The following is a 205,753-nucleotide window of genomic DNA, read 5'->3' as shown; positions in this document are numbered from 1 at the left end:
GCGAGTGTGAGGATTGTGGAGTGAGCTGCTCAGGCTGATACAGACGCTCAAGGTATTGGCTAGATTGTCGCATGACGCGTCCTCGTCTAACAGGTGTCTTGGGAAATGACGTTTGAGATTGTTCTCTCTCTAATATATATTTCTCAAAACGAAATCTCAAAACGTGCCCCCGTTGTTGGGCGTGGATTAGATCTAGATTAAATAGGCTTCCACTACCTATCTTTCAGGCTATATATTGACTGTCCCTACTGAAGACCTCTTCACACCCCCCACTACCTCTCTGTACAGTTCCTCTACTGTTAATAACAAAGAATAAAAAAAGAATAATACAAAATAAAGCGGCAATTAAGGGCGCAAACATTAACCTCTGTTATGAATCTGTTATGGCATTGTCTCAAAGCACACTACCTTAGATTGATTAGACTAACAATGACTGACATAGCCCTATGTTTGCATATGTTATAACTTATGCTACATATTAATTTGCATGTAGCTGTGTATTTTTAGAAGTATAAACTTGTCTGTCACAAACTTTGCAGGGACTGGTACAAGCAATCGGACTTGCGGTTTAGGAGAACAACATGTGGCAGCCATGTTTTTCATCCGATCATGTTGGAATTTGGTAGACATCTATGCAGTACTGTCCTGAGGCTCACCAAGGCCCAATCCCATTTCCCTTTTCTACCCCTACGGCTCGTTTTGGAGTGCCACTCGCTTTGGAGCCAAGGCCCCCGAACAGAGCCCCAAGGGGCAGTGGTTGAAATCTTCCCATATGAAATGGGACAACCTTTCAAGACCCTGATCAGTGGCGGCTGGCCCCACCTTCACTTCCTAGTTGCGATTTGTAAAAGTATTTTTTTTAAATAAACATTGTTTATTCACAAAATGCGGCTGATATTCTGTCTGCGCCTATCAGCATTCATTAAAAATCCTCCAATACAATAAACATTTTATCTGTGTGTGTGTAAAATTCACTGTTAAAATACATAGGGGGAGGAGTCGGGTCGCCGATCGAATGCAAGTCTATCGCAGGCCAAATACTTTTCGCTTACACGTGAGCTGTAGCAGCGCTCCAATTGGCTGTCTCTATTTCTCGGCCGGGGCGCAAAAAGTTGCGTCCTGAATATCCGGTTGTAATAGCAGACAATGCATTATGCTGAGGACTTCCGACTTCCGGGCTTCCGGACTGCTCTCCTAACAAATTAAGTTGTTTACAATGTAAGGAGGATTTATTTCTGTAAACAAATTGAACAAATGGATTAGAAGGAGGCATCTTTTGTTCCCAACTTGAGGATATTGCAACTGGACCTATTACCGAAGTCAAACTTCGTTTGTGGTCGCAATCTCCGCACCGGCTGTTAGGCTGCTACTGTTGGTGTTTTGCGAAGCCAGAATACACAAACTCGACCTGAAGGTAAGAGAGTCAGCTAAGATAAAAGCTACTTCAAACATTTAGTAATATCGTCAGCATGGTACGTTTTCTAATGTCGTCTTTTCGCTTGTTTGTTTATGTATTCACCCAGCACACGCACACACACACACACGCACACACGCACACACGCACACACACACACACACTCACTAGAGGGGATGAAGAGGTCTGTAGAGGTGGGTAGAGGGGATGAAGAGGTCTGTACAGGGGGGTAGAGGGGATGAAGAGGTCTGTACAGGGGGGTAGAGGGGATGAAGAGGTCTGTACAGGGGGGTAGAGGGGATGAAGAGGTCTGTAGAGGTGGGTAGAGGGGATGAAGAGGTCTGTAGAGGTGGGTAGAGGGGATGGAGAGGTCTGTACAGGGGGGTAGAGGGGATGAAGAGGTCTGTAGAGGTGGGTAGAGGGGATGGAGAGGTCTGTACAGGGGGGTAGAGGGGATGAAGAGGTCTGTAGAGGAGGGTAGAGGGGATGGAGAGGTCTGTACAGGGGGGTAGAGGGGATGAAGAGGTCTGTACAGGGGGGTAGAGGGGATGAAGAGGTCTGTACAGGGGGGTAGAGGGGATGAAGAGGTCTGTACAGGGGGGTAGAGGGGATGAAGAGGTCTGTACAGGGGGGTAGAGGGGATGAAGAGGTCTGTACAGGGGGGTAGAGGGGATGAAGAGGTCTGTAGAGGAGGGTAGAGGGGATGGAGAGGTCTGTACTGGGGGGTAGAGGGGATGAAGAGGTCTGTACAGGGGGTAGAGGGGATGGAGAGGTCTGTAGAGGTGGGTAGAGGGGATGAAGAGGTCTGTACAGGGGGGTACAGGGGATGAAGAGGTCTGTAGAGGTGGGTAGAGGGGATGAAGAGGTCTGTACAGGGGGGTAGAGGGGATGAAGAGGTCTGTACAGGGGGGTAGAGGGGATGGCGAGGTCTGTACAGGGGGGTAGAGCTATTCTCGTGCTAAAATCGACTGTAAATCCAGATTTTAAAGTTGATATTCTTCCCCGTGGAGCATGCCCCCATAACCTGTGCCCCACCCAAAAATTTTAGCACCAGCCGCCACTGACCCTGATATGTCATCAGCAGTTTTATAGAAAAGCATCGACACTGGCGATACATTCACAACTTAAGTTTCATCCTATCAATCGATCAAACAAGTGTTCAAATAAAAAAGAACAATGCTTCATTATCAGGCCACGACAGAATAGCTGTGTTCTGTAGGCTAGAAACCTGTGCTCCTTCCCTGCCAGTCTGCACTGATATAGGAGAAAATCATGCGCAAAACAGCCTTAAAAGTACAAAGTACAAATACATTCAAATGTTTAGATACACCATTTTTTTGGTTGTTGAAACAATCTTGATTTTTAAGAAGATTTACTATTGAAGGTTGAAAGGCAGGTTTCTATGGTCTCCGTGTACATAATGATCAACTACAAGGATATATTTCCTCAGATAGAGATGTTGTCATGGTTTTACTAGCCACATATATCCAACCTACAAGTGATTTAGCATGTGTCTATATCCTTGGAAGGTGGCAGAAGCAGGCAAGGTGCTGGAGGGGTCAGAGTGCAGTGTGAAGGGATGCTAGCGCTGTCTCAGTACCCCAGCACCAGTTGTGATATCATGACCTCCACGGAACGAACCCATACTGTGGAGAGAGGGAGGTTGGGGAGTTCATTACACAACGCTAGAAAAATTAGGTAGTGAGGGGTTTATATTTAGCCATGGGTTCTCTCTGCGTGTGACTCACCAGTCCAGAAGCAGCACAGCTCCCAGCAGCAGCAGCAGGAGAGCCAGCAGACAGGAGGAGATGACGGTGATGACCACCATCCCCCCAGAACGCTTTCCTATCCACTCGTCTATGGTGGACCAGGACCTCCCTGCGTATTCACAGAGAACAGAAAGGTGACCATGCCCTTGCCTTTAGGGCTCCTGGACTCTGGAACAACCTGCCTGAGAATGCCAGGCTAGCAAGATCGCTATTCTCTTTTCAAATGGCTTCTTTTCTAGACTAAAAAGCCTTTCATTGATGTTGTCTTTGACTGTTTTTCTAATTTTGTTTTTATTTGCATATCTATTTGTAAATCACTTTGTTACAAGGTTTAAAATATATATATATATATATAAATCAAGTTTATTATACGCTATTACAATAACAGAATAGAGAATAGAACACTTTCTATTAGAGAACATTCTAGTATTGGTTGCATAAACAAAGAGCACACAAGTAACATGCAGAAACATCAAAGCCACTATCCGTAATACTGTAAGCTGTTTTGGGATATATATGTTACGGTACATGTGGGAATACGGTACATGTGGGAAAACTAGGGTTAGGGTTAGATGCTAGGGTGCTAGGGTTAGGGTTAGGTGCTAGGGTGCTAGGGTTAGGGGTAGGGTTAGGGTTAGGGTTAGACATGCCAGCATGTACCAAGTCGACGTTTTATGCGTCCCCGGAAATGCCAACATAAACCGTTTTCCCACATGTACCGTAACATGTACATATAATAGTAATAGATATAGATTCATGACATAAACCCATTGATTCTTGAATAATATGACTCATAAGCTTTCATGAGTTTACTGTAATAGAACTGTCTTAACCCCCATCAAAACCCACAATATAAGGCTGTTTTACTCCAATGTTTACAAACAACGGGTGTTTGTAAAGTCAGTCATTGCATCCAGGGTTCTGCCTATGAATTTCAGAGTGGTAACATTTCTTCGTCCTTCAGCTTTATGAGGCGGGGCTGACATTTTGTTGTTTGTTCTGGCTTTAATCCACTAACTGGCAACAGATTCCAGCACATTCTTCACCGTGTTCATGTGCTATTTGCCTAGCAACTGTATTTTGATTGACTACAAAATAAAGCATCATTTATGCATTTTATGGTGAATGAAGTCACCCTGAGGGCCGTTCCACTAAAGGTGGCTTAGTATATCGGCGATTGAAATAAATCAGGCGATCAGGCAACTCGGGATTGGAATTCAAGCCTCAGGTGATTCCTCGAACGAGGATCAGGCTTGTGTGATGAGTGTTCACAGAACACCGGCTTACAAATCTTCGATATGGGCGCGTGCACGCAGACATAAAGAGCCCCGAAGAGTCGATCTGTCGAAATGAAGATACTCCACTCTGCAGGGGTACTACATTTGCGCAGCATTCCGAATTATTGATCTTTATGAAGACGGAAAAATAAGATGTAAAATAGTGCAATACTGCCGCAATTAACAAGGCGAGGGAAATGGTTTGGCAAGAAATTGCTGACCGATTAAATGCGTAGGTCATACTAGCCTCAGTTATTGTTATATGTTCATATTTATCAGGGCAGCCTGATAAAGTGTACGTGCCCAGGGACCCGACCCACCCTGGGCACGTACACTTTATCAGGCTGCCCTCGAAAAGGAGGTACAGGACCCCGGCCGCTAAGACAAACAGACTGAAGAACTGCTTCTACCACAGGGCCGTCCAGGCCCTGAACACAGCAAAGACCTAAGTTCTGGGCCCTGGACAGTCTGGACGGATTGTATGGCAGCTGCTGGACTGAAAAAATCAGGTGTAGTGCTGAGGCACAAACATGTAAATTTCAAGCCTGCAAACTGTGACACTTTAAATAACGTGAAAAAATACTATTGTGCAATATGACAACCCTAGTTGACTATCTGTGCAGTATAGTACAGTGGATTGTGTACATAGCCTTTATTGATGTAAACCAGCTCCTTACCTTCTTGTGATTTTATTCTTTTTCTAAAAGTGTTTTTTTCCCCTTTCCTAACACCAGGGGAGCCACCCCTCCTAAATTTCGTTGTTTGGTACCTGTACTGTAGCAATGACAAATAAAGTCCATTCATTCATTCATTCATTCATTCATTCCATTCATTCATTCATTCATTCATTCATTCATTCATTCATTCATTCATTACTACTGTGGTGATATCAGCAGCAGGCTACAAACTGTCATATCGCCGCAATGGCCTAGTGGTATCGACCGCTGCCATAGGATTTATTTGTCATTTTTAGACGGTGGTTCGAATCCCTCTTCGGACACACTTTTTACTGCATTTCGTTGTCTGAATCAAATCTAAAATCTCATCTAAAAAAGTATGTAGGCTATAAAATTATGGTGCAGGCTAATTTACAAGAACTGACACGATTACAATGGTGTTTGAAGCCTTTGCATGAAATCTTCGGTTAAATGTAAAAAAAATAATATAATCCCTTTGTCAAGTCTCGAACACACAACCTTTGGAACTCTAGCTGGCTGCCTTAACCACTGCACCAGCCAGACCGCTGTGATGACAGCAATGCAAGTTGAAACAATTACTTTTTTTTTACACTCTTTTATTTATTGATCTATCGATCTATCTATCACACTTTCAAAATATCAAGTTATCTATCACACAATCAAACTATCTATCGATCGATCACACTTTCAAAATATCAAATTATCTATCTATCACACAGTCAACCTATCCATCTATCTATCTCGTGTGAAGTGGGAACTAATATTTCCTAAAAAAGGAACTGTCGTTCGGGATGTAGTTTCCGCCTGTGAGCCTTTTTTGACGCACGTATTACTTTAGCCAGTGTTTTAGCCTGCTCACGACCAGGCTAATTATATCTGACTCAGAAGGAGTTCAACCAAGCAGCGAATTATTTGAGCCACATTGATGGAACCGACCGCAAGCTAACATTATCGAGGCTTATAACTTTATCGAGGCTTAGAAGATAATCTTGCTTAGTGGAACGGGGCCCTGGGCGCTCTAGGATGTTGACCATTAAGGGCAACGTTATTCGCCCTGTTAAGCCTCATTATGTAATAACTGCACATTATGTAATAAAATCCCAAAATGTAATAAAAAGTCACTTTCAATATGTAATAACACCGCATTATGTAATAACCTGCACATTATGTAATAAATTGGCTGAACGCAAAATGTAATAACGTTTGCCTTATTATGTAATAAATGTATTACATATTGTGCAGGTTATTACAAAATGCGGCGGTTGCACTTTTTTGTAACACAATTGAAAAAATGGAAATGTAATAAATGACCATGAAACGCATTTTAATTCTCCAACATAAAAAAAAAATCCAGAATTGCATGTTGTGTTGAAACTAAATAGTATTTCTATCGACCACTTATATGCTGATTTGGTTGCCTTCTCAAGTTATGAAGCCCCCAATGGCAATTTGCTTGTTTAGGAGACATTCTGAAGACCTGATAACTCATTCCTTCAGGGGATCATATTGTTATAAAAATGCCTTGTCTGGCAATTAACATTATGCAACTTTTCAAAGCATTTAATGAGTGCACTGCGGTGCTTGTTACTCTCACGACTCCGACTCACGACTACCGAATGTGTGATCTGAGACTGTGACGAGACGATAACGCTGGCATGGTGTTGACGTATCGTTTTTGGAGTCATAGGCTATGGTCAGGGTTGGCGATTGCGTGCGAGAGTCAATTAGCGACCCGTCTCGTAGTTGACATCGTAACCGGCCAATCAGGAAATGCGCTAGGATGCATCCTTTCTTGTCCGCCTCGGGAAGTAATGTCAACTTTCGTCGAGTTTAAACATCCATAAAGTGCAGTTTTTGCAGAAATAGACTGAAAACAAAACTCGTTTTTCTGCACTCTGTTTAACATCTACTTGTTCTGCGTTCATGTGCAAATTCAATTGCTGACTTTTTTTTAGGTTTTTCTTCATAGAAAACCTTTGGTAGGCTTATAGTGTCTATCACTGGTCAGTTGTCACTTGATAAAAGGCAACATGTTGAAAGGTATGCGAATACTTGAAAATATTTTAAAATGCTATCATTTTGAGTTTTCTATAGGCCAACTAACATTACGTTTAAGTTAACTAACATTAAGTTTAAAAATAAATGCTCAAACCATTACTGTACGCAACAACTATGTCTAAGAATAGTTGACAGATTTTGCACATTTCCATGTTTATTTGTTTGTTTGTTTGTTTATTTAGTTATGAGCAAACTCATAAAGGAGACTTGTTAAGTTGTGTTAAGTTACAGTATTTCAATAAATAATGTTCTATACACATTGTCAAGTGTTTCTAATTCCTACACCCTGCCGGCATTCAGAATGTGTGTGTTCAGGATGCATGAATATTTTATTTTATTTTGTATACATTTATTTGTGATTTTATCCCTTTTTTCACCCAATTTAGTATCCAATTATACCCAACCTAGTGTCCAATTATCCCCTGTCGCCTATTGCGTAGGATCGGCTGCACGCGCACCCCGTGGCCGGCAGCCCAGATGAGAGAGCCGATAGACTAGCTTACCGGCCCCTCGAGCCCAACACTGTTATTCCGGCACCAGACGGGGGCGGTGTTGCGCGACGGATCCTTATCCGGAAATAGCCTATACCACCCTCGGGAGCGGCCGTCCAATATGCTGCTCCCCGTGGGCCCCGGCCATATCCGGGTCTGGCGAGACCGGGTTTCGATCCCAGTCCCCAGTGGGCAGCTTGCACCAGAGACTGATGCTTAGACCGCTGCGCCACCGCGGGGCCGTCCCAATTTTTTTTTTACCCTCATATTGTTTTGCTTGTCAAACTAAAACTGTCCTTGGATGAATGTATTTTCAATGGAAATCATTGTTCAGTCGCTATGAGTCTGCTCGCGCTGCGCTCACGCTGCGCATACATTCATCCAAGGACAGTTTTAGTTTGACAAGCTAAACAATATGAGGGTAGTTAAGAGTTTAACTACTTTTCATTGTGAAATAGCTAGTTTGGTAAAGTATTCCCTGCAATTACGGCGTTATTATATGATCTATAACACCACGGACATCCATATCCGTAACCACTATTGGCAGTATCCACGCCGCTGCCTCAAAACCCCCCTAGTGGGGCCCCGCCCCCTTCTAGCTTGAAATTGACTTCTAGCTGCCTCTCAACTGTCAGCAGCAATCATGAAGCGATCGCACATTTCTGGCCACCCAAAAATTCTAAAAGGTTACTGTATGTCAGGGTTCAGAGTATAGAGCAGGTTCAGAGTAGGGCTCAGCAAATAGCAAACAGCAAACATAAGTAGAGTGCAAAATAAGCAAGGAGATGCAGAGTGCAAAATAAGTAAGAAGCTGCAGAGTGCAAAAATGTAAATAAGATGCAGAGTGCAAAATAAGTAAGATGTCTTAGGCAGGCAGACAGACAGACAGACAGACAGACAGACAGACAGACAAGCAGGCAGGCAGGCAGACAGACAGACAGACCCAGTGGAGTCATGTAAAATGTAAATAAGAACACCAGCGGTTTCAGAATATACTTGTTTATTGATTTTTTGATTTATTTGTTTATTTATTTGTTGTTCTTGCTCTGTTTGATATTACATATTAATGTTGCTGTTTCAGAATGTGAAAACACCAGCAGTTTCAGAATGTAAGTGTGTTAAGAGTTCTAATAAGCACCATTGTGAGTTGATATTTCATTATTTATATTGCTCCAATTTGATGTTACTACACATGGCTCCTTTGTTGATCAAATACTCGGACGTGTGTGTGACTGTTAATTAATACATTATGACATTTATAATGAATTCCTTTGTTTCAGACTGTTTTTTTACTTACACACACACGAGCGCGCGCATATGCGCGAACTTCGTAAAACCGTATTATATTTTAGTGTCAGGGAAATAAATAAATTTAAAATTGTCCACATCGTCACCCGCCTAAGACCCTTACCAGGGGCCTCCATAATGTTGTTTGCTTAGGGCCCCCAAAAGTCTAGGGGCTCCACTGCATGGGGGTGGGAGGAGAACAATATGAAGCAATGAAGGTTGGGGTAGTATAGTATAGTATAGTATAGTATAGTATAGTATAGTATATAGTATAGTATAGTAGGCTATATACCTTTTCTGGAGGTTTTGTATGACTGAAACATCAACATGAATCTACTGGGAGCAGTCTACTAGCAGTGTGCAGACTCTACTTCTTTGTATTGTAGTATAGTTGGGCTACCTGCAAGAAATTCAATCCACTTTTAGCCCTGGCTATGATTTTTTTAAAGTTAAAAAGAAAGTTTAAAAAAAGTAACAAGCACAGCGCAGCGCACTCAGTACATTTAAATGCTTTGAAAAGTTGCATAATGTTAGTTGACATTTGTATTCAATAATATGATCCCCTGAAGGAATGAGTTATCAGGTCTTCAGAATGTCTACTAAACAAGCAAATTGCCATTGGGGGCTTCATAAGTCGCTTTGGATTAAAAGCGTCTGCTAAATGGCAGAATTAATTAATTAATAACTTGAGAAGAATGCAACCAAATCAGCATATAAGTGGTCGATAGAAATACTATTTAGTTTCAACACAACATGCAATTCTGGATTTTTTTTTTATGTTGGAGAATTAAAATGCTTTTCATGGTCAAATATATTTATTACATTTCCATTTTTTCAATTGTGTTACAAAAAAGTGCAACCGCCGCATTTTGTAATAACCTGCACAATATGTAATACATTTATTACATAATATGGCAAACGTTATTACATTTTGCGTTCAGCCAATTTATTACATAATGTGCAGGTTATTACATAATGCGGTGTTATTACATATTGAAAGTGACTTTTTATTACATTTTGGGATTTTATTACATAATGTGCAGTTATTACATAATGAGGCTTAACACGCCCTCATCACTGAGTTAACACACACAGGCAAAGGCATTAATATAAACTTTTCAAAGTTAATTACTTTTTAAGATAGCAAACTCTTATCTGCATGACATGAAATCAATCCTCTGTAATGCTTTTTCTGCATACATAGCTTAGATATAGAAATGTCTTTCTTCTCATAATCAAATCAGTAAAGCATTCAAGCTCTCTTTTTGAAGCCATCATTTTTCAAGCTATGGATCTTAGCGCCCCCTAGTGAAACTAACAAGAACATCTTGTGCTGCGTTCCATCAGCTTCAGCTACATCGAGAAAGCACAGTGGGCCAACAGGGATTGTAAGTAATCATTATTATTATTTGTTCCTTTTCATGAATGAAATATTTCAATACGTTTAATTGACTTACTTGTTGTTAGAGAGATGGGGTATGACCATTGAGATTCTGAGACCACTCTATTGGACACTGGATCAGTGAGGATGTACCTCACTCTGAAAAACAACAGGGTGTATGTAGTAATAATAATAATAATAATAATAATAATAATAATAATAATAACTTTTATTTGTATAGCGCTTTTCCTGCAAACGTTGTCACGTAGGCCTAATAATCACAACAAACAGGCAATGTGTATAGGGCAGCACATGCACTGCTTTAACTCCAAATGGCCAAAACAACAAAACGAATATGTAGCATTGAGTTACAACTTCAAATATGTCAAAAGCCACTGATTGTCAACATTGTAACAATGCATTTAAGCATTTAGAAATATCAAAGCATTCAACAGCTTGCTTGTTGTTCAGAGTTCAGACAAACATTAGAATTGCCCATTCAAAACCTATCTATCTTGAATGCAGACACAGCCCCGATACACACACGTTTGGTATTGCTCTACCTGACAGTTGAACCCAGAGGCAGGATCCCATTACAGTTGGTGGTGGTGCAGTTGCCCTCGGCTCCGACTCTGAAGTACCTGATCCCAGACAACGGCCCACAGGGGAAGTCAGTGGGGTTCCCCAGCCGCGTGATGAAGTACATCTGTCCCTGACCGCTGAAGGCCGACGGGTACGGAGAAGCATTGAGGATCTGTACTGCCTCATCCAGCTTGTCTGTGTCAAAGTTATTAATACCTAGTAGGACAAAGGGCCAAATGAAGACACTGAATTATCACAGGCTGTTAGTCATCCATCTACTGCATTTACCGAGGCACTGAAAGATTTGACTGAAGGAATAAGAACGTTCTTTGATGAGTAGGAGGTATAAAAAGTGAAGAAGACTCATTAAGTCACGCCCTCCACTTCCACCTACTCGGTGCCAGTGCCTCCCTCTCTTCTGTCTGGCCTTGTTTGTCTGTCTGTGTTGTGTGTGGGCATGGCCAGTCTCCAGTTCCCTGTCAGTCATCTTCTCCACCTTGCTCGTTCTGCTCACCTGTTGGTCATCACCTCATCACCTCATCCTCACATACAAAGCCCTCCATAGCCTGGCCCCCCCTTACCTGACTGACCTCCTTCTCCCCCACCGCCCTACCCGTACCCTCCGATCCTCATCCACTGTTCCCCTCACTGTCCCACCCTCGAAACTCAAAGGCTTCGGTGACCGTGCTTTTTCACGAGCTGCAACCTCTGGAACTCTCTCCCTCAACCACTCAGAGACTCACCCTCACTCCCCACTTTTAAATCCCACCTCAAAACCTACCTGTTCTCCCATGCTTACAACCTCCCCTACCCGTAACCATCTCCCCCAACCCCCCCCCCCCCATACTAATTCTCTAGACCCTGTGTTTTAGTAGACTGGCTGACATTTGCCTCCTTATATGTCAGGACTCCTCCTGCTTTTCTTCTGCATCTACCTGTCCGCCTACCAGCCTGCCTGCCTAGTCTACCTGCCCAGACTACCCAATCTGCCCTTCCTGCCTAGTCTACCTGCCCAGTCTACCCAACCTGCCCTACGTGCCCCACCTGCCTGCCTACCTGCCTGCTTCTTACCCTGTCCCGTTTGCCATAGCACCTTGCTTTTCCCCATCCCCCTGCTATCCCCTCATTAAATACTGTAGTGTGATTGCCTAGGGAGGCTCACCCTAATTGGGAACTGGCTGCAACTGTAGCCTTGCACGTGAACTCTGCCAGAGACTCGAGTCGGGAGACGGGGCAAAGGAGGATGGGTGTCTGGGTGTTACACACACGTTTTGCTACAGGACTCACACTCATCCTGGGAGGTGGCGTGTTCGTGAAGCGGTTAGGGTCACCGGTACAGAAGAGCCAGTCAGCCAGGGGGATTGGGGTTCTTAGTGAGCCAGTGGGGACCGGGGCTTATTACAGTTTTTTACGATTGCTAACTCACCATGTTCAATACTGAAACCACAGTTTCACAACTCTTCATACAGTCTGCATTCGTAACACTCATGTTGGCCAATGACTTCATTCATGTCTCAAAAGAAGCTCGTTCAACCACACACTGTCAACAATGTTCACTCAGAAGCATACACTGTCATTCATAACATTCTGACTTACAAAATACTAACAACAGGGAGCATTACATAGTTTGAATGATTTTCACAAGAATGAATATTTCATTATAAAAATGGTTTGATTTATAGTAATCATAGACAGAATAGTTGACTGTACAATTGTAAAGTATTAGGCAACAAGAATGAATCAGAAATGCTGCAATTTGCTTCTATCCTTTATCCTATCTTTTGCTTCTATCCTTTACTGTATTCTATCGTTTATCCTTTTTTTTCAGTATCTTTGCAGAAAGTAAGTTACGGTACATTTACTTCAAAGTACACTACATTTACTTGTGTAAAATCAAAAGTGAAAAATAAAGTGGAAGACGCAAAGTTCAAACAAAAAAGAAAAACTGAAATTCCAGGGCTACAATACAATAGCAATCACACCAAAAATGTCTCACTCCTGAGGGTTTTGGTCCACCCTCTGGTCTGCATCTGGTCACGTCTAATGTCTTCCCTGGCAATGCATCTAGTCTATTTAATTTCATTGTATATATTCTGCTAATATTTTCTACACATTTCAATATGATTACTGCAAATAGTGAAAATACCACCGCTCATCCGTTATCAGATTTTGCTGAGGTTGTGGAACTGAAGAGTATCAATAGAGTGCAAAATAACAGCATCTGCACACTCAAACACTGTGCAAAAAACAGTTTATTGCGAGCTTTCTGTCATATATGATAGGAATATGATTACTGCAAAATTGCACCAAATAATTCAGTTTTGAATGTGTTCTTCAGAGTTTTGAACACAGTATGTTAGCAATGAAAAAATTTGTTGCAAATACATAGTATTTTGCAAGTGGGGGAGTTTGAATGAGAGAAGTGTTATGGCATTTGGAGAACGTAGTCATTGAATGCATTCTGTATGAAAGCAATGCACAAATCACAGAGAAAGAGTCACAGTTTTGTTCACATGGGTTTCTGCTCTGCTGACTGTATGAAGAGTTGTGAAACTGTGGTTTCAGTATTGAACATGGTGAGTTAGCAATCGTAAAAAACTGTAGGAGTGTTGCCCAGCTGCTCCCGTGGACTGGAGTGTTTGGCCTGCTGCCGCTCTCTCAACTCGTTCCTGCACTGCCGATGGTCTTACCCCAGACAAAAACTCACACGCTACACAGAGTCACGTGTTGTGTGCCATTTTAACCTGTCTATGCACGTTAATGTTGTCTTCGTCTAGGCCTAGTACAAATTATTAATTCAATTGTTATATTAGTGTTTTTAATTACAGCGAGGTTGTCGATTGTGATCGATAAGGGGGTACTGGGGATTGGGTACAAGCGTGGTAATTATAGCTTAGTGAATGTGTGTGATCACCTGGTCCTGTGTTGACCAACTAAACTTTAAACCCACTGTGTGTGTGTGTGTGTGTGTGTGTGTGTGTGTGTGTGTGAGTATGAGTGTGTGTGTGAGTGTTTGGGCATGTGTAGCTCCGGTCCTGTGTTGACCATCTAAGCTTTAAACCCACTGTGTGTGTGTGTGTGTGTCTGTGTGTGTGTGTGTGTGTGTGTGTGTGTGTGTGTGTGTGTGTTTGGCTGTGTTGACCACATTGGTGTGTATGAATCACTGTGTGTGGTGTGCCGTGGCTCTATTAAACGTGTGCTCCAATGTGTGACTCTGTTGAGCATGTCCACTGTAGGCTCTAGTCTAGCCTGTAATACACTGTAGCCTCTAACCTGTAATACATTGTAGCCTCTAGCCTGTAATACACTGTAGCCTCTAGCCTGTAATACACTGTAGGCTCTAGCCTGTAATACACTGTAGCCTCTAGCCTGTAATACACTGTAGGCTCTAGCCTGTAATACACTGTAGCCTCTAGCCTGTAATACACTGTAGCCTCTAGCCTGTAATACACTGTAGCCTCTAGCCTGTAATACACTGTAGCCTCTAGCCTGTAATACACTGTAGCCTCTAGCCTGTAATACACTGTAGCCTCTAGCCTGTAATACACGGGGAGCGCCTGAGTTCTGATTAGCCTACCTTACCCTGAACGGTTTCCTGATAACCTGCTGTCTTAATAACTGACCGTCAAGTAAAGTGGTCCCTTTTTCTTTAAAGCCCTTGTAGTGTGTCCTCTGTACTCGTTGTCTGACAGTAGGCCGGTTTGGTCTACCCCACCTTTAAGAGGAGGTTTATTACAATACCCTAGTATTTTATATCTGTATTGACTCTGTGTTCCGCGCCTGGGTTCATTAGCTGTGATCGTAACACATTGTCAGGTTTTCCCAAATAATTTCTAAGGACATGATCCTTAATTGGACCTTGAATGACTTAAAATGCTTCGCACCCTTCGTTGGCAGACCTACCTGGCCCAGAGGCGATGGTGGCCCACACCTCACAGGTCTTCTGGGTGCATGGGAGCTGGGTCAGAGTGTTGAAGTAGCATAGAGGCTGCCCCAGTACCATGGCTGTGCTAGTTACCCTGCCACTCGCCTCATAGAGAAGAATCTCAGGAACACGATCCACAGAGTGAACTATACAAATAAAAAAACAAGTTATGGATGCATATTAGTGACAGGGGCTGGTGAAAGGTGGACCAAGTCGGTTTGGTCAGATTATGAAAGTGCAGATTGTAAGCTTTCAAATTATGTTTCATACATTGAAATGTGAAAATAGTCGATATATAGAAGATATAATTGTTTGAATGTTGGTACACCTCAAACTCAACTAGAGGAGAAAATCGCCCTGAATGAAAACAAACAGACTGTGCTTCATCGCGCTCGCTAGCTAGCTAACAACAAAGAACATCACAATGTAACAAAACATCTGCATGTGTAGCACATCACAACATTCTGAACATGCTAAAAACTTAAACACAACAAATATCACCAACACTTCTCTGAGTACTACGTGTTAAAGTAGACAACGAATGCTGGGAATTGCGTATTGAAAACAAGTCTAATTTGCAAAAAAAACAATTGGGGAGTATCCTAAAACTGTTGTTTGTTATAGCCTATTGAGTGGGACTTCAACTTTCGTAATATGAAAAAAAGAAAAGAAAAAGGCATTTAAAAAAAAAATAATGGTGCTTGCCGACTTGTTACTCCTTTCACCAGCCCCTGTCACATTTCTTAGACTGCTAATCTCTGTCTTTTTAAATTCATATACAGTGGGGTGCACAAATGTGGGCTACAAAGTTAAACATGACACCTTTCTGCAAATTTTAAAGCAAGGTTTCTTTTTATTTATATACAGAGTTTTTAAATGCTACAAAAGTAAAAGGGTAAAAAAGTTTGGTAACCTTTTGTATTATTCTTTGTTACCTTTTGAGAATACGATTACTAAGGCCTAGACCAAGGTGATTTACTCGTTAGGGCTTCAATGAGTCAGGTGAATATAATTCCAGGGTTGAACTATATATTATGAAGTAACTCCATGCCTTCTAAAGTATCCGACTGCAGTGGCTGTTGTTTGGTGTTAAAAACCATGGGTTCCTCTCTAAACAGTTGTCCAAGGATGTCAGAATCAAGATAGTTCACTTCCACCATCAAGGAGAAGGCTACAAAAAAAACTCTCGCAACATTTCAAACTACCCATTTCCACTGTCAGAAACATCATCAGAAAATGGAAAATAAATAACAATTGAACAATTGAAGTCAAGGCAAGATCTGGAAGACTTTCTATCAGAAACATTTCTGATAGAATGGCCTGAGATCTGGTGAGAATGCTCAGAAGCTCAGAAGAACCCACACATCACTGCAGAGAGTAGCAGACAATGGTCTAGTTGTTCACAGGACAACAATACAGCGTACCTTAAACAACAAAGACCTACATGGCAGAGTTGCCAGAAAGAAGCTTTTCCTACGACCTCAACACAAAATTAAGCGTCTGAAGTATACAAAAGAAAACCTTGAAAAACCTGAAGCCTATTGGAACAATGTGCTTTGGACTGACAAAACCAAAATTGAACGTTTTGGCCACAACCAAAGAAGGTATGTTTGGAGAAAGAAGGGTGAAGCATTTGTAGAGAAGAACACCTTGCCAACTGTTAAGCATGGAGGTGGATCCATTATGCTTTGGTGTTGTGTAGCAGCTGGGGGCACAGGCAATATTGTGCGGTTGGAAGGAAGAACGGATTCCACCAAATATCAAGACATTCAAGAGGCTAATGTTCGAAGGTCAGTCCAGAAATTGAAGTTCAAGAGAGGTTGGGTATTCCAGCAAGACAATGACCCGAAGCATCAAAATCAACCATGAAGTACCGCAGGAAAGATGGATGAAGGTTTTGGAATGGCTATCACAGTCCCCAGGCTTGAATATTATTTAAAATCTGTGGAGAGATCTCAAACATGCCGTGCATGCAAGGTTAGGTTTGCTTCTTTTCACTCTTTTTCACTCAAAATATATTAATTGTAAAAGGCATTTTGACTAGGGGTGCCCACATTTTTTTCACCCCACTGTATTCACATTGTCACCTTAATGGGTAAAAAACAAGTTGGGTATGAATAATGGTTAAAATACTATCTCACTGCTACCACACCAAACAAATGCCCTGTTTCATTCTTATTTTCAGTAGGATCGCCGTGCCAACACCGTGTTGACATAGAAGATCAGGTGCATACAATGACCTCATGTTGACTGAGTCATGGTGACTTAATGCCCTCATGTTATGGCACAGGAGTTCCGGCTGGACACCTCCCACTTGTTTGTACTGCAAAGACTAGTTTCTAACTAGAAGGTCAACTAAGGGATATGAATCTAATTTCTGTCTTTAAACCTGAATAACCAGTTTGTTCGCATCTCATCCATGGTGAAATTGTCCTGTCAAATGAGGCTTGGGTTTCAAGGAAAACTATTTGAAGAAAGACAAATTCCACAACAAAAACAGGTTTTTGCTCCTCTTCCTATTTTATCATTACAAATCCCTCAATCAGTTCACTAATCAATGTGCCCTAAAACATAGATTGGAACTTCTCACAATGCACTGTAGCCTATGATAATTCGGAACATGATGCGATATGGAAAAGCAAAATACACGTTTTCAACGATTTTTGTATTTAAACAGTACAATGAACTGTGATATTAAAGAAAATAATTCATACAAAAATACTGACAGATTTATACAATACTGTATACACGTGACGCACGGAATGAATGAATTCTATCCGCGCTATATCAGTTACTTTGGTCAGTTCAACAGTGACGATAACTTACGGGCTCCGACTCCAAGGATAAGTGCACTGAAGAGAGATGTGTAAAAAATGTCTGTCCAAGTCATCTCAGATAGGTAATGTATGACGAAGTTGTCGAAATGGTATGCCTCAAGCGTCCGGTGATGATTTAGACAACAGACATGTATGTTATCACTCTAGGTGCGTCTTCATTCCTCCTCTGGCTCCAGGTAAAGTTAAACTATTGTTGGTGGCAGATGACAAGGAATAGGCGCTGAAACCTTATACAGCATGCACACAGATCAGGCAGACCTACATTTAGGCTAGAGAACAACTAGGACAAATGAATTCACTAAATGGAAAGAAAAATCTATCTACAATAGCCTACTCTAGAGGATAAAATAAGCTCTAAAAGAGAATGTATTCCAAAAGGTAACTATTTCCAGCGCTGCAGCAGTTGGCAGCTGACACACCTTGACTCAGGCTACCTGTATGTGCCCCCAGCTAAAATTACAGCATATGTGACACTCCTACAAGTACAACATGGAACACAAAGAGAATGAGAAATAACTCGCCTGTAGGTACAGCACAGAGAATCAACACCGTGTGTATATGATCTCTCTGTGAGTGCCATACATGCTGTGCTGCATTATCTATTGTTTGTGGTGTAATTATGATGGATACGATTTTTTTACAGTGCCAATAAAAACATTTTCTGAAATATATACAGTATGTGTTCCTTTGAATGTGGTGCAACGATGTTTATTCGTAAACATCAGAGAGAGATATAGAGAATAATGCTCTAATAATACAGTCATGTTACATGCCATTTATTTTATTCTTGCCGCGGCCTCTTGGCCGGATCATCATTGAAAATGAGAATTTGTTCTCAACTGATTTTATCTGGTTAAATAAAGGTCAAATAAATAAATAACAATTTAGCAGACGCCTTTACCCGTTACTTACAGTAGCCTAATTCATTTTACACATTATTTCACGGGCGCCCTACGTAGTTATATATATATTATTATTTTTTAACACACACAGTGTATTACAGTTAACACACACAGACACAGTATATTACAGTTAACACACACAGCATATTACAGTTAACACACACAGGGCCGGTTTCACAGACAAGGCTTAAGCCTAGTCCTGGACTAAATCACACTTTCAATGTAAAATCTCCATTGAAGATGCTTTTTAGTCCAGGATTAGGCTTAAGCCTTGTCTGTGAAACTGGCCCACAGTGTATTACAGGTCACGGTCTGGTCAGCTATTATCTGGGGAGTAAGAGGGTTCGTGGGGGGGGGGGCGTCCATCTTGTGCTGTCGTCAGGGTCCTTACAGAGTTCCCCCTGACCAGATGTGCAGGCACTGGGGCTTCAGGCCTCCTCTCCATGGCAACCTGGACCTGTGCCTTTCCACCACTGTTTCTGCTTCTTCCTCCTCCTTCTGTCTGTTAACAGCTATCAATGTTGTAACTTGTTGTGTGTGAGGGTATGTGAATATGGTTTATTATAATTTATGTCGACTCCCGTCTGCGATATGAACTCTCTTGTCGTCACTTTTATCCCATTTTGAAAAGGTTAAGCTTGCATACTGAAAATGGATGAACAACTGAATGAGCTATTTAGTCCGAATTTTGGGCGTTGAAGGATGAGGCGAGAGTGGACAGGAGGGTGGAGGATGCTGAGTCAGTGGATAGAAGGGAGAAGGATTCAACAGAGGGTAGGGAGAATAAGACAGAGGAAGAGAGGGTGGACAGGGTACGTACATATGTTGTGACGAGAGGGTCTAAAGTGGTTAGGGGCTGACAGGGAAGAGGTGCTTTTGAGGGGGAGGGAGAAGGATACAAAGTGATGATCAGAAACTGGAAGAGGGGTAACAGTAAGGTTGGAGGTATGGGAGGATCTGATTGCCTGCCTTATGAGCCGGAGGAGAGCGGGTCAGGGTAAGGTCGAAGGAGAGGAGAAGGTCAAGTACTCCAGATGAGAGAAGCAGCTCCTCTGACTGGATGTTGAAGTCACCCAGTAGTACAAGCAGAGTGCCATCATCAGGGAAGGAGCTGAGAAGGACATCCATCTCACCTAGGAAGTGACCAAGCGGACCTGGGGGGAGCGATAGAGGACAACAATGTGAAGTTTGACAGGGGAGGAGAGACCACAATCCTCGCCTCAGGAGGGAGTCGGATTTGAGCTGGCGACTGGAGGGTTGCCTAAGGCAGTGGTTCCCAACCTTTTTTGTCTTGAGTACCCCTTGAGCTGTTTTGCCATGCCAGAAGTACCCCCTCACTCATGCGTGTTGATTATTTCCAAAAATGTTCAATTAAACACTAACTTGCAAATATAACATTTATTATACAACAGTTAGTTCCGACCAAGTCATTTGATTGGACAAGAGGCATTCCATGAGTGCCGATATACAGTATAACAGCACTGGGACTTTTAACTATATGTACTGTATCTGTCCACCGCACATGTGTTCTATTACAGTTTTTTCCAATTGCTAACACAATAAAATGACATGCATAGCTGTTCAGCTCTCCCTCTAGTTAGCTGAATGGTGAATCTTCTGCTTGCTCCGGCAGTACGGGTGAAATGATGAGACTGACACAATTCGGTTTGATTTCCTTCTTCCTCTAATAAACAGATTGTAAAACTGAACACAATACATTGATATTAGTACATGTAAATAAAACAGTGAACAAACTAACAGAAAAGATCCAACAAACTACACAATCACACAGAACTCAACTCACCAACTCCCATCTCTCTACACAACTGACCTCCCCTCTCCCTATACAACTCAGATCACACTCATTAAGCCCGCCCCCAATTCTATCCAACCAATCACTCCACTCATGCATACCCCTAACCAATCACAAACAACAAACAAAATAACCCCCAAACGAACCCTCCCATGGATTAGCCAAACACCTCCCACTTGGTCCATTGGTCCTTTATAACTAAATGGACCACAACTTTCCCTTTCTTCAATACAGTCATTTTTACTGCTCCTCCACGGGAAGCAGCACGACCACCCGCCTGACGTCTCGGTCGAGCGTTGGGAAGAGATCGCGGCCTTCGCTCCTTCTTCGTCCTGAAGCCCCCACTCCTAGAGCAGGCTGGCTTAGGCAAACCCTCACCCCTACGTCCCGAACCAACCCCTTTTCGTCTGGCCTCGCTTCCACCACCCGCCCCAGGCGGAATTGCCCCCTTAGGGCATTTTGGTCAGCCAACCAGACCACGTCTCCCACGGCCACATTTCGGGCTTCTCTGTGCCACTTGGTGCGGATGGGAAGTCCGGGCCCAGCTAGTTGACTCCACTGTCGCCAAAACCGTCCCACTTCTTCCTGGACGCCGAGGCTAACTCCGCTTCTTGTCTCCCTCAGGCGAGTAGCCTCCCACTTTGCGTCTTCTGGAGCCCTCCTGCAAAACAACCACTGCCTAACAGCTCGCCGGACCCACCCAACTACCCGAATGAGCCTGCCTATTTCACTGAAGCGTTCTGGCTCAATCAGGTCCATGAGAGCAGCGCCCCAAAGCCTCTCCCTCTCATGCTCGAGGTCCCTGGAACTCCCAACCGGTGTGGATGTCCCCTTTGCATTTGCTTCCTCCTCAATGGCGCATTTCGGGTCCAGCCCCTTCCTCGCCTGAGCGCGTGTTACAGTTGCAGTGAACGCTTTCCGTTGCAGCATGCTCACGCTGTCTCGAGCACTTACAGCCACTCCCCTGGATGTTTCCTCGCTCAGCTGATCAGCCAGCACCAACACCTCTGACTCTGGCTCCACATTGGCCCTCGTTTCTGCAGGCTGGCCCTCTTTGCTCCTCCCACTTTGACCCGACTGGATCCGTGGTTCCGGAGCGAAACCTCCAGCGTTGAGCGTCCTCTCGATTCCCTCCGTGATGCTCCTCAGCTCTCTCCTGTCGCCATGAGACGCTAGAATGTCGTCTACATAGGTGTCCTCCTCAAGCGCTCTCCGCTCTTCTTTTAGGTGGGCGACCTCTGGCAGCCTTGCCGTCTTCCTCATGGCCAGCTGGGCGATGCATCCGGCTGGCTTGTCCCCGATGTTGACGCGGGTAATTGCGTAGGTTTTGATCTTCTTTTCCTCTGCGAGAGTCATCTCTTTCCCGCCCGGCTGACAATTTCCGCAGCGACACCCTCCGCACTTTGGCTCGCACGCGGCGCTGATGCTATCCCAGCTCCACCACTCGAGGACCTCTTTGCTGCTTGCAGCTGTTCTCCCGGTCTTTCCATGACCTTGCGGCTTCTGGTCTCCATCCTCTTCTTTTGCGCTGGGCGTCTTGCAGGGGATCTCCTCAAATCTTACTGCCTCCGTTTTCAGAGAACGTGCAAAGTGCGTCTGGGAGTTGTGTGCGGATCTTTCCCAACTTTCAAACAGGTCTGGGTGCGTTCCTCCCACGGTCTTCCCCAGAGGCCCGTCCCACAGCACTAAGTCTCCCGTCCCTCTTCTCCACCGTGGAGCGAGTCGTCCCTCTCGGTGGCTGATCAAGAGCTCGATTTCCTTAGGTCGGACCAGCTCTTCCTTCTCGACCCCAGGGAAGAACTTACAGAGTCGCTCTGGACTGATGACCTTGTCTGCACGAGCGATTGTGTCGAGCCCGTAGCATACCATCTCGTGGGGACTCCATCTGTTGTTGCTCCACGCCCTGACCTTTAGCAGGTATTTGTTAGTCTTGACCCTGACCTTCATTCCACCGACCCCCTGCACGGTCAGTGTTACTTGCCTCCGCTCCAGTTGGAGACGATCGGCGGCCCGGTTGGTGATATAATTTGTGTCGGAGGCGAGGTCTATGAGGGTTCCCAGGGCATTTCCTGCTTCTGTTTTGACTATCAATGTCATCATTAGTACTGGATGTTCCTCTGGCCCATTCTCCGCGAAGAGACCCCCGCCTTCTGCGCCCGTGCTCAGCGTCATCGAAGCCTTACTGGTGAATGCGTTCGCCCTCCTTTCCTGTTCAGGGTTGAGTCCCAAAGAATCCAGGAATTCTCGTTGCTTATCAGAGAACCCTGGCCCTGTCTTCTTTCCCTCACTCCACTCGGGACACAGAAGGTAGTGATGACTTGCCCTTCCTTCCTCCCGCTTGCACACTCTGCACAGGTACCGGTTACTACACTCCCCGTCGGCGCCGTGCATGCCCAAACATTTCTGACAGGCTTTGCTTTGCCTTACTATGGCTCGTTTCTCTGCCAGACTGACACTCTTGAACTTTTGGCAGAAGAATATTTTGCCACCGTGCTGATCGCTTCCACAGATGCCGCACTCTTCTCTTCTTTCCGAGTTCCTGCCCGTGACTCTGGTTTCACCTCGATGTTCCTCCTCTTCTTCATCTACCGGTGAGTCTCTCTCCGTGGCCCTCGTGAATGCCCTCTTCTCCCATCTGACTGGCCTCTCCGGTGTTCCCTCAGAGGTCTCTGTGGAGCCTCGGATTCGAGCTATCCCCTCGAGGATTACTTCCTGCCTTTTCAGAAACAGAAGAAGAGCATCGAACCGCTTGTCTGGGGCGACTTGGTTTTCGGGTTCGGTTACAAAGGTAATCCAGCCTTCCTGCACGCGATCTGGCAGTTTGCCCTCGATGGCTTTAAGTACAAGTGGGTTCTTCATAGCGCCCACTTCTCCTAAGTCTGTCAGGTCCATGAGGGCTCTTTCCACTGCCTGAATAAGGTCGATCGCTTTCCTCGGCTGGTTTCCTTTTACCGCTGGTATTCTTTCCAATTCCTCAATAATTTGCAGCGCGATGGTTGCCTTGTCTCCAAACCGATTCTCCAAGGCTTTGAATACGTCTTCCGCTGAGCGGTAGCTCGAGAGTTTGAGCTCCTCGAAAACCTTTCGGTCTATGCTCTCGAGGAGGTGGAGTTTCTTCACCTCTGGTGATCCCGATGGGTCTCCCTGCTGCTGCAGGCTTTCCCAATCTTTCCGCCAGCGGTGAAAATCTCTCATACACCCGCTGAACACGGGCAGCCTTGTTGGAGGGAGTTTGATCTTGGAGATGGCTCCAGTGCGGTTGCCTCCATACGTGGCGCTCTCCAGCCCTGCCTCCCGGGCTTGTTCCCATGCTTCCCGCTGAGCCTCCAGTAGTTTGGCGCGCTCTTGAGCGGCTATTTCTGCTGCCTTCAACTCAATCACGGCCGCCTTCTGCCTTGCCTCAGCGATCTCTTCTTCGGCCCCCAATTTCACCTTCGCTGTCTCCTTCTCAAACTCGGCCACGCTATCAGCTGACTTCAGTCTTGCCTCAGCGGCTTTCCTTTCCAGCTTGGCAATAGCTTCTTTATTTTCTCTATTTGTCGCTCGATCTTTGGCCTCTTCTTCAGCGAGAACGTCGGCCCTTTTCCTCTCATCTTCGGCGAGAGCGTCGGCCCTTTTCCTCTCATCTTCGGCGAGAGCGTCGGCCCTTTTCCTCTCATCTTCGGCGAGAGCGTCGGCCCTTTCTCTATTTGTCGCTCGATCTTTGGCCTCTTCTTCGGCGAGAACGTCGGCCCTTTTCTTCTCACCTTCGGCGAGAACGTCGGCCCTTTTCCTCTCATCTTCGGCGAGAGCGTCGGCCCTTTTCCTCTCATCTTCGGCGAGAGCGTCGGCCCTTTCTCTATTCGTCGCTCGATCTTTGGCCTCTTCTTCGGCGAGAACGTCGGTGGCCATTTGCTTTGCTGCGGCGGCCTTGTCGGCCATTTTGTCAGTATTCTTCTTCTCAACTCTTCCAAATTCAGTCACAAACGTTTCCCAAAGTTCATCCCTTTTGTCCTCCAGCTCCTCTAGTGACTTTCTCGTGTTGCACGCCTCAACTACAGGGATCCACTCCCCCCAGCTTGATAGCAGACTTCGCGCTTTGATGATGAGGTTCTCTGTGAGTGTGCTTCGTTCTTTACAAACGTCGTGGGTTGCCTCTTCTAGACTGATCCTCTTCGCGCCTTCGTGACTCCTTTCTGCTCGTCTAATTGTGGATGAAAGTTCGACCCCCGCGAACCTTGTCCACATGTTGGCCTTTAAGACGTGACCGGCCTGTTCAACCTTCTGAGCTCTCTCCTCAGCGGCATTGGTGATGTCTTGAAGAAGCTGACTGTTACCTGTCTCAGGTTCCTGACTTGCTTTGGCCTGCAAACCTTCCTCATAATTGTCGTCTGCAGAGTTTAGGTCTTTCGCGTTTGACAGGAGCGCTATCCACTCGCGTTTCATGTCATCTTCGCCCATCAATGCCACTGACCTGATGATGTGGCGGTATCCTCTCTCAAAAGTGACTGCCAACTTTTCCCTTTCGGTCCTTAGTGCCTCCATTCTGCCTGTGACTCAGAAATAACTTGTGTGTACCTGTTTCGTCTTTCTATCTTATATCTTCAGCCCTCTCTGACTCCCTGAGCTGATTTGCGCTGGTCCCTGCACTTCCTTAACTAGTCTTCGGCAGCGGAACCAGGTTCACCGTGGGGTCATCCCAGGGATACTGCTAAAAATAAAATAATAAAGTGGGAGAGGATTTTCCTCCCCCCGACGACTTAATACCCAGGTACACACAAACCTATTTTAATGCAAACAGTCAAAAAGTCACAGAAAAGAGTGCTGGGTGTGGGTAGCTCTCTGGGTAGCTGCTATTAGCTCGCAATTCCTTTCTTGGTGGGTCTTGTAGGTTAGCCTAGCTGGCTGTGGATTCTTGCAGTTGGGTTAACCAGTTGAAGCTAGCCGTGGATTGTTTCACTCCTTGCCTGCCTAGCTAGCTGTAGCTTTGAGTGCTATAAGCTCTACCGCGTGCCTGCTGCGCTATTTCGACAGCAGGGCTAACGCTAGCTTAGCTGGCTAATGCTACGCTAGCTAGCAAGTGGCTAATTAGCTACAGTCGCGGGCGCCACGGCTCCGTTTCCGGCCTAGTTAGCTGTAGCCTTGAGTGCTATAAGCTCTACCGCGTGCCTGCTGCTCTATTGCGACAACAGGGCTAACGCTAGCTTAGTTGGCTAATGCTCCGCTAGCTAGCAAGTGGCTAGTTAGCTACAGTTTCGGGCGCTGCGGCTCCGTTGCCGGCTGGCGGCTGCATCACCAACCTGACCAGGCTTTAGCTTGCTCTTATCTCCGGTGAATGGATCCTTGTCCTCCCGGAGCTTCTGTTGCGTCCAACCGTGCTTGTATTCCTTAGCTAACTGACGGTCCGTCCTCCTGCGGTCGTCAGCGGGTGTTTTACAATTGTTCAGCTCTCCCTCTAGTTAGCTGAATGGTGAATCTTCTGCTTGCTCCGGCAGTACGGGTGAAATGATGAGACTGACACAATTCGGTTTGATTTCCTTCTTCCTCTAATAAACAGATTGTAAAACTGAACACAATACATTGATATTAGTACATGTAAATAAAACAGTGAACAAACTAACAGAAAAGATCCAACAAACTACACAATCACACAGAACTCAACTCACCAACTCCCATCTCTCTACACAACTGACCTCCCCTCTCCCTATACAACTCAGATCACACTCATTAAGCCCGCCCCCAATTCTATCCAACCAATCACTCCACTCATGCATACCCCTAACCAATCACAAACAACAAACAAAATAACCCCCAAACGAACCCTCCCATGGATTAGCCAAACAATAGCACAATTATTTAAACTGACACACAGAGAGCAAAACCTCTTCTCAAGTCTCCAAAACTCTAAACACATTTTCTGCTTTACACACATTTTGCTATTCAAAATGGCACTTTTTAAATGCACTAAACACGGTTCTCTGCCTAAGACACAACAATCTGACATAAAGTCACATGTTTGCCATTTCAAAACACTGCCATTCAAAATTAGACTACATGAGCTAATTGGCCAATACATGTGCCACCTGGCCAAACACCTCAATGTTTAATTCATTCATCACACACACACACACACACACACACACTGCCACGAGACAGCCAGCAAACGTCTGTGTGAAGCAGTAGCTGCTCATGCTCTGACCCGCTGCCATGACAAAGAGTTTGAAACAGTCTGTGGTTCATTGGCCGGGACTGAATGAAGTTAATCACCTTAACTGCGTCATCCATAACTGCACTTAACTCGGGGCTCATCTTTTTGCTGGTGAGTGCCTCCCATTGAATAATACAGTATATCCACTTAATTTCGGGGTTCACCTTCATCACACGCCCAAGCAGCCCACGCACCTTACCTGTCATTGCTGCCGCTCCATCGGTACAGATGTGACTGCAGCATTTCCACGATCGTTGTCTTTGAAGAAGCTGTCAATAATAAAAAACATTTCCTCGCCAGTTGTCTTTCCTGGCAGCGTCTTGCAAAACAAGATATGCTCATTTATGTCCGACTCTTTTTTATAACGCACAAAAGCCAGCAGCTGAGCCTCCCCACTAACGTCGGTCATTTCAATTGCAAAGCGAACTGACCTGCTTGCTTCATTTGATCCACCACTTGTCCGACAATATTTATGGACATATCAATCCGACGGGAGACGGTATTGTTTGATAATGGTACCAACTTGAGCGCGTCAGCTGCTTTCTTGTCCAGCATAGTTTTAGTCAAAATCATAGCGGCAGGCAAAATCAGATCTTCGGCGATCGAATGTGTTTTTTTTTACTTAGCCACCAGTAATGAAACAGCATAGGACGCCTCCAGTGCTTTGCTTGACACACTTGCCGCCACCTTCAGTGTAGCCTGACTTGACTTGAGCTCTGACAGTTTCGCTTGAAAAAGTCGTCAGTTTTACCAACAGTTGCTAGGTGTTTGGTGCTCTGGTGTCGCTGTAAATGGGATGGCTTCATTTAATTATTAGCCAGGACTTCGCAGCAGAAAAAGCACTGTGGCTGTGGTGGATTAGCCGATGTACATGTAAATCCCCACAAAACATATGTTTCCAGATAATAGCGGGGTCCTTTTTTCTTTTTTGCCTCAGTTTTCTTGACCGTTACTGTAGCTGGACGTTTTAGCCATCTGTCCATCTTTGCGGTAGGTTGCCAACTGACAGGCCTAGCTGACTTGCGCACGAAAGTGATCGTGAACATGATTTAAATGTGACGTGACTACCACTTGTGTTACAGTCATCACCTGTCGGGGAGAAACTTAAGTTGCAGCGTACCATTTTAACAACAGGTTTTGTGTACTTATTAAAGACTTGTGTATTTTTTTTTTTTTTTGGAAGGGGAAATAAATTATAATTCCAAATCTTTCCACATACCCCCTGCAATCCCCTCACGTACCCCTAGGGGTCCGCGTACCCCCGGTTGGGAACCACTGGCCTAAGGTATCTAAGGTGCCTACCACTGTCATTGTGCCCTTGAGCAAGGCACTTAACCCCTAATTTCCTCCAGGGGAGCTGACTATAGCTGACCCTGTGCCTAGAGCAAAAAAATACATTTCGTTGTACGCAATAACAAAGGTTGAATCTAATGTATTTAGTCAGAATTTAGGGTTAGGTTAAGTAAGGTTAGAGAGTCAGTTAGTCAGGTCAGACCAGGTGGGGCCGTACACCTGTAGGCTATAGTTCTCACGTTGGACGACATCGTGAGATTCTGATGCACGGCTTGAAAACCTGGCAGTGACAACATGGCAGCTATTGTTTCTATTATCCTTAAGAGAAGTCCCATGAACTCTCTTTCAATAACCTAATCTCTTTCAATGAAATGATGACATCTCATGTTATATCCTACCATAGTCTACTACACGGTACATACGACGTTTCCTGATTTAGGTAAGCCTACACATGTGTCAAGAAAACATGATTGATCATGAACATGTTATCACTGACATATAAAAAGGTATTTTGCACACCTGTATTCTCGATTTGACAGAGCTCTGCCTAGGAAAAAACTAGACTGACTAGGCGCTGATCAGCAACTGCTCAAAACACATCCGTCTCGAACATCCAATAAACTTCTTCTTCTTCTTCTTCTTCTTTTTGTTTGATTGGCGGTTGGCAACCAGCTTAAGGTGCATTACCGCCACCTACTGGACTGTGTGGCGCATTACCACCCCCTACCGGACTGTGTGGAACGTTAGCTTGACAGGTGGAAAATTGTAAATGAAATAAATAAACAAAATGGTGGGGAGGGGTAGGGGGAAAAATGTAAATGAAAGAAATAAACAAAATGGTGGGGAGGGGTAGGGTTAAATCCTACCTATCAATCCTGTTTCTTTCAGATATTTAATTACCTGGTTATTTACTTTATCTGTGTTTCCAAGTAAGTTCCCTACAGTAAACCTTAACTTAACTTTCTGAATTGCTGCTTTCAGGAGCTTTCTCTGTTCTTCATATTTTCCACATTCCAGCAGCACATGCTGAACAGATTCCGGGTTATTGCAGTGTGCACAAGTGCCGTTTGGGTGTTTTCCTATTCTGTAAAGTGTGTCATTCAACCCAGTATGACCTATCCTGAGCCGGGATATCACTGTCTCTTCTTTCCGGTTCCTGCCCATCCTACTTCTTATTCCGACTTTCTTTTGAATGTTAAACAAATGCCTTCCTGTTTCATTTCTGTTCCAGTTTTCTTGCCATAGTTCCTGCATGTGTTTTTTAATGATTGATTTTACCTCAGCTTTACTAAGTGGAATATCCATTTCTATTGATTCTGATTTAAGTGACTGCTTAGCTAATATATCCGCATCTTCATTTCCTTCTACCCCTACATGAGCAGGAACCCAAACAAAGCAAACAGTGATATCCATACTATATATTACATAAATTAAATGATGGATCTTGAAAACAATATCCTGTCTGCATGATTTCAACGATCTGATACTTGACAGTGCTGCCCAACTGTCAGAGGCAATGAGTGCATTACTAACCCTATTCTCTACCAACCATTCTAATGCTGTCAATATTGCTAGGAGCTCCACTGTGTACACTGATAAATGATCAGTGGTTCTTTTTTTAATTCCTGTTTTATACTGTGGGAAGAATACTGCAGCTCCTGTACGTCCTGTCTCTGGGTCTTTTGAGCCATCTGTAAAAATTAAGAACTTGCCTGTATAGTGCTGACCAATATAGTTTTGTACCACATTCCCAGGATGTGCATGTTTGGACTTCTTTCGTAGTTCTTGCTGTATATCTAAATCTACTAATGGATTCACATATAACCAGGGTGGAATAATTGAGTGCGGGATTACTGGACTATACCGTAATTTATCTAAATCGTACCTTTTTGCTATTGTATTCCCTATCCATCCAAAACTCATATAATGAGTCTTATTATGCTCCCAACAATCTTGTACAATAGACCTAGTTGGATGTGAACTATTCTGACCTTGGAGATTAACCCAGTAAGCTAACAATAGTTTAATTCTGCGTATCCACAGTGGCTGTTCCCCAACTTCAACTTGTATTGCTGCTACTGGGGATGTTTTAAAAGCTCCACTACATATTCTAAGTCCTTGTGATTGTTGCACATCCAACTTTTTAAGATGGCTTACTGCTGCTGACATGTATCCTAAACATCCATAATCTAGAGAAGCCCTCATCAAAGCCTGATACACATTAAACAATGCTGCTCTGCTTGCTCCCCAATCTCTCCCTGACAGGCATCTTAACAGGTTATTGACCTTTTTACATTTATCTTTTACTTTATCCGTGTGCTGTTTCCAGGTCAACTTTTCATCAAATAAAACACCAAGGAATCTAATTACATGAACCTGTTCTAAAGTATGCCCATATAATTTCAATGACACTTCTCTCGATCGTTTAGAAAAAACTATTACCTGTGTTTTAGGTATAGATAATTTGAACCCCCACTCATTTGCCCATTGTTCCACCTTCTCAATTGCAATCTGCATTTTCTTCTCTATGTATCTCAGATTCCGCCCCCTTATCCACAAGGTCCCGTCATCTGCATACAAAGACTTCCCTATTCCTTTTTCTATTTGTTCAAAGATGTCATTAATCATGACATTGAATAATACTGGACTACAAACACTCCCCTGTGGAGTCCCATTCTCAACCCTGTATTCCTTTGAATGTTCTGTCCCTACCCTTATCTGTATTGTCCTGCCAAAAAGAAAATCTAACACCCAGTTATATAACCTACCATCTACCCCCAGTTTACTTAATTTGATTAGCAATCCTTCCTTCCACAACATATCATAAGCTTTCTCAACATCGAAAAAGACAGCTAACACCATTTCTTTGTTAGTTTGAGCTTTCCTAATTTCTGACTCAAGACGTAAAATGGAATCCATAGTATTTCTTCCTCTACGGAACCCACTTTGAAAAGGAGAGAACAACTCTTTACTTTCTAAATAGTATGTTAGCCTTTCTGTGATCATTCGCTCCATAGTTTTCCCTAACTGTGATGTAAGTGCTATTGGTCTGTAGCTTGATGGATCTGATGGGTCTTTACCTGGTTTTAAAATAGGTACAATGATTGAGTGTTTCCATTTGTTTGGAATTTTACCTGATTCCCACACTTTATTAAACAACTTTAATACTACATATAATGCATGATCCTTCATATGAGCTAACATACTATAGCAAATACCATCCTTCCCTGGTGATGATTGCCTCCTCACATTTACAGCCCTTTTTAATTCAAGCAATGTAAAAGGTAAATCTAAACTATCCCTTGTTGCACTCTTCTTTACATTAACATCTATATTCTGAGCAAGAATTGTATCCCTACGGTGTCTAGCATTTACTGTTAAATTACCTGAACTGTGAACTTTCACTAGTGTTTCTGCCAGAAGTTCTGCCTTATCTTTATTACTGACTGCTGATTTATTGCTACCTGTCAACACTGGTATTACATAATTCCTTTTAATTCCACTCATTCTTCGGATCATTCCCCATATATCAGACAGCTTAGTCTCCCTTCCTATCGTATTACAATATTTCCTCCAGTATGTCCGTTTAGCTGTTTTTATAGTTTTCCTAACTACTGCTTGTGCCCTTTTATATTGAATTAATGATTCCAGAGAATGATGTTTTTTCAACTGTCTAAATGAACTATTCCTATGCTTGCCAACACTGCTTGCCAACACTCTTTATCCCACCAAGGTACATTCTTCCTATCTTTACACCCTTTACTCATCGGTATTGTTTCCTGTACTGACTCTATAATGGCTGACACCAACTTCTCATTAAACTCATCCACATCTAATATTTCCTCTCTAAGTAACAGTTCAACCTTGACCCAACTAATTTGCTGAAAGTTCTCCCAGTCAGCTTTATCCAACTTCCATCTCGGTATCTTAATGTCCTCTTCTTGATTTACTTCTACTCCAAGCATAATACTTATAGGGTAATGATCACTCCCCACTGTAGACTCCCTTAACACTTCCCAATTTGTGATACCTGCAATTCCCATTGAAGCCAGTGTTAAATCTATTGCACTCTCCTTATTTTGAGCACTATTATATCTAGTACCTCTCCCATCATTCATACACACCAATCCCTTATCCTCTATAAATTCCTCAATAATTAAACCATTTGCATCTGTTCTTTCACCCCCCCACAATGCACTGTGTGCATTAAAGTCCCCACACCATATCACTTTACCCTGTGCTTGTGCACCCACCATATCTAATGTGTCATGACATAATCTTTTACATGGATTATAATAGTTCACTATTACAAACTCATCTTTCCCTGTCCAAATTTTCACCACTATTGACTCATGTTCTTTCCCCAAGTTAATTACTTTAAACATTGTCCCATTTTTAACAAATGTAGCCACACCACCACCATTCCCATTCTTCCTATCATTCCGAATACCTACATAACCCTGTATTACAAAATCCCATTGCGGTCTCAACCATGTTTCCTGTATACATATTACATTAGGTTTCTTTTGTAAGTCTAGACTACAACACATTTTTTAAATTCCTGTCCATTAGCAATGAGACTTCTTGCATTCCACTGTAATATACTTAAGCACATTATGAAGGACCAGCATCACCAGGTGATGAGTGTAGTTGTGCATTTAGTTTTAGAATCTTCTCAACTCCATCACATTCCAGACCCTTTATTCCCAGATATCTCTTCGCTGCTTTCACTATTATTTTTATCTTCTCTGTCTTACTGTTCGCTTGTGAGGAACAATTAATTACATCAACCATAAAGAGTACAAAATCATGTTTCCCCACCACCAATGTATCTTCCTTTACTTTACTACATCCCTCACATGATTTAGTTATGCTGCTCTCCTCTCCTTGTTCTGCCCTGACGATCTCAGCACTAGCGGTGAATCCACCTGGCTTCATCACTCTTTTAGCTGCTTCAGCATATGTGATCCCATGAGAAACTTTTACACGCTGTACTTCCGCTGCTTTCTTACTGACCTCAAAACCCCCGTAAGCAGAGCTATGTTCCCCTCCGCAGTTACAACACTTTAGTTTGGCATCCTCTTCGCATCTCCCATACTCATGGTCACCAGCACACCTTCCACATCTCTGCTTGCCTTTGCACACAGCCGCCACATGCCCAAACTTTTGGCACTTGAAGCACCTCAGTGGTGGGGGAATATATAGCCTAACATCATAGCACATATATCCGATGAATACTTTAGAAGGTAACCTTTCCTCGTCAAATATCAGAAGAACTGACAAACTATCACACTTCTCTCCATTGCGAGTGGTTCTCAGGCGCTTTACCTCACTGATTTTAGCTCCCTTCAAGTGATCCTTAATATGTTCTATGGACACATTTGAAGGAATGGCCGATATCACACCTCGAACCATCTTTTTATCACTGGTCAGGGCTGGACTGGGACAAAAATTAGGCCCTGGCATTTTTGGCCCAGACAGGCCCACCCCAATCGGTCGGACCACACCCACCAGCACAAAAATACTTGCCTTATATACTCGTCTTATATAATGTGCTGTACAGTCATATGACAAACTGTAGTATTCCCCCAAACCACTACAAAGACGACTACATACAATAAGCAATGGTACCAGTGCAAGTAGACCAGTGTACTCAGTGATCAGATTCCAGAGCGAATTTACGAACGCAGCCTTGTTGTTCTAGATTTATTTTTCCATTATCAACCTATCATTGCGCTTTAGAGTAAAACAAAGCACGCAACTGTCGCGTCTATCTTTTCATGGCAACTCTACATTGTGATTTACAAGGGATATTAACTAATATTAAGTAATATTATTACTTGGTTACATTTTGCAATTGATCCGCGGTACACATGCATGCCGAACCGTGGGGGGCGATCCGTTACACCCCTACACAGCTACCTATATTTTCCTTACCGGGTCAACGGTTACAGGCTGACTCGGCCCCGCTTCTTCTGTATCCTCTCTATCCTCTGTATCTGTACCCTGCTCCCGCTCCTCCCTGCCAGCCTCCTCTTCAACCTGTTGCTGTTGCTGCTGTGGTAAACTTGAGGGTGCAGCAAACATGTCCCTAATGTTTACACATTTGGCAGGATCTGCCTCGAGTTTCTTCTTGTTTTTCTCCCTAAGTTTTTCCCAGCCTCCCTTCCGTTTTAGTGTGCTTTTGCGCTCCATCTCTCTCAGTATCTATCTAGTAACTATCCAGGCTAACTAAATGTATTTTGCTGGCCGGCTCGGCCCAAAACTACCGCAAAACTGAGACGCGGTCTGGTGCTGCGTGCGTGCGTGACCCCTGACCCCCCCCCCCCTTCTCTCTGTTGATTGGGCCAGCCCAGTGCCTGTATAGAAAATTGACCAACGGGCCGCTGTCCCTGATTTATGGGCCGTTCAATGGTAGCTTTCGGCCGGGCCGGCTGGTAAAAAAAATAAAAAAATGCCCGGTATGCCAGATGGCCAGTCCAGCCCTGTCACTGGTCAATGTTGCTAGCACTTTCTTACCCTCAAGCATAGTAAGCTTTGTAGCCTTGCCTCGCTGCAAACCATCTCTGCAAAACACCAGAAGTGATCCATTCCGTAGAACTCTTGCACTACTCACATCTCCTATCGCTTTCTTTATCGATGTGGTTAGACGAATCGGATTCCATTCACCAAACGAAGCACCTTCATCAAGCAGTTTCAGAATTACTTTACTATTCTCTTCCTTTCGATCAATTATCTCTTCAACAATTACATCATCATCGGATTCAGTACGTGAACTGTATTCATCATGATGCTGTTTCTTCTTTTTACGTTTAGCTTTCCTATTTATCGGACTCTCAAATTCCCCGCCATCTACAACCATTCCTGCGTCCTCCTCACTTCCTGGTTTGTTCCTACCACCTGTCATCTCACGTCCATTCACAGTCCGGTCCCACCCTCTTCCTCTGCCATGATCCGCCATTCTCGCCATCCAGCACCGTCTTCCATCCATCCAATAAACTATATTAACTATCCGCTTGTTAAGTCTGACGTCAAAAGTGACGTTTAGCCATTTCCGGGGTCAAACCAGAAATTCCCCGCACCAGAGTACCTGTTAACTACAGCGGTAGAATTACAGTTTAATCTTTTTTTAGACTCGGATCTATTCATTCAACAAGGGACACGGCACTTTCCCGTTTTCTCCATATTGTCAGGGTATTTGAGCCTCGGAAAAGCGCTATATAAATATAATTTATTATTATTATTATTTCTCCATTTCGAAGACATCGCCTCAGCCAACGTTGGCCCCGGAAATACGTCACGACTTAACAAGCGGTATCCGCTACGAGGCGGACATCCAGATGGTCTACCTCGTATAAACGGGATCAATAAAATAAAACAAAACCCCACCACCACCACCAGTTGCTATTATTATTATTATTATTATTATTATTATTATTATTATTATTATTATTATTATTATTATTATTATTATTCGGCTACCACCACACCCACAAAATACTTCTCAGTGACGTAGGACGCGCCAGAATTCGGTGTTTTCATTTGAATTTATACACAGCACGAGATCTCGTTTATTTTGATTTTATCTAACCTTTATTTAATACTGACGAAACACACCAGTGAGGCCCAGTTTTCTTGAGGTTGCCAGCTGTATAAACGAGGATCCATCCATCCAACACTCATAGGTAGATAGAGAATATTATCAGTTGTTATTCAACGGTCATTCACCGCGTACAGTCAGGATGGTGATGTTACCCAGAGGTCCCGACGCAGATCCATCAACCCCACTGAGATCAACACAGCCCGGAGGGAACTTTACCTCCGCACAGACCCCCCAGACCCCACCCAGACCCCCCGGAACCAGCTTTACCTCTCCACAGACCCCACCACCCAGAAGGTCCGCCCGCCTGACCCGGCTTCAGGGCGACACACCGGTCCGCACCGTCAACACGCTGACCGTGAGTTAAATCACAGTGAAGATATAAATAATCGACCGGTATTTGGCTATTCTGTTTACTCCTAGTCTAAGGACAACTGAGTCTTCACTTCAACAGATGCATTTTATTCATGAATGTCCTCCAGGTTGTATTTATTCGAGAATTGTGTTTTATTTCTCAGGGCTATTTTTCTGGGAGGGTTGGGGGACAACAAGACCGAATGACAACCTTTAACAGTGGCCAAACCCCAGAGAGACCGCTCAGAAAGAACACAAGGTAGCTAATATTATCAATGAAATTATGAGACTTTGAGATTTTTGTCATTTGTTATATGAGGCTGATAACTTTGTTGGCCTACAAATGACTTGTATTGTTTTCTGTTGACATTACTTCTACTACTTTTATTTCTTTTGCAGGAAATCGCCAAGGTTTCAGGCCAATGGGGCCAATGAAGGTGACCAAACTGGTTAGCATTGTATACATCTTAATCATGTCCCATACCCTCCCGAAATGTAAGATAACATAAATAACTTTCAGATTTAGTCACATGCGACACGAGAGTCATGCCATTATCAAACTAAAATGCCATGCCATTTAGCTGACGCTTTTATCCAGGGAGACTTACATTGAAATGAATGCATACATTTCAGTATACATGGCCCCTGCGGGAATCGAACGCACAACCTAAACATTGTTAGCACCATGCTCTACCATCTGAGCCACAACAATAAAGACAACAATTCTGGCATCTAGCCTACTTTAAAGGACTCTGTTTGTTATCATGAACGCACAACACACTCTTAGCATAAACTTCAATGTAGCTTTATTGAACAATGACTGAAAGAACAGAGCAATCCATCACAGATATACAGATATCATCACTCAGACATAACACCACAATACAGAACAATCGAATACTAATGTGTCACTGTTAACCCATTGTGCAGATCACTATTAACCCGATGTGCAGACATAACAGATAGGACATAACATCCTCCTGATGCATAGACCAATAAGACAGCCCTCAAGTCCCACCTGTTTGCCAAGGCCTTCGGCCTCTAGTTTAAATGTTGTTTTTGTTTGTCTGACAGTTTTTTGTAATTGTCTTGTAAATCTCTGTAAAGCGACCTTGGGTCCCCTGAAAGGCGCTATATAAACGTTAAAGTTATTATTATTATTATTATTATTATTATTATTAATAAGGCTGAGTTGCTGATGGATTATGACTTGTTGTGTGTTCTGTGTGTGTTCTGTGTGTTCTGTGTGTGTTCTGTGTGTGTTCTGTATGTTGTTGTTGTTGTTGTTGTTGTGTGTTCTAACTACGTGCTCGGGTCCAGTTGACGGGTTCCTCAACCCGCGAGCCAGCGGGTCTCAGGGGGTCGTACGACGCAGCACCAGAACCACCAGACCCCAGCAGATGCACAACTGCCACGCCACCAAGTAAGGACTCCGCCCCCCCCCCACAACCTGGAATATGCTACAGCAGGAACTGAAGCTGTCCAGTTTGATTCCCCCTTGGGGATTTTAAACTACTTGTAGGAAGACTGGAGAGAGAGAGTCTGTGGGGGTTTGCGTGTACATAATCAGATTTTATTTTGTCTTTCAACTTTTGCACTTCTGTATTGACCATTTGAATGTTTTGAGTTTTAGTTAGTCTCTTGTACGTCCTGTCTGCCTGTAACTTTGTGTTATGCTGCTGTCTGCCCTGAACAGGTCTCTCTTGTAAACGAGACCCCGGGGTCTCAATGAGATGGTTTTACCTGTATAAATAAAGGTTCATGAAAACAATGAAAAATTAAGTACAGGCAGCACCACCTGAGCCAAACTAGGCTACCAACACAGACATCCAGGGGAGGCTGGTGGGATGTAGACATCTAGGGGAGGCTGGTGGGATGTAGACATCTAGGGGAGGCTGGTGGGATGTAGACATCTAGGGGAGGCTGGTGGGATGTAGACATCTAGGGGAGGCTGGTGGGATGTAGACATCTAGGGGAGGCTGGTGGGATGTAGACATCTAGGGGAGGGCTGGTGGGATGTAGACATCTAGGGGAGGCTGGTGGGATGTATACATCAGAGGACGAGGATGAGCCTGATGATCCTCCGGTCTTCTGCCTCCTCTGAGAGCGACCGAAATCTTCAGTGAAATCATGCTAACGGATGTTCATGATGTCACTTCCTGTGTTTGCCACAGCACTGCCAACGCCATTCCGCTGAAGATGGAGTTGAGTCTTCCTCTCCTAGTTGACGCAGAGGAGGAGGAGGTTTGGAGGTTCATCTTCTTGGTGTAACGCTTAATTCGGGGTGACGGTAGCCTAGTGGTTAGAGAGGCCGGCTAGCAATTTGTAAGATCGCCGGCTCGACCCCCCCCCGCCTCAGGAGGGAGCAACATGTGCCCTTGAGCAAGGCACTTAACCCCTAATTGCTCTAGGGGCGCCGACTATGGCTGACCCTGTGCCTAGAGCCAAACATGCCAAATTCCAACAGTTGATTGCATGGCAAATAAAACATTATTATTATTGTTATTATTATTATTATTATTATTATTATTATTATTATTATTATTTATTGGAGGTTTATCCTCTTGGTGTGTTTGAAACCGTTCCTCATTCCGTCTCACACATTACAATGACCTTGTTGTTGTTTTTGTTTGAATGACAGAGAATCTGTTCTAAAGCCCAGAAGATAACGATCTCAGATCGACCAAAAACCACCCAAAAAGATGCCAGTCAAGACAACAAAGGTGTCTATCTCTACATTTTGTTCAACGACAACATATAACTCACCATGTCATGTTGTGTTGTTATGAACTGTTGCTCCGTTGGTTATTTCAAGAGGGCATTGATGACGATGAGGATGACGAAGATGAAGACTATGACGAAAATGACGATGACGATGATGATGATGGCCGTGCTAACAGCAGGTGTCTTGAAGCCAGACAGAAAAACGCTGTTGTCCGCTACCACGCGCCCCATGATGGTTGGTCCCCTTTGAGATTATTACAAATTGTCTAACATTCTACAGTGCCAAGAGTGACTTTGGATGCGTTTGTAAATTCGCTCTGAGAGGGCCGGAGGAGCGCACACTGGGTTCAACGTCATAGAGCGACCAAGTAATTTAATTGGACAAGAGGCATTCCATGAGTGCTGAACAGATTTCCAGAGCGTATTTTACGAACGCACCCTTTATTCACCACAAAATGCATAAATTACAAGGCTTCATTTTTGTAGCCAATCAAAATGTTGTTGCTAGGTAGACACCACATAGAACACTTGGGTGGGGAGTATTTCCCGGAATTCTTTTGCAGTTAGTGAGTTAAAATGGCTGTCTAGCAGTCTGGGGTGGTCTAGTGGTCTAGCACCATGGCCTGGGGTGGTCCAGTGGTCTAGCACCATGGCCTGGGGTGGTCCAGTGGTCTAGCACCATGGCCTGGGGTGGTCCAGTGGTTTAGCACCATGGCCTGGGGTGGTCCAGTGGTCTAGCACCATGGCCTGCGGTGGTCCAGTGGTCTAGCACCATAGCCTGGGGTGGTCCAGTGGTCTGGCACCATGGCCTGGGGTGGTCCAGTGGTCCAGCACCATGGCCTGGGTTTGATCCGGCCCATGCCCTGCTGACATGCCCTCTTCTCCTTGATTTCCTGTCTATCTTCACTATCTCTATCCAATAAAATAGGTTTCTGAGTGGGACTGGCCCACTCAGAAAAAAATGGCTATCTATCATGATCATGTGACCTGACTAAGCAGAACTGGTTGCTATGGACACAGGCTCAGGTGCTCACATGAGTTCTCTCAGGTATTTTGACTGACAGTTCAGATCGCTGGAGGCTGGCGGAGGTAGAAATCGGAGGACGGGCTCAACAGTTTGAAACTATTCCTCAGTCCGTTCCTTGGGTTACAATGAGCCCGTCCTCCTATTTCTACCTCTGCCAGCCTCCCCTGGCCCAGATCTGTCCTTCCTCAGACTCCTCCTGTCTCACTGTTGTATCTGCAGAACCCAGGAAGCCGTTGGGATTTTTCAACACGACGTCCAAGACGTCCACTAGAGGGAGCTACCGCATCAGCGCCTCAGTCCCCAGGAGTGCATACACCACCAGTCGCAGAAGTGGCAGGTCTGCTTGTCCCCCCCCCCCACTGCGCCCCCCTCCACCCTCCCCCCACACTCCAACCCTCCCTCAACCTCAGTGAACGTAGACAGATGTCACTCACCACACTGGCAGTCCAGTCCAAATGTATAAAACATCTTATTTTACTTTGTACACTTTCATTTCAGGTCAAAATGTATTTGTTGTTGACCTAATATCTTGAAGAGACATTTTCTTTAGATTGTTGGATCTTTTCTCTTGTACAATTTACAATGACCATGCCTTGCCTATTGTTATTATTATTATTATTATTATTATTATTATTATTATTATTATTATTATTATTATTATTATTATTATTATTATATGGTCATTCGTTTTTAGGTCAAAATCAGTTCACTGTTACTTGTGAACTTAGCTGGCGTCAGCTGTCACCATGGTTACTGGGGACTAGTAACACATTTCCTGCTCAATGACCCCACCACCCCCTCCCCCCCAGACCTGTGTCTGAACGTGTGAATGTTTTCTTGTTTTTTTCTTTCTAAATGGTTTGGAACGTCAGGATTGGGTCCATGGGCAGGTGAGTCTCTGGCAGGTTAGGACTCACCTGTGTACTGTAGCACCTGTGGAATGCCCCCCGCATATAAGTCATGGACAAAAAATATTGGCACCCCTGCACTTCTGTCAGATAAATGCACCACTTCCCCCCAGAACATTTTACAAATGCTTTGGTATTCACATGTTTATTTCTATTGTTTGCATTGGAACAACACAAAAAAGCAGAGAGAAAAAAAAGAATCCACACAGAATGATTGGCACCTTTTTCAAAATTGTTAGGAATGATTGTATTCCAAGCCTGTAATGCTCCTTTCATTTGTATTTAAACTCACTCAAGCTTGCCTTCACCAGTTAACCCTCTCCCCCTCCCCTTCCCATGTGTCCCCAGCACTACCTTAATTAGGCCCCTATACTTTCTTTTATTTATTTATTGTTTCTTTCTATTATTACTTACTCAATCTTTTCAGTTTGATAAGCGTCTTTGACTGTCTAGAAAAGTGCTTGTACTGTATATAATGTATTATTATTATTATTATTATTATTACCTGTGGCAAGTTTCAGTAGTGTTCGTTTCACACGTCTACAATCCATCACTTTCGGGTTGAAGAGGTGGTGACGTTGCCATGGGGATGAATAAGGAAGGAGGTGTCCACCTCATGTCTATCCTACCTAGGAAGTGATGGGTGGTGTAGAAGGTGATGTGATGTAGTGTACTACAGCGTGGCTAGGGTTAGGGTTATGGTTCTGTGTGGTTCTGTGTGGTTCTGTATGTTCCTGTTTGGCCCGCAGGAGGAAGCAGGGCTGGCAGCCCCTGGAGGCCGACACCTTGGAGCAGGAAGACTCCTCAGATGAGGACGACACGGAGCAGGTCAGCAGGTCAGTGAAACAATTATTAAAAAAAAAAAAACTTTGAATATATGCGGCTGTGGCGCAGGAGGTAGAGCCGCCGTCTAATGATCACAAGGTTGGCAGATCGGCGGTTCGAGCCCCGGCTGGCCACATGTCGAGGTGTCCTTGGGCAAGACACCGAACCTCAAATTGCTCCCAGTGATTGACTGATTGATTATACTTTATTGTCCCCGAGGGGAAATTTGTCTTGGGCATGGTACTTTCATGCTTCAAGTGCAACAGAGACGATACATACAACATACAGTAGACAAAGTAAACAACAGGACAGCAACAAACATTGAGTGACATTGGCAGCAGTTTCCACCTGGACATGGCATCATTTGGTATAAATGTATATTGCACATAACCCTTCAAGTGGTGTTTTCGAATATTGCACATGGCCCTTCAAGTGGTGTCTAAGATAAAGTGCAGGTGCTGGTGATCATGTCCTAATCATCGTTTCTGCTTGAGCGAATTGATTAGTTTAATGGAGAATGGGACAAATTATAGTTTTAAGAGCTTATAATTACATCTTGGCATGCGAAGCCTTCTACCTAGGGGGAGAACTTCGTATTCTGTGGAGAGCGGATGTTGGGGGTCTGCGATTATCTTGTTAGCCTTGTCCAGGACAGCTTTTTCATATAGTTTATTTAGGATCACATAGTCTCTTTCACCTACAATTTTCATAGCTGTTTTGTGAATGCTGACTAGTCTGTTTTTTTGTTGTACAGTTAAGTTGCCAAACCACACAATTATTCCATATCTGATTACACTTTCAACAATGGACTGATAGAAAATTCTCATGATCTGCTTTCTCACCCCATAAAGTCTGAGTCGCCTCAGGTGATAAAGCCTCTGCTGTAGTTTGTTACATAAGCTGTCTAAGTGTGTATTCCAGCAGAGATGGTTGTCTAATTGAATACCTAAGTACTTATAAGAGGGCACCTGGATGATTGTTTGGTCTTTAACGACCACAGGCTCATGGTCAGTTACCTGCCTTGGGTCTAACACAACCTCCTGAGTTTTGGTGAGGTTTAAGATGAGATGGTTGCTGTCGCACCATTTAGTGAATATGTTAATCTCATCATGGAGCACCGAGGGGTCTGTATCTTTATCAAGGAGACTTAGAATTGCAGTGTCGTCAGCATATTTTATAATATGGTTGCTTGGGTGGTTACTTTTACAGTCGTTGGTGTATACTGAGAAAAGATATGGGGACAGAACGCAACCTTGGGGGACACCTGTACTGCAGTGTTTAGTCACTGACAGTGTTCCATTGACTTTCACTTGCTGTTCTCTTTCTAACATGAAGGAATGGATCCATTTGATTAAAGTACTATTGACACCCATGTCTTTGAGCTTTCCTAAGAGCACGTGGGGTTGTAAAGGCGTATTAAAGGCGGAACTAAAGTCAACAAACATAATTCGGACATAGGCCTTTTTGTTCTCGAGGTGCTTGGATACAGAATGTGTGATATAGAGAATAGCATCCTCCGTGCTACGGTTCGGTTTATAGGCAAATTGAAAAACATCTAGCAGTGGGTCAATGTGTTTTCTAAGCAGAGACAGTACATATCGTTCAAAACATTTAATCACAATGGAAGTTAGAGCAATGGGGCGGAAGTAATTATTCTCCATGGTACGAGGTTTTTTCGGCACAGGGATTATAATTGACTTCCTCCACAGAGCTGGAACCTCGGTATTCAGGGACTTTTCAAATAGCGGACACCATGCTGTTGTTAGTTCTTCTGCACAGTTTTTGAGAAGAGAAGCTGATAGACCGTCTGGACCTGTGGACCTGTTGGTAGACACCCTGCTAAAGAGACGTTGAATGCTGGTAGGATTTACCTCCAACCAGCAGTTGGCATCAGTCTCTGGCAGGGTCTGCAACACACGGTCACACTCCTGAGAGTTCCGTGTGTCAAACCTCAGGTAGAAGTCATTCAGCTCGTTTGCTTTTTGTTGTTCGTCTAGGGTCATGATCTGTCTTTTTGTTGGGTTCATGTTGGTCACTGATTTCATTGTGTCCCATAGTTTTTTAGAGTTGGAAGTCAAAAAACGTTGTTCCATTGTGTCCCTGTGTTTTTTCCTTGCACTAACAAGCAGTTGTTTTAGTTCTTTCTGGACCACTGACAGTCCTGCCCTGTCCTTATTTCTGAATGCCTGTTTTTTCCTATTTATGCAATCTTTGATTTCTTTTGTAATATATGGTTTGTTATTAGGATAAACTACTATTTCCTTCTTTGGGACAACATTGTCAACACAGAATCTTATATAGTCTGTTATGGTAACAGTGGCCTCATCCAGCTCTAGTGCGTGGAATATGGACCAGTCTGTGCACAGAAAGCTACCCTTAATTGTCTCAGTAGCATCATGCGACCACACATTAAATGTACAATGGGATTAAAGGGATTAAATGTACAATGTTGTGATCTGAGTTTGAGAGGGGAGGTTTTGATTTGGCTACATATGCATTTTTTACATTTCCATAGCATTTATCTAGGATCTTGTCATTACGGGTATTACATTTCACATATTGTTCAAAGCCAGGTAGCTTAGTCTCTAACTTGCAGTGGTTTACATCACCCAGGAAGAAGATAGGCGCTCCCGGTGTGAGCGGGCCGGCGCCTTGCATGGCAGCTTGCCGTCATTGGTGTGTGAATGTGTGTGTTAATGGGTGAATGTAAAGGCTGTTGTAAAGTGCTTTGGAGCAGCAAAAAAGGCGCTATATAAGTGCAGTCCATTTACCATATGTTTTAGGGCATTTCTGCTTTATTGTGATAGAGACAGTAAAGTTCGACAGGAAGGACGGGTGAGAGAGAGAGAGGAGGGGTGACATGCAGGATATGTCGACGGCCGGAATCGAACCGGGGACCCCACGATGACGTGGCTGACGTCTTCAGTGTCTTTAGTATTCTGCGCCACCGAGCGCCGACCAGTGAAACAATCCTTTCAAAAATTTTCTGAAGATTTCCCACTGCTCAAAACTGGATGAAACAGTTTCACCTCATTATTTCTCATTCTACACTTTATTCTCTTCTATGTATCACCGTTACACGTCGTAATAGGACACTTATGCAACCCTGCATGAAGGTAAAATGTAAGGTGATATTATGTGTTGTGTTAGTTAGACCAATGCTTCTGTTTTGTTTTGAACTTTGCCCATGATATAACCTGTAGTGGCCGATGATGTCACAGTGGGCGAAGGTTCCGGGGTGGTTGTTTTGGTTCAGAGTTGGTCTCCTTGGTGAGCATCATTCTGTTGCTGACAGCTGGGAGTCAACACATGATCTGCTTCATCAGTTGAATCTGTATGACTGAGTTAGAAGGAACCGAAGACAATTTATATATTTCATCGATTTTCTAGAGGTAGAATCTCTTGTCTTTTAGTGTTTAATACACCAGTGGGGGAACTCTCTTGGGGGTTTTGAGCTTCTGAAGGTCAGAATAAGCTTTCAGAAAACAGAATAACTCCTTCGTCTTGGGGGTCCCTCCCCTCAGGTGCCTACCTCTCAATTTGCGCAAAGAAGACTATTTGGGAATCCGTAAAGACAGGATGAAGATTGGTGCCAGCCTGGCGGATGTGGACCCCATGCTGATCGACCAGTCGGTAAGTCTGGAACACAGACATAGAAACATCGCAGCTGATGAAAGATGAAATGTAGGAGTGACTTCTTTTGTTCAGTTGAATGTTCAACTGAAAATATCACCGATAAATTCAGCCCTTTTAATCTGGTGAACGTAAAATGCTACTACGCTCTCAAAGAGAGTAAAGAGTTGGATCAGGTTTTTCTTCTTCCTCCTCCATCCGCTCTTTCTCCTCCATCCCCTCCTCCTCCTCTTCCTTCTCCTTCCCCTCCTCCTCCTCCATCATCCCCTTCCCCTCTTCCTCCTCCTCCATCCCCTCTTCCTCCTCCTCCATCCCCTCTTTCTCCTCCATCCCCTCCTCCTCCTCCATCCTCTCTTTCTCCTCCATCCCCTCTTTCTCCTCCATCCCCTCCTCCTCCTCCTCCATCCCCTCCTCCTTCTCCTCCTCCTCTTCCTCCTCCACCCCCTCCATCCCCTCCTCCTCCTCCTCCTTCATCTCCCTCTCCTCCTCCTCCTCCTCCTCTCTTCCCAGGTGCGGTTCGACAGCGTGGGCGGCCTCACCAGCCACATCTCGGCCCTGAAGGAGATGGTGGTGTTCCCGCTGCTCTACCCAGAAGTGTTCGACAAGTTCAAGATCCAGCCCCCGAGGTGAGGGCTGTGGGAGGTTGACAGACGTAACCTGGGGCGGCTGGTGGAGGTAGAACACCAGGGGAGGCTGGTGGGGGTAGAACACCAGGGGAGGCTGTAGGAGGCTTACAGACCTAACCTGGGGAGGCTGGTAGAGGTAGAAAGCGGAGGACGGACTCCTTGTAACCCTCTCTGACCTGGTTGTTTGATCAGTTCAGGCCTTGACAGGGTCAAGGGGTCTATTCCAAGGGAGGCCGGTCAGAATCACAATCAGAATCAAGTTTATTGTTACATCCCATTATACGTATATTATAAGTATCAGAGAGTAAAATTCTCGACATTGCAGTAGCAAGATAAAAACAGAATGGCAATAGTTTTTAAAAAAAAACTATAAGACAAGAGACAATTGAGCAATATAATCAGGTATAGAAATAATACAAATAATAGAAATAACATGAGTATTGCACTGAGTAGCAGTAGATAGAGGTAGTATTAGAATAAAGTGCCTGAGTGCGTGGAATGTGCTTAAGGGTAAATAGTCACTAGGCCTCAAGGCTTGTTCAGAATCAGAATCAGAATCAGAATCAGAATCAGAATCAGAATCAGAATCAGAATCAGAAGACTTTATTGCTATGACATGTAAACATGTTAGGAATTTGGTTTGGGACAATGGAGCACGGTTTACAGCAGGACAGGTGCAAGACAGGACAAGACAGTGCAAACCAACATCAAAGTGCAAGAGTCATAATTAATATAAATATAAAGTGCAGAGATCAAGTGTTCAAGTGTTCATATCCAGACAGTCCAAAGCTCTCTGGGTGGGGGTGGAGGGAGGGTAGATAGATAGGGGTCAGATCAGGGGGGGGGGGGGGGGGGCAGCGGCATTTAGGAGCCGGATGGCTGTGGGGAAAAAGCTGTGTGCATGTCGGGCCTTCACAGTTTTTAGGGACCGCACCCTCGTGCCTGAGGGGAGCGGGGCGAAGAGACCGTGTCCTGGGTGTGCGGGGTCAGCCATGATCTTCCTGGCCCTCCCCAAAGCCCTACTTTTAAACAGGGCCTCAAGGGGGGGCAAAGGGCAGCCAATGCTTGGTGGAAGTAGTTGTTTTTTTAACGTGGCGGAGGTTAGATGTTGGTGTACTCCATTCTGGGACGTTGTTCTGTGTCAATTGGGGCTGTGGCTCAGGAGGTAGAGCCGGTGTCTAATGATCGCAAGGTCTGCAGCTCGCAGTTCGAACCCCGGCTGGCCACGTGTCAAGTGGCAAGGCACTGCACCCCTCATTGCTCCAGGGTCACTGTCTATGGCTGACCCCCCCTGCCTAGAGCATACAATACCAAATTCCAACAATTGACTGACAAGTTAAGTTGATTGCATGGCAATTAAAAAAATATGTATTTTTAATTTATCTCCACCAGAAACTGCATTTGGTTGTCTGGTACTTATACAACGACAATACAGTTGAATCTAATCTAATCTAATGTGCTTAGAGGGTAAAACAGTCACTAGTCCTCAATAAGCTTGTACTGTACAATAAGTTATACTTCTTCCCACTCCTTTTCGAATATGTAAAAAAAAAAAAAAGTTTAAAAAAACAGTTTAAAAAAAAGTTTAAAAAAAAAGTTAAAAGTGCAATTTTTTGTTTGTTTTATGCTTTTTAATTACTTTTGTTTTGTTTTTTGTTTTCCGTTATATTAATTATTCTTGCTTTATCTTGTTTTGCACATATTTGAAATAAACATACCAATCAATCAAGCTTGTTCAGAAGCCTTGATTGCTTGGTGGAAGTAGTTTTCTTAGGGTGTGTTCTCTCACTAGAACATTTGCTTCACTTGGAGTTTAGGATCAAATTTGCTTTGCTCTGCGTCGTTTGGAGCTGTGAGAACGCGCATTCGAAGTCACTCCCGGAGAAAAGAACCAATGGATGCTCCGCTTGAAAAGGGTGGTTTCGCTCCGGTTAGAAACGACGCATCCATCACTTTGCTTCGCTTTGCTTTTGGTGAGAACGCTGCTCGAGGCTGTCCATAGGAAAACAACAGCGCATGCGTGTTGATCTGGATAAGAGCGGGACGAACGGGCAATATTTTTTTTTTCTGACCAATCAACTACCACGTCTGTTGCTTCGATTGCGTATGTTACTTCGTTTCCATGAAGGGCTGTGAGAACGCAAATCAGATAAATAATTTATGCAACAATGTTGCGAACTCATCCACTTGCTCCGGGTCTCGATTCGGACTTTCATGTGAGAACATGACCTTAGCCTGAGCCGGAGGTTAGACGTTTGTTCTGTGACGTTGTCATGTGACCGTGTCGCGTTCCTCCAGGGGCTGCCTGTTCTACGGACCCCCGGGGACGGGAAAGACCCTGGTGGCGCGGGCGCTGGCCAACGAGTGCAGCCAGGGCGACAGGAAGGTGGCCTTCTTCATGAGGAAGGGGGCCGACTGCCTCAGCAAGTGGGTGGGCGAGTCAGAGCGCCAGCTGAGGCTGCTGTTTGACCAGGTACGTTGGACCTCCCCTCCATGTGTCTCTTGTTACGTCCTTGTCTGCCTGGAGCTGTGTTATGCTGCTGTCTACCCAGAACAGGTCTAATAATAATAATAATAATAATAATAATAATTAATTATATTTATATAGCACTTTTCCAGGGCTCAAAGATGCTGACAATATGGGAAAAACTGAAAACACAGAAACAACAAGCAACAGATAACATGAGCACATAGAACACAGAGTTAACGAACAGGCACAGGGAACAATTAACAGCAATGTCCAGGGGGGAGGGGGGTGGCAGGGTTAGGGGAAATGGTCAGGGGTAGGGGAGGTTGTATGCATGGGAGAACAGGTAGGTTTTGAGGTGGGATTTAAAAGTGGAGAGTGAGGGTGAGTCTCTTGAGTGGTTGAGGGAGAGAGTTCCAGAGGCGGAGTGCAGCTCGTGAAAAAGCACGGTCTCCGAAGCCTTTGAGTTTCAAGGGTGGGACAGTGAGGGGAACAGTGGATGAGGATCGGAGGGTACAGGTAGGGTGGTGGGGGAGAAGGAGGTCAGTCAGGTAAGGGGGGGGCCAGGCTATGGAGGGCTTTGTATGTGAGGAGGAGTACTTTGAATTTGATACGTTCTTTGATGGGGAGCCAGTACATCCTTGTCTGCCTGTAGCTGTGTGTTATGCTTCTGTCTACCCAGAACAGGTCTCTCTTGTAAACGAGACCCCCGGGGTGTCAATGAGATTGTTTTACCTGTATAAATAAAGGTTCACATCAGAAAGACTTTATACCACCAACGTGTTTCTGTGTGTGTGTGTGTGTGTGTGTATGTGCGTGCGTGCGTGCGTGCGTGCGTGCGTGTGTGTCTGTGTGTGTGTGTGGGTGTGTGTGTGTGTGTGTCTGTGTGTCTGTGTGTGTGTGTGTGTGTGTGTGTGTGTGTGTGTGTCCGCAGGCCTACCAGATGAGACCGTCCATCATCTTCTTTGATGAAATCGACGGGTTGGCTCCGGTCCGCTCCAGTCGCCAAGACCAGATACACAGGTGAGGCTGGGGGAGGTAGAACACCAGGGGAGGCTGGGGGAGGTAGAACACCAGGGGAGGCTGGGGGAGGTAGAACATATGGGGAGGTTAGGGGAGGTAGAACACCAGGGGAGGCTGGTGGAGGTAGAACACCAGTGGAGGCTGGGGGAGGTAGAACATATGGGAAGGTTAGGGGAGGTAGAACACCAGGGGAGGCTGGGGGAGGTAGAACACCAGGGGAGGCTGGGGGAGGTAGAACACTAGGGGAGGTTAGGGGAGGTAGAACACTAGGGGAGGTAGAACACCAGGGGAGGCTGGGGGAGGTAGAACTCAGAGGACAGGGCTCATTGTAAATGCATGGCACGGAATGAGGAACGGTATCAGTTCCAACACACGTGAACACACGAAACAGACAGAACGTTGTGTGTTCTTCCCCCGTGCGGCCCGGCGGTGCGACAGCTCCATCGTGTCCACCCTGCTGGCGCTGATGGACGGGCTGGACAACCGCGGGGAGGTGGTGGTGATCGGCGCCACCAACCGGCTGGACTCCATCGACCCAGCTCTCAGACGGCCCGGCCGCTTCGACAGGGAGTTCCTGTTCGGCCTCCCGGACCTGGAGGTAAAGACCCGACCGCCCGCTGGTTCAGAACCACCCCACAGAACCCCCTTTCTTTCTGCAATGCTCGAAATCTCACCCACCTCTCTCCACATTGACATGACGGTTGATGGTTGAACGATTCCCAAATCAAAGGGAAATCTTCTAATTAGAGGTGGGACGCGATTTTAAAAATGTATCTAATTAATTCGAGGATTTGTAATTAATTAATAAAGATTAATCGCATTTTAATCGCATATCAACAGTTTTCAATTCAAATGGATTTGGTATACCAGTGAATCAATGAATAGACATCTACATTATGTTTAAAGCAAGATCCTGTTTATTTTAGCTACACAGACCAACAGATCACACAATGTACCTGACCTTATGTTACACTAACCCTCCCCACCCTCCCCTACCCATCCAAATATCCTTGGTCAGAATAATAAGCAGACCAACAGTTTAACATAGAGTCACAAGTGCCATCTAAAATGGTAACAAAAAAAAAACTTAATTTCTTTTTTTAAAAACTGTTAAAAAAGAGAATGCATTATTTTTTCTGTAATTAATTAATCGAAATTAATCGCATTAAAGTCCCAGCCCTACTTCTAATGTTTGGGATTCGACCTTTCACTGACCCTCTCCTTCCTGTCCTCTGACCCTCTCCTTCCTGTCTATGTCGTTCTGCAGTCCCGGAGAGACATCGTGAAGATCCACACCAGACAGTGGAACCCGACGCCCTCCGATCCGTTCCTGGACGAGCTGGCTGATAAGTGTGTCGGTGAGTAACCTGTCTGCCTGCCTGCCTGTCTGTCTGTCTGTCTGCCTGTCTGTCTGTCTGTTTCCCAGCCAAGCTTTTTCTTTTTTTGCCAATTGTTTGATGTGGTGTTTACCTAGCAACAACACTTTGATTGGCTACAAAATGAAGCATCATCATTTCTACATTTGGACTAGGTCCAGAAAGTCATGTCATATGTGACAGGGTTTCATTAAAAGGTCCCCATCTCCTCGCCAGACCCGGATATGGCCGGGGCACACACAGGGAGCGGCATATTGAGCGGCCGCTCCCGAGGGCGGTATAGGACTATTTCCGGACAAGGATCCGTCGCGCAACACCGCCCCCTGGGTGCCGGAATAACGGTGTCGGGCTCGAGGAGCCAGGCGATCTCCTCTGGGGCTGCCGGCTACGGGGTCGTGCGGCGGATCCTACGCAATAGGCAGGGGATAATTGGATGCTAGGTTGGGTTCAATTGGATACCAAATTGGGTGAAAAAGGGATAAAAAATCTGGGGGGGGAAAAAATAATAAAAAAAGGTCCCCATCTCGGCCATTGTGAAAGCTCGCAATCGAGCCAAACAAGTCTTGTTGTGAAAACATGTGTTTTCCGGTTTTTGGCATAGGACGACAAACGAAGCGATGAAGAACCCACTCGATATCATATCCAACAGTTTTACATTCACTAAATACCTACATTTAGTTAGCAAAGTCGGGTGGGGGGTATTATTCGTATTAGTGTAGCAGTGTGTGTAGCCACTCCCACCCCAGCTGTATGTAAGTAGCCATCTGCTTGTGGATCTGTTTACAAGTTTACAAGATGGATGCTGAAGCTAATGCTATCAACAGAATTTCAAAAGCAGGCAGAAATATCGACAATGGGCAATTAATGAACTCCTTCATATTGGACTACCGTATTTTCCGCCCTATAAGGCGCACTTAAAAGTCCCAAAAAAAAAAAAAAAACGACAGTGCGCCTTATAACCCGGTGCGCCTTATATATGGATCAAAATGTAAAAATTACATGACCAATATTTTTTTTTTAATAATAATACAATGTTTCAGTACGACTGGTAAACTACAAAGCCGCACCGCTTGCAGCATTACGGTAATCAGTAAACGACGGCCGCCATCTTGGAATCTCCGCGAATGCTATGCTTGTGGTGGGTTAACATAATTCACCCCCGGAACTAATAGTTGGGAGTATTGTTCCGTACGGAGGGTTAAGTGGGTGGTACTGAGTTTTAGTTCCTGTTTTAAGTGTGTGATAACAACTGGTTCATGTCTGTCAATAAACGTCTAGCTGTGACATTTAATACGCACATTTAGTACCCACTCGATATAATAAACAACAGTTTAACGATCACTAAACACTTATCATTTGTGTATTGGATTCATTATTCTCGTTTGCCGGAGGCTACCGGTAAGGGAGGGTTGATTTGTAAACATACTTTCGTTTTAGCTCGTGTTCAAAAGCAAGAACTGTGTGTTCATCTAGTTATGTGTAGTTATGTGTTTTTAGCATGTCGATGTTCTCCCAGTATGTTGTCATGTTATTAAAATACAGTTTAGACCTTCGTAGCGATGTGTTTTGTTAGCTGTTAGCCGCTAGCAGCGTTTGTTGTGGTTTGGTCAGATTCAGTGTTTGAGATGAACCAACATTCAAATACGCCTGTCGTGTTCAATCTTTCTCTGATTTGAATGTATGACACATCATTTGAAAGCTTACAATCTGTAGTTTAAGCATGTGTAAAAACTGAAAAAGTACGTTGCACATTTCACCAGGAGCTGTCACATATTGGTTGTTGGTTATAATTGTATAGCCTATTGGTTGTTTTCTGGTGTTGTTTTGCTCTGTTTGTAGTCTACTTGATGTATTTTTATCAGCTGTTAAATCACCACAGCGGTTAATCCACTAATAGAGATAATAGCAGATTGAAAATGCTTGTAGCTAACTACTCTATATCTCGTGGTTGCAGCTATTGCGAATTGCTATTCACGTGAGTCAGCTGTGAATCACCGCAGGTCCTTGACGCTTGTTGCAAAAATGGATGACGAACGGCTGATACTTGAGGTGGAAAAATATATATTTTTGACAGTGGAGCAGGTAGAACGTTGATGGTGACAACGCTCAGGTGGAGCTTGGACAACGGGAAGTTGACACAACACCGATGGAGAGGTGACGCAACGCAGTAGGTGGAGCTTGGGCGTAACGCAACCCCAGTCAAACGTTTGACTGCAGTATCTATTCTATGCGCCTTATAAGCCGGTGCGCCTTATAAGCCGGTGCGCCTTGTATATGAAAAAATTTCTAAAATAGGCCATTCATTGAAGGTGCGCCTTATACTCCGGTGCGCCTTATAGGGCGGAAAATAATGGGAACTCCGAACTCCGAATCTGATGATGACAGATGACAACGGAATGTCAGACATTGATCTCCACAGTTCACTATTCTTGGGACAGTCGTCTGCAGACAGACCTTCTGCTGTGTTCTTGGGTAAGTTTTAGTGAGTTACATGTGTTGTTTACTAGGATTTTGTATTGTTTACTTAGGATAGCCAAACAGTTATTTGTTGTTTTGTGAGTAAGGTAGATAGCGCCGTTGTTAGCATCAGTTATCAGACCACTGAAACTGCTCACCACGATTATGCCACCCCTCTACAAAACTAATGAGGTGGTGGGAGGTAGAAATAGGATGTCAAAGATAAAACATAATGAATAAATACATTTGTTGCAGACCTACTAAACATGCAACATAGTGTAATATGTTTCATGCACCATTTTAGTGTGTTTGTGTGTACCAGCTAGCCAAACAAGGGCTAGCTAGCTAGCTAGCTAGCTTTGTTAGAGATATAATAGATTATAGAAAAAGTAAATGCTTTTGTAATGAACGATAATGTGTGGAATCAAAAATAATGATTAATTCATTGATATGTAGGTTTGCTGTAGAATAATACTGTGAATTGAAATGATTTCACTTGCCTACTTCAGTACAAGTACAGTACACTGAGTCTATGGAAAACCTACACTAGAGAAGTGTCCACACCTCTGACCTGAAATTTGTGTTACAGAATGAGGAGGTGAGAGGTTCTGAGAGATGACACCTTGATGAGAGTCACCAGCACTTCAGGTATGTGTCATTGTCATTATATAAGCAATTCTATTTTATGAAGATAGTAGTAGGCTATTTCGTTATAAGTGGTGTTGGTAACAGTGGGCAATCATTTTAAATGTACTGTCTTCTTTTTTTATTACAGCTTTGATGCCCAGATGGGATGGGAAGGAACTACACCGAAGTCCCACTAGATGCTTTATGGACTATAATGATAAATGCATACACACGGACACAAATTTTTTTTTTTACCATTCTATTATTGTATTGCTCAATTGTATCTTGCCTAATTTTTTTCCATGAATTTTACTCTCTTGAACTTGTAATGGGATGTAATAAACTTTTGGCACACATGGCAATAAGAAATCATGAATCTTGAATTATTATTATTATTATTATTATTATTATTATTGAGCTATTTAAACGTGTCAGCCCTGCAACAACCCCACTGACAGATGACAGGTAGATAATGACAGGTAGTGTAATGGGGGAGTGGTTGTCTTGAGGGTGTGGTTATCTTGAGGGAGTGATTAGGGTGGAGTTAACCAGCTATTGTTCCCACCCATTACCTCTGTGAAAAACGAAAAAAAGACTTTGAGGCTTGGATATCTCAGTACGGTGGTTCAACATTCAAATATCCATGACTTCTTCAACTTGTTTCAGATTTCAATGTATGACACATACTTTTAAAGCTTACAATCTACCCTTTCATAATCTGGAAAAAACAGAAAACATATTTTGCCCTAGTTGCAGATTTTTTAACCATGCCCTGTCACATATTACTCCCATCTTAGCGTCCCTACACTGGCTCCCCATCAAATTAAAAATTCAATTCAAGGTTCTCGTCATCACTTACAGAGCCCTTCATGGTCAGGCACCAGCATACATCTGTGACCTACTGCGTCCTTACAGCCCCAGTAGGTCTCTCAGGTCCTCTGACCAGGGTTTGTTGGTTGTCCCCTGTGCCAGATTAAAAACCAAAGGTGATGGAGCATTCCAAACCGTGGCTCCCAAACTTTGGAATGCTCTTCCCTTGGATATTAGATCAGCGGTCTCGGTTGAAGCTTTTAAAAAACTGTTGAAAACTGTCCTGTATAGACAGGCTTTTGGCTAACCCCAAAAGCCTGCCTTTCTGTGTCCTATTATTATTTGTTGTACACTTGTTGTTTGTTTCTTGTTCTTATTTTCACCTATTTATTTTAACCTGCTATAACGTTTTCTCTTTTATTGTGTTTTTTTATATGTAAAGCACTTTGTGACCCCTGGTCTGGGATAGGTGCTATAGAAATAAACTTTACTTACTTACTTACATTTATGGTGAACAAAGACACCCTTGGCACTCTGGAATGTCAACAGTTTGAGCGACACTTTATTCACCCTCGGACACTAAACGAGTTCAAACTGAATAAACTCCAAATATGAAACTTCGGTTGCCATAGGCGATCGTACACGTAGTAACCGTAGTAACCGTAGTACCCCCCCCCCCAGGCTACTGCGGCGCGGACATCAAGGCGGTGTGCGCCGAGGCGGCCCTGTGTGCCCTGCGCCGCCGCTACCCCCAGATCTACGCCACCTCCCAGAAGCTGCTGCTGGATGTGGCCTCCATCAGCATCGGCAGCCAGGACTTCGTGGCGGCCATGAGGAGGATGGTGCCGGCCTCCCAGAGGGCCGTGTCCTCCCCGGCCATGGCCCTGACGCCCGTGGTGGCGCCGCTGCTAGGCCCCGCCCTCGCCGGCCTGCTGGACACCCTGCGGAGGCTGTTCCCCCACGCAGAGCAGCAGGGCCTGAAGAGGAAGAGGCCAACAGGTGGGGCTGGGGCCTGGGTGGGGTCTAGGTTTAGGGTCTTGGTCAGGGCACGGTCTAGGGTCAGGGCAGGGTCTAGGGTCAGGGTTGGAGTCAGGGCAGGGTCTAGGGTCAGGGTTGGAGTCAGGGCAGGGTCTAGGGTCAGGGATAGAGTCAGGGCAAGGTCTAGGGTTAGGGTCAGGGCAGTGTCTAGGGTCAGGGTTGGAGTCAGGGCAGCGTCTAGGGTCAGGGTTGGAGTCAGGGCAGGGTCTAGGGTCAGGGTTAGGGTCAGGGCAGGGTCTAGGGTCAGGGTTGGAGTCAGGGCAGGGTCTAGGGTTAGGGTCAGGGCAGGGTCTAGGGTCAGGGTCTAGGGTCAGGGTTGGAGTCAGGGCAGGGTCAGGATTGGAGTCAGGGCAGGGTCTAGGGTCAGGGTTGGAGTCAGGGCAGGGTCTAGGGTCAGGGCAGGGGCTAGGGTTAGGGTCAGGGTCTAGGGTTAGGGTTTGGGTTAGAATGTTCCTTATTCAGGCTTCATCACCGAAGAATCCTTAGATTCTTTTTTAAAATAAGAATTATTTTATCACATCACATTTATGAATGAATGGTCTTTATTGTCATTGATATAGTACAGGTACCAAACAACGAAATTTGGGAGGGGGGGCTCCCCTGGTGCTAGGAAAAAAAATACTAAAAACAAGAAGGGAAAAGAGCTGGTTTACATAAATAAAGGCTATGTACACTATCCACTATACTATACTATACAAATAAAACACTGTGCTGTACTCTATGCTATGCTATACCTATTCTAACATTTCCTATTCTCTGAACCTTATGTACCCTAGGGTTGTCATATTGCACATAGTGTTATTGCACATTCATTTAAAGTGTCGCAGTTTGCAGGTTTGAAATGTACACAGTTGTGTTTCAGTTTAGACATAGACTGTAGCTTTAAATCTGTATTGTTATTACTGGTCATGTGATTGGAGATGATGTCATGGTCTCCCATTGTATCCTATCAGATCTGACCTCCAGCATCCTGGAGGATGACCTCATGTGCAGCGCTGACGACCAATCAGGCAATAGCTCCATCACCGAGCAGAGCACCAAGGGCAGCTTCCTACATTTCGCCAGGTAGAGAACAGGGAGCCAATCAGGTCCCTTGAAAAATCACTGCAAAAAAGCACTGCACTCTCAAAAACATGAAAAAAAAGCAATGCAATGGGGGAAATATGACTCCAAATAATCAAATCTACTCTTATCTGCTAACAGAACAGGAAAATGAATATATCTTAAAACGAGTGCAATCAGACAAAAAAACAAACAAGCATTTATTGCCTTGATTTAAGATATTTAACCACTCTCCATCTCTCCCTCCCTCCCTCCCTCCCCCTCCAGGAGTGCGGCCAGCCACCCCACCGCCTGCCGCCCCAGGCTGCTGCTGGCCGGCCGCCCGGGGGCGGGGCAGAGCTCCCACCTGGGCCCCGCCCTGCTCCACTCCCTGGAGAGGTTCAGCGTCCATACCCTGGACATGGCCGTGCTGTTCGGAGTCAGCACCACCTCCCCCGAGGAGGCCTGCACGCAGGTACCTCTGTTCACCTAGCTAGCTCTGTTCACCTGCACACAGGGACGCCCCACCTAGCTAGCTCTGTTCACCTAGCTACCTCTGTTTACCTGCACGCTGGTACTTCTACTAGCTAGCTCTGTTCACCTGCACACAGGTACGCCTCACCTAGCTACCTCTGTTCACCTAGCTACCTCTGTTCACCTAGCTACCTCTGTTCACCTAGCTACCTCTGTTCACCTGTACACTGATACTTCTCACCTAGCTAGCTCTGTTCACCTGCACGCAGGTACTTCTCACCTAGCTAGCTCTGTTCGCCTGCATGCAGGTACTTCTCACCTAGCTAGCTCTGTTCACCTAGACTGCTCTGTTCACCTAGCTATCTCTGTTCACCTAGCTAGCCCTGTTCACCTGTACGCTGATACTTCTCACCTAGCTATCTCTGTTCACCTGCACGCTGGTACTTGTCACCTAGCTACTAGCTAGCTCTGTTGACCTAGCTAGCTCTGTTCACCTAGCTAGCTCTGTTCACCTAGCTAGCTCTGTTCACCTGCACGCAGGTACGCCTCACCTAGCTAGCTCTGTTCACCTGCACGCAGGTACACCTCAACCTAGCGAACCATTTTGCGAGATTTATCCAAATATAACGCCTGGACTTTTCGCCTCGATGTTGATGGAATGACCCCCCCTGGTGCTCTGCGAGGCTGTTGTAGTTGTTGTTGTTGTTTTTGTTGTTTTTGTTGTAGTTGTTGTTGACTAGCGTGCCCTCCTCCCCAGGTGTTCTGCGAGGCCAAGCGGACCTCCCCCAGCGTGCTGTACCTCCCCCACATCCAGCAGTGGTGGGACACGGCGGGCGCCCCTCTCAGGGCCACCTTCCTCAGCCTGCTGCAGGGCATCCCCTCCTTCTGCCCCGTCCTGCTGCTGGCCACCTGCAACGTCACGCACCAGGACCTGGCTGAAGAGGTACCCCCTCCAAACCCTACAACCCACCTCCACACCCTACCCCCCCCCTCCACACCCTACCCCCCCCCCCCCTCCACACCCTACCCCCCCCTCCACACCCTACAACCCACCCTCCACACCCTACAACCCACCTCCACACCCTACAACCCACCTCCACACCCTTCCCCCCCCTCCACCCCCACCCTCCACCTTCACACACCCCCTCCACCCCCCCTTCTTCTCCTCCTCTCTCATCCCCCTGTTTCTCCTCCTCCTCTCTCCTCCCCTTGTTTTCTCCTCCTCTCATCCCCTTGTTTCTCTTCCTCCAGCTCCTTCTCCTCCTCCCCCTCCTCTCTCATCCTCTTGTTTCTCATCCTCCTCTCTCATCCCCTTGTTTCCTCCTCCTCCTCCTCCTCCTCCTCCACCTCCTCCACCTCCTCTCTCATCCCCTTGTTCCTCCTCCTCCTCCTCCTCCACCTCCTCCTCCTCCTCTCTCAGATCCAGGCTCTGTTCAGGGAGGAGTATGGCGAGGTCCAGTCTATCAGGCTGCCGACCCAGCAGGAGAGGAGAAGGTTCTTGGAGGACCTGATCCTGAGCCAGGCGGCCAAGGCGCCGGTCTCCAAGAAGAAAGCACGTCAGTACCGGGGAAGACTACCTCCTGTCCCGTAGTCACGTTGGCCACATGGCAGGTTAACATGGCGGACCTGCTGGTTGTGTGTGTTAACCGCCCTATACCCCCCCCTCCCCCCACCCCTCCCCTCTACTCATCCCTATACCCCCCTCATCCCCTACTCCAGTCATCCATGCCATGGAGGTGCTGCCCCTGGCCCCCCCCCCGCCCCCCAGGCAGATGCCAGAGCGGGAGCGCCTCCGCCTGGAGCAAGCGGAGGAGGACACGCAGAGGAAACTGAGGCTGTTCCTCAGGAGCGTCACGGAGCGACTCGCCCGTGACAGACGCTTCAAGGCCTTCACCAGGCCTGTGGACTTCGACAAGGTGGGGGGGGGGGTGTTCACCAAGCCTATAGACTTCGAGGGGGGGGGGGGTCGTTCACCAGGCCTGTGGACTTTGAGGAGATATCTTTTGATATAGCCTCTAATTTATACATCTGTATACACCATAGATTGACTGGTTGAACTGCATTTCGTTGGTACATGTACTCTGCAATGACAATAGTTTAATCTAATCTAATCTAAAATCTCACTGCTGCTTGATGGCTAAACCAGACTTCCAGAGAGGAGTGAACATTGAGTGACTGGTGTGTGTGTTGCGTGTTGCGTGTTGCCCCCTTCAGGTGCCGGACTACATGACGGTGATCAGGCACCCCATGGACCTCGCCACGGTGCTGTCCAAGATCGACCTGCACAAGTACCTGACGGCCAGGGAGTTTGTCAGCGACGTGGACCTGATCTGGAAGAACGCCCTAGAGTACAACTCCGACAGCGACCCCTCTGGTGGGCCTCCACCTCCTGGGTCTTTGGTCCCGTAGTGGATTTAATCTGGTTTCTTCTCTATTGATATTGAATATTGAACACAAGGAGATTGATCAAATTAGCTTGAAGCCTTTTATTAATGAAGTTACACGACAGCAGGCCAGAGTTTGCAAAATCCAGAGACCCCCCTCCTTCTCTGAGCTCAGCCCTTATATACAAAGTCGACTCCCTTTATGAGGTCACTAATCTTGGCAAACAAATGTGGTGACAGGAAACGCTAGACTTTAGTAAGTACGACACAGAGTTATTGCGCAACCAGTCATTGGCACTGTCCCCAGGCGGACTGAATTGTTAGCTATGATTTCCCAGAATGGAGAGATACAGACTTCAATTCTCAGTATATTTGATATAAAACGACAACAGTCCCTCCTCCTTTCTGATTGTTCTCGTTGTTTTCTGATCTGTTGTTAGAACATCAAATCATTCTACATTTCGCACTCCGATATTATCGCACCCATTTTGATACTATGTACTTATACAACAGGGGAGGCTGGTGGAAGGGGGAAATCAGACACACACAGACACGTTTGATCCCATCCCTCATTCCATCCCGCGCATTACAATGAGTCCGTCCTCCGATTTCTACCTCCAGCCAGCCTCCCCTGATATACAGTATGTAGATATAATAGCATCTGGAGACGCTAATGTGGTTCACTGTCAGTGTTCTGGATACTCCAGTCTCATTGGTGCAGCCTCCCGTGTGGCCACGCCCCCTGGCCCTCACCCTGACGACCCCCCCCCCCTCTGTTCCAGACCGGCAGATCCGCCACCGGGCGTGTGCGCTGAAGGACACGGTGCACGCCATCATCCGGAACGAGCTGGACGAAGACTTTGAGAGGATCTGTGAGCAGATCAGAGAGTCTCGCACCAACAGAGGTGAGCGCTGCTTCTCCTTTATTCATTTATTGTTTTTTTTTTACATTTTGGACGCCTTTATCCAAAGCGACTTAAGCCGGGTACACACATAAAGATAATCTGGCCGATTTTCCCCCTATCGACCAAAGACAGCAAACGCCCGATTATCGGATGGCTCTAAAGATTATCCTACAGAAATTATCCTACAGAATTATCCTGTGGTGTGAGGTGTGTTAAGAGTAATTTCTCCCGACAATCTGCTCGGAAAATGGTCGGGGCCGACAATCGTAAATGTTAAACGTGTTCAATATTTACGACCAAAAATCCTTATGTGTGGGGGCAACTCCCGACAACTCCCGACTATGGTTGCCAGATGGGCTCGGGTTTTTTTGGTGGAATTAGCGGTTTTAGACGGTGGTTAGGGTGGAAAATGTCAGTCCCATCTGGCAACCCTGCTCGCGAGTCCGAATGTGACGTGGATGGAATGTAGCCAATCAAGAAGCGAGCTGACTTCTTATTTTTGTTCTTCGGCACTTTATTTGCCCTGTCGCACATGGCTGCCTCGTACAGGTCAGTCAGGGTACTACGTTAGATCACGTTGGATCACGCGAGATTTCTGTCTTGGGGAACGAGACTCTAGACCAGGGGTCGGGAACTTTTTTGACTGGGAGAGCCATAAAAGCCAAATATTTCTAAATGTATTTCATTGAGAGCCATATAGTATTTTTAACATATAATAAATTAAATATGTCTTACTTTTAATGCGATTTCTGATGCTGCATGGTTTTGCTGATGTCCTTGTAGTCTGGTTCATACGTGGTGAGGTTGAGCTTCATGCAGGCGTTGAGGCTTCCATCAGTTAAACGTGAGCGTAGGTTGGTCTTAATGTTCCTCATATGCGAGAATGACTGCTCACATACATATGTAGAGCCAAACATGGTCAATACGGCAATACTAACACGCTGCATTGTCACAGGAAGCTCGTTCCAAGTTTTCAGAATCAGCTGGTCTTCAGGTTGAAGTTTTTTCATTTCTGTCCACTTGTGTTCCCTCGCCAGCTAATAAGACTTTCCAACTCTCCATTAAGTGTCTTGAACTTACTCATCCACATGTCTGATGCCTTCAGGTCAGCAACTTCCAGCTCAAAGTCTCCCATAGAGACCCCAGGGATGCATGTCAGGTCGATTTTGTCCACTGCACACTCATGTGGATGAGTGATGAACTTGAAAAGACCAGTGCGCGCACGAAATTCTCCAAAACGTGCTTTGAATGACTGCAGGAGATTGGACGTAAAGCCAGCTAGCTGCTGGAGATCCAGATGTTGAGTGGAGTCACTTGCTAAGCATGCATCTCTAAATTGTTGCAGTGTTACAAAGTGCAGAAGACGACCTGTTTCAATGTCCCTGAGAAAGACTTCCAGCTTGCTTTCAAATGCAAACACTGCTTGTTGAAGGGATGAGATTGTATTTCCAATACCTTGCATTTTCACATTGAGCTGGTTCAGATGGCCTGTTATGTCCACGAGATAGTGAAACTGCAGGAGACAGTCAGTGTTGTCTAGCTCAGGATGCTTGACGCCTTTCATTTGAAGAAAAGTCCGGATTTCACTCAGGCAAGATGCAAAACGGCTGAGCACCTTTCCCCTTGACAACCAACGCACGTTGCTGTGTAAAAGCAGACTGGGATAATGATTCCCAACTTCTTCTAACAGAGCTTTAAACTGGCGATCATTTAAAGCTCGGGCAACAATGAAGTTGACCACTCGAATGACCAGCGACATCACCTCACCTAGCTCCTGGCCACACGTCTGAGCGCAAAGCGCCTCCTGGTGCAGGATGCAATGAAAACTTAGGATGGCTCTCTTTTCATGTTCACGGAGAAGCGCTACACATCCTTTGTTCTTCCCCAACATACCATCACCAGCACCATCAGTACAGACAGAAATAAGTTTATCCATCGGCAGTTTTTTTTCTTTAGCAAACTCCATGAAAGACGTGAATAAATCCTCTCCTCTGGTTGTCCCTTTCATTGGCAAAACAGCCAAGCTTTCCTCACGCAGTGTGTCACCTGCAGCATACCTGGCAAATATACTGAACTGAGATAGATGGCTAACATCTGTTGACTCATCTAACGCGAGAGAAAAGTATGTCACCGTCACCGTGACACCCACGCAGTTGCTGTTGACTCGTCTGCACTCTCCGCTGTAGCTCCTCGCATGCCTTTTTCCTGCTGTCCCCCGCTGGATATTTCGATGCAAATGAAGCATGATGCGTATCGAAGTGCCGCTTTATATTTGACCGTTTCATCGATGCAATTTTATCATTGCATATTAGACATACCGCAGATCCTGCGATCTCCACAAATGCAAATTCCTCTGTCCACGCAGCCTGGAATGCACGGTAATCATCGTCTTTTTTTCTTTTTGCCATCTTTCTCGTTACAAGGGTTGAAGCGTATAAGCTAGTTCACTATCTGATCAAATTGTTTTTTATTTATTCACCTTTACAACGACCTCTGACACTCTCGCGAGACATTGGTTCCCGACCCGACCCACGGGTCACGGGTCATGGGTCCCGTGAAGAGTCCCGTGAAATTTAACTTCAAAACTAATTTCTGTTTACTTTAAAATGACACAGTATTATTACGCAATATCACAAGTATTTTAAAATCAGTTCCAAACTGATTTTTTTTTTTCAACTTTTTTTTTTATTTATTTTTTTTACTTTTCAACCCAATTGTCTGGGAGCCATATGCCGTCACCGGAAGAGCCATATATGGCTCGCGAGCCATAGGTTCCCGACCGCTGCTCTAGACTGTCGTAACGATAATCTTTATGTATGTGGGGTGCTGAAATGGGAATATCGGTGAACAGCCTTGATCGTGTGTGGTGTGCACTACGTTAGATCACGTTAGATCACGTTTGATCACGCGAGATTTCTGTCTTGGGGAACGAGACTCTAGACTGTCGTAACGATAATCTTTATGTATGTGGGGTGCTGAAATGGGAATATCGGTGCACACCACACACGATCAAGGCTGTTCAATCCAAGATTTTTTTATCTTCATGTGTGGGGTCTGTCTCAGATAAAAAATCTGTTAAGATTTTGAAAATCTTGTGTGTACCGGGCTTTACAACAAATACATTGTGTCTAAGTAAGTGAATCATCTATCCATCAGTCATCATAAGAAAAAGTCATCTATGCTAGGACCAAGGGCCGTTGAAAAGAAACATTTCTTTATTTACAGTAGATAAATTGTACAGGGGGATCTAGTGGGGATGACGAGGTTTTTAGGAGGGACAGTTAAGGTGTGGGCTCTGAGAGCTGGGTCTTCAATCTACAGTGGAATCTTCTATTTTGCTCAACCTATTACAGTCACTTAACTCTCATAGTGTGTCTATAACCTGAACTCTCATAGTGTGTCTATAACCTGAACTCTCATAGTGTGTCTATAGCCTGAACTCTCATAGTGTGTCTATAGCCTGAACTCTCATAGTGTGTCTATAACCTGCACTCTCATAGTGTGTCTATAGCCTGAACTCTCATAGTGTGTCTATAACCTGAACTCTCTCAGTGTGTCTATAACCTGAACTCTCTCTGTGTCTATAACCTGAACTCTCAGAGTGTGTCTATAACCTGAACTCTCTATAACCTGAACTCTCTCAGTGTGTCTATAACCTGAACTCTCTCAGTGTGTCTACAACCTGAACTCTCTCAGTGTGTCTATAACCTGTTAATGAAGCAGCGATGTTGTTCTTCCTGCAGGGTGCACGTCGTCCCAGTTCGCCCCCTCCTACTACCAGACCAGGGAGGAGGGCGTCTCCCAGACCACACAGCCCCGCGGCTTTACCGCCGGCAAGGACGCCAGCACCCCCTTCACCGCCAACACCCCGCGCCTCGCACGTAAGTCTGACCCCACCCCTAACACCCCGCACGTAAGTCTGACCCCACCCCTAACACCCCTAACACCCCGCACGTAAGTCTGACCCCACCCCTAACACCCCTAACACCCCGCACGTAAGTCTGACCCCACCCCACACGTAAGTCTGACCCCACCCCTAACACCCCGCACGTAAGTCTGACCCCACCCCTAACACCCCTTGCCCAGCACGTAAGTCTGTTCAGACTAGAGAGACCAGACCAGACCAGACAGGTCAACTCTTTCCTTTACAACATCAGAAGGATACGTCCATTCCTCACCAGAGAAGCAGCGCAACTCTTGACCCAGTCACTGGTCATCTCCTGCCTTGACTACTGCAACGCACTCCTGGCTGGGCTCCCCGCCTCCGCCATCAGACCTCTGCAGCTCATCCAGAATGCTGCTGCCCGTCTGGAGTTTAACCTCCCCAAATGTTCTCCTTCTCACCCTGCACTGGCTCCCGATAGCTGCTCACATCAGATTCAAGACCCTGGTGCTTGCCTATCAGGCAGCTAAAGGGACAGCCCCTGCCTACCTGCAGGCAATGGTCACCCCCCAAACTTCAGCCCATTCACTCCGCTCCTCCACCTCTGCTGGCAGACTGGCCCCACCACCTCTATGCCAACACGGCAGTCGTGCTGCCCAGTCACGTCTCTTCACTACACTGGCTCCCCGCTGGTGGAATGAGTTTCCCACGGCTGTCAGAACTGCAGAGTCACTACCCATCTTCCGTCAGAGACTGAAGACTCTCTTCAGGCTACACCTTAACTGCTCCTCCTGAGACACCTGCTTTCCCCTATACTGTGTCTCCTAAGATTTCTACTGCCCCCTTATACTGTTTCTCCATTGTCTAAAACCCCCCCCCCAAAAAAACCTTTCTTTCTTCTTCTATCACGACGACTGCCAATGGCCCCTGGCCTGAGCTAGATTACTCTTCCTGCTACAACTGGTGAACTGATGATTCACTTGCTTAGTCAAATGTAGCGATTGTAATTTGCTTTGGGATAAGGCATCTGCCAAATGCCAAAAATGTTAAAAAATGTACTCTCCATCACCCTCCTCCCCCTGATTGCTCCCCCCCCCCCCCCCCCCCCACACACACACACACCCCCTACAGAGAGGCGGCTCACCCGGGCCACGCGGACCCTGGTGCAGGAGGAGCAGCAGCTGATCGACGTGGAGGCCCTGGAGATCCTCAACCAGAAGACCCCCCAGCTGGTGGTCGACCACGACAAGCTCAAGGTGACAGGGTGTTGCTACTCCCTCACTTCCTGTCTCGTAGATCGTAGGTTAGGGCAGCTGTTTAACAAAGCGGTTCAGAACAGAAAATGTGGTGATGAATCTAAATCTCAGGGGTGTTTGAACGGTGTCAGTTCCCAACCAGAGTGATAAGGACCGAACGTTTCCATAGTTCATTGTTTTTTTACTGATGTAATAACTATTCTGCTGTTACATAACTGTAAGTAAAAAAAACATATACAAACGTCGTGACTCGTTCATTCACTGCCAGGCAACTTGAAGGAGTGAACAGTATTGAATGATGATGATACTGTATGTTCATCTAATGAATCATTTCATTTGTGGATAATTCATTCTAGGACTTACTCAAGAGAGCTGTGGCCAAGACCGAGAGCTATGAGGTGTACCAGCTAGAGAAGCTCTACGCTCTGCTGTGTCAGAGCATCTACAGACACCGCAAGGCCTACGATAAGACAGAGCTCATACAGGTACGTGGCCACAACTAGTCAGTTGTGTGTGTCTCTAGCATGGGAGGCTAGTGGAGGTAGAAATCGGAGGACGGGCTTATTGTAATGCATGCAATGGAATCAGTGTTCCTCCTAATGCATTACGATGATGCCATTCGGTCGTAGGTACGAGGCCGCAGGCCGGGTACCAAAGACGATCACAGCCGTGCTGATATTCAGTATAACAGCACGACCTCAAGTGTGATATTGCTTTTATACAACAGTTCTACAGCGCCATTTATTAGTTAACAGTAATAAGCGACAACAGATTATGATTTGTTTGTTTATTTAATCATTTATTTTGGCTCCGCCAACAAAAAATAGTTCTGCGACTGAACTTCAACTGTACTGTTGCCTAGTAACCCGAACACAAACATCCACAGGCTAGCTACTTGTATTAACGGTCATTTAATAGAAAACCTGTGCGGCGGAGTGATACATATAGTTAAAAGTCCCAGTGCTGTTCTACTGTTTATCGGCACTCATGGAATGCCTCTTGTCCAATGAAATGACTTGGTCGGAACTAACTGTTGTATAATGAATGATGAACCACCAGTGTTAATTTCTCTTCATCTTTTTCAAATGTTAGGAAATGAAGAGAGAAGTCGACAACTTTTCCTAACTTCACTGGATGTTTTTGGCTGATTTTAATAAAAGATAATGCATTTCAGGATTGTTTCCTTATTTTTTTCCCCATTTTTTAAATGTAGGTTTACATGATTCAGTGTTTATATAGTCTACGCTTGCATTTAATATTGGTCTGAGAACTAACAGTTGCGTAGTTTGTTTGTTTGTTTATTTCCTTTTTATTCTCTGTTATGACGGTATGTTAGATGCTGATATTGTTACATTTCCAGGTGTTGCGTCACTTTAAAAAAAAATATTCCAAGCCACATAAATTCAACTTCTACATTTACATGTTTACATTCAAGTAATTTAGCAGACGCTTCATCCAATGCAACTAACAATAAGTGTCTAAAGTAAGTCAATCAACTACACAGTCCTAGTAGTCATTTTGCTGCGACATATTAAGAAATATTTTTTGCCAAGAACCTACAATAACAACAACATTGGCCAATATGCCGTGGCTTCCAAGATGTCTCCTTGTAGAGTTATCCTCACCCTAAACCTGTCACTTCCTTGGCAGCCATGTTGGCCAAACCTGAAGTTACTGTATATATTATTATTGTAGAGACCGAAATAGTTGTTATAGTTTATATTCAGCGGGTGCTGCAGTAGGACCACGGCAGGGACAGACAGCAGCACGGGACAGGAGGCAGACATGGGGGAGCACAGAAGAGCCAGACACTGTTTCAGCATCATGATATATAATATAATTAGTGTTCCTACTACTACGTAGTACGTAGTACGAACGTAGTAGTAGTAGGATCAGTATTGTTATTGGTGGTATACTTATTATTATTATTTTCCTGGCTTTGGTCAAATAGCTCAAAAGTCCCTGACCAAAAATTATATGAATGTGCATGCCACAACTAGAGAGCATCAGTTACTATGGCAGAAAGAATGACCATGATTAGACCATAGGTGGCGCTATAATAACCAAAAGTAAATAATTAATTCAGAATGCTGGCATTTCCACTCCGTTCGATGAACATTTATGAAACTTGGTACATAATGTGTCCTTCCTCATGAGGAACATATTTGCCTCAAGAACCCATAAGGTTCGCCATGATGGATTTTTGTGCAGGTGCAAAATTTGGCTAAACTTATACAAATTTACTTAAAATCAACTGTGAGTCTGATTGGTCCAAGATTGCATATGAACATGTGTGGTGCACGTCTCTCTAGAGGGTGTTAAAGGAGAAGAGATCCATTCCAAGATGGTGGAGAAAATTATATGAAAACAAAACAAAACATTGGGCCAGACTTTTCTAATTCTCATAGATTTTTCTCTGCTAGGTAAAGTCCCTGACCAAAAATGCTATAAATGTGTATGCCACAACTAGAGAGCATCAGTAACAATGCCAGAAATAATTACCATAATTAGACCATAGGTGGCGCTATAATAACAAATAGAAAACCAAGTAACTTCAACTAAGAGATCCATTTAAATATATCAGAGAAAATTATATGAAAAGAAACAACATTCTTGACATGTCTGTGATGTAATGATGCTTCATTTGGCGTGGGCAACACGTGCCCACCCTCCTTCCCTAGAGGACGAGAGGATATACGAGAGGACAGAGGATAGATGTTAAGGTAATGAAATTATGTGATTTTATATACATTTGTCCATTGTCCATTTAATGTTTCATAAATAACTGTCTAGACTGTCATGGAATGTTCATGTTCAAACAATAACACACGTCTTGTTTTGAACATGATATTACGTTGCGTATTTTGGTGGAAGGACCTATTTAGTGTTTAGGGTGGAAGCAGTGAGGTGAGGCCAGGTAGGTGTAGTCTTTAGGCTGTGTGTTTACTTTATCGTTTATAGGCCTACTACTTTCCTTTGCTCTTGATTTGTTGATAACATTTACTTTCTCAAATGGTCCATTGTTGTTTTTTCTCTTGCTGCTTTACTTCCTGCCTATGTTAATCACTACATTTTTGGATATGTGTGCCACTAACTTTTGATGGGCTGGTTCTTACTTTGTTAAAAAATGCACTGCCTGTACTTTCCCTAATGTATCAATGTACATAGCCATTTGCACTTCAGCTTCAACACTACTTCTTTATTTTTTAATGTTTGTAACTAGATGTATACTTTCCACTGCTTAATTTTCATCCCATTCCCAGTTATAACTTTGTTCACAAATTCCCTTCTGTACTACTCATAACAAATCCATGTACATAGCAATTCAAACTTCAGCTTTGCAACTATTTATTAGCTTTTTACTGCGTGTTTACTTTATACTACTTACCTTTGCTCTTGATATGTTGAAAACATTTACTTTCTAGAATGCTCCTTGTTGTTTTTTCTCTTGCTGCTTTATTTCCTGCCCATGTTCATCACTACATTTTCCTTACTAAAAGCACATTTCCCCCGTTCTAGTGACTCTTTATATGATGTTGCTTCACTCATTCACTAACCTTGTCATTGCCTCTATGCTGTATATTGATTCAATTCAGCTTAACATTATATATCGTTCACAAATAGCCTACACAGACAACTTTACTCTGGTTCATATCACTTAACATACTCTATAAATATATTTAAAACATATACCTCCCATGTCTGATTAACGCATTAATGCATCTTGGCACTACAATGTGTTACCATGTTGAAGCATTTCCAGATATCTAAAAAAACAGGCCTTTGGCTAATGCTAATATAGCACTTTAGAACTCATCTTCTCATGACCGCTTTACCTGATTCAGTCAGATGGGGGTGGCATACTATGCTAGACTTGCAGAATATAGTGTAAGCACATTATAAGTAGTGAAATGCTTGACATAAACTATACAACACGGTCATCAACTGGGGAAGGTTAATCCACAATGCATTTTCGTATTTACGCTTAGTGTATATTATCATCATAGCATAGTAGCCTATGTATATCAGGCCATAATTAGGTGACTGGTACCTTACAGGCCTGTGGTCCTAGGGTACTTCATAATATCATAGCTTAGTATATCATGAGTTCAACATGGCCCATATTAGGTGAGTGGTCTACCCCCTGTCTGTAGGTCTACCCCCTATCTGTCAATCTACAACCTGTCTGTAGGTCTACCCCCTATCTGTCAATCTACAACCTGTCTGTAGATCTACCCCGTGTCTGTCAATCTACAACCTGTCTGTAGGTCTACCCCCTATCTGTTAATCTACAACCTGTCTTTAGGTCTACCCCGTGTCTGTCAATCTCACCCAATGTATGGTTATGGGGGCATATCTGTAGGAACACACCCCATTGCCGCTTGATGTTATTATTATTTTTTAAATTCTGTGTGGCCACTCCAGGGCTCCGTACTTATGTAATTCCTGTTTAATTATTATTATTTGTCTAAAAACCTCAAGCCATGAATAGGCAACAACTACGCTGCTATAGTTATGTGTGTGTATGCATGCCTCTTCAGCGAGATCCATACGAAACCGATGACGCGGATGGTTCTGGTTACACTGGTATGAACGCGGGCTGCTTCGCCTGACAGCACCAAGGTTCTGAGGTTTCAGAACGTTAATGTGAACGGGAACGGTTCCTTGGCGGTGTGAACGCCCTATCTGTGGATAGTCCTTGCTGGCAGCAGTCTTGTCAACAAACAGACAGGCACACATGGCTATTTATGAGGATGTGGGTCAGGAGTAGCGAAAGCGACACGCCCACTCAGAAATAAATTACTAAAAATAATTTTGCTAACTAACTGTAGGTATTTAGTGAATGTAAAACTGTTGGTTATGATATCGAGTGCGTTCTTCATCGCTTAAATACATTTTCGTCCTATGCCAAAAACCGGAAAACACATTCTTTCACAACAAGACTTGTTTGGCTCGATTGCGAGGTTTCACAATTCCCGACATGAGGACCTTTTGATCAAACGGTGTCGCATATGTCTGTCCATTTCACACAGCATGTAGACTAGTATAACTGTAGTGGCTGTAACTGTGCCCATAGGATTGTTGAAAGTTCAACAATATGTATCATATCAACCAATCAATATCAACCAAGTATCAACCAATGAAAATGCGCAGGGGCGTGGACAACATGCAAGATACGCCCCTATATTTGCATACACATCTGATAAAGAGAAAGGCTGTGTTCGGAATAGCGTACTAGCATACTACTCATACTAGATATGACGTAGATTTTGAGTATGTAGTGCGTTCACACTGTACAGTATGCGAGATTTGAGTATGTGAGAAATTTAGTATGTGAGCAATTACTTCCGGAAAAATGTAAGTCAGTTACGATGGACACTAGCTCGGGCCCTATTTCCCAAAATGCATTTCGCATCCAGGGTTGCAGGATTGCGTCCAGGGTTGCCAGATGGGGCGGGTTACCGCCGACTGGGCTACTTGATTTTGAGGTTATAGAAAGTTTAGGCTGTAAATTGTCAATCCCATCTGGCAACCCTGTGCGCTTTCAGCCTCGTCAAACTGCGTCATACAAACCCGTCATACAGCTTTTGTTTACATTGTCCGATAGCCTGGGGACCGAAAGCTTGCAATAAACATCGTTTTTTGCACATATTTGAGTGTGCAGATGCTGCTTTCTTGCACTCTATTTGATACTCTTCAGCTGCAGCACCCCAGCTAAGTCTGATAACAGATGAGCGGTGGTATTTTCACTACATTAACATGGTGAAATGCATTCTTAGACCAGTCTAGTCGTCATGATTACAAATCTGCCACTTGAAATGCATGAAATCCAAGTTTATTTGTGTCTTACACACATGTTCACCTAGTATTTGACTGCTTGTAGCCCAATCACGAATGATCCCAGTATTGTCGCTTCAGAAGGACAGGTTGGGTTGTTATTGTACTTGCTGCAGCCCACGATATGGTATTGCTCATATATATTTATTTTAATCATGTTATTTTACCAACTGTTAAGACAACAATATAGTAAGCTAGTTACTTGAGCTAAATAAAGATATTGGCCCCCCAAATCATTTTACAACGTGTTGTAATTATGTTACGATATTTCTGTCGAGTGAGTGAAGGTAAGCAACGTAGGATGCGTTCGTAAAATCGCTCTGAGAGCGCTGGAGCGCACACTGGGTGCAACGTCATAAAGGGACCAGGTAATTTGATTGGACAAGAGGCATTCCATGAGTGCTGATCATATTTCCAGGGCAAATTTACGAACGCAGCCAGCGAACAGAAGACGCAAAAAATCATCAGATCAGATATATAAACGGGTTACTTTGGTAAACTGGACACATTTTGGGAATATATGTGGTTACTTTCTCGACTGAAAACATATTAAAACTTCATAAAATGACATGTTAACACTTGTAAAGCCAAAATTACATATTTTAGCTAATGGAGGTTTAAAATTGAGGTTTAAATTCGCCGCTCCCGCAAAATGCATTCTGGGAGGCAAGCGTAGTTTCCCTCTGTCAGATAGGGAGGGAGGGTATGGATGGTTTTCGTGCCCATGTGACCCTCTCTGTGTTGCATGGCTATATATAATTGGGAGAAGAGTGCAACATCATCCTTCAACATTGAGATATGCCCTGCCTGCTTGGTCTTGGTCTTGGGTGTTGGGCATCTGAAGAGAGGCAGTGAGTTCTTTTTGATGGGCTCGTGAATGGAGTGTGTGCGGTTCCTGATCACTCTCTCATGGTACTTGTTGTACTGATCTCTGCCCACTGATTCCACATTGCGGACTGTGTTAACCACAGACTCGTCAGTTATATTTTGTGTGTCCAGCATTAGAAGCTCGGGGGTATCATCTAGGAATGGATTGCTCATCCCAGTGATGGTGTGCACCAGAGCTAGTGCTTGTTCTTTGAATGTCTTCTGTGTAGACATTCCTTCTTCATGGTGTTGTTGTTTATTTTATTTTATTTAATAAATTTATTTTAGATTTTATCCCTTTTTCACCCAATTTAGTATCCAATTATACCCAACCTAGTGTCCAATTATCCCCTGTCGCCTATTGCGTAGGATCGGCCGCACGCGCACCCCGTGGCCGGCAGCCCAGATGAGAGAGCCGATGTGTTGTTGTTTATTGCCTTCTTCTGAAATATACTCCTGCTCAAACTCTTTTAGGAGTCGTGCTTGTTCAGGCCCTGCGATCATCCACTTCTTGAATGCTGAGGGATTCTCGGTGAGTCCCACTGCACCCCCCAGAACCCTTCACCAGATCATTATTCTGCTCATGAGCCTGGTCTATCGGTATGCTTGAGAATCTGTTTGTGGTCTTGGGAATAACCCAGTGACCATGTTCTTCAAATTCATTGTGAATGGACGTGGGCAAGCTTTCCATGTCGCGGATGTGGACAGGAATCCATCTGGCATAGTTCTGGTGATCAAGGGCGAAGAACCATGGGACGAGAGCCTTCAGTGACTCCACATAGAGGGGGAAATCCTGTTCTCTGTGGGCACGTACAAATATCAGACCCATTATTTCCAAGTTGAGGATGGTATCCCAGTACTGGAATGTTGGACTCTTGGTGATCATATCTTGTCTCCAAGCTTCTTTGATCTTCTCATCATGTGGTCCCTCAGTCACCATGTCCAAGAAGGCATCCTGCTGCAGCTTCCCCAGTGCCAGAGCGCTCACTTGGTGGGCATGTCTTGTCCTAGTGAGGTGGGATGCTTTGAGGAAAGAGTCAGCTGTGCCAGAGGATGCGATACCAGCCTCAGTCAGTGCAGTGGTCCAAAAAAATAATAATCACATAATGATATTCTCAATAGCTTTAATGCAGTCCCTGACCCAGAAAATGTATATTTTGACACCAAGATTGACCTTCTCAGTGGCTTGGAGTTGGAAGCCGAGATATTTGCACTTATAGATTTTACATGGCGGCCACCTTGGAAATCGCCATCGGCCATCTTGATGAAGTGGCTCCCACCAAAAATTGAAAGCTATGGTGATGTAGAGCACATGGAAAAAATGTGGTGCTTTTGTCCGGCGCGTCCCCATTATTTTCAAATTATGGTCTTAAGCCACCGCACTATAAAGCCTCTGCTGTAGTTTGTTACATAAGCTGTCTATGTTGTATTCCAGCAGAGATGGTTGTCTAATTGAATACCTAAGTACTTATAAGAGGGCACCTGGATGATTATTTGGTCTTTGACGACCACAGGCTCATGGTCAGTTACCTGCCTTGGGTCTAACACAACCTCCTGAGTTTTGGTGAGGTTTAAGATGAGATGGTTGCTGTCGCACCATTTAATGTTAATCTCATCATGGAGCACCGAGGGGTCTGTATCTTTAGCCAGGAGACTTAGAATTGCAGTGTCGTCAGCATATTTTATAATATGGTTGCTTGGGTGGTTACTTTTACAGTCGTTGGTGTATACTGAGAAAGATATGGGGACAGAACGCAACCTTGGGGGACACCTGTACTGCAGTGTTTAGTCACTGACAGTGTTCCATTGACTTTCACTTGCTGTTCTCTTTCTAACATGAAGGAATGGATCCATTTGATTAAAGTACTATTGACACCCATGTCTTTGAGCTTTCCTAAGAGCACGTGGGGTTGTACCGTATTAAAGGCGGAACTAAAATCAACACACATAATTCGGGCATAGGCCTTTTTGTTCTCAAGGTGCTTGGATACAGAATGTGTGATATAGAGAATAGCATCCTCTGTGCTACGGTTCTGTTTATAGGCAAATTGAAAAACATCTAGCAGTGGATCAATGTGTTTTCTAAGCAGAAACAGTACATATCGTTCAAAACATTGGCAATAGCCTACAGTAAGAGGTGTATAGTAAGATTTGTATGTATTGTATGTGTTATTATCCATATTCTAAAGGCTTGCTTAGATTAGTTTTAGATTCGTTTTTACTGATTAGATTTCTATTCTGGAAAAGTCTGGGAAAATGCCTATTTTAAGTAGATAATGTATAATTTGTATATTTAAACATAAAAATTCAGAAAACAATAAATGTACCCATCCATGGGTTTGACCTTTCATCTTTTTTTTGTGGACCTGAATGCAGGACACTGAGGCCGAGGCAGATTAAAGGTCAAACCCATGGATGGGTAGATTTATTGTTTTCTGAATTTTTATGTTTAAATATACAAATTATACATTATATATAATTTGTATTGTAATCTGTAAAATATACAGACTTTTCCAGAATAGAAATCTAATCAGTAAAAACGAATCTAAAACTAATCTAAGTAAGCCTTTAGAATATGGATAATAACACATACAATACATACAAATCTTACTATACTCCTCTTACTGTAGGCTATTGTCTTTATATAATGTGTGCATATAATGCACTTTGAATTGCCCTTGTCGTATGAAATGTGCTATACAAATAAACTTGCCTTGCCTAAACCCTTTTGGAAGGTTTTGTTTATGTCCAGGTTTCACACATCTCTGTAGTTACATGATCAGTGAGTGAGTCTAGTTGCTGGTGACCGCTAGGACCATAGGCAGATGCCTTGTTGGTAAGTAATTTGTTCAAAGCAAAAAAACTAATAAAGTGTGTGTTTACCCCCTCAAATAAATTAACTTAGCCCCAGTCAGATCCATATTTAGAGGTAAGTTACCTCAGGTAACTTTAGCTAGCAAGCTAGTTTAGAATTAGTGGTAATATTTATCTAGCTAGTTACTAAGCGACCTTATTACATTTATTATTTTGAACTTATATTCTCAATTGACTTTCACATTGATCTAATTATAATCAAAGCTGTAAAGAAAATACAGGTGATGAACAAGAATAGAAATGAAAGAACCAAACTAAGATTGTTTTTGCCAATAGCTATGAAATACATCTCTTAAAAATGTCTGCAAATGCTGAATCACAAAACACGGACGGAATGTACACTGTTTTCACTGTCACTGTCGAAATACAGTATTATGTCTGAAAAATCTCAAATAATTCTGAAATAACACTGGCTACAATTGTGTGTGCATGGGTATGCATGTCTACACAACACCTGAAGCACAGAATGTGACAGTGTGTGTACCTCAAATGTACTTTTTGAAGTTGCTGCATACGTTCTGTACAGAGCAAGAAAATTAAAAAATGTTTACAATGTTGCACTTCAAAGAGTAAAGAGTGCGAGAGCAGACGGCTTCTTGGCGTGGGAAAGCCAGAGCAGACGTGTGTGAGTAAGTGAGTGAGTGTCAGTGTGAGTGTGTGCATGTTTCTGTGTGTCTCTGTGCATCCGGGCCTAAATGACCCGAACATCTTATGAAGGACATACATTTGTTGGGGTATTGTAGGATGTGTAAAAAAAAAAGAAGAAGAAATGTTTCCCTTTTACATGTTTTTCATAGAAAATAAGCTAAGGCCATGGAGTTTCAGATTGATAAAATGTATTCTTGTACCATTTCTCTTTAAGTAAACATTTAAAACGGGTCCGGGTTGACCCGAACACCACACAAGGGTTAAGAGGTGATAACCACTAATAAGCTGCCAAACCAAAAAGTCTATCACATCAAAACATAATCTAGGGATGTATAGGAATAAAACAAATCACATCTAGAATTTGCCCACCCAGATGGTAATGAAAAATGGGTTGGCCCAAGGACTATAAAGCAGGTTTCCCAACTGACCATAAAGTTGTAGAGCAAGGAAGGTGTGAGCTAGAGCTAGGTATAAGAAAAACTATTTGTAGACCAGAAATTGTACAACATGGCAGGGCGCTTAACCCTCGGAGAGGCACTTCGCCAAGCAGCGTCTCTTCTAATGAACGCGGCGGAGGACGTGCCGTGTAAGTATGCTTACTTGATATAGTAGTTTTACTTGATAAAGTAATTTATTAGTGCTAGCTAAAAGCCCATAGCCATCGCTGTGCGCTCACGATGCTGCTCCTTAATAAGGTGATTCTTCAGTGAGCTGCATGAAGTTTCAATGATAGGTAGCCTACCTACAGGGTTGCAAATGTGACACCGTTAGGTGAAAATAGCTGTTTTTAATCCAAGATAGCTCAGTTGTTTGATTTGTGTATCAGTTGCATCTTTGTCACATTTTTCACCCATGATGGGTTTACACCCCTGTACCTAGGCTATTGATAGCTAGTGTTAGCTAACGTAAATTAACCATGCACTGGGCAGTGTTTGAATAGGACCAAAATATGCATGGCGTTAAAGACAGATGCACATCCAACGATTTTTTAAGGAATGAGAGCAGGGAGGCAACTGGCCATGATTTAACAATACATTGGAGAGGATTTGGGTAATGTTAGGCTAGGACCAGATCGCCTCTGTCAGGGGAAGTGTCTGATCGGTCAAAACTGGATGTGTAGAAAATGAATGTGGTAAATAATTAAGGCCTCGTAGTAACGTAAACGACAGTGACTGTAGTGTGTAGCCAATCTATTGGATTAGTGAAGCAGCTGTGCATAGATTACGTGCATAGCTAGCAAAGAGGGTCTCCAAGTTCGCATAATGTCATTCGGTCGCGTGGTTGTTGCCCCTGGTTTCCACAGACACGCCCACTTAAGACTTTTGGCAGATCTGAGTGTTATTTCAAACATGTCTAGTGGTTGCCTATTCACCTTTATTTTTAGGACCATGCTTAGCCTCTCTTTACTTAGCTTGTGTACGAGGGAACTATACATTGTAGCTAACGTTAATTTATTACCAGCAGCAACTTTTTCTGGGAGTGGCACCGGAACTCCAGCGCCAGGAACTCCAGCAGTGCTAGGAACTCCAGCGCCAGGAACTCCAGCAGTGCTAGGAACTCCAGTGCCAGGAACAAGCACCCCACGACACCCTGTTGATGGTAGGAAATTATTTTTTACTTAAACTGCATTTACATGCATCTACATAAGTTTCAAATTAATATAAGCTGTGCGGGCCTGTGTAGTAGTGGCTCTGTGCACAGCAGCCTTGTCAGACACTAGTCTGCACTAATCTGGACTCAAATGCCTCAAATCATGGTGAACGGGGCAGAGGTAATCTAAATACCTGGAAATCCAGGAATTGAACAACATGACCTTGGATTAACTGTCAACTTTTCTTTTTTTAGCAGAAGTTGCGAGACTGTTCCTTCCTTATAATGCAGCCTCCCGGGGAAACAATACAGCCTCCAGGGGAAGGCGCCTCCAGAGAAGCCCAGCTCAGGGATTGGGGGGTAACCACCTACACCCACAATTTCTGCTGCCTGGAGAAAAAAGATATGAGGATGGTCCCTACAAGGGTTGTAAAAGACAACCTGCTGGCCATGGGTTTGGGGGACGGTCGCCTGACCTTTCGAGGTATGTCACCTGATAGTCTGTACTGTGTGTAGCCAGTTGTACACTGTAGTGTGTAGCCAGACAGTCTGTAGTGTGTAGCCAGACAGTCTGTAGTGTGTAGCCAAGTTCAATGTCTCTGTTGTACAGTTTATCAGTTCCACCAATAAGTCCTTTTCTACATGGATAGCCTCGCTAACATCAGGGTTGGCCGTTCTCTTTTGATTATGTCTAGCTTTTCTTAGAAGGTTCTTCTTTGTTGTTATAATATCTGCCACCAAATCTACCTCTTCTCCTCCTTCAGCCATTGTGGCTGCTTGTAGAACAACAGTTTACATCTACAGAAATTAGCGAGATCAAGTTCAGTTTGCTAGCTCTGCCTCCTCTGTTTGTATCCAATCAAAAGACGTGCAGGTGCTGATCAGGTGGTGCGCCATTCAGCATGCGCGTTCGTCGGATTTGCTCGCCAACTCGAGATCTGACTACGGTACGCCACAGCTCTTTTCTCGCTCACTTTAAATTACAATCTGTACTCGCGCCACTGTTGAATCTGCAGGCGGGCAGATTTCTTGGTACCCTAGTGGCAACACATTATGGCTGAAATTGTTATGCCACGGTGGTGAGGGGGCTCAAGGACACGACAACGGAGGCAGAATACTGTGAAGCCCCGTAGGGTATTTATTTACAGTGGAAAAACTGAAAGGATGAGTCCGGGGGTTTCAACCTGGCGGGCTGGCGGTAGTGGTTGGCGTGGGCTGTGGAGGAACAGAAAAACAGGGTAAGTCTCCACGGTAGGCCAGTACATAAGATATAAACGAATCACAAAATTAGGCACGAGAGCAAAGTTCACGACTAGTCACAGAGGATACTTGCCAGGTCATTCTTAGGGAAGAACTGACGATGAATGAAGGGAGTCCAGGGTAGATGTAGCCAGAGGGTTGATTGGGAGTGGAGACAGGTGTGCTGGTTTGGCTGTGGCTGGATAACCATCCAATTACCGGGAACGAGCTTCACCTGCGGCGGAGAGCACGCTGTGCTCGAGTTGTGGGGGCGGGTGCTCGAGCTGTGGGGGCGGGGGAGGGCGTGTGTGAAGGCCCAGCCGTAACAGGACCCCCCCCCGAGGGGGAGCCTCCTGGCGACCGGCCCGGAGCATCCGGGTGGGCCCGATAGAAGTCCCTGAGGAGGACTGGGGACATGATCTGGGACCGGGGAATCCAGCTCCGTTCCTCTGGGCCATATCCTTCCCAGTCCACCAGGTACTGGAAACCCCGGCCACAGCGACGAACCCTGAGGATTTTCCTTACCGCCCACTGGGGGTGGCCATCCACCAACTGAGGAGGGGGCGGTGCAGGGGCTGGTGGCATCAGGTCGCTGGCGACATGGGGCTTAACCCGGGAGACGTGGAACACCGGGTGGATCCGACGGAGGGAGTGAGGGAGGACCAGCCGGATGGCAGCGGGGTTGATGACCCGGTCGATGGCGTAGGGGCCGATGTATCTCGACGCCAACTTCCGGGAGGGGACATTGAGGGGGAGATCCGCCGTGGAGAGCCAGACCCTCTGGCCCACCTGGTACACAGGAGCTGGAGTGCGACGACGGTTGGCGCTTCGGGTAGTTCGGGCGGTGGCCCGAAGCAAGGCCGAGCGTACGGAGGTCCAGACCCGACGACAGCGAAGGAGGTGTGCCTGGACCGATGGTACCGACGCTTCGCCCTCCTGGGTAGAAAGCAGGGGTGGCTGGTACCCCAAGGAGCACTCGAAGGGGGACCGGCCGGTGGCTTCATTTACCATGGCGTTTAGAGAGTACTCCACCCAGGGTAGGTCCTTGCTCCAGGAGGATGGATGGAGGGAGGACATGCAGCGGAGTGCCGACTCCAGGCTCTGGTTGGCTCTCTCCGCCTGCCCATTGGTCTGGGGATGGTAGCCGGAGGAGAGGCTGGTCGTGGCCCCAATCCCAGAACAGAAGGCCTGCCACACCTTGGACGTGAACTGGGGGCCACGGTCGGAAACCACATCCTGGGGAAGCCCGTAAAGGCGGAAGACGTGGGTGGTGAGTAGCTCCGCCGTCTCCGCCGAGGTCGGTAGCTTTGCCAGAGCTACCAACCGCACGGACTTGGAGAAGCGGTCCACGATGGTAAGGATGACCGTGTTGCCTAGAGACGGGGGAAGGCCGGTCACGAAGTCCATGGCGAGGTGGGACCACGGTCGACCGGGCACGGGTAGAGGCCGCAGCAGTCCTGAAGGCGGCCGGTGGGATGCCTTGCTGCGAGCGCAGGTAGGGCAGGCCGAGACGAACTCCCTGACGTTCGCGGCCATGGTGGACCACCAGAACCGCCGGCGCAGGAAGGACAGTGTGCGTAGGGCCCCAGGATGGCAGGCGAAGCGGCTGGCGTGGCCCCACTGCATCACCTTGGTCCTGACGGCGTCCGGGACGAAGAGACGGCCGGGGGACCCCGGTCGGGGATCTGGCTGGGTGCGCTGTACAGCTCTGACCACCGCCTCGATCTCCAGGGTGACCACTCCAACGACCCGGGAGGATGGAACGATGGTGTCAGGAGTGGTGGGTTCCTCCTCTGCAGCATGGAGTCGAGAAAGGGAGTCCGCCTTGGCGTTCAGGGAGCCCGGACGGAACGTGAGGAGGAAGTTGAACCGCCCGAGGAACAGGGCCCAGCGTGCCTGACGGGAGTTCAACCGCCTGGCCGACTTGATGTAGGTCAGGTTCTTATGGTCCGACCAGACGGTGAAGGGGTGCTCTGCGCCCTCCAGCCAGTGCCGCCACTCGTGGAACGCCTCCACCACCGCCAGCAGCTCGCGGTTCCCGATGTCATAGTTGGCCTCGGCGGAGGTATAACGGCGGGAGTAGAAGGCGCAGGGGTGCACGGTCTGGTCCTCCGACTGTTGAGAGAGCACACCACCGACGCCTGTGTCTGAGGCGTCCACCTCCACAATGAAGGGCCTAGAGGGGTCTGGGTTTATCAGGACCGGCGCCGAGGTGAAGAGCCTCTTCAGTTCACTGAAGGCCGCGCTGGCTGCAGGTGTCCATGTGAACTGGCGCAGGGGGGAGGTGAGGGCAGTGAGGGGGGCGGCTACCCGGCTGAAGTCCCGGATGAATCGCCGGTAAAAGTTGGCAAAGCCGAGGAAGGACTGCAGCTGTTTCCGGGTGGTAGGTTGGCCCCACTCGACGACGGCCTGAGTCTTCTTGGGGTCAGGGCGAGTCAACCCACCCTCCACGATGAGACCCAGGAACTCCACAGAGTGAGTGTGGAAGGAGCATTTCTCAGCCTTAATAAAAAGGCGATTCTCCAGTAGGCGCTGGAGGACTAGGCGGACATGTTGGATGTGCTCCTCAGGGTTCCTGGAGAATACTAAGATGTCATCTAAGTAGAGGACGACAAAGATGTCCAGCATGTCCCTGAGGACGTCGTTCATGAGGGCCTGAAAGACAGAGGGGGCGTTAGTGAGACCGAAGGGCATGACGAGATACTCATAGTGGCCACGGGGGGTCTTGAACGCCGTCTTCCACTCGTCACCCTCACGAATCCGGACCAGATGGTAGGCGTTCCGGAGGTCCAGCTTAGTGAAGATGGTGGCCCCAAGGAGGGGCTCAAAGTTGGAGCTCATGAGGGGGAGAGGATAGGTGTTCCGGACGGTGATGGCATTGAGCTCACGGTAGTGAATGCATGGCCTGAGGGTTCCATCCTTCTTCTTAACGAAGAAAAACCCCGCTGCCACCGGGGAGTGTGATGGACGGATGAGCCCCTCAGCCAGACAGTCGGAGATGTAGGTGTCCATGGTTGCCTTCTCCGGGGGGGCAAGGTTGTAGAGGCGACTGACTGGAAGTTTGTTGCCAGGGCGGAGCTCGACGGCACAGTCGTAGGGCCGGTGAGGGGGCAGGGTGCGAGCACGCTCCTTGCTGAAGGCCTCTCCGAGGTCTTGGTAGACCTCTGGGATGGAGGAGAGGTCAGGGGGAGCCGGAGGCGGTCGCAGAGGCGATGAGGGGGTATGGGCGGCACGGAGGCACCGGGCGTAACATGCGGTACTCCAGCTCAGGATACGTCCCTCACCATAGCTGACATGGGGAATGTGGAGCTCGAGCCACGGTCGTCCCAGGATGAGCGGGGACTGGGGGGTTTTGAGGATGTAGAACCGAATCTCCTCCACATGGTTCCCAGAGACGGTCAAGGAGAGGGGTGTAGAGCGGTGGGTGAGAGGCCCCAGGCTGTGTCCGTCTAGGGCTGAGACGGAGAGGGGGGTCTCGAGGGCAACGAGGGGAATGGCAGCTGAGCGGGCCAGCTGGGCGTCCATGAAGTTCTCGTCTGCTCCCGAGTCAATGATGGCCTCGACCGTGAGGTTCTGCCCCTGCCAGGAGAGGGTGACAGAGAACCTGGCTGGGCTGGTGGTAGGTGGGGATTGAGAGACACGGCTCACCCGGATTCCCCCTTCGGGTGAGCCTACCCTTTTGATAGGGACGGGCAGGTGTCACGGAGGTGTCCCTTCTCTCCACAGTAGAGGCACAGGCCCTGGGCCCTTCTCCTCTCCTTCTCCGCCGTGGTGAGGCGGGCTCGACCAAGCTGCATCGGCTCCTCGCCAGTGGATGGGGTGTAGGTCGACTCCCGTGCGGAGGAGGGGTTGGCTGTGACGATAGGGTCCTGGGGGTGTGGCGAGCTGGTCTGGTAGCGCCCTCTCTCTCTCCGACGCTCCCGGGAGCGCTCGTCAACGTCGATGGCTAGGGCCACTAGTTCGTCCAGGGTGGCGGGTCTGTCCCGGACGAGCTCGTCCTTGATGACCTCACTCAGCCCCTGGCGGAAAGCAGATCGCAGTGCCCTGTCATTCCATCCGCTTCCGGCTGCCAGGGTGCGAAACTCGGTAGAGTAGGCCGCCGCGGTCCGGTTCCCCTGGTGGAGTGACATCAGTCGCGCCCCGACCTCCTGTCCTGCAGTGGGGTGGTCGAAAACCCTCTTGAACTCCGTGAGGAAGGTAGCGTAGTCACCGAACAGGTCAGGGCGGGCGCAGAGGGTGGCCTGGACCCAATTCAGGGCGTCGCCGGTGGTGAGGTTGGTGATGAACGCCACCCGGGCTGCCGGCGACCAGAACTGGCTGGGCTGATGCGAGAACACCAACTCACACTGGAGGATGAAGCCTCGGAACTGGGCGAAGGCTCCGTCGAAGGGGCGGGGGCTGGCTTGGTGGGGCTCCCGTGGCTGTCCAGTAGGTGGTGCCGGTAGCTGGGCAGGGTCAGGGAGAGCAGGGGGGGGGGCAAAGGCTGCGAGCGCGGCCACCTGTGCCGTAAGCGCTTGGGTCGTAGTGATGAGGTGCTGCATCTGGGTGGCGCGGTGCTCCTGGTTAGCCTCCTGGGTTGTAATGCGAGTGTTCAGGGCCTGGCACGCTGTAGCGGCCGCCTGGAGGAGGTGAGTGTGTTCAGCGAGGATTTGGATAGCCGTCAGACCGGATCCAGGGGTGGGAGATGGTGCCCGGTCCTTCGTGTCGTCTGAGCCCAATTGCATGGTCAGTTCTTCTGTTATGCCACGGTGGTGAGGGGGCTCAAGGACACGACAACGGAGGCAGAATACTGTGAAGCCCCGTAGGGTATTTATTTACAGTGGAAAAACTGAAAGGATGAGTCCGGGGGTTTCAACCTGGCGGGCTGGCGGTAGTGGTTGGCGTGGGCTGTGGAGGAACAGAAAAACAGGGTAAGTCTCCACGGTAGGCCAGTACATAAGATATAAACGAATCACAAAATTAGGCACGAGAGCAAAGTTCACGACTAGTCACAGAGGATACTTGCCAGGTCATTCTTAGGGAAGAACTGACGATGAATGAAGGGAGTCCAGGGTAGATGTAGCCAGAGGGTTGATTGGGAGTGGAGACAGGTGTGCTGGTTTGGCTGTGGCTGGATAACCATCCAATTACCGGGAACGAGCTTCACCTGCGGCGGAGAGCACGCTGTGCTCGAGTTGTGGGGGCGGGTGCTCGAGCTGTGGGGGCGGGGGAGGGCGTGTGTGAAGGCCCAGCCGTAACAGAAATTCTATGATTGGATAAAAGCTCTAACAGCCCTCCAAATGGCTGGAAGCAGCGCAACCAAGAGGAAAGCTATGAAATTAAGAGAATAGACTAGGGAATAATTTAATACATATTTGTGGAAAAAATATATCAAAATTAAATTTATATTCTGATGATGTTTAGGCCAGCAGAGAAGGCCTTGCTGGCCCTGACGGCCCACCACTGGGTTCACACATAGGAGGAATTTTGAAGTACTGAATGTTTATGTGACCGATTGCAGCAATATCTGCAGCAGTCACTTGGATCTTGGGAACAAGATTGTTTTGTTGCGTTCCTGGTGTAACACAAGCTATTATACCCATTCCATGGAATGTCCCTGTACCATCGATGGTTGCTACATTGTGGTCAACGTTGTCTTCAACATATTGAATATGGTGCTCTTCTGTGAATCCAGGTATCTCAGTCCCTTGTGCCACTGCTGCACTCCGTTCATATTTCATCACCTCTGCATACGAGCAGGAGAAACCATGCTCATCAGGGCTCGACAGTGCGACTGTTTTGAAATACATTCAATCGCACCAGTGCAACTAAAAGATTGCTGAACTACTGTCATGCGCAGTCAAACTTACAGTATGTGTATAAGTGACGAGGGAATGAAAAAAGTATATGAAAAAGTATAAGCAAAATAAAGTAACAGTTTGTAAATAAATAGTAGCATTAAAAAAATAAAAATAAAACACGAACCGTGAACCGTGACCCAAAAACCGAGGTTCATACCGAACCGTGGGCCAACTGAAATTAATATTCTTACTTCCCCTTTACATTGTGTGAGTCTCCATTTTTATTACGACCAAGAGCCGGTTATGATCATTTTGATGTTGATGTTATGATTATGATAATTTGTTGTCGTTGTTGACGAAAATTGCACAATTTTCATTGTGCTACTGAAATTCTTGGTGTGCTACTAAATTTTTCAACATGGTAGAACAGTGCTACCTGAGGAAAAGGTAAGCGTCAAGCCCTGCTCATGGAGTGTGTCTACCAAAAAGTGTGATGCAAAATGGTGATTTAATGGTGAAAATGTGTTTATTTGGTTCAGTAGGCAATCAGTTAGGCTAAGCCCTGTGAGGTAATTTTGGTTCTGGGCAAAAACTTGCAATACAAAAAATGTTAGGCTAGATGTATACTTGCATTCTGGAAAGTGCCATCGTGATAGGACAAACAAAAAAAAAGCCCATTAGGGTGTTTAGTTTTCTCGAGGTATTGGCACATCTTGAATTGATGAGAATTAAACATATTTCCGCATCTAGGATTTCTTAGGACTTTTAGTATGTTGTTCTAGACCAGGGGTGCCCAATACGTCGATCGCGATCGACCGGTCGATCGCAAAGGTAGTATGGGTAGATCGCAAAGGTAGTATGGGTAGATCGCATGGCATTGAACAAACAAAACAAAAAAAGTTCAAAAAAAAAAAAAAAGTTCAAAAAAATAATAATAAGTTCGCCTATCATCCATCCTCACTATGGCTTTTGACACTTGATTGACGTACAGGTAAGCCAGTCTGCGATCTGATCTTTTCACCTAACACACGGTTCACCACGCATGCGCAGTCAACAGCGCCAACTACAAAATACAAAATACCGGCGAGACTAATTAACTAGTTAGCCTTCCAATTTCTACTATTTACTACTAAAGAAAGGGTATACAAATGAGTGGGGAAGCTGGACCAAGTAAGAAACCAATAATGTATAACTTCCATCCAGAATGGGAGGAGGACTTTTACACGATGTGATATTGGAAGTGCGTCTGTCTGATCTGCAGATCTACGATGGCTGTTAGAAGGGAAATGTGGCAAAAGAGCGAAAACGTACAGCTGTAACGATAGCTTCTTATCGCGTCAGTCACGTTCTTGTTAAACACAAGAAGTCATTCAAAGACGGCGAAATTGTGAAAAAAGCGTTTCTCGAGGCTGCAGATTGCCTTTTCGATGACAGATCCACAGTGGCTGATGACACCTTGCAGCCTGCCTACACCTTGCAACCAGCTCCTACAGCCCTGACTACTAGAAACTAGCTGCCTCCTCCCAGTGCCAGGTCTCCCACTAAGGTAGAGAAATGCATTTCTTTCCTCCTTTCAAACTAGGGAATTACCTGTTTTGTATCTGGTTTACTTTTCTGTTTGTTGGATCAGTAGTTGGCTATGGTACTGCAGACTGGCTGTCAGTGTGTGAGTGAGAGAAATTGAGGTGTGTGTGTGTGTGTGTGTGTGTGTGTGTGTGTGTGTGTGTGTAAGAGAGAGAGAGGGGGGGGGGGGAGAGAGAGAGGGAGGGTTTGTGCTATGGCTCCCTATGCAGACTGGCAAATGTGTGTGTGTGTGTGTGTGTGTGTGTGTGTGTGTGTTTGTGTGTGTGTGAATGTGTGTGTGTGTCTGTGTGTGTGTGTGTGTGTGTGTGTGTGTGTGTGTGTGTGTGTGTGTGTGTGTGTGAGAGTGAGAATAGCAAAGAGGGAGGGTTTGTGATGGTCTTCTCCTGTGTGGCTGTGTGACAGAGAGAGAGTGTATTGTGAGTTTACTATGCAGGCTGGGAAGTGTGTGTGTGTGTGTGTGTGTGTATGTAGTACGTGCGTGCGTGTACGTTTGCGATGTTGAAACTAGACTGGTAGATCTTGGCAGACTGGCTACTTGAAAAGTAGATCTTGGTTCAAAAAAGTGTGGGCACCCCTGTTCTAGACACCTCATAGAAATCTGTTGAAAAAAATTCTCTTTTAATTAGTCTGACTTTTGGGTCTAAAATGGGCTAGATTGCCTGGACTATTACTGCACATAGGAACATGCATTTTTTATAAGTAGCAATGTTCTAATTTTTCTTGTCACATGACCTCAGCCATGACTCCTTCAGAGTCTCAATTAAATTCAGCCTGCGACTAATGTACAAGCAGCGCCATCCAGCGGTCTTTGTGCGTCAGTACACAGATTCCATTGTGAAGACGAGGGGTCATCATGACCCTCGAGGCGGCACTATTCTGTACATGCTGCATGTTCGTGCTCTCTACTGGATACAATTGGGTAATGCTACCCCCCTACCTCTTTTCCCCTCCAATGCCTGTTAGCTTATTGATAATAGTTTTAAGCAAGTCTATGGTTATGTGCACTAATGCATTGGGGGCACCTGCCACTCTCACACATGAAGAGGAGGGGGGTTGAAGGTGCTTTACTCTGCATCTCAGGTAACTGGATGCTCGTGATGAGGAAGAGGAGAAGGGTTGAGGCTGATGCATCTGAGTCTAATATTAAACACATTAAAAAATATATTATAATTTGTACATTCTTGATGGTAAAAACATTGCGTCATCTTTAACCACATTGACGCTTTCACGTGCAGCGCCTTGTTTCTCTGGAAATGTCGTTTTTGTCAGGATGTCTCGCGTTGAACGAGTATGAGAGCAGCGTACAGACCGCACACATGTCCCAGAATGCAGTGCGGAGAACGCGATTGTTGTGGGCAGGGGGAAGCTAGAAGGAACAGTCCCCTGTTGGCCAAATCTGCTGTTATTAATATAGCTAGCTAGCTGTAGAGCTAGCTTAGTGGTAGAAGGAAATCGTATGGTGCAAAAGAGGGGGAATCCTATTTGGTAGTTGACAAGAACGGCCTTGGCTTGTCCGTAGGACATGGAGAAACAGTTGCATTTGAATGTGTTAGCCTCCAGACCTCCAGTAGGAGGTTTCCAGTCGGGGTCCAAAATGAGAATGGGGTGAGTTAGTTACCTTCTGGATCATGACATCTATCACAGTTTTTGAACAACTTTTAACACTCGTGTAGCTTTGTCTCTTTTCTCTGTAGCTTGATAAGTTGACCAAATTGCCAGCGTTGATTACATCATGACAGGTCACTGACGGAAACTAGCACTACCACTAGTAAAGCTTAAAGTTATCAACTTGGCTTGTTTCAAGCTCAACAAACTCCCAAGCTAGCTAACTACTTGTTTCAATGTTGTGCTGAGTAGTTGCTCGAGCACTCCAAAAACACCGGCTAGGGAAATGTGCGTGGTCATCAGCTGTGTTTGACAGGTCTGTGTTGTGTGAAGGGTTAGGGTTAGGCTGCAATCACTCAGTTCAGTCTTGCGGGTCGAGCTATCTAGCTAACTTTCCCGTAGTACTTCACTAGCACTGTTCTTTACAAACTAGGTACGGGTTGTTGTGGCGTTGAGGTTTTCCATCATTCATTTATCACCCAGAGTAAATTTCCCCCCCCCCCCCCCCCCCCCCCCTCCTCTCTCCCCAACTGAGTCACGACTTTTTTCTCCAGTATTTTTCCTCCACTTTCTAGTGCTGCTGTCACGTCACATCTCATCGTAGTTTCATCATATGTTTTAGAGAGAGCATGTTCTGAATTATACTCATACTCGTTACACTTTGTAGTACACTTTGTAGTTTGTTGTTGTTGTTGTTGTTGTTGTTGATGTTGATGTTGTTGTTGTTGTTGTTTACAATTTTAAGATCATGCTGTTGAATTCATCCGTCTCTTTCTTTTACTCCGCCTTAACACACAGACCAGGACGGAAGCGAGACTTTTCCCCCCTGCCCTGGAGTCAATACTTTGAAACGATGGAAGATCTAGAGGTGGAGAACGACAGCAGCAAAGACATATCCTTCCCTGATATTCCCATGTTAGCCCTCTTATGTTTGTACACAGGGAGTAGAACCCTGAATGGTCATTTCATTTGAAATAATAGATCATAATATATTTTCATATTGCTTCTTTAGGGGACTGGCCTCCTGTATGTACTTAGGTCATTTGATGCACTGCCTGTTAAGTCTGTGGTTCACCTTATTCCACACTGATCCAGTGTACAATAAGCACATACTTAACTCCTCTGCACACGTTCAGAATCTACAGCAGTGGCACCGACGGTCCTGTGCTGCTTCTGCTCCACGGGGGAGGCCACTCTGCTCTCTCCTGGGCTGTGTTCACTGTGAGACCCCTATTCCTCTTAAGAAGATAGAGCATGCTTCCTGCTTCATAGAAATACAATAGTGAGAATGTTTGTCCGGCGTTAAATGATGTGTCGTGACTGTTTAATAGTATTTGGAGCCAGGCCTTCAGGTGGCCTAGTGTTTCTGATTGAGCCTGTTGGTTTCAAATATGTGTATAATATGTGTTTATTCAATTGTATGTGCGCCTACCCTGTTAAAAGTTGCATGCATGTCTGTGGGGTTTTTTCAGACGGTGATATACAGCAGGATTCACTGCAGGGTTGTGGCAATGGACCTTAGGGCCCATGGTGAGTGATTTCACATTCCATCAGCTGTCTTTATAGTATTATATATCATAATAATGACGTACAGTGCCTTGGAAGTACTGGACAGTGGAAGCATTTGTCTTCTTTTAGCTCTATACTCCAACAGTTCGGATTTGAAATGAAACAATTACTATCAGGTCCGATTTGTCTGTTATTTCAGCCTCATAATGGCTTCCTTGATGTCTCTTTGGTCCTCATGTTGGCAGACACCAATTGCAGACTCCATAGGCAAATGCAAAACCTAAAATCATACTAGACATTGACAGCTCTCTTATGCCTGCACAAATCATGTAATGGAACACATCTGACTAACCAGAAACACCTGTCAAGCCAATTGTCCCATTACTTTTGAGTACCCTGAAATAGGGGGAGTGTGTATAAAAAGGCTTGATTTCGAATCCAAACTGCTGGAGTATAGAGCTCAAAGAAGACAACATGCTTCCTCTTTCCAATGCTTATGGAGGGCACTGTACATACCTTTTGTCTTTTTTTTATCATACACAGGCGACTCCAAAGTAAAAAACATGGACGATCTTTCGGCAGAAACGATGGCCAAGTAAGTTGTCCGCTCCGAAAACATTTGGGGGAACAAGATGAGCAATAGACAGATAAATCAAGTTAATGTTCATCATCATTCACCCTCCTCCCCTTCCATCAGACCCATAGGTTAGTGTTAACCAGAATGAAGAAGTAAGGGCCATGTACTGCTGTTGTGCTAGAGAGGAAGGGAAGGGGGGTAGGAGGCAGTGATGGAGGTGATAGAGAGGAAGGGAAGGGGGGTAGGAGGCAGTGATGGAGGTGATAGAGAGGAAGGGAAGGGGGGTAGGAGGCAGTGATGGAGGTGATAGAGAGGAAGGGAAGGGGGGTAGGAGGCAGTGATGGAGGTGATAGAGAGGAAGGGAAGGGGGGTAGGAGGCAGTGATGGAGGTGATGGAGAGGAAGGGAAAGGGGGTAGGAGGCAGTGATGGAGGTGATAGAGAGGAAGGGAAGGGGGGTAGGAGGCAGTGATGGAGGTGATAGAGAGGAAGGGAAGGGGGGTAGGAGGCAGTGATGGAGGTGATAGAGAGGAAGGGAAGGGGGGTAGGAGGCAGTGATGGAGGTGATAGAGAGGAAGGGAAGGGGGTAGGAGGCAGTGATGGAGGTGATAGAGAGGAAGGGAAGGGTGGTAGGAGGCAGTGATGGAGGTGATGGAGAGGAAGGGAAAGGGGGTAGGAGGCAGTGATGGAGGTGATAGAGAGGAAGGGAAGGGGGGTAGGAGGCAGTGATGGAGGTGATAGAGAGGAAGGGAAGGGGGGTAGGTGGCAGTGATGGAGGTGATGGAGAGGAAGGGAAAGGGGGTAGGAGGCAGTGATGGAGGTGATAGAGAGGAAGGGAAGGGGGGTAGGAGGCAGTGATGGAGGTGATGGAGAGGAAGGGAAGGCGGGTAGGAGGCAGTGATGGAGGTGATAGAGAGACTCTGCAGACAGGAGGACTGAGCCAGAGGAGCCATCTGCTGTTTCTGCCTCCTACTGAGACAGTGATCTGGTGTTTGATGCAAGAAAGAAACAAGGTTTTCTGCATCCCCAGAATAGTCTCGTTTACATCAAGGAAAGTGCCAGTGGAAAAGAAACTGACGTCACTTTAAATCTCTGCTCTGACAAACTGAGACACACATTTCAATATGATATGTTCTGGTGGGTGACGGTTTGTATGGGTGAATTTGTTCTAGGATTGTGAAAAAAAATCAAGTTGCTATTTTGGTGTTTTCTCTCCATAAGGGATATCGGCAAAGTGGTGGAAGCACTCTATGGGGAGAACCCGCCTCCCATCATGATGATCGGACACAGCATGGGCGGAGCCATTGCAGTTCACACTGCTGCAGCCAATCACGTGCCGTCTTTACTTGGCCTTTGTGTGATTGACGTCGTTGAAGGTTTGTGTTTGTTGTCCTTCAGTTGCATGGAACATGCTTTGTCTAAATTGCACAGTTTTTGTGATGAGTAGAGAGAGTCACAAAACTTCACATGGTGTGGGTTTTCACGTAGTTTATCATTGTATTGAGAGATAGAATTACTGAGCAGCTTGTTTTGATACGACAGTAATTAGCGTTTTTGTTTTTGTTTTTATGTACCTCCAGTTTATGATGACACTAGTAGTTCCTGAATAGAAGATAGATGCAGTAATGGTGGATGCAATCATTTATGGATTTGTTCATAGTGGCTTCATTACAAATCATTGACATTCTTGTTTTGTTCAGGCACAGCAATGGATGCCTTGAACAGTATGCAGAATTTCCTCAGGAGTCGACCAAAGACTTTTAAGTCTGAGGAGAATGCCATTGAGTGGAGGTAAAATACTGAGTCTGTCTGACCATTGAACATTCACTATGTTTATATGGTCAAATGTATTTTGGATCTAACAGTCCTGCACACAGATCAGAATGAGGATTGACACCCCTCCTACAAGCAGCACCCAGTACGTCCTGCTGTGCTGTATAACATACGTCACACTAATCCTCAATATAATTCAGCCGTTCAGTAGCCTTGACATTCAAAACTACACTAGCAAAACCTTTGAAAACCAATGTGTCACTACAAGCACACGTGTGGAAAAACCCCCCACATCAATTACTAGAGCAACCGTCGTGTGTGTTTTCTAACGATGTCACCCCCCCTTCAGTGTGAAGAGCGGACAGATCCGGAACGTTGAGTCGGCCAGGGTGTCCATGGGAGGCCAGGTGAAAAAGTATGTCTGGATTAGTGAAATACGTCTCGGGGGGAGACCATTGAAAGGAATCCACCTGACACTAACACTGTTTTAAAGTAACTGGTAAAGTACTTGTCCTGACCTCTAGATGTGAAGAACCGCTCAACAGTCCTGGCGTCTCCAAGAGTATCGTGGAAGGCATCATAGAGGAGGAGGAAGAGGAGGAGGGAGAAGAGGAAGAAGAATCCAACCATAAAAGAAAGAAGGAAGACGACCAAGAGGTCATACCTGGGATGTTTGGAGGAGGGGGGGGGGGGGGGGTTGATTGACTCATGGGAAAGTGATTATGATTTCTATGTTGAATGTCCACCTGCATGCTCAGGTGAATACATTACAGACGGCCTTCCTCCTCTTGTCCAGGTGAAGAAGGAAAGCCTCTTTACTTGGCGGGTCGAGCTGTCGAAGACGGAGAAGTACTGGGAGGGCTGGTTCAGCGGCCTGTCTGCCCTCTTCCTCTCCTGCACCGTGCCAAAACTGCTCCTGCTCGCAGGTTAGCCCCTCCACATCCACTCTTGGTTCCGGAGAACACAAAGGTGGCCCAATCTGGCATGAAGGGTTTGCCCTTGAATTAGAAGTTTTGAGAGGCTTTTGTGTGTCAAGCCAAAGTGTGATGGCTGTCATATTTATCAAGTGAACCATCGTCCTGGCATGAGGGAGTGTTGTTTCCCATCAATCTGTCCGCAACCAAAACTCGGACCTTCCCATGAGTTAAAGTAGTCTTAAAATCGTATAGGTTATATTCAAAGTAACAGACAAAATGAATATGTTGGCGTGGCGTGGCGTGGCGTGGTGTGGTGTGGTATGGCATGAACACGTGTGTAGGGTTGGTATGGTACCGGTTACTTTACATTCGGTACTTACCGAACCGAATTGCAACGGAGATTTCGGTTCCTCGTTTCGGTTCCTCTGTCGCCCCCTGGTGTCTGAAATGGACGTTACATGCAACAGTCAACCGCACGTGACATCGCCTGTTAAAGTTCCACTCAGTTCATGTAATCGAGACTGAATCGCTCTCAACATGCGCAAGGCGACGCGCTTGCAAAACAGTTTTGTGATTGGTCTGAATTTATATTAGTGGGAAATTTGGATTTCAGTAAATCCCTCTTCTTTGTGTCTCTCCATCACTTTAACAACGACACAGTATTGGCAGGGGGAAAGAATTGGAGTCGAATTTTTATTGACAACGGATTTACATGCTGGAAAATTCTGCAGCTAAAATTCAGGGAACATTTGGACAATAAGAGACACAAGGAAGCTGTGGTCGCATTCTCTTATTACAGGGCAATATGCACGGTGCAAAAATAATCTAAAATCATCACGAACAGAACGGCGGAGGTACGGGTAAACAGGGCTCATGTCTGTGTCATCAAAGGTAAAAGTTGGTTTTCTCAGCTGATAATATGCATTACCTTGCCCTGTCACACTGTGATTCTACTTGTGTAAACAGTTAATGAGTAACGTTAGCCCGTTTTGTGCGTGTACTCTCATGTAGGCCTACTTCGTATTGATGAGCTGATAATCTATCAGTGTGTGTGTAGGGGTGGGACGATTAGAAAATGTCATGTCACGATTATCGTGGGCAAAATAATCGCGATCCACGATATTATCGCGAGATAATAAAACACACTGTAATCACTTTAACTTGATTTTGTTGTATTTTTAGGACATTTTAAGTCAGTAATTCAAATTCAGATTCTAGTGGCACATATCTCTGGCCATAATCCGGGTCCGTAAGAAAGAGCAATTCCTTTTCGGCCAATCAGCACCTTTCATTAACGTACCCAAGGAAGTTTAAAGAACGCACTCCCAGTGTTGCCAACTTCCAGAGCCCCTTGGCGACTTAATTAGTCAAAAGCGACCAGCGACAAATCTAACTTCCTTTTCTGGTCATTTGGGGAATTACTGTAAAGCATCTATACGCTAATGAAATCACACTGTTGTGGTGAACCTAACATAATTATCCTGTATTCCACGGTTCACGTTACAACCGAGCTCAGGAGAGACGAGTAGGGATACAGTCTATGGCGAGCGAGGGTTGCCGTCTCCTCTCTCCCTCAACACTCACTCCCGCGGCCAGTCTGATAGCAGCCGCGGGGAGCGTACCGTTGTTCCCCGGGTCCTCGCGGGGGGTTCGGGCAAAGTTCGGGAAATAACGGACGGTTGTCATGTGTTTATACAGCATGGATGTTACGTGCCTAATGCCTTTGATGCGCACACTTGCTACTTGCCGCTTTAATAATTGTATTTAGCCTATAGCACAAGTCATGCATTGAATGTAACCTCAAGTGCTGAACAGTATTAAGTAAACCACAATATATTTGCTAAAGCTTAGGGGCGACCGTGCCTTTTGCAGCCATAGACTGTCACTGCCTGGTAATAACAAGGAAGGCCAATGACAGTATCCCGTCTAAAGTTTTTCACCAGCCATGGTGAGTAGGCTAGCATACGTTACCTAGTGACTGACTGACAAGGCTGACTTGACAGTAACGTTACCCATGCAGGCTGAACAATAGCGCGAGACAAGTTCTGTGAGGATATTCGCGCGCGGCTCATGTGAGGAATTGCAATTATATTACAGTAACAGTCGCTAACTTGACTGCAAAAGTAATGTAGCCTAGGCTGAAAAATAGCGCCAGACATTTGTTAAACACAGTTTATTCATAACATACGATTATGACGATTATTCAAATAATTAAAATTCTCCACGATTAAGTTATCGCGGGTGTTTTTATCGCGATTAACGATAAAAACGATAATCGTCCCATCCCTATGTGTGTGTGTGTGTGTGTGTGCATATGTGTATGTATGTGACTGTCAGTCACAAGTTTATATTCTACGAATGTTGTTCAGTGCTGTATGCGCGTTCCCGGTTCTGTGTGTACTCTTGTGTACTTCATATTCAATGAGCTGATTATCTTTGTGTGTGTGTTTGTGTGTCTTGGGCGTATCTGTCAGTCACATTCAGTGCTGTATACGGGTTCCCCATGTTCTGCTGCAGCTGTAGCGTCAGGATATGTTGGTATTTGGTCACCTTCTATATAAAACATTGCCGCTCGGCATTAGGGCTGCCACAAACGATTATTTTCATAGTCGACTAGTCACCGATTATTTTAACGATTAGTCGACTAATCGGATCATAAATTACAGCTTATCGCACAATTACTCAATCGCTCTTATTTAGCTATCATCTTCTAAATCAGCTTCTAAATTTAGCTTGAAGTTGTTAGTTGTTGTTGTAGGCATGTGCTAACTAAAAATAAAGACAATTAAAATGATTGTTCACTCAAAAATAGATATTTTAATGAACTTTGCAGATTTATTTCTGGCATCACTTGCATGTAATGTAATGTAATGTAAAGAGTAGTAGAGAGTGCAAACTGCTGAGTAAAATGAGGTAGGCTAGGCACTAGGCAACCAAAAGAATACAAAAACTAAAATAAATACTTGTACAGAGTACAAAAGTTTTGCTTTGCTTCACTCATCTCATAGTAGAACACGCCTTCTTAGCACTAGGGGGGTAGTGGTAGGGGGGTAGTGGTGGTCTAGTGGATAGTGTGTTGGACTTCCGATCGGAAGGTTGTGAGTTCAAATCCCGCCTGAAGCCACACCACTACTAGTGTGCCCTTGAGTAAGGTACTTAGCCCTCAGTTACTCCAGGGGGAATGTCCCTGTAATTCGTAATTGTAAGTCGCTTTGGATAAAAGCGTCTGCTAAATGGCAAAATTATAAAAAATTATAAAAATTTAGCACTGTAACGTTAAGACAACATTTGTAGCTATTTGATAAGTATCGCTTTGATGACAACGTTACAGCACATAACGTAAAATAATGTAAGAAGGCTTTTAACGTAACGATATCGTTAGCCAATAACAAGCTAACTAGCTTACCGAGACGAGCCATCTTCTTCCTCGTCATCTGCCACAACGTGCTTCCTTTTTAGATGCTCGAGCATCATAGACGTGCTGCCATGATAAGCGAGTTCAGCTTTGCAAATTTTACATTTTACATTCTTTTTTTCAACGTTGTGGTTGAAATGCTCCCACACTTTAGAGGTACGAGGACAGGAAGACATTTCTCTGTTTGTTTTTCCGGGGAAGTCACGTGTGCCCCGGATGACCGACACTGCGCATGTACATCAAAGACACTGGGAGACGCTAGCCAGTGGCAGCTTCAGGGAAGAAAAACTAATGCTTATCGAATGAAATGAATGGTCTTTATTGTCATTGATATAGTACAGGTACCAAACAACGAAATTTGGGAGGGGGGGCTCTGTCATGCCAAAACCTGCCGCTTGCCAAAAGCTGCCGGGGGTGCGGCCTAACGCGTCACGACCAGCTGGCACGCGCACGCGTCACGACCAGCTGGCGACTGTGACGCATCAGTCTAGTGTTTTTGAAACCTCAGAGGCGAGAAAGTAACCATATATATACTCCTGGGCCTTAAAGTGACTAGTAATAACGTTGTGAAAAAAACCGTCAGATCAGATAGATATAAGGGTTATTTTGATAAACCGGATACATTTTGTGAATATATATGGTTACTTTCTCGCCTCTGAGGTTTCAAAAACACTAGACTGACGCCGTCACAGTCGCCAGCTGGTCGTGACGCGTGCGCGTGCCAGCTGGTCGTGACGCGTTAGGCCGCACCCCCGGCAGCTTTTGGCAGCGGCAGGTTTTGGCATGACAGCTCCCCTGGTGCTAGGAAAAAAAAAAAAAAAAAAAAACTTATTTCAGCTCCAAAAAAACATGCGATTACCAAATATGTCGGCGACGATTTTGGTAGTCGACGTCGTCGTGACTAGTCGACTAATCGTGGCAGCCCTACTCGGCATTAATGGCGTGCACGCGGAAAATCGCGTCAGTGACCACCCCGCCACTGACCACCCCGCTACTGATGTGAAAAAGTCCTGGAGGAACCACATATATATATATTTTTAATCAAAAGTACAGATTTAAGTACCGTTTCGGTACTGGTACCGTTTTTAAAGTATCGATTTGGCACCGGTATCGAATAAAACCCAAACGGTACCCAACCCTACACGTATGTCAATGTGTGTGATGTTTGCAGGGCTTAAAGTTCTCCGGCACGGTGCCGGATTTCCGGCGCAGGGGAATTTTGAGCAATAAATAAATAAAAAATCACATGCTATTTGTTTACATCGTAATTTAAAGAGTCATCTTCAGCAAAGAGACAGTTCCGCCTACCAATGGTATCACATTGCTCAAGCCAACCAACGACTTCTAGCCAATCGGAGGCAGAGTAGTGGGGCGGGCCTTAAGAAGTTGAATGGGTGTAATGTTAGCTTGTAGAGACGTTCGCTTTTAGCAGCCCGCTATCTCGCTAACTTTAGTAAGAGTCTATTAAAATGGAAGCCAAGTTTCTTAAACCTGGAGAAGACACAGCTATTCTAGAACGAGGAGTAAGGAATAAATGGCGCTGGGCATGGATAGAGGAGAGTAGCAGGGTTTTTCCTGCATAGAGAACTATTTCTAGCTGCCTCCAGCTCTCAACAAAACTCTGACGGTCGTATTTTCTACAAGCGTTGCACTCGGTGGATTTCTGTCATTTCTAACTGCAATTGAGGCACTGAGCCGACGTGGTGGCGGGGGCGCTGTTTCGCAAATAAATTAGCTTTCGTGTTTGCTAGCGAAATAGCTGATAGTTGATGTTGGCTGCTCAAGGAGAATACACATTTGAAACTACAGAATGCCTGAGAGCCTTATATTGCATTATATTACATTATATTTTGAATGGTGCCTGAATATTGTGTTTTCCTTTACATATATAATGCAATTTCCACCATACATTGATGGAGAAAGGGCACAAATTGGTGCATATCAATTCACCAGAATGCAAGAAATTAAGTGTTTGATGCTCGTTTAAGGACCCCCAGACAGCCCTGCTTCATGGGTCCCCCCCGATGTCAAACACCACTGGTACCACCTCCGCCTCATTTTGAGCCAGGAAAAACCCTGAGTAGTGACGGGAAGCCTTATGGGACGTGGTGCCAAGAAGGAGAATATAAGTGATAGTGGCAGTAATCAGTTTGTTCTTTTAAAGACATGTATATATTTTATTCTGTATTGTTATAGTGATAGTGGCTTAATAAGTGATGCAATCAGTTTGGCCTTTTAAAGACATCTAAATATATTATTTTATTTTGTATTGAGTATAAAACAGTATTAATGCATTTTAACATTGAGACATATATTTTGTATTGACTATAAAACAGTATTAATGCATTTTAACATTGAGACATATATTTTGTATTGACTATAAAATAGTATTAATTTAAACATTGAGACAAGAAGCTGTCTTCTGTACCCGCTCTCCCAATATCTCAAACTGTGACCCCCCTCCCCAAGAAAAAGTTTCAGGCACAGGATTTTTTCCCACTTTAAGCCCTGTGTATGTGATGTGTGTGTGTCTCTTCTGGGTAGGGCATCTCCCGGATCTGAGCTCAGGAGCAAAGTTAAATATCACACGTTCTCTGATATGAAATATAACAACAAATCCTCACGTCTCAGGACTCATCAAACAAGGAGAAATCACTTCCTTATATTCCATATTGTGTCGGTTGGGGCGGGACCCATTTTCAAAATAAAACTCTTAGATAGGCCAAAGTACCACTTTCAAAGTACCATTCAAAAAAGGGTTTTCATAAATAATAACATAAAGCTTTTTGGCTCCAACATTCCAGCCCCTAATTGTTGACAACAATTACTTCTTAAAAATATGAATGGAGCCGAACTTCAAAAAACAACTTAAAAACACAAAAAGGGTCTTTGCAGACATTGGTCTTGGTCTTGACATGGACGCTTCGCACAAAGCCTTTGGTGTCTGGCAATGTTTTCAATATGCGTCCCATTAGCCACGAGTTACGAGGGGCCGTGTCATCCACAGCTCTTGCCTTCCTTCAAAAGACTAATCTCTTGTTTGAAGTGTTGCTCTTGCACATAGCTGATTAAATCTTTCTCTGCCTCCTCCAAGTCCTCCACGGAGAGACGTTGGGGTCCTAAAGTCAATTTGAATTTCTCCATATGTGACGCGATCTGGTGGAATGATCAAAGAGGGGGCAAAGTAATTTTTCTGTTTTTTACATATGCTTAAACTACAGATTGTAAGCTTTCAAATGATGTGTCATACATAGACATCGGGAAAAAATGTAAGACAACATGAGTATTTGAAACTTGTTAACCCTGAAAACTAAATCCTGAGGAAACGGCTTTGAAAGATTTGGGACTTTTTCACACCTTCACACCGGCAGGTAATGGGCGGTAACAATAGCTGGTCAACCCCACCCCCAACCACTCCCCCTCTAGATTGACAGCTATCAGCTGTCAATACTGGTCACTGGGTCAGACAGCTATAGTTATACAGCTATAACATTATTACCTAGCAAGGTATTACCTAAGCTAATTACCCAGCTTATTATTATTTATGGTTGTTGTAACTGTTATTGTTAGTCTTTTAATGATACAAAAAAGTCTTCAATCAGAATCAGAATTTATTTTACAGTACACAAGAATAAAAGTATTTCGCTTTGGTTCTTCAACAAGGTACATAGTCACAATAATAAGTAATAAAGTGATAAGTATAAGTGATGGTAGTCACACTACAGCAGAACAATAGTGCGACAAGCTGTGCAAAGTACAATCAGTGTGCAAACATTAGTGTTAGTCACTGGGTCAGATAGACTTTTCAAAGAGAAGTTTACAGTACTTAGCTAGATATTGCTAACATCACCTATCAATGTTATTACTGTAGCTAATTAGCCAGCTTATTATTATGGAGGCATTAAGAGTAATTTGCTGATGTCTTGTGCTGGAAATAGTGTAGTGCTCAGTAGTCAGCCCAACTGTTCTTGTTATTCAACAAAATATTGCCAGAGTGTGTGGTGTACTTCATGAGCACTCGGCTCTGAGTTAGACAGTCATGTTCTGAGCTGCTGTGTCTGGTGGGGTGGGGGGCATCAAAGCTGCAACAGAAAGAAGATAGTACATTCAAATATTGCCTACAGTTACTGGCACTCCATGTTCATAAAATACTACCATACCATGTTCATAAAATACTACCATACCATGTTCATAAAATACTACGATACCATCATACCATGTTCATAAAATAGCTAGCCTAACATGACAATGATAATTACCTAAAGTGCTGGTAACTAAGTATGTTTGTCCAACTCCATACTTCCATAGTAACTCCAGGTAGTAGATGAGGGTCAGTGGACGTAAGGGAGAAGGTAATAATAGAAAAAAGAGGAAGAGAAGAAAAACATTACATGTATTGAAAATCATCAGAGTAGTGTGTTTGGCATTAGCCAACTAGCGGCTAGCTCGTTTCTAACAAAGAAAGCACATGTTTTTAAACTTTTAACATTTCTGTAATCTATTACACTTGACATGTTACAGTATTCCAGTATTACACACTGAACATGAGTCTTACAACTTTTGCAACGTAGACATACTAACCGTACTTACAACATAGACAGAATACCGAGCTACAATGCTAGCATGCTAACAATCTTCAGCTTGCAGACGGAACAATGTGCTTTCAGTTAGTTGCTCGTGGGTAATAATAAAGAAATGTCTAAATACACGAACACACTGGTTTCAACTAGTAACTAACAACTAACTTAACTAACAAAGGCATGTACATACATAGAAGATCTTACCTTTTAGAGTCTGGTCAACACATTCTGGTGTAAACAAAAGCGCGCTGCTTCCTGCATGTGGCTTTTTATCCCTCCCCCTCGCCCAGCTATTGGCTACGTCGATTGAGCTCACAGCCATTCACACCGATTGTTGTTGTTAGCTGGGCTCACGTTCCCGCCCCCAAGTTCTCAGAAGCATTCAGGCGAAAAATAAGCTTATTTTGTTGATTAAGTACACGTATTTGACTATCGTAAAACTGCTCGAAAAAATAACGAGTGGGTAGTTCAAAACCTTAACTTGTGTCTGGTGACAAAAAAACGAAATCAGATTTTTTCGACTAAAAAACATTGAACGCAAAATTGAAGCCTTTGCACTTTGCGCCCGTTTTGCAGTTCGATGACGTCTCGTCACATATGTTCTTTCACTGAGTCAGTTTTGTGTCTCTTTTTACTCAACTGTCTGATGCCGATTCGCGTTCGGGAACCTCCGAACGTTGGTGCTGTCTGGCGAACGAGCCCGCGTTCATACCAGTGTAACCTGAACCATCCGCGTCATCAACGATGGGTGATAAAGGGGCGGGATAAACAAACATTTCACAACTAGATGGCAGCTACTTCACTGGAAAAGAGGATAATATCTTCCACTACAGTATCTGAAATAAACACAATTTTCAATGAAACAAAACAAAAGACACTTTCTACACGCGTTCTCTTACTAATCAGCTGCTCCGTTACTGGAATAGAAATGGCTTACGAAATTCGCGTTCGCGCGTGTGTGTGTTTGCTGAGCATGTGAGGAAGATAGAGAGAATAATGAAACTTTTGATATTGTTTTTGATCACTAATGATTAGATTAGATTTTGTCTACTTCCTCCTTGCTGGTCTCTGCAGCCTAGAATAATATTATGTTTTTGTATTATATTATGTTTTTGTATTATATTATGACACACCCACTGACGACGTGACTGTTCTACGTTTTGGTTCGCGCTTGAGAACCACTATTTTCTGGTTCCCGCTGCGAACCAACTTTTCAGGCTCCGAACCAATTGAGTTTCGGTCTGAACTCACCGGCCGGTTCCAGACTTGGTTCCCGTTCCGGTCTTTGCCGGTGTGAACGCCCTATGAGTGTTCCTTTCAGTTTGAGCATCCATGCATCCCTTTTGAGGCTGGTCCACTTTGAAAAGTATTCAATAAACTTGGTCATAGGTTTTCTTTCTTCCACACTGATACTGTTGACTGTCAACTCCTTTCCAACCTCTGTATCACTGGAGGAAAGGGAGTTCACTTCTTTGACAGGGTATCCGCGGTGTCTTGATAAGTATTAAAAGTTGATAAATCAATTTTAGAAAAATCAAGACCCTTAATAAGTATTAAAAAGTCTTATCACGATTTTATGAGGTCTTGAATTTTGTACTTTTCTGAATTACCGGTAGACTCTGTCCAAAGAGTTTGAGTCCTAAACACTTTCAGTAAAAGTTTGTGAATTTATTAGTTTTATTAAAAAACAAAGATGATCCGGAAATTGTGTTGTATGATAGTGGTCTAGTCTATTGCAAACTAAAACTGTTAAGTTAAAGGTGTCACTGATGTAAACGGTTACAGCTCCAAGTAGCGGTGAGGTCTGGAAAAATATTGACAAGGTCTTTAAAAAGTATTAGAAAGGTATTGAAATTAACCTCAAGATTCCTGTATATACCCTGTTTGAGATCTTTGGCCATTCAGCTTCTGGTTCTGACAGGTAATCAGGACCCTTCAGCCTTCTCTTGGTGCTCAAGAAGACTTCCACATTAGGGTTGGACGGTTTTACGCTTTTAGCTCAGCCAAGGAGGGGTCATTTGATCCCTGTGAGTAAAAATAAATTCCAAATTTCAGGACCCACCTTTCATGACTTTTACTAGATATGTGGGTTCTACCGGCCAGTATCCTTACATTTTCAAAATCTAGCTAGTGTTAGGGGTGTAACGGATCACCTAACTCACGGATTGGATCGTGACGTGGTTTCTGAGTCACGGATCGGATCATTTTTCGGATCAACACAAACATATATTTTTTAAATAAAACCTGCTTTTTCCTTGAATTCTGTAAAAACACCTCTTTTATTGTGTGAAACAAAGAAACAACATTCAAGATGTCAAAACTGGTCAAATAAATATCTAACATATTCTTCACTCAAACATTCCATATTATACTGAAATACACATTCAACTTCAATTATAGTGCAATAGGAGAGAGGGAGGAGGCGGCTGGTTGCAGCAGTGACTCACTGGGTTCTTTAAAGCAGATGAATAAACATGTTTTATGCCACTTTTAAAATAATAAAGTGAAACCTTCCTTTAAACATGGTATGAAAAAAATGTTTACATTATCAGAAGTTGTCAAGCTGACTTTTTCGTGCCTCCCGTCAACACACCAAGGTGATGTTGCATCAAATGTGTGGCCATGCTCAACGTATAGCCTCCCTCGTACGACTTTCTCGTTGCACAATGCCTACAGTACACACCGTAACTTTTTTATCGACCACCCTTCTTCCATCATTGTTAGAATTGACAGAGAAGCCAAAGTGCTCCCATACACGGGATTTAAATGACGAGGGAGGCCTTTCGAGTTCTTCTTCTCCGCCGCCAACGTTACTAGCACTCGCCATGATACACTTGTTTCCAGCTTCACGTGTAGTGAGTAAACAACAGATTTTTCTTTTTGCATCAACCTATCATTGCGCTTTAGAGTAAAACAAAGCACGCAACTGTCGCGTCTATCTTTTCATGGCAACTCTACATTGTGATTTACAAGAGATATTAAGTAATATTATTAATTAATTATTACTGGTTAAATTTTGCAATTGTGATAAATTGCAATTGTGATCAATTTTGCCGTGATCCGTTACACCCCTAGCTAGTATACTGTAAAGCGATTTTGCAGTATTTCTGTGTAGTATTTGTTACTGTAGTATTTGGCTGTAAAAGCATGGACGCTCACGTTTGTTCTCAACTTATACGTTTCATGCTATTAATCTATCAAACAAGTCATCAAATAAAAACATCAATGGTTCATTACCAGGCCACTTCATGACAGAATACCGGTGCTCTTTAGACTAGCAACTCAGGCTCCTACCCTGCCAGTCCTAAAGCACTAATATTAGAGGAGCGGTAACAAGTGCAGCAACTTTGCTGCTGGACTTCAGTTACATTTCATCCATCAAAGGGAGGAAATGCAACATGGGTTCATATTAAACATATAACATATGTTAACGTTAGCTAGCTAGTTGAGACATCAGCATACTAGCGATTTTTTTGTTATGCTTGTTCTAAAGAGAAGGTCTATAATACATTATAACAACATTAAACTAAGATAATACGATGGTTATCATCATTTTAAATACATTAAAAAATATAAAATAATAATACTTTAAATCCTCAAATAGTGGCCTCTATACCATTAACATGAACAAATACAGGCTGGCCTCCAATACAGGCCAGGTCAAAAAATTAAGAAATCTGGTAAGTAAGTAAAACTTTATTTATATAGCACCCTTCCCAGCACAGATGCACAGGGTGTGCACATATAGAATAAATACAATATATAAAAAAGTGCAAGTTCGAACATCAATGATTAAAAAACAGAAAGGAGACAACATAAACAGGAACAATAAGAAGGCTATTGACTGCCGGCCTGTCTAAACAGATGTGTTTTAAGTAGGGATGCACCGAAATGAAAATTCTTGGCCGAGGCCGAAGCCGAATTTAAGGAAACACTTGGCCGAATACCGAATGTGTATCGGCAGTTTTTAATTTTATCATTGCATAAACTAAATACATTTTGCTTTTTATTCAAGCTTCTCAAAGAAAGAAATTGAGATTGAAAAAAAAGAACTTTTATATATAACTTATTATAACTAATTATCGTGGGATTTAATCTCTACTGCTTTCCAGGGTTCAAGTTAATGATATTCATGATTTGTCTCTACATAGGCTTCAGAAAGTATTTAGACCCCTTCACTTTTTTCACATTTTTGAATAGATTTGCCATCAATCCACACACAGTACCCCATAATCTAAGTAAAAACGTTTTTTAATGTTTGCAAATGTATTAAAATGTAAATACAGAAATACCTCATGTACATAAGTATTCAGACCCTTTGTCACTCTTAAAATTAGGTCAAATGCTAAATGTCTTCAACAAGTCATTCAACAAGTTGAATTGAGTCCACCTGAGTGTAAGGATAATAGTTCATGTTATTTCAGAATGAATATCTTTTGTTTTTATAGTCTCTGGTTTGCATAGAAACCACCGCATGATACAGCTGCATGTCATAAACTCGTGTAGAACAGCTGGGAGTCTGAATATGTTTTCAACAAGGCAACAACTCTGCTTCTCACTCCAATTTTAAATTGAGCTACGACTGCTAAGCTAACTAGCTAGATGAGTGTAAGGTTGCGTTCGTAAAGTCGCTCTGAGAGCGCTGGAGCGCACACTGGGCCCGACGTCATAGAGAAACCGAGTCATTTGATTGGACGAGAGGCATTCCACGAGTGCTGATCGGATTTCCTGAGTGAATTTACGAATGCAGCCAGTTTTGAAAGCGCATCGCCTCGCGCCGCGCGCCTGTTGAGAGTTATATTTAATTGTATTGCGTCATCAAAACACGGCCACTATTCGGTGGTAAACATTCGGTGTTTTCACACATTCGGCCGAATACCGAATGTGCTTTATTTTGCGATATTCGGCCGAATACATTCGGTGGCCGAATGTTCGGTGCATCCCTAGTTTTAAGTTGCCGCTTAAAATGTGTTCTGAAGGAGCGGCTCTCAGGTCAAGGGGGAGGGTGTTCCAAAGCTTTGGGGCCGTCACCTCAAACGCTCTGTCCCCTTTTGTGCGAAGTCTGGAGCTCCTGGTCGGAGGACCTTAGTGAGACGGTGGATGAGTAAGGGTGAATGAGATCCGAGATGTAGGCGGGGGCTTGGCCATGAAAGGCTCTGAAAGCGAACACCAGTACTTTGAATGAATTCTGAGTTGTACCGGGAGCCAGTGCAGAGATGCTAGGGTGGGGTGATGTGGCATGATTTCTTGGACCTGGTGAGAAGCCTGGCAGCCGCGTTCTGGACCAGTTGAAGTTGAGCTACAGATGATTTGTTGAGACCGGTAAACAGTGAATTACAGTAATCGAGTCTAGATGAGATAAAGACATGTACAGACAGTTCTAATTCAGAGTGGGATACAATGGACCGGAGCTTAGCGATGTTTCTGAGATGAAAGAAACAGGTACGTGTCAGGGATTTAACATGTGTATCCAAATGCATGGGCTGGTCAAAGATAACACCCAGGTTTCTTAGATGGGGGCGAACATTGTGTTTGAGGGACCCTAAGTGCGTGGCTACTCTAGATGCTTTCAGTGGCTACAATCAGTACTTCTGTTATAAACCAGACGGTTAATGCGGTAAACTCCTGCGGTAAACTCCTGGTGCCTGTTATATAATGAACTACGGTACCAGACGAAAGTTTGATGTTAATTTTAAAGAGAGAGGTTTACAGTATGTGGCGGAACATTCAGGAGACCTAGCTGCAAGGCACTTTGACATCGACCCGAAGAGAATCAGATACTGGAGAAAGCCGGAGAATGAACTGCGTTTAGCTGACAAGGGAAGAGCACGGCTAGCTGGTGGTGGGAATGTGCTGTGAATGTGATGGTTATATTGTTAATATAACAGTTTAATCTGGTCGTTATATGCTGTAAAGTGTTTACATACCGGTAGGCCTCTTTGGTTAGTTTTGTTGGATGACACAGGGCGTATTTTCACTGTGAGAGATGCAGTGCTGGATTTTGTTGATATTGACGCTGAATCGTGATTCTTAATGACTACGTTTACATGCACACCATATTCCTGTTTTAATCTGAATATGCTCAATATTCCGGTTGGTCAAGAGTCATGTAAACCTGTGCAGAACCCGATTACGGTCATATTCCGATCTGAGAATATTCAGAATAAGACCCCTGGCATATGCCTGTTTGAATCTGAATATTGTGACATGTATACACCTTAATCGGAAAATGACCCTTTTTCTGAATATTCAGTTATGAGTATGCTCGATTCACAGGGAATCCTGGGTTTTGTTGTTGTTAGGGACAGCATAGCAAGCCGGAAGGCGATACACTCATTCGCCATTTCTTCTCGCTCTTGTCTTCCAATGTTGAGGACAAAGTGGATCAGCAGGAGTGTTGTAGTTAAATTGTGGTTCAAAAGCGCAAGTAGGAGAACACAATAATGGAGGACTATGTTGGAAACAAGCATTATGGCCTAGCTGTGGGTTAACGCCCGCTCAACCACCACAACCAAGCTACCAACACTAACGTTACTATAGTAACAACTATTTCCGGACGAATTCATCCGATTTTCCCGCCGAACCACAGGAATATGCCAATTAACATGTAAACTGAATATCCCAGTTGCTACAACACATATAAACACCTTATTTGGAATATTACATTAACCAGAATATTGACCTTAATCGGAAATATGGTGTGCATGTAAATGTAGTCATTGACTGTGCTGTAAACTGGCCAGTGTTTTTTGTTGTTTTGTTTTTATGTGGCATTGGGCACATTTATGTTATATTTTGTTAATACCTGTGGTATTCCAGTTTACTGGTAATCTGATTGTTATTACGATAACTTAACTGTGAAGTTAATGTATTTGCTTTGTGTTTGGTTTGTGCAATGTTTTGCAATAAAAGTCAAGAAATGAAGGGATGATGTCCATGAGAGTTTAATTTTAAGAAATAAAGGCCTCCCTCTAATATAAGCCTGCCTCCAACAAAGGCCTGGTGCTCTCTGCGGCTCAGTAAATAAAGGCCCCGGCCAATAGTATAGGATTTGCGGTAATTACATTTGTGGGTTCCTTTTGTTGCTTGTTGATGATTTTCAAGGCATTCTGGGAGATTTCTTACACACTCGGTTTTTAATGTCCTCTGAAAAAAGTTTGTCAGTTTGGAGGACTATGTAGCCCTACCACTTTGCCTTACCCGTCTATCCTTAACAACCCTAACCCTAACCCTACCCCTACGCGTGAATGCGCAAAAGAGATGGGTAGGGCTAAGTCAGGGGTCGGCAACCCTAAATGTTGAAAGAGCCATATTGGACCAAAAAAACTAAAAACGAATCTGTCTGGAGCCGCAAAAAATTAAAAGCCTTATATAAGCCTTATAATGAAGGCACCACATGCTGTAAGTGTCTATTAAGCTATATTAGCCTACTATCAAAATGACTAAGTAGGCTGCAAATACATAAGCCTTAGCACATATGCATACAACCGAATGCAAACGTATTGTGCTTCACAAAAGTGAAACACTAGGTTTAAAAAGATTTTAACAGAGTAGATGCAATTTCGTGTATTCTGGTGCCTTTTAACAGGTGGGTTGATACTTTTATCTGGCTATACTAGCATGAGAAAAAATATGGATAAGTTTGTAATTTCATCCGGAGGAAGTGAGCAAACCAAGAGATCGTCAGCCAAAAAATAGACAAATCTACAGACTGTAGACTACAGTACCAAATGAAAACTAGCGCTCCCAAATATCATACCTTCTTTAGAAGTTCATAATTCGGAAACGGTTTGAGCTAAAGACAAGCCGCTTTTTGCATTTAAAAGTAGGCAAATAGCGCTCACCGGGAAGCTCCTGTTCATCGATGCGCGTCGCCGATGTCCGTATATAAATCTAGCCACAAAGTTGTAGACAATGTGGATAGTTTCTTGCTTTGCCTGCCGCAGTACTTCGTCAATCCCTGTGGATATAGGTCTACTCTTAAAAAAAAACTGTCACATCCAGTCTCATGTTGGGTCCAGTCAAAATGTATAATACTAGTCATGTGCCAACATATCCGAATCCTATTGGCCCTCGTACAACATTACAGCGTAAGCAGGGAGTTGTAGTTCAAGGAGAGAGACCGCGGCAACGTAAAAAATAAATAATCGTTGTTAATTTCCCTATAATTTGTGGTCAAAGCCACAGGGAGCCACTGAAGATGGGCAAAAGAGCCGCATGCGGCTCTGGAGCCGCGGGTTGCGACCCCTGGGCTAAGTGGTAGGGGCAAGGGGTGTATTGGGATTGGGCCTTCCTGTGGAAAATACACAATTTCAGCAGATGCTGTCTAAATCCGTCATTTTAGGCAGCTGAGATTCCAAAACGTACTAGCTTACTGGTTATGACAATAGCCAGTAAGCCTTCCAGCCTTCCATCTTGTTGATCTTTCAGATATGTTTATAACAATGTTTATAAGGTTTATAAGGTTAATGCCGACATACTACTGGAATGTCTGTAATACTTGAATTTAATTCTAATTGAATAGGATTATGTTTACACATCTATCATATAGAATGGAGCCAGAAAAACAAGTGATACCACTTTTTAGCAGAGTAATACTTTAACTGTACTTATACCTGCAACATTGTCTTCTCTATAGGTGTCGACAGACTTGACAAAGATCTCACAATCGGACAGATGCAAGGTAAGTGGAGGGAGTGTGTCATAGTGTGTCATAGTACAGCATGATGGGTTGTTTCAGTTGACATTTGTAATTGTCAGTATGATGGTGGCAGCTCATTAAAGATATTACACAGACATGGACATATTCACAGCATGTATGTATTAGATCATATTGGATTCATGGTAACTTGAATAGAGAACTGCTTTGTAATTCTTCGTATTCCCCCTACTAACCTTTATGAACTGTTCTCTCCCACCACATACCCCCTAACCCCAAAAATGTTATTGGGACTCTTTAAGAGCATGTCCCCGACCCCAAAAATGTTATTGGGACTCTTTAAGAGCATGTCCCCGACATCCAGTGGTGACGTTTCAGCTAAACCAATAGCACAGTCATTAGCACTAGGATTCATAATCATCTATCATTTAGGGACTCTGGGAGTGCACATTTCAACAGTTTTAGTTTGGGTTTGCTACTGAGCCATAACACTGGGAAAACACTTGGGAACACCCCCCCGCTATCATGCGTCAATGTAATGCTATGCTAACTAATTGGGACTAACTAACTGTGCATAATTAGCCTACACTTGGAGAGAGCAGAGAGTCGGTGTCGAATGCGTCAAGCGAGTGATGAATTGTTTCGATTGTTCCTTATTAAGCAATTTAGGCACCTAGATACGACGTCGTTCAAGGTTCTCCGCTCACAAATGTGTTTCCCGCCACTGCCAATCATGTTTGTACATGAGGATGCAGAAGGTTGAAGCCTTTTGACACAGGCGGTTCGTCCTAGTTTCCCTGGATCAAGGGAGTGTTACGGACAGATGTCTGACGGTTGTATGGCTCCATATTGGAAGACGAAGACGCGTCGTTCATTGAATTTGGACTGTAGATTATGGTCTGTCATTTAAATAAAACCAATGGAATTTTTTCTGAGAAATGTTTCTAGATCACTGTTCATCACCCATTAAAGCAGTCCCTGTGCTGCAGCAGTGCAGCACACAATGCCTACACCCCTGTACAGTCCCCAGTGTTTCCTCTATATGCATTTATTGGTGGCGGGCCGCCACGAAAGAATTTCTTCCGCCACCAAATGATTCAGACAGTCCACTTTGATTCAGGCTGCGCAGAAAGGCAGCGAGTTATTTTGACCGGAGAACAGAAAAAAAGCATGTGTCCCTGAACGCTCCGTCAATCACTGTGAGTAAACTGACTCTGAGAATGTCGTCACGTCACATTTTACCGTAATACCCTATATGTTGGTTGAAGTGCAACATCTCAGCTTTCAGGGACAGTTGGATTTTTTTTCGATAGCACAAACCGTTTAGAAATTACGGTAATTACAATGTCGGGTGCGGATTTGTGCCGGCGGCGGTACATTCGGCGCAGAAGTGGTATCTATACCAGATAAATAATAACCATTTGCTTACGTTATTTTTCGTTTGTTTACATCAGTGGTTCTCAACCTTTTTTGGGCCAGCGCCCCCCTGTCCATTATCCAGGTCTCTTACCGCCCCCCATCAAATAAAAGTAGGCTTATTTTCTTCCCTGAATATTAACGTTGACTAATATTCTGTCTTATATCATTTAAAAAGCATGTCAATGAATGCCAAATAATAGATTTGATTTAACTGGGCAGTTGGAATATCATTATCATTAGTTTACCAGAGAGCAGAAAAGCGAATGTGAATGTGAATAAAAATGCTGTTTCTGAGTGTTGAACAAACCTAGACAAGATCAGAGAATACAAACAGACTGCTACGGAACAGCAGTAATTTCACACATGTCCGATGCAAACAGTAGGCTGCAGAACTGTACATTACAACTAACATTGTTAGTTTTTTTTAAGTGTGCTGGTGTTGCATTTCGCCAAATTGCTGTTTTATGATGCTAATATTTATTCATTTTTTATTGGACTTTGGGGCGGTGGTGTCACAATATGGCGGCAAACGCTAGGGGGCTATTATTTTAATATTTATTAGTATTCTAAGGTATTATTTTCATAAACTGACCACTTAGTTCGAATTTCTCATATCAAAACATATCAAAACGTAACAAAGTTCCAAAGTTCAGAGCTCTGCGCTCTGGGAGCGCTCAGAGATGGGTGCTCTGACTGAAAACACGGTTTTGTCCGAGCGAACTGACCGTTCGTGCATTTACGAACGTACCCGTAATAACACTGCTGACAGCTGATCAATCGCAAGCAGACAGAGTAGTGGTTTCCTATAGCAACAAAATACCCTGACAGCTGTTCGGAGTGCTTATGTGTTCGTTTCCAGGACATCAGAGGAGCAACATATCACTAAAAAGCGATCGTATATTTTAGTTTGTAAACGTTAAGATGATCACATTGCAATGCTAACCTCAGAATGGCACTAGGGATAACATCCACAACAACACTTAACAGTAATACATTTATGTAATATACTGTGATGAACCTGCGAGGGGAGGGGACATTCGTAGCTGATTTCTCTAGGTTCGATTATTGGTAAGCGAGAGAGAGCTTTCCGGACTACGATCGCTTTTTTGAGATAGGTTGTTCCTTCTGTGATGTTCTGGTATGGTGGTATGGTATTAGCACTAATTGTAACTAAATTAAATAAGCTGTATTGAAATGAAGCGAATAAAGTGAATGCGTAAGCGCAGAGGGTAGTGTGTATACGCGGGGAGTGAGTATTTGGCACGACAGGCTTACGTCACCGGCATTAAGGGAGGTCGACACAGAGTGTATTAAGCACGTATTTATTAAGTTTCACAGGCTAGTCAATGTCACAGGCGTGCTGGAGAGAGAGATGATCCAAAATAATAATAATAATAATGTCCGCTCGAACTCCGCTGGCGCACGGCCGCTCCTGCGCGTCCCGCCCGCGAATTTGCGGAACCTAGGATGGTAGGGGAAGGTAGGGCAATACCGCTACCTGATTGGTTGGCGAAGCACTCGTGAAGAGCCCCCTCATTGGCTGGCGGTATTGCCCTACCTTCCCTGCTTCGCCAACCAATCAGGTAGCGGTATTGCCCTACCTTCCCCTACCATCCTAGGTTCCGCAAATTCGCGTCCCGCCCAGCTCCCATCTCCCATCCCGCCCATCTCCGCGGTGTCTCCGCTACACACACCCTTTCAGGATCTGCTGCTGCTGCTGTGTCTCTCTCTCTCTCTCTCTCTCTCTCTCTCTCTCACCACTTAATGCGCGAACGCCCCCCAAGAACACCTCAACGCCCCCCTTTTAAAAATATCTGTTCCAGCGCCCCCCGATGTTGTCTGAACGCCCCCGTTGAGAAACGATGGTTTACATAGTCTGAAACTACAGATCAAGACGACACGAGTGTTTGAATGTTTGTTTGTATCAATGTTGAATGGTGACTGCTAAACGCTGCTAGCGGCTAACGTTTCGTTCTAAAACAAAAGTATTGTAACGTCCCCACTTGGACAGTGGTTGAAATAATGACAGATAGCTTCTCTCATGTAATCTGTGCGTTTAATTGTAAACTATCTCATACACAACTTTCTTAGTTCACCCGAGCTCTCTCTCCCAACGGTCTCAATAACACACACAGCACCCGCCCCCCCCCCCGTGACCTCCACCAATCACCGGGGTGCATTGGCACACAACACAGTAACAGTGCGAACATGAACATGAACTCAAGCATTAATGAACATTAATGAACAGGGTTGTTCTATCTAATTTATTATGTTTGTGTTATACTAATAAATGTAGATCCACACAGGTATACAAACTGAGCTCCGTTTACTGTCAAGTGCCATTCATTCTGACAACACACACACAGTCGTAAAGCTCTAACAGAACGTGACGTCGTAAAGTGCAACAAAGTGCTGCAATGACATACTGTCGTACATAACAATATTGGTATTTGATCACCTTCTATATAAAATCACCTGCTCGGCTTTAATGACTTAACCGCTATTTAAGAAATTATATTTGTTTTCGCGTGCACGCGCGAAAGACGACCACTCCGCCACTAATGTGAAAAATCCTGGAGGAAACACTGGTCCCTGACAAAAGTATTGTCGCTTGGGTACAAGTTGACCTTAAGTGCCCCTCAAATATAATTCTAATCAAAAAATGTTTACAAGAAATGGCTAAATTCAATCCCAACAGCTTTTGAAATAATGTTTTGGTGCAAAACGAAACTGCTGAAAAGCATTCTAACGTTCACAGCTTGGTAAAGCCCACTGAGTCAGTTTTTGCAAAGACAAAAGTCTTGTCACCTTGTCATATGATGCACCCAATCCTAGATTACAGCCTCACCTATGATCAATAATTGATCAATCAATTAGTGGGTGTGTATAAAAAGAATCCCAGCACACCAGACCTTCACATCAACTGCAACTTGACCTCTGACAACATGCCTAAGATTCACCCTGAGACCAAAGCGTTGATTATCAAGAGGCGGAAGACTGCTGAGGTGGCTGACACCTTCAATGTGTCTCAGCGTCAAGTACAAAGAATAAGAAAAAGATTTGAAGAGACTGGAGATGTTTTTGACAAGCCCAGGTCCGGCAGACCCCGCAAGACAACTGCTCGGGAGGACCGTTTGTTGGCTCGAAAATCCAAGGCCAGCCCCTTTTCCACTGCAGCAGAGCTCCACCAGGCCTGGTCACCTCAAGTCCCCGTGTCAACCAGAACAGTTTGTAGAATTCTGTCTCGAAATGGCCTCCATGGTCGAATCAGTGCCCAGAAACCAGCACTAAACAAAAGGCAATTAAAAAAACGTGTGGCATTTGCCAAGACCCACAGCCTGCTAAAAGGATGGACGCTGGAAAAGTGGCAGAAGGTGGATTTCTCAGATTAATCTTCGGTTGAATTACATCACAGCCTCCGCAAATATTGCAGGAGACCTACTGGAGCCCGCATGGATCCTAGATTCACCCAGAGGTGTGCGAGAGATTTGCAGGGTGGAAGGCAATATCAATAGCCTAAAATATCAAGAAGTATTAGCTACCTCTTACATTCCCAACCATAAAAGGGGTCAAATTTTGCAGCAGGATGGTGCTCCATCGCATACTTCCATCTCTACATCAAAGTTCCTCAAGGCGAAGAAGATCAAGGTGCTCCAGGACTGGCCAGCCCAGTCACCAGACATGAACATCATTGAGCATGTCTGGGGTAGAATGAAAGAGGAAGCATGGAAGACGAAACCAAAGAATCTTGATGAACTCTGGGAGGCATGTAAGACTGCTTTCTTTGCTATTCCTGATGACTTCATCAATAAATTGTATGAATCATTGCCGAACCGCATGGATGCAGTCCTTCAAGCTCATGGAAGTCATACAATATATTAGATATGGATCTCACAGCACCACTACTTAATTCACTGAAGTTATGCAACATATTTTAGTATTTGAAGTAAATTATTTGTTCAATTTTCACATTACTCTCTGTAGGCGACAAAACGTTTGTCTTGCCAAAATCTGACCTTTCTGTGTTCATTAAATGATCAATCTTTCTTCAGTGAAGCAAATTTATTTTGGTATATTAAACATACCGTAATTTGGGAGGGTTTTTGCTTTCATATGAGCCATTTCTAAAACCAATGGATTAATTAAAAGTCAGGTTATAAACTGTTGTTTCTACAAAATGGATAAGTGACAAGACTTTTGTCAGGGACTGTAGAGAACCATGGACAGCCCAAGGCCTACACCCCTGTATAGAACCATGGACAGCCCAAGGCCTACACCCCTGTAGAGAACCATGGACAGCACTCACACTCTCCACCATTAGTGCGCAATAAAAACGCTCTATATGAAATAAAGCATTTCTTAAAATGTGTTCTAGGGTTAGGTGGGCTAACAGTGGCCTTAATCAGCAAATCATTTTGAGTACCCCTGGGGGAAGTATAAGGGATGTGTGTGACCCCCCCCCCCCCACACACACACTCACACACACCCACACCCATTGTCACTGTTTTTCTTTTTCCGCAGGGAAGTTCCAGATGCAGGTGCTCCCACAGTGTGGCCATGCCGTCCATGAGGACGCCCCTGAAAAAGTGAGTAGTGGCTCAACAACTAAGCTACTTGGAGCATGTGACTGTCTCTCCTTGTCACCATAATCGAGCTTAACACTAGAACAGCCGTGCCTTTTTTACCTACTAAAAGAGCCCCTCTTTACAATGCTCAAGCTGCTATTTACACACAACAACCACTAGTTGGCCGCTTGTAAACTAGCCTTCTTCCTACACAGAAAAACTGCAAAATAGCTTTATACTAGCTTATCCTGATGTGATTTTGAAAATGTAAGGATACTGGGTGGTAGAACGCACATATCTAGGAAAAGTCATGAAAGGAGGGTCCTGAAATTTGATCGAGTGCAAAGATCTAACACTTTTTTTACTCACACTCTCATGGCTGATTAAGTGTTAAAGGCTGATCCAGAGTTGTGAACTCCAGTGGTCACCCAACCACCGATAGATAGCTTGCTAGCTATTGTACTGTATAGTGGGAAGTAGGGGTGTAACGGATCACGGAAATTCCGTGATCCGTTCGGATCGCCCTCCACGGTTCGGAACGCATGTGTACCGCGGATCAATTGCAAAATGTTAACAAGTAATAATATTACTTAATATCTTACTTAATATCTCTTGTAAATCACAATGTAGAGTTTCCATGAAAAGATAGACGCGACAGTTGCGGGCTACACGTGAAGCTGGGAATCCACAACAACAAGGCTGCGTTCGTAAATCCGCGTTCGTAAATCCGCTCTGGAATCTGAGCGCTGTGCGCTCTTGTCCAATCAAATTACTTGGTCCCTTTATGACGTCGGACCCAGTGTGCGCTCCGGCGCTCTCAAAGCGAATTTACGAACGCGGCCCAAGTGTATCATGTTACGTTGTTCGGCGGAGAATCGAAATGCCTCCCTCGTCATTTAAATCCCATGTATTGGAGCACTTTGGCTTCTCTGTCAACTATGACGGGAGGCACGAAAAAGGTAGCTCGACAACTTCTGATAATGTAGGCATGTTTTTCATACCATGTTCAAAATAAGGGTTCACTTTATTATTTAGTTAAAAGTGGCATAAAACATGTTTATTCATCTGCTTTAAAGAGCCCAGTGACTCACTGCTGCAACCAGGCGCCTCCTCCCTCTCTCCTATCATTTAAATTGAGTGTATTTCAGTATACCGTAATTATGTAATGTTTGAGTGTAGAATATGTTATATATATGTATATATATATATATATGTATGTATATATATATATATATATATATATATATATATATATATATATATTACCAGTTTTGACATCTTGAATGTTTTTGTCACATAGTAAAAGTGGTGTTTTTACAGAATTCAAGGAAAAAGCAGTTTTTATAAAAACAAAAATGTTTTGTGTTGATCCGAAAAATGATCCGATCCGTGACTCAAAAACCGTGACACGATCCGATCCGTGAGTTAGGTGATCCGTTACACCCCTAGTGGGAAGCACTAAGCCATGTTGAGGAATTGATCATTGAGCAACAATAAAAGGATAGTTGTCAACAGTCACTGTAACAGTGCTTACATTTATAGCTACAGTGTATCTTAGTTCATTGGATAATGTTACAGAGAGAGCATGTTTTTCTTCTGGAGAAGTCTCAGAGGGGAGGGGGAAGTGAAAACCAAACACATGGTACAGACATGGTGTCACTTGGAGAAGAACAGTAATGTGCAAACAGTAACGTAGCTACCATACAGTAACATAACTACCAAACAGTAACATAACTACCAAACAGTTACGCAGCTAGCAAACAGTAACATAACTACCAAACACTTACGCAGCTAGCAAACAGTAACATAACTACCAAACAGTTAGGTAGCTACCAAACAGTAACATAACTGTTATGTTTGTAGTTTTATTGTATAATAAACCAGGCGAGGGTCGAGGTCTTCTTTTTAATTAACGATATCAACTTGCCGGTAGGCTACAACAGTAAACCATATTCAAGTATATACACGACTGCGCATGCTTAACTCTGCTGGTGCATGCTGGGAACTGAAGTCTTAATGTTGTTAATACATAACACCACATCTTCCCCCCTATAAATGAAAGTACTTTTTCCTATGCATTCTGAATACTGAATATTCATGATATTTTTCCCCTTACTTTTACTCTTATCCCTTAAGATAGAAATAAACAATAAACAAAAGTTGTTAGTTATGACATTTACATTTATGAACAGTCCTTATTGCCTTTCAGCAATTCTCAATCAGTCTCTGAGGTGGCTTAGTACACCTCTTAGGTCTAGAATGTCCCTCAGCAGCTGGTGATCTGGGTACAGCTGTTAGACCATTGCCAGTGTGGTTCTTCTGCCCGTTGTCAGTTGGTTTTGATAGTTCTGCAGTGTCCTGTTGAATCTCCTGATCTGTTGCTTCTTCATCAGTCGGTTGCAGACGAAGATCAGTGCGATTCCTCCTCAGAGCTGATCCGCTCTCTGTCTGGATCCTGTAGGACCGTGGAGCAACTTCTTCCTGCACATGTCCTCGCTGCATCCATGTACCAGTGGAGAAGTCTCTGAGACGTACACTGTCTCCAGGCTTCAGGTTGGGCAGTTGTTTTGCTCTCTTGTCATGTAGCTGTTTTTGTTTCTCCTTTTGTCCCTCCTTAGCGTGTCTGACTTTGTGTGATCCCTTGGGCGTCAACAAGTCCTCGTGCATCGGTAGGTTGGTGCGTATGCGTCGTGCCATTAGCATTTGTGCTGGTGATAGACCGTTCTGCAGTGGTGCGCTCCTGTAGATCATCAAACCTTTCTGAAAGTCTTCATCTCTGTCATGTGCTTTCTTCATTAGACCTTTGACTGTTTTTACTGAGCTTTCCGCCAAGCCTTTTGATCTTGGGTAATTTGGACTAGAGGTAGAGTGTTGGAATCCCCACTCCCTGGCGAAGGAAGCAAACTCACTGCTTGAAAACTGCGGGCCATTGTCCGAAAACAGTTCACAAGGGACCCCGTGTCTCGCGAACACGGTCTTGAGGTAGCTGATAACTGCTTTGCTGGATGTAGATTGGAGTGCTCCAACATTCAGTTCAGTTAGAGTAGTAGTAGTGTGACTACAATGTAACTCTTTCCATTACAGTCAAACAGGTCAGCTCCCACTTTGTAGTAAGGTCTGGTAGGCACAGGATGAGGCATCAGCGGCTCTGCTTGCTGCTTTGGTCTGTAGGTAAGGCAAAGTTCACATGATGCTGTTGTCTGGTTTATATCTTGGTTGATTCTGGGCCAGTACATCGCCTCTCTTGCTCTGCGTTTGCACTTTTCTTCACCTAAATGTCCTTCATGTAATTTTTGTAGCATTTCTTTGCGTAGTGACACTGGTATGACGAACTTGCTTCCCTTGAACACTATGTCATCCACTACTGTGAGCTCAGCTCTGCACGTCCAGTAGTCCTGTATTCTCTTTGGACAGTTTGTTTTGTTTGCAGGCCATCCTTTTAGTATTGTCTCTTTGAGCTCTTTCATTGTTTCATCTTCTTTGGTTTCTTTTCTGATCTGCTCGGTTCTGTCAGCAGACACAGGTAGTGATGTCACTATCATGTCCACGTATGCCTGTATTTCTGCGCTTTTCTCTTCGTCTGCACTTTCCTGCTTGTCGACTGCTCTTGAAAGGGTATCGGCAGTGCACATGTACTTCCCTGGTGTATACGTCATGTTTACATCGTACTTTTGCAGTCTGATTAACATGCGCTGTATCCTCACGGGACAGTCATTCAGTGGCTTGGACATGATGGACACCAACGGCTTGTGGTCGGTTTCAACTTCAAAAGCTTGACCATAGACATTGATGAAACATTTCACATGCGTACGTACTTGCTAGAAGCTCTTTTTCAATTTGGGCATACCTGGTTTCCGCGCTTGTCAAGGCTCTGGATGCGTAGGTGACTGGTAGCCACTGCTCGTCATGTTTTTGCAATAGCACTGCTCCCAGGCCATACTGTGATGCATCTGCGGAAATCCTGGTGCTCCTCTCCGGGTCGTAGAACTTCAGCACAGGCTCTTGTGTTAGAGTCTCCTTCAGTTGCAGGAAACATTGTTCCTGTTCATGGGACCACATCCATTCATTTTTCTGTTGGAGAAGACACCTGAGGGGTGCTGACTGTGTTGATAGCTGAGGTATGAACTTTGCAAGGTACGTCACCATCCCTAGGAACCGTCTCACCTTGTCTTTGTTCTGGGGCCGCTCCATGTTCTTGATGGCTGATGTCTTTCTCAGATCCGGCTTCACTCCTGCTTCAGAGACTACATCTTCCACGAAGGTAAGTGTTTTCACACCGAACTCACATTTTTCCTTGTTCAGTTTTAGGTTGACTGTTCGTGTCAAGTCCAGCACTTGTCTCAGTCTTGTGTCGTGTTCTTCCCGGGTGGACCCCCATACGATTACATCGTCCATCATGGTCTCAACTCCTGGTATGTGCTCGAATATCATGTGTATTGTCTTGTGGTAGACCTCTGGTGCAGACAAGATACCATACGGCAGACGAAGGGACCTGTACCTGCTCTCAGGCGTGTTGAAGGTACATAGCTTTGAGCTCTCCTCTTCTAGCTTGAGTTGCCAGAAACCTGATGAAGCGTCAAGCTTACTGAACCATTTGGCGCCAGCAAACTGCGACATGATTTCCTCTCTGGTAGGTAGCTTGAAGTGCTTGATTGCTTTATTGAGATCCCTTGGGTCTAGATAAATTCTCAAAGCTCCGGTCTTCTTTAGCACTATAACCAATGAACTGACCCATTCTGTAGGCTCATCGATTTTCTTGATGACCTTCATTTTCTCCATGCGTGCAAGTTCCTCTTTCAGCTTTTCCCTGAGTGCGAACGGAACCTTCCTGCAGGCATGAACAACTGGTGACACATTTGCATCCACATGTATTCTGTGCTCTCCAGGCAAACATCCGAGTCCCTCGAAACAATCCTTGTACTCCTCCATGAGTGAGTCATGATCATTTGCAGTCTTAGATGTCACTACAAACACTCTCTTGACCAGGTTGAGCTTTTCACATGCACTGAGCCCTAGAATTGTCTGTACGCTCTTATCCACTATCAGTAGCTGTGTCTTGAACTGTCGTCCCTTGCTTTTGATGGTAACTATACAGCTCCCCTTGACTGGTACATTTTCTCCAGTATATCCTGTCACCTTCATCTTCACAGGATGTATCTTGCTCTTTACTGTCAGTGTTTTGTAGTCATTTATAGATAATAGGTTTACCTGGGCTCCAGTATCAAGCTTGAATGGTATGATTGTCTCGTTTACCGTCAAGGGCACAATCCATTCAGCTTTGTCAGCATTGCAAGTCTCAGTCTGCACACTGTCCACAAATAATTCATCCTCCTCTTCTTCAACTGTGTGGACTTTCTTCTTTGAAGCCCCTGTACAGCATTTTGAGAAATTATTCATCTTCCCGCAGTTGTTACATAGCTTGCCATATGCTGGACATGATCTGGGTTTGTGACTGCCTCCACATTTACCACATTTGAACTCAGTAGCTTTCTCTCTTGGTTCCTTTTGCTTGGTAAATCGCTTGTTATGCTGCGGTTCTCTTTTCACAGCATGCACGGCCGTCTCTTCCCTGCGCAGCTCCTTTGCCTGTGCACGGGTGGTCTCTGCTGCTCTACACATGCTAACACACCTCCAGTGTCAATCCATTCTCACGTAGCAGTCTCTCTCGGAGTCCATTATCTGCTGTCCCACAGACAATTCTGACTCTGACTAGTGAGTCCTTTAGATTTCCAAATTCACATGTTTTGCTCAGTGTGTGAAGCTCTGCCAAGTACTGATCAAAATGTACTCCTTGTTTCTGACCACAGGTGAAAAATGTGTATCTCTCAAACGTTATGTTGTGGCTTGGTAGTAATCTTCAAATTTAGCCATTAGTATTGTCAACGTTAGGTTAGCCTCGTCAAGCTGAAAGCTATTATAAATGTCCAGAGCATCTTCTCCAATAACATGTAGAAAAATGGACGCTTTCAGTTTTTCATCATTTCCCCCAGCTCCACTTGCAGCTAAGTATATGTTGAATCTCTGCTTGAAACGTTTCCAGTTATCAGCAAGATTACCAGTCAACTGCATACAGGTGGGTGGAGTAAGCTTATCCATGACGACAGGTTGAGGTACAGGGATTTCTACTACTTCAATAACTATCATCTGCTTGTATTAACTGTTCCTCTGTTTCACCATCACTGGCACAATTCACTTGAATTAGCTAGCATATCGTTTCATTTCTTTTAGCTTCCCACTACTCACGCGATGTGTAGGCTATCTTTGGCTCCCTCTCGTGTATAGCGTTTTTTTCCATTTTCATTCGTGGCTCTTTCGTGGCAAATTGCAGAGTAGTTTTTCACTTTGTCCTGTCTTCCTAGCCAACGACCGCTTCTGACACCATGTTATGTTTGTAGTTTTATTGTATAATAAACCAGGCGAGGGTTTAAGTCTTCTTTTTAATTAACGAGATCAACTTGCCCACAACAGTAAACAGTAAACCATATTCAAGTATATACACGACTGCGCATGCTTAACTCTGCTGGTGCATGCTGGGAACTGAAGTCTTAATGTTGTTAATACATAACACCACAATAACTACCAAACAGTTAGGTAGCTACCAAACAGTAACATAACTACCAAACAGTAACAACATAACTACCAAACAGTTACGCAGCTAGCAAACAGTAAAGTAGCTAGCAAACAGTACAGTAGCTACCAAACAGTAAAGTTAGGGTGACCAGGTCCCAACAAACCAAATGTGGGACAAGGAGTATGTTTGTGTGGGACAATGTGGGACACCCTCTCAACAGGCCCGGACCGAACTTTAGTTGCCCCTGGTAGCATCCGCCCCCCCCCAGCCGAGTTGAGAGCTATGTCTAATTGTAAAAATAATATGCATTATATATATGCATTTCCATTCTGTTTTCTATTCTGTTTGGTTTATTCAGTAGCATCCAATAGACTATGCAGATAAAAACGTAACAAATATATAACAAATATATTTTATTTGAATGTGAACCTCACAATTACGTATCTGTATGGAGCAGAAAGTGAAGTCAAAGTGCAGTATCAAGTATATTAATAAAGAAAAGTAGCATGACAGTGTTATGACCGGGCCTGTAGATGATTGAGTATGTAGGCTATCTAGCTAACATAAAACACAACTCTGCACTCATTCAGACAATGACAGTGATAACAACTGGGCAAAGGATAAACCGACACCCGACCATGACAGGGGACAACATTGTCAACATTGAATCAACATTGAGATTTGAATTTTAAAACGAGCTCAAATTCTATTGTCTAGGGGGGAAGTAAGTCTATTGGCAGTTTTAAGTGTAAGAATGCCCTGAGAAGGGAAGGTTCATGATGTTTTCCCCCATTCCCCGTCTTCAGGTAGCAGACGCCCTGGCCGCATTCATGGTCCGTCACAAGTTCACTGAATTCAAGGAGGGTTTCCTGTGGTAAGGAATTTGTCGCACATACACACAATTTTACATTGCATTTCGCTGTATATGAAGTACTATTGGTGAATTGACATGGCAAAAATATGTTGCTGAAACAGGCAACTTCAGACACTGCACCGAAACACTGTTCGTGTTTTGGATGTAACTAAAATGTCATTGTGTCACATATACAGTAACTTACCCAGAGAAATTGTGGATGTCACACAGTATACAGTCACACCCGTGCACTCCCACCAGTATAATAAGAGTCTCATTCACTGTTTTGAACAACACCTTTTTTGCTGTCAAACTGAGAGCAGAAAAGAAGACGTGTACTGTGTAATTTTCCTTGTTTGTTTGTTCATGGTTTTGTCTACCTTTCTTTTGTTATACTGCATAGACGAATCCCAGTTTTGCCATGGACTCAACCAGCAGTCATAAAGAGAAGACAAGGAGGTTCATGGACACCATCTTCTGCCCATGACTCTGGAGAATGTTGATCTGTCTAAACTAAATAAACATGACGACTACTCAGCTGCAAAACATTCTCAGCACTTCAGTTCTTACATTGAAATGACTTTTTGTAATTATTTTTGTTTTATTATTATTATTATTATTATTATTATTATTATTATTACTTTGAGAAATGTAAATGTAGATCTTATGCCACTTATGGTTTTGCATTTCTTTTGTTTTTAAGATGCAGGGATTTGCTTTACCCCCATCCCAACTTTCAGTTGGATGCCCTTTGATGCCATGGCTGCTTGGTGGGTGACTGCATCATGTTGTGCTATGTGTTAAACATTGTTGGATTTTACGAATGATGATAAAAAATGAATAAGAACAAATTCAGAGATCGTTGCTTTTTGTTTGGTTATACCAGTAGATCCGGCATAGAGTAAATGTACTGTGGTCTTGTACTGTCAGGTTAGGAAGACACAAAACAACATATAGACATTGTAACAGACACAGCAAGAACATATAAGACAGGACATTATTTGAAGTTTGCTGGGATATAAAATATAATTGTATCTGCATACATATTAAGACATTAAGTTACAGTGCCCAGTGTAAGGGTTAGGACAGTGAAGCATTCTTCTTTTGGCTGTACACTCCAAAAGGTTGAATTTTAAATCAAACATCAAATCAAACAGTTCAAATAGAGATTGCCACCTTTTATTTGATGGAATTTGTGTAAATATTGGTTTCACCGTTCCTTTTTTTATGCATAGTCCCCCTATTTACCTGGTAAAGGTACCCAAAAGTAACAAAAAATCCAGTGCTATATTACACAGTACCTCAATGATGAATGGATCCTAGAAACCAGACAACAGTAATGGCAATGGCAGTTATTTTTGGAGATGGCCACATAGCATTCCAGTGACATCTCAGCCAAGTTCAGTGGGGCATTGAGGGATGTGGTGGAGGCAATCAGGATCAGCAGAGAACAAACAGGCTTCAGTACTCCAGGGCCCAGTTCGAAATGTTTCATCTGGATCAGAATGATCCTGATTCTGTTTTTGCTATCCAGGATCAGATCTATCTGGCTGATTTTGATGCATCTGGCTGATCCAAATAAACATGTTGAACAACTGGGCCTAGAGGTGAAAAGCTGTTGGAAGGAGGCATTGAAGAGCATGTGGGTGAAGAGGATGTAGTGGGGGAGGTCTCTAAATGTTGGCCTACTCCTCAGAGCCACTAGCGTAATACTGTTCACATACAGTGCCACAGTACTGGGCTCCAACAATTTAGATCAAACTATGAATGCATTTGAATGAACTTGAAATCAAACAATTACTGTGAGGTCAAAGTAGAGACTACCATTAGGGGTCCCCACCACGCTGGGTATCTTCTCTGGTGATGCTCTGCCAGGCCGGTACAGCAACCATCTTCAGTTATTGTTTGTTAGGATAACTAGTGGTTTGCACCTTGCGTCTGTAGTTTGGCTGATGTGCATGGTAGTCTCTGACACGTTCACACCTACCCCCTGGAGAGTGTTACTGATCTGTGGGACAGTTGTTTAGGGGGTTTTGGTCATTCACTGTAGAAGTTTTGCTTGGCCTACCAGCCTGTTTGTGATTGCTGAGTTCACCAGTGGTTTCTTTGTTTTTTATTCAATGTTACAAACTGTTGGTTTTGGTAAGCTTCCTTGACTTTCATTGACTTCTCTTTGGTCCTCCAAATTCCAAATAAAAGGCAAATGTAAAGCCTAGAATGAATACTAGATATTGACAGCTCAGCTTTTGCCTCTGCAAATGATGTGACAGAACACGCCTATGGGCAGAGATCTGTGCCACTAGAAACTGAATTTGAATTACTGACATTTGAATTTGAATTGATCATTTTGAATACTTTAATTTAAAAAATGAATTTGAATCACATAATTTGAATTTGTATTGTTTAACTTGATTCAGTTTTTCAATTCAGTTATTCAAGTTAAACAATACAAATTCAAATTATGTGATTCAAATTAATTTTTTTAATTCAAATTGAGCAATTCAAATTCAAAGTCAGTAATTCAAATTCAAAGTCAGTAATTCAAATTCAGATTCTAGTGGCACATATCTCTGGCCATAATCCGGGTCCTTAAGGAAGAGCAATCGAGCGCTGATTGACCTAACTCCTTTTCGGCCAATCAGCACCTTTCATTAACGTACCCAAGGAAGTTTAAAGAACGCACTCCCAGTGTTGCCAACTTGGCGACTTTGTCCCTATAACTGGCGACTTTCCAGAGCCCCATGGCGACTTAATTAGTGAAAAGCGACCAGCGACAAATCTAACTTCCTTTTCTGGTCATTTGGGGAATTACTGTAAAGCATCTAACATATCCCGTATTCCACGGTTCACGTTACAACCGAGCTCAGGAGAGACGAGTAGGGATGCAGTCTATGGCAAGCGAGGGTTGCCGTCTCCTCTCTCCCTCAACACTCACTCCCGCGGCCAGTCTGATAGAAGCCGCGGGGAGCGTACCGTTGTTCCCCAGTTATTACCAGTTGTTGTTATTACCAGGCAGTGACAGTCTATGGCTGCAAAAGGCACGGTCGCCCCTAAACTTTAGCAAATATATTGTGGTTAACTTAAGGACCCGGATTATGGCCAGAGATATGTGCCACTAGAATCTGAATTTGAATTACTGACTTTGAATTTGAATTACTGACTTTGAATTTGAATTGCTCAATTTAAATAAACATTTTTTATTTGAATCACATAATTTGAATTTGTATTGTTTAACTTCAATCAAGTTAGACAATACAAATTCAAATTATGTGATTCAAATTATTTTTTTAAATTAAAGCAGGGCTCTCAAGTCTCACGCATTGGGCGTGAGACACACGGGTTGAAATGCGGCGTGTGAACGGGTTGAAATGCGTGTGTCTCACGCCCAATGCGTGAGACTTGAGAGCCCTGTTAAAGTATTCAAATTCAAATGTCAGTAATTCAAATTGCACAGATCTCTGCCCATACACACCTGTCAGTCCAATTTTCCAATACTTTTGGTGCCCTTAAATAGGAGGACTATGCATGAAAATGATTGTAATTATATACATATGATCTATCTAACCCAGGGGTGCCCACACTTTTTTGAACCAAGATCTACTTTTCATGTAGCCAGTCTGCCAAGATCTACCAGTCTAGTTTCAACATCGCAAACGTACACGCACATACTACAAACACACACACACACAGTTCCCAGCCTGCATAGTAAACTCACAATACACTTTCTCTCTCTCTGTCACACAGCCACACAGGAGAAGACCATCACAAACCCTCCCTCTTTGCTATTCTCGCTCACACACACACATTCACACACACACATTTGCCAGTCTGCATAGGGAGCCATAGCACATACCCTCCCTCTCTCTCCCCCCCTCTCTCTCTCTTCCCCTCTCTCTCCCTCACACACACACACACACTCACTTTCACTCACACACTGACAGCCAGTCTGCAGTACCATAGCCAACTACTGATCCAACAAACAGAAAAGTAAACCAGATACAAAACAGGTAGTTCCCTAAGTTTGAAAGGAGGAAATAAATGCATTTCTCTACCTTAGTGGGAGACCTGGCACTGGGAGGAGGCAGCTAGTTTCTAGTAGTCAGGGCTGTAGGAGCTGAAGGCAGGCTGTAGACAGGCTTGCAAGGTGTCATCAGCCACTGTGGATCTGTCATCGAAAAGGCAATCTGCAGCCTCGAGAAACTATTTTTTCCACAATTTCGACGTTTTTGAATGACTTCTTGTGTTTAACAAGAACGTGACTGACGCGATAAGAAGCTATCGTTGCAGCCGTAAGTTTTCGCTCTTTTGCCACATTTCCCTTCTTCGAAATAGCCATCGTAGATTTGCAGATCAGACAGACGCATTTCCAATATCACATTGTGTAAAAAAGTCCTCCCATTCTGGATGGAAGTTGTACGTTATTGGTTTCTTACTTGGTCCAGCTTCCCCACTCATTTGTATACCCTTTCTTTAGTATTATATAGTAAATAGTAGAAATTGGAAGGCTAACTAGGTAATTAGTCTCGCCGGTATTTTGTAATTGGCGCTGTTGACTGCGCATGCGTGGTGAACCGTGCGTTAGGGTGTATGTGTGTTAGGTGTTAGGTGAAAAGATCAGATCTCAGACTGGCTTAAGCGGGGTACACACATAAGGATTTTCAAAATCTTAACCGAAATCTTATCTGAGACAGACCCCACACATGAAGATACAAAATCTTGGATTGAACAGCCTTGATCGTATTGTGTGTGGTGTGCGCCGATTTTCCCATTTCAGCACCCCACAGACATAAAGATTTTCGTTACGACAGACTCCCCAAGCCAGAAATCTCGTGTGAACCCATCCTTTTAATATTGCCTTTAAATTACAAGATAATTAAATTAAGATTATATAATGATTAAAGCACTTTGAGCCGCAACGTTTGCAGGAAAAGCGCTATACAAATAAAGTTATTATTATTATTATTATTATTATCTAACGTAGTACCCTGACTGACCTGTATGAGACAACCATGTGCGACAGGGCAAATAAAGTGCCTGTAGCTCTTTTCATTGTCTGCTGTCACATATGTAGGCAGAGCTTCTTATTCGGCTCAATAAGCTGTTGATCAGATCTTCTAGAACTGTCTGCACACCATTTAAAACAATGAAACTGTCATGTGTAAAATCATTTTTACGTTTTTATGTGTTCATTTATTTCTAAACAGTTCAAATTCAAGTTGATAGCCCTACCACATAGCAGTCAATACTGTATGAAACCAATGGGTATAATACGCTCAACTCAATATTTGATTGGATATGTCATGCAAGAATATGTCAAGAGTCGTGATAAATCGACACATTTGTAATGTCATGAACTACGTAAAAAAATACATCATTAATCAGATTGTAGAGTGCAGAAGGAAGATTTGGAATTGCAATCGTGCTGTCATCTCCCCGTACAACTTGTAACGTTCCGTCCCTAAAAGGTGAATTCATGAGGCTGGAAGCAAAGTCATAGCATAGGAGCTTTATTGTTACGGTGTTGCTGTAATATGCGCCAAGAATGATGCGGCATTCACCCTTCTGGATGCGCTCCAGTTGATCTTTGAGCCAGGATATACAGTGGGGGAAATAAGTATTTGATCCCCTGCTGATTTTGTAAGTTTGCCCACTTACAAAGAAATGAACGGTGTATAGTTTTAATGGTAGGTTTATTTTAACAGTGAGAGACTGAATATCAACAAAAAAAAATCCAGAAAAACACATTATATAAAAGTTATTAATTGATTTGCCTTTGATCGAGGGAAATAAGTATTTGATCCAAACAACAAAACATGACTTAGAACTTGGAGGAGAAACCCTTGTCGGCAAGCACAGAGGTCAGACATTTCTTGTAGTTGGTCACATCTCAGGAGGGATTTTGGTCCTCTCCTCTTTGCAGACCCTCTCCAAATCCTTAAGGTTTCAAGGCTGGCGCTCGTCATGTATGTTGATGTTGTTTGTGTCTGAATGAGGAGTAAGCTACAAATGAATTGCCCCCAGTGGGATCAATAAAGTTGTCTGAATCTGATGTTGTTTTCTCCTTTGTTATATGTTCTGTGATGTTATGTTGATGTGTCTCTTCTTTGTAATATGTTTTTGATGATGATGATTTCTTGTATATGTTCTGTGTGGATCCTAATAAATCAAATCTAAATTACACTCAAAGATATTGATGCCATCTACATCGGGTCGAACCGGTGTTGATCAGGTTTCGACGAAAATACACCGATTGATGCTATACTTTCTCCATGTAGTGTTTATCCTATCATAGTCTTGCAGTTAATTGACATTGTTCATAAAAATGTGAATGTAATAGCTTAGACTAAGCCTGAGTCAACCTGGGATGACAGGATAAATTCTATTCATGAATGATTTATTGATATCACAGCAGTTATAGGCAACTTCAAGAGTAATGGGCCGTTTGGCCTTTTGACCTTTTAGCCTGGGATGAAATGACAACAGTTGTATGGTTGGTTTTTAATGAGCGGATAGTAACATTCAAAAACAGTACTGATGTTGTATTTCATTTGTGCATTTAAAGACTGGTGAAAGCTGTCACACACACACACAATTACAGGGAGTTTTGGCTTGTGGAAACTCAAATTGTGTCTACTTTTTTATTTTCTCAACTGAGAAATATTTTGCTTCTATATTGATAATTTACCAAGATGCATGTGTGTTGGTTCAAACTGCTGAAGGACATTGGTGTGTATTACATTAGCTGAAGGACATTGGTGTGTATTACATTAGCTGAAAGACAGTGTATTACATTAGCATTTCCTTGAGGTCTGTGGGGGCCCTACTCTCCTGACACAGCAGTAGATGAGGTGCTGTTTGAAGGCTGGCCTGAAGGCCTCGTCCCTCAGGCCGTAGATGAGGGAGCTCAAGCAGCGGGGCAGCAGCAGCACTACAAAGAAGTTGACAAAGCGCATTTGTCTGTAGACAGCTGAAGGCAGCATGGCCAGCATGGCCTCCAGCACCACATACAGGAAGGACATGAGGGACAGGCCCAGCTGCAGGGCGTGCAGCATCACTGTGCGCATGGCCCGCTGCGCTGACCCCTTGTCAGAGGAGGCTGAACGAGCCTCCAGCATGATGGCCACATAGGTGAACAGCAGCACTGCCGTCACCGCCACGAACAGTAGCGCGTTGAGGACCACACCTTTCTCTGTCTGCCAACTGGCCGTCTGAAGCTGCTCGAGCGTGCACAGCGCGGGTGACAAGAAGAAGGAAGGCTCTGCGAGGAAGAGAGCACACACATCTATTAGCACACCGATGCAGCCCAGCACCCACACAAGCCCCACAGCCAGCCGGGTCCTCCCCGGCGTGGTCAGCTCGCCGTGGCGCAGTGGGAAGCAAACAGCCGTGTACCTCTCCAGAGACATAATGGCCAGGTTGAGGGGGGCGTTGGTGAAGGTTGTAGTGGATAGCAGGATCATCATAGCGCAGGCGGCGCGTACCACTGTGAAATAAAAGGCCGCCAGCAAGTAGAGAACCAGATCGATGGCCAGGTGGAGGGTGTCGTTGAAGAGCATGTGGGCAAACAGCATGTAGCGGGTGGTGTAGCGGAAGGAGGGCTTTTTCCATACGGTGAACAGCATGGCCAGGTTGATGTAGATGAAGAGAACATGGGTGCCCGTTATCAGGAACATCTTAAAGCAGCGTTCGTCTGTAATGGCAAACCATATGGCCTGCTGCTCCACTACACTGAGTGGCCCCGACATGTTGGTCATCTGGGCTGAACCTGTTGAATGAAGATACAATACTACCCAGGTGAGGAGGGGACTAATGCTGTTCAGGCATTGGTGTAATTATCCATTGCATAGTAAAGAGTAAAAGAACATGGTGGGTACTGTTGTCTTTCACAATCTCACTATCACTCATCAATACAGCAAACATTGACATGCCTCTTAACATAGGGACAGAACATGGTAATTAATTGGATTAAATGTAAATAAAACATGTACAAAGCAAATCAATTAATAGATACATCAAAGTTAATATTACATTTAACGACCTTGAATCCTACCTTGCTGCCTTGCCAGTGATACTTACTCTGAGGTGGCTCTGTGCTTAAGTCTTAGAAGAGAGCATCACCATCACATTTAAAGTGATATGGTTTCACCCTCTGACGTCACTCAAAGCACCAGGAGACAAGCAAATTACCAGAGACAAAGCACAGAGGACTAGCACATAGAACTAATGAGTCTGAAAGGGTGGGATTATCGGTTCGAATGTTTTCTTGCTTCTTACTGCAGGCCACAGGAATGTTTATTCCAGAGGAACCATTAGGAAATTACAAGTGGAGTTGCTGTCCCCTCTTGTACAACCCATGGTAAGTGGGTAAAGATACAATAAGTATTTCACCACCTGCTGATGGTAGGTTCATTTTAACAGTGAGAGACAGATTATTTTTAAAAATCCCAGAAAATCACATTATATGAATTATGGAAAATTATTTGTTTTATTGAGTAAAGTATTTCACCCCCTAGCAAAACATGACTCAGTACTTGGTGGAGAAACCCTTGTTGGCAAGCACAGCGGTCAGATGTTTCTTGTCATTGGTCACCACATTTGCGCAGACCCCAGGAGGGATTTTGGCCCACTCCTATTTGCAGATCCTCTCCAAATCCTTAAGGTTTGGAGGTTGGCAGCTCGAAGCTTTAGCTCCCACCACAGATTTTCTATGGAATTAAGGTTGTGGCGGAATAATATGCCTGTGTGGGGAGCATGTCGCGTCTGGCCTGCAGGGGGGGCTGCAGGACGGTTGGTGAAGGGGATGGGGGCTGATGCCAATTGAGTCCTCATCAGATGGCTTCTTAATGTGTGTGTTTGTTCCCCCCGGGAGTTCAGTAGGAAGGAGAGAGAGATAGAGAGAGACACGCCGGGTCCGAGACAAAAGCGACGAAGCTGCGACCGAAAGGGTCGGGCAACCGGCGAGCGAATACCTGAGCGAGGCTCACTGCTACCTGCGGAGGGGCGTCCTGCCCTCCAGCAATACAGACTTTATTGTTTATTACCACCACTGGCGGGGATCCGTGAGGCAGAGTAAATAAACTGGGCTACGCCCTCCCTTACAAACGAACTATTCCTGTTGTCCGGCTCCCTCTGTGCGTGAACCCGTTACAGTGGCGCCCAAACGCGGGGCACAGGAGGCGAGCCGGGCAAGTAAGCGGAACAAGCAGGAGACAAAACAGGCAGCTACTGGGGTCGGGGCCATGGAGTCACCCCTCGGCCATATCCTGGGACACCTGGCCCAGCTCCAGGAGCAGCAAGCATCAATGCAGCGCCTCCAGCACGAGACGCTGATGGACATGGGGCAGGCCCAGGCAGGGGACGCCTGCAGTGCATGACGGAGGGGGACAACCCGGAGGCCTTCCTAGCCACGTTCGAGGGGGTGGCTCGGGCGAGCGCTGGCCCAGGAAGAGTGGGGAGGTCCAATTGGTGGCCCACAGCCTACCGGCGGCCACCCAGACCGACTATCAGACTGTCAACAGGGCGATCCGGGACCGGCTCGGGCTCAGCCCCGAGGAGCACTGGCGCCGGTACCGGGCACTGACGTACGAGGCCGTCGGGAGGCCCTTCCTCTATAGCCAGCGGCTGCTGGACCAGGCTCGGCAGTGGCTGTTGCCCAATCACAGGTCGGCGGCGGAGGTGGTCGAGCAGGTCGCCCTAGAGCGGTTCATGGGAGGCCTGCCGGCGCGGACCTCCGCCTGGGTGGCCCACCACCGGCCGAAAACCACCTGCCATCCCCGGACCCGGGGGCAGCAGGCCTCGCCGCGATCCCGGTCCCTCGCCGGCTGGTGGGGGCTGCCCAGACTGGGCCTGTGAGAGGGCCACGGCGTGAGAGACCACTGCCCGCTTCCCGGCCATCGAGGGGGAGATGGCACACAGGGGGCCGTCACCCCACAGGCAGGCTCGCAGGCGGCAGAGGAGGGGTGCTGGCGATGCGGGCAACCTGGTGCCCCGTCATGGAGGTTGGTCAGGTTGTCCGGGTCGCCGGCGGAACCAGGAGAGGCGTACTGCATCCCGGTAAGGGTGAAGTGGGGTACGCACCAGGCGCTGCTGGACTCGGGCTGCCTACCGTCCATAATCCACCAGCGTCTGGTGCGACCAGGGGCATTATTGGAGGCATCAAGGGTTCTCATACGGTGTGTGCATGGGGATATTCACGAGTATCCGGTGGTCCCCCTCGAGAAAGGGAAAAAATATAGTGTCTGGGTGGCGGTTAGTCCGAGCCTCATGCACCCACTAATCTTGGGTTTAGACTGGGCGGGATTCCCACGGGCAGTAGCGGGGTCCACGGCGGTGCATGCACGATCGACATGGACATGTGAGTCGTGCGCCGTTCTCTGCGCTGATGCGGGGGCGGCCGCGGGGCCGGAGGAGGAGGCAGAGGGACCCCCTCCCGAGTTTCCGCTGCCTGTATTCCCTCCAGTGGGAGATTTTCCCCTAGAGCAGTCTTGTGACGGCACCCTATGCTCAGCCTACGACCAAGTGATGTTAATTGATGGGACACGGGTACGGCCAAACACGGCGCTCTCTCACCCATATTTCACATTGGTTAGGGGCAGGTTATACAGAGTGGTGACACTCGCAGGGAGGAGGAGGTCACCCAGCTGTTGGTTCCCCGGGGCCACCGGGAATCGATCTTCCAGACGGCACGTTATAACCCCATGGTGGGCCACTGACAAAACACTTAATCACATCATGGCCCAATTCTATTGGCCGGGGATACGAGCGGAGGTGTGCCGGTGGTGCGCCTCCTGCTGCGAATGTCAGCTAGTTAACCCCCCGGCCGTCCTGTGGGCGCCATTACACCCTCTCCCCCTGGTCGAGGCCCCGTTTGACCGTATTGATATGGACATTATCGGGCCATTGGAGCACAGGGCTATCGGTTTGTGTTGGTCTTGATCAACTACGCAACCCGCTACCCCGAGGCAATTCCCCAATGCGCACTATCTCTGCAAAGAGTGTGGCGCAGGCATTTTTTTCAGGTCATCTCCCGGGTGGGGATCCCGAAAGAGATCCTCACCGACCAAGGTACGAATTTTATGTTACGCACCCTCAAAGACCTTTACGGGTTGTTGAATATCAAAGCGGTCCGGACGAGCGTATACCACTTGGACCTCATTAAGGAAAGCTGAGAGGAGGGGTCCAGCGACGGTAAAAACTCGATCCTCTGCGTCCTGGACCTGCGTCAAGGTCGTCAAGTGCGTTTAAATTACTATGAGTGAACGTAAAAATGTACATCAGAGGAATGGAATGGACCCCAATAAGTTCTAAACATACAATTGTGAATAAACTGAAATGGCAATTCGTTGTTGGCACATCTGGTTTGTTGGTATAACAGCAGCGCATGCGCACAAGGTAGCTCAGACCTCAGCGCTTTTTTTTCCTTCAAATTCTTATAGGAACACCCACCTGGCGGGCAAAACAGGAGACGACCCTGGGTTGTGCTTCTACAGAATTCCGTCAGAAAAAGAAAACCCAGAGAGAAGATTGTGGATTTGTGCTAACCCTAACCCAAAATGTGTTCATGGACATTGGCTCTGATTGCACACAGCGCCTGCGATCTCTTAAGAACAAACTCTTGATTTATAGTGGGGGTAAGTGTAATCGTTCACTTTTTCATAAAAGCACGAAACTTGGTACACTTGTACAGTTTGTTGTCTTGAACATTTTCAGATGTGGAGCCCTCGAAAAAACTCCTCCTAGTGGCCGTGGCGGCCATTTTCCTTTCCGCCATAGCGAATTGTGTATTTTGCTTCATATCTCCTGAACCAAACATGATAACACCGAACAGATGATGTCTTCCCCTATGTTTTGAAGGTCAAGGATTACAATGATACCATAACCATAAAAGCTTGCGTGATTACACTTAGTGTGCGGAGTCCAATCCATATCCACGCTACAGTATTATTGATTCATTTCAGAATTTAGGTTATATAATTATCTTGGCTAATGAAAAAAAGTGAATGGGGTGGAAAGAAAGACGATTATATTCTCGATTAGCTTTTTGTAGTTCTGTGAACAACACCATTTATTGAACGAACAAATCTGCATTGGCAGAATGAAGAATTAAACATGATGACCATTGACAGGACAAAGTAAACTAATATTAGTTTACATTTCTGTAATCTATTACACTTGACATGTTACAGTATTCCAGTATTACATACTGAACATGATTCTTACACACAACTTTTACAACGTAGACATACTTACCGTACTTACAATGTAGACGGACTACTGTAGCTACAACAATGCTAGCATTAGCTAACAAACAAAGGTTTTGGCCAGCTTAGTGCAGACTGAATAATGTGGTTTCAGTTAGTTGCTAGTGGGTAATAATAAAGAAATGTCTAAATACACGAACACGCTGGTTTCAACTAGTAACTAACAACTAACTTAGCTAACAAAGGCGCTATGTACATATAAAAGACCTTACCTTGCGAGTCTTAGTGGAGTAAACAAATAGCACGCTGCTTCCTGACTCTCGTAGCCACATCGATCGACCAATGAAAAAAACCTGGAATCAGTTTCTCCCTCCCCCAAGGGAGGATTTCCCAGGAGAAATCAGGCTAAAAGTACACGTATTTAACTATCGTAAAACTGTTCGAAAAAATAACGAGTGGGTACTTCAAAACTTCAAGTTGCGTCTGATGACAAAAAAATAAAATCACACTTTTTCACCAGAAATACTTTGACAAGAGATTTGAAGGCTTTGCCATTTGCGTGTTGTTTGCAAGCCCACCAGACCCAGTCACATATCTAAGCGGGCAACCACCTGCCCTCTCGATCCCATCCCATCCCCTCTTCCCCAATTCATTTCCTCTGACATCCTTCCCTTCGTTACCACCGTAATGAACTCCTCCTTATCAACAGGATCTGTCCCGGCTACCTTCTAGTTAGCCAGAGTAAAGCCTCTCCTCAAGAAACCAACCCTTGACCCGTCCTCTGTCCACAACTACAGATCGGTGTCCCTTCTCTCCTTCCCTTCTAAAACGTTTGAACGCGCTGTGTCTAAGCAACTGACTGACTATCTCCGTCTGAACAAACTCCTGGACCCCCATCAATCCAGCTTTAAGGCTGGGCACTCCACCGAGACTGTTCTCCTTGCTGTCACGGAGGCCTTCTACTCTGCTCAAGCTTCCTTCTTCTCCTCTGTTCTCATTCTCCTGGAGCTGTCTGCTGCCTTCGACACAGTAAACCACCAGATCCTTCTCTCCATCCTCTCAGAACTGGGCTTTTCTGGCACTGCACACTCCCGTTTTGCTTCATACCTGGCGGGTCGCTCCTACCACGTGACTTGGAGAGGATCGTTGTCTTTTCCACAAACCCTCACCACTGGGGTACCCCAGGGCTCCATCCTAGGGCCCTTACTGTTCTCCCTCTATACCAAATCTCTTGGCCTGGTAATCTCCTCACACGGGTTCTACTACCACAGCTATGCAGATGATACACAACTCCTCCTGTCTTCTCCCCCCCCCCCCCCCCCCCTCTGACCTTCATGTGGCAACACGTGTCTCTGCGTGATTCGCTGACATTTTTTTTTTTTTCCTTTCTTTTTATTGAGAGTAAGGCAGATTGTTACAGATATACAAAAACCATACTTTTCAGGTTGTTTTTTTTCTCACAAAACACGAACATATCCCAAGTGGTGCATCCCAGGATGAAGGATATAAATAAATTAAAATAAATAATAATAATAATAACAGTGGTTCATAGGTAATGAAGACAGTAGACAGGTACTAAACAAAGAAACATTTTAAAATAAAGTGCAATTCAAGTGAGGATAAATGAGATGGTCGTGTTGGTCTATGATATTGTATCTGTTATGATTGTAATATTATGTTAGGACCCTCTCTAGATCGACAAGATGCATCTCGAGGGGTTTATCCTGATAAAGAAATTCACAACGTATGTCATCACTCAGCATCCTCGCTGACATTGTTACATGGATGTCAGCTGACCACCTCAAGCTCAACCTTAACAAGACTGAGCTACTCTTCCGTCCTGGGAAAGCCTGCCCTCTCCAAGACTTCTCCATCACAGTGGAGAACTGTACTGTAACCTCCACCCAGAGAGCCAAGAACCTTGGAGTGATCCTGGACAATCACCTATCCTGAATCAAAATGACTTTTCTTCAGCAGGGGTTTCACCATGGCAACTTTAAGTGCAGTTGGGGAAGTGACTGTAAACAGGAAATGATTAACAATTGCTTTTTCTTCGTCAGATATGCAGTTGTAAACTGTTTTGAAAAAGGTGGTGGGGATAGGATTGACGAGGCAGGCATTTTTGTATCAAGCAGGGAAGATTAGTCCATAGTGCCTGTGCATGGTTGCCTAGGGTACATATCATCAAATCTAAAGTCTTCTAATACCCAGCCTTATATGTGTTATCTTATACCATAAATATGCTGCAAACTCATCCCATTTGGATGTTGAAACAGTTCACAAAGGTTTGCAGGGGTAGGATTTATCAGGCCATCAAAGAGTAGAAGGGGTCTACCCTTTACTTTCCAAAAAACATGGATTAGGATTGTTCTGACATCATTCTTACGCCTCAGTTACCAGTCTATAGACCAATCAGCACCGTTGTTCCAGAGGGAGTCAGTGTGAGCCATGTTTTAAGCAGAAACAAGAGGGAGCCAGAGGAATAGGGACTCCTGTCATTAGCAGATACATTAATTATTAACAGCTATCTTATTAGGCCTCTACTTATCCTGTTGTGTGTCATCTGTGCTCCTCAGTGTATAATATGACCAGCTGTGTGCCGGCTGGGGGTTGATTCTGCTGACCTCCCTCATGGTTCTGAACAACATCAACAGAGCCAACACAGACCAAAATATTTACGATAGAACACATTTATTAGTGCATATCACTAATGTGTGTAGTTAATGAGGGACAGGGGAATATTGCAGCAGTAGCAGCTCTCACGACACAGGCTGATACCAAGGCCTGCTGCAATACAGCCTGATGTGTCATCACACACCTATGATGTACTGTATTGAACTGTTCAAGTCATCTCCTGTTCTTCCCAGAATATTTGGCCAACTCCTCTTCAGAAACACTGTGTGAAGTATAGGCATAATGTTCTCAGAGTACAGTACAATTTCACAACCTATGAAAAACTACGCAAAGGTCACTGTTTTCGACTGGCCGAAAAAAGAGAAGCAAGATCAAACAAATCTTAAAGGATAGTTCACTACTTTACGCCTTATGACTGAGAGGCATGTGGGGGGGGTGCTTACATGGCTATTTACAATTATATACAATGGCAATTTTTCTACCGGTAAAACGACTACGTTTGTCCTGTTATTGCCGTCACTCCTACAGACCTGAATAAAGCCTTCAACACTGTCTACTGACATGATTAAGTCTACTTAACCCTAAAGTCAGAGATAATGCCCAGAAATAATCTCATAGTTAAAAAATAAATAAAAGGCATACCTCCCAATGCCCAAGAGCATAACATTAAGCTCATTTTGACAAGGTTTGTCACAATGTTGTGTGGTTTAACACTAGAAGAGCCGTGAGCCTGTGAGTAACATTTTACTAGACCGGGTGTGCAAATATTATGGTAGAAACCTGGTCCCAGCAAACACAAAGACGTTATGAAGACGTCATGATGACGTCTTTCAGAGACGTCCAGGGCTAGGCCAGATCACATGTCGATTTGGCGATTTGTATGACGTCTTTTCCAGGACGTCATCTCAACGACTTTTTAATGACCCGAATACAACCGGCTGTTTTAGGTCACCAAAAAGTCGTTGAGATGACGTCCCGGAAAAGACGTCATAATACGACAGCTCCAAATCGACAGATCTGGCTTAGTCCTGGACGTCTCTGAAAGGCATCATCACAACGTCTTTATGATGTTTTGGCTAGCTGCTCAATCCCCATATTGGTTGTGGATCTGTCCTTGTCCTAGACTCTGTCTGTGTGGTGAGAGCAGGGAGCTGCTACTGCTGAGGGGTTCCCCTCTGACCCACTCCCCTACCTCCTCATTAACGACACGCATTCATATTTAATGTGATGACTCAACTTCTAATCCTAGGGTCTAAGCCAATATTTACATCATTAGGCTATGATTATGTCAACCGGGAATCCTGGCTAGTCTGTAGGCAAGGGGTGCTGTTTGTATACTGCTGATCTCTGTTGTGGCTCACTGAGACAGACACATAGGCCTCTGTCAGAGACACCAGAGTTGACAGCACTGACCCTCAATACCTTTAACTATGGATCGAACAATTCAACAATCCATCATACCCCAAGTAGTGAGTGTCTGAGTTACAGTTATTACAACGTTGATTTCCCCCAAACAAAAGCACAAACTATCTCTCCTCACTGATGGTAATGCCATCTAAAGTCACATCGGAACCGTGAAAAAAACATTGCACCAAACAAGGCAGATTAGAAAGCCATCCCAGCCATGCCTCCACCAAGATTCTGCCTGTCACAAACATAGGCCTACTGTAACGCACACACAATACTCAAAACCGACCAGCCCATATTAATTGTAAGACATTTGAGCCAACCCAAACATAATTTGTTGTTGAAATATGTGACAGCTGCTGGTGACATTTGCAACCAGTAGCTAAAGTCATTTTTATTTTTTTACACATGCTTAAACTACAGATTGTAAGCTTTCAAATGATGTGTGTCATACATTGAAATCAGAGAAAAATTTAACACGACAGGTGTATTTGAATGTTGGTACACCTCAAACACTGAATGGGAGAAAATTGACTCAACGCAGCCACAGCTACAAACGCTGCTAACAGCTAGCGGCTAACAAAACACCTCGCTACGAAGGTCTAAACTGTATTTTTATAAATTTTAGCAACAAATCTAATGCTAATTCAACATCAGGAATAGCAGAAGTAAGATAAAGATAAAAGATAAAGATAAATATCACTGTTATAAAGGTAATTTTAAAACACCTGGGGCCTCATTTATAAAAAAAACACATGTCGGCATGGGTTCGAATCCGGCCCATGCCCTGCTGACATGCCCTCTCTCCCTTCTTCTCCTTCTTTCCTGTCTGTCTTCACTATATCTGTCCAATATAATGAAAAATATGAGTGGGACTCCCCCACTCAGAAAAATAAATTTAAAATTGCTACTATTACTATTACTATAAATACCAAATATACTTGAAATTGAACGCAGATGAATGAGCTTTGTATTTACGCCCTGTCATAGCGGGGTGCGGACACCAGTGACCGCTCGGTGAGCTTCCTGTCTTTGAAAACGAGTCTATAGATCTACTTGAATCATTGCATGCATTCAATTGGATGCAGAACTGGAGCGGGACAGGCGTGTGGGACTGCCATGTACCATGTATATATATATATATATGCCATATCATACCTCCGTTTTATATTGAAAGATATGATGATAAATAACGCCCGGTTGCGTATCTAAACTCCTCCAAAAAAGTTTGGAAACATTATTTCGGTTGATTATTCCTCCCCTTTAATAATACCAATTGGTATTGTCTTTTATATCGTTGCAAAGCCTGATTAGTCACTTTTACAACAAGGTACAACTTGTAAGGATCATGCATTCGTGGAAGGAGCAATATTATTCTGTTGGTATTCACTCTCGTTTTGAGTTGCTTGGTGGATTGGATGATTGCACTCTCCCATAGTAATAAGGAAAAAACAACACATATTGACATTTTTATACTTTATTAATTTTACACTGTCAGGGACCTAAGTAGCGTGTGGAAGATCCATACGCAGTCACAACAGCTTGGCACCTCCTCCTCACGCTAGTCACCAGCCTGGTCACACACTGCTGTGGGATGGCATCCCATTCCTCAACCAGGATTTGCCGCAAGTCAGCCAATATGGTTGCGTTGGTCACTCTGATCCTGGCTGTGGGGGCGAGCGTTGTCATCCTGGAGGATGGAGTTTGGTCCCAGATTCTGGAGATACTGGAGGTCCGCGCCAGATACCATCAGGCTTGGTCCAGGCTACCAGCCACAAGCAGGCTATACTAACAGCTACCACACTAAGGAGAGCAACATGGCTATGAGAAAGGGAGTAGAGGACATTAAGAAATCACTGGAAATGCTGCATTACAATGTTGAAAAAAACTCTGAGCGTCAATATAAGATCATGGACCTGATGAGGGAAATCAAAGCTCTAAAACTGCTCAATGCGGAAAAGGACAAAAGGATGTATGACCTTGAAAACAGTGTGGCAGAGTTGGAACAGTACTCTAGAATGAATAATGTTGTGATTACAGGATTAAAGCTGAAACCAAGATCATATGCCAAAGCTGTGGGAAAGGTGAGAGAGGAGAACATGACGGAGGAGGACCAGGTAACAGTGGAAGAGCAGGTAGTTGCTTTTCTGGAGACCAGAAAAATTGCTTTTTACCGCAGTTTCATTGAAGCATGCCACCCTCTCCCACAAAGAAACACCACCCAACCACCAGCTATCATTCTGAGATTTACCAACAGAAAACACAAGAATGGGCTCCTAAAGCAGTGGAAACTTCTAAAAGATTTGAATGAGCACTTGACAAAAAAGAAATGCGGACATTGCAAAGAAAGCTTGGTTCCTTCGAAAACAAGGGAAAATTCAATCAACCTGGACCTCCCAACTGCATGATATTCATAAAACTTAATGGAGCACCGGAGAAGGCAATGGTGAAAATTGTCAGGGAGCTGAAGGAGCTAGATGTGTTCCAATGACTCTGAAGTTCATCTCGATCATGTATGGTAGGCCCATCTAATGACTCACTCAAACACAAAATTGCCTCTTAATCTTGACTTAATTAGTAATGAATCTCCATGGAACACGTTATCCAACAGTGACCCTGACATTAATTGCTTTAACTTCATGAACCAAAGTGTAAATGATAATTGCAACTTTCACCTTGGTGATGAATTTTTGACCAAATTCCTAACCACAGTTTATCACTCTTGCGCATAAATGCTCGTAGCTTCCTTAAAAATCTTTGATCAGCTTGCTCATACTATTACCAATCTTAACTTTCCTTTTTCTGTTATTGGTATTTCTGAAACCTGGTTACACAAAGATAATTCTGACTATAATAATGTTCATAGATGCAGAGAAGGTAAAATAGGTGGCGGTGTTTCTTTGTATGTGAAAAACAGCTTGGAATATAAAGAAAGGCCTGACATTGAACAATGCCTTGAGCTGTCTGGAGAAGCGGTATTTATTGAGACGAACTGTACAATTATTTGCTGTATTTATAAGCCTCCAAACTCTAAGATATCCGACTTTATTAGTCAACTTACCAATGCTCTTTCTATAGTGTTCCATGAAAACAATAAATGTTTTCTCCTGGAGGATTATAACATTAATATCATGAACTTGGACTCTGACACTCAAACTCAGTCTTTCCTAGACAATCTATCTACCGTACTGTAATGTCTATGGTTCACAGAGTCGATATTATGTTCATTCTATTCAGTGAGTTGGTAATGTTTTAGTTCTGACCTACAGAGGGCGCTCTATGTTTTACTCCTCTAGAGTCTAGAGCAAGACACTCTTGTTATTATACATAGAGAAACAGCACGAGTGGTTTTCAGTTGTGCTAGTTTAGCCATGACAGCAGGAATTGACACGTAAGCCTGGAAACCTTCACTAGAGTCAAACTGAAAGAATTTTCTGGAATTCTATGGTCTTTATGGAATTATACTTATAGACTTATGAATCAACAAACAATATCAACATTTAAAGTTCAACTCCAACCAAATACGTGTTGGGACGCTGTACTAAAGAATGATGATCCTCAACAAGCTTATACCCTATTCATGAGGGAACTTACCAAGCAATACAATCATTCTTTTCCTGAAAAGACAAAAAAGATTCTCGTTGTAAGCCGTAGGCAAGTCAAGGAATTATCAAAGCACTCAAGCACAAACAAAAACTTTATAAAGATTGCTTAAGACTAGGTGTTACAATCCCTGAAGATTCAGCACGCAACTTACATCATACTTACCTGTAGTGTGAAGACTTAACTCATACTTACCTGTAGTGGGTGTGAAGACTTACATCATACTTACCTGTAGTGGGTGTGAAGATGACCTCTTGGGTGCAGTTGGATTAGGTGAAGACCACTTGTCACCAGTATGACACATCCTCAGGTGTTTCGGCCTTTATTATAAGACCCCCTTGGCCGAGGCAGCCCCACCACAGGCTGATGAGACCCGGCTGTGTGTCATAATATGGTGATATTATGTGGTTGTATTTGGCAGCCCACACTGTCTCCTTTCATTTCAGCTACAGCCAGTGACTGCTCCTTTCAGCGACAGCGGCAAGTTCTTTAACTGCCTTCCATTGGGCCTGCCCTCTGATGCCTACTTCCTTCAGGAGCCTTGTGGTGGAACTGGCTACAAAGCCGCTGCATCCCACCTCCACTGGACACAACTTCGCATTCCAGCCTTGCTCCTCTGCTTCAGCTGCCAGGTTGGCATACCGCATCCTTTCCCTTTCGTATGCCTCATCGATGGCATCCTCCCAAGGAACCGTCAACTCAACGATGAGGACACGCTGGCAGGAGTTGGACCAGAGGACCAGATCTGGGCGCAGGTTGGTCACTGCGATGTGGGATGGGAAGGTGAGCCTCTGGCTTAGGTCGACACACATTTCCCAATCCCTGGCTGCATTCATTCGACCTGTGTCTGGAAGTGAGGAGTTAATCCGCTTTTTCTCTCCTTCCCGGATGAAGGTTGTTGGGTGTCGGAAAGTTGTTTGGGCATTTAGGGGCATGGAGTTGGTTGTTACTCTCTTGTATTGAAATGCTGAGGCCAGGCCAGTACGTGGTTGTGGCGCCAGGTGTATCTCCCTTTAGTTAGGCTGGTCTTACAACCCACCAGGATGCGTTTGAGGGTTGCCGGGGCTGCACACTGGAGACGGGCCGGATCTTCTCCAAACCAGAGATTTAGGTTTGTTGGAGAGGGAAGGACATCATATGTGGCTGATGATGAAACTTAGTCTGTTAGAATCCATGTTCCATATCTCACTCCATGTGATTTTCCTCCTCTCTACGCCATCCCACCTCATCCAGCGGCCTTGCTGGGCTTGGGAGACTGCTCTGGCACACCTGTCTGCTTCTTCCGGGTGGCGCACCTTCTCCACCACCAGTTGCCAGCGTTCAGTTGGAGTGGCCATTTGCCATGTGGGTGTTGTTGCTCCCAATCCGAGGCCCCCTCTGCCATGTTGGACGTGGCCGACTATGTCCTGGTGTCTGAGGGCGGCCTTTGCCTCTGCTACTGCTACAGCTGGCTTCCATTTCCTCCCTGTTGGGGGCAGCACCTCTTACGAAAGGATCCCGGGACTCCATGAGTGTCATGTCCAGCCTTGTTTTGAAACCACTCAAGCTAGCACTTTTCAATGCCAGATCCTTAGCTAATAAGTCTCTCTTAATCAACGACTTGATTAGCTCCTATGAACTAGATTTCTTATTTATAACTGAGAGTTGGTTAGATAAAGATAACAAGACACCAATTCTTATTGAGTCAGCACCCCACAATTTTAGTACCTTAGATGTCGTTAGATCCCATTAAAAAAGGTGGTTGAATCGCCTCTTTTTTCCGAGACAGTTTTAATTGCAAACAGACATCCTTCTGGGAATTTGTATCATTTGAATATCTTTCAGTTGTTTTTAAACGTTCCACTCGAATTCTTTTTATAATTTTATATAGACCACCCCAATACTCTACTTCTTTAATGAACTTACAGAGCTTCTCTCCATCGTTCCTACTGAATTTAATGGTCTGATCATTACTGATCATAATATGTTTCATTTAAGGGATTTGACTCCCCCAAAACTGGATATTAAACGTGGAGTCCCCCAAGGGTCTATCCTTGGACCTCTCTTATTTCTGATTTATATTAATGATTTATGTAAAGTTTCCCAGATTCTGTCAAAAATCTTGTTTGCAGATGATACAAGCGTTTTCCATTCTCACAGAAATCTTGAATACCTTGTTTCAACAATCAACAGGGAGCTGCATTTTTTTTTATTAGGCCTATTTAACACTAGAACCGCCAGAGGGCGCCGTATACCTAAAACCGCCAATGGGTCAAATTGACGTCTGTGCCTGGCTACAGCATTTCTAGTATCCGAGCCTACAACAAAATGTACTCTGTCATTGTATTAAGGCATTGTGTTCACAAATAAATATTTCGTCATAAAATGGTGTTGGTCCTCTTGTTTTATAATTTAAGTATCTTTGACAACACTCATCGCTTTGCCTGTACGTCAATGTAAATCAGTCAAAAATAACACTGGAAATGGGTAGGCTATTAGAAGAATATTTGGGTGGTGTGATAGGCGTAAAACGTCATTCACCACATAAATAGATAAACCATGTTATTTAAATGAACAAAGTACCTACCCCAAATGGACCATAATAACCACAGCATCGGCCTATGTTGCAACACAATGTGACGAAAGAAAGCGAGCCTCCTGGGATGTCTCAGTCGCTGAGCTGAAGGCATTTATTGCTCTGCTATATGTGAGGGGTGCATACTGCGGAAAAAACATTGAAATTGAACGTTTCTGGTCGGAGAAATGGGGAAATGCCTTTTTCAACTCCACATTATCTCGGAACCGGTTTCGGGAGATCATGCGCTTTCTGCGCTTTGACAGGAAGGAGACCCGACGCTCCCGGTTGACCACCGACAGGTTTGCGCTCATGGCTGAAGTGTGGGAGAGATTCAGGCAAAACTGCATCTCATGCTACAAGCCAGGGCAGGACATCACCGTGGACGAACAGCTGTTCCCGACGAAAACAAGGTGCCGGTTCACGCAATATATGCCCAACAAGCCAGATAAATTTGGAATTAAGTTTTGGCTGGCAGCAGATGTTGAGAGCAAATACCTGCTGAATGGCTTCCCATACCTGGGTAAGGATAGAAGCAGACCAGCCACGCAGCCCCTCGGAGAGAATGAGTAGATTTGGAATCATATCATTGTAATTGCTATAGGCAACGACATAAACAATGCAATGCCGCGTAGAGGGACTATTGTTTGTGCCGTTGCCTATAGTGGAGAACAGCGGTGTAGAAGATGATGGACAAGGTAAGACAATTCACTGAATAAAGAGTACAGCAATGTGCAATATTATCAGTAACGTTGGGTCAACGTTATAAACTTTATCCCTCTGGAGTCGGCAAGACCGGAGGCGGTTTTGGAAAAAAAAAGTGAGTCTTTTAGAGACTCTCTCTTCATGTGCAAATGGCTATCTCTCACTCCAGTTCTGACGTTAGTAAAAATATTACTAAAACCATATTTTTTGCTATTTAGATGTTGGATGTATTTTGTCAACAGTACATAGCCAAGAGTTTGCTGCACAACTTAGTTTTATAACATAGTTTTAGCTAGTGTTATACTAATTCTAATTATTTACACATCAAACAGTGCACAGTGCTAAGCGTCGAAGACTAATTAGGCGCGGCGCTGTGAATGAAGCGGCAATATCAGGACCAGCGAGGGCTTGAAGCCCCCCCTCGTCGGATGCAAGTGACTCGTCATATTCCCTTGCTAGAGGTAAGACACAGATCTCTACCAGCTGGTGCGGGCGGGAATATAGTTTTAGTTAGTGTTATAGCCTACTAATTCAAATTATTTACACATCAAACAGTGCACAGTGCTAAGCGTCGGAGACGAATTAAGCGCGGCGCTGTGAATGAAGCGGGAACATCAGGACCAGCGAGGGCTTCAAGCCCCCCCTCGTCGGATGCAAGTGACTCGTCACATTCCCTTGCTAGAGGTAAGACACAGATCTCTACCAGCTGGTGCGGGCGGGAATATAGTTTTAGTTAGTGTTATACTAATTCTAATTATTTACACATCAAACTAAGGCTAAGCCTTCAAGCCCCCCCCCCCCTGTCGGATTCAGATTCAGACCCGGGTTCAGACCTAGATTGGACCCGAAGTGCAAGGTCACGTTCCCCTGTCCAAGGTAACACACATCAGATCATTTTATTGTATTTATATTTCTACCAGCTACATTGTCTTATTAACTGTTTTATCTATTTACTTATATTTATAGTTATATTTGCTTTTATTCATTGTAATTTTTATTTTCTTACTATGCTCCTCTTGCTGTATTTTTAAATACAGTTTTTCCCAATTGCTAAAACACAAAAGCCAATTCTCTACCAAATGACCAGTTCTCTAAACACATTTAATAAAACTAGCCCCCATTTGCCAAAACCATAAACACATTTCACATGAAGACACAATTCACAAAACACAATCCTCCTTTTCTCATAAATCTAAACACATTTTGTCTTACTAAAACACAAGTTGCAAAAAACTCTGTTAAAAATCTCAAATTAAAGCTCATGTGATGCAAAATGCTTGCCACAGTCAGCAAAATTTGAACACAATGAACACACCTGGCTTCATTCATTTAACATAACGACTAAACATTTAAGACACTTGTTGCAAATGATTGTGGTGTGTGTGTGTGTGGTATATTCCCATAAATAAATAAAAAAAACATCACACCCTAAACATTGTTTTCAGTGAGTATTGTTGTGTGTAATGGATCCTCTGTAGTGTTTGCATTGAGTTGTGATACAGTACAGTAGTGTACATGTTACGGTACATGTGGGAATACGGTACATGTGGGAAAACTAGGGTTAGGGTTAGGTGCTAGGGTGCTAGGGTTAAGGCTAGGGTTAGGATTAGGGGTAGGGTTAAGGTTAGGGTTAGGGTTAGACATGCCAGCATGTACCAAGTCACCCTAGCACCTAACCCTAACCCTAGTTTTCCCACATGTACCGTATTCCCACATGTACCGTAACATACATAGCCTACTGTATTTTCTGTAGATTTACATACTGTTCATATGAAACACACAAATCTATGAATGCCCAATACTCTACAGTGATATATTCTGAGAACAGATACTGTAAGGTTTCTAAAAATGTGCTTTGGCAGTTGTGAAAAAAAGTAACATTTTCACACACTGAACATTGTGTTTTCAGTTGTTTTGTTGTAGTCTGTAATGATGCGTATAGCGTATATTTTTGCAGGCTTTGAGCAGCTGTTTTGGTGTGAAAGTTTGAGTTTTGAAGAGAGAAGGTGTGGTTTTGTTTATGTAGCTTTAGAAAAGTGTGTTGTGTTTAGAGTTTTGGGAAAATGGAGGAAAGTTTTGTGAAATGTGTTTTAGCAATTGAGAAAAACTGTAATACATGTAAAGCACTTTGAATTGCCCCTGTTGTATGAAATGTGATATACAAATAAACTTGCCTGGCCTTACCTACTAATTCTAATTATTTACAGATCCAACACTGCGCAGAGCTGTGCTTGGGCATGGGCGCAGACGAGGACGTGGACATGAGAGCAGACGTGGGCGCAAGGTCACGTCGCGTGCAAGGTCACGTTCCCCTGCCCCAGGTGTAAAAAAGACACAGATAATTTTATTGTATTTATATTTCTACCAGCTGACAGACAATAAAATAAAATAAATAATAAATAAATAAAATAAAATAAAATAAAATAAAATAAATAAATAAAATAAATAAAATAAATAAATAAATAAATAAATAAATAAATAAATAAATAAATAAATAAATAAATAAATAAATAAATAAATAAATAAATAAATAAATAAATAAATAAATAAATAAATAAACAAATAAATAAATAAATAAATAAATAAATAAATAAATAAATAAATAAATAAATAAATAAATATACTAATTCTAATTATCTACAGATCAAACACCGCACAGAGCTGGGCGCGGACGTGGCCGTGGACGAGGTCGTGGGCGCGGCGCAGCTGGTGACCAAGCAAGGGCCCCTGTTGGTGAGAAGGTGTGGCATGACAAAGACTGGCAGGCAAAAGACATTCCTTTCACTGCGAAACCTGGACCTATCAATGCTTCTGCTGAGCTGGCATCAGAACAACCAGTTGACTATGTTGAGTTGTTCCTTACTGATGAACTAATCCAGGACATAGTTGTTCAGACCAACTTGTATGCAGCTCAATGTATTGAAGCTGAGAGTGGCTCTCCACAATCACCACACGCTAGATCACATGCATGGAAACCTGTCACACTTAGAGAGATGAAATCATTCCTGGGGCTCTTTTTTCTCACTGGTTTCATTCGTAAGCCTGAGCTTGAAATGTACTGGTCCACTGATGAAATGTTAGCTAACCCTACTTCAACTCTGGCATGTCTCGCAACAGGTTTGAAAACATATTGAGATACCTTCACTTTAGTAATAATGCAGCGATGCCAGCCGATTGTACTGACAGAATGTACAAGGTCCGCCCCATCTTAGATTACCTTGGGTCGAAATTTCAAGAGATGTATCAACCCAACACCAATATCTCCATAGATGAGGGTATGCTTTTGTGGTGTGGTTGCCTAACCTTCAGGGTGTACAATCCCCTAAAGCCCATCAAATATGGCATCAAGTCTTACATTCTATGTGATTCAGAGACAGGGTACTGTTACACACTGAAGCCCTACTGTGGAGAGAGCGCTCCCCTGGGAGACACAGTTGTCTCTCTACTTGGTCAACTAGCAGGTCAGGGCTACAGATTGTACATGGATAATTTATATAATTCTGTAGCTTTGTCTGAGCGCCTCCTTCATCTGAACACCCACGTCTGTGGTACCCTGAGGATGCACAGAGGTGAACCACCACTGACCACAAATGTATCCAATGCTGACTTGAAGGTGGGCGAAACACTGATGCGTCACAGTGAGAATATCATGGTCCTCGCTTGGCGCGACAAAAAGATAGTCAAAATGGTAGCAACTTTACATGATTACACCATGGAAACTGTTGAAGTCTGGGAGAGAGGCAGCAAAGACAAAGTAGCAAAGAGAAAGCCAGCCTGCATTGTTGAGTACAATAAGAACATGAATGGAGTTGACAAACTAGACCAGAACATTGCGTACTACCCGTTTGTCAGGAAGACACAGAAGTGGCCAAAGAAGTTTATTACATATCTCTTTGAGATCAGTTTCTTCAATGCTTTTGTCATCTATAAAGCTAGAAACCCACAGGGCAGATGCAACACATTTCGCTCCTTCATTGAAAGGGTTGTGAGGTCATGGACCAGCAAGTCAGACACAGGCGAGGCAGGTGCTGAGGTTGACAGACAGACAGGTGGTGAGGAAACTGGTGCTGAGGAAGCAAGAGGGAACCCCAGACCTCATTACTTTAGAGCAGCGGTTCCCAACCTATGGGAGAGTACTGCAAGTGGGCCGCCAAATCATGGGCAAATTATTATTATTTTTGTTACAAAAACGTTTTAATTTTAAAAAGATAAAAAATCTTGGATTGAACAGCCTTGATCGTATTGTGTGTGGTGTGCGCCGATATTTCCATCCGAAAAGAAGAAGTCAGCTCGCTTCTTGATTGGCTACATTCCATCCCGGACTCGCGAACAGGGTTGCCAGATGGGATCGACATTTTCCACCCTAACCACAGTCTAAAACCGCTAATTCCACCCAAAAAAACCGAGCCCATCTGGCAACCCTAGTCGGGAGTCGGGAGTTGCCCACACACATAAGGATGTTTGGTCGTAAATATTGAACACATACAACATTTACGATCTTGGTATTTGATCACCTGCTATATAAAACATCGCCGCTCGGCTTTAATGGTTTAACCGCTATTTATTTTTTTAAATGTTGCCACGCTCCCTCTAGTTTTTGGTCAAATTACGTCGTTGTTTTGAGCGCTTGTGCGCGTTTCATGCGCGTGCACGCAGGAAAAAAATCGCGGCGCGCTTGGCGCGCTGCTGAGTGGGCCGCGAATACTGGACATATCTGTAAAGTGGGCCGTGAGTCCTAAAAGGTTGGGAACCGCTGCTTTAGAGCACCAAACCAGGACCCTCAGGGAAGGCTGGATGGGAATATGGGAGCCCATACACTTGTGAAAATCCCCCCAACTCCCAAAAAGCAGAACCCAACCAGGGGTTGCAGGGTTTGTGAAAAAAAGGGAAAACGTAAAGAGACATCATTCCATTGTAAAGCCTGTAATGTCCCTTTACACACTAGCTGTACCACACTGTACCACACCAAGGACAAATATTGGCAATGATTTGTTCCTCATGAGGAGTGGAGGCTTCTTCTTTAAAAAAGGCATGTATAAAAATAAACACATTCTTTTATCTTCTCAAAATATCCATTACTACTGATCCTGTTCAAAATGAATATTAGAAAGTTAACATAAATAACATGTAGGACTAAATGGCTCCTACAATGAGATTCATTATGTGTACAAAGTTTTATAATGTCAAATGGGTCAAACGGGTCTTGGGGGTGAAAATAAACAGTTTTTCACAAAAACGCGTTTTTCTCTGTTTTTTGTCCGAAAAGTTGTTTTTTGATGAAAATGACCAACATTGAAGTGTTCACTGAACATGCTAGGAAGAAGATAGAATCAAACTTGTTTTTTTGTGTGCAAGAAGAAGGTCTCTTCTTTCTTCTGATGTCTTCGTCAGTGTTTACATATTCATAGAACAGAATATTCTGGGAATTTTTGAAGATGAGTGAAAATGATCAAAAAGGCTGGCGCTGGCTGGCAACTTTTTCAGAAAACTCTGGCGGTGAAAGAGTTAATAAAAAATGTGATATTTTAAATAAATAATATTTTAAAACTCATATTAATAAAAAACAATACAATTGCCAGAAATATTGGTATCTTGAGTAAAATGTGTCTAGATAAAAAAAAATAAAAAAATATTATCCCTGATTTACCCCTATATTAATTATTGTAATATTATTTTGGCCAGTACCCATCCAACCAAGCTGAATCATATCTATCTTCTTCAAAAAGATTGTGTTCTAATTATTTATCATGCTACTTACTTAGCTCACTCGCAACCTGTCTTTCAGGAATTATCTATACTCGGCATCTTCCAAGTAAACTTTCTCCACGTAGCACAGTTTGTCTTCAAAGCAATTCACCACCAGTTTCCTTCTTCATTCAATAGTTTCTTTAGGAGAATCGAAGAAAATCATTCCTACAATACAAGAAATAAGAGTCAACTTTTATTGCCATCCACTCATACATCCGTGTCTCAATTTAGTCTTCACTTCAGAGGAGCCAAAGTATTTAATCAACTCCCTTCCCATGTCTTTGACCTCTCACCCTATTCATTCAAAAAGGCTGTCAAACAACACTGATTTCTTGATCACGATTGATTTACCTAATTTGTTTCTCTCATGTAAAGTTTACTATGTAAACTCATCTTTACTTGCGTGTTTCTCCCGTTCTTTCGTTTGTTTGTTTGGTTTTCATATTCTCTTTCTATTCCCTATTCTATTTCCTTAGGTATTTTCTTTTTCTTATTCTCTTTCCTTTATAGCACTTCTTTATTGATCTCTTTATTTTGTTCTGTCATTTTAATATTTTCCTTTAATTTATTTTACATAAACTGTAATCACGTTCTATAACCAAGGGAGACGCTCCAGAAGCCCCTCTGGGGCTTTCTTGTCTTCCTTCCTTCCTTGCACCTACTCTCTATGATGTGTTATAGTTATTGTGTGTATGATTTTTTTTCTCTGTGTGCTAAATAAAGACAAAAAAATAATAAAACAATGTGTGCTTTGTCTCACTCATCATAACCCTGGTAATGTCCTTGTCTCCTGGTGCTTTGAGTGACGTCAGAGGGTGAAACCATATCACTTTAAATGTGAGGCACAGGACTGAAGGTGATGCTCTCTTCTAAGACTTAAGGACAGAGCCACCTCAGAGTAAGTATCACTGGCAAAGCAGCAAGGTAGGATTCAAGGTCGTCATTATTGTCAATAGTATATTTCATAACCAGCTTTACAATTCTTTCCATGATGTCATCTTAAATTTGATCTATCTATTAATTGATTTGCTTTGTTTTATTTACATTTAATCTGATTAATTCATTCTGTCCGATTATTTTGCGATGATTGTGATATTGTGAAAGACACAAGTTGAAAAGCTAAGCCAAAACAACAGTACCCACCATGCTCTTCTACTCTTTACTATGCAACGGATAATTACACCAATGCCTGAACAGCATTAGTCCCCTCCTCACCAGGGTAGTATTGTATCTTCATTCAACAGGTTCAGCCCAGATGACCAACATGTCGGGGCCACTCAGTGTAGTGGAGCAGCAGGCCATACGGGTAGCCAATGCAGAAGAACGCAGCTTTAAGATGTCCTTGGTAGTGGGCACCCATGTTCTCTTCATCTACATCAACCTGGCCATGCTGTTCACCGTATGGAGCAAGCCCTCCTTCCGCTACACCACCCGCTACATGCTGTTTGCCCACATGCTCTTCAACGACACTCTCCACCTGGCCAGCGGTCTGGTTCTCTTCTTGATGTCAGCCTTTTATTTCACAGTGGTTCGCGCCGTCTGCGCTATGATGGTCCTGCTAGCCTCCACGACCTTCACCAACGCCCCAATCAACTTGGCCGTTATGTCTCTGGAGAGGTACACGGCTGTTTGCTTTCCACTGCGCCACGGCGAGCTGACCACGCCGGGGAGGACCCGGCTGGCTGTGGGGCTTGTGTGGGTGCTGGGCTGCATCAACGTGCTAATAGATGTGTGTGCTCTCTTCCTCGCAGAGCCTTCCTTCTTCTTGTCACCCGCGCTGTGCACGCTCGAGCAGCTTCAGACGGCCAGTTGGCAGACAGAGAAAGCTACGGTCCTCAACACGCTACTGTTCGTGGCGGTGACGGCAGTGCTGCTGTTCACCTATGTGGCCATCATGCTGGAGGCTCGTTCAGCCTCCTCTGACAAGGGGTCAGCGCAGCGGGCCATGCGCACAGTGATGCTGCACGCCCTGCAGCTGGGCCTGTCCCTCATGTCCTTCCTGTATGTGGTGCTGGAGGCAATGCTGGCCATGCTGCCTTCAGCTGTCTACAGACAAATGCGCTTTGTCAACTTCTTTGTAGTGCTGCTGCTGCCCCGCTGCTTGAGCTCCCTCATCTACGGCCTGAGGGACGAGGCCTTCAGGCCAGCCTTCAGACAGCACCTCATCTACTGCAGTGTCAGGAGAGTAGGGCCCCCACAGACCTCAAGGAAATGCTAATGTAATACACTGTCTTTCAGCTAATGTAATACACACCAATGTCCTTCAGCTAATGGAATACATACAAATGTCTTTCAGCAGATAATATTACAAATATTTCTCAGCTGAGAAAATATGCAATTTGAGTGTCTCCACAAATCAAAACTCCCTGTTATTATGTTTGTGCGTGTGCGTGTGTGTGTGACAGCTTTCACCATTTAAATGCACAAATAGAATGCGACATCAGTACTGTTTTTGAATGTTACTATCCTTTCATTAAAAAACAACCATGCAACTGTTTTGTTTTTCATTTCATGCCCCTTATACATTTGGAACAGAACGTGCGCCCCCCCATCATCACTCAGATCCAACGAAAAATCTACCATATTGTATACTGTAACAACAATCAACTATTTAAATGACCATTTATACAGGTTTACAAATGTTTAGCCTCCTGTATTCTGCAGTCACATCTATTGCGAGGACTTATAATGACCCATCAAAACTCATGTCGACACCTAACAAGAGTGTATTGAGAACAACCTTAATCTGATGCAGTGGCGATAATAGGTGAGATCGAGAAAATGGGTTACTGATGCAATCTTTTAGGAGACAGTCCCATTTAATAGGCCTAAATCTTCACTCATTTAAATGTAAGGTTATAGGCTAACCATATAAACCTACAACTTTGACAAACCACAACTGGCTGTTTGAACTGTGTGATTGAATCCTAACTGCATTGTTAAAAAGACATTTCTTGCAATTCTACACAAGGGACAACATTTAGCCTATTAGAAACATTTACTTAATTTCGTTTTCTCTAGTGCTATTCATTTTTAAATTCGTTTTTATTAGTTTTTACCCTTTTTTTGTTTGTTTGTTTATTTATTTATTTATGTATTTATTTTGTGTGTTTAATTTTCAAATAGCCCTCCTCATGGTCAAGCCATAGTCTTACAAGTCTTACAAGGGGGCGTCATTGAATCCCTTTTAAGGCTCTTACTAGCAACAGATGATAGAGGATCCCAAGAGAAGGTCCAACCACAGTTCAACGACACAAACAAAGCTTGTCAACTTGCTAGGGAGAGTGAGCATGTGAAACAACTTAGTGACTTACATCTCATGTGCTCATTATACAAGATACACTATTCAGTGTTTAATGCTCAAAACTAAACTACCGTACATAAAATACATAGCTTAACTTTCAGTAATTATCCATCAGGGGAAAGAGATGATAAGCCAGAGACTGAGTATAGTGCAGAGGGTCTGCGAGGTGGAGAGATGGAGCTGCTAATGTCATCAACCTTTTTTTCAAAGTAGGTGACAAAGTGGGAGGAGGGAGGTTGAGGAGTGTGGAAAATGTGGAGAACAATTTCCTAGGGTTAGAGGCAGGGAAGGGAATTGATAAGATGTTATTGATACCGATTCCATTATCGATTCCTGTGTGGGAAAAAAGTAGGCCTACACTGGAATTTGGATTATTCAGCCCATGTACATTCCATCCTTTGACTGTGATATTATTTTGCAATGTTGTGTCTATTGTTTGTGACATATGTAATCATATACAGATACTGAGAATATTTATTTTAGGAGTGATACTTTACCATGTTTAACCTCACATAAAAAAGTTATTAAGCCAGGGAAGGAGGTGGGGGGGTTGGGGAGGGCAGCTTACTGTTCAGGTTTGAACTTTCAGGTTTATTTATTTTTTCGTGTTTTCTTTTACTTTTGTTCACTCACACGTCACATCATCATTATTTACTACACTGACTGTGGGTTCATGGGGACGTATCTATTACCATTCAAGGTTGTATGACGGGGAGAACTAACCAATGCTCAGGGTGATCGAGATCATATAAAATATATTTGTTGGAATGTGTAAGAGAAAATTATTATATGCAACTAGACATTTTTCTACATTTAAGGTTCAAACACAACAGTAAATTGAATGTCTAGTGAAACCTATAGAAACTGATTTCCTGTCGTAAGCTCACAATGAAACCTGTTTTTCTCCATACATTTGAATATATGCAATTACCCTTTTGTCTGTATCTGACCCTAGAAAGCCAGAACAATGCTGAGTCACACCAGAGTGATTGCCCGGCATTGTTCACCCTATGGTCCCACTCCTCACTTTTGTAATACTGTAAGGAAGGGAGGGTCAGTTTCCCCCCTAACCTTCATCTCCATCATCTTCCTCATGTACAGATCCACACCCCTTGTTAATGATTGGTTTAGAACTCAACCGAGGGCGGACTTGTTACCTGAAGGCATAAATACTGAGATGAAATGAATGATCGAGACTTTGAATCTTCAGATGCGTCTGACGAACCTGTAAACTTCCTCCTTCTGCAGAAGAATATTAAATATCTTTTCTTATACATCTTGAAACGAAACAGGCTGCCTTTATTGATAATTTGCACTAACAAATGTAAAGGGAGTAAAAAATGCTGTTAAAAGAAAAAGAGTTCTGACCCATCTTAAGGGTTTAAATGCGAATTTTGCATTCTTACAAGAAACCCATTTATGAAGAAGTGATCACTTTAGAATTCCAAGGACTGGCTTGTTGCATTAACGTCGCGCTGCGGAACTTCCGGGTGCGTCTACTTGCATAAGAACTTCCGGTGTAGCCGGACGTTGACATCCTAGTCATTAGTGAGCCGTCACATTACATTAGTTATTATACATTACACAGGGCTTAAAGTACTCCGGCACAGTGCCGGATTTCCGGCGCGGGAGAATTTAAAAAAAAAAAAAAAAAACTGCAATTGCGGCATTGCGCCGACGTGGTGGCGGGGGCGCTGTTTCACAAATGACTTAGCTTTCGTGTTTGCTAGCGAAACAGCTGATAGTTGATGTTGACTGCTCAAGGAGAATACATATTTGAAAGTACAGAATGCCTGAGAGCCTTATATTGCATTATATTACATTATATTTTGAATGGCCATCTGGTGCCTGAATATTGTTTTTTCCTTTACATATATAATGACATTTCCACCATAAATTGATGGCGAAAGGGCACAAATTGGTGCATATCAATTAACCAGAATGCAAGAAAGTGTTTGATGCTCGTTTAAGGACCCCCAGACAGCCCTGCTTCATGGGTCCCCCCCGATGTCAAACACCACTGGTACCACCTCCGCCTCATTTTGAGCCAGGAAAAACCCTGAGTAGTGACGGGAAGCCTTAGAAGGAGGACGTGGTGCCAAGAAGGAGAATATAAGTGATAGTGGCTTAATAAGTAATCAGTTTGTTCTTTTAAAGACATGTATATATTTTATTCTGTATTGTTATAGTGATAGTGGCTTAATAAGTGATGCAATCAGTTTGGCCTTTTAAAGACATCTATTTATTATTATTTTTTATTAAGTATAAAACAGTATTATGAATGAATGAATGGTCTTTATTGTCATTACAGTTTTTCCCAATTGCTAAAACACAAAAGCCAATTCTCTAAACCAAATGACCAGTTCTCTAAACACATTTAATAAAACTAGCTCCCATTTGCCAAAACCATAAACACATTTCACATGAAGACACAATTCACAAAACACAATCCTCCTTTTCTCATAAATCTAAACACATTTTGTCTTGCTAAAACACAAGTTGCAAAAAACTCTGCTCAAAATGTCAAATTCTCAAATTAAAGCTCATGTGATGCAAAAGGCTTGCCACAGTCAGCAAAATGTTAACACAATGAACACACCTGGCTTCATTCATTAAACATAACGACTCAAAATTTAAGACACTTGTTGCAAATGATTGTGGTGTGTGTGTGTGTGTGGTATAGTTCCATAAATAAAATAAAAAACATCACACCCTGAACATTGTTTTCAGTGAGTATTGTTGTGTGTAATGATCCTCTGTAGTGTTTGCATTGAGTTGTGATACAGTACAGTATTGTACATGTTATGGTACATGTGGGAATACGGTAACATTTTTCAAACCTTTATTTACGTAAAACTCGATAGGACAACAGTGCAACAACTTCGCGGCTGAACTTTAGTAAAATTTCGGACATCATATGCCATTTAAACGGGGGAAATAGATATCTAAAAATGCATGACTATCATGCAAAATCTGCCTTACTGTAATGTAAAATATGTAATGTTAGATATAACGTTAAACAGGGAGCGCAGATTTATTTTTATGCATGACTATCATACAAAAAAAAAACTAGGGTTAGGGTTAGGTGCTAGGGTTACAGTAAGATTAGGGTTAGGATTAGGGGTAGGGTTTGCGTTTGAGTTTTGAAGAGAGAAGGTGTGGTTTTGCTTATGTAGCTTTAGAAAAGTGTGTTGTGTTTAGAGTTTTGGGGAAATGGAGGAAAGTTTTGTGAAATGTGTTTTAGCAATTGAGAAAAACTGTAATACAGTACAGGTACCATACAACGACATTTAGGAGGGGGGGCTCCCCTGGTGCTTGGAAAAAGACTAAAAACACGAGGGCCAAGGGTAAAATAAAAAAGGGAAAAGAGCTGGTTTACATAAATAAAGGCTATGTACACTATCTACTATACTACTATACTATACAATAAAACACTGTGCTGTACTCTATGCTATGCTATAAATATCCTAACTTTTCCTATATCTGAACCTTATGTACACAAGGGTTGTCATATTGCACATAGTATTGTTGCACATTCATTTAAAGTATTAGTGCATTTTAACATTGAGACATATATTTTGTATTGACTATAAAATAGTATTAATGCATTTAAACATTGAGACAAGAAGCTGTCTTCTGTACCCGCTCTCCCAATATCTCAAACTGTGACCCCCCTCCCCAAGAAAAAGTTTCAGGCACAGGATTTTTTCCCACTTTAAGCCCTGCATTACATTACTTATTATACATGAGTGGAACAATTAAAAAACGTGGGTTCACGTACAGACGACGTGAATCAGGCTCCACTGACCACTGTTGTGTGCCACAATGTGCGAATTCGGCCCGCTATAATTCACACTTAAGTTTGCATTCCTTCCCAAGCAACTCTGAGGCAAATGCTAAGTGGCAAGCGAAGATTCGGCGGGACGCATTTCGTGTCACCAAGATCAGCAAAGTGTGCAGTCAGCATTTTGAACCAGGTGATTTCGCTGTGCCAGCTGCAGGTGGGTTAAGGAGGCTGAAGAAAGGAGCCGTCCCGTGTCTCTTTAAATGGAACCAGTTCGCCAAATCAGCACCCAGGCTAGGTGTGTGGGAGCGACGTGAGCATGCTGCGGTCGCCCCTATGATAGCAATGCAGGACTCCTCTGATGAGATGGAGGTCACCCTGCCAGACCACGATTATTGCGTGGCTCCTGATCCTGCTGCTTTGGATGATGTCCTGGCCCAAAACGAGTCATTGAGGAAGGACATAGAAAGGCTCCAGAAACAGCTAGAGACCGTCCAGCTACAGGCCAACTTCAGCCTGCGGCGATTCGCAGGTTCCGACGAGGATATACGCTTTTACACCAGGTATGTCTGATTTGTATAATTTCATTTATTAATCCCCCCAGGCAAATTAACTCACCTGTTCAGTCTCTCCACCCCCATCTCTCTCACGCACACCCACGTAGTAGATAATAAGTACTGTACCCATCGTGTGATAAGGATCATATTCTTGTGATAAGGATCATATACTACAAGTCTACTAGTCCATATGTTTATAAAAGTACAGTTACATGCTAACTCCCCCCTGTCTATGTACTCCCCTGTGAATAGGCCATATAGTGTATATACGTATAGAAGTTCACATTATAGATATATTCTCAGATGTCTACCGACCACTTATCCCCCCCCCTATTTATATTTATATCCCCCCCTATTTATGTCTCATTCTTGTTTTTTTTATTATCTTAAGACTGTTTGTTTGTTAGCACGGTTTGCATTTGAATTTCGTTGTACCTGTTACAATGACAATAAAGATCATTCATTCATTCATTAATTCATGTATACATGTTTGCTTGTAGTCTAACAACTGTATAGATACAATTAAACTAACACGTCATGTATTCTGGCTTGTCCTAAGGTTTGCTACCTATGAACATTTCATGTGCTTCTGGCGCATGATCGAGCCTTGTACCTCCAGAATGGTGAGGGTCACCCGGGCTAAGGTATCCTCTACTGACCCTGAGGAGCCTGTTCCTTTAAAGGGCAAACTGCAAACACAACAACAATATAATGTATGTACATTATGATGTATCGGACAGGTTGCTAAGTATGTGGCTGGCAAATAAGGAACAAATATTTACAAATCTTATGTATATATATTAGCTTTCAATATTGTTTATATTAGCTTTCTAAACGAAGACTTGACATGAGACAGTGCCGTGTCACTGGTTTCCCCAACAAGTGACAGGAAATACCTTTGTGATTAACTCACAAAAACTCTATTACACTCCGTAAGTCTTAGAGTGCTATTCGTAACTGTCTTAAACAGTAGCACTTAGAGTGCTATTCAATTACCACACCTCTCTGACACCTCACCTCTCTGACACCACCTCACCTCTCTGACACCACCTCACCTCTCTGACACCACCTCTCTGACACCACCTCACCTCTCTGACACCACCTCACCTCTCTGACACCACCTCACCTCTCTGACACCACCTCACCTCTCTGACACCATAGCGTCAGAACACTTCTCGAACACGGTGCGGAGGTGGAAGTACGGCGGGTTTTTTAGAAACAGGGTGAAAGCGCGGTCGAGAAAAAGGTGTGACTGTAAGTTGATTACATTTTGGCACAGTGACAACCTACATTGTCGTCGCCGTGTGACAGCATGTCATTTCGAGCAGAAAACCAGAAAAATGAGGTGGATAAGATCTGGTGTTAACAGCCATCATAGTATAGACTAGTAGAGCCTAACCCTAGACTAGACTAGACTAGTAGAGCCTAACCCTAGACTAGACTAGTAGAGCCTAACCCGTGCCTTTGATAAATATAGTAAATATAGTACATTTTGATTAAAAAATACAAAAAAGTTAATAAAAAGTAATATACAAACATGGAAATAGCAATGAAACATTGAAACATAGACACAAACACACAGAGAAAGAAAACCATGGAGGAGGGAGACTACTTTACTATATTACCATGAGAGAGAGAGAGAGAGAGAGAGAGGCTGAGAGAGAGAGAGAGAGAGAGAAAGAGAAAGGCAGAAAGAGAGAGAGAAAGGTAAAGAGAGAAGGAAAACCATGCACATATCTCTTCTAGTCGTGACGTGTAGTGATCATAAAGGCATTGGACAACAGGCCCATTATCCTGCTGTGAGAGGAACAGGTCGAGCAGGTGCCACAGGTATGGGCTATTACTATAAACACACACACACACGCACTCTCTCATATAGTGTACTGTAGGACACACCTGGTCCTAGCATAGATTAGTACTTCTTATGATGATTGATGGATAGACGATTCCCTTCCTTTTACTTCCCTTAAATGTATTAGTTGGAAGTCGCTTTGGATAAAGGTGTCTGCTAAATGTCAAAAATGTCAATGTAACACACACACACACACACACACACTACTGTAGGACACGCACGCACTGACGCACGCGTGCACACACACACACACACACACACACACACACACACACACACATACAGATTACTGTAGGACACACACATGCACGCACGCACACACACACACACACACACACACACACACACACACACACACACACACACACATTTAGACTAACAAACAAAAAAGAAAAGAAAAACAACACTGTCCAACTCCACCAAACCAGGTCAGAAACAAGGCTTCCAGAGTTGTTAAGGCTTTTGATGATGAATCAAAATCCATCTAAAAAATAAAAAATAAAAATCATTGAAAAATAAAATTGCTTCTCATATCTTTATCGGGCTACACTACACGCCGGTGTACTTTAGGAGATAAGCTCAAACATGATATATAGATGTGCACTTTTGTAGCATATTTTGATCATCACATGTTAGGAAAATGTAATCAACATCTCTCTGGTATTTACTGTACAAAAGCAAACTATTAAAAGAAGAAATGTTGCTTTGTGATGTCAAAGGCAGCGGCACTAACAATGTACATTAACAATTGTATAAATATCAAATATTCTGATATCAAGTCCAACAAAAACATGTAGACATGAGTGTACTTATATATGCACTTACTCAGACAGGAGGATTACACCGACGCTAATGCTAATGCTAGCTTGCGAACTCGTAGTGAATATTCACACTTTTTAAAAAGCTGGGACCGGCGTGGACCTCGTGGACCATGGTGCCGTTCAGCATCTGCTTGGACCCAACTGAATTGTCTTTTAGTTCAGAAGCACTTCTCCCAGTAGAACATGCAGCAGACTCCATTGTTTCACTCTCAAAGTGAGGCGCCAAAGTCACGTAACAGTAATGAGGTCTCCAATTGGCTATGGGGAGTTGCCTCCCCCTCCTCCATCTGGACGATCAATTGGCTATGGCGGAGATCCCTCCCCCTCCATCCGGATATGATGTAATCTAGCTAGTAATCTTGCTCTCCGGGGCGCATTTCTTGCGCCCGGGCCGGGAAATAGGAGACAGCCAATTGGAGCGCTGCTACAGCTCACGTGTAAGCCAAAAGTATTTGGCCTGCCATAGACTTGCATTCGGCCGGCGCCCTGACTCCTCCCCTATGCATTTTAACAGTGAATTTTACACATACACAGATAAAATGTTTATTGTATTGGAGGATTTTTAATGAATGCTGATAGGCGCCGACAGAATATCAGCCGCATTTTGTGAATAAACAATGTTTATTTTTAAAAAACTTTTACAAATCGCAACTAGGAAGTGAAGGTGGGGGCGGCGCCCCAGCGCCCTCTATCGGCCAGCCGCCACTGGTTATCACCTCTTAAAGGTACGGAGTGCTTTTTTTCAAAACCGGAGTTTTGCCTAAAAAAGTCCCCTGCCATATATTGCTCCCCTTCGTATGATTCGCGCCTAGCTGTGATGTGGTTGTGATAGAGACATGAGCCCTTTAATGTTCTTTATGCGCCTGAGTCTCCTAAACACGTAGAGACCAATAGTGCAGCAGATTAAATCAATATTTCATAAGAATCGTTCACTTGGTGATACAAGCACCAAATTTGGCACAAATGATGTCCAGGATGTACTTTCTAAGAAAAGTACGGTTTCCAGCTGAAAATCCAAGATGGCTGCCACTTTTCAAGATGGCCGCCTCATCAGATGCAAAATAACGTTTTTTGGAGTAGAACTTGAATGAACAGAAATGGGTTAATGGTCCAAACATCAAAATGAATGTATCCTTACTGGAACTCAATTGTGTCAATTAAATTCCAATATGGCCCACCAGTTTTCAAGATGGTGGCTATTACGTAACTCAAAATAAGCGTTTTTGGAAGCTGTCTGATCACAGATATTGCATTAAATTGAAGGGCAGCATTCATCACCATTAATTGAGATGATGTGGTCAACCATCTGTCGACATCACTGCTGTGAAACTCACCATGGGGTTCAGTCCACCATGCAGAGAAGAAGCGAGGTCTTGAATTTGAAGTGGGCATTACCTCACTCTTGCCCCTTCTTCGTGATGAGGCACATTCTGTTGCCACAGTGAGGCATTCCATGAACAAAGTCAGGGATGCTATTGCACACCTCAACCCAAACCAGGTTCCCGTGATAACTGCAGACCAGCCTATTTATGCTCTTGCCAAACAAGTCCAGTGGCACTGGCCTGACCTGTAGCCTATGGCGAGGACAAATTTGTTGTAATGTTTGGTGGACTCCACATAGAGATGGCTGCATTCAGATCACTGGGGACCCTGCTTCAGAGTAGTGGGTGGACAGGTGCTCTTGTGGAGGCTGGGGTAGCTTCTTCTGGAAAAGCTGACTCATTTCTTTCTGCCTCAAGTGTCACAAGAACACGCCTAATGCACCAAGTTACAGCATGTTGTCTCTACATGCTCCGAAAGGAAGCATATGAGTACCATTGTGCAGAGGAGAATGAAGGAGCCCTGAATTTCAGTGACTGGTGTGATAAACGCAGGGAGGAGAGCCCCCAGTTTCAATTCTGGGAGCTTGTGTTGTCAATGGAATTGGTGGTTTTCTCTTTGGTCAGATCTTTCAGAGAAGCTAACTTCAACTTGTATTGTCAAGCACTGTCTGCTCTAATTCCATTCTTCTTTGCAAACAACAATGTGAACTATGCTCGATGGCTCCCCATCCACCTCAGAGACATGGCGTCTTTGGAGCAAACTCATCCTCAGGTTTCCCATGAATTTCAGCTTGGAAAGTTTGTGGTCCACAAGACTCACAGGGAGTTCTCAGGCTTACCCATTGACCAAGCTCACGAGCAGGCCAATGCAGTTGTTAAAGGTGATGGTGGTGCCATTGGCCTTACAGAGGATCCATCTTTACTGAGGCGGTGGATGGTGTCTGGACCAGAAGTTAGCCAGTTAGTCAACCAGTATGAGTTGGCATCTCAAGTCAAAGAAGCAAACAAAGATGTCAGGCATCATGAGCAGACCAGTCAGTCTCAGAAGTCCTTCACTGACAAGGTCCAAAAGTTGTTTGATGTGATGAAGGATCTGGGCAATCCTTTCCAGGAAGAGTCCAAAGATCTGCTCACATTGGACACAAAAACCATCGCACATCCCAGTGCTGCTGAGCTTGTAAGAACTCACTTTGAGAAAGGTCAAGCTGCCTTCAGAGACTTTTTCAATGGTCTGGGGGATGAGGGTTCCTTCTATAAGCCCATTAAAAAGAACAAAGCCGACTTCTTTCGCCAAGAGGCAGCTGCAGCTTCCAGTGACATGAAGAAGCAGGTACTCAAAGATGACTGTCGTCTGTTCTCGCAGCTTTTTATATCGTGCCAATCACGAGAGTGTGACCTGCTTGAGTTCTTTAAGCATGAGAATCAACCTTTCCCTGCTGCACTGAGTGACACAGGGAAACTCCACTCTGGCCAGAAGTCTCAGCTTTCAAAAATTCTGGAAGCTACCATTTCTCCTCCTGACAAACAACCAGAATGTGATGCCATTATCATTGATGGTTCCTCTCTTGTGCATTCATTGTCTCCTACGACATCAAAGACCTTTGAGGAATATGCTGTCCAGGATGTAGTTCCAAAAATCCAGACCTACTCATCAAAGTATGAGCGAACAGATATCATTTTTGATGTCTACTGGACTTCAAGCCTGAAGGCTGAAACTAGGTCAAACAGAGGTATGGGAGGTCGACGAAGAGTGACAGACAAAAACAAACTGCCACCCAACTGGAAAAGCTTCCTGCGAGACAGCAACAACAAGACTGAGCTCTTCATGTTCCTAGCCGACAAGATAGTGACCCTGTGTCCCAACAATGTCATAGTTGTGACCAAAGGGGAGCAGGCTCTATCAAACAAGCCCATCAGCCTTGAAGGCTTAAGTCCATGTAACCATGAGGAAGCTGACTCCAGAATCTTCATACATACTCTTCATGCAGCCAAGCAACAGATGAAGTCTGTGTTGATCAAGGCATGCGACACAGATATTCTTGTTGTTGCAGTCAATGTTTTTGCGACTCTTCAGGATGCAGGCTTAGTAAGGCTTTGGGTAGAATTTGGCCAAGGTTACACTAGAAGATTCCCGTTCGCTACACTGGTGTCAGAAGTGGGATGGAAGGAAGGTCATCGGAGAGGCGTGTCCACGTGAGGGACTTGACATAGTGAAGCGTGAGGGCACGCTCTCCCGAACGGTGAGGATAGTGTAACGATCCTGTATGAGGCCCCGTTAACAGCTCCTCCAAGGGAGTTAACTCTCTTGGTCTAATGGTTAGCGCGGCCGTCGGTTATGTGGGAGGTCGGGGTTCGACTCCCGCATGGGGCGAGTTACACTAGCAGATTCCCGTTCGCTACAATATATTTCAATGTATAGGCCATCAAAATAGGATTATTCAGTCAAAAACGCTGTTTGAATCCATTTCGAATGGCGGCCATCTTGAAAAATGGTGGCCATTTTGTTTTTTCAAGTGGAAACCGTACTTTTCTGAGAGAGTAGGTCCCAAAGCACTTGTGTGCCAAATTTGGTGCTTGTATCACCAAGCGAACGATTATTTCATTAATCTGCTGCACTACAACCCCGAGTCGATTAGAGATTCCTACGATGAGCTGTGGTAACTTTCCCGCACCTACCCCCTACCGGTGAATGCCTAATTTTTGCGGTTTTCCGGAGGTATTGTGCGGTAGGTGAGGGAGAGTTACCATAGCTCAGCGTAGGAAGCTCTGAACGACTCGGGGTTGGTCTCTACTTGTTCAGGAGACCCAGGCGCATAAAGGACATCTGGCTCATGTCTCTATCACAAGCACAGCCCGAGCTACGTGCGACTCACGCGAAGGGGAGCAGAATATGGCAGGGCACTTTTTTTCTTCTTTTTTTTGTGAACCCGAATGCAGGACACTGAGGCAGATGAAGGTCAAACCCATGGATGGGTACATTTATTGTTTTCTGAATTTTTATGTTTAAATATACAAATGATACATGATCTACTTAAAATATTTCCATAACTTTCCAGAGTAGAAATCTAATCAGTAAAAAAAGATCTAAAACTAATCTAAGCAAGCCTTTAGAATATGGATAATAAAACATACAATACATAGCATAACATAAAATAAAATAAAAATCTTACTATACTCCTCTTACTGTATTGTCTTTATATAATGTACGTAAAGCACTTTGAATTGTCCTTGTCGTATGAAATGTGCGATACAAATAAACTTGCCTTGCCTAAACCCTTTTTGAAGGTTTTGTTTATGTCCAGGTTTCACATATCTCTGTAGTTACATGTTCAGTGAGTGAGTCTAGTTGCTGGTGACCGCTAGGACCATAGGCAGATGCCTTGTTGGTAAGTAATTTGTTCAAAGTGCTTAAAACAAATAAAGTGTGTGTTTACCTCCTCAAATAAATTAACTTAGCCCCAGCCAGATCCATATTAGGTAAGTTACCTCAGGTAACTTTAGCTAGCAAGCTAGTTTAGAGTTAGTGGTAATGTATATCTCAGTGTTTCCTCTATATGCATTTATTGGCCACAAATGAATTTCCTCCGCCACTAATTGATTCAGTCCACTAAAAAAAAAAAAAAAAAATTAAAATCCACCTCTAACATTTTAGCTGATTAAAATATATCTGATCCTAGATCAGCGCTATAATGGATGTTGACTAAAAGTGCACCTAAATCCACGCCCATCTTTCTCTAACCGCTGATCCAAAATCAGATTAATGACATTAAACATTCAGTTGACGACGTGACACAAGGTCCAAAAACTGATCAATGAGAGGGACAACGCCTTCGCAGGGAAGGGCACACTGCTGTACAGCACCACCAGGGCTAACCTAAAGCGCGGCATCCGGGAGGCCAAGGCAGACCACAGAGAGAAGATTGAGGAATGCTTCCTGAGCAACGACTCCAGGCGGGTGTGGCAGGGGGTTCAGCACATGACAAACTTCAGAGCCAACAGGCTCACAGCCGGAGAGGACGACCCCCTGCTGGCGGAAAAGCTGAACTCCTTCTACGCCCGGTTCGACGAGGGGCGAACGGAGGTAACCACAACACAAACACCACTCTCTCCAGCTCTCAGCAGCCTCACCCTCACAGAGCATGAAGTGAGACGCGTGCTGAAGGCGGTGGACCCCAGGAAAGCCTCAGGGCCGGATGGCGTCCTGGGACGGGTGCTGAGGGACTGCGCCGACCAGCTGGCCGGGGTTTTCACCAACATCTTCAACCAGTCCCTGTCCCAGGCCACCATCCCACCCTGCCTGAAAACCTCAACTATCATCCCAGTCCCGAAGAAAAGCACGGTGAGCTGCCTAAACGACTACCGCCCGGTGGCACTCACACCAATCATCATGAAGTGCTTCGAGAAACTAGTCCGGGCCCACATAGTCACACGCCTCCCGCCCAACCTGGATCCATACCAGTTCGCCTACAGAGCCCACAGGTCCACAGAGGACGCCATCGCGACGACTCTCCACTCCACTCTATCCCACCTGGAGAGGGGAAACAGCTACGCGAGACTGCTCTTTGTGGACTTCAGCTCTGCCTTCAACACCATCCTTCCAGACAGGCTAGTGACCAAACTACTAGACCTGGGACTATCACACTCTATATGTGCATGGATCAAGGACTTCCTGTCCGACCGCCCCCAGAGGGTGCCGGTGGGCTCCCACACCTCCACAGCCCTCAGACTCAGCACTGGGTCCACCCAGGGCTGCGTGCTAAGCCCCATCCTCTACAACCTCTACACCTACGACTTCACCCCCGTCCACCACAGCAACTCCATCGTAAAGTTTGCAGACGACACCACCGTGGTGGGCTGCATCTCGGGGGGGGACAAGGCGGCGTACAGGGATGAGGTAGAGCAGCTGAGCAAGCTGTGCAAGGTTAACAACCTGCTGCTGAACCAGTCAAAGACCCAGGAATTCATCGTGGACTTCAGGAGGAAAAAATCTGAGGTCCAGCCCCTGCTCATCGACGGAGAGAGCGTGGAGAGAGTCTCAACCCTCCGATTCCTGGGGGTGCACATACAGGATGACCTGTCCTGGAAGAACAACACAGCAGCCATCATCAAGAAGGCACAACAGCGGCTCTTCTTCCTGAGAGTCCTCAGGAAGGACCACAACAAGCAGGAGATACTGGTGGCCTTCTACCGCTGCGCAGTGGAGAGCATCCTCACCTACTGCATCTGCAACTGGTTCTCCAGCTGCACAGCCGCAGAGAGAAATGCGCTACAGAGAGTCGTGAGAACAGCCCAGAAGATCACCGGCGCCCCCCTCCCCTCTCTGGAAGAGCTGTTCAACACACGCTGCCTCAGGAAGGCCTCCAAGATCTCCAGAGACCCATCCCACCCTGGGTACGAACACTTTGCCCGGCTGCCCTCGAACAGGCGGTACAGGACCATGGCCGCAAGGACAAACAGACTGAAGCTCAGCTTCTACCCCAGGGCCATCCAGGCCCTGAACACAGCAAAGACCTAGGTTCTGGGCCCTGGACAGTCTGGACGGATTGTATGGCAGCTGCTGGACTGAAAAAATCAGGTGTAGTGCTGAGGCACAAACATGTACATTTCAAGCCTGCAAACTGTGACACTTTAAATAACGTGAAACAATACTATTGTGCAATATGACAACCCTAGTCGTCTATCTGTACAGTATAGTACAGTGGATTGTGTACATAGCCTTTATTTATGTAAACCAGCTCCTTCCCTTCTTGTGATTTTTTTTTTAAAAGTTTTTTTTCCCCTTTCCTAACACCAGGGGAGCCACCCCTCCTAAATTTCGTTGTTTGGTACCTGTACTGTAGCAATGACAATAAAGTCCATTCATTCATTCATTCTCTGCTGCTGCTCCCTTAATCTGGCCAATGCAAGCGACTAACATAACTTTGCTTTTGTAAAACCAAGTAACATTGCTTACCTCTCTAGCTGTGTCCTCTGTCTCCTCCTCAATTGCTAACGGCACATCAGTGCTAACGTTAGTTAGCGGTAAAGATTTAGCTGTGGCAGCCGCAGCTGTAGTAGGCCTAGCCCCCACAGTCGATGCAGAGAACATATCTGTCAGTTTCTGACATTTTGAGGCATCCTCTGCTAGCTTCTTACTTTTTTTCTCCCTAATTTTCTGGGCACCCCCTTTCACTATCTTATCTACGGACATGACACTGTACTTGGGTTGTCGGCCAAGGGATCAGAGTGAGGGAGGGGGCCGATGGACAGCAGGGCCTAAGCATGTGATTGGGCCAGCCCATGTGTTAGTATAAACGGGGGCCGCCGCTTGATTCAGCGCTAGTTGATGCCGCGCTATTTTGGGCCACGCTAGTTTGGGCTCGGCCGCGCTAGTTTTTTGTTTTTTTTGGGGGGGGGGGGGGGGGGGGGGGCCCCGACCGGCCCAAAACTAGCCCGGCCCATCTGCCAGCGGGCAGAAAGATTGTATGGCCAGTCCAGCGGGAAATACATCGCTCCGTTATATATCTAACGTTACATATTTTAAGGCTGATCTGTGCATGATAGTGCTGCATTATGTTGATCTATTTATATCGATCTATTCTTGCCAATTCCTTATTACCAGTGGAAAGGGGGAAGTCTAAAACACTTTGAATGGAATAGATAGGACTTTCCGTTCAATGAAGCATTGATACTCGCGAGTTCATCTCGCTTTTCCCCCCGTTGATGTATTAAACAATCTAAGCAATCTAATCAGAGCAGTTGTTATTGTGTAATATTATTGATGGATGTGCCATTTTTGATGGACAGCAGTGAACGGATGACTTGATGTGAGCATGTATTTGACTAATGCCGATAGTAATAAATCAAGTAGAGATTCCGACCCGTGTTGAACATCCTATTTCCTTGTCAAATCGTGTATGCTGTGCACCTAATCTATCCTGAGATGACACAACGCATTTAAGATCACAATCCTCAATAGATTGATTCCATCGTTTTACCGAAAAGAATATTCTACAATCTATCAGCCTTTCCGTAGAAATACATCGCTCCCTGTATAACGTTATATATCTAACGTTACATGCTTTAAGGCTGATCTGTGCATGATGGTGCTGCATTTTGACATAATTCTTATCGCATTTCCCCCCGTTGTGCTGTGCCGTTCCATATTCCAGAGCTTCATCATCCCCCTTCTAAAACTGCCATCACCCCTTTCCATCCCTGGCGTCATTTTATCAATGAACGTGGTATTATACATATTTACATATTACATATTTGTTGTTATTTATGGAAGTGTCCGGTTGCTGGAGGAACCAGGACGCTGGCTACACTGCACAGTTTAGCCCGAAATAGAGAGAGTGCAGCACCTTGAAATTCCTGTTGACAGCGGGGGGAGAGAATCGTTTTAACAGGGAATTCGCTGCCGCGCTGTGTCGACGGTGATAGGAGTGTAGGATCGACACCATTCAAATGGTTTTGGATTCCCTGTCCTCTCCCCTATCCGGACACGTTGGAATTGTTATCCTAACCCACGGTAAACCGAAGTGATTAACCCGCAAAGGGCACCGTGTTTGTCCGCACACAATGATACTACAGTTCATAAAGCAGACAAGTGAAGGCAGTGGTTTTAAGGGTTCAAAAAACATGACTTTATTATGTGTACATAGCTTCCTCTCTCTCTTTCTCTTTCTCTCCAAAAAACCACGGTTAATAATATACCACATGCCGAGGGAAAGGCATACGATAGCTGCAAGTTCCTCCATACTGCTATTGTTGCTGTGTTGTGTCTCGTGAAAATATACGTCACCACCATGGCGCGCTGTTATGGCGCGTAACTCCGCCTACTATCGCCTACTCCTCCTACTCGTTCCGGGTCTGTTGTGTACAGTGGAAAACCAGAACTGATCAAAAGCGGGCCAAAGCGGGCCGAACCGACCTGACCCGACCCGAGCTGGGCTGCTGATGGAAAAGCGCCATATGTTATTATGTGAGAGTCCTGCTTTGGCCATGGGAAGAGTCCTGCTTTGGCCTGGCTGTGGTCCAGTTGTGGCCTGGCTGAGGGTCCTGTTCTGGAAGAAATTAGACATATACACCTTTCAGACATAACATTTTGTTCACATTAAAACATTCACATTTGGCTCAATGACACGTGCTGTCGCTTGTGATACAGTGTAAATTCCTGTAACTCTTTGTCTGTAAAATATCTAATAACACAGTTTTATTAGCATTTCTACTACCCATAAATTATCTAGTAGTAACAGCATTTAATGATTAATATCCATAAATAAAAAATCTTAATAAATGTCACTAAAATATGCACAAATTTTGACTTTAATTTTACCTTATTTTTCACGTCTGTCCTTCTCACTTCTCCAATGGTTGTACACGTTGTCCAGGTTGATGGCTTCGTCTGCTTCTTGCTTTGACTTTATGCGCATCAGCTGGTCCAAATGTGCCACTTCAAGACGATTTCTGGATGCTGTTTTGATATGATTCATTAAACTAAATCCTCTTTCACAATCTGCACTGGAAGCTTGAAATGTAGTACAAATATCCACAAGCTGTGAGATCTCCTTAAGCTCCTCACATCTAAGTGCTGCAGAAACCATATCTGAGAATGTGCTGATTGACCCCTGTTTAAGTTTTTGCTTCATTATGTATTTGAATTCAGCATATTGACTGTTAATGGCCTCCATAGTCTGTGGGTGGTGGAGAATGGCCTCATACTACTTTGCCAGTGTGGCAATGTCTGCTGATCCATAGTCAAAACTGATGTCTGAGCTCAATGCTTCAATGTCAAATGCAGACCACTCCTATAATTCATCCTCTGGAAAACGAGCATCCATGTGATCACAGAGCTTACTAATGAAAAGAGTAATCTCACCAGTATTTCTGCCATCAGCTGATGAGGTCCCCATTGCCTCTTTGACACGGTCACTCCACTGTACATCCTTCTCCTTCAAGTATTGGGAACGCAACTTCTCAATCTTTGCTCTAGCAAAGTAGTGTCCTTCCATCACAGTCAGGTTGCGTCTTTGAAAAGTGAGGCAGAGTTGTGCTAGCTCACACAAAACATCTCCCAAAGCAGTGACAGTAACCTTGAACTTTGAATCACTCAGCTTTTTGTAGCAGTACTTTGCCACTGGATCTCTGTTATCGGTGAATTCTCTTTTGCAGAATTTATTAAGCACAGTGTAGTTCCTCAGAACAGCATTGACAGCTTGGTGCCGCGACAGCCATCGCACTTCGTTCAGAGGCCTGAATGACAGTGTATCTTCATCAAGAATCTTTGCTAGGTCCTCCATTTTGCCCCTCTTCACAGTGGACCGAGAGAAAGTGGAATACACAGTTCTAAGAAGAGTTTCCACATCTCGCATCAAAGGTACATTTTTCCAGGCATCATCAATGCCCAAGTCCTCTCTATGGGCCACACAATGTTGTTCAGTTAGGTGTGGTATTTGGCGCTTTAACAAAGCCGCAACTCCGTTGTGTTTTCCTAGCATAACTGCGGCACCATCGGAGGTCAGCATCGCTATTCTCTGCATGTCCAGTCCATGTTTGGAGTAACGCAGGTAGTCGACTCGAGACAGACCGAGCCGGTTACACCTGCACAATATCCTGAGCAGTGCATGCTGTCCAGCTTACCATTATTACACTATTATTATACTGTCTATATACTATCTATAACTAGCTAACAATTACAAAGTTAGTCAACAATGGCTGAACCTGTGAACCTTTTCACGATCACGTCTTTCTTTAGTGAGGCACCATTGAGAGTTAAAAAGGGTCGAAATTCGTTCAATTCCAACAAAGTGATTAGTGTAACGGTTTTCTCAGGGGGTATTATCAGCGTTATTTTTTTTCATACCCGCATTCAGCGTAATGCACGCCCACCTTCAGCGTACTGCACGCCCACCTGCCTCTGATTGGCCGAACGTTCCCAGTCTCAAAAATGTATAAACAAAGATGGCGGACGTTTATACGGGAGCAATTTGGCAACCCATATTAAACGTTCACGGAGCAAAATTTATCAAAATTATGAATTATTTGTTTGATTTGTTTTAGCGGTTATCTTAGTTAGATCACGACTGAACTAGTTATGTGCAGTTATGTGTGTTGCATTTATTAAGTTTGCTCAACCAGGCCCAGTTGCTGGTCAGCGATGAGATTCGGAATCCCCTAACCCTAACCCTTTTTTCCCGGGAGGCAGGTGGCTAAAGTAGTCAGGAGCTTCGCTGAAGGTGGGCGTACGTTCGGCCAATCAGAGGCAGGTGGGCGTGCATTACGCTGAAGGTGGGCGTGCATTACGCTGAATGCGGGTACGAAAAAAAATAACGAATATTATCAAGGGTAGTGTCCAGGCATTCATTTTTTTTTTTTTTTTTTTTGAGGTTGAGGTGAGTTAAGTTAGCAGTAAGTTAGCTAGTTGAGATGATATGCCATGTTCTGGCTAAGGTAGCTATTTTATTATTAGCTATGAAGATGAAAAACGAAATATGTACCTGTTAACGTTAATGATGGCAGCTTCTACCTACGTTGCACTCGGGGAGAATCAATATTGGACGGAGACGATGAACTGTTATGCCCTTGGGCATGGTTTTATTTTCCACCTCACCAGGGTATATCTTTTCGCTCAGCCGAGCTAACTTACAATAGACAACAACTCGGACAAGTGCATCAACACATTAACATATAACACAAGCCTGCAGTCTTACGTAGCGCCCCCCTCAGTGGTATAACAACATGACTGCATCCCCTTATTAACCTGGGCATAGGATAAACACAATCTATATACAACTGAGGACATAATACATTTCACTTAACAGAACCAGCCAGGTTTTGTAGGGTTAGTGATGTTAGGCTAGTTGACAGCTGCCACCCCCTGGCTAACTACAGTTAGCTAATATAAACACAGACAGCACTGGCAATATTGTTTAGCTAGATATGTTAGGGTGGTTAGGGATAAATTACGGTGGCCGACAAGGGCAAACGCGCTGCAAATACCGAAACGCGCTGCATATAGAGAAACGCGCTGCATATAGCGAAACCGACAAGGGCAAACGCGCTGCAAATACCGAAACGTGCTGCATATAGAGAAACGCGCTGCATATAGAGAAACGCTGCAATTCAGTTCACAACACAACGGAAGTGTTCTCACAACACAACGGAAGTGTAGAAAACGCTGCAATTCAGTTCACAACACAACGGAAGTGTTCTCACAACGGAAGTGTTCTGGGGGGGAACGATAAGTGGAACGGACCGGAGACGTGTTTTTGAAGAAGTTCCGAAAAGCAGTTCTGAAGAGGTTGTGGAGTGAAGAGGCGACATAAAAGGTACATATTATATTTCTTATTTATGTCTGCAGATAACATGTGCTGTATTTCAAACCGAAGGGCTCATTCTATGCCCTACACCCTACGAAGGGTTCGTAGAAGCTTGTGCAGTGGAGGGATTCTTTATTGGGAATTAGCCGTTGGATCGTATTCAGACATAACGTAGGCTGGTTCTGTCAAGATATTTGTTGGCATTATGAGGAGGACAGGTGACTTCCTTAAACCTGTGAGAGGGAAGTCACTTCCCCTTGATGTTCAACCACAATGGTCATCTGACCAACTGTTGGATGCTGCTTTAAAGAAGCTGAAAGATTTTAACCAGGACATGAAAGATGTTGCCTATGTCTTGCTGTACCCCGATGGTCAGGAAGTTCGAAACATTCCAGGAACAGACACCGCTTTCACAGTGGAGAAATACAAGGAGGCCATTGGAAAGGCCTACCAAAGAATAACACTGTACATTTGCCCTGGTGAACAATTCACAAACAGTTGTAAGTGCAAGTTTCCACCTTGTTTTAAGCTCCACTCTGTAAAACTGAGGCAATGAGTGAAATTCATCTTTATACCCACATCAATTATGCCAATTATTATTTTTCAAAGGTTACAGTGGACAGTCTTCAAGTGAAGATGATGACGGTGTGGTTCAAATGGTTAATTTGGCATCTGGAGACAGTCCACTTTCAGACACCGTGGTCAGTTTGCATCATGGCATTTCTCCTTAAATGAAGTGAATTGACAATATTTTGATAATATTTTCATTTGATCTAATCTGTCATTTGTGTGTTGTATGCAGGTGTGGGACGGTCCAAATGAAGGGAGCACTCCAAATTAAGTGAGCACTCCAAGAATGGAGAACATTTTGCAAGGGTAAAACACAGCACAGTCAACATGAACTTTTCTTGCACAAGCAGCACAATACAGTACAGCAGTTTAAATTGTTGTTTTTTTCCAGACCTGCCAGACGCTTACAGACAGCATCTCATCAAGTAAGAAAATCCATATCCTCTAGTGTTGAATGTGTGAACCTGAATTTATGAAATGCCTGTAAATAATTTCATTAATTCACCAAGCCAAACTACATGTAATGTGTGCTGTTTTAGTTACTAAGCCAATAACATTAAATTAACTGCTAATTTTTGGGGTAAAACTAGGATGGAGGACAAACCGCAGTCCAGGAACAAGACAAATGTGCCCGGGGTCAGAACAACTTCTACAGGTAAGCTGTGTTGACAGATGCAACCTTTACACATTTGCTAGTTTACTCAGAATTGTGTGGATTTTCAATTTATTTCTTGCATCTTTGTCAAATGTTTACGGGCAGTGTGCACCAATATGCCAAATGTGCTGGTATTGTATGTTTTAAACCTAATGTTTTTCAAAGAAACCAGACGAGGATTGACATCTGAATTTAAGCCGTAGGTATTTTTATTTTTCAGCTCAGTGAAGCAGGGTGCACAAGGCGACAGGAAGAAACCTGTGTACTCGGATTCTGGAGAGACTATCTTCTTGACACAGAAGGTTTATTTTAATTATCTCATCATAAACACACTCCCTACCCTGCAGAAGACCTGAACAGTCCCCAGATCTTTTAATTATGTCATCTTGATATCATCTTCTATTGCTGGCAGTTCCATTGAAATATTATATTTTACAACTAAACTAAATCTACTTTTTTCAGAGAAACAAACAGGAATCTTCCTCCAGGACATCCTCATGTTCGCCACAGGACTCGACGCACTGCCTCCCTCTGGGATCCAGCCACCACCCAAACTGCTTTTTCTGCGGACATCACGCTTCCCAATGAGCAGAACCTGCGCCAACACAATAGAGATACCGATGGCCATGAATTACAATGAGTTTCAGAACAACATGGACTTTGGGATACAAAATTCCCCAGGGTTTGGACTACAGTAAACTAAACTGGCTTAACTAGATTTCAGTAGTTAAAGGGTTAACTTTGTTCTTTGAAATGTGTACTCACATATCATGACATATCAGCCATGTTCTTCAGTCTGATATCAGTCGGTGGTTGCCAGCGTTCTGTTCTTCGCCGTGGCCTGCTGGGGTGGAAACATCTGTGCCAGGGATGCTGCGAAGCTAAACAAACTGGTGAAGAAGGCCAGCTCTGTGGTGGGGACCGGGCTGGACAGCCTAGAGGTGGTGGCAGAACAGAGGATGGGGAAAAAACTGGCGGCCATGCTGGCCAATCCCTCCCACCCGATGTACTGCGAGCTGGCAGGGATGAGGAGCAAGTTCAGCCACAGATTTGTTCTCCCCCGTCAAAGTACAAAAAGATTTGGACAGTCCTTTGTTCCAGCTGCACTCCGACTCTACAACCAGGCCCTGCAGGGTGGGGGAGACCTGGAGCTGGAACTTTTGGAACTTTTTACTTATTGAGCCTCCACTGTTTTATGTATTTTATTGAATGTTTTTCTGTTTTCTGTATTGAATGTTTTCTGCCCTAACTGAGCTGTTTGACAACAAAATTTCCCCATTGGGGACAATAAAGGTTTTCAATCAATCAATCAATAGTTCTGTACACCAGACTGCCAGGTCAAGGCCTGCATCAGACCAAGCCTTCTCTGCAGGTTCTCAAAGTGTCCCTGGAGATGCTGATCTCCACATGGACTGTAGGTAGACTCCGAAACAAACTGGCCCAGTTTGTGTGGTGGGACTTTGAACCCACAGTCAGTTCCGCCAAACCTGTGGGTAACAGTTAACTGGCACACTAACTGTACTGTTTTCATTAAAACATTTTGTTATAAATCATTGTATCATTTTGTTATAAATCATTGTATCATAATATTGGATCATTGTATCAAATAATCATTTTTTAGAGAAAAGTATTTCAATTGAAAGCTACTCAACAGGCAACTACAGTTGATTGCATTTTAGACAATTAGAAGTACATGTGAATTGTGAATGTAGAAGTACAAGAATGAAAAAATAATTTTAATTGATAGAACCAAACCTGTGAGGCAGGTTGTACATGACATCTGGTTTCCCAGATGGACAACGAGACTGGTGAACAGGTCTGATGGTGTGTGTGTTCCACTTTTCCCTGCATTCATCAAGGTCCCGCTGTAGCACACCCATGAACACAAACCGCACTAGGCATGTGTGCTCATGACTGCCACTGAACAAATCTCTCTCCCTCAGGTCATTCATGAGGTCCATCCAGAATTGAGATCTGAAAAAACACTCAAATTAGAGATGTTGTTTGTTGTAGGTGATGCATTTCCATGTAATGGATTTAGAATTAGCATAATGATCATCAAACAACAGAAAACCTGCAGTGCCACAAAAGGTATTTACTAAATAGAAGGGGTCCCTCTGTGTTTTAAGGTGTTTCTGATCAGTTCAGTGGAATGGAAATCAATGCTCCAACAACTAGATGTACCACCAAGTAATCAGAACGAATGAAATTCCATGGGTATTTTAAGATATACTGTGTTCCCTACTAGGGGTGTAAGAAATATTTTAAAAGTTGAGGACACCTCTGTTTGCGGAAGTATGACCACCAGCTTTCGATTTGTTGGTTTGCTGTTGAGGAGCCATACATATGACTGGCAGCCCTAGCAAAGTCATCGGTGTGTGAAGATCTTAAGGCACACTGGATTGCCGCCATTGTGCCGTTTTCAGTGCCACAGTCCGTGCGAAGCCGCATTGGTATGACCCCACATTCTGAGACATAATGCAGGTAGTATTGAGCAATGACCCGAGGGTCATTGTTGCTTGCTCCACACACCAACCACAGCACTTTGCGGGAGTAGCCATCTATACAGCCACTAATGGCCAAACCGTATGGTTTTAATTTATCATAGCCATCCACATGCCAGACATGGTTTGGTCCATAGGAGCTGTAAACTCTCCTTACAAATCTTCGTCTTGCACGAAGTTGAACTCCTGACGGATCAAGCTCTCTCATCAAAGCCATGACTTTATCCCTACTCACTGTCAGAGAGTACTTCTGACGCAATGTCTGCCACATCGAACGGTAACCATAATGCTGGCCTGGTCCCTTCAGCTCTTCTTGTATGGCAGAACATACAGTAGCAACAGGAGAGTAATTTGTTTGCCTGCACAAAGAGAAACTTCTCAATTTGCTCTTCAGAGAGCGAAGGCTCATTTTAACATTGTGAGTCGTTGCCAGGAAATCCAAAATGTCATCGTAGCTGTAGCCATCATGGAAGTACTTTCGAATCAGATCCTCTTCTGTGGGGCTGTCTGATGCTGAGCCTGATAAACAAAAAGAAAGAAAAATATAATAAAGACAACATTTTCTGCTAGGACAAGCTGCAGCACATCATCTGATCTGCCTTCTCTTCAGGACTTAACTTATACGCCTTGAGTACCAGGTGAAGTGCAGGAAAGATTATGGCAGACCCCTCTGACCCTAAACACCATTTGTTTGAACCCCTTCCCTGCTAGTAAGAGGTTGAGGTCTATCAAGACCAAAAGTTCAGGCCATAAGACCTGTTTCTACCCCATGGCAGTGGGACTCAAAAACACTCCCTATACCCAACTGTTTAATCATATGCATCAAGAAATTGTATTGATTGATTGATTGAAAACTTTATTAGAAGATTTGCAGAAGTAGGTACATGGAAGTACATATTACATACAAGGTCAACTAAAAGGATAAAAACCCAAGAAAGCCACTGGCTTATTTCAATTGGGGTCCTTGACATACATTATTATATAACTTACATTTCTAATAAATTAGTCTACAATCTAATCATGACCTCAATCTTCTACATTCAGGAAAGTAGGCTTCCATACTGAAAACTATTGCATAGTGTGTTGTACCCCATATTCTGCAAACAAACTCAAATACAATCATCATGTCTACTCACTGTTGCCTTCAGGTGCTGCCAAAAACTGTACATTTTTGCCACATGAGCCACAGAAGACTTGAACAGTCCCCAGATCTTGGCCACAGAAAGGACAAAACATGGCAGCCTGGAAGACAGGCATTGATATGGTTTATTATTTAATATTAACACAATTATAGTATTAACATTAATACTAACACAATTATAGTATGGAACCCCAGCCAGGCTGATAACCCTCCGTCGCGGGAGGGGAGAGTGCCTCAATCGACTGTGAATTCCCAATAAAGAATCCCTCCACTGCACAAGCTTCTACGAACCCTTCGTAGGGTGTAGGGCATAGAATGAGCCCTTCGGTTTGAAATACAGCACATGTTATCTGCAGACATAAATAAGAAATATAATATGTACCTTTTATGTCGCCTCTTCACTCCACAACCTCTTCAGAACTGCTTTTCGGAACTTCTTCAAAAACACGTCTCCGGTCCATTCCACTTATCGTTCCCCCCCAGAACACTTCCGTTGTGAGAGCACTTCCGTTGTGTTGTGAACTGAATTGCAGCGTTTTCTACACTTCCGTTGTGTTGTGAGAACACTTCCGTTGTGTTGTGAACTGAATTGCAGCGTTTCTCTATATGCAGCGCGTTTCGGTATTTGCAGCGCGTTTGCCCTTGTCGGTTTCGCTATATGGAGCGCGTTTCTCTATATGCAGCGCGTTTCGGTATTTGCAGCGCGTTTGCCCTTGTCGGCCACCGTAATAAATTGTTTTCAATGCAGTGCCCAATCGGCAGAGACAAGTGCCACCATATGGCTGCTTTGTTGATTTGAGTTGAGAAAAATGTGTCCCGCACCGACGTGGAATGCGTGTGGAAGAGGGCAAAGACACCAAAAACTAATGAAATTGCAGCCAAGAGAGTGTCTGAGATGACTCCATCCACAACACAAGGTTAGTAATTAATTAGCAAGTGGTGCTTATGTTGTTACTAAATCAATACAACACATATTCTCAATTAGTATTACTCATTTCATACTATTATTTCAGCTGGAATCAAAAGACCGGTCACCCAGGAGAGGACAATGAATGGGCACTGGCATCCCTGTCCAAAGTTGGCCGTTTTACTGGGATGGGGTGGATTTTGAGTCCAGAAATGCCTCAGGTACGACTTGTGTGTTTTGTACTTTGATATGCTTTCCATGTTACCAGAAACATCACAATTACACAATTGAAAGGCGCTATAGAAATTAAAGTTATTATTATTATTACACTGCATTAACTCAGTGGCAATTCAGCTAGGGTAAAGTCCTCCCACACTACAAAATGTATATCAAAAGTTTGGACAACCTTTGAAGCAAGTATTTTCATAATTTGAACCAGGGGTGTCAAATTTGTGTAATGTGTAGTTAAAAAACTAACATTAGCCTACATAGATTAGGCCCATGATAAATTCAGTTTGACATGTGATACACAGATATGTTTGTAAACCCTTCCAAATCACAGACATCAGACTGTCTGCTTTAATTTAAAGGTATTTGTACACTAGGTGGCCAAAAGTATGTGGACACCTCACTGAAACCTCATTGACTTACAAGGAAATCATTCTTATTTGTACAAATCTGACACTGTGCTTAACTTTGAATCTAGACTCTCCCTATCAAGACCTTTGATGGGCTTGTGACCAGCCCAGGTTATGCGCAAGCTGAGCACAAGGCTCTTTATGTGCTGTCATCACTTGCAGTTACTGAGGAAGAAAAGCAGCAGATTGAGAGAGCCACAGTTGGACAAGCAAAGAACGTGTTATAGTAAGAAATTGCATTAATAAGAACAAAACAAGATACAAGCCAAATCAATTACTATTAATTGAAACTGCTCAACTTTTCAGACACTTATAGAAAGTGTAGCAACTGCTAGCTGCAACAGGTCAGATTGTTTTTTACATGCAACTGTAATGCCAGTTATTACACAAGAACTGTCAAGGTGAACTTTCTCTCTTAATGTGGGTTTCTTCATAACAGGTCAGCATATTGCAAGAAACGGATCACAGCAAGCCACTTTGGTTTGGTCTTGGCAGCAGTGAAGCGGAAGTCTTACCCACCTTCCTTATTTAAAACCCTGCTTGGCCAGTACAACCTCAAAGAAGGATCCAAAGTAAGTTGTGGGTAATTATTTAAACTGAAGGCATCCATGTTCCTATGTCACTTACTGTGACTGGTATGTTTTTTTTCCAAGGCATGTGATTGGGGAATCCTCCATGAACCAAGGGCAAAGCAGCAATACAGTGAGCGCACTGGTGTGGTCATCCAGGAGAGGGGAGTGTTCCTGTCTGACAGCGGCCTGCTCGGTGGATCTCCAGATGGGACAGTACCTGGTGATTGCATTATTGAGGTGAAGTGTCCGTGGTCAGCCAGGACCAAGACTATCCTGCAGACAGCAGAGAGTAGGGACTTTTTTTTTTTTTTTCTGGAGTTGGATAAGGTGACTGGTTCCCTGAGACTGAAGAAAACTCATAACTACTGGCATCAGATCCAGGGCAACCTACACCTGACCAGAGCTAACAGTTGTCACCTAGTTGCATGGACTCCTCTTGACCTTGTCATCCTGCCAGTGCGCAAAGACCCAACATGGGCTGTTAACTTAAACATTCTCGAAATGTTCTATAAAGACTGTTTCCTACCAAACATTGTCTCGCAGTTGTAAATCAGTATCTGCACTTGTATATACCCTGCATTCATTACCTGTAGTACTGTCCTTGTATATACCCTGCATTCATGACCTGTACTACTGTCCTTGTATATCCGCTTGTTAAGTCGTGACGTGTTTCCGGGTCCAACGTTGGCTGAGGCGCTGTCTTCGAAATGCCGAAATAATAATAATAATAAATTATATTTATATAGCGCTTTTCCGAGGCTCAAATACCCTGACAATATGGAGAAAACGGGAAAGTGCTGTGTCCCTTGTTTTATGAATAGATCCGAGTCTAAAAAACGATTAAACTGTCATTCTACCGCTGTAGTTCACAGGTACTCTGGTGCGGGGAATTTCTGGTTTGGACTCGGAAATGGCTAAACGTCACTTTTGACGTCAGACAAAGCGGATACCCTGCATTCATGACCTGTACTACTGTCCTTTGAATTGAGTAACAGTTATAACCTACTAAATACAGATTTGGCACTTCACACAATAACATGTTTTTAAAATGTAAATATTGTATACCGTATTTATTTTATATTTTAATGTATATGTAAATAAATGTTTCTGGGATATAAAGAAGAGTAACACATTTTTTATCTACTATTACTTTTTTTATTCAATAAATTCATTCAATTTCACAGAGAATGGGTGTTTGAAAATTTGCAAGACACACACATACTTTAAGTATCTTGTTAACATTTTTTCTGAATTGGTATGGGATGTTGTGCAAAATGCGAAACAATTTCAGCCTCTGAATGGAACGCTCGATGTGTATCCTAGCACCTGAGATTAGTTTGTTATTGTTCACTTCCTCCTGTGTGAGCTGTCCAGTGACAAGGAAAGACAAACTCAGTTTGTTTAAATTCAGTGAAACTCCCTCTGGCAAAATGTCCCCAATTGTGAAGCCCTTGTCTGCCATGGCCATATCACCTGGTTGTAGATGTTGGCGAAGTCCACAGTCAGCTGTTATTGCCTTGTCTGAGGCACTCCCATCGTACAGGTCACTGGTGAAGGTAAATACTCCATTGGGAGCCACACCAACTAGAGCCTTTAGTGTGGTCCGTCCTTTATACTGGCTGTACAAATGACTCTGTGTGTCAAGCCTCTCTGTGTTAGAGACAGCAACCTCTGTGCAGTCGGGCTGTATCCTACAGTTTGGAAAGGGGCGGAAGCAGTCTGGCAGTGATGTTTGATTCTTAGCTGTGGAGGAGATGTTGTTCTCAAGCAGACCGACGTACAAAATGTCATAAAGCACACTAATGATGGTGGTAAAGATGTTGGTCACTGTGGCTGTGCTACAATTAAACCTTGTTGCAAGGTCTTTGTGTCTGCAATTAAGTTTAAGCTTCATTAAGGTCAGGAGCAATTGATCGACTAGGGGCATCATTTGGACAGTCCAATCAGAATGATATTGTAGCTCATATTTTGAAATAAGCGCTTCCAAATACAGGATGCTGGCAGTATCTGGCAATCCAGAGAAATAATTGACTTTGTCAGGATTGGAGGAAATTTGACTGAAGGAAAAGGTTTGCTTCTGTTTCTCCAACAGTGTTTTAAATTTCTCATTCTCTTCTCTCAGCATGTCATTCTGTACCTCAAGCACCACAAGACTGTTTGAAGTACAAGAGGTCTGTGCAGTTGCATTGTCATCATTGTGTTGATCTGTTCTTTCATTCTCAACACCACTGGTAAGGACCATTTGTTTCTTCCGTTTAGGGTGGCTGCTGTGGTCAGGGAATTGAAATTTCTTCCCCTCGTTCCATGCGAATCGTGATGGCCCAGCAGCTTTGCCATTGGGAAAATGCCAACTGCACACCCTTGAGTTGCAGTTTGGGGTGTAGTTTGCACGCCTGTAAAAAATAAAATGAATGGATCACCATTGATTAGTCATTGTGCACAAGTTATAATTATAGTGAAGCAGTCATTATTACATCTCAGGCTCCCTCCAACAATGCTCAAACGCTATGTATAGAAAATAAAACAATATAATTGTTGTTGGTCAGACAAGCCATGGATGAAAATATAGCTAGCTAAGATTTAGCTGGACCGCACAGAAAAACGGCCTGACAACCGAAACACGAAGATTTGGGTTTATTCATAGCTAGCAAGAAATGGTATCGCTCGCTAGCTAGGTTAGTATCCACTGGCGCCAATACATTTTTAATTACATAACTTGTAACTTACCTTATCACCTGCAGCCATTTGCTCTTTTCTTTCTCATTACAAGGAAAGCGGTAGAATGACAGTTGAATCGTTGTTTTAGACTCGGATCTATTCTTACAACAAGGGACACAGCACTGCGGCATGTCGAAGAGAGCGCCTCAGCCAACGTCGGACCCGGAAACACGTCACGACTTAACAACCGACAGGGAGAGAAGGAGACGAGCTGGACAATAATAGGAATTGGATACACCCAGAGGATGGCAGTAGAGCACAGTTAAGAATGCACGCTGCCGTTAAATCCAACAGAAGAAGAAGAAGTAAGAGTTCCCTATTTCTCAAGAGAGTACAGACTGTTGTTTCTACCGGGGTACTTTTATGCGATCGCACCAACTTCCACTTGTTCCAGTTCAATATGGCGGCGTTGGGGAAGGGTGTGTTTTGTTTTGGCTTGAGGTATATTGACAAACTATCTCATCAGGATTTTAAGATCAAATATAACGTTCCCTGTAGGAAAGATAGGTTTGTCCTAAAAAAGGTTTCCTGAGCTTGTCATCGCGCCTCTATGACAGCGTGCTAGCTAATGTTAGCCTGCTGTGGCTCTCTTGTTTACTCGTCCCTAGCGAGTGATCAAATGGAAGGTTGTTATGATGATCGAGTCCGTGCGTGGTGTAACATGTCTCATAACATGTCTGTCATAACATGTCTGTCATAACATGTCCGTCATAACATGTCTGTCATGTGCTGCAGGTACGCTTCAACTCTTATGAGCGTCGGTGGGGCGTTGGTGGGTCGCCAAGTCGCCAAGTTCCCCACGACAATACGAAAGAACTGGATTTCCCTGACTGCTACTGGCGGCCTCTGTGCAGTGCCCTTCGCACAGGTTTGTCTGTTTGTTTGTTTGTTTGTTTATTAGGATCCCCATTAGCTAATGCCATGACATCATTAGCTAGTCTTCCTGGTGTCCGACACAAAAATCATATTTGGACAATTGTCAACATTATATACATACAGACAATTGTAAACATTGTATACATCATAATAACAAAAGAAAGGAATTTAAAAAATGTAAAATAAATAAATGAAATACAACAGATCAGCAAACGAGATAAATCATCTACTGTTCATTCAGAGTAACTTGTATTAAATTGCTCCTTTATTGTTTTGCCTCTAGAATTAGTTTTACTAACATGCTTGGGTAAGGAGTTCCATCCTGTTATGGCTCTGTAAACTACAGTAGATTTTAGTAGATGTGTCTGTCCTAGGTCTAGGCAGTGGTGTGCCGTCAGGGCCAGCAAGGCCTTCTCTGCTGGCCTAAACATCATCAGAATATACATTTTATTTTAATATATTTTTTCCACAAATATGTATTAATGATTCCCCATAGTCTATTCTCTTCATTTCATAGCTTTCCTCTTGGTTGCGCTGCTTCCAGTCTCCGATTGAGATTTGGAGGGCTGGCCTTTATGTTAGAGCTTTTATCCAATCAAAATGTGTTGCTAGGGGGCTCCAAAACGCTAAACGGTGCACGCTAAACGGTGCCGCGGATACGACCTGTAACTTAACGTTGGAACGAGAAAACCTGTGGCGTTCCTAGTAAACCTACGTAGATGCGAGCAAAAGCAACAACGGCGCCTGCTGTAAGGCTCAATGATGTCAGCACCCAGCACGTCTTTTGATTGGATACGCACTATTGATACGCACTATTGATACGCACTATTGATATTCACTATTGAGATGCGTAACTATGCCGGTAGATGTGAAACTTTTGAAAGTGCCAGGGAAACGGAGCGCCACAACGAAAGCTTTCGTTGACTGATCGATAATACTGATCGATTGTGTCCTGTTTTTGGGTAAACAATAACTTTCATTTAGGGGACACGATAAAAGCACCGAGTCCACAAACAGGAAACTACGTTGAGCTTCTTTCTTTTCTGGCTGAAAACAACCCAGATTTACATTACCACCTGTCCACAAACAAAGTGTTTACTGGGACGTCAGGCAAAATACAAAACGACCTGATTTTTGCTATTGCTGAAGTGGGAGAAGAGATCAAAATGGAGATTAAAAAGGCACCCTTTGTCGCTATTATGGTGGACGAGACGACAGACGTGGGTAATGTAGCGATCTTAAAGATGTTAGTTTAACACTCTTCATTGTAAATGCGGATTTATTGATTAAAAATGCTTCGGAAATATTAATATAACTCTGTTGTACTTGTCTGACTATGTTAAGGTGATGCAACGCCCGGTTATACTGTGTTTCTGTCTAGTTTCTAGAGCCATGGCGTCATAACGATGGTATTAAGAGGTAGAATAATTCAGGTAGGAATGTGTCGGACATCACTGAAGGCCTAGGTGTGAAATGCACCGCCCGCCACTGGGTCTAGGTGGTAGTAGATGTGTCCTAGGTCTAGGTGGTAGTAGATGTGTCCTAGGTCTAGGTGGTAAGAGATGTGTCCTAGGTCTAGGTGGTAAGAGATGTGTCCTAGGTCTAGGTGGTAGTAGATTTGTCCTAGGTCTAGGTGGTAGTAGATGTGTCCTAGGTCTAGGTGGTAAGAGATGTGTCCTCGGTCTAGGTGGTAAGAGATGTGTCCTAGGTCTAGGTCAGGGGTCGGCAACCCGCGGCTCCGGAGCCGCATGCGGCTCTTTTGCCCATCTTCAGTGGCTCCCTGTGGCTTTGACCACAAATGGAAATTAACAACGATTATTTATTTTTTAAGTTGCCGCGTCTCTCTCCTTGAACTACAACTCCCTGCTTACGCTGTAATGTTGTACGAGGGCCAATAGGATTCGGATATGTTGGCACATGACTAGTATTATACATTCTGACACCATATTGTTTGCACGTGTCGTCGCGGCATAAGGGGAACGCCCACCTGGCGGGCAAAACAAATCTTTCTTCTGCTGCCTGCCAGCTATTTTATCAGGTTTTTACCAAGTAATTAGTTGTTTGACAAAATGCTGGATAGTTGCTGTGCAATCGGGTGCACTAACCGACGAGGAGACAACCCTGTTCTACAGAATTCCGTCAGAAAAAGAACCCAGAGAGGAGAAGATTGTGGATTTGTGCTATTAGAGCAATTGTACCGCACATTGTACCGCACATTTCAAATCTTTTATCTAGTATTTTTTGTATATATAGTTATTTTTTAATCTTGTGTCTGTACATATATTGGATTGACTGTACATATAATCCATGTCTGTACATATATTGGATTGACAATAAAGCTGACTTTGACTTTGACTAGCCTAGTTATTCTATTTTTAGTCATTATCATTGCATAATCGTTCTGACATGGTTTGTTGTTGTGGACGCTACCAGCTTGGAGTTGGTTGTGTAGGTCCTTTAGCTAGCTAGCTAACATTAGCATTATTGACCCATCCAGATCGAAAAAACAGATAACTGTCTGTACTTTTGTACGCTTTCATCCTGGCGGCAGTGTGAGGGGAAGGATTCTCCACAAGATATGATTATGTAAACATCACCGAACTGCAGCTCTGGCAACGACTTCGCTGTTTTTACTGATTGAAATACTGCGGCGGGTGCTCTATATGGATCGCAAGTGTCCAAAATGTGTAGTTTGTTCACATATCTTAGTTTTTCTTCTTTTGAGAGGTGATCTAAATAATCTTTGCTTGAAACAGGTGGTTAATGACAGGTCAGTGCTGCAGTTCTACGGAGTTTCCACTATGTTTTGGCCGCCAGGGCTCTGCGCTAGTCACGTGACTGCAAACTATGAATAGGTGATACAATCATCCAACCTACTGTATGTATATTGTAGGCTAGTCTGCGCTATTTAGTTTTGTTACGTTTCTGTGCGTACCATGAAATCGAATCCTGCCGGCGCCACTGGCCTTCATTATACGGCTTATATAAGGCTTTAATTTTTTTGCGGCTCCAGACCGATTCGTTTTTTTTGTTTTTTGGTCCAATATGGCTCTTTCAACATTCAAGGTTGCCGACCCCTGGTCTAGGTGGTAAGAGATTTGTCCTAGGTCTAGGTGGTAAGAGTTGTCCTGAAATGGCCTGTCTAGTCAGTAGGGGTGCAACGGTTCAGTTGGCCCACGGTTCGGTACGGTTCGGTATTTTGGGTCACGGTTTTCGGTACGGTTCGGTTCAGAAACAAATGCTACTATTTATTTACAAACTGTTACTTTACTTTATTTTGCTTATACATAATATGGAACTTTAACATACACATGTATATGTTATGTATATAATGTATATATAATTGTATATAAACAAAAAACACTTTCAAATGTCCAAAAATAAATAAACACTTTCGAAAGTAAAAGTGCACTTTAGCCTTGACAGCTGGTAGCCCGTATACAAACAGGAGGAAAACAAATTCACACTACAAAAGTAACACTTTCCACATAGCGTTCCAACATGTCATGTGTTGTATTCCAACGAGTTGCGACATCGTGGATTAATTTGTGTTTTGGTAAGTCTAACATATCTAACATATTGTCAGAATATGGTGGGCTGTGGTGCTTTTGTGGAAGAAAGTGACTGCATGTCTGATCTTACCCAGGAGGCGGGACACCGGGGTTATTGCCACTGCCTTCTTGGCGGCGAGATTTACGACGTGCGCAAAGCAGCCGATCTGTGGCCCCAGTCCACCAGCTTCATGGATCGCATTTACGATATTTGCTGCGTTGTCTGTTGTTACGGGAATTGTTATGTTTGGCCTCTCCAACTTCCACTCAGTCACTGCATTTGTTAGTTCCTCTGCCAGGTGCGCGCTGGTATGGCTTTCGTATAGTGGACGAGTTTGCAGTACTGCGCTCTTCATCTCCCAATCCGGTGACATGTAGTGGACCGTGACAGTGAGGTAACTCTCCGTTGCCCGGGAGGTCCAACCCTCCGTAGTCAGTGCAAAGCTCTGTGTTTTTGCCAAATCGTCTTCAATGCCTCTGCGCGTTGTTTGGTAAATACCGGGGATTATTTTGGTGCTGAATGATGTATGGGAGGGGACACTGTAACGGGGCTCGAGAGTTTTTATCAGATTTCGAAAACCCAAATCTCCAACCACCGAAAAGGGCTGCAAATCCTTTGCAATGAACATCCCCACTGCATTGGTTATTTTTTTGTGTTTCTCTGAAGTGGTAGTGTACGTCTGTCCGAACGCATCAGAGAGAGAGACTGCTGTCTGCTCACTGACGCTACCTGACTGGCTTTCCTGCTCCCAGTCAGTGTTATCGTTGAGTGGTAGCGGCGAATATGCTGGTTCATGTTAGAGGTGCAACCATTTGCATATGGCACACGCTTTAAGCAGAGCTTGCAGACAGTAATATTTCTGTCCACTGTTTCCCCCCCCTTATTGTCGTATTCAACGGGAAAAGCGAAATGACCCCACACCGCAGACTTGTAGGAATCCGGGGCTTCCTCAAACTGTTGCGGCGCTCTCAGAGCTAATTTACCAACGCAGCCAAATCGCAGCATAAACCGAAAACCGTCACGGTTCACTAGTGAATTGAGCCGTGGAACGCAAACCGTACCGTCCGTAAAAAAACCGAGAACCGTTGCACCCCTACTAGTCAGATAGTTGTTTTCATTTCTGATATACACTACTTGGTCAGAAAAGTGCTGTAGTTTCTTGTCATCTATGACAGGGGTCTTCAACCTTTTTCAACCCAAGGACCCCTTGGACGAGAGACAAACAGAACAGGGACCCCCACATGTAATATATATTTTTAAATGTCTCACATTTTAAAGCCTATAATAACTTTTATATTTACTTCATTCACCTTTTCTTTCACCGTATTAACCTATTTATATACTGGGTTATTAGCCTATATGTGTTTATGATTGATAAAACGTTCATGCATAATTATGATTGGTTATTATTATTATTGTTGTTGTTGTTGATGAGGCTTATATTTTCTATTATTATTATTTTTCAACAATGAAACTTTTAGCTTCAGGAAGCCAGGTATGCCTACCTCAGTGAGATGACTGGCCCTGGTTGGTGGTTAGGGTTGGGTACCGTTTGTTTTTATTCGATACCGGTGCCAAATCGATACTTTAAAAACGGTACCGGTTAGGGATGCTCCGATCTGGATTTTTGGGGCCGATACCGATCACCGATTTTTTTCCTCAAGATCAACCGATACCGATACCGATTTTTAAAAAAATACATAACTGTAGGCCTACTGACTGGATAGCCTACATATTTTTTGCTTTTTAGACAAAAGTTTTGATCCATTAGGCACCAAGCAAACGCAGACCCATTTTTATGGCATAGTAAAGGTCTGGCCTATCACCCAGTTAGGGCCTGAAGCCCAAGTCAGTCGATATGGCTGTATAAAAGACATCATAAACGTGGCCTTCATGGTTTACATACTGTTACGTCCTCCTATGTTTTCTGTTCAGTTATCTGTCTTCCCCAGGAAAAAAAAAAAAGGAAAAAAAGATCGGTTTTTGCGATCGGCCATTTTTGCCGATCACCGATCGAGTCATTTGGAGTGAAATCGGCCGATTTAAATCGGTGGCCGATAAATCGGAGCATCCCTAGTCCTGGTACACCCTTGTACCGGTTCCAGTACTGCTCTAGGTGCTATTTGGAGCTGACAGTGCCTCATCAGCACCCGGGTCCATTTTCCTGTCAACACAAATCTCAAAACACGAGTATGGTGTAATGGCCTAGTGATCCTAGTTCTATAATGTCCAATGTCTCCCTTAGTATCAAAAGGCGACATTAAATAAGTAGGTTTTGAGGTCACGCTTAAAAATGTCCTGAGTTTTAGACAACCTCAGGCCCTCAGGTAGGGTGTTCCACAATCTAGGAGCATATATGCTAAAAGCTGATCCTCCAAATCTCTTTGTCCTAGCCTCTGGCACTATTAAAAGTTCTGTGCCACTAGACCGTAGGGGTCTAGCTGGTGTGTATCTTATGAGCATGTCCACCATGTAATTGGGTGCATCACAGTGAAGTGATTTATAAACTAGTAAAAGGATCTTAAAGTCTATTCTATGACTGACAGGGAGCCAGTGTAGTGATCTCAAGACAGGTGTGATGTGCGCTCTTCGTTTGGTCCTAGTAAGGACACGAGCAGCAGCATTTTGAACCATTTGTAGTCTATTTATCATTTTTTGGGGGAGACCTGTCAGGAGAGCATTACAGTAATCTAGCCTACTAGTAACAAACGCATGCATTAATTTTTCAGTGTCTGCCTGGGAGAGAAATGATTGTACCTTAGTGATGTTTCTTAGATGGTAGAAGGATGTTTTAATAGTATTATTAATATGAGTTTCAAAATTTAGATCTGGGTCAATTATGACACCAAGATTCCTGGCCTGACACTAGGGCTGTTACGATTATTCGACGTCGTCGACGTCACCGACTACGTCAATACGTCGGTTAGCGTAATATGCGTCGGTTAGTCGCAAATAAACAAAATGGCGTTTTTTTTTTTTTTTTTAAACCTTTATTTTACCAGGCGAGACAATTAAGTGTATGAGTGAAAAATGGATAGCTACTAGCTAATGTTACACAAGCAATGTAGCTCACCACAGTTCGTATGTCTTGTCTTCTGGTGTTAGTAACGTTAGCTATGTAGCTGGCTAGCTACGGTAGCCTATTGTCATTGTGGTGCGAGCACCTACTGTACGTTATCTAGCTCGTAGCTCGCATGCTACGTTAGCATCAATTTAGCTAATCATAACATAGCAGCGAGAGTAACGTTAGCTAGCTATGTGTTGTGGTGATGGACAGACTTCTAAATGGCCATGTTGGCATTCAAGTTGGCTAAACATAGCAGTGAGGTGGAGACAAATACTAAATTTTTTTTTTTTTTTTTACAGCACAAAAATTATCGTTAGACTTATCGATAAATTAGTCGTTAGACTAATCGAATAATCGATAAAATAATCGCTAGATTAATCGTTAGAAAAATAGTCGTTTGGGACAGCACTACCTGACACTTAGTGTTAAGAGCTAGTGTTTTCAAGTGTGCAGATAATTTCTCTCTCCCAGTTTTCTCGCCAATGATCAATACCTCTGTTTTTTCTTGATTGAGTTGGAGAAAGTTTTGTGTCATCCAAATATTAATATCGGCAATACAGTCTATCAGGTGGTCGATCATCTTGTAGTCGTTGGGAGTTACTGAGATATAAAGCTGAGTGTCGTCAGCATAGCTGTGGTAGTTAACGCTATGCTTCTTGATAACAGAACTGAGGGGTAGCATGTATAGGCTAAAAAGCAACGGTCCTAAAATGGACCCCTGGGGAACTCCACAGGTTGTGCTATAATTTTTTGACTTATGGTCACCAAGGGCTACAAAGTAGTCTCGGTCAGCCAGGTAAGTCCTGAACCAGTTTAAGACCGGACCTGAGAGGCCAACCCAGTTTTCAAGTCTCTCAATAAGTATGGAGTGGTCTACCGTATCAAAGGCTGCACTTAAGTCTAAGAGTACAAGAATCGAGAGTTTTCGAGTCTGCATTTATCCTAAGGTCATTAGTTACCTTAAGCAAAGCGGTTTCTGTGCTGTGGTATGATCGGAAACCTGACTGAAGTGGGTCATACCTATTATTTAGGACTAAGAATTCATGAAGCTGTCTATACGCTGCCTTTTCTAAAATGTTGCTTAGAAAAGTGGGATTGGATATTGGTCTACAGTTTTTTGGATCAGAAGGATCTAGGTTACTTTTCTTCAGGGTGGGTCTAACCAGGGCAGTTTTAAGCGCCGCTGGAAATATCCCTTTAAGTAGGGAGTGATTTACAATGCCTAGTATGTCATCAGACACAGATTCAAAAATGTCCTTAAAAAAGGTGGTAGGAATAGGGTCAAGAGGACACGTAGACGGTTTAAGCTGTGACACAATTTTACCTAATGTTTCCGTACTAATCATGGTGAACATGCTCATAGTCATGTTCTGTGGTGGCGGATCTGTGGTGCTACACAAACCTAGTCTTTCCTGAGTAATACACATTCTAATATTTGTTATCTTATCCCTGAAGTGGGCTGCAAATTCCTCGCATTTGGTGACAGAGGCTGCGCCGTCTAGAGTTCTAGGAGCAGGGTTTACAAGGCAATCAATTGTCGAGAACAAGACCCTGGGGTTATTCTTGTTTGTAGATATTATCTTTGAGAAGTGATTTTTTTCTAGCATTTCGCATTGCCAAGTTAAAGGCAGATAGATGTTCTTTAAAAATATTCTGATCAATCTGTAATTTGCTCTTTCTCCATCTGCGCTCAGCTTTCCTACATTTAGGAGATTTATTTCACTGTTTCGCCATGGTGCTCTCCTCTTGGCTCCAACCTTTTTTAGTTTGGTAGGTGCCAGGGAGTCTAGGGCCATTTTTACTTTATTGTTAAAGGTAATTACTAAGTCGTTTTCACACAACGTGGGAGTTGTGTGATTACTGTTCATTAAAGCTTTGAAATGTTCAGCCACTGCAGGGGTAAGATAACGTTTTTTAACAACACGTTCAGCATTGCTTTCAGCTTTACGTGTTACAATGGTAAAGAAAATACAGAAATGGTCAGAGAGGGCCAGGTCGCTGATACCTGATATTGAGACCTCAAGACCCTTTGTAATCACAAGATCAAGGGTATGGCCATGATTGTGAGTGGGTTCATTGACATGTTGGACAAAATCCATAGATTCCAAGAGGTCAATAAATTCCCTAGCCCTCAAGTCAGCCTCATTATCAACATGAAAGTTAAAATCACCAGTGATAATAATCCTATCATAGTTGGGATGGATAATGGATAGGAACTCAGAGAAGTCAGGTAGGAAGGTAGGGGCTGGTTTCGGCGGCCTGTATACAGTTACCGTAAGAATAGGTGGTTGGCATGCCATAACTGTGGCATGATATTCAAAGGAGGAGAATATATCAAAGGATATGCTCCTGCAGTTTAGGTTATTTGAAGCTATGGTAGCTGTTCCTCCCCCCTTTTTTCCATTTCTGATTGATTGGAAAAAACTGTAGTTGGGGGGAGATGCCTCAATAAGGGCTGCTGCTCCATTTGTATCTAGCCAGGTTTCTGTGAGTAGCATACAGTCGAGTTTTCTATCACAAATGAGCTCATTTATGATAAATGTTTTTTTGTTTGATAGGGACCTGATATTCAAAATTGCCATGGAGATGTCATTTTGACACTGGGACTGACTCGAGGGCATACTTAATGAAATGGGTAATACATTTCTCAAATTTGCGCCATGTATTGCCTTATTTGTGGTGGAGGGAGTCCGATGGGAGACAATAGTCTGGATGGCATGTTTGGTGTTAGAGGAATGGATCGGACTCATCCCACATCAGCGTTGACAGGGCACCGGCCAGGTCCAGGGCTGGACAGCGAGGTCCATGGACATCGACAGCAGGCAGGCACCATACCTGTTTGGGTGAAACCTATCTCTCGCAAACAGCTCATTACGGTTAAAGAACGTGGTGAAATTGTCTATAAATGGGGTTTGCGTATGACAGCAGTATCCCTGTAGCCAAAGGTGAAGACTTCGAATTCTACTGTATTTGGTGTCGCCATACCTGGGACTCGGGAAGGGGCCCGAGATGATGCAGGTCTTACCTGTGCCCTTGACGGTGGCGATGAGAGCTCGGAAGTCGTCCTTCAGCTCCTCCGACCTCTCCCGTCCGATGTCGTTGGCACCCACGTGGACGATGACGGAGGTGACCTGGGGGGGAGCATCCTCCACCAGCATCGGGACTACCGCGGCGACGTCCCTCACCTTGGCACCTGGGATGCAGTGGGTTATGGCCTTCGGGACTGCAACATGGCGGACCATGGACGAGCCTATTATAAGCACAGAGGGGGGGGGGGGGGGGAGAAGAGCGGGTGCGGGGGGGGGGGGGGGAGGAGACACGAACTGTAGTCTCCTCTGCTGGCGGCATGATGGACCTGTAGGGGGCCCAGGGTGGGAGAGGGGGAGAGAGAGAGGGAGGGGGGGGGGTGGGGGTGCAGGCCCTGGCTCTCTTCGGCTTCGGTGTGGACTGGTGGCTCTGCAGCGCCTCGAAGCTGTTCCGCAGCAGGAGGGCCTCATGGGGGTTGGTGCCAGAGGAGTCGATGGTACGACTCCTCTTCCTGACGGTGGTCCAAGTCCCTGGTGATGTAGGGACAGTGTGAGTTACACCTGGGATTGGGCTTACAGGTGGAGGTGGAGGCTTTGATGTTGATGTTGTGGTTTGTGTGCTTTCTATGTCTGTAATTATTGTTTTATGTAATGTGTCATAAAGTGAACTAAGATGCGACTCCCCTTGTCTGATCTGGTGGAGAGTTGAGATTCGTCCCTTCATCTCCTCAACCTGGAGGCTAAGCTCCAGGCAGCGCCGGCAGGCCATGAAAGAGAAAAGTGGTGTTATTTGCAGAGAGAGAGAAAAACAATTTGATTATGGTGAGCTAGGAGTATTACAGAGATATGTGATATAAGAGTATATAAGGTTGTTAGTAGTTCAGGGAGGTATCCCGATAGAAAAAAGCCCGTTTAAAAAGTGTAAAGGTGGCTAGCTGGTTAGCCGCGGTAGCTAACTAATAACGCTGGTAATCCCGACTCAGCCTCCCGGCGTCGGATTCGGCGGAACGAGGTCCCGATGTTATATAGGATAGGAAAGCTATTTATTTACAAAAAATGCTTTCTCAATAGAGTTTGGTATAGATAGCAGTTTTTAAGATTCTAACGCTGTCGAGCTGCAACAGCAAAAACAAACACTCGTCGTGAGAAACAGCATTTTTTTTTTTTTTTTTTTACTTTTCTGCTCTCTGGTAAACTAATGATAATGATATTCCAACTGCCCAGTTAAATCCAATCTATTATTTGGCATTCAGTGACATGCTTTTTAAATTATATAACACAGAATATTAGTCAACATTAATATCTAGGGAAGAAAATAAGCCTACTTTTTTTGATGGGGGGGCGGTAAGAGGCCTGGATAATGGACAGGGGGGCGCTGGCCCAAAAAAGGTTGAGAACCACTGCGTTAGAACATAATTTACTACTCAGAAAGGCTTCAAACCCCATTGTAATCGTGTCAGTTCTTGTAAATTAGCCTGCACCATCATTTTATAGCCTACATACTTTTTTAGATGAGATTTTAGATTAGATTCAGACAACGAAATGCAGTAAAAAGTGTGTCAGAAGAGGGATTTGAACCACCGTCTTAAAATGACAAATAAATACTATGGCAGCGGTCGATACCACTAGGCCAGCGGTTCCCAACCTTTTAGGACTCACGGCCCACTTTACATATCTCTCCAGTATTCGCGGCCCACTCAGCAGCACGTGCACGCGCATGAAACGCGCACGAGCGCTCAAAACAACGACGTGGCAAGAAAAAAAAAATGCGGTTAAACCATTAAAGCCGAGTGGCGATGTTTTATATAGCAGGTGATCAAATACCAAGATCGTAAATGTTGTATGTGTTCAATACGACCAAACATCCTTGTGTGTGGGTAACTCCCGACTCCCGACTTGGGTTGCCAGATGGGCTCGGGTGTTTTTGGTGGAATTAGCGGTTTTAGACTGTGGTTAGGGTGGAAAATGTCGATCCCATCTGGCAACCCTGTTCGCGAGTCCGGGATGGAATGTAGCCAATCAAGAAGCGAGCTGACTTCTTCTTTTCAGATGGAAATATCGGCGCACACCACACACAATACGATCAAGGCTGTTCAATCCAAGATTTTTTATCTTTTTAAAATTAAAACGTTTTTGTAACAAAAAACCATCAATAAAACCATTTTTTTGCCCATGATTTGGCGGCCCACTTGCAGTACTCTCGTGGACCACCAGTGGGCCGCGGCCCATAGGTTGGGAACCGCTGCACTAGGCCATTGTGACGATATGACTGTTTGTAGCCTGCTGCTGATATCACCACAGTAGTAAATATTCATTTATTAAAATATGAACATAGAACAATAACTGGGGCTAGTATGACCTACGCATTTAATCGGTCAGCAATTTCTTGCCAAACCATTTCCCTCGCCTTGTTAATTGCGGCAGTATTGCACTATTTTACATCTTATTTTTCCATCTTCATAAAGATCAATAAGTCGGAATGCTGCGCAAAAGTAGGACCCCTGCAGAGTGGAGTATCTTCATTTCGACAGTTCGATTCTTCGGGGCTCTTTATGTCTGTGTGCACGTGCCCATATCGAGGATTTCTAAGCCGGTGTTCTGTGAACACTCATGACAATCACCTGGCTTGAATTCCAATCCCGAGTTGCCTGATCGCCTGATTTATTTTTATCGCCGATATACTAATCAACGTTCGTGGAATAGCCTCCAGAAGACTGGATTGTAATCTATTTTCTACAGGAAGCCATGTGAGATTTCTATGCATTTCCAAAACATTTGTGCGCATTGAACAGTGGAGAGCTAATCTAGCAGCTTTGTTGTTAAGTAAAATGTATTATATATGTCCTCAGTTGGGTATGGATTGTGTTTGTTGATAGGTTGATAGCCCAGGGTTGATAGCCCAGGTTGATAGGAGGATGCAGTGCTGTTGTTGTGCCACTGAGGGGCGCTGCGTAAGACTGCAGGCTTGTGTGTTGTTAATATGTTGATGTGTTGATGCACTTGTCCGAGTTGTTGTCTACCATTCCAAGTTAGCTCGGCTGAGCGGAAAATATGTACTTTTGGTGAGGAGAAAATAAAACCATGCCCGAGGGCAAAACAGTTCACCGTCTCCAATATTGATTCTCCCCGAGTGCAACGTAGATGGAAGCTTCCATTATAAACGTTAACATTTGTTTTGAGTGATTTGGAGTTTTCTTAGATCTTTCTTAGCTGCAGATGACCAAATGACTGGACAGTACTCAAGGTGTGACCAAACTAAAGCTTGAATCACTTGGTTCAGTGGGTATTACTAACCCACTCACCCATTCTGAGCTCAGTGCTCAATCAGTTAGCTCTTGATATGTTAATGTTGCATCAGCATACATAACCACTCTTGCTTTATCTAATACTGATGGGAGTTAATTTGCAAATATAGAATATAGGAGTGGTCCTAACTACCCTGAGTAACCCCACATTGTAACTCTGCTGTTGGAATAGCTACCATTGAAGAACACTCTCTGTCTTCTCCTGGACATGTAGCTCTCCATCCAGGACAAAGCAGTGGATTTAAAGCCATAACATTTAAGTTCACCAAGCAACAGACAATGATCAATAACATCAAATGCATCACTGAAATCCAATGTCACCGCCCCCCCACTAGCCTCCTGTCATCCATGCTCTTCAGCCATTCATCAGTCATATGCGCTAATGCCGTGCTAGTGGAATGACCGTCTCTATCTCTAGGGTGATGCTTATTATCACACATTTCAACTTGTTATTGTCATTACAATCATGCAGCATAGTATGGCAAAGCCAGCAGTAGATGCATGCATCTGTTTCATGGTCCTATTCAGTGGCAACATTAAAGGAATGTCGCTACCCATCCAACTCCTTCACTCTCTTACTCTTACTTCTGATTGTTTTTAAATCACTAAACGGGCAGGCACCTCCGTACTTAGCTGATCTCCTACGCCACCATACCCCATCCCGGGCCCTAAGGTCAGCCGACCAGCTGCTGCTGGTGGTCCCTTGGACCAGGCTAAAAACCAGAGCGGATAGAACCTTCGAAAAGGCAGCCCCTAGGCTCTGGAATAACCTCCACATCCGATCTGCCCAGAGCGTTGAGTCTTTTAAAACATTCACTAAGACGTGCGTCTTCTGCCTGGCCTTTGACCTGAGTTGAGCCTGCCTCCCAACTCCCGACAACGTGCACTTTTCTGCACTTTTATTTCTGCACCTGTTGTATTCTGTATTGCACCTTGTTTTTGTTTTTGTGTATTTTTATTTGTTGTTTTCTTTTACTTGTGTGTTATATGTGAAGCAATCTGGGCGGCTGTCTTGTCGTTGTAAAATGTGCTATATAAATAAACCTGACTTGACATGACCTCTGACCTCCTCTCAGAAGCAGGACAGCCTGTCCCACGAGGCCCTGATTCGCAGGGCCGCCTCTCTGGTCACGGACAGCACCAACACCTTCCTCTCTCAGACCACCCTGGCGCTGGTGGACTCCTTCACGCACTACGTCAAGGTAACCAGCGTTTCTCAGTTAGCATTAGCCCGGCAGACACGCCATTCCACTGCATATAAGTTGAATGAGACTTTGTGAAATGATATACAATTATGTGAGTGTTTCATACAGCTTTTTTTTTGTAGATTGTTTTTGTAGCCATAGAGAAAATGTGTGGAACCATCTATGCATGTTGCCCCCAGAAAATCACAGTCCTCTCTTAAGCTAATATGATTTACCAATGTAGAGAACGACCTTGGACTGCTAGCACCCTCAACTCTGTATCGGGAGTATGTTATTGTCCAAAGTTAAGCCTCAAACTTTTACAAGCACATTTTACGAGCACACACACTCTCCTCTGGAAAATTGTTATCCACACAAGATACTTTTGTTCATCTTCCACACACTGTGTGTATTGTCCTCATAAACACAATGTACAGGGCTAGCTTGTTTAGCACTTTGAATGTTTTGTGATGGTGGAAGCCTGCACTCCTGGGTTCTTGAAACAGAACGTTTAGGCTAGTACATCACAGCAAGGTTCAATGCAGTGTACTGTATTTTCATTAATCATTCATATGGATACTGCTAACTACTCAATTGATGGCGGGGTGCTATGGGGGGGGGGGCAGAGTGATGTAGTTGTACATAATATAGAAATCCATTATTCTTTTACAGAGGAAAGAAAGAAAGAGAGGTGTTCTAAAGAGGTCTTGATAGTATCCCAGAGTCCAGAGTCATATTCTTGCAGGGAGCTGGCTCCTCTCTCTCCAAGCATTCTAGAAAGGCTGCAGACCATACCCCGCCCAATCCTCCCACACTCACTACCCAGTGTAGATTGGCCACCAGTATTGGCCATCAATGTCCTCGGAGGCTTATCCTGCCTATTACGCACTTAAATCGGGGGGGAAACATGCTCTTAGGTTCCCAGCAGCTGTACCGCACGCTTCAACATCTCGAGACAGCAATAATAATAATAATAATAATAATAATAATAATAATAATAATATTATCTTCTAGTAATATAATCATATCTTCTAATAATATCTAGATTTATATAGCGCCTTTCAAGGAACCAAAGGACGCTTTACAGACTTACAGAAAGACAGTCAGACAGAAACAGAAACAGAAAACACAGAGAAAATGCCCAAAACGAAACTAGGGGTCAAAGGCCTTGGTGAACAGGGGGGTTTTGAGGGCTGATTTGAAGGTGTCCAGGGTAGGACGGGCGTTGCGGATCACTGTGGGGAGAGAGCTCCAAAGGGTGGGGGGGGGGGGCTGCCACACTGAGGGATGGAGGGATTTGTAGGTGAGGAGGAGGAGGATTGTGGACAGAATGCACGCCTGCTTTGTGTATGCCTGCTTTGTGTATGCCTGCTTTGTATATGCCTGGTTGGTGTATGCCGGGTTGGTGTATGCCTGGTTGGTGTATGCCTGGTTTGTGTATGCCTGTGTTGTGTTGTTGTGTCAAGAGTTGCTTGAGTTAAGGTTGCTTTTTCATCTCTAGGCCGTCCACACACTGGTGACCCTACAGAAGAACTACGCTGCCTCAGCCAGCAAGCTGGCCCCTGAGGACGAGGAGGCCGTGTGGCAGGCCATCCTCCGACAGCGGCAGGAGGTATGTGTCACTCAACTCTGTATCTAACCCTTCATTAGCTAGGCGGGAGTTAAGTTAATTAATAACCAATGGAGGCTGAGTCTTTATCAATCATTTCAGAGTGTTTATTAAACTCTTGCAAGAGGGGTGTCTGTACAGTCAACATAGGGTTTCAAAGTACAAAGCCCACCTCTCTATGGGGTTGGTTCACCTTATAGTTTCAACATTCAGTTCTTGTACAACATCACGTGGGTACAGATAACACAGAGCATAACTCTTTCACTTTAGCCTTGGAGAGAAGGCAGTGAGGGTCTCTATCTGGCACCTGTAGTAGCCTTGGAGAGAAGGCAGTGAGGGTCTCTATCTGGCACCTGCAGTAGCCTTGGAGAGAAGGCAGTGAGGGTCTCTATCTGGCACCTGTAGTAGCCTTGGAGAGAAGGCAGTGAGGGTCTCTATCTGGCACCTGCAGTAGCCTTGGAGAGAAGGCAGTGAGGGTCTCTATCTGGCACCTGCAGTAGCCTTGGAGAGAAGGCAGTGAGGGTCTCTATCTGGCACCTGCAGTAGCCTTGGAGAGAAGGCAGTGAGGGTCTCTATCTGTCACCTGCAGTTTTAGTCACCTTCCATTCTTGTTATTCATACAGTCTTCAGTGAACATAATACCGTCATTGTTGTATTAAAGATATTTTTCTCACAGCGGGGCTAGCAGTGGCCTAGTGGATAGTGATCAGAAGGTCATGAGTTCAAATCCCACCTGGGAAACACCACCACTAGTGTGCCCTTGAGCAAAAGCACCTAGCTCTAAGTGACTCCAGGTGGAGACTGTCCCTGTAATCTCTAATTGTAAGTCGCTTTGAATAAAAGCGTCTGCTAAAGGGTGGAAATGTAAATGTAAATGTGATGTAAAGCTGGTGTCCTCAAGCATCTCTGGTTGAATCTCGCTGCCCCTGTAAACATCCACACTCTTAAGGGCTCTATGGTATAGAGCTATATGCTAGCGTATCAGCCCTACAGCTCTCAGGTCTTCTGATGCTGGTTTTCTCTGTGTACAAAAGAAGAGGTTTGGTGAGGCTGCATTCTCATTTTATGCACTCAAATTGTGGAATGCACTGCCAGTTTACATTAGGGATGCAACCTCAGCAAATATGTTCAAGTCAAGACTAAAAACCCATCTTTTTAATATTGCCTTTAAATGATAATTAAATGATGATTATATAATGATTGGAGCACTTTGAGCTGCAACGCTTGCAGGAAAAGTGCTATACAAATAAAGGTTGTTATTATTATTATTAATAATATTATGGGTATAGTTGTTTCTGTCACAGGAATGGCGCGCTCAGTGCTCTGTTGTCTACTGATGTCTACCTTGTCAATAAGTCCCTGTCATGTGCCTCTCCTTCTCCAGCTGAGCGTGTTGCGGGAGGACTGTAATAAGTTTGAGTCCAACTGGACGACGGCCGTCAGCCTCTCGGAACTGGCGGCGGAGACGGCGTACAGCGCAGGTACGCACCTCCCGCGCTGCCGCCTAAGACAGACGGGTGTGCGCATGCGTGAGTGTCGGGTGGCAGGTAGCTCCAGGGGTGCCAAAGATGTCTGACCCTGTGCCCAGAGCTCTGTTCTCCCTAGCGGGGGGGGGGGGGATGAGAAAGAGACGTGTGCAGGAACTACATTGTCTCAGTACTTGCGCTCTGGTCAATGGCGACAAAGTGAAATCTTAATCTTAATCATCTTTTATTAAATGCTTTTGTTGATAGATGTTGAAGAGCTGCTCTGCCCCAACCATTTCATTGGCGTTATCTACACTTGAATAAAACTCTTTAGAGAGACTTTACTCTCAACACTTTTGTGGGTTGTTGTTTTCAGGTGCAGACCAGGCGTGTGTGATGTCACGCAGCAGCCTCCACGTGGCCCAGTCTCACGTGGAGCAGGTCCGGCAGCGCTGTCTGGGGGCGGAGGAGAGCCTAAAGGAATCCAACGCAGAAGACAGCGGACGGTTGCCTCCCGCCACTGCGACGGAGGAGGAGGAGGATATCCCAGAGGCCTATCTACGAGAGGACTAGCCAGTGACCGCCATCCCCCCTTTCATTTACCCATTTACACTCAACCGCCTCATTCTTGCTCATACGAGATGATCTGTACCAGCCCACATGAAGTGCACTGTGTGCACAGAGGCCGAGTGGGGAAGCATCAAAATGCCTCTGGTGACTTGGAGGGAAAGGAACTTCCTTTGTGTGATCATATGTTGGTGTGTGAAGGTGTGTGTGAATCATGGGAAAACCAAAATCAAGCACTTCTAACTGCTAATGTGAATATACAACAGGGTTATTCAACCAGGGACCAGGTCCACCAATGCCTATCCATTTAGACTGACCCAAATCCATTTGGAACATTTAATAAACATCTGACAAGAAAATCCCCAGCAAAAATATTTGATTTAGATTGATAGTTTATTAGATAGATAGTTTATTAGATAGATTATTAGCCACATGACCAAAGCCGGTGGAATTTGTTCTCAGTACGGCGTATTATTCTCTGCAGCACACAAATGACAAAAAATGAGCAAGTGCACAATAGACAACATCAGACAAAAACAATAGACAACAACAGACAATCATGGTATGCATGTCGGTCATGTCAGTGAGGAGGGGGCTAGAGGGAGGTGTTCAGAGTCTTCATGGCTGTGGGGGAAAAGCTGTCGGGGAAGCGTTTAGTCTTTGTGGAGAGTGACTTGTAGCGCCTCCGTGAGGGGAGGAGCTGGAAGAGGTGATGAGCAGGAAGTGAGGGGTCAGAGGTAATCTACTTTGCCCGTTTTACAGTTCTGTTGGTTCAACTGAGGGGAGTGGTTTACCTATTTCTGATGCCTTTTTAACAGTCCGCTGTAGTTTGATCTGTGTTTGACTGTCTGTGCTGCCGTACCAGACTGTACTAGAGGATGTGATGATGGACTCGATGATGGCTGAGTAAAACAGGATGAGAAGTTGTTTGAATTTTTGAAGCTGCCTAAGGAAATAAGAGACGTTGTTGAGCTTTTGCAATGATGTGTTCTGTGTTGACTTTCCATTTCAGATGACTGCTGATGTAATTCCATCATTCCAAGGAATTTGAAAGAGTCAATGGTGGTGATGGGGTCGCCGTTTATTTGTATGGGAAGTTTGGGATTTGGCCTGCGTCGGAAGTCAATGATAAGTTCCTTGGTTTTGGCTGTATTAAGTATGAGGTCGTTGCTTGTGCACCAAATGATAGCTTGGGAAGTCAGCCAGAGTCTAATTTCCTCTAATAAAAGGCCCATATTTCTCCTGTTGTCCCATTGAGTACTGTCAATCAGTGTCACTGAGGTACCAGGTTACAACCATCAGATTTCATGCTCCCTGTGTGCTGTGTTCATATCCAGTAAGTGAGAAAAGTGTTATTCAAAATAAAGAAAACTATGAACTTATGTAGGCCTACCAATAGGCTCTTCAACTTGAAATAATTTATATTCATTAAAGGTTCTTTATAAGGATATTGTGGTGTTTGTTCGTGGTTTTACAAGTGTATACAGTTCTTGGGGAGAATAATCGCATGCATTTTTATATCTATTTTTCATACTTTTTTCTTCTTACTTACCTCTTGTATTTTTGATGCTCTATGTAAAGCACTTTGAATTGCCTCAGTTGTATGAAATGTCGTATATATATATATATATATATATATATATATATAAATGTGCCCTGCATGTGGAAAATGTCTGTCCCCCTTAAGAATCCAGTTGAAAAGCCCTGGTATACAGTGTTCTCTCAGGTGTGTGTATGTAAAGGTAGACACTGGGATCAGACGTCAATGGGAGAAGAACAGATGACGGTTCCTGAGATCATTTCAAAACTGAGACGATCAACTCTGTTAAGTCCCAGTCTGCTGTCAGGTGAGGAGGGTGAGGTTACAGCTGTCAGGTGAGGAGGGTGAGGTTACAGCTTTACGGCTGTCTTTTTTTGGATCCTGTAATAGTGAGCAAATGACATGTGTATGTATGCCTTCGACAAGGTGGTTGATAAATACTGGATATTTAAAAATAAAAATAAAAAAAACATTTTATCACTGACATTTTTGATTGAAGTCTGCGCCCAAGTGCCTGCCATTTTCAAGTGTACCATTGATGAATATTTAAAATCTGCATTACTACCTACATCTCTATCTGGAACATTATTGTATATGCCTTTATGCAAAATCTTTATTCTTTGAATGAAATATCATTTTAGTTATATTCAATTCTGTTCCTGCCCCAACCTTCCCCTAAATGGAAAATAGTAATTCTTTTTTTTTTTTACATTCAGTTCAGATTCAATTTGTCATTGATTTCTATGCAAATCAGAGACCCTATAAAAAGAAATATATTCATTCCAAAATCACCCAAGCTATTATGCTTGCATTAAGATGGTCCCAATTCAACTTAGTGACTTGTTGACAACATATTTGCATTTGAGAGCATTTGACATTTAAGAGTGTCATAGCAAAGGGTCTGAATACGTACATGTAAATGAGGCATTTCTATATTTACATTTTAATACATTTGGAGACATAAAAAAAAGTGGTTTATTTTGCCGTTAATCGTGTGTGGATTGATGGCAAAGAAATAATAATAATAATCCATTTTAAATTGAATATAAAACAACAAAATGTGGAAAAAGTGAACGGGTCTGAATACCTTTCGAAGCCACTTATTGATTCATAAACCTGATGCCATGTGACAGGAACGTCAAATCATATCTGTTCCCAGTATTCTTGTATCCTATATGGCACAGCAGTCAGAGGTTTTGACCTTAAATGAAACTGGTATATGTCTCTGTTTCTACTCATCTGTTACAGCCTTTTCTCCTTGTCCAACTGTCCCCTTCCACTGCTGCGGCATGGCTGCAATCAGTTGGTTGTCCCATACAGTCCCATATTCTGTTAAAAGTAACTTATGTGATCTAATCTTTCCATCCTTCATAATATCATTCATAATATATAATATAATAATATATTATATAATATCATTGCTGGTGATGAGGGGAGGGCCGTGTCCAACGCTGGGCCTTGATTCTGACGTACCTACTATATGAGGGCTAGATACTGTACACAGAAGCAGAGTGTTGGTTGAAGTCTGTCATTGAAGTCTGTCATTGTTCCCAACAAAATCACTTTAATGAGAGCCGACATCAAAATAAAGATGTCTTGTAATTACAGACAATTTACACTCGACTTGACTATGCAGTTTATGGCACATTGGATCAGACTGATAACTGCAAATTGAACCCACTTTATCTTCTTTGAATATCATCATTAGCCAGCAGATGTCGCTGTAAGTTCATGAGTGGTCCTCAGGTGAACAGTCAGTCAGTGGAAGGTGACCAGTTCATGGAAAGAAGTTGTGAGGTTGAGCAAAGTGGGGAGACTGGAGGCAGTAAGAGAAGAAATAGTAGGGAAATTG

At 44.1% G+C, this 205,753-nt stretch overlaps 6 protein-coding genes across 11 annotated transcripts; 4 read left to right on the top strand and 2 right to left on the bottom strand.

Moving 5' to 3' along the window:
* Nucleotides 1–2,996: 2,996 nt before the first annotated feature.
* upk3b (uroplakin 3b) lies at nt 2,997–28,165 on the bottom strand (the record flags this gene model as incomplete). The annotated part of the gene is made up of 6 exons (XM_080529320.1): nt 2,997–3,060; nt 3,163–3,292; nt 10,452–10,534; nt 10,939–11,173; nt 14,861–15,002; nt 28,154–28,165. 6 exons carry the CDS (start codon nt 28,163–28,165, stop codon nt 2,997–2,999), a joined length of 666 nt encoding a protein of 221 aa, XP_080385446.1.
* Nucleotides 28,166–35,656: 7,491 nt separating this feature from the next.
* LOC308155955 (ATPase family AAA domain-containing protein 2-like) lies at nt 35,657–66,477 on the top strand (the record flags this gene model as incomplete). The annotated part of the gene is made up of 23 exons (XM_080529319.1): nt 35,657–35,872; nt 37,189–37,291; nt 38,684–38,827; nt 39,839–39,956; nt 41,277–41,363; nt 44,877–44,985; nt 45,496–45,611; nt 47,910–48,084; nt 49,013–49,101; nt 49,540–49,699; nt 50,369–50,459; nt 55,053–55,370; nt 56,363–56,474; nt 56,739–56,925; nt 57,682–57,867; nt 58,345–58,480; nt 58,644–58,840; nt 59,139–59,298; nt 60,091–60,213; nt 63,957–64,094; nt 65,228–65,352; nt 65,709–65,837; nt 66,445–66,477. The coding sequence occupies 23 exons, from the start codon at nt 35,657–35,659 to the stop codon at nt 66,475–66,477; spliced, it is 3,252 nt and encodes a 1,083-aa protein (XP_080385445.1).
* A 20,659-nt stretch (nt 66,478–87,136) lies between these two features.
* Nucleotides 87,137–123,052, top strand: ppme1 (protein phosphatase methylesterase 1; the record flags this gene model as incomplete). Of its 4 annotated transcripts, XR_013937425.1 has the most annotated exons (15): nt 87,137–87,377; nt 88,176–88,270; nt 88,507–88,598; nt 88,850–88,907; nt 89,430–89,481; nt 90,683–90,837; nt 91,162–91,252; nt 91,584–91,649; nt 91,759–91,891; nt 92,031–92,160; nt 108,785–108,829; nt 114,746–114,810; nt 122,167–122,234; nt 122,617–122,799; nt 122,917–122,947. XR_013937425.1 is itself a non-coding variant. In XM_080530111.1 (14 exons), coding segments are annotated over exons 1-14 (1,134 nt in total). In that variant the 5' UTR covers nt 87,137–87,294. The 4 variants fall into 4 exon arrangements, 3 of the variants coding, with proteins under 3 accessions (XP_080386237.1, XP_080386236.1, XP_080386238.1); XM_080530111.1 differs by having other exon boundaries at nt 122,617–123,052; XM_080530110.1 differs by lacking the exons at nt 122,617–122,799; nt 122,917–122,947 and having other exon boundaries at nt 122,167–122,238.
* Nucleotides 123,053–129,004: 5,952 nt separating this feature from the next.
* On the bottom strand, nt 129,005–129,958 carry LOC308155954 (odorant receptor 131-2-like; the record flags this gene model as incomplete). Its single annotated transcript, XM_080529318.1, has 1 exon — nt 129,005–129,958. One exon carries the CDS (start codon nt 129,956–129,958, stop codon nt 129,005–129,007), a length of 954 nt encoding a protein of 317 aa, XP_080385444.1.
* Nucleotides 129,959–152,328: 22,370 nt separating this feature from the next.
* LOC308155953 (odorant receptor 131-2-like) lies at nt 152,329–153,282 on the top strand (the record flags this gene model as incomplete). Its single annotated transcript, XM_080529317.1, has 1 exon — nt 152,329–153,282. One exon carries the CDS (start codon nt 152,329–152,331, stop codon nt 153,280–153,282), a length of 954 nt encoding a protein of 317 aa, XP_080385443.1.
* A 30,615-nt stretch (nt 153,283–183,897) lies between these two features.
* diablob (diablo, IAP-binding mitochondrial protein b) lies at nt 183,898–204,002 on the top strand. 3 transcript variants are annotated; one of them, XM_080530444.1, is made up of 6 exons: nt 183,898–184,014; nt 184,445–184,577; nt 198,612–198,737; nt 200,221–200,331; nt 201,713–201,809; nt 202,171–204,001. In XM_080530444.1, exons 2-6 carry the CDS (start codon nt 184,461–184,463, stop codon nt 202,365–202,367), a joined length of 648 nt encoding a protein of 215 aa, XP_080386570.1. In that variant the 5' UTR covers nt 183,898–184,014; nt 184,445–184,460; the 3' UTR covers nt 202,368–204,001. The 3 variants fall into 3 exon arrangements, with proteins under 3 accessions (XP_080386570.1, XP_080386569.1, XP_080386568.1); XM_080530443.1 differs by lacking the exon at nt 183,898–184,014 and adding an exon at nt 184,055–184,150 and having other exon boundaries at nt 198,615–198,737; nt 202,171–204,002; XM_080530442.1 differs by lacking the exon at nt 183,898–184,014 and adding an exon at nt 184,055–184,150.
* Nucleotides 204,003–205,753: the final 1,751 nt, after the last annotated feature.

This window comes from Nansenia antarctica (genome assembly GCF_963989245.1).
Source record: "Nansenia antarctica genome assembly, chromosome: 4".
NCBI lineage: Eukaryota > Metazoa > Chordata > Actinopteri > Argentiniformes > Microstomatidae > Nansenia > Nansenia antarctica.
This window is presented reverse-complemented; position numbering and strand designations above follow the sequence as displayed.

Excerpts from the sequence above, each read along its gene's own strand:
- diablob (XM_080530442.1), top strand. The coding sequence starts at position 184,110 with ATGGCGGCGTTGGGGAAGGGTGTGTTTTGTTTTGGCTTGAG. Across the intron at positions 184,578-198,611 it reads GTGCAGTGCCCTTCGCACAG|AAGCAGGACAGCCTGTCCCA; the intron begins GTTTGTCTGTTT and ends ACCTCCTCTCAG. Across the intron at positions 200,332-201,712 it reads TCCTCCGACAGCGGCAGGAG|CTGAGCGTGTTGCGGGAGGA; the intron begins GTATGTGTCACT and ends CTCCTTCTCCAG.